At 33.8% G+C, this 288,358-nt stretch overlaps 15 protein-coding genes across 20 annotated transcripts; 7 read left to right on the top strand and 8 right to left on the bottom strand.

Moving 5' to 3' along the window:
* Positions 1-83,183: 83,183 nt before the first annotated feature.
* On the bottom strand, positions 83,184-83,933 carry LOC130625249 (uncharacterized). The gene has a single exon (XM_057440303.1). The coding sequence runs from the start codon at positions 83,931-83,933 to the stop codon at positions 83,184-83,186; it is 750 nt and encodes a 249-aa protein (XP_057296286.1).
* Positions 83,934-107,936: 24,003 nt separating this feature from the next.
* Positions 107,937-116,159, top strand: LOC130625247 (NADH-ubiquinone oxidoreductase chain 5-like). Its single transcript, XM_057440302.1, has 3 exons — positions 107,937-108,118; positions 108,232-108,284; positions 115,201-116,159. Exons 1-3 carry the CDS (start codon positions 107,937-107,939, stop codon positions 116,157-116,159), a joined length of 1,194 nt encoding a protein of 397 aa, XP_057296285.1.
* A 244-nt stretch (positions 116,160-116,403) lies between these two features.
* On the bottom strand, positions 116,404-123,525 carry LOC130625864 (lysosomal membrane ascorbate-dependent ferrireductase CYB561A3-like). Its single transcript, XM_057440977.1, has 5 exons — positions 123,443-123,525; positions 122,118-122,509; positions 119,566-119,765; positions 118,513-118,667; positions 116,404-116,760 (listed from the first exon to the last, which is right to left on the bottom strand). Exons 2-5 carry the CDS (start codon positions 122,506-122,508, stop codon positions 116,640-116,642), a joined length of 867 nt encoding a protein of 288 aa, XP_057296960.1. The 5' UTR covers position 122,509; positions 123,443-123,525; the 3' UTR covers positions 116,404-116,639.
* A 3,320-nt stretch (positions 123,526-126,845) lies between these two features.
* LOC130626207 (uncharacterized) lies at positions 126,846-135,676 on the bottom strand. Its single transcript, XM_057441315.1, has 3 exons — positions 135,096-135,676; positions 129,384-129,573; positions 126,846-128,230 (listed from the first exon to the last, which is right to left on the bottom strand). Exons 1-3 carry the CDS (start codon positions 135,272-135,274, stop codon positions 128,120-128,122), a joined length of 480 nt encoding a protein of 159 aa, XP_057297298.1. The 5' UTR covers positions 135,275-135,676; the 3' UTR covers positions 126,846-128,119.
* A 134-nt stretch (positions 135,677-135,810) lies between these two features.
* Positions 135,811-137,349, top strand: LOC130625246 (uncharacterized). Its single transcript, XM_057440301.1, has 4 exons — positions 135,811-135,858; positions 136,194-136,199; positions 137,002-137,133; positions 137,188-137,349. The coding sequence occupies exons 1-4, from the start codon at positions 135,811-135,813 to the stop codon at positions 137,347-137,349; spliced, it is 348 nt and encodes a 115-aa protein (XP_057296284.1).
* Positions 137,350-141,326: 3,977 nt separating this feature from the next.
* On the top strand, positions 141,327-174,361 carry LOC130626206 (protein polybromo-1-like). 2 transcript variants are annotated; one of them, XM_057441313.1, is made up of 40 exons: positions 141,327-141,544; positions 141,716-141,749; positions 142,489-142,601; positions 143,016-143,084; positions 146,212-146,310; positions 147,482-147,570; positions 147,746-148,078; positions 149,685-149,754; positions 151,771-151,869; positions 152,408-152,497; positions 157,588-157,608; positions 158,152-158,313; positions 158,853-159,135; positions 159,573-159,612; positions 160,353-160,440; positions 160,802-160,855; positions 160,955-161,026; positions 161,240-161,467; positions 162,068-162,150; positions 162,265-162,307; positions 163,063-163,149; positions 163,271-163,513; positions 164,023-164,181; positions 164,468-164,641; positions 164,804-164,878; positions 165,211-165,387; positions 165,896-165,980; positions 166,572-166,647; positions 167,630-167,802; positions 167,963-168,060; positions 168,613-168,633; positions 168,817-168,888; positions 168,974-169,039; positions 170,200-170,491; positions 170,886-170,946; positions 171,288-171,380; positions 171,941-172,224; positions 172,551-172,688; positions 172,877-173,081; positions 173,538-174,361. In XM_057441313.1, exons 1-40 carry the CDS (start codon positions 141,467-141,469, stop codon positions 173,737-173,739), a joined length of 4,929 nt encoding a protein of 1,642 aa, XP_057297296.1. In that variant the 5' UTR covers positions 141,327-141,466; the 3' UTR covers positions 173,740-174,361. The 2 variants fall into 2 exon arrangements, with proteins under 2 accessions (XP_057297296.1, XP_057297297.1); XM_057441314.1 differs by lacking the exon at positions 157,588-157,608.
* A 1,069-nt stretch (positions 174,362-175,430) lies between these two features.
* Positions 175,431-181,858, bottom strand: LOC130625857 (uncharacterized). The gene is made up of 5 exons (XM_057440971.1): positions 181,255-181,858; positions 177,537-177,581; positions 177,269-177,370; positions 176,696-176,803; positions 175,431-176,161 (listed from the first exon to the last, which is right to left on the bottom strand). Exons 1-5 carry the CDS (start codon positions 181,295-181,297, stop codon positions 176,070-176,072), a joined length of 390 nt encoding a protein of 129 aa, XP_057296954.1. The 5' UTR covers positions 181,298-181,858; the 3' UTR covers positions 175,431-176,069.
* Positions 181,859-187,414: 5,556 nt separating this feature from the next.
* On the bottom strand, positions 187,415-198,639 carry LOC130626087 (uncharacterized). Its single transcript, XM_057441193.1, has 5 exons — positions 198,186-198,639; positions 195,987-196,286; positions 192,315-192,599; positions 191,930-191,971; positions 187,415-190,722 (listed from the first exon to the last, which is right to left on the bottom strand). Exons 1-5 carry the CDS (start codon positions 198,271-198,273, stop codon positions 188,831-188,833), a joined length of 2,607 nt encoding a protein of 868 aa, XP_057297176.1. The 5' UTR covers positions 198,274-198,639; the 3' UTR covers positions 187,415-188,830.
* Positions 198,640-199,032: 393 nt separating this feature from the next.
* LOC130626086 (lysine-specific demethylase 5A-like) lies at positions 199,033-220,991 on the top strand. Its single transcript, XM_057441192.1, has 27 exons — positions 199,033-199,278; positions 199,363-199,440; positions 200,240-200,299; positions 201,853-201,915; positions 208,175-208,351; positions 209,795-209,968; positions 210,193-210,268; positions 210,439-210,590; positions 210,697-210,855; positions 212,239-212,358; positions 212,433-212,585; positions 212,695-212,787; positions 213,108-213,196; positions 213,426-213,708; positions 214,078-214,272; positions 214,734-214,848; positions 215,224-215,290; positions 215,439-215,563; positions 215,821-215,971; positions 216,154-216,418; positions 216,496-216,616; positions 216,748-216,835; positions 217,041-217,179; positions 217,286-217,465; positions 217,646-219,061; positions 219,424-219,709; positions 219,833-220,991. The coding sequence occupies exons 1-27, from the start codon at positions 199,123-199,125 to the stop codon at positions 220,411-220,413; spliced, it is 5,562 nt and encodes a 1,853-aa protein (XP_057297175.1). The 5' UTR covers positions 199,033-199,122; the 3' UTR covers positions 220,414-220,991.
* A 2,635-nt stretch (positions 220,992-223,626) lies between these two features.
* Positions 223,627-240,273, bottom strand: LOC130625402 (cyclin-dependent kinase 17-like). 3 transcript variants are annotated; one of them, XM_057440492.1, is made up of 16 exons: positions 239,751-240,273; positions 232,755-232,882; positions 232,360-232,494; positions 230,351-230,407; positions 230,011-230,125; positions 229,349-229,443; positions 229,131-229,193; positions 228,406-228,467; positions 226,956-227,138; positions 226,724-226,814; positions 226,428-226,491; positions 226,149-226,197; positions 225,973-226,015; positions 225,528-225,618; positions 225,125-225,205; positions 223,627-225,019 (listed from the first exon to the last, which is right to left on the bottom strand). In XM_057440492.1, exons 1-16 carry the CDS (start codon positions 239,911-239,913, stop codon positions 224,988-224,990), a joined length of 1,452 nt encoding a protein of 483 aa, XP_057296475.1. In that variant the 5' UTR covers positions 239,914-240,273; the 3' UTR covers positions 223,627-224,987. The 3 variants fall into 3 exon arrangements, with proteins under 3 accessions (XP_057296475.1, XP_057296476.1, XP_057296477.1); XM_057440493.1 differs by lacking the exon at positions 239,751-240,273 and adding an exon at positions 236,728-236,779; XM_057440494.1 differs by lacking the exon at positions 239,751-240,273 and adding an exon at positions 234,534-234,576.
* Positions 240,274-242,683: 2,410 nt separating this feature from the next.
* LOC130625497 (LIM and SH3 domain protein 1-like) lies at positions 242,684-250,031 on the bottom strand. 2 transcript variants are annotated; one of them, XM_057440603.1, is made up of 4 exons: positions 249,395-250,031; positions 245,230-245,256; positions 244,280-244,500; positions 242,684-243,440 (listed from the first exon to the last, which is right to left on the bottom strand). In XM_057440603.1, the coding sequence occupies exons 1-4, from the start codon at positions 249,765-249,767 to the stop codon at positions 243,315-243,317; spliced, it is 747 nt and encodes a 248-aa protein (XP_057296586.1). In that variant the 5' UTR covers positions 249,768-250,031; the 3' UTR covers positions 242,684-243,314. The 2 variants fall into 2 exon arrangements, with proteins under 2 accessions (XP_057296586.1, XP_057296587.1); XM_057440604.1 differs by lacking the exon at positions 245,230-245,256 and having other exon boundaries at positions 249,395-250,021.
* A 1,992-nt stretch (positions 250,032-252,023) lies between these two features.
* LOC130625358 (uncharacterized) lies at positions 252,024-262,324 on the bottom strand. The gene is made up of 5 exons (XM_057440439.1): positions 262,000-262,324; positions 255,046-255,511; positions 254,386-254,701; positions 253,186-253,430; positions 252,024-253,010 (listed from the first exon to the last, which is right to left on the bottom strand). Exons 1-5 carry the CDS (start codon positions 262,128-262,130, stop codon positions 252,696-252,698), a joined length of 1,473 nt encoding a protein of 490 aa, XP_057296422.1. The 5' UTR covers positions 262,131-262,324; the 3' UTR covers positions 252,024-252,695.
* A 1,729-nt stretch (positions 262,325-264,053) lies between these two features.
* LOC130625357 (G2 and S phase-expressed protein 1-like) lies at positions 264,054-274,977 on the top strand. 2 transcript variants are annotated; one of them, XM_057440438.1, is made up of 9 exons: positions 264,054-264,137; positions 266,919-266,982; positions 267,806-268,328; positions 268,962-269,069; positions 270,441-270,624; positions 271,011-271,040; positions 272,089-272,307; positions 273,185-273,487; positions 274,171-274,977. In XM_057440438.1, exons 1-9 carry the CDS (start codon positions 264,131-264,133, stop codon positions 274,338-274,340), a joined length of 1,608 nt encoding a protein of 535 aa, XP_057296421.1. In that variant the 5' UTR covers positions 264,054-264,130; the 3' UTR covers positions 274,341-274,977. The 2 variants fall into 2 exon arrangements, with proteins under 2 accessions (XP_057296421.1, XP_057296420.1); XM_057440437.1 differs by having other exon boundaries at positions 264,055-264,137; positions 274,165-274,977.
* Positions 274,978-277,616: 2,639 nt separating this feature from the next.
* LOC130625245 (adenosine receptor A3-like) lies at positions 277,617-279,922 on the top strand. The gene is made up of 4 exons (XM_057440300.1): positions 277,617-277,715; positions 278,265-278,675; positions 278,727-278,770; positions 279,211-279,922. Exons 1-4 carry the CDS (start codon positions 277,617-277,619, stop codon positions 279,920-279,922), a joined length of 1,266 nt encoding a protein of 421 aa, XP_057296283.1.
* Positions 279,923-286,103: 6,181 nt separating this feature from the next.
* Positions 286,104-286,871, top strand: LOC130625244 (melanocyte-stimulating hormone receptor-like). Its single transcript, XM_057440299.1, has one exon. It carries the CDS (start codon positions 286,104-286,106, stop codon positions 286,869-286,871), a length of 768 nt encoding a protein of 255 aa, XP_057296282.1.
* Positions 286,872-288,358: the final 1,487 nt, after the last annotated feature.

Genomic DNA, 288,358 nt, shown 5'->3' with positions numbered 1-288,358 from the left:
ATAGAAAGTAAAATAAAATTAGAAAGAAAATGAATTACATTTAACACACTCTCACAAGGTTTACATCGCTCTCATAGTTGTACTAAATTATATTGTCTTTGGCCAGTATAACTCGTTATGTTTTACTTTAATGTGCAAAGATTAATATCTATTATCTATATGTCAATTTGTTATTACTACAGGTAGGTGTTTTGTCGACGTTGCGTCTGATAACGCTTCAACTTTAGATTCCTTCTCGCTATCATTAAATACTTATAATCACTAGATAACTGTTTCTAACTGTACTAAATGTTTACGCCAAAGAATGCATGCATCACCGCCATTTTACGTTACTTTCGACTACTAAAGAAAAATGATGTATCTGGTTTTAGGAAAACTACTTTCTGTATTGCTCGTGTTTACAAGTAGTAGGATAATGTTTAGTCATTTTTTAAGATAACTTATTGTCTTTATTCCAGCATTGGTTTTCTAAATTCACATACCGGACTCTATGGAAGCATGCCAATTATAGCAACTGCTTATAACTTTGCAGTGTTCTTTTATCATTGCAATAAATTTCGACACAAATATGTATCTCGTATTTTAAAAACCAAAAACTTAAAGACAGAATTCTTTCGTCCACAACATGTGATCAAAGTAATTATTTTTTTTAACGACAAAGCAAAAATAAAGAAAAGTACCTATGGAGTAAAAAGTATGAATAGTTAATTTAAAAAATTAGCTCTAAACCTAAGTTCCTTAAAAACAGCATATAGTAACCATATTGTCAGTGTTTTTATAGTTAATTCATGTTTTCAAGTAAATACGTTTCACAACTCTTGGGGCCCACCTAAAATTTGTCAAAATGATTGCAGTAGCCGAGAACAAATTGCATGTAACGGTAAAGGACAGGAATTTTATTTTCTGTTATTTAATATGTTATTGGTTTGGATAGATTCCAAAATTAGAAAAAACAATGTAGTGCCTCCTCAGGTCGATTAGGACTTAACTAACATGCACAAGAAAAAACCAAATTGTCGACGTTGTTGTTATTTCTTCTTTACTCTTAAAAGCCAACTTTTGCTTAAAAAATACAAATTACTGAATTCAATATATTTTGTCTTAACTTCCGTTGCATTTAATAACTTTGACAGTTAATAAATGCACCCGTTCGTTACAAAAGTCAAAATATTTGTCTTGCAAATTAAAACATTCTTATTATACCAATAAACTATAATGTCTTTGGCCATTTACTATCACTCCTTATTTTTTTACTACAAAGATTAGTATCTATTAGATATATGTAAATTTATTATTATTCTAGGTAGGCGTATTGTCTATGCTGCGTCTGTTGACGTTTTGTTTACGAATTCATTCTCGCTATCATTATATACATATTATTATTATAGTATTGTTTCTAACCGTACTAAATGTTACGCCAAAAATGCATGCATCCCGTCATGTTTTGTTACTTTCGACCGCAAAAGGAAATGGCGTATCAGGTCTGAGGAAAATTCTTTCTTTTTTAATTTCTTCTAAATGGGAAAAGTATGAAAAGAGACAACTTTCTAACAACTTTTTTGTAAAACTAGCTTGAAAACAAACGTCCTAATAATTTTGAACAGCAAATAATGTAGACAATATTATCACTTGTTTTTAGTTTAAAGCATGTTCTTAGTTAAATATTTTTCACCGATCCTGTGTTGGGTTTAGTGGAAAATTAGAAAAATCAATGGAGGTCAAATAGAATTCATCTTGCATGCACAAGAATAAAACAAAAAATTTCAAAAGCTGTAGGATATTACTGAATAAGCGATTTCATTTTTATCAGTTCTCCATTCATTTGTTATCTTAGACGAAATTGCACGTAGACAGAAGGGAATTTTTTGTTGGTAATTTTGAAAAAGCAAGTGAGTACACGTATTTGTCATTTAGGATTGGTAAACTTTTTTAACAAATTCCTTTATTCCGCATTGTTTAGTTTCCCGTTTGTGTTTCTAACTGATTAAACTGGAGGAAATGTTCTACGCAAAAAGGAAAAATGCATTCTTTGTTTTCCATATAAATACGAAGAGACCAAAGTAATTTATCAGTATCGAGTTGAAATTGTATCAAGAGTTCTAAAACATGATTCGTTTAAACATTTTTCTTCTTATTTTGGCATGCTGGTTGTTGGTGCAGGTATATGTTCATCCTTATTAGAAAACACACATAATAATAAACAAGTAAAGTAAAATAAGAAAAATGAAAGAAATATACCCTAATATATTGTGCTGATTTGTTATAGAGTAGTTTAAGTTATTTTCACCTTACATAGAATATTACTTTGTCATTATAGGAATCTGATCAAACAAAAATGTGTCAGGCAAGCAACAAATTTACTAAATACATTGTAGATATTTGCAGAACAATTGACGAAATCGATGTCTCATTGAACTTGCAGCAGAAAAATGTCAATTTTAAAATAGTGGAAATTTTAGACATAAAAGTTAAAGTATCAAACAGAAGTTCAACAAACGCTTCTTCCTTCGTATTTCCACTTGGTTTCGCTAAATATGGCATAAAAACGATTACGATTGAGTTACACAAATATGTTACGTGTTTAAAAGATAAATCAGACGACGCATGTGGCCGATCAATTCTCAAAAACATTGTAGTAAATCACAAAAGAGGAAAAGTGTCGATCACTTTACAAGATGATAAATCAAAGTTTGGTTTTGTCATTACTTTCATGGCGAGGTTTAAATACATCAAAAGAAAAAGATTGATTAAACGTAGCCTCTTGGGAAGATGTAAAAATGACACAGTAACCTGTTTTACATTCGCAAGGAGGTATCAACGCATGGTACTGAGAAAGAAGTAACAACAGCGCATTTGAGAGGCAGGCCTTTCAACATATAAATATTCAAATTCAATATGGTAAATTTAACTTATTATATGAAATAAAAAATATGCAATAAATAATGTTTGTTATTAAGTTCACATTTTCATTTGCCAGTTTTTCCAAGATATCTTCTGACCCATTATTAGAGCTCCCGCCACCATGATCTCTAGTAAGATAACTAAGATTGCTTTTTTATCAAAAACAAAATTTAAATTAAAGTCTTTTTATTTTATGGTCTCACGGACCTGATTTAGAGATGGCACTTCATCTATCATGTGTGTTTCTATTAAAAAGATGTTCTAATTAACTAATATCTTCTGAAATGGTCTCACTAGGTCAATTCCATCAGTTACAAGAAAAATAGAGCGAACAAAACAAAGAGAGACTAGAATTATGGTCTAAATATATTGAAACAAGACGGCTAGTATTGAACTTCCTTGCTTTTCAATGTTCACTTCTCGATGATCACGACAAAACATATTTAATAAATCCACACTCTTGAAATATGGTAAACAAGGTCGCTTTTCCAGAATATGGGGATTTCGTGGGCAACAAAGTGGATTATTTGATTGTAATTACTTCAGGATTTTAGTTTAATCCAGTTAACAGTTCGCTAAAACCACTTTTTGTCACTCTGGGTATTTTATACCACCTAGTAGTCAAAGATTTATTCGGCAATCATATTTACTACCATAGTTACATCCGCACTGTGATCACTCCTTGTTGTTTTTGGTCTTAAGTCTTTAAACTGGTGTGGTACTTAGGTATTTTGTAACTTTTCCATTCAGCAAATTAAACGTCATTATATATAAATATTTTTTCTCTCGCAAAATATATGACTTACTTAAGCCTTTGTTCCGCATATGATAGCAGGTGTGTTTTAAATTATGATCTCAAACGATCTCGAATAACCACATCTTGTATGACAGTTCAGTTGCCAAATATTTTTCACATATAAAACCCCTAGAAACTATGAGCGGAATAAATAAGCATATGGCTTTGGCTTACCTGAATCAATCATTAACCCTCCTACGTAATTTTAACGCACGGTTCTAGTTATCGCTGTCAAATGTTAAAAAAACTATGTTAATTTCCTGCAACTGCACCTAGCCCATAAGGCAATTTTCGTTCCGATAAACTATTGGAATGTCTCAATGCAATTTGATACGTTTAGTCAATAGAACTATATACGTGTTGGAGATGTAACGAGAGAAGTAAAGAAGTAAAATTACAAAAGGCAAGCACAATGATAAACTTGAGCAGTTAAATCTTAGATTTAAAGTCTAAAGGTTTTGTTGCTGCAAAGAATGTGCTCACAAAAGGATACAATTCTTCATTTTTCTAAAATAGTTAATTGTCACATACGAACAAAACTTTGTCAAACAAACAAAGAGCAGGACAGGACTTCGGTAAAAGGTACAAGGGTTTCGTCCAATATTTCTGAACCAAAAATGTCTAGCTGGCTCACCTCACAATATGTCTGCGAACAGTCTTCCGCAAAAACTAGACATTTCTTTCATTCGTAAAACTCTTCATCTGTCCTGGAATCTTGTATGACTGGGGTAAATGTGGAGGCGATATTCTCCATAGATAACATAGCATAATTTTTATCTTTGACTTTGGTTTTATTTTGACCAAGGTAGTAAGTGAAGTAACTGCATCGGAATGCTGATAGAACTAGTCTTTTAAAATGGAATGTTTATTGAAAAAATTGAGGTTTCTCTCCAAAGAATAGGACCCGTTATAAAACTTCTATATCCCCCTTTCACAGGAATGATCGGAAAGCTAATGGATTTGAGCTGTAGCTACTATAATAAACACATGTGAATGTGGAAACATGAAAATTGGTGAATTTTTTTCCTTCCCTTTGTTTTATTTCCTCCTCGAATTGTTTATGCCATTAAATATGAAATAAACTAAAAGGAAAATAAAAATGTAGTTTAGATTTGATATATATATATATATTAGTATCATAGTATCATATTCATATCATCATGGTTTGTTAGTATGATTAAGGCAATAAAAGAAAACTGATTACAAATAAAACGCCTGCCAGAGTAACAAGAATGTCAATGACGTCAAAAGGTTTATTTTTGATAATTAATTAATCACTTTTTAATTTTTATGACATTCCTTATATCACCACGCCATAGAGTCATCGTAAAAACAATACTCAAAATATACTTTTGCAAATTAAGTTTCATTTCCTGATCAAAGGAATCCATGGTTACGAAATGAAAGTAAAGCTATTCTTGTATAGTTCTTCGACAAAGTAAGTTTTCTAGTAGCAAGTAAAGTAGTTGATAATCAAAATAAAGTTATAGACAAGCTTAGTATCCCTCTGGCTAAAGTTTATCTGAAAATAATATCTTCGGCCCAATATTATAAATAACAGTTTGCCTCACAAAATGCCGTGTCAACAAAAAACAAATATGTTGTCTTTACACAGAATTTCACACCCAATGCCAAAAAATCAATTTGAATATAGAAAAATCAGTCATTTGATTCGCATATCAATCCCTCCCATACGCGTTTGCACAAAATGTAAAAAACTGTTAGTGGAGTGTAAAATATAATTATACAAAAAATAGTTTTTTTGTTAATATTGCATATTTTTCTTCTCAAAAGTTGATTATAAAATGTAAAATACAAAACACATAAACTTTACGTCAAATAAAACCAGTTCTTTTTATCTATTGCATGTCGTCTGCTTCCACGATGTCAGTGACGTTAACATTTTTGTTTAATGTTTGTGACGCTGTTTAATTTCATTGTGTTCAGCTTGCAGCTTGAATTTGAAACAGAAAAAGAATGGAACCACGCGTGCCTTTCACGAAGTGTCAAAGAAATGTTATGATTAAAAGAATGTTTGAATGATGTCACCAGAACTTTCATGTAACATTTTTTTTCAGAATCTTATTACTCTTCTGTGTATAGCTAGAAGAATCATTCTGCGAGAATCTTGCAAAATGTAGTGGGTAAACGCACACTATAATGTAAAAAACATGTTTGACAACGTTGCAATGATTTTTTACGAGCGTGCAGTACATCTTTCGAACATTTTTTAACGAAACAAAAAAAAGATTAGCAATTTAAATGAATTGGACAAAGTTTCGAACGTAACAAAAGAAATTGATTTAAATTTGTTTACATTTTTTGTGTTAGTGATAACGACAGCAATACCGAATCATCCCAACCAAAAATTCCGGTTTACAATTTATACAAATTCTTTTGTAGGAGATACACGCCGATATATATAAGAATATTGTTTTTATGTTTCAGCCTCAATATTCTTAACCTTTTCACAAGTATTATTCTCATTATTTTTAATATATTCTTAGGATGACTATGGTCTGAAAAATATAATGCTTTAAGAAAATAAGGATTGCGATAATTTTCTATAGCTAATGGCAAATTCTGCTACATGCAACGGTTCCATTGTGGCTTTAGACTGATAAAGAAGTAAAATGTCCTTTATATCCAATAAGAAAGTAAACTTCCAATCAAATTTTCATTTTTAGAACAAACAATCGAGCTTTAACAAATTCTTGGGATATTCATTTTTTAAAGTAGCTATATTTTTATAAAACGTGCGCAAATAAAAGATGTTCAGGCTGAAGACTCAACTTAATATTTAGGAGAAAACTGAGCCATAAAAAATCGTAACACACATAAATTCATCTCTATACCAGACATTCTGAACAACAGTGGAGCATATTTTTTATGTTACACTCGTTTTTCTTTGGCTTTCTAAGTAGCTAGTTAGCGTTCTATGGGTTTTTACTTTTTTTACTAAACTTCGCTTCGTCCCAAAGAGCACGCGTTAGAAATGTATACAATTGTCTTTATAAAGCAATATTTCTAATTAACAACACTAGATTTTTATACTTGACGTCAACATGGTTTTTTTACATTTTATACTTGAATTATATTTAGATGCGAACATAAGATTTTTTATTAAAGTAGGTACATTGGTTCTAGAGCACAAAAATGGAAGATAAAGAAGAACATGCAAACTTTAAACTAGCATCGTGATGAGTAACCAACGGCTTGCTTTGTTTAAAATAACTTTTTCAGGATTCATTTAGAGGAAATGAGTACCAAAATATATAGAAAAGAGACAGCCTTCATTACTTTGGTTTTCCCTTTTTAGTTGATAAATAACTTGTTTTCGTGAGATACGACCCGGGTAAAAACTATTATTAATATTATTATTATAAATTCTTTAAAACACTACGGCAGCGTACGGCGCTATAGCATTAATAAGAAATGGAATTCCTTTTTTCTTTTTTGCCAACTTAATTCTTTTTCGTTAAATTTTAGCGTAACGCCACGCTTTGGGAGCAATGCGCAAGTCCTAAGGAAGTGACTTGTGATTTTGTGCCATGGACAACCATAGATATAGCACTAGTTGATAATGTGCGTTGAAAAATCTACTTAGGAAATTACAAGATATAGGATTTTTTAAAAATTTGGTGACGTCCGCAAAGTCTCAACAATGTAAAAAATATTCTTTTTCAGAAGTTTGCTTACCCATATGTAGATTTTAAAATGGTGATTAGGAATATGTATAGGATCTGTTTTTGAGAAATAGTTTAGGAGTTTTCAAGGAGATTTTTTGATGACATCATTAACCCATCTCCTTTGAAAGGGGTGCATTGACTTACTTATTGGTCTTAATGTGGTCCCATGTAGTTCCTAGTTACCCAGCCTCTAGATGACGTTAATTATTTCGACCCGTTTTCTAGATACTTAGACAATAAACTTTAAAATGCCATGGCATTACTGATATATTTTTTCATCAATTTGGAAAATATAAAAAAGTTTAATTAGATCAATATTGCTATCACAATTGAGAGAAAGATTTAATAAAAATGAAAAGCGAACTGGGTACCATGAGAAGCGCTTTATCTTGGCATATAACCCTGAAATCAGAGAAAATACCTCTAAACAAATATAGTTTTTTTGACGCAATTAATCTCAGTACAGATAGCCTCTTAAATAAATACCTTTAATTTATCCCTGTAGTAAATTATACAGTGTAGATCATGCAATGTCTTGCCCAAATGGTGGATTTCATACATGAGATATGATGAAATAAAAGATATGATCGCCAATCTGTCCCAGGAAACATGAAAAGACCTTAAGATAGAGCCGCCACTGATCCCCTTGACTAAAGAAGCACTTCGACCTAATGCCATTGAAGGGCATGAAACTAGACTAGATATTGCAGCTAGCAGTTTCTTAAAATGTGGTGAAAGGACATTCTTTGATGTCAGGGTTTTCAACCCGGTCGCTTTAAGCCATGTTAATCAGAATCTTCAGAAGGTACTTTGCAGTAACGAAAAAGAGAAGAAGCGAAAATACAACCAACTATTATTGAATTAGAACACGGATCATGTACGCCTTTGGTGTTTTCTTGCGATGGTGGTTGTATTCGTAAGACAGAACGATTCGTTAACGACTCGTTAAAGTTAGCACGTAAACAACAAACAAAAGAAAGGTCTTGTGATGAGTTGGCTACGAACACAGATATCATTCACGCTACTGAATTCAGCAATCTTGTGTATAATAGGATCAAGAACTTTGAAAGAAATAACACACAACAGACCCATCAAACATCGCAATATCCCAGTTAGTTGGTACCATTGATGTTTGAATCGAATATAATAATACGAGACGCAACGCACCGGTGAATAGTTTTTTTTCGCATATGTTCGGTAAAAGCATAATTTGTATATTATGAATGTTTTAGAGATACAGAAATGTTCCTTCTGGCACAGTCGACGTCGACCAAAGGGAAATTCCCTAAGTCATCTGTTAGTAACCAACACAAAATAATATGAATATGCCAATAACCAACACATAATAATATATACAAGAAATACATGACGTCTTCTGCAAATCACCAACACATAATAATGTTAATACAAATAATAACATATAATAATAATAAATGTAAGATATGTGACATCATATGACGCATGCGCAAAGGCATATATACTATATATGCTGACATCAACAAAATTAGAATTAAGTAATGGGAAATTCCCTATAATGCCAATAACTAACACAAAATAATATATACATGCCAATAACTAACATATAATAATATTAAATCATATATAATAGTATATACTCATATTATACAGAATATGAGTAAAGGGAAATTCCCTAATTGCCAGTTACCAGAGTTCTATCAAATAAATATGAAAGAGGAATGTAGTGAATGTAGGAGTTTTCTAGTAGCAAGTAAAGTGGTTGATAGTCAAGATAAAGTTATTGACAAGCTAAGTTTAAATCTGGCTAAAGTTTATCTGAAAATAATATCTTCGGCTCAATATTATAAAAAACAGTTTGCCTCACAAAATGCCGTGTCAACAAAAAACAAATATGTTGTCTTTACACAGAATTTCACACCCAATGCTAAAAAATCAATTTGAATATAGAAAAATCAGTCATTTGATTCGCATACCAATCCCTCCCATACGCGTTTGCACAAAATGTAAAAAACTGTTAGTGGAGTGTAAAATATAATTATACAAAAAATAGTTTTTTTGTTAATATTGCATATTTTTCTTCTTAAAAGTTGATTATAAAATGTAAATTACAAAACACATAAGTTTTACGTCAAATAAAACCAGTTCTTTTTATCTATTGCATGCCGTCTGCTTCCACGATGTCAGTGACGTTAACATTGTTGTTTAAAGTTTGTGACGCTGTTTAATTTCATTGTGTTTAGCTTAAAGCTTGAATTTGAATCAGAAAACAAATGGAATCACGTGTTTTTCACGAAGTGTTGAAAAAATGTTATGATTAAAACAATGGATGTCACCAGAACTTTGCTTTACGATTCTTTTTCAGAATTGTATTACTCTTCTGTGTAAAGCTAGAAGAATCATTCTGCGACACTCTTGCAAAATGTAGTGGGTAAACGCACACTATAATGTAAAAAACATGTTTGAAAACGTTGCAATGACTTTTCACGATCGTGCAGTACATCTTTCGAGCATTTTTATACGAAACAAAAAAAGATTAGCAATTTAAATGAATTGGACAAAGTTTCAAACGATAGTAACGTAACAGAAGACATTGATTTAAATTTGTTTACATTTTTTATGTTTGCAATGACAACAGCAACACTGAATCATCCCACCCAAAATTCCGGTTTACAATTTATACAAATTCTTCTGTAGGAGACGTCGTTATATATAAGACTATTGTTTTTATGTTTCAGCCTCAATATTCTTAACCTTTTCACAAGTATTATCCTCATTATTTTTAATATATTCTTAGGATGAATTGCAATAATTTTCTATAGCTAATGGCAAATTCTGCTACATGTGCACTTGTAAGTAAACTTCCAATCGAATCTTCATATTTAGAACAAACAATCGAGCTTTAAGAAATTCTTGAGATATTCATTTTTTAAAGTATATTCATATAAAACGTGCGTATAAAAAAAATGTTCAGGCTCAAGATCCAACTTAATATTTAAGAGAAAGTTGAGCCATAAAAAATCGTCACACATATAAATTCATACCAGACATTCTGAACAACAGTAGAGCATATTCTTAATGTTACACCTGATTTTTTTTGCCTCTTTAAGTAGCTAGTTAGCGTTCCTTGGGTAAAAGTCCAACCAAACCAAAAGTCCAAACTAAACTTCGCTTCATCCAAAAGATACCGGGTTAGAAATGTATACAATCGTCTGATAAATTGTAAAACATTTTCTAATGTCTATACATTTCGTATATTTTCCATCTACCAAACACTAGCTTTTTATAATCGACGTCAACATTGTTTTTTTACATTCTATATCTCTATAACTAGAAATTAAAAAAAGGTTGCGAAGCATTACGCAAGTTGCAAGCAAAACTGAAACTAGCCAATAGTTGTCCCTAATGCTTTTGTTTCTCTTTGATATAATACGGCGAGGTGCTAACCTCTTACTGCAGCTGATATCTGGGAAATACACTAAAACTGAATATCATAGACGTAGAAAAACCTGGGGACAAGGTTGTAAAATAAACTCACCGCGGAACAACAACAACTCGTTGTGCAAAAGTAGTGATTTTTTGGCAAATATACAATATATGTATGCGGAATATTTCTTTTAAGAAGGTACGAGAAATTTAGATCGCGCGAAACTAAACATAAACGATAACTAAGAAACTTTGTAAAACCTCTTTTTCACAGAATTATAATAATCACAATATTGTCAGTGGTGGCCAACGTAAATCCAACATTGATGAAGCTTTTAGTGCCAAAAATGAAATGCAAAGATATACTTTTATAAAGTTAAAACCCTTATTTTGAAAGAAATGCAATACATCGAGTTGTACAATCCGTAGTGTGCGAAAATGTCACAAATTAAGGGGATGCGCGCCGCAAGGTACACTCTTTCAACTGGAAAATAATACTCGGAACGCAGATAATAATAAAGACTTTCGGAGATAAGAAGGCGAACGAAGCAGCTTGTGAGGTTTTTTTCACGTAAACATAACGGCACTAGATTTCTTGAAGTCAATGAATCTGCTGCAATGAATTTCGTAAACTCACGGGAAACAATAAACAAAAGCAAACAATCTACAGAAACGAAAGCAATTTATTAACTTTATCAAGATTTATAAAACAGCTTCAAATTTTTGACAGAAAAACAATGACAACGCGGGATGAGGTTTCGCTTTCTTCTTTTTATCTCACGTATTGAAAGATCTCGCTCTCATTGTACGCAATCTAAAAAGAAACAGAAAATATTTTTATATAGTATGTTATATTGTATATATAGTAAAGTCCCTAAATACATTAAAATCCAGTGCCTTTGAGGTACGATATTTAGAGCTAAATTTCTAAAATGCAAATATATATCATTCTTTGGGACAGAGTTCTCAAAAAGTGTTTACTAAATACAATATGCTTGATATATGCTTGATATAATTAATAAAGTCATGCAACTCTGTTTACTTTGAGGGTTGTCTTCTTTTGGGGATTGGTAGTTCGGTCGGTAGAGCGTTCACTTCATATTCATATGGGTTCAATCCCACATAACAGCTGTTCCTTATTGAACAGAAATTTAAAGGGCTTTGTAGCTCAAATGGAAGCCTTTTAGCACTCTAGAACCGTCATGTTGTCCCCCTTGGAACAAATTGACAGGGTAAATTTATTGAAATTAATGAGCCTAACCATATTAAAATATAGATTACTACTTTTAGTGGCCAAGACAACAGAATTGAAGGCACTGTTTTCCGTTTGGAAAGTACAAATTGTATTTAACAATTTGCGCAAGGTTGCCTCATATCTATGGCTTTTTTGGCCAGTTGACACGCAAACTAGTCTACCATACTGAACACAAAAATTACGAAAAACACCAAATTTGATTAAGGTGTATTATGTGGTTTCACATTCCTAAAGGGTCATTCAAGAGTAGTTTTTACTTATCATAACTTAGCTATGCCACATTATTGTAAGCTGATGAAACACAATGCCTAAACATAGGGTCGTAAGGAAAATGATGAAGCCCTAAATTTTTTTTATCTTTTTTAAATATATATTTTATACTAGTTGCTAGCCCGTGGAATAATCCACGGGTTCGCCTGTCCATTTTATACCGCACTGTGTGCGTCTCGCTACTTGTGCAGCTAAGCTACCATTTTGCGTGACAGACGAACAGACGTATACGGGTCTTATAATATAGATATGTTCAAACTTAATCTCCTAAAAACAATAATTACATTAATGGTTACCACCATTTGTGACTTCACACGTCGTACATAAGCTCTCTTCTTGAAAAATTTCTTACTGGTTTTCGAGTGTTGAAGAATTTAACAAACTGCGAAAGTAGGTAAACAAAGAAGAATTTCCAGATAAAAGCACCATTTGATAAAATAGTTCAGATTTAGAACATATATCAGTAAAAAGACCCTAGTAGCAACAGTACAAATGAGCAAATACCTTAAAGAATAAAGAGGTATCTTCCCCTTTTAGTTTTGGGATGGTGACTTAAATTTATTTCCACTATGCAACAAAAAAGAAGCAACTTGAGTTTTAGTAGATATTTAAAAATTGTATAACTTAATTTATTTATAATTAATTTATAATTTTAAAAAGAAAGAGTTTTGTTAATCATTATGAATTGAATTTTCTTATTCTGACTGTAGTTAGAGGTATCTATCTAGCTAGCTAGCTAGCTAGCTAATGATTCGATTAAAGGATGACAGCAAAAATAATTTTCCATGATGGCCACAGTCACCAAAAAGTAACTTAGTTAGCTAGCTACATCAAACCAAGGAAAAAACGTAAATAAAACTTTCAAATCATCCATACCTTCGCAACTCACTTTTCTTCTGCTGTATGAAAAGGATACCACAAACATGCCAATTCAAGCTGATAATTTGGTACTTTAAAATCTTCTTTTTAATGAAGCCATAAATTAAACACGATTTTGCGCATTTGGTATACTTCGCGTAGCAAACGTGCTGCGCAATTTCGCTTCGCTCGCGAAGTTCAATTGCTTCGCAATAATACGCCGGTTTCGTGTGTCTGTAAGAGGCAAAGTGGATATGTTCATTTTCCTTTTATGTTACCGAAATTATCCTTGAAGTAACCGAAAAATGCATGTCTAATATGTCAAATTTTCGGACGTTACGGCGCGACGTCAATAACACTACTTTAACGTCAACATCCTATATTAAATTAATGAAGCCTTTACAGTGCACTTAAAACTTTGAGGCCAAATAACTTGGAAACGAATACGTTTCCAAAACATTTTTGGAACTTTTGGTAGGGACTTTGCTGACGTCAGCAAAATTTTTAAACCCTTATATCTCCTTAGGCGTTTGTCAAAAACACACGATATATACGATAACCCTCACCGAAACCTGGCTAAAAGACAACCCTTTTCTACTCGAGTACGTAAAGATCGAAGGTTACAAAATGTACTACCATAATCGAGATAACAAGCGTGGTAGTGGTGTAGGTGTTTATATCAAGGACAATATAAAGCATAAATTGCTGGGAAAAACAAACACTCGAAGCTACTCCTTTGTGTGGACTACCAGCCGAATTTCACACACCAAGAAAAAGCAGAATGGCTCGACAACTTCGACCGCATCATTGGAAACGCTACTCTCGACAGGTCAGGAAATGTGGTGATAACAGGTGACTTCAGTATTAGCTTTTGCAGAAGTCTCAAATTAAAGGCTCTTACCTTGAAACCCTTCGATCGTTCGACCTCACTCAGCATGTCAACTCTCTATCACGAAAAGGATTATCCCTAATCGATCACATCTCGACCAACTCCTCTTGCAAAGTAAAATTCTGTGAAGTCCTTTCAACACCAGAAATCTGCAACCACGATGCTGTATTCGCTTGCATCAATACTCGTGTAGCCAGATTTGAACCACGGTACAAGATCATTCGTGACATGAGAAATTTTGACCTGTCGGCGTATGTTACTGACACCGCAACCATCCCTTTCAATGTCTTTATGCAACTGATTGTACCGATGACAGCCTAAGCACACTCAACCATCTGCTCTTTGAGTGCATCGAACGTTACGCACCGTTGAAGAGAATCAATGTCAACCGTCCTCCGGCATCCTGGATGAAAGACTTAAAAATCACCAACCTACAACAAACTTGTCACGAAAAGCGTACTTTAGCCCACCAGACTCAGTTAAATGCCAACTGGAATGAATTTCGAACCCTCCGAACTAAACGCACACTACATATCTACGGCAACCAGAATCCGACATCAAAGAAGAAATTCAACTCCTTTTGCAAGACCTCGTTACTGAAGCTGACCAAGAATTCCAATTTCGTCCTGTCACATACGATAAGTGCTCAGAGAAATTAAAAATCTTCGAAGCGACTGTTCCGCTGGCAATGACAACCTCCCTGTAGCACTCATCAAACCCATTGCTGACCACATCGCATCTCCACTTACTTACATCATCAACACAGGGATAGCCGAAAACACCTTTCATCAACTGTGGAAAATCGGCAAAGTAACACTAATTCCAAAAACAGAACAGTCCATTACTCCATACCAATTTAGACCTGTCACCGTTTTACCGATCTTAATAAATCTTTTCGAACGTTTAATGGCAAGACATATCGTTGATAATATTGAACAGAACCATATATACTACCAGACGATGTTCGGTTTCCGCAAGCGTCACTCGACTGAAACACTCTTAATGAAGATTCGAGGCGACATCGTTGGCGCGATGAACAAAGGCGAGGTCACGCTAGCAGCATTGCTGGACTATTCAAAAGCCTTTAACACTGTCGATTACAAAACCCTGTTGATTAAATTACGAAGGATAGGCTTTTCCAACAATGCTGCTATGCTGATGTTATCGTACCTCAGTGACCACCGCCAATTCGTTGAGATAGACGACAAACAATCTGACTACGGAACAGTGTAATTGGGGTACCTCAAGTTTCATTTCTTGGTCCTGTACTATTTAACCTTTATACGTTCGACCTACAAGACAATGTCAAGGGTGGGACCACAAACCAATATGCAGACTATACAAGTATCTATGAACATTGTAAGACTATAAACATACAACCTACAATCAACAACTTGACTCAACGATTAGACCAGCTGAAGCAATGGTCGACCGCAAATAATCTTGCGTTCAATAACAGAAAAACGAAAATCATGCTTTTGTCAACCCCGAAAATGGCAAAACTTAACGACCTCATGAACCCCAACCATTCAACATTCCATGTCCACCACTCGGACCAACTGATCGAACGCGTTACCATTTACAGACTTCTTGGCATCCAGTTCGATCAAAATATAACCTGGGAAACTCATATCAATAAACTCTCTTAGTCAGTTTATGCGAAACTATACGTTCTTCGCTATCTTCGTGGCATAGCAACATTTCGTTTGCGGAAGCAACTGGCAGAAGCCCTTTTAAGTTCGAAATTCGCTATTGCTGTTCATTGTTTTAGAACCTGCCACTATTCCAACTGAAAAAACTTGATAAACTGTTATGCAAAATTGCGTCTTTTGTAACGCTGAGATATTCCACGCTCGATGATGTAATACAACTTGGTTGGCTACCGATCCAGCAACAAATACACTTTAAATTTTTAAAACTTGCCCACAAATCGATTCAGCAGGATAAGTTTCCATCGTATTTGAAAGGTTTCAAGTTGAGAATTGCTGGACGTGGAACTCGTAATGTTGACGAAGTTAGTATGAAATCAATGTGTCGGAGAAATTGTTTCTTGGCAAGGCAAGTCGCCTTCTAAATGATCTTCCTAAAGCTATCAGGGAAGAAATTGATTACAAAAAATTTTGTACTTCTTTGAAAAAATATTTATTAGACCATAGTCTTGCGATTTTTATTATGCAACATACCTAGTTTTTTTTTTTTTTTTTTAATCGACAATTTCTCAATATAACTTAACATCTATTGACTAACTTAAGATCTATTGACCGATTGATAACCAATCCATTACATCCAATACTTTATGCTTTGATTGATTCCTTCTGCTCTACTTAGTCTCAATTTTTGTTCATTTGCTCGATTGTTTTTGTTATTTCTTAAGCCCGTCGATTAATAAATATATTTAATGTATGTATATTTTTATATTATATATTTTAGTGCATTATTTTCATTTTCATATGTTCTGGTCTTAATTCTCCGTCAGAATCTATTATATCGATGTCTTTCAATCCTTTACCACCTTGACCCCTGCTAATCTTGTCTACAGTTTACAGTGTCTTTTTTTTATAGAATAACTTATTTCTTTATTTAATTATTATTATTATTTTAATAGGACGAATAGCCATTGTAAAATATGGAAGTGCCTGAAAGACAGTTAATAAATAAAAAAATAAAATAAAAAATTATACATTATTTTGATCAGCGTTTCAACCTCTACACATTACAGGCAACAAATGACTAAATTTCATCAATTTCCTTTCTGTATATGCACTCCTGACGTCAGCAAAAAATCTAAAGCAACCTATTTTTTCATTGTTCTTCTGCCTTAGTGGATCTTTCCACGGGATTTATCGACTAGTCTTATATATTAATTCCGTTGCGTGAGTAAAACTGTGAGTCCACGACATAGAAATCAAGGGTCACGTTCTTGTCACGTGGCTGTACGCTAAAATTTAACTAAAAAAATTAGGGATGTACTTCACAGAAACCGCACATAAGGTGTAAATATATAACCCGCTGCTAATTACGATATAAATATATATACCCTTGTGCCAAAAAATCTAAATGAGCATATATATATAGGTATCGTTACATATGAAACGGTATTAGATATTCACAAAGCATACGGACTGTTAAATGAAGTTCCTAGCATAAAACGGAAATTGTGTTTACGAAAAAGATGGCTGTTCTTTTTTAGTATTCTCTACTCTTTCATTCAAAATAAATCTTTAAAAAAACATTTGAAGAAGAGCATGGTTTTATAAATTAATCATAGCAAGGTTCTGTAAGGTTTTGTATGTTTTATTTTCAGTTTTGATAATATTATTGATGCCAGACATGTTCTACAGCTAGCATCATAAAAAGCCAACCATCACCAAAATTAGATTATATTTAAGTTACTAGCTATTAGCTGCTGTAACTAGTTAATGTTAAACTAAAGATTCCCAGTATACCTATCTAACCTGTGAATTTTATGTTGCTTTTACATGTTGCTAAGTACTTTAGTTTATCTTAGTGGTCTTTCCTAGGAATGAATTGACCTTTTATGCAATATGACAAAAAGATTTTTATTTTACATGTAGTATTTCTGATGTTCTAGATGTTCTTACTCAAATGTTTTTGTTTATGACATTTCGTGTTATTTAGGAAAACTTTAAACCTTTTCGAGAGAGTTACGACATGCCAACACCGAAAAAACCTGTGTTTTTTCGGTGGTAACCTTGAAAATTTTAAACATTTTCCTGGTTCTTTTTTTGGTTTGCATAGTTCTTTTCCTGCAAATATTCTGAAAAAAAGTTCAGAAATTACTTATTTTTAAAATGTAAATTTAATTTGTTTCAAATCGAGGCTATGACAAGACATAAATCAGCATGCTAAAAGAACTGACTTTTCTTAATTTAGAATTACTAAACACAACTATTTTTTTACATTTAGTGTAAAATTTTGTGCGTATGGTTTTCTATTTAATACACTGAAAGAGCTACTTTGTTGATTTCAATTTTATACTCTTTTTAAGCTACTTTTTTCTTCTTTTTGACATTTTGAATTAATTTATTGTTGTAGAAGGCATATAATATACAGGCATATAAAAAAATGGAATTTTGCAAATTTCTGTTTTACCACTCAATTTTTACATTTTATAAAGTATTTGGGACAGAATGGTATGAAATAGACCAAAATACCTGATCTTAGTTGTTTTTAATTGACAGGCATGACATATACTGATAGCACTGATTTTTGTTGTGTTAATAGATGTTAATCTGAACCTTTTTGACATTTTATGTTAATTTTGCGAGGAAAGATCATATATACACGGAAGAAGTATTCGATTTTACACCTTGCAAGCTGTGTTTTTCTATATTTTGTATAAATTCTTACCGGGGAGGACCCTGTGCAATATACAGAAATGACTGATTCTTCTCGATTTAAATTTGATGTATTTTGAATCGTATAAAATTTTTGAAATTTTGTGTAATAATTTAAGGGGTAAGGACTAGATGCAATATATATGTCAAAAAAACTTTGATTTTGTCTTTACCTCTCATTTTTCACATTTTGATTAAACTTTTGTGGGAGACCGTCGGTATGCGAAGGACCAAAATAAGAGATTTTTGTATTATTTAGAATTTGTATTTCGTGTTGCAAAATTGGTGCAAAAATTGACATAAAATAAATTTATAGATTGATTGCTGTTGTTTAACATTAGGACTTTTATACATATTTTATGAAAATATTTGTGACAAAATACTATGTCAGATTTGAAATTTAGTTCACTTTATTGATGGTAAAACACCGTGCAAGTTGCTAAAAGGACGTTATTAATTTTAGGTTAAAACACCGCATTTTTATTGGCATTTTAGTGAGGAAGAACCGTATGCAATATATCAAACGTTTTGTTGCATTATAATTTATCCTTGCAATCCCTTTTTCACACTTTAGATACAAATTTCTACTACAGGCAGAATTTATTGTTTATTTTTCACATTTTGTGTCAACCTTTGGCATGGTTTGCAATAAACTGATTTTAACATATACAATGAGAGAGATTTGTGTTTGACATTGTTCAGCTTTTTTTTCTATATATGTGACGTTTTGAGTGATTTAAATTTTATGGGTGAGATATATGTTGAAATGCTTTTGAAAACTTCTTTCCGAATAATTTTCGCATTTTCAGATGGTCAGAGCAGTAATTTTAGTAGATTAAGATTTTAAATGTCACATATATACTGTAGTTGTGGGACACCATCAATTTTTTTTGATCATTTATATAATAATGCAGATATAAGATGCGCACTGTATTGTTTGTTTTTTGATGGACATATATCTGTTACATAAATTAAATGAGAATACAGTGGATTATTCCACGGGAAACAGCTAGTTTGAATTATAATCGGATGCGAATATAAGATTTTTTATTAAAATAGGAACCTCGGTCTCAGAGCACAAAAATGGAAGATAAAGAAGAACAAGCAAACATTATACTAGAATCGTGATGAGTAAACAACGACGTGCTTTGTTTTCAGGATTAATTTAGAGGAAATGAGTACTAAAAGACACAAAAAGAGACATCTTACTTTGGTTTTCGCTTTTTAGTTGATAAATAACTTGTTTGACGCCTACAAAGTCCCAACATTGTACCAAAAATTCTTTTTTCAGAAGTTTGTTTACCCATTGCCTCTATGTGTTATTCTTGAAATGGTGATTAGCAATATGTATAGGATGTGTTTTTAAGAAATAGTTGAGATTTCGAGGATACTTTAAGTTTTTTTGATGAAGTCTTTAACCAATCTCCTTTGAAACTGGAGGATTGAATTAGCTGTTCCACATTTGTGCTAATGTGGTACCAGGTCGTTCCTAGTTACCCAGCCACGAGATGACGTCAATTATTTCCCCCCGTTTCCTAGATATTTAACCTTAAAACTTTAAAATGCAATGGCTTTACTGATATATTTTTCATCAATTTGGAAAAAGTAAAAAAGTTGAATTAGATCAATATTGCTATCACAATTGAGAGAAAGATTGAATTAAAAGGACAAGCGATCTGGCTACCATGAGAGGTGCTTGGCATACAACCCTGAAATCAGAGAAAATTCTTCTAAACAAAGATTTTTGACGCAATTAATCACAGTACAGATAGTCCCTTAAATATCTACCTTCAATTCGTCCCTGTAGTAAAGTATATAGTGTAGACCATGCAATGTGTTGCCCAAATGGTGGATTTTATACATGAGATATGATGAGATAAAAGATATGATCGCCAATCTGTTGCAGGAAACATGCAAAGACGATAAGATAGAGCCGCCACTGATCCCCTCAAGCACCTCAAGGTAATGCCATTTAAGGGCATGAAGCTAGACCAGATATTGCAGCTAGCAGCTTCTTGAAATGTGGTCAAAGAACATTCTTTGATGTCAGGGTTTTCAACGCGGTCACTTCAAGCCATGTTAATCAGATTCTTCAGGAGGTACTTTGCAGCAACGAAAAAGAGAACAAGCGAAAATACAATCAACTATTAATGAATTAGAACACGGATCATTTATTCCTTTGGTGTTTTCTATTCATGGTGGTTGTAGTCGTAAGACAGAACGATTCGGTAAAAAAAACTTTCCCTAAAGATAGCACGTAAACAACAAAGGAAAGGTGTTGTGATGAGTTGGTTACGAACATAGATATCATTCACGCTACTGAATACTGAATTCAGCAATCTTGTGTGTAATAGGATCAAGAACTTTGAAAGAATTAACACACAACTGACCCATCAAACATCAAAATATCCCAGTCAGTTGGTAGCATTGATGTTTGAATCAAATATATTAATACGAGACGCAACGCACCGTTGAAAATTTTTTTTTGCATATGATTGGTTATGAATGTTTTCGTAGCCCCTTTAATAAAGTATTTTAACACGCGAAAAAAAGGCATTACGTTTTGAGGTCAGTCACAGTGCATTAAAGTCGTGCTCTAATGCTAGAAACTAAAAAAACACATACTTTGTTTTCGCAATTTCAAAGGTAAAGCACATCCCTGTTATAGACGATCAATACGAAAAATTAATTAGAGAATTCTTATAGATATCTTTATTATTTGATGAATTTTGTTTGGTGAAAATCAAGAATTGGACATATTAGAACTAAAACAAATTTCAGTATGTGTTAAAAGTCTTTATTACGAAGCAGTAAAGAAGTATAAAATGATAATCAGGTGACAAAGGAGCAAGTTGTACTAAGAAAGCTTGTCTTAAAACGGGTTGTTATGGCTATGTTAGTGATTGACCCTCTAAAAACTGTGGTTTGATACATATTCTTTTTTGTTACCAGGAATCAACGAGAAACACAATGACCTTTTAGACTAACATAAGTTACAGAAGAACAGTGGGAAAAACAAAAAACATCGAAAGGGCGATAAACAAGAGTTGCATTGTGCAGTGTGAAATTGTTGTAATGGTAGCTACAAGTTCAAAATAATATAAAGGAAAGTTTTTTTGATTGGCATTAAAAAACGTTGTTCGTGTGAGTTATATTCATTGATACTGCTTCTAACTATCAAGACAGATCCAGCTCCAAGATAGATCTGGATCAACCTTGTAAATCGTTAAAGCCAGGATTAAAACTAAGTTATCTGAACATGGAAAAGATTGCAAAATATGTTCAGCACATGTTAAAGACTTGAATCAACCAAAGCCAACCTTTATTCTACTTAATATCTTGGTTATTATACTAACCCAGCAACTGGTTACTGTGAGAAAGAACTTTTGCAATTGAGGTGTGGTATCTGTTGTATTAGATCATACGTATTTTCCACAATCATAACCTTGCTATGACCATGCTAGCGTTTTTTGTAGTTGGTACAAGGTGATCACAGGGAGCATATTGAGCAGGTATATAATAATCGATTACCATTAGTACACAATCATTCATCATATTAAGCCCTGCATAATGTAATATCTTTATGTAACGACGCATTTTGTAAGCCTTACCTTGGTAATACAATTTTTTAGATTACTTTTTAGATCACGCGAAGAAAAAAAGTGAAAAAAGTACACCAGAAAAAAAAATTACACCAAACCCAGCAGACATTGCATTTTTTCCAACAAAATGAAACACAGAGGAAAATTAACACGGCACATTTGTAATTGCCACAAAATGGAGCCAGAAGTAAACGCAGCATTAGAACTTAGAAAGAAAAACATTTGTAAAACGTTCAACGAGTTTCTTAGACGAGGGATATACAAATATAATTAAGGACAGGCTCGTCTTGCAGAACCTGTTTATCAAAAAGAGAAAGTTGCTAAGATAATAAAAAAATATTTGTTGTGGGCATTGCAACTCGTTTGTTGGTACTCGGGGTTTTAATCGGCATCAAAAGAACTGTACAGTTACAGCTGTAAGAACTCTTTTCCCCTTCCCAACATCTTTAATGAAAATACCTGAGGCTAAGAGCTTTGATGATGGATTTAAGAAGCGTATCTTAGCCAAGTTTCAGGATAATGCAGTGGGAAAGCCTTGTGGGTCAGATCTTATGATCAGGAAGATAGGGTCAATATTCTATGGGCGTGTTTGTTGTAAAGCTGACAAAGCTGTTCAAGTGAGGCAAATTTTATGTTCTGTGTTTACTACTGTGGTTGGTGAGTGTGTGTTTTATACTGCGTGTGACGTGTTTGTATATAAACCTGCATTTTTGTATCTAGAGTTAGTTTATGATGAGCATATAGTACGAAAGACGTTACTTGTATTCTCTGTGTGAGGCCCCATAATAAGTGGCGACGAGGATTGGCGACGAAGGACAAAAATATGGCAAAAGCTCTTAGCAATATTCCTTGTGTGGAACCCTTTATAATTGAAGAAACTTCAGTGAACTTGGATAAGAAATGGATTATATGGAAGGATGATCTGGAATTATTTTTAACTGCCAGTGGTATTACTCAAGAAGCACAGAAAAAAGCTTTAATTTTACACTGCGGTGGTCGAGATTTACGAGAGGTTTATCGCACGTTAAAAGCAGATACGGACACATATGCAGACGTCGTTCAGAAACTCGACACATATTTTAAACCAAAAAAGAACATCACATATGAACGTTATTTATTCAAACAAAAAAAAACCAAAGGATGGCGAAAGTTCAGTTAATTATGTTACAAGATTGAAACGATTAGGTGAGCCATGTGAATATGCTGATTTAAATACAGAAATCAAGGACCATTTCATACATACTTGTACATCGAGCTCGCTAGAAAAGAAACTTTTACGTGAAGATACATTAATCCTGGAGATTTTATTAAAAATAGCCAGAAATGAGGAAATTTCGTTATCCCAAGCAAACGAAATAAAAAACCCCAATGATGAGTCGATCGAAGAATTAAATCGTGTACGAGGTAAATTTAATAATCGTCACAAAACTGCAGAACAATTGTCGAAACTGTGGAGAAAACCTCTTTCCTGGACACTTAAAAAGTTGCAAAGCAATCGGTAAAATATGTTACGAATGTGGAAAGAAAAATCATTTATCGGCAGTTTGTTTATCATCGAAACATGTCGAAAATTATCATCGACCGTAGAGATTTTAATCGCAATCGTGACCGAACGAGAAAAACGTGCTAACCGAGTACAAGAAAATGCGAGTGTCAGTTCTATATCTGGGGAAGAGAGTGAGAAGGAACATTCTTTATTCTTTGTCGAGAACAACAAAGTTTTAAATTCTGTTACTAATTACGCCAAGATTTTAGTTGAAAATGTACCAATTAAATTAATGATAGACTGGGTGTATGTACTGGGTGTACGACAAATGTCACAGGTCGAGAAACATTTAGCAAACTAAAAACTAAAAATTTAAACATTGTTTTGAAAAATTCAAAAACAAAACTTTATCCTTATGCTTCACAGCCTGTGAAAGTTGTTGGTAAATTCAACGGCATTTGTGAAACAAAGAAACAAATGTGCTCAAGTGTGATTTACGTAATTGACAAACAAAGAGCTGGAAATCAATTGGGTATCGACACCGCAAAACAATTGAAACTAGTAACAATCGGTAATGAAATTTCAACCAATGAGAAAATTCGGAATCATCATACCAAAAGTCAAAACGTTGTACAGAATATTATGAAGAGCAATTCGTGCTAAAATTATTTTCCGTTTTATTTTTGTTTTTCGTTTCATGCAAATATTTTTGGCAGGATTCATTTTTTTAGAATATTATATTAAATTTAAATTCGAGTTTAGATTTAGTTTTTTGGAAGCAACTACTTTTTTGTCGTTTTCTTATTATTTTCTTTGGCATTTATTTATTTTTTAAGTGTACGAAACCATTTTTTGCACACGTTGTTATGTTTTTATTTTCGACAGCATGTTTTTATTTTTGACAGCCTTCTTTCCCAGTCTCTTTTATTCTGCCAAGACCCGTTCAACTGCCCCGCAATTCTGGTAAAAAAATATGGCGGACGAAAATAATAACTTCCGAGAGGCTTTAACAAGATGTGCACAATCTTTGTTGAGTATGGTTGACAATTTACAGCAACCACCGAATACTGGCCAAACTACAAGAAACACAACATCTAACGACAACGCTGGTGCAGAGTTTTCGCGATTATTTCGTAGTAGAATGTTAAATAACCCTTCAGCTTCTTCCACCGACAGGTTTCAGGTTTGTGAGCACCACCAACATCATCACAATGGCACCAGCATCGATGTCAGTCACTGCTTCCACTTCAACCCTTCCCTTCAGCGTTTCACCTGGACTTTCAATAACTCCAAGACGGTTTAACCATGTCAGCAACTGCAGGAGAGACACACCTGCCAATAGGTACAACTCACCAAGAACAAGAAATGGTGTTTTGACATTTGTTTGCTTTTCGAATAAAACAGATGCAAGTTCCCGAGACGCAGAAACAAATGTTAATCTGTTACTAGCTGGTTTGGGTGAGAAACGAATAACATTTCCCCTTACTGAATCTTTAGGACAATTTTCTAAAATATTGTACCAGAAATTTGAAAAACTTAGAATTGGTGGTGGGTTTGAGTTGCTAAGAAATGAAAGGAATTGTAGAGAATTAATTTCAATCCCTGTCCCAGCTGGAAGATATAATGGACAGTTCGCAAAGACAATTTTTGGTCAAGCAAAATCTTTTGTGCGACCAATTCTACAAAATCTCCTGGATGATGAGAATAGCAGTGTTGTTACAAATAATGGAAATGACGAAATTAATAAAATGGTATATAAGCATTGCTTGTTAATAATGTTATAAATTTCTTATGGATCCTTTTTTATGGATGAGTTCTAATCTAAGATCTGTAGATTTTCCTCATAATGCGAATGTATTTCTGCTCTTTAGGATTTATATGAGACCTGTTTCAATTGCTCTGCAAAGGTTTTCATAAAGGCTATGAATTAACATGCTAATTTTTGTAATGGAAGTTGCAGTGGTATACAAAGAACTATACCAGAGGTGTTGATGCAACCGAAGAAAGAAAGAAAGGTTGAAGTAAAGAATCACTTAATAGAAATGTTTCCAGATTACTCTCTCAGTCGATTAGAGGCTGTAGCTGCAATGTCTAGTTGTTTGGATGAAGCTGTAGAAATGATTATTAAAGGAAAAGAAACCACCCTAATTGATATTATACCAGAAACGCATCCAAATAGAGGAAAACTATTATCTGAAAATTGAAAGAGATAATATTTACAGGGAAAGTCTTACGTTTTATAAATGTGCCCTTGCCAGAAAGGTTTTACTAACTGACAGTTTTTTTTGTTGAATTTGAAAATGAAGATGGCATAGATGCAGGTGCAATTAAAATACAATTTTTTGTGAAATTTTTCGAAAGTGTCGTTAAAGAGTTATTTGAGCAAATTTGTGTGTATTCGATACCAAAGAGATCTGCTGTAACCTTGTTTTGTTTAAAATAGTTGGTGTTGCCATTGCACATAGTATTTTAGGAGGAGGATCATCACTTTCTGCTTGCACCCATATTGTTATGCTGTAATGTGTGGAAAAAGTGAAGAAGATGTCCGCACCTTCCTCACTGCTGATATAATTCCCCTTAGTGCTGCAACAGGGAATTTGTTGCAATTTATAAATAAAATTAAAGAATGCACAAGTGACCTAGAAATCAATGATGTGTTTCTTATGGAAGAAGGTCCTGCATTTGAACAATTAGTTAACAGTTCACAATGGGATGCTAGCTTACTAGTCACTATGCATAATAGGGAAATCTCTATCTAACCATTATCTATGTTAATTTTTGAGGAGTTAGTCTTAAAGCGTGAGAGGCAACTTAAAGTCATACATGAAGGCTTAAAATACCTGAACTTAATGGACACAGTTGAAAGAAACTTAACATATTAAAATCATCATTTGTTTCTGAACATAAACCACTCACATTTAATGATTTAGACTTTGAATATTCCGAATCACCAAATGAGAGAGAACAAAATACATTATCATGGTTTAAATTTATGGGGCTATTACAGGGAGGGATTACAATTATTGGGACAATGCAGACCAACCGAGCAGGCATACCGGCAAAAATAAAAGATTTGTGTCAAAGAGAGCCTTTGAGTAGCGAAATTCATTGAGAAGAAAACGGAGACTTAAACATTTTCAGTTACGCCCTTGCAACTTCAAAACGGAAAAAACGTTTTAATTTTGTCCACAATGAACCCAATTCTCAGAGTTATAAAGGATGATGAGAAAAAAAAGGCAGCAATTTATAAGTTATATGACTTCACAAAAGGTGGAACTGATATTGTGGATCAAAAAGTTGGTACACACACAGTGAAACGGAAATCAAGAAGATGGAGGATATCGGTCATATCTTATATCCTTGACACAATTAGAGTGAATGCCACAACCATCATGGCTCTAAATCACAACAAAGATCCAAAAAGTTTTTATCTCGTTCGATTTCGGAATGGAATTAGCTGAAGCACTGGTCAAACGTCAAATCGAAAGAAGAGTCAAAACGGGATTCCAGGTTGGCAGTCTAAGAAAATTGGGTTGGTAGCCGGTAAAAGCGAAGCCAGTCCAAGACGATAACTAAATATCATGCTTCCTTCATGATCAGACACTCCACGAAGATTTCCGTTATACATAAACGATTCGCATGGAAAAGAACAGAAGGCGGCCAAAGACAAATTAAAAAAGTGAAATCAACATGCCAAAATTGCGGAGAAAATGCCTGCCGTGCACATTTGATGCAATTATGTCAAGGCCGCATTAGTTCCATATAAAAAAATAGCGGGAACATTTTATGTATATTTTTTTGTATTATGTATATATTCTTATATATTATGTATATATTCTTATATATTATGTATATATTCTTATATATTATGTATATATTTTTATATATAATGTAGATATTTTTCCAGTTGTAAGAGGCATAGTTTTTAAAAAAGTTCTTAATACATCTCTTTTCAAATGATATAATTCCTAAACAAATGTTGAAATTAACATTATTGCGCATTTGAGAGAACTAAAATCAGCACTATTGGATCATCTTGAACATAATAAAGTAATAATAAAATTTTGACAACTATATAATTCATAAATATACTCTAACAACGCCGAGTAACATTTTGCTCATTCCTCCACTTTAAAAATATAAGAAATTGATGATGAAGAGACAAAACAGCTGGCTGCTGTGATATAGCTTCTCTAATGACGGCTGGTTAGATATTATAGAGGTTGTAACTCTCCGAAAATTCTGCATAATAGCAAATCCCTCCCTTTTAACAAGGATTCTCTCAGAAAAAATACATTGACCATTAAACAGGACGCGTAAAACAGTGGTAAAGCACAAAACATAAAAAAACATAAAAAGACAACAAACAAAACAATTAGGCAATTCAAACTGAATTAATAGCCACACGTAAAATAAATAAAACTTATTATGACGGAACTATCCTTAAACGGATAAATCTTAAGGGAACAAATGTAAACTAAAGCAGACAACGATCTGTGCGCTAAGACGTGTGAACTTGGCTGTAGCTTTACACGTGTTAAGGGCGCCCATCACTCAGCCTTACACAGATCATTGCTGCGGTGGGTCAACCTAATGACATTGCCAGCCTGTCATGCCTGGGGTGATGTGCGTGGGCGTAAAACCACGAAGACAAGATAACAATATCAAACCCCCTTGTACATATAAGAATTTCATCATCTTCAGTATACTAATTATTATCCTACCAGCAAAAATACTTGAGTGTGATACAGGTTTATCGTTCTGCGTTAGAAAACAATTGTAATTCACTTAAATAGGATGTTTTCAAGAAATATTTTAACAAAGAAAGGATACAAAAAATAAGGGGTGCCTACAAACTGACAATCTGATGACGTTATTCCACCTGCTTAAAATTTATAAATTCAATTCCTACATGTGTATTAAAGTTTGAATTTCCTACATACCAAGTTTTATGATAACGGCACTCTTACTTCAAAAGTTATAGAGGGCGGGGGCGGAATCCCCCGGTTATTTAAGTTAACATCTGGTCTCTGGTCTGGTCCAGATTTATATCAGTCCGATGAAATATGTGTAAAATCACATTGTTGGTTTAGTTCACTTCACTTTAATAGATGGTTTTCTAATATGCAATCGTTTATAAGTGTAAATTAATAAAATCTACAATGAGCTAAAGGACTTAGTTGAGTTGTTAAATCAGACAAACAGAGAATGCATTACAAAGATGCATTACATGTGCATTTCAGGATATATTAAAACACTACCACGGTTGATCAGGTAATTCTTTATAAATTATGCATGGCAAAAAATGACGAGTCCTTTAATTTGTTCTGAACACTTTATTTTATGTTAATAACACTTCACATCCCTGCATCGGTAAAAGGTAGGTGCGTAAAATTTTACTTGCGCAAGTGTCATGCTACCAATGAGCTTTAAATTGTTTGTACGGAAATGCAGCACGTATTAAACTACTATCGAGAAATGGAATTGTCATTGGCTAATGTTATTATAACAACGATTCTCCAAATTATCTTCGTTATAGAAAAACTAAGTAATGTGCGAAATACAGCAGAAAATATGCAGAAACTATTATTTATGGAGGTCGCAAGCAACACTTCTAAGTAATCACGTCATTTAAGATATAATATAAATTTTGCTGTACCTGGATTTCTGATCAATCTGGTAATATAAGAAAACTCAATTTTCAAAAAAGAAAATTGCGATTCGCGGTTCAATGAATTTTCGCGAAATTATATTTCACAGTTCCTCATTTTCTGAAAATAAGGTTTTCTCTCTGGATTTATGCAATTATGTAAACTTGTGCGAACAAAATGTCGCAGGCTGAGGATTTTGTCGATGGAAAAGCAAAAATAAAATTTCTGGAAAGACACTTATTTGTCAAATCCGCTAACAAAATATTTTTTCCTAGTTAGGGTAACAATACCGTAACGAAATCAAATACACGCAATTTTGTATGGGTGAGTTAACTGACTGCTATATGTCAAAACTGATTTTGTTCCGATTCATCCAAACTGATCTAATATTTTTTGGAAATAGCCAACTGTGTATGTTTGATAAATATCATTTCGTAGTTCAAAAAACAGTAGAACATGGCTGAAAATAAGAGAAAGCAAGTCCTCGAAGAACTTTATGAAGCTGGAATGAAGAGCTATAAAAGGGACAATACGTTGGCGTGGTCTTTGTTGGAGCAACCGGTAAACGGGAAAAAAAGTTACTGTATACGTGAGTTAAAAAGGAATTGATTGGAAGTTCGCTAGTCGGATAGTGAGGAAGCACAGCCTTCTGTTTAGAATTTGCCAGTGTGATTTTTTAAATGCACTACAATCCCTTTTTCGATTAGCTTCATTATTTCACTTTTTAAATTTATTATATTAAGTACACCAATTGAAGCGACCATAGAAACAACATCTTTAAAAAAAGATGTAACCTTGGAACTAAATCAAAAAATATGTTAGCCGCTTTGCTTTAATTACAATTACATTAGTTTTCTCTTGCGGGAAGCGCACAACAGTTTTTTACAAACAAGTAGAAAATGGTCACGTAACAGTAAATGGATTACCGGGCGGTTTTATGTCTAAAAAGCCTAACAAGGTACCTTACTGAACTGGGGTAAAAAGTGGGGTCGTTACACCCCAAAGACAAGCTAAAAGCAAACCCCCTTGCTAAGCTTCTTATAAGTTACCAGACAAGAGTGAGCTGAACTCTTTACCCTCTGGGTATTAACGGTAAACTGGCCTGTATGAACCACCTGGGGTAATACAAAACCGCTCGGATTTACATTTTCCTCCCCCATGACCCTGGTAGTACAGGTTTAAAGCAACGAAGGTATTTTATAAAGAGGAAAAAAAACCGCTGGAAGACGGTGACAGTGTTAGGATGTCTTGATTTTCAACAGTAACTGAAGAACGGAGACAGGTGTTACAGCTAACTGACACCGAGACTTCTGTCGAGATGTTCTGAGACGCAATTACCGAGAACCCTTTCAATTCATCAAAGACAAGAAGTAACATCTCTGCCACATCTTGCTGAAAATTGTATTGGAGAGTTGTAGTTCCAGAAGAGTATATCTTACGTTCTAGTGCCTTGAGAAAGTTTGAAGGATCAACGGGGGTCAAAGAACGGTTTAACATGGTCAGCCTTTTCAGACACGCCGTGACTAACATGGATATGATAAATTAGAAATTTAAAAAACTGTATAGTTCAAATGACGATCTAGCATAAGATAGATAACCATTTCGAAGAATGTGATAAAAATGAGCAACTTATTCGCCAAGATTTGAAAAAGCTTCAGGGTTTTTTAAAAATTCAATCTGAAGATATGTGTTCAGAAGTACATTCTGACGTTGAGGTATCTTCATTAAAATTTGGTTCTCGGGAAAACACTGTGAAACTTCCTAAAATTGAGATAAAAAATTCCATGGAGATCCTCTTGAATGGAAAACTTTTTATGATTCTTTTAAATCCGCAGTGGATGGGAACATTCATTTATCGAATGTTGAAAAGATGAATTATTTAGTAGATTTGTTGAAGGGGAAGGCTGAAGCTGCTATCAAAGGAATACCATTTTCCAACGATAATTATATTGTCTGCTTGAAAATACTGGAAGAAAGATATGGCGATCTACAAGTTTTACTATCGGCTCACATGAACAAGTTTCTGATTCTGGATGCAGTTTTCAACATCAACGCTTTAAAAGGATTGAGGAAACTTTGCGACCAAGTCGAAAGTCAGGTTAAATGTTTCAATGCTTTGGGACATGACACAAAAAGTTACGGGTTGATGTTAATTCCAATTTTTATAAGCAAAATACCGGAAGATTTAAAGATTCTTGTAAGCCGTGTAATTGGCAAAGAAGTCTGGGACATTTAAAAATTTTTAGAAACCTTTTAACATGAACTTAAAGCAAAACGTCACTGAGAGAGATTGCCTTCAAAAACTATAAAAATTTGCTCACAAAAATTCAGAGAAATAGTAAAAATAACTGTTACTCTGAATATTTCACTGCTCATAAAAGAGATCTCACACTAGTTTGGAAGGGAATCAGAGAAGTTATTGGTGGCAAAACGAAATGCAATGATTCTCCAAGTATTTTCAAAGATGAAAACAAAAATACAACTCCAATTATGAAATTACTAACAAATTCAACGATTTTTTTGGTTCAATTGCTGAAAAAACAAAAGCAAAAATTGTTCCCTCAAATCATATGTACGATAAATTTTTAGCTAGACAAATTGAAAAGTCAATATTTTTATAGCCGAGAAATACAGATGAGGCTCTAAAAATAACAATGAGCCTCGAGGAAAACAAAGCATCTGGCCCTTTTTCAGTATACCTCTAAGAACTTTGAAAATAATACAGTTAACCTTTTGTGATATCCTCTCAGGTATATCATGTATTTTTCCATCATGCTTAAAAAAAGCATCAAATGTAAAGTTGTTACATAAAAAATTGCTCAACTTTCTAGAAGCAAATGATTCTCTCTTTGAAAAACAGTTTGGTTTCAGCAAGGGACACAGTACTAAAAATGCAGTAATTGCTCTAACTGGAATTATTAGAAACTCACTAGACAAAAAATGAATTTGTTGCAGGAGTATTTGTAGAGCTCCAGAAACGCAGTTGAACATTCAATACTACTAAAAAGCTAAATCATTATGTCATTCAAGGTATTGCTAACGATCTATTCAAATCATACCTTGTTGGAAATCTCACTGTGTAAAAATGAACAACTATTTTTCATCTTATATTAAAATCAAATATGGGGTACCGAGGGTTCAGTGCTGGGTCCACTACTGTTTATTATTTACATCAACAATCAACAAACATTCTAGTGCATTTCATTTTGCGGATGACACTGGCATGCTTTGTTGTGGCAAATCTTTGGAAACTCTTAATAAACAAGTTAAGGACTTGAAACTGCTACTAGATTGGCTATGAGTCAACAAAATATCTTTGAATGTGGCCAAAACAGAACTTGTTCTTTTCAGAAACAAAAATAAAACTGTAAATAAACATTTAAATTTCAGGCTTAGTGGCCAACGCTTACATCTTTTAGGAAAAGTAGTCTATCTTGGTATAATTCTCGACGAACAACTAAGTTGGAATGGTCTTATAACTTTATTGATCCAGAAGCTTGCACGACCAACTGGAATCCTAGCGAAATTAAAACATCTTATAAACTACGAAAGACTTCTCTCAGTTTACTACGCTCTATTTGATTCTCATATCGGATATAGTTTTCGATCCTGGGTTCATTTAAAAAATAAGTTCCCAGACAAACTTCAAAATAAGACAATTAGAATTATTCATCGCAAGGGAAACCGCGAGTCTGTCCAGCCACTTTATATAAGAGCAAGAATATTGCCAATTAAAAGAGGACTGAAAATCAAAAAACTGCTGTCGACTTGCGTTTGATCAACAAAAAGGTACCAGACCATCTTATTTTAAGGACTTTTTTGAAACCGATGGGAAATAATCATGACCACTTCAAAAAATCTACAAAAATTAAATTACAGATAGCAAGAACAAAAACTGTAACTTATGGAAGTTACAGTATTAAAAACCTTGTAGCTTCACACTGGCACGAGGCTCTAAAAAATTTAAAAATTGATAAAAGAAAATAATTTACAAAGAGGTGGCAAGCCACCGCAATGATGAACTCAACCTGTTAGGTCTTTGGAAACAAGCTAGAGGTTGTACTGCTCTAGAGAATATGCCTCTAAAAGCACAATTCTCCCTTTTTACAAGGAATTAAAAATATATATAAAAATAAAAAAAATAAAAAGGACACAACACATTTAAAAAGATGAACAGAACTTTAACCAAGGGCAGGTAGGTTTCGACCCATATTTCTGAACCTAAGTGCCCTGGATGTCTAGCTGGGTCACCTCGAAGAGGTCCGTGGACGGTCATCAGCAGAAACTAGACATCCCTATCTTCCTAAAATTAACTTTGACCACTTTCTGTTCAACTGTGCTATTCTTTGTTTTTAACTCAGGTAATAAGTGGAGTCGTTACTCTCCAAAGACAAGATCATGTGTGATCAAACCCCCCTGCTAATATTTTTATTTATTTTTTATTTATTTATTTATTTATTTTTTTAACTGGGGTAATAAGTGGAGTCGTCACTCTCCAAAGACAAGACCTAGTATGATCAAACCTCCTTGCTACTTAATTTTTATTTGATTTTGTTTTATTTTTGACTGGGGTAATAAGTGGAGTCGTCACTCTCCAAAGACAAGACTGAGTGTAGTCAAGCCCCCTTCCTGACTTATTCCGGTTAAAATATTCTATCTCAGCTCTTCTAAAAAGAAAACATATGACTCGTGACTGTTAATAAGGCGGTCATCACAGAAAATTACTGCTCTATCGTTGCAATGTATCCACCTGTGTACCATTTGGTCGAAGGCTATGGTTGTGTAGTGACCATTATTTAAGTTGCCGCAATGGTTAATAATAGTCCTTAATTGAAAATTTTTACGAAATTTCACTTCTCCATCTACGGTTAAAGGTATGGAAAGGGTACTATCTCTATAATAATAGCCGTCGTCTGTCTGTCTCTGCATGGACCCCCGCTCAGTTAGAAAATGATGTTACGGAAACACGAATATCAGATGTGATATACTTTTATCCACTTTGTTGCGACAGGTGAATATAAAGGACAGGCGAACCCATGGATTTTTCTACAGTCAACAACTAGTACTTTTATATTTATCCTATTATAACTAATATATATAGGAAAACAAAGACTGTATTGTAGTCTTTTTTTAATGTAATTGTTATAGATCACACTATTGTGAGGTTGGGTCTACAATTGTAATCTCATGACGATTGATAACGTGGCAAATTTCGAAGCATAAAAGTTGACTGGGTGGTGAAGTGAATTACTTGTTTAAGTTCAAGAATTATGCAATGGTTTTCTGGGTTGCCGGCGCTGGGTTCCAAGTCTACCTTTCTAAGGGACGCTTTCTTGGTCAGCCTAAGCATTACGATACAATTTCTCAAGTGTTCATGTCTAAGGTCAGAAAGCGTTTTTGTTTCCAGGATTGCTGCTTTTCATTCCTTGTCACAACCTTTCTAAGGGCAGGGTTCCAAGTCTACCTTCCTTAGCCCGATCTGTGTCAGTAGGTAAAAGCAACAACAATACGAATTGTAGTTGTTGACTCTTCTTTTTCCAACATTTAACAAAAGTTTTTGGTTTTGGCGGATGGTGTCAATGAATGTGGCTTGTGTCTTGCAGGAGGCAGGGTATACTTACTCAAGGGCCCGCACCAGATCCCAAGCATTGCTTTTTTCATGATGGCGGCCGAGTTGCGTGGTCATGCCCCCGAGATGTGCAACACGATGCCAGTTTTATTTTTATAACTTATATTGATATAATTGCCTTAATATCAGAAGTAATGGAAGAACTTAGAGCTGATATAGCCATTTTACTTGAGAGAACGAAAAACTTCACTGAGCTTTCTTCCGATGTGAAAAACATTGCAACGAAACTGGAAAAACTAGAATCAACTTTCCAGCAAGATATTTTAAAGTTGTAATCAGATGTTACTGAGATTGAAAAAAGCCAGACCTATTTATCGAATGAGTATGAAGAGCAAAAAAGTTACAAACAACATAGTAACCATAAATACAAGAATGGAAAAGGAGAATAACATTCTGAAAAATCAACTGAAAGCACTGCAACATGAAATGGAACAGGAGAAAGCCACGAGGAATGAAGAAATGCAATATCACAGAACGAGTCTTAACGTGAAAATAGTTGGAGTTCCTTTCCAAATTGGGGAGGAAGATCAATCTGAATCAACGAACTCTGCTACACTAAAAGTGATATCTAAAATTGCTGATACTGCAGGAATTGATCAATTTCATCCTGATCAAGTAGATGTATGTCATCGAACCAGCTTATCAAAATTCAGTCCGATAATCATTAAATTCAAGCACAAGGCTAACCGTATGGCTTTTTTTCAACAGAAACGAAAAATGAAAGAAGTAAAAGATATGATCACCTATGGTTTTTATGGTGAAAATGAATATGTTGAAGATGAAGAAAAAAAGTTTGAAGGCAAAAAGCCTTTTATCCACTTCCAAGAATCCTTGACCAAGTATAATGCTGACTTATTAAAGCTGACGAGAGAGAAGACAGAAGGACTTGAGTTTGAGTTTCCTGCTTACATATACAATGGTCAAGTTCGAGCAAAAAAGGCCAAAAATGGTAAATATATTGTCATAAGGTGTAAAAGTGATGTAGATAAACTCGTCTGATAATGGCTGATAAAAACAAATGTCCAAAATGTAGGAAAAAGGTAGGTGAAAATCAAAATTCTGTATGTTGCGACAGCTGCGATTTTTGGTTTCACCTTCGCTGTAGCGGTGTCTCTCTGAAGGAATTCAAAAAATTAAGTAGCGATCAATCTCTTGTAACTTTTGTGCAAATAGCAAGTGTGGTAAGTGCTCTCAACCAGTATTTAATCATCATAATGCGCTGCGCTGTGATGGTCTGGGGTGTAACACTTGGTATCATCTTAAATGTTTTAAAGTCTCTTTACATTCTTACAATATTCTCAAAACAAAAATGGGTAGTGATCCTTGGCACTGCTTCAAATGCTATGTTTTCCCATTCTCTCACTTATCACAAGATTTATTCACAGACAACCAACAACCACTGACTGAGAAATATAGTGATACTTGTACCATGTGTCGGAAAAAGGTTAAAAGTAACAATGTTAGTAACTCTCCAGCATGTAGTATTTGTAAATGTTTTATTCATAGAAAATGCTCAGGAATACCTATCGCTGAGATAAATAGTCTTCCAAAAAACTACTTTAAAGATTGGAGATGCTTGTGTTGTAGTGAAAACATATTTCCATTTGTAAATGAATCTTCTGAAAATCTTCTAAAAATGAGTTTTAACTCAATGTATAATTGCCCATGCCAACAAAGAGATATTGAGGTTGTGGACAGAAGGTACCTTTTTGAATTTGATATAAATCAAAATAAGTATGGTCCAGATCCAGATAATCTAATCAACAAAACTTTCACTCCTAATGTACACTCTAAATATTATGATACTCATGAATTTCATAAGCTGAAAACTGAAACACACAAAAATAAGTGTTTCTCTGCAATACATACAAACATAGAGTCTCTCATGCACAATTTTGATTCTTTACATAGCCTTTTAAGTGACCTTGATCATAATTTTGATGTGATAGCAGTTTCAGAAACTTGGAACTCTAAAGCTAGAAAATCCACTTTCAGACCAGGTATTCTTGATGGATATCATGAATATGTTGGACAAGTAGGAAATTCATTGAAAGGAGGGTGTGGAATGTACATAAAAGAAAATATTAAGTTTAAGGAGCGTAATGATTTAAGTGTTTCTTTTATTGATGAAAATAATGAGTACCAATCAAAATGGATTGAAATTATTAATAATAAAAGTGCAAATATTTTAACTGCTGTTTTTTATAGGCACCCTAAAAAGTCATCAGACGTAAGCTTTACTAACCATATTGAAAACACCTTACAAAAATTAAAAAAAGAACATAAAAACATAATCTTGCTTGGGGATTTCAATTACTGTCTTTTAAATTATGAAACAAATAAGGAAATAAGGAGATTTGTGGAGTGTTTATATGATCATTTTTTGCAACCATGTATAGCACAACCAACTCGTACTATTTTAGGTGCCAAACCCAGCTTGATTGACAATATCTTCACTAATATAGTAGATAAGGATATATCCAGTGGAAATCTCATTAGTAAAATCACTGACCACATGCTTAACTTTATTTTTGTACAAAACCTTGTCAATATGACTCAAAATGATAAAATTACAAAAAGAGACTTCTCCAAATTCAATGAGGCAAGTTATCTAGAAGAGATTCAAACTATTACAGTAGAACATGTCATCCACCTGGATGACATAGACACGATATATAAAGATTTTCAGGAAAAACTAGTCTCAGTCATCAACAAACATGCACCTCTGAAGACATATTCTAAAAGGGAAAGTAAGTGGATGAGAAAGCCTTGGCTCACAAAGGGGATACAAAGGTCACTTAGGACTAAAAATGTATTGTATAAAAAATACTTGAAAGATAAAAGTCAAATTTATTTCTTAAGGTATAAATATTATTGTAAACATCTAAAACAACTGATCAAAACTTCAAAAGCAAAGTACTATAAAGAATATTTCTCTGTGCATTTAAACAACTCTAAAAAAGTTTGGAAGGGAGTCAATGAAATCATTAACAAAAGGAAAAAAATAGGAGTGGGTAACATATTCCTCAGTGAAAATGATTCTATTGTTACTGATCAGAAAAAAGTTTCCAATATGTTTAATGAATTTTATGGAAGTGTCGCCAAAAAACTTGTTGAAAAACTTCCTAAACCAAACACACAATTTCAAGACTATCTAAAAAATACTAACAAACACAGTATTTTTTTGACAAAAGTAGATCCAGGTGAAGTTTATTTACTACTCTGCAAGTTAGACTCCAAAAGGGCAGCTGATATTTATGGTATCTCACCAAAATTTTTAAAAATCGCAGCGCCTGCAATCAGCAGTCCTATTGCTCAAATTATAAATAAGTCTTTTGAGCTGGGGAAATATCCATCGTTATTGAAAACAGCAAAAGTAATCCCCGTACACAAAGGAGATTCAAAACTGGATGTCTCTAATTATAGGCCAGTCTCCTTACTCCCTGTAGTAAGTAAGATCTTTGAAAAGGTTATGTTTGATCGTCTATACAACTTTGTAACCAAAATGAATCTTTTACACAGTAAGCAATATGGATTCCAAAAAAATAAGTCAACAGAGCAAGCCATTTTAGATCTTCAGGCAAATATTGTGAAAAGACTGGAAAAGGGAGAGATACCATGTGCTATCTTTTTAGACTTTGCTAAAGCTTTCGATACTGTTAACCATCGTGTACTTATTCAAAAACTAAATTTTTATGGTGTTAGAGGCCTAGATTGGTTTTCCTCATACCTTACAAATCGCACTCAATGTGTATCAGTGAAAAACAGCAATTCACACTTCATAAATATAGAGAATGGAGTCCCTCAAGGCAGTGTACTAGGTCCACTTCTTTTCTTACTCTACATAAATGACATTGTCACAGCTTCTCCAGTTCTTCAATTTTATTTATTTGCAGATGACACCAGTATATTCTTCTCGCATAAAAACAGACAAACACTTGAAAAAGTCTTAACCCTTGAACTGTCTAAATTATCTGATTGGCTGACTGCAAACAAACTAAGTCTCAATGTTAAGAAGTCAAGTGTACTCATTTTCCGTCCTAAAAATGCCAATACACTTCTTGATTCTAAAATCTATATTAATGGTCTACAAATTGAGGAGAAGGAACACAGTAAATATCTTGGCATAATTATTGATAATAAGTTAACTTTTTCCCAACAAATTGCTAACATCAAACTAAAACTAATGAAAGGTAATTGTTTACTTGCAAAGTTGAGACACTTTGTCCCTGAAGGTCTACTGAGAAATCTATACAATGCGCAAATTCAACCTTTCATTGATTATGGTTCTCTAATTTGGAGCACAGCGTCACAAGGTTATCTGAATGATCTATCAAAATCTATCAATAAAAGCGTTCGGATCATTAATTTCTGTAAACAAGACGAACCGGTAAGTCCTTTATTTGTAAAAACCAAAATACTTCCCCTTGATCTCAACATTGAAATGGCCGTAGGTAAATTCTTTTGGAAACTGAAAAATGAACAATTACCAAAAACTATGGAAGACATATTTAAAAATCACAATGTATTGCCTAGCCCCTATCACCCGACACGTTTGATTCCTCCACTCAAGAGAACTGAAGTAGGACAAAAATTCATAACGTATAGTGGAGTGAGAGTGTGGAATAAAATTCCTGAAAATATAATTAAGTCATCCTCCCTTAATATTTTTAAAAAATCTTACAGAAATCATCTTATTTCGACACTGCAATAAGTGGAACTATTTTCTGTCAAGTAAACACTATATCAACCTCCAATAATGTTCTTTATATCTCCTTTTCTTTTAAATTATATTGAAACGACAATGCATATGTGTATTAACGTAGTGATTGGTTGACTGCACATAGACTTGTCAACTGCACATAGACTTGGTACAATTCTCTTTGAGTTTCTTGGGAGGTCTGTGTGCAGTTAACCAATTGCTACTTTCCTTTTAAATTCCATTACACATAATTATTAAAAATCATTCTATTTCTATTTCATCATAGCTTTCTTTTTGTTATATCCATATTTGAGATTGTTGTCATTGTTGCACTCCTCGGGACATTACGCGCGCGGCTCATCATGAAAGAGAAAAAAAAAAAAAAAAAAACACGCACACGAAGGGGTACTGAGCTCGGTTGATCCTCTGTGATTATTCTCAGTATCCTCCGTCTACATCAAATTTATAAAAAATAATAATTGTTGTCATTCAGCCATTATCAGATGTTTTTTTTTTAACTTTGTAAATATTGCAACAAACGATGTATATAGTTAGACTGGAAGATAATCTTGATGATGAGGTGACAAAACAGCTAGCTGTAATGATATTTCTTGTCTAATGACAGCTGGTTCTACTATAGTTAGAGGTTGCAACCCTCTAGAGATTTTTCAAAAAAGCAAAATCCCCCTTTTTGCAAGGATTTCCTAAAAACATTGACCGTAAAAGGCAGAAAAATACAACAGCGACAGAACACAACACTAAAAAATAAATATTAAAGCAATTCAAAATGAATTGAATAGGTACAAATGAGATAAATAAAACTTATCATAACGTGAATATCCTTAAACGGATAAATTTAAAATTATTCTTTAGAGAATGTGTTTAAGAAGCAAACAACTATCTGCGCGCCAAGACTTGTGACCCTGGCTGTAGCTTTCCACATGTGTTATGGAGCTCCAACACTCAGCCTTACACAGATAATTGTTGCTGTGGACCTGCCTAATGACAGTACCAGCCTGTCATAACTGGGGTAATATGCGTGGGCGTAACACCACGAAGACCGGATAAGAAAATGTAACCCCCTTGCAAAGCTTCTTCTAAAATGACTAAGGGCAGCAGGATTATCAATCCTGAAAGCAAAGTGAGCAAACTCTGCCTCCCTACTGGACTGGGGTAATAAGTGGGATCGTTAAACCCAAAGACAAGATATGATATCAAGCCCCCTTGCTGTGCTTCTTACATTGTCTCTATACAAAGAGAGGAGTGAGCAAACTCCGGTTTCACGGTGCACTGACCAACATAAATCAGCTGGGGTAAATAAAACCGCTATGGTCATGGATTCCCTCCCCCATTTGTTGTGTGACATACAAATAAGCTAACTTCTGGAAAAGAAAAGTATGTATGACGAAGAATTATTCAAGTTGAATGTGTCTACTTGAGAAATACAGCGATCGTTGCATTTGAACCAGGTGTTTTGTTGGTCCTTAATGAAGGCCCAGTAATGACCTGCTTTTAATGATACTTGTTGTTGAAAGACACATCGTCAGTTGGGTGAGATGCTACCTTTAAGACATGATTATTTTTAGGCAAGCAATTGACTAACTTGTTGACTTTAAAAGAAGACCCATTTACTGATGTGTATCTTAACAATTGTACAACAAGGAAGTCGCCGCAATTAGAAATCTGAGTTTCAATTGTGGCCTCTTGATGCGATGAACACTGGGGGCAGAACCACTTGTTGTCACCTAGAAGTTCTTGAGGTTGTAAAAATTTGTTAAAAGAGTCTGCTATTGACTTACACGTTGGTAAAATTAAAATTGAATCATTTTGCTCCCTGGAAGTGGAGAAACAACAGGAGTTGCATGACGTTGTTGTGGTCACAGTTACAGACAGTAGATTGTCAACCAAAGGGGAAGATCCAATAATTTCGTCAAAAACAACTTGAAGGATCTCGGGCACATCTTGTTGGTGATTGTGATAAAACGCGTTATTGTTAAGAGCATGCATTCTGTTTTGCAGTGCTCGTAAGAAATTGGAAGGATCAATTGGTGAACAAGAACGATTCAGTAGTGACATATTTAGGACTATAGACTTTACTAGAGGAGATGACAAAGAGGACTCTGATGGTAATTGAGACCAAAGTCTTGGAAGAACCGTTAATGCTTGCAAAATGGAGTTTGCGTAGCATGTGTTCCCCTTGTTTATCAAACCAGCGTAAACGATGCTCACCTTTTGTTTAAGTTCCTGGCTAAGGTTATGGTGTTCCGTGGGTTTTGGCATGTCAGAGATGGCTGAAGATGGACTTTTAATGGATTTGGTAACAGACGAGGATTTTTCATGAGGTATACTATCCTTTGGTCGTGGCAATGTTGGCGGACTGCAGTGCGTAAGATCTTGTGACCAATGTGGTGAGTCTCGTGCAATCCAAATGCAAAAGGATGCTTTCATGCTTATATCGCCAAGCTTGCGGGCGGTTAAAAACGCAGATTTGCTAGCGAAACCGAGGCTTTTTAGACAGCAAGTGAGAGACCTTGAAGAGTAGCCCCTAGCACCCACTTCTACTGCAAAAAGATGCGGAAACCACCCGTTGCTACGTATTACCTCGACCAAAGAGAAGTATTTGGAAAGCTTGGTGGAATGCCAGGATCCCATGTTTTCCTCACAAGGACAAGTAAGTTTAATAATGATGATGCGCTTAGAACAATTTGAGTATATTACAATGTCTGGCCTGAGGGATGTGATCGCAATATGGCCAGGAAACACAAATCCTTCATTCAGATCTGCTAACATCACCCAGTCACTAGCATGGTGGAATAGACCAGTTGGTTTTGATCTTTTAGCGGAGGAATAGCTACCTGCTTTTACAAATGACACTTTAAGGTGCTTTTTCGTTTCCGGGACAACTTCAGATGAAAAACGCTGTAGACTTAACAGGAGCCCGCGAAGCACAGCATCGTGTCGGAAAGTGAACCTTCCTTGTGATAGAGCAACCTTGCAAGCGCCTAAAACATGCGCTGTTGTACATACTTGTTTGGAACATAAGGCACAAGCAGATTCAGTACAAACGTTCCAGCGCTTTAAATTGCTAGGTGAGGGAAGAACATCGTAAGTAGAAGCAAGACAGAAGGAAAGCAAGTGTGGGGACATGGCAAAAATGGACTTCCAAGATAGATCGTTTTTTGTGTAATTTTCCCATCTCGTCCACTGACCCTGCACTTGCAACTGCAATGCTCTACCCATGTTGCCTTCCTTATCGATATCTTTAGCTGTGTTCGATATTAATTTACGATACGCATAGCACTGTTTTGAAATCGGAATTTTGAAAGATTTGTTGATCCCTAGGCCTGCTTTTCCATACTGGGGAGTTCCCACGACTGACTTTATTTTCACCTCTGCCTCTGCTGTTCTTACTGCGTTGTCCACTTTCCACATGCCAACTTTCAAAGTAGGTGCACTGTTAGACACAAGAGGATCTTTGGAGTCGCGTAAAAGTAAATGACCACTTAATTTAGAGCATGTAAGCAATGACGTCAAGCTCTTAATTGGCATTGGACAAGGCGAGCAGGAGCTATATAGGCAAATATTTGACGTGGAATTGTGCAGAGATAGCCATTTTCTAATGAAAGTTGATATCTTCTGCTCCAGCCTTGTAACCCGAGATATTGGAACTTCATAAATAAGAATTGGCCATTGGATTCGAGGAATTAGAAGGTTTTGCAAAATCCATAGTTTTTGGGTCCCTTTGAAACACGAACCGTTTATGATTGTAAGACCGGTTATTAGCTTATTATCTAGCTCGTCGATTGCTTTAGCATCTAAAATCGTACCATCAATAATGCGACCGAGAAAACGAACTGGCGATGAATGGATTGACGGGATGAATGAAGAGAAGTCGGTTTGTGACGAGATGTGAGACACAGCAAAAGGTGTGGAGTTTACAGATCTACCTTTTATAAGGATTATGCTCCTTGACTTACGAGGGCAAAAACTCTACCAGCCCATTTTAAAGCAGTGACGCACATGGAAAGGAGGCTTTGAGCTCCACAGACAGAGGATGACATTAGGTTGATATCATCCATAAAAGCTCTGACTAAAGGAAGGGGCACGTTTTTAGAAGTAATATAATTTGGGGCCGGTGCCGCAATAGTGTATTCAAGAATAATGTTTATACCAGCAAGAAACAAAATGATGGAAAGAGTGCAACCTGCAAAAATACCTCGCATATGCTTGTGCCAGTTGCTTGGTGCAGACAAAGAAAACGATTTGCTATATAAACCAACGTAGTATGACTTAATGAATGATATCCAACTCTGAGGGACTCCATACCTTTCCAGTGCAAAAAATAAAGCTTGTGTGGAATTGAAGGATATGCATTTGCAATATCCAGCCATATATTTGCAAGGTGTGATTTGTTGGCCCGGGCCTCTTTAAGTGCAGACCAAACCATTGACATGTGTTCCCAGCATCCTGGGACTTTCTCCATACAACCCTTCTGAACCGACGTGTTAATGAATTTGTTATTATGTATAATGTGAGCTTCTAATCGCCTTGATACAAGGCTAAATAAAAGCTTGCCTTCGACATTTAATAATGCGATAGGTCGAAAGTCTTTAATGTTAGACTCCATAGGAGTTTTTGATTTGGGAATATAAACTTCACGAGCACAACGCCATTGAATAGGGACAACACAATTTTTGAAACAAGACTTAAAAACATTAAACAAAACAGTATTTACTTTATTACATTTTTTATAAACTTTATAAGGTATCCCATTGATACCTGGGGAAGAGCCATTTCGCCGAGTGCCAAGAACTTTCATAAAATCTTCATATTTAAAGAGAGAAACTGGAAACGATTTCAAAAGAGGTGGAGTGGATGATAACCCATCTAGATTACCTAAAGGTACATCATACAATTTGTCTTTAACTGATTCAAGTTTAAAGTTATCCAGCGTTTCTTGTTCGACCCTTAAAACTGATTTGCACTTCGGGTCAAGAAGGTCTTTTCCTGCCTTGTATGGATTGTTCTTAAAGGCGGTCTGGGCTTTTTTGAATTGGTGGCATTTTTTTCTAGACCTTTCAGTTCGGCGCAATAAAGTTATTCGACCTTTTACATCCGTAAGAAGTTGGTGTAATTCCTTCCTTTGACTTAGGTAGCAGGATGACTGTATTTGACTAGTTAGGGAATTTTTCTCTTTAATTAGATTGATGGATTGAATAGTTCTTCGGCTTTTTCCTGACAGCTTTCTGCCACCCTTATGAACTGAGTGACCAAAGATTTGTGCTGCCTCATTATAAATGGTGTCTTCAAGCAGTTCTACTTTTTCGGACAAGGAATTACACAAATGAAGCTTATTAGAAAGAATATTTGAAGCAGCATTATCCAAATTGGACCAGCGGTCGTCAATCATTTCCCCCCAAGATATTGGTGTTTTAATCTGCAAGTTATTAAGATACTTCTCCTCAGTGTGATGGGAATGTCTCGTGTGGGGTTTATCCGGAGAATCATTCACCTTCTTAAGCTTTTCAGCACCACATTTAGGGAAGATATCCTGAAGAACAACTTTGCATTTGGTAATAGGAGGATGTTTTATTGGACTATTTGGAAATGCTGAATTTGTGATCTCAAAATGAATTTCAGATTCACCGCAGCGATTGTTAGAGTTTGTTAAGGATTTATCTATAGCTACAGTGAGTAAAATGCACAGGGCAAAAGACCACCCTGAGTTGCCTGGCACACAGGGCTAAGCTATAATTTTCACAGTGTCGCTACTACTGCGAGGATTCGCTAGGGACTAATTAACCTATTAGCCATTCATCTATTGGCGCGTACCGTAGATTGAGGTCCGAGTAAAAGAATTTTTAAAATCAAATCCGAAAGAATAGTCCATTAACGGTCAAGGTATTTAAGGAGCGCATCTGGTCTTTCCCAGCGTCACTAGTCTTTCCCAGGGTCAGCTAGTCTTTCCTAGCAGCCATGAAACCGTTACGGTGAACAGCAATTGATGATGAGGTGACAAAACAGCTAGCTGTAATGATATTTCTTGTCTAATGACAGCTGGTTCTACTATAGTTAGAGGTTGCAACCCTCTAGAGATTTTTCAAAAAAGCAAAATCCCCCTTTTTGCAAGGATTTCCTAAAAACATTGACCGTAAAAGGCAGAAAAATACAACAGCGACAGAACACAACACTAAAAAATAAATATTAAAGCAATTCAAAATGAATTGAATAGGTACAAATGAGATAAATAAAACTTATCATAACGTGAATATCCTTAAACGGATAAATTTAAAATTATTCTTTAGAGAATGTGTTTAAGAAGCAAACAACTATCTGCGCGCCAGGACTTGTGACCCTGGCTGTAGCTTTCCACATGTGTTATGGAGCTCCAACACTCAGCCTTACACAGATAATTGTTGCTGTGGACCTGCCTAATGACAGTACCAGCCTGTCATAACTGGGGTAATATGCGTGGGCGTAACACCACGAAGACCGGATAAGAAAATGTAACCCCCTTGCAAAGCTTCTTCTAAAATGACTAAGGGCAGCAGGATTGTCAATCCTGAAAGCAAAGTGAGCAAACTCTGCCTCCCTACTGGACTGGGGTAATAAGTGGGATCGTTAAACCCAAAGACAAGATATGATATCAAGCCCCCTTGCTGTGCTTCTTACATTGTCTCTATACAAAGAGAGGAGTGAGCAAACTCCGGTTTCACGGTGCACTGACCAACATAAATCAGCTGGGGTAAATAAAACCGCTAGGGTCATGGATTCCCTCCCCCATTTGTTGTGTGACATACAAATAAGCTAACTTCTGGAAAAGAAAAGTATGTATGACGAAGAATTATTCAAGTTGAATGTGTCTACTTGAGAAATACAGCGATCGTTGCATTTGAACCAGGTGTTTTGTTGGTCCTTAATGAAGGCCCAGTAATGACCTGCTTTTAATGTACCTGAGTGGTTAATGGTAGCAACCAAGTTATACTTGTTGTTGAAAGACACATCGTCAGTTGGGTGAGATGCTACCTTTAAGACATGATTATTTTTAGGCAAGCAATTGACTAACTTGTTGTCTTTAAAAGAAGACCCATTTACTGATGTGTATCTTAACAATTGTACAACAAGGAAGTCGCCGCAATTAGAAATCTGAGTTTCAATTGTGGCCTCTTGATGCGATGAACACTGGGGGCAGAACCACTTGTTGTCACCTAGAAGTTCTTGAGGTTGTAAAAATTTGTTAAAAGAGTCTGCTATTGACTTACACGCTGGTAAAATTAAAATTGAATCCTTTTGCTCCCTGGAAGTGGAGATCTTATCTTATCTTATCTGAATTTCACCAATCCTCATGCTTTCACATTTATAGGTGTTTGTTTCAGTACAGCCGAAATCCATTAGCTTTTCGATCATCCCTGTAAAGGGGAGAATACAGAAGTTCTACAGCGGCTTCTTATTCTTTTAAAGAGTAGTTATAGTAAAAAGTCCTATTCTTTATACTCAAGTTGATTTTCATGTGAAGATATATTTACTTGCTTATTTACCGCCTGTCCTGGAGTTTCAAGAAAAATACTGAAATAGATACATTCGTGTAGCAAAACGCAGTTTATGCATATGGCGCACAACTAGTATGATGAAAAAGGTGAATACACTTTCTTGCTTATTAAAAGCATGAGTACTGTCCAATTAGGACCTATAAATTTTCTCTGAGTAAATCTTAAAGAGAAAAAACAATCATTCATTCACAAACAATACAACATAAGACAGAGCTAATAACATGAACGGACTGGTTACCGAACAAACACAAATAGAAATATATCTCAAGAATGTATAATATAAAAAAGAATTAAATAAAAACCCTCCTGTGCACTCGTAGCTTTCCACATGTGTTACAGGGCCCCAACACTCAGCCTTACAAAAAAGGTTGTCATGAGAGGACCAGCCTCTACATATTTTCACTAAGGACAGCAGGGTTGTCCATTGTCTAGCCTGAACACCAAGTTGGTAAACTTGGGCACCTTACTGAACTGGGGTAATAAGTGGGGTCGTTCCACCCAAAGACAAGCTGAAAGCAAACCCCCTTGCTAGGCTTCTTTTAAGTTACCGGAGAAGAGTGAGCTGAACTCTTTACCCTCTGGGTATTGACGGTAAACTGGTTTGACTGAACTAGCTTGGGTAATACGAAACTGCTCGGATTTATCTTTTCCTCTCCCATGATCCTGGAAGTACAGGTTTCATAAACACAATGATAAATGAAAAAGAAAGAAAGAAAAAGCGGATCAACAGCGAACGTAACAAGAATATAACATGAATTGTTGTTGAGAATGGGTGGAGAGCATTTGCAAACCGCTCTATCGTTGCAATGGTACCAACAAGTTTTGGCAGGATCCATAACATAAGCCCAATAATGACCTGCAGTCAATGTACCAGAATATTTTAACCAGTCAGCAAGGGGGCTTGACTACACTCAGTATTGTCTTTGGAGAGTGACGACTCCACTTATTACCCAAGTCAAAAATAAAAATAAAAACAAAATTAAATAAAAATTAAGTTAGCAAGGCGGTTTGATCATATTAGGTCTTGTCATTGAAGAGTGACGACTCCACTTCTTACCCTAGTTAAAATAAAAAAATATTAGCAGGGGGGTTTGATCACACATGATCTTGTCTTTGGAAAGTAACGACTCCACTTATTACCTGAGTTAAAAACAAAGAATAGCACAGTTGAACAGAAAGTGGTCAAAGTTCATTTTAGGAAGATGGGATGTCTAGTTTCTGCTGATGACCGTCCGCGGACCTATTCGAGGTGACCCAGCTAGACATTGTGGCGCCGTAGATTAGTGGTTATATCTTTCGTACTCTGTGCGGGAGACCGGGGTTCGATTCCTCTTGACGGCGATTCAACATGGGCGAGTGAATGTTACCATAGCCCCGGGTTAACCCAAGCCATGTGAGGGAAATTGGGAAGATGGCACACTGTGGGCCGTTGGATGTTGCCGGGAGTTGTGTAGTAGAGCGCGGGCTCTAATTGGGTCTGCGTAGCTCAAAATGAGCATTAAATACTCTAGGACTCTCCATCTACGCCATGGCCCCTCCTGGAAATAATAGACAGTGTATATCCCTCGATATTTGTGAGGCTAGCCATGTAAAATATGCACATCTATCCAGGGTACTTAGGTTCAGAAATATGGGTCGAAACCTACCTGCCCTTGGTTAAAGTTCTGTTCATCTTTTCAAATGTGTTGTGTCCTTTTTATTTTTTTTATATTTTTTTAATTAATTCCTTGTAAAAAGGGAGAATTGTGCTTTTAGAGGCATGTTCTCTAGAGGAGTACAACCTGTAGGTTTTTTCCAAAGACCTAACAGGTTGAGTTCATCATTGCCGTGGCTTGCCACCTCCGTGTAAATGATTTTCTTAGATTACGTAGTTCTCCCATCTTGTCCATTCGCCCTCCACCTGAAGCTGCAGTGCCTGAGATAGATAGCTTTCCTCGTCAATTTCAGCTGATGTTTTTGCGATTAACTTTCTGTTCATGTGAGTGGTTTTTGGCGGTAATACTTCCACTTTACAATTGCCAAGAACGGTTCGTCCAAATGTCAACTGCATCGCTCACCTTCCAAGAACCTGTCTTTAAAGATGAATTGAGTGTTGACAAAATTGGATCGTCGCAAAAGTAGGTGACCACTAATCTTTGCGGATTTTAAAATAAAAGAGAGGCTCTTAATGGGCAGAGGACAAGTAGAGGAGTCAGCATATAGGGAGATGTTTGTGGTGGAACGGTGGAAGTTCAGCCATTTTCGTATGAACACTGAAAACTTTTGCTCTAGTCGCCCAGCAACAGACATCGAAGCCTCGTGTATTAACAATGGCCAACGAATTCGCGGGATCAAAAGATGTTGTGAGATCCAAAGTTTTTGAGCTCCAGTGTATAAGGACTTATTAAAGTCCTTCTATCAGCTTTTCCTCCAATTCGTTGATGGACTTCCTGTCTGAGATAGAATAATCAATAATCCCGCCTAAAAATCGCACTGGCGTGGCATGAATAGATGGGATATACTGTGAGAAATCAATGTCGTTTTTAGGGCTACTTACACTAAAAGGGGTGCTATTGATAGATCTTCCCTTGATGATCACAAAACTACAGGATTTTTCAGCGTGAAATGTCATATTGGCCCAACTTAGAGCTGTGGTGCACCTTTTAAGGAGTACTTGTGTTCCAGCAACACACGAAGACATGATGTTTATGTCGTCTATAAAAGCCCTTAGTAAAGGTAAGGATACTCTGTTAGAGGTGATGTAGTATGACACAGATGTTGCCAGCGTATACTCCAAAATAACATTTATGCCTGTTAAAAACAAAACAATAGACAGGGTGAAGCCAGCGAAGATGCCCCTGAAGTCCTGGGGCCAATTGCTAGGAGCAGATTTGGAGTATGATTTGCTGTACAGCCCAGAATAGTAATTCTTTGCAATGGCAATCCAACTAGGAGATACACCATACCTATCCAAAGCAAAAAAGATTACTCTGTGCGGTATTGAGGGTTACGCACTTGCGATATCCAACCAAATGGTGGCAAGATCAGTTTTTGCAAAGCGTGCATCTTTTAAACCTGTCCAGGTTGACGACATGTGTTCCCAACAGCCGGGGACATTCGCCATGCACCCCTTTTGAACGGACGTGTTAATAAACTTATTGTTATGGATGACATGTGTTTCTAGTTGCCTTGAAAAAATATTAAAAAATAATTTTCCTTCGACATTTAGGAGGGGCTATAGGTCAAAAAACTTGTAGGTTAGATGGTACAGGAGTTTTGGATTTGGGAATATAGATTTCTTTGGCATGACGTCATTGAAGAGGCACAACACAATTTTTTAAACAACACTTAAATACATTAAACAAGAAAGATGAAATTTTTATACATTTTTTGTACACTGTAAGATATGCCATTTAGCCCAGGAGATAGGAAGGATTGCCAAGCGAGGGATTAACCTTCTTTTGTGCTGAACTAAAACACTTCAGTGTAATATAGCATTTTTATATTCGTCTCCTCATTTTAAACATCAATACAATCTTTACAATGTCGTTTGGATGCACAAACTCACGTTGCTATAGTAAATCCTCATATTTCCGCATTCATAGGTCTTTGTTTCAGTACAACCAAATTCTTTTAGCTTTCTGATCATCCCTGTAAAGGGGAGAAGATAGAAGCTCCCTTTAGTCTGTTTTTTGTTCTTTTGAGAGAACCTCCCTTGTAGTCATTAAACTTCTGTCTAGTTCATAGTCATTGCAATGTAGCTTGAGGAGCAAAACCTCTAGACTTAAATCTAAGGCTTATCTGGTTAAGTTTATCATTGCTTGTGCGTGCTCTCTGTAATTTTCCTTCTTCCTGTTTTTGTCCACAAATTCAGTTGACTGCTGTAGAGTTTGTTTATAACGAATATCTAATGGAACAACAACACTCTTCTTCAGAATACAAGTAGGTCTCTCTCTCGATCATAAGGGTTCTAGTACAAATCGTAAACGTTAAATCATATACCGTACAACTGCCAAAAATAAGACTGGTTGACACTAAGACTACTGACTGGAAAAAACCAGTGACAGATAGTAAAGGCTTTTTGTTTCTGGTGACTGAAAAGTGTGTGTTCTTCGTTGTTTTTTCTCTTTAAGACTTTCTCAAGAATAATTATAAGTTCAAGTTGGACAGTACTCATGTTTGTAAGAAGCACGAAAGCTTATTACTTTTATTGAAAAAAAAATTAGGAAGGGACGACGTGTATATGTATCCCGATAGTTAACCCGTTTTGTATTTTATCTTAGTATGTTAAGTCACAGAATAACAGTTAGTTGTCAACAAATATACAAGAAACATATACAAGAAACACACACACAGAGTGACCACTCCACTTATTACCCCAGTCCAAACAAAAGCAAAAACAAAATTAAAACTATGTCAGCAAGGGGTTTTGACTGCACTGGTCTTATCTTCGAAGAATGACGAGTGCACTTCATACCCCAGTCACACAAGATTGTACAGAGTAGGATAGATAAAAAGTTATGGATGAAAGAAAGGTCTAGTTTCTGCTGAAGACTGTTCGCAGACCTCTTTTGAGGTGACTCAGCTAGACATTTTGGGTACCTTGCAGGAATATAAGTCGAAACCCTTGTACCCTTTACAGAAGCCCTGTCCTACTCTCTTTGTTTGATTGTTCAATTTTTGTACCAATTATCTACTCGGAAAAAGAAAGAATTGTGTTCTTTTAAAAGAGCATATTTAAGCAAAACCTCTCGACTTTAAATTTTAAGACTTATAAAAAAACCGTTTTTGTGTCTCTTATGTCTAGTATAAAAAATAAAACAAAAAGTCGACAATAAAAAAGTATCAAGTGATGAAAAAAATAAATTTATATTTCAACATTTTTCACTCTGTAGAAACCTAATGTACGACAGATAACGTGTCTGTTATGAAATATGGATCAGTCTTTACACAATGTAACAAACTATCATGTAACAAAAGTTATTTCTATTGTCTATTTCAGATAACTCAGAAAATTGAGCAGGAATGCAGATTTGCAACATTAGCATATTACTTTCTTCTTGTACAATATTTTATTTATAAAGTCTAGTTTCCACAACTCTACGTTTTCTGTCCGGGTTAGATGTTCCAATATGACTGGTGTGTAAATATGAATTTATACACAAACTGTTTTCAAGTAATCTGTGAAAATTACTTTATTTAACCACAACAACAAAAAATGACGGGTAACAAAAGAAAAATTAAAAAGGACTTTTTTTTATGTATTGTATTTAATTTTTATGTATTGTATTTACTTACTCTCATCTTGCAATTCTTTCTCTTTTTTATCATCTTTTTTATTAGTTTCACCATTTTCTGTTTTATTGTTTCCGTTATTTTCATCATTTTTCATTTATTTTATGTTTCCAGCCACCTCATCTTTCTTAAACTTGACACACAAAGACTTGTCTGCACAAAAACAGTTATTAAATCCATATGTTTTAAACCTAGATTTCCTTACTAAGTACGTTTAAATTTTAGTTAAGTATTATTCTTATTTTTTCATACTTTTTCAACGTCGAATGTTCTTATTTGCATATATTATTATGACATGTTTAAAATATATGTATTTATTAAATTTAAAAACGAAACTTTTCATAATTATACTTACATCAGGTATGATGCTTAAAACGCTTAAAACGTGTGTTTATATATACAAAAGTTACATAATTAAAACATCGTCTAGGGGAATTCGTTAATACTAAAATCTATTTCTCATAATATCATACTTTTTTAAGTTATGCCATTATTAAAAAGTATTAATATGTAGAGTCTAATTGTTCATTTAAAGTTGGGTTCTGTATCCGTATAAAATTTGCTTCAAGAATTTTTCTTTTAAGAAAACCTTGAGGCGCTCTTGAAGTTATTTTCCCCCTAAACGAGTGACCACTATATGCAACAACATGCATGGTTGGCTCTGACTTTTCTTTCATCGATTCATGCTCTTTACAGCGGATTTCTGCATCATAGATTTTTTCGCCAATGTAATTCTCGCTGTCCAGCACACTCCTTCGTATAAAAGCAGGATGGATATTTGTTTCTGTCTTTTAAAGGAAACAAAAATTTATTTGTTGACCATAATACAATAAAACGGTTATCAGTAAGCTCCTTAAGTTTGTTAATAAATTTCTTAACATCTTTTTCATTTTGCTCACAAAATGGTAATGTGAAAAACATTTTTTTCTTTTCTTCAAATAACCAATCAGAAATAATATCCACCTCCTTTTCGTAATTTTCGGAATTATCACTGACACTTGAAATAAACCTGTAAGGGAAATTTGCTTTCTTATATTTCTCTTGTATGTACTTTACTTCCTCTTCTGCTTGAGAGTTTCTAGAGATTCTTTGTGCTCTATGAAGGTCTCCATTTACAACATTTCTTTTATATCTTATCAGGGCTGCTGACTTCCTATGGGTAGCTAATTTATTTTCATTCCGATATACCATTGGATCAAATGTATTACCTTTTCTAATAATGTGTGTATCAAAAAATTTCGTTGGGTTCTTCTCAACGGTCAATTTCATATTTGGGTGATTACTATTACGTGCTTCATATAATGAATCATGTTCATTTCTGTTCCTTTTAATACATATGTTATAGACAAACCGTTTGTAAAAATTTGGTTAGGGTAACACTACGTTGCATTCCATTTTATTCATGTATATTCCCGAGAATTTTACAGAAATGGGTCCTCTTTTTGGGTAATCATCTATTTGTCTAATCAGGTGACCATTTACAGTGAATATGCAATCAGATGACAATCGGATAAGTCATTTTTTAAATATATTTTCCTTACAAATTGGTTAGTTAGAAAAACGTTAGAAAAACAAAATCTCTTTAAAAATACCTAAATGTACTTAAAAAAATGAAATTTTAGCTCTTCTCCTTAAATTTCTCATTTTTTATGATCGTAATTTTTGTGGAAATATGTTTATGGTTTGTTCATCACCAGTAAAATAAGACATTTCTCTGTTACCTGAAATCCTATATTTTCTATCTTTCAAGGCATAATTTATATGTATATTTGTGTAATATGTACAATTTTTTTATTCTCTTTCGCAGTAAAATATCTGTAAAAAAATGTCAATTTGTCTCCTTAATTCTCCTTAGTATCCTTACTTTTGTTCTCATTTTAATAGTGGTCACCCTGATTACAGGTATACTGGTAAAGACTGCTTCTACATCGTAAGGTACTAATTCTTCGTCGTCTTCAAGTTTAACATTTCTTAATGTATCTGAAAATAATAAACAATCATCAATAAAATACTCAGTTTTTGATAGAGGTTGTAGATGTTTTGAAATAACTTTAGGGGTCTGGTAGATAGCTGTACTAGTTTGTCTATTATTAGTCGTAGTTTTAGTTTTGATTCCTCAAGATTAAACTTATTTCTATTGTAAAATTTGTGTGTCTTTTCAGTGGCAAAGAATCTAGCGGGTTGACTTGATGATGGTATCGTGACCTTATAATTAGGATGATTCTTAAAGTGCCTGTAAAAAAACTTTAAAAACTTACGACATCTTTATGAATGGTGTCTTGGGCGGGAACATATACTTTTTCTCTATTCCTTCGGTTATCATGTGATCTATCTTGTTAATATAGTCTAACTTTTTCATAACAACGGCACACGATTCTTTGTCTGCGTTAATTACAGCTATATTACTGTTACTCCTTAATTCTTTAAGACTTTTATAAGTATGTAACTGTCAGTAGGTGTTTGTGATGTAATGTTTATAAAGGGTCTTTAGTTTAATTACCTTGATTCTGCAGACCACTCTTGTAAAAGGATAGATATTCCACTAAATATAGATCTCTAGAGGGTGTAACCTCTAAAGTTAAAAATCCAAAAAGTCAGTAGTCTAGTTCTATCATTTGCTTGCTGTTTTGTTATCTCACAATCAGTTGTCTTTGTGTTGTTTACATTTCAAGAGAAACGCAATGACCAGCAGCGTAGGTATTCATGGACGATCTCTTCGTTCTTGTTTGTGTTTTTTCGAAAAAAAGTGGAACATATGGTTACATTTTCACAATTGTAAGAAATAGAGGATGTTTGTTTTTTGCAAAAAGGGAGAATTGTGCTTTTAGAGGCATTTTCTCTAGAGAAGTACAACCTCTAGCTTATTTCCAAAGACCTAGCAGGTTGAGTTCATCATTGCGGTAGCTTGGCACCTCTTTGTAAATTATTTTCTTCTTACGTTATTGTGTTCTTATAATCAATGAGGAAAGTCAGGCTGAGCACGTTTTTTACATGTTCTTTACATGTTCTTAATTATTGAAAAAATCTTAACCTCAACGTTCTTATCAATAAAAAGAGACAACTTGTGCTATCACTAAAAATTTTGTAATTCCATGTGTTCAGTTACTCTGCCCTTCTGACTTGCCTAAACTTCTTTTATCTTTACCTAATTGCATACCTAAAAACATATTGTATACTGCTGTACCAATCTTTAATTTTATTAACACAATTCTTCGACAAAGCGGTTACGCATATATGTATACAGTTAACCATGTCACCAATCAACATTTTTTTCCAACGCAACCAATCTTCCACCTTTTCACAATTCTCATTACCTTACCAGGTACACATTTAGCATGCAAATTTGACAGCAGATTATTAAGGCTTTTGTTCATAACATTTCCATACTCGCAACCACGAGCTTTTCCCATACAGACAAACTTCATGGACTAAAAAACACAAAACTTCTTAAATCTTTGAAGCAGTCAGAAAAGGCGCATATAACATTATAAATTGCGAAATGAATGTGATTACCAACCTCTTTGTTTTCAGCGGCTTTCAATAACAGGTTGTTGAGAGTATTAGCGTCTATGTTAGCATCATTTTGATGCAGCATATGTAGATATGGCTCTTAAGAATTTGTTTCAAATAACTGTAATATGTTTACAATCTTCTTTTCAGTAGACAGCCATGCTAAGAACCTAAAATTACACCAGTCAATGAACAACTCTCTCATATGAAATTCTAGTCAAGGTGTTTCAATTTTGAAACATACTTTACTTGTGGCAAACATTAATTAGCCGTAATTAAAAAGCGCTTGTCCAAATTCCCTATTCCCTCAACAATCTTGTCACATCGTCTCAACCACGGATCTTGTGCCATATGGGTAGAATTTTCAAATTCGGTTTTCAATGATAGCATAAAACTATCTTAGTTTCCAGTATCTCATTTTGAAATTGGAAAGATGCTTCAAACGATTTTTTTTAGCATTTCATTAAAAGGAATGAAACATCTCTGCCCGGTCATTCTAGATTTATATAAATGAAATTTTGTAAATCCTTTGTGTTATGGAATTAACATGCTGGTAAGATCAGAAAAACATCAATACAATGCGCTAACCTTAGCAATCTCTCCCCAATAATTAATTTTTAAAACAGGCCATTGGAAGTTGATATTGGAAACGTTAGCGGCAAACCTTCATTTGCATTATATGTGGATCCCAGACTATAAATTATAATAAAAATAAAATAAGTATTTGTCAGTCAGTAATACATTTTTAGTGTTCAAAATTAACTTCAGTATAAAATATGCAAATCTTTTTATATTGATGTAGTCCCAATGTTTTACTGACAAGATTTATGAATTAACTAAAGAGGTTAGATTTAAAAGGTAAAATATTTCTTATTATAATGACTGTGCAAAAGAAGAGTAAAGGGACTACATGTATCTAATATTGTTATTTCTCTGAAAAAACGTATCTCGAATATTTTTAGTTTGGTGTAATAGTAAATCCACTAATTAACGATAGCTTTAAAAATAAATAAGAAACAGGACGGAAATTTCTCTGGCTGCTGTAACCGTTAAAAATTTAAAAATACGATAGCTGTCGACTTTTCTTTTTCCAAAGTTTAACAAAAGTTATTGGTTTTGGCGGACGGTGTCAATGAATGTGGCTGGTGTCTTGCAGGAGGCAGGGGATGCTTACTCAAGGGCCCGCACCAGATCCCAAGCATGAGTGAATTTCACCAATCCTCGTGTTTCCACATTCATAGGTGTTTGTTTCAGTACAGTCGAAATCTATTAACTTTCCGATTATCCCTGTAAAGGGGAGAATGCAGAAGTTCTCCAGCAGCTTCTTATTCTTTGGAGAGAAGCCTCCTTTTTTTAATTAAACTTTCCGTCTTAAAAGACTAGTTTTATCTGCATTGCGATGTAGTTACTCCTATTCTCTAATTAAAAAGTTACTTACTCTATTGTACACCAAAAACACTATTTTTTCAAAATCTTTTCCGTTTTCGACACCTTTCCACCACAATGGAACTGGTAAGTTTCTTATCTCTCGTAACACTCCTTTATAGGTTGGATCTAGTAAAATTTAAGAGCTGTGTAAAGCAGCTTTTATCGCCCTTTTCCATACAACCTCCACACACATGTACAAACCTGCTTTTTATAAAAATATGCTCCATAAGAATATTGTGACTGACAAATACGTCAAAAGTTAAGAATATCCTAAGATTATACCCAGGCTCGACTTTTAAATCTAGATATGAAAATTTGTATGATGCATAATTTTGATTAGAAATATAATCTCTTATTTTGACATGCTACAGGATTAGTCCAATGACAGTATGTACTAAGGATGAGTGGCTCTGAGTCGCTAAAGTGTTTCATGAGCAGTGGCACTTTTCTCACTGTTTAGGGGCCATAGATGGGAAACGACATTGTTCAAGAGTGAGATCGAAGCGTATACGTTTTTTTTAATCACAAAAGAACTTTTAGCATAATTTTGTTAGAAATATGCAATACAACCTGTTTTAATTTTATTGGTTTTGGTGGATTGTATCAATGAATGTGCCTGGTGTCTTGCAGGAGGCAGGGGATGCTTACTCAAGGGGCCGCACCAGAACCCAAGCATAAGTGAATTTCACCAATCCTCATTTTTTTACATTCATAGGTGTTTGTTTCAGTACAACCGAAATCCATTAGCTGTCTGATCACCCCTGTAAAGGGGAGAATACAGAAGTTCTTCAGTGGCTTCTTATTCTCTGGAGAGAAACCTCCTTTTTCATTAAAATATCTGTCTTAAAAGGCTAGTTATATCTGCATTGCGATGTAATTACACCTATTCTCTTTACTGTCATAGTTGAATAGGACAAGCAATCGATAACAACAAATAAGCTTTTCCAAATCCCTTGTGTTCACAAGACTGTGATTTAATTAAAATATTTTCCTATACCTTTGTTTCAGACAAGGCATTTGCAATGAAACGATATATGTTGTGCCCTTATCCTAAAAGTAACGAACTTTGTATACCGGAGACTGTATTTATATATCATCTATCTCGAGCTAGAAGGCTAATTAAAAACTCTTTTGAAATTTTGCCAAGCCGTTTCAGGATATATAGAAAACCAATCATAGCTAAAGTGGAAAATGTGATTTCAATAATAAAAAGTCATAACAGCACTGCACAATTTTTTGATAAAAACATAATCTCAGCGAGATAATTTTTTTTATTATTGTCGACCAAGAAAGCGCACAGGGCAGAGTACCTAGTCAGTGGCCACATCATATTGGAGAATTACAGAGAATTATCCTTATTACACGTCAAGAATTAAACAATTTTACAAGAGGAGCAAAATATGTAAGAGACCATTTTAAACAATATTAATTTTTTTACTAGTGGTTTTTGGAGAGTGGCGAAGATGGCGGGAGAGTAGTAAGTGCATGGCCACAACATTTATACGTTCATATTTGCAGTCTTCAGATTTTTATTATATAATGTAATTTTTTAATCCTTAATCATCAAAACTTTACTTACAACGAGATATTGGCTGTCTTGTTTGGGAAACATCAAATTAAAATAAGGTATCCTTAATTCTGGAAAACTGTTGATTAGGTTATACAAATATATCGCTAAGGTAAAGTATTTTTTTATATTTAGCCTGAGACAGTTAAAAAGAATTCTGGCATCGCTTGGTTTATTTACGGCGAAAGTCTCACGTATCTTTCAGTCAACTTTGTAGCGCAGTACAGGTACGTCAACATTTTCTGAAGAGACAAAGTTTGCATGAAGGTAAATAACTTCTTTTTCATTTAGACTGAAATTCATGGTAGCGAAAGTTTACTGGGATATAGAATGATGTCACCAGAAACTGTTTGTTGTTCACCATATTCAAACTAGTCAGTAAGTTGAAGTTCTTTGGACTCGTGAGATTTGAATTTCTAAATTATAAATCTGTATGTTGTTCAATTCAGTTAACCAAATGCAAAAGCTGATAGACCCAGAAGGAGTGGAGGCGCGAAAGCGCAAGACACTGGAAAGACGAAAATACATTTCAAAGGTTCTTTTTCAATTTTATTTTACCAAAAAAAAGTTAATTTAAATGACAAAATATTACCAAACTCCATATAAGTTATATATTGGAAACACTTAGGGGCCAAATTATACATCTGGCATTTGGACGGATATGATAAGCTCAAACCTTATGGATTTTGCATTCACCGTTGCATAGATGGGTTAGAAAATATTGTCAATGCTATTCTCATTTAATCTTGTTGCAAAGATTTAAAAAAAAAAAAAAACGCAAACGAAGGTGATTTCGAATACATTTAGGTATTCACGGAAGTGGCTGTGGCTAGAATGTGCATCAACAAATAATTGTCTTAAAGTCGTAGCTAATTATTTCATAGAATGCGTCGAGAAAAACGAAGGTATTGTTTTAGTTATTTTGTTGGCGTGAGAATCTTATGCTTGTTCCTCAAATATCGTATTTCCATATCGTAGGTACTGCGACAATCGTACGTGCAGACATTGGTACTCAAAATTCTAACATAGTAGCCATGCAACGACTTTTTAGAAGAGAGGAAACAGATTCCATGGCAGGACAAAAAAGTTTCTTGTTTGGAAAATCGACTTCAAATCAGGTTAATTTAATTTTTAAAGAAAATTTACAAGCGTATTTCTATTTCTTTTCTAAGAGTGCAAATCCTTTAATATAGCGTATTAAGGCCTACTGGTCACAGCTGCGGAAATCATGCAGTCAATGGTGGAAGAACTACTTTAAGGTAGTGACTGAGCTGTTTAAAATCTTAAATACTAAAACATATGTGGATGCTAATGCCGTGTTTTAACATTTTAAGGATATGCGTGATGAAGGTTCTTGGGATGATTCTGATCCTGGTCAACGATAATTATAAATGTCCTAATTCTATTTTAAAACGTACCTAATCTGTTTCACATTTCAGAACCATAGGGAATGTTTAAAGTTTTGCTCCTCCTTTTTATTCAAAAAGAATTAAAGCAAACAAAACTGATTTACAACACTCATAGAACTCAAAAATATCACAACCAGGAATGCCCGAATGTTAGAGAGCAGAGTGTTATGGTAAGTAAAGAAATTTACTGCTATTTTTTCGTAACACGCAAAAAATAAAAAAAAGTAAAAAAATCGTATAAAAATTTCCAGTTCATAAATCGTATATTATGTTTTAGGAACGATCGATTACAAAGTTTTTGTGGACAGTACTGATTTGAAGTTATCCGAACCATATACTCGAGCAAAACTTATATTTAATTGCAGCGAAGAATTCGAAAGTGTGGCACTCCGTTTCATGGTACAAACAATCTATGCTTCCCTAAAACGATGGAAGAGGCGAGAGACTTGTATGATGAACTGGTCGATTTTATAGATAATTTTTAACTTTTGAAGGTATAGTAAATATAAATACAACATAAAGGTTCGTTTGCATAAGTAAAAATACGGGAGTGTTTAAACATCGTCGAAACAACCTCTGCTCATACCAATTGAATCGGATAGGACAGCAAGCATTTTTGCTTTGGTATTATAATGAACGGCGAAGTTGATACAGAGGTCACACGTTGAAACATACGGCTTGCAGTGACAATCTGCAGGGCATGTATGAACGAATAATACTCGTATAATTCGAGACAAACCAAGAGGAGGCACGGATGGAGATCCCTTCATGAACTTCATTAGCCTCTTGAACAACTTTGGGTCTCCTAAAGTAGCGAAATAATATGCAGAAAAAGCCAAGAGCTTTACAACATCGCTCTTTAATCTGCAACAAAATACCACAGTTCCAACAAACTCAGGAACATTTACACACAAACAATAAGAAGCGAGGATAAAACGGTCATAGATACAAAAATGTATACACAATTTAAAAATAACTCACCGTGATACATATCTTCCATGGCGTCCATAAGAGATTTAAACGTATTTACTTCTCCACCCTTGAATGTTGTGGCATCATTGCTATACACGGCTTCCGCATATCGTTTTCTAGAGTTTTGAAAACCCATTCTAAATCCAACGAAGGTGTAGATGCATATCGAAAAAAGTCTGGTTTTGATCGAATCATTTCTAAGAGTCCATACAGTTTAAGGCCTTCTATGAGATGCTGAAGAGAAGGCATTGCACTCTGAAGTTTTGACTTCATAAATATGGATCTGTAAATAGAGAAACACATTTAGTGTGAGTAACACCAGTACGCTCCAATAAAGAATAAAATGAAACTCATGTTTACCTCATAATGGATGATTTGCTATCGAATTTAATTTTGCCAACAACACCTTTAGAGCCAATCTCTGATAATATGTCCAGTCCATCATCACTGAGACAAAAAGTGTCGAATTCTTCACGAGACTGTATGGCAGACAACTAGGAACAAGAAAATAGAAATATTTAATTAGTATTAAGTGAATGTAGCTGCTTACTATTTCACGACCGTAGTGGGAGAATTGTGCTTTTAGAGGCATTTTCTCTATAGGGTAACCTCTAGCTTATTTCCAAAGACCTAACAGGTTGAATCCATCATTGTGGTGGCTAGCCATCTCTTTGTAAATGATTTTCAATATTGCTACTTTCTTCTATATCAAGCCAGAAAAAAACCTTGTTATATGCTTTCGATAAATGATCGGTGTTGATTAGTCTCTCAGGAATTTCAGTAAGACAATATGCCATGCCACCAACAATATACTTATAAACCCAATGTGCTAAAATGTTTGGAGCTGGTCCAGATAAGCACAGTGAGGATGCCATGAGTTGACCTGCAAACTTGAATATCCCATCAGCTATATCCACGTAGTGTGCAGTTGGAGGCCTTTCCTCCAATACAGACTGAAAATAGCTGTGTGCTCATGTCTTCCAGAGATTCCGCATAAAAGATAACAAAATTCAGTTTTAAGTCTTCAACAACATAACATTAACAGACAAAAACAAAAAAAGTATACAACATTAACACAAAGTGAAATCATGTTATAAAATTTGTAGGTAATACCTGAGAGAAAATCATGTGACAAGCCACCTTGATCAATGCCACACTTACCGTAAATATATTGGCAATGAACAACCAAGTTTTGATCTTAACCATGGTTTTGAAACCTTTTCACAATAATCATCGAAACAGTGATTTCTCCTTATTTCAATCTTAGTTACAGTTCCCTGATTAACTGCACCTATTAAGATGCTTCAAGTATTTCACAAGGTTGCAACGTCACATTGTTTTCCTTATTACAATGGGTTTTATCCAGTTCTATGAGATCTAAAGCTTGGTTCCCACTATGGTTTAACTTGGGTTTAAATAGAAAACCTAAAAGGTTTTAAATGTGTTTTATTAAAATAAAACCCGCGCATTCCCACTGTGTTTTAAAAGCAAAAGCATGTGGCGTTTCTCTCTTGGTAGCCTTTGTGTGATTTATCAAAAATCACTGGATATTGGCAATAAAGTACGCTAAGATTCTCTTCCTGTACCAAACTTTTTTTTCTGCTATTTTTTATTCCCTTTTCTGTCCTAACGTGAAAATGCGCAAAATGTGCCCTAAAATCGTTGAAGAGTCCTTCGGCATTTGTCGGCACCTTTGCACATTAAACCACAATATCAAAATTTTTCGATCTAAGGTTTTTTTATCTGTGGTTTAAACAGGTTTTATGCCGAAAATTTTAAAACACGAACACGTTCACATTATGGTAAACTTTAAAATCTTATTTGAAACATTTAAAACACACTTAAACCACAGTGGGAACCGAGCTTAAATCATCATCACTAGAATCACTTTCTATTACATCTGCAAACTTTCGTGATTCATATTCATCTGCATGATGTGCTATTATGTCCGTAGATTGTCTCTCGCCACACACAGGACATTGCATCGTCAACTTCCTTTTTGCTAATTCCGGGGATATCATAACATCTGATGCAATTGACATACTGCTTCCGCTAACTATATCCATAGTTAAATTAGAATTGGATGTTGCCCTCATCATTAAAATTTGCTGCTCGCCTTTCCTCACTTTGTCATTTGGGTTGAGGACACAAATGCCTTGACCTGGCGCACTGATGCAGAGCTGAAATAACTCTGGCTCTGGTGCTAGACTTCCAATCCAATTGTATACATCTATGTACGAATCACCCTAAAATAGTCGTTTTTATCTGCCCAGTGTAACATGATTTACCGCAATAACAGCATATTCCTCTGTCAAACATGGTTCTGAAGGGACTAAAAGCTTTCGTGCATTTTGCCGACTAATCGAATGCTCCTTCTTTTCCAGATTGATCACCGTCTTATTATTCTCCATCTCTTCTCTTTTTCTTTTAACTGATCTCCTTCATACTCTTCGTTTTGTCTTTTAATGAGTTGATCTCTTAATTCAAAAGAAGATGTAAGGTTTAAACTTTTGGTTGTGATTGATGAACTGGATGAATTTCAAGAGTCCGAAGAAATGTAGCTATCATTGGAAAATGAAAAAGGTTTTGATGCTAGAATAAACTTAGCCTTACTCAATGCCTTAAATTCAATGTACTCTCCAACACAAACAGTGTAATCCTTTATATCAATCACATCTCCACCCATCATTTTAGTAACCATTAAACTTAAATGACGAACTTTGTTTCTCTTTTGAGGAAAATATAGAGACTTCATATCTTCGAAAATTTCTTTTTTCCAAATCGTTACTTTTCAACCAGTAAACGTGCATCACAAGTGCTATATCCATTGTTTTAAAATCTTCAGTTCGTAACAAATGAATTGATTCGTCAGATACCTGTTTCAAGAATAAAAAATACATAGCTAGCTAGCTAGCTAAAGTCCAGTTTTGAATAAGAACCATCACATAAACAAAACATGCATTAGGTAGCTATGAAATATAGATCTGAACATGAATCAAACTTTATGCTTGGTCAGTTTTAATTTGTAAGGTAGATGATAAAGCTAACATTAGTTAATGTAATAGGTAGGATCAGCTAGGCAAGTTTGGAACTGATGATGTGCTGTTGTGTAGCTAGCTAGCTAGCTAAAAAGCAGAACAAAAAGTTTATGGTATTTACCCTTCACTCCTTCACCTTTTCCAAAATTTCCTTGCCATAATTCTTTTTTCTCACAAAATCCACAAACTAGAAACAATAATGAAATATCCTTTTTTTATTCTCCAAACTTCAAAACAGCTTTTAAACAACGTAAGATGTTTTACCTCAGAGTTAGAACCACATGATAATGCATCCGCCATATTTTCGTTTCGTTTATTTACAAAACGCTTTAACGCAGAGGTTGAATATCGCAGCTCTTTCAATTTAATTTAAATAATCAGATGGATGGAGTGTGCCCTTAAAAAAAACTACTCAAAATATATTAAGTGGTCGAAAAAATATTTTTTAATAAAAAACCAATTAAAGAAATATTAAGTGGTTGAAAAAATATTTTTTAATAAAAAGCTAGGTGGTCGAGAAATTTTTTTTTTCGAAAATCACTTATAAAATATTTAGTGGTCGACAAAATGTTAAAAATAACCCCATGTAAAAAAATATAAAGGAGGAAAGGTTAAACACACGTGTAAAACCATGCAAAGCAAAGGTGGCACTAATACGCTTACGTATAGCATCGATTTCCTGGATCTTCCAGAGTAATATTATAAATAAGCACATATTTTTCTTGAAAGATATCGAAACCAGTAAGTCGTTCAACCCACCGAGTACGACAAAACATCCTCTAATTTAGTTTTTTTTTTAGAACTGGGACAATATTTATTTATGTTAATCATAAGGGACTGCTGTCTTCTTGGAGAATAGTTGAAGAAATAAGAAATGTGTTTTATTTTGACCATCGCCTGGGCCACTGAGCTGATTCTGCAAGATTTTCAAACTGCTGAATTTAAACGGTGACTGTTGCAATGAACATATATATTATTTATTTTTATTTAAATTAAGAATATGGGCAAAATGTGAATTCTTATAACCAGAAACAGCACCTGCATTGTCATATGCTCCCCCCCCCCCCCCCCCCCCCCCCTAATATTTAAAGTCCGGTTATCTAGTGACTATAAGAAAACATCCTTTAAGTCTTTACGTGTAAGCCCCTTGAATGTATGGCACAAACTGTTCATGTATATTCAAATTACTCTAAACAAAACTAAGGACATTTGCTCTTTCTTTGATAAATCAGCAGCTTCATCCTTCTTGAATTACTTCATCCAAAATTACAGATCCACAGCAGTTGATCAATTCATTTTGGGTAGTTTAGAAATGTATGTAGCATTTTTAGGACCAGTTTTAAGATGTACAGCAAGAGCTGTATCTCCACCTTGTAACCTAAAATTTAAAAGCTCAACAAAATTCCCTACCCGAAAACCAGAAAATTCACCATGATATTGTGAGTCACCACGGTGACCTCTTAACGCATGCCCATGTCTACCAAGGTAAATAATGGCCTGAACAATTTATGTCATTTTCTTTTCATTCTCCGTTATTTTCTTTTGACGGTTAGTATCAACAAGTACATCAATCAGCTGAGAATTACCAAAAATGTAAATACTTGAAATTTTTAACAAAAAAATTCATTCAAGAACAGATATCGTTAACTACATTATTACACATTTTTGTGTCCATCTGGCTAGGACTGCAATAGTATATATGCTAAGTTATTTCACCATACCGGTAGAACAACAAGCATTTTCCACACCTACATACCACAGCATGACAACTTCTTCGGTGAAAATGTGACTTACCAATTAAAACCATGGCTTTTTCTTATTTGAATTGTATGTAATTAGCACCATTTCCAGGATTTTTTTTATATGACGCTAGAAAACATTAAGTCTTGTCAAAGCCTTCCTCATAAAACTAGTGTTCTCTTCATAGGCCTCATGGCATGCTGAAATATTATTTGGAAAGGGTCTGTTGCCAGAAGCCTTGTATCTACAAAAGTAAACGTAAAAAGTTGTGACGAACGTCAACAAACTGGTATACATTACACCTTTACCAGCTACAAAAAGTAACCATCTGGCTAGCTATTCTATTTATTGTGTTGTTATAAAATGTCTTGTTACTTAAATAAAACAAACACCCAAGACAACACAAAGCTCTGCCGAATTTGTTGAAATTGAACTTTAAACAGTTTTGTGTTTACACTTGCTAAGCCAGCAATACAAAGCAATTTTTTTATCCTACTCTAAGATAGAATTAACTACCCTAACAATAGAATTAACACTAAACAGATGTACCTGAAAGCGTAGTCATTGAATTCTTGACTTTTGTCCATGCAAAGCCTGCTTTTCTGCCCAACTGCTTTTCTTCTGTCATCATAGTCGACACAAAAAATAAATGTTTTCCAGTAAGTCTTTAAATTTTGCTAAATTCTCCCTTAAAGTTTCCTTTTCCACGAATATCCACAGTTTTCTGTATTTCTTCTTTGGTCGCTCTGCAATATAAACATGGGTGTCTCCCTGGATATTTTGAATAAAAAATAAAAAACATTTTATATTTTGTACTTTTTTTATATGTTGTACTATTTTTACATACCTTTAGCTGCGGTTATGCCATATGCACTGCTTAAAAATTCGTAATCACCGGAAAGAAATACTCGTACTCTCTGGTCACTAATTGTAGAATATAGGTATAAATTTTAAATATAAAAGCGCTAACTCTTACAAAAATGTGATAAATGCCAACCCAAATTTACTGGACTGTAGTCTATCAATTTGCTCTGTAAATCGACTTGTCCCAATTTTCAAATTTGATCTTTTATCCTTGGCCTCAAAGAACTGAAGGCCAAGTATTTGATTATAAAAAATCATAGGAAAATAATAGTTTTTTCCTAAAAGGTAGTAAAAATTATATATGACTTTCTTTTATCTTGCTATTTGGATTCTTTGTTTTACAAATTTGAAATGAAAGTTTGAACGAACCACCACCATGATCTCCTCCTATTTTTACATGTATTTCATTATTCATGAAGGGGTAATGAGTTATTAGTGCATTCCTAAATAGAAGTAGAATTGCATCTGTCTTAAGGTTTAATTTCTGTTTTCTTTTAAAGTTTTTTGAACTATAGGTATTTTTCTCCTAGTTAGTAAACACAAAAACCTAATGTCTTAGACAGTGGAACATTGTTTTGACTTGTGATTCCAGGCTTTCAACATAAACCAATGCTGCACTTCTTATTTCAAATTTGCCTTTAGGTCCTCTAACTTCCAATGAGAATGGAGCTAGTTCTGAGCGCAATTGATCACTAGTCCATTCCGTAGCCACTTTTCTTTATTTTGTCTGTGATGGTATGGGTATGTTGAAGGTTGATAACCATCTATATGCAAAATATTATTTTTTTATCTTCTTGGGGTATTTTATATCTTGTATCGAACACAAGAACACAGCGAAAGGCTATGACCGCAAGGCGTAAAAAAGGCTTGGTAAGGAGGTACAAGACCTCATCTCTTTAATCTCCAGAAAATACAACCGAATTGGTATTTGATAGGTGAATTAATAAGAAACTAGCTATTTTAGCAAAATTACAGATTATCTAACTCTAAAAAAGAAGTAACACAAAAAGAAGTTAATCTTTATTTTTCCGCATGTGATAACATGACGGTATACAAATGCTTGGCCGAGTGGAAGTTCTCAGGTTGCGACATTCCCAGAAAATCAATCAAGTAGTTGAAGTATTCGTAGTAATTATTCTCGTCCTCATCATCCATTTCATCCAAATCATCACTATCACATAATTTCAGACGACTCTCCCCTTCAATTGTTTCTGGGAAATGGAACAATTCATCAGGAATACCAGAAACCGTGTCATACCTGGACTTCCGAATGAGGTGAGAATTCCAATGTTCTGTTACCTCGTCAAGATCATTCTGTAACACGGAGGCAAAACAGTACTGGAAGCAATAAAACTCTAGCTCATTAGCAGGATTATATAATCCATCATTAACCATTTCTTTAAGAAAATCTATCATAAAAGAGCTTCTATTTCGGCGAAGAAATGACCACCATCCCTCAATCCGTTGATTACTGTGTGAAGGACCGTACATATGTGACTTTGTACCTGCGTTCTCATCACCGTGATTACGCCGCAAATAACATTGAATAAGAGCTAGAGTTACATTTTCAGTACCACAATCACTCCTCACTTTCTCTGGACATCCACCTATTTCTCGGACGGCATTTAAAAATAACCGTGCAATGACTTCTGGATTGTTATTCGAATGTACTGCTCTGAGCCATATAATTTTTCGGCTATATCCGTCAATGCAACCATGAATTGGTAATCCATACGGCTTTAACTTATCGTAACCATATCGTTCGGTCCTCGTACATTATAACGCCTTCTCACTAATCTACGTTTCCCACGTTCTATGCAACCTTGGGGGTCAAGTTGTTTCAGTTTAATCATTACAGCATCTCTTGGGACGAAAACGCCATGAAAAAGTCTTAGCCTGCTCCACATAGTCCTGTAACCGCTTGTCCTAGTGGGGCCCTTGAGTTCATTTCGCATAGCGTTTTCCATTCTAGACAACGACTTATGAGTCAAGCAATTTCGGCGTTTTAAACCCAGAGCTTTCAATCGTGATTTCAATGTTCGCAATGACATTTTAAATCCATGATGACAGTGCAAATATTTAAGTAATGTTCGATATTGGTATCCTTTTCGAAAATATTCTGAAATAATCAAATCATGTTCATTGGTTGAGACTTTTGCTCCACAGTTTATGCAATATTTATCAGATATAGTACATGATCAAAAGACACATTTATCCATAGTTTTCTTCTAAAAAAACAAATAAAAATATCAATTAATTACAGACCAAAGTTAAAAACCAATATAAAATCTCTATAAATGAACACTTGAAAATATAATATAACGTAATATAATGTAATATAAATGTAACGTAAAAATAGAAAACTTTGACGGCCTTGTCACTTTCCTACAAGGACACCTTTTTGGCCTGAACCTTACCACAGAGAAAGGTATCTAAAGAATAATATGGATGAACAAAATTTTTTTACAAAGAATAACGAAGTTATCGTCCACGATAAAATGTGAAATAGCACAGCTTTTATTGACTTAAAGAAATTTTAGCTGCATATATACATTTTCTATATAAAAGAAAAACGAAAGCTGTTAACATCATTAAGTATATTTGCAAACTCTTCTGCAAGATCATTGTAGCATGAATAAGTTTGTGCCAGTTCCAATTGAGAAATACAAACATGTGCTCTTGGGGCTCTTATATCTTGATCTGCAAATGTTAAAACAATATTATCACACAAGTTATCGCTTCCAGTAACATAGCGAAGAAACTTTGATAATTCTTTGCCAGTCAAAGATTTTATGAATTGTGTCAGATATGAAGCAATTGAATGTTGCTGTTCACTCATATCCCTTGGAAGTTCTAAGTTCTTGATAACTTTTCTGGCTGAAGGTGTTCTTGCTTTATGAATGTTTTTCAGTCACTGTAATGACAGTATCTCTTTTTTGGATGATTTTAGAACTTCAGCAAAACAACCTGCTACATATTTAGGTTTTTGTATAAGTTCTTGATGAGCTAATTCAAGAATAACAGGTTTAAAATTTTCTTTTTTCACAATTTTGTGGCATTTATATGCACACAACATATCCATTAGGGCATCATTGTTCTCCTCAAATGTTTCCATCATCTCAGTGATAGTGTCTTTTTCCTCTACTGATACATATTGTTTAAACGAGAATATCAACTCATCTTGTGTCAACACTGCTTCACCGTAGAGGCATGCAATGATGAATACTGGTGAGATATACAATGGAAAGTATCCAATATCCAAGGCATAAAGAAGTATTCGACCAACTGCTTGCCAATGCTCAGCCGACATGTCATGTCTTATGGTTGGTACTTTCTCACAACACCCAATCATGTGAGAGGTACTAAGCTCTGAGAAAAATGAGCAAATCAAATCTTTGTTGATACCTTCACCCACTCCTGTTTCTTCCTGTCCGCTAAAAAGAACACAACAAATCAATTTTCCAGATATATGTGACCAACGCAAACAAAACCACATGAAGTTGTTTTTTCCAAACTAATGATAACTTCATGTGCTTTACTCATTGTGATTTTCTATTTTGTGTGACCAACCTGACTACATCTCCACATTTAGGGCACAACAGAATTGTAAAATAATGAAAAAACAACTCACTTGATAAAGCAGCAATTCTTCGAGAACGCATTTCATCCAATGGTATGGGAGACGTAGCTGGCATCACAGAAATGTCACCTTTTTTCTGATCTTCTGTTAGACTTTCATTGTAAGCTGCTTTTTGCGAACATATCAAACACTCATTTCCAATAAGTATTGTGCAATTGCAAACAGCGCATATCTGTCTCTTTGAATAGCTATAAGAGAACAACAAAATCCATATCATATATATTGGCACAATGATGTAATGTGAAGGATGCCCGTTAGGACGGCTATGTGTGGAAACTAGCTGGCATGTTAAGGTCATGCCTCTCAAAATTAACTGTCACTAGCTTGATTTATTAGTTCACACTGCCTATGATCATTAACCATTGGACTCGACGTGCTCTTATTTACGACAGAGGTTGACAGTTTTTTATTTACAGAAGCAGTTGTGGTGGTTGTTGTTGTAGGCAGAGGTTTTAATCTTGGAAGTTTTAATCTTGGAAGTTTTGATACAACTGGAGAAACAGCATGTGATGTTGAGCTGAAAACCAAAATTGAAAATCGATATAAACTTATAAACATCAACATATACAACAATATATAACATCGTCTGAATAACAAAGTGGGAATCTTGTACATTCTAGAACAACATGGACACTTACTTCAGTGTTATTGGAAGATCATCATCACTAGAGTCTTCAAAGTCGTCATATAATTAAAGGTATAGCAAAACAGCAGAATAGGCAACACCGAGATCGTTTTTATATTCTTTCACGGTAAATGAGATATTTGTGCCTGGCACAAAACGAACTGTCTCACCCGACTTGTAAACGAGCTTGAAATGATTTAATTCCATGTCTTTAAATGATGGATTGTATCTTTTAAATTTTTCGAATATAGCTTTTTTTAATTGGAAACTATCCCAATTGACATCAACTTTGACTGGTAGTCTGGATCCTCTGTCCTGTTTTAAATACCCATTCACATTCTGTACTATTGAGGCTATATGGTTGCTTCTGTTATTTCTCTCTTGTTATATTTACCTTTCTTCTTCAATGAGGTGAAATTACTAGCTCTGTCATCTTTTTTACGCTTGAAAAAATCACTGAATGACATTGGTTTGTCGTCATTGACAGGCTGATCAGCTTTAGAAGGAGCTGCGTTACCACAATGACCACAAAATTTTCCAGTCAACTGCAATCCACACTCAGAGCAAAACATGATGAATATATAATAAAGCTAAAGGACAATGTTCATGGAATACTGCCAATTAACCTGCATTGCGTAATTGGAATAGCTAGCTGAACTAGGAGAAAGAGTATTATATAGTTTATTTTTAGCAGTATTCCCTGGACTGTCCATTTCATTCTCTTTACTTTACTTTTCCCGCTAAAAAAGGGAACTTGAGGGTACCGCCATTATACTCGGCACCAGACCTCAACTCGTCCCAGTTCTATTTAGAGAAACATTTTCACCATCTCGGGAAACATTTTTACTATTTCTCGGCAAACATTTTCACCATTTCATATAATATTTTTACTATTTTGAATAACATTTTTACTATTTCGGCAAACATTTCCACCATTTCGAATAACATTTTCACTATTTCGAATAACATTTTTACTATTTTGAAAAACATTTTCACACAATTTCGAAAAAGATTTTTTGCACCCATCGGCTTCCGTACTAATTCACTAACACTGCTGACACACTTTCTTTCCTAAAGGTATTAATTTTCCATAAATGCTTATTATGATAAAAATATAAACAGTGTCTTTATACTCCTTACTTTTCAGTTTTTACAGTGAACCCACTTTCATTTCCACCGGAAGAAAAAAGGAATTGGTTCTTTAAAGCTTGTTTCTTTTTTCTATGGTCCGTTTGCAGACTTCGTTGCTATTTTTAACCGGTTTCGGTGTTCAGGTAAACATGCAGGGCTAAAGTAAATTTGTTTTGAAATCGTGAGTTTAATTTTATTTAATTTTTAAAATATCAAGGATATATGTGAATGTGAAATAATAGATAAGTAAATCAGTCATTTTTGCAAATATATGCATTTTATTTTAACTGAGATTTTAAGATACATACCCTAGGTCCCCTACCTCTAAATTCTATGCTGTTATTTATATTAGTTGATCGTTTCATTTTATGTTTTAGAACATGTAAAGTGGCATCCTCTATTTCTCTTGAAACAGGAAATGACTCTTCCAATAATAAAAATACATCTCTTATTAAATAATTTTCCCTTGTATTTGAACTTGTGGATGTGTTGTACGATATATTGTGTAATTTGGGGTCACGTAATTTATCCAAATTAAATTTTTCTCCGCATTTATAATCACAGTCAACTTGTTAACTGTTTACTATCCGGTTTATTTTTTAGACAAGGAGCGTAAAAATTATATTGAAATAAATCAGCTCACTGTTGTAACTTTATATGCACATGGAACAACACCAATTTCCACGAGGTTTATTCTCCAATATTGGGCATCTAAAATAGTGCCAGATTAAACATATCGCCGATCATCCCGCTTCCGTTGTTTATGGTGTTCCTGCAAGCACCACATTGCCATTGTGGATATTTCTTCTCTTTTTTTATGAGCTGACTCGATTTGTCAACAAATTTCTGTCCAACATACGGTTTTAAGATGTCTAAGTTCATTCATGTCTAAGGTCAGAAAGCTTTTCTGTTTCCAGGTTTGTTGCTTTTTATTCTTTGTCACAACCTCTCTTAGGGCTGGGTACCAAGTCTACCTCTTTTAGTCCTGGGCTCTGTGTCAGTAGGTAAAAGCAACAACGATACGATTTGCAGCTGTCGACTTTTCTTTTTCCAAAGTTTAACAAAAGTTATTGGTTTTGGCGGACGGTGTCAATGAATGTGGCTGGTGTCTTGCAGGAGGCAGGGGATGCTTACTCAAGGGCCCGCACCAGATCCCAAGCATGAGTGAATTTCACCAATCCTCGTGTTTCCACATTCATAGGTGTTTGTTTCAGTACAGTCGAAATCCATTAACTTTCCGATTATCCCTGTAAAGGGGAGAATGCAGAAGTTCTCCAGCAGCTTCTTATTCTTTGGAGAGAAACCCCCTTTTTTTAATTAAACTTTCCGTCTTAAAAGGCTAGTTTTATCTGCATTGCGATGTAGTTACTCCTATTCTCTAACCCGTCGCAAACTGAGTGTGGTATTTTTGTGTTGGGAGTAACTTGATATCTCTTTCCATATTTCCGCTAATAATTCATAGGCCTTGCGCCTATGAAAAAGCCCCGGTGCTGTTTGCGTTAAGTTTCCCTGTGAATACCGAATGATAATTGGTTGAGACCTTCAGGTATTATTGTGATTATTCACACAGAGCAATTTTACCATTAGCTGAGAACCCTTTGTCCTGAAGCATTTCACGAAAGCAGGCATTGAACAAGTTAAACATCTTTGAAAAAATACCATTAATGTTTACCAATATACCATGAAAGCTGCTTTTCGTGTTGATAATATGTTCATGATCACTGCTATATTCACTTTCATTTAAATACTCACAATCAGTTTCAGTGTAACTGCTTTCTAAGTCACTGCTACAAGTGATTTCACCAAGGTCATTATTAGCTGGGTCTTTTCCAAAAAATTAGCCAAAATTTTTCAAAAAAAAGAAAAAAAAAAGATTTTTTTAATCATCATTTCTATGGTAAAACCTTCTACAGATATACAGTTTTCAATATTTAAATGACTTCCACTTTGATCTATTCCAGAATCAATATATTGTTACTCTAGTCCTGCAAAGTAGTAATATTTTGTCTCATACATAACAGCTCTTACTTTGGAAGCTTATCACTCTAAACAAATGTTTTCATTCCAAAACTTAATTGAAAACACTTTCAGGAACCCTAGGGCACATTTTATATAATAAATTTTGTTTACAAGAAAACCCAAGAGGAAGAACAACACAGTTTTGTGTTACGTATGGGACAATGTTTACCACAAGGTGCTCCTGCCGATGTACTTAAAAACCAAAACAGTGGGCCTACAGAAAATATAAAGTTTCTAACTAAATATCACACATTTGAGATACTTTATGACTGAAAGACTTATATATTTGTTAAATCAAGGTTTTGTTATCTCGGTTAATAATAACTTAATTTATTGAACCAAAATTGCCCCATACGTAACATTTTTAATTTATTTTGCTTTCAAGTCTTTTTCTCAAAGTTATAATGAAAGAAAATCTAACTGGTCATGATAAAAAGTAAATGGCTTAGAAAACTGCTGAACAAAGTACTGTATGTTGAAGGCTAAATCAAATTAGTTTGATCTTTAAAAAAGTAGAATAATTGATAAGGTTCGAAACTAAATAGCCTTTTTTATTAGTTTAGATATAAGCAATTATAAGTCAGATTGTGACTGTAAATCAGTGTCAAAAAGAGCTCACTTTTTGCCTTTTTTTAACAAAAGCATTACATATGGGACATTTTGTTACGTATGGAACATCAGTCTTTAGGGAAGGGTGACAAAGTACAGGCAAAATAACACATGCAATTTTACTCTTTCTGGCTTTGAAAAAATAATACAAATATAGGTCTTACGTATAGGACATTTATGGTGGTTAAAATCCAATTCCATAGCTTATTACTATTTCTTACAAAGTGTAAGTACAAGAAAAATCTTGATATTGTCAAATTAGCAGAGATGCAGAGGAGACTTAAATGGCTAATTTAATTTAAAATTCATCTTGTGAAAATTTTTATGGGCATTTTTGGAAAAATGTTACGTATGGGACACAAAAGTCTGACCACCCAGTCTAGAAGCTATTATAGCTGACTAGTTAAAAAAAATGTTCTTAAAAAACTAAGAAATCTTTCTTAACAACTAATACAACTAGAAACACTGACTTTTCATTTATTCACAACACCTGAACAGTAAAAATAAGAAATGTTTGAATGTGATTTGCAATGGGACACGTTTACGTATGGGACATTTTGGGGTATTTAGCTATAACTATTTCCACCAATAATTGTTGTTGTTGTTTTTTTGTCAAAATTGTGATTGACTCAATAGAACAGACTAGTATCTCAACAAAAATCCAAATTTAATGAGAATTTAAGCTGCTTGCTAAAATATATACTATTTCTTGCAGCTATAAACGTTATTATTGAATATGTGTTTGTTACGCCCAGCCTTATTGATACTGAAGATAATAAAAACAAAATCCCTGACCAACCCCCAATAAAAGCTTTTATGGATGATATATTCTTAATGTCCACGTGAATTCCAAGTACTCAAAATTTATTAAACAGGTGTACAACAGCTCTTGATTGGGTAGGCATGTCTTTTAGGCTTTCTAAATCACGCAGCATTGTTATTGATAAGGGAAAAGTCGTCCAAAGTTCACCGTTTACAGTTGGCAGAGAAAAAATTCCATCCATTTATTCTAATCCAATTAGGTTTTTAGGCAGAACAATAAACTCATCCTTGTCTGATTCTGCTGCAATACAAGAATTTCTAAATGATGCCGAAGACAAATTTATAGCTATAGACAGGTCCTTTCATAAAGGGGTCCATAAGGTTTGGTTTTTACACCATCTGTTAATTCCCAGAATCCGCTGGCCATTATTAATTTATGAAGTTTCTCCATTTACTATCACAAAACTAGAGCAAAGATTTTCTGAATTCTTTATAGGTTTGCCTTTTCATAGTTAATTAGCAAATATTTCTTGGGTTTAAGGCAATAAATAACAAAACAGGGAAAACAATTTTATTAAAAGAAAATTTAAAGAGGCATTAGCGATTAAACAACATAAATCGGATTTATTGAACAAAAAAGATGAAATAAGACGATTATCTGAAATTTGGGAAAACATACTATAATTTTTAACGACTTTTATTGTTAATAAACGATTTTTATACATTTTATTTTTGTCAAGAGAATTTTTAACATTTTGTACATGCATGTTGAAAGACGTTTTTACTTGTGATCTGAAGATGCTCTGACAAAGATCAGGGAGAAAATTTATCAAAATTTAATTTGTTATTTATTGCCTTAAACCCAAGAAATATTTGCTAATTAAAGATTTTCTGTTTTCATTAGGAAATGGTTAAAACTGCATCATTCAATTTCCAACATTTCCTTATATTGCTCGACATCGCCTTGTCCTCTTCCCCTGAAAAGTCTTGCATCTGTTCTCAAATCTGCCAAAATCAGTGGACATTTGTTACTAAGAGATTCTGTCGACCCTTGTGTGTCTAAGTGCGTACCAGATTTAAAAGCTGGAAATTGGAAAGTTAGTGAGGCAGTTCTTTCGGCGGATAGTCAGCTCAATTTTAAAAGGATTTTAGGTTTGCATCAGACTGGTCGAGCTGGCTTAGGGCTCTTAGACCACAAAAATATACCACCAAAAGGCACTTATACTTACCGAAAGCTTGTTTCCAATATCATTGAAGAATATGAAGAAGACATTTACCATGCCAGAGCTGTACAGTTGCATTTGCAAGGCAATTGGACAAAATGGTGCTCTTATGTGAAAAATGATTTATCTTGGAGAACAATTCTTCACTGCCACAATGTCTAACTTCCTTTTGTATAGGGGCAACCTACGACACCCTTCCCTCTCCAACCAATCTTGTGAGATGGGGAATTGAGAAAGACAAAAGTTGCATTCTGTGCAAGAAACCATCCTCAAATGTCTCTCACATATTGGGTGCCTGTAGGACCTCCCTTACGCAGGGTAGATACACATACCGTCATGACTCGGTTTTAATAGTTTTGGTTAAGGCATTAAAAGAGTCTTTGGTATCATATGAACCTCTTAAGGTTTCCAAGTGCAACAAAATTAATTTCATTCCGGTCGGTCAATCACCATCTAATAAGGGGCATACAAAGTGTCCAGGCCTTTTTCACCTTGCTTCCGATTGGAAAGTACTGTCAGATTTAGATTCCGTTTTAGTTGTTCCACCATACATTGCAATAACACAACTACGCCCAGACGTGTTATTAATATCCAGTTCTTCCAAATCTGTAATTATGGTAGAACTGACTTGTCCATGTGAAGAGAATACGGAATATTGGCACAAACGAAAGCTTAACAAATATTCTTCACTTTGTTATGCTGAGAAGAACAATGGATTGATCGTGCATTTCTTTGCCATTGAGGTGGGTGCAAGGGGTTTCTGTTCAGAATCAGTAAGGACCTGTTTTCGTCGCCTTGGTTTCCCTAACAAGTCTTTACGTTCCCTATTAAAATCCCTAACTTTTACCTTCATGAGTGCTTCTTTTTACATTTGGATGTCTCGAAATTCTACCACTTGGATTGAGCCTGAAAAGGCCCCAATCATTCCTGAAGTTTCTTCTGTTACAAATATGGAATGTAAGAAATCAAAAACCCCTGAGAAATCTTCCGCAAGTCACACAAAATCTTGTAAAATCAAAAAACCCAAAAAACTTGCTACAAGGTCTTCCAAAACAACAGTTGCATTGCCATCTAACCCTGATTTTAGGAATAGCGGTCTAAAAAACTTGGGAAACACATGTTATGCAAACTCAATCTTAAAATGTTTTTATAACCTTCCAAAAGTTAAAGAAGCCATTTCTGTCAGCAAAACAACCTCAAAGTTAGGCGAAGCATTTGTAGGTGTTCTTCAAAGTTTGGCTGTTTCTAGAAGTCCAGTTGATCCCTCCCATTTTTTGCGTGCTATGAAACATCATATCTCAGCTGCGAAGGGAAGTGCATTTAATATCTTTGCTTAGCACGACGTCCCCGAGGTTCTTGAATATCTCCTACTTGGTCTGTCATTAGACTTTCCATTTCTTGGAAGTCTTATAGTATTGGCATCAAGACATCAACCACTTGCAATTCATGTCATATTACCAGCTCCTCAGAAGTTATAGCACCATGCATCCAACTTTCTCTGCACCCTACGTTACAATCTTCCTTAGATAATTTCTTTGGAACGAGGAGTTGTCAGACACCAATGCCTACTTCTGGCATGTTTGCAACGCTCATCAAACTGCTCTGGTTGAAAAAGAGGTAGTGTCGTGCGGTTCCCATCTCATTTTACAGCTAAAACGTTTTGGCAGTGCCAACGGCCTAGTGTCAAAAATTGCCTCCCGTATTACTGCTTACCCAGGTACCCTTTCCATACCTTTTACCGTAGATGGAGAAGTGAAATTTTGTAAAAATTTTCAATTAAGGGCTATTATCAACCATTGCGGCAACTTAAATAATGGTCACTACACAACCGTAGCCTTCGACCAAATGGTTTACAGGTGGATACATTGCAAAAATAGAGCATTAATTTTCTGTCATGACCGCCTTATTAACAGTCACGAGTCATATGTTTTCTTTTTAGATGAGCTGAGATAAAAATATTTTAACCAGAATGAGTTAGCAAGGGGGCTTGACTACATTCAGTCTTGATTTCGAGAGTGACGACTCCACTTATTACCCCAGTCAAAAATAAAACAAAATCACATAAAAATTAAGTTAGCAAGGGGGTTTGATCACACATGATCTTGTCTTTGGAGAGTAACGACTCCACTTATTACCCCAGTTTAAAACAAAGAATAGCACAGTTGAACAGAAAGTAGTCAAAGTTTACTTTAGGAAGATAGGGATGTGTAGTTTCTGCTGACCGTCCGCGGACCTCTTCGAGGTGACCCAGCTAGACATCCAGGGTACTTAGGTTCAGAAATATGGGTCGAAACCTACCTGCCCTTAGTTAAAGTTCTGTTCATCTTTTCAAATGTGTGTCTTTTTATTTTTTTTGTATATTTTTTAATTAATTCCTTGTAAAAAGGGAGAATTGTGTTTTTAGAGGCATTTTCTCTAGAGGTGTACAACCTCTAGCTTATTTCCAAAGACCTAACAGGTTCAGTTCATCATTGCGGTGGCTTGCCACCTCTTTGTAAATTATTTTCTCTTAATTAGTTTAAAACCACTGTAAAAATACTTATGCTTATTAGGCCTTAATTGCACAAAATTTCGTTAAAAAGAAAAAGAAATATACTTTTATAAATATATTAAGCATTCAAAACAAATTTTAAAGAAGAAAAATTTAATGAATTAAATGAACCACTCCTTTAGGTAGGAAAAAATCAACTAATAAAAATTTACTTCATCCATGCGTTCCCTATCTTTCCATGTCAATCCTTCTGTCAAATTGTGTAACCTGAAGGTTAACAGAAACAATTAAAGGTGTTTGGTTAAACTTCTTCTATCCATGCGTTCTGTTCTGTTCTGTTACCATTGCAATATTTCTTTTAGCGACACACAGTCAATAAATAATTTTTATCACCTTTGCATATGTTTTTAGAATCTCTGATTGAATGAGTTCCTGAGAATGCACACGTTCAATAATTTTATAGAGTTCATCCCTGGTAGCTACTCTTCTGAATCTTCCTAATGCAGAATCATCATCTGTAACATTCTCAACGACAGACACACGATTTACAGTCACGTAAAAAAAATTCTCATGTAAATTTCCAGAGATGGCTTAATTCTTATACCAGGCATTTTGTTGTAAACTAAGTTTATAAGAAACACATATATAAGAAACTGCGTACAGCTCTAAAATTTTAGGAAACTTTTGCTAAGTGCTTATTTTGGTTATTCCCCCCTCTCCCCCCCCCCCCCCCCCCAAAAAAAAAAAAAAAAAAAGATTAATTAAACTCAGAAACCTTGATAATAATAATAACAAATAATACTATAAAAAACTACTATAGACTACTACGCGTTTTGCCTGCTTTCACAAAAAATTATCTGTTGTGCAAAAATTAACTGAAAACAAAGAGGATCACTAATTTTATATGTTAAATATAATGGTACCTTTTTCAAGGGTACACAAAGAATGTTAGTCAAACCAAGAGAAGGATAGTTTAGCAATTGATATTTGTTTTTGGCGACCCTTCGTGAAATCGCTCTATCCAGATCTACTTTGTTGATGACTTTCGCGGCAATTAGATACGAAACAATGTTATCTTACGTAACTTTGTCCGAAATGTCATTGTTTATTTTAACATTGCTTTTCACCTAGCCTTCAAAAGCAATATTTTGCTGATTTTTAGTTTCCATTCCTAAAATTTCACAATTTTTCAACATAAAAATCCTACGATATACTTAGCTAGTCATCAGTACAAAAAGACAAAAAGAAATTCAGAATTACCTTCTGATTTTTGTTAACTGTACAACAACAGAATTCCACATATTGACAAACTTTGAACGCTTTGCAACGCATGCTTTGATGTACAATTCGTAAAGTCTCCCCATTTTTCCAAATCTATCTTTTTTGCTTCAGACAGGAAATTTGTCTGGTGCTCAACGTGTTCATTCATTGGGCCAAAAACTCGCGTGAACAACGACCCTGCCACATAAAAAACACCAATTTTTGAGACTCGGTTTGTAATGTTGAAGAGGTTAATAAATTAGGTTCGTTGTATTACCAGCTAAAGACTAAGCTTGGTGGCAGTTTTATTAATAATAATTGGTACTCTGCATGTTTGTCTCATATTTTAGACTTTTTTTCTTCTTAGGCAGGCACGATTTTGTAACTTGGAATAGCCCGGAGTAAATTTTTGATAAGGATGCTTAGTTTAAACTTCGACGCTCATGCTGCATTTGCCAATGTCTAGCCAAACCAGTGTCGGCATTATACTCTTAAATCAATCAATCAATCAACCAATCTATTCATTTATTTATAGTCAATAATGTACAATAGTAAAACATTTTGTAATTTAGATATAAATAAAAATAAAATAAAATACATAATAGCTTACTAAGACTAATTTAAATCGACTTTAATATTGTATATATTAAAATAAAATAAATAATAATCTTAAAATTTAAATATAGGAGCCCAAAGACGACAAGAGCAACTTACAGATGGTAACTTCTCCATCCCTAAAGAAAACTTCTGAAGTGTTTCGGCAAGCTTTATTGGTGTGGGCAGTTTATCCCACAACTGAGCCGCAATGTAAGGTACAGTTTGTAAACCGTGCTTCGTTGCAACAATCCTATTACGTTGTATAATACTAGCAGATCTAAAGTTGTATATAATGTTTTTAAGGCGGAAAACACTTTTCATGTATCTAGGAGATAAACCATTGATGGAATTGTAAACAACCTCCTTTAACAATAACTTGCAGCAGTAAACATGAAAAGTGTTTTCCTGATCTGTGTAGGTGCTTGGAAATTAAAGACACGATTCCAACGGAGTAGTTAACAATCTTACTCGTAGAAATATATTGGCGTAAGTCAAGCCAACTACAAGTGAGAGAAAACAACTGAAAATAATGCTCAGATGCAGAACAACTCCTGTGATGTACGAAAGACTAATTTTACTCAACAGCGAATTTATTACTATAATGTATGTTCGACCCTGTTGCTACATGTTGAAGACTGCTAGCACAGAAAAAGGATGTGCAAGATGTGCAAAACAAAACGGACTCAAGGGGAAAATTTAACTAAAAATAGTACCAAAATTACAATTATTCTTTTTACATAATTAACACGGGACATCACAACACAAAACTAACGAATATAATGCATCTCGTACTCCACCGCAGAGCGAACTATACAGCAGAGCACAAACGGGACAACACAAGGACAACACAAATTACATAACAAATATAAATTTTAATACGGCAGGAACACATGGCTCCTCTCATGTTCGTGCATACAACATGACCTAATGGCTCCTCGTCGGGAATCCGACTATTCGTTTTCCAAAAGCAAAACTACTTTTGATATCGGCCGTTGCATTTTGACTCGAGATCCGCTCATTCGAATGTTCACAATTCTCACTATTCCATGCTTATCTGACACGACGCTCACAATTCTTGCTAACGGCCATCGATTTCGAACAGTAAACATGGTTGAGTCTTTAAATATGACGATGTCTCCAACCTCAAAATTACGTTTAATCGTGTTCCAACGTCGACGTTCCTGAAGGGTTGAAAGAAATTCCTTTCTCCATCTAATCCAGAATTCATTTGCTATGTGTTGAACTTTTTTCCTCGAATAAACATCAGGTTTCGGAAACTCTCCCGGTGGTGGCAACACGACATCTGACTTCATTGTCAAGATATTTGATGGAGATATTGGTATGAAGCTATTCGCGTCACTGAGGGTATCGACTGTTAGGGGTCTTGAGTTTAATATGGCTTCCGTTTCAATGAGGAGGGTGTTTAATGATTCATCATCTAAACTTGAATCGTGGGTCTTTAGCAATGATGTTAGAATTTGTCTGGCTGATCTTATCTGCCTCTCCCAAACTCCTCCCATGTGACTGGCTGCTGGTGGATTGAAGTTCCATATCCAATCAGCGTTTAACTCGTTTAGAAAAAACTAGATTTTTTCATGATCCTTTTCTAAAAAAGCTCGTTTTAATTCATTATCACTTCCAACGAAGTTACTCCCATTATCAGATCTTAGATACCTTACGTTTTCTCTTCTGCCGACAAAGCGACGAAGGGCCAAAATAAACGTATCAGTTTCTAAACTGCTTGCGATTTCAATGTGTACAGCTCTGCTAGACAAACATGTAAACAATACACCATACCTTTTCATCTCGCTTCTCCTTACCTTGATCAAGAACGGACCAAAACAATCTAATCCGCAATAACTGAATGGTGATGCTTCGTTGAACCTTTCTTTTGGCAAATCGGCCATCTTTTGCTCTCCAGCACGTCCTCTTAAACTCCTATATATGGTCACTTATGAATAACCTTTCGTGTTAAAGCATTTATATTCACGATCCAAATCCCATAACTATGCGTTCTTCAAGCGTGCTCATCGGATCATTTGTGACTAGGCAAGCGTTTACTTTCACTCTCTTAACCTCCGGGTCGTTTTCGTCTACTTCTGCGGCGTGTTTGGATAGTTTCCAACTAGACTGATCATTCCACAAGAACTCTGGTCCTCTAAACCACATTTTAACTTGTTTGTCTTTGGAAGCATCTGATCCTCTTGACGCTATGTCGGCCGGATTTTCGTTCGACGGTACATAATTCCAGTCGTCGATTTTGCTGTTGCTTCTGATAATCTCGATCCTATTAGCCACAAAAACTTTGAATCTTTTCGTTTGATTCTTTAGATATCCTAAGACGACTTGACTATCAGTCCAAAAATATTCATTAATATATAGTAGTCGCAATTCTTGTCTCAACAAAGAAGCTATCTTAACAGACAAAGTAGCTGCTGTTAATTCTAATCGAGGCATAGATACGAATTTCAAAGGAGCGACTCTTGCCTTACCCATAACCAAGCAAACATGTACTCTGCCACTTTCATTTACTATTCTTAGGTACGTAGCTTGGCCATATGCAAACTCTGATGCATCAGAAAAGTAGTGGATCGAGGAATGAACAATCTTACCAAATTTTTTGGGCTTGAAGCATCGCGGTATTCTAAATCCTTCAAGAGGCTGGATACAGTCTTTCCATATGTTCCAGTCATTACAATTGTCTTCAGGAACTGGGTCATCACAATTTAGGCTCATGCTGCACAGTTATTGAAGGATTATTTTTCCTCTGACTAGAAATGGAGCTAAAAATCCCAAAGGATCGTACAACGTGCTCAACATAGAAAGCATACCTCTTCTGCTGTAGGGCGTCTTTTTTAGGTCGATCTTAAATTTGAAGCAATCCATTTCGATATCCCATGTGATACCTAACGTACTATCGGACGGCAGATCCGTATCTCCAGACAATAATTCACAATCAGTAAACCCCGTTTTCCGATCATCTTCAGGTATAGACAATAACTCTTCTTTATTATTACTGACAAATTTTGTTAACCTAAAACCTCCCGCCTTACACATAGAAGTGACGTTTTTCATTAACGAAATGGTCTCACCAAGATTATCTTTTGACTTCAGCATGTCATCGACATAAAAATTCTTCAATAACGTTTCCGCTGCATCAGTTCCAAATTTGCCTTGATTATCTAAGGCAGTTTTCTTCAAGGCATAATTGCTACAACTCGCAGACGAAGTCGCTTCAAAGATGTGGACATTCATTTCGTATTCGACCGGTTTGGTCATTTTTTTATCGCTTTTGTCCCACCAAAGAATTCTCTGAAACGATCTTTGGTGTTCCGTTACAAACACCTGGAGGTACATAGATTCGATGTCAGCCATGACTGCTATGGTTCCTTCTCTAAATCTGTTAAGCACACCTATAAGATGGTTGGTAAAGTCTGGTCCAGGGATCAATTCCTTGTTTAATGATCTACCATGGTATTCTGCTCCACAATCGAAGACTACTCTGATCTTATTCTTCTTTTCATTATAAACTGCATGATTGGGGATATACCAAGACTTCCCAGGAGATGCAGGTAGCACGGCTTTTCTTGCATAGCCTTTATCCATAATGTTCTTCATGAACCTCTGGTATTCAGCTAGGATTTCGGATTTCGTATAATTCTTTCCTTTAAATGCATCAGTCTTCTCAGCACAACGTTTCTGTTGTCAGGCATCAAACAAGTCTTCGTTTCGGAATGGCAAAGGCAGTTCATAATGACTTCCAACCTTGCCTGCTTTTGACTCCATTATGAAATAGAAATGTTTTATCTTCTATTGACATTTCTTCTAGATTAAATTCTATGTTGCTGCGAGGCGACAATCTTGCCTCCGTAAAATCTGAAAGGTACAACTTTTCAAGCATGTTACTAATATGAGTTTCTTTCACACTATTTTTTGATTCAAAATGATGCTTAGCAATTCCGTTGTTTCCTATGTCGTTCACAGCAATTTTATGACAAGATTTAATAGAATAATTATTTTTACCTTCTGACTTGATTGGTCCTACAATGCACCATCCAAGTATGGTTCGGTATGCATATGGGCCACCATCTTGACTGGGCAGCACATCCACTGGTTCAAGTGCCTTTGCACAATTTGCGCCAATCAACAAGTCAACATCAAACTTCTGGATTCTAAAGTGTGGATAAACCGGTTCCAACTATTTCCATTGAGATAACTTATCGGTAGTTGCTATATCATCTTTATCTACGGGCAGTTCTCTTCTTGTGTATTCCTTGGGTAACATGACCGGGATATTTTCAAATTGTGTGCTAATGCCTTCAATTATCAAATCTTCTATTGCCTCAGATTTAACAGTCTCTGTTCCGTTAATTGTTTTAATGGCTAATGATGTTTCAGCACCACTAACGTCCAATCTCTTGACTAGATCTGTCGTTACAAACGAAGCTTGGCTGCAATTATCCAGCATGGCTAAGGTAGTCACACTCTTACCAGTAGATTTATGTGATACCTTTACTGGCACTATGCAAAGACTGATAACCTCTTAACAGATTCCTTCTCTTCGGTGCTTTCTTTGTTTTCTTCCTTATCCTTGGAGTCACTTCTTTTCCTAAATCTAAAGCCATGCAAGCCAGTAGGATGGTTTCCTTTACAAATGGTACATTTACGTCGATGTGGACAGGATTTTGCGTTGTGTTCGTCGGTTATAGCATAATCTTTTTCGTCCAAGAAATTTGCTTCTGTCCTCTATGGTATAACTCAGAAACAATTTACAGTCATCTAAATCATGCTTAGCAGAACAAGCAGGGCACAGCTTTTTAATGTCATTTGACGATCTATAGTTGGTATTCATAGCAAAGCTTTTGTAAGATTTCCTCTTATCAGGTAACTTTTCCTTTGTGTTAGTAAACTGCTTAAGTGCGTTCCTTGAAAATAGCGGATCATTTATCAAGGTAGACTCCTGCTCAATAAAGTCAATGAAATCCTCTAAACTAGGTTCTGAAAGGTGCTTATGACGTTTTATCATAACCTTGCGGTTCCAACGATCCGTCAAAGAACCTGGCAACTTGGAAACGAAAGCACATATGGTATCAGGGGTATCCAACACATTCCAGTCCCTCCCAATTACAATGCTCTGGCACTTTATTAAGAAACTGAAAAAATCTCTGAACCCTTTTGCGTCGTTGAACTTTAACTGAGGCCAATCTCTTATTTCCTTTCTGTAATTAGCTAAAATAATATGGGGATTCCCATACTTTTTTGTCAGAAGTTCAATAGCGTTTTCATAACCAACCTCAGGAGGGTGCTGTATGCAATGTCGAATAAGTTCTCTAGGTTCACCTATTGTAAACTTTATAAGTCTGGTTAACCTGCCTCTGGGATCATCTACCTTTGATTCTACAACCTCCTTAAACATAGCCATAAAATAATAAAAAAAATTTAGTGGGTCTCCATTGAATGGCTCAATGACAACTTCTGGTGCAGATTGTAGTTTTAACAACTTAAACAAGATACTACTTTCATCATCAACTCTCGAATTCATACCTTCATCTATCCTGCGTTGATACCGCCCTACATCTGGTTGGCTGCGTTGACATCTTTGCACGCGCTTCAGATTTCGGTCCAGGACACCCAAACGTGCTTTGAGTTGAGACACCTCCTCTAAGTTTTTTAACTCTTCCGATTCCAGAGCAAATCTTTGTCTTTCATTTCTGAAATCTCCTTCACTCATACGTTCAGTTTTCTCCACTTTCTTATTAAATCGTTCTTGAAACGATTCGGATGACGCCTTTGTGTGGGACTTGCTAGACGCTCTATCCTTCCGGCTATCGTGCGATTTCAGACTTTCACATTCTTGCTTTTCTTTCAACTCTCTAATTTGGTTGATGGCACGATGTTTGAAATCAAATATTTTTTCGTCTTTGTCGTCGTACCAATTTTGATCATCGCGCCTCTCTTCATCAGTAAAGAGTGGGACTCATTGTTCGTGAACATCTTCAAACCTTTTTACCAAGTCGTTGAATCTTAATAACGTTTCTTCTATCGTCGTTATGCTCCCGAAGCCCACTAAGTTGTCTATTTCGGACGACCTTCTCATCAATCGCCTGAATATTCTTTCTCGTATTTCTAACAGACACTGAAGTTTAAAGGATCTTCCCTTTTCTGTTAGTTTGACGACTCTTCTTTCTTCGTCATCATTAACGGGAGATGCTTCAATCTCTGGTCGGGTCTCTTTCGTTACTGACATCCTTTTGAATAGCGATTCCAACGAATCCAGTTTTACATATATTTCTACTTTTGTAGGTGCTTGGAAATTGAGGATTACGTAAGGGCGCGTAGCCCCCGCAAGGTAATCCCGATTTCACATAGCCTCGACCACCTCTCTTCAAAGCCCACCAGAGAGCAGTGCTTTCTGAAACGTAAGACTCGGGTCCTCTACCTGCTTATGATAGAACCTTTGGAATGTGGATTCGCAAGACCAATGTGCCTGCTTGAGAATATCGGATAGAGAGATGCCGATTGCTTTTGCTTTTGAAGTCGCTGCAGATCTTGTGGAATGAGCCTTAAATTTGTCCACATCAATGTTCCCGAGCTGAAGCATTTGTCTTAGCCATCCCGAGACTGTTGAAGTGGAGACCCGTTTATGTGGCCTTATATAGCTTACAAGAAGTTGAGAATCGGTGACTTTCCACTTTTCTCTTCTACTTAAGTAGTCCTCCAGGGTGACACATACACACAGTTTTTCATCGTTCCTAAACCTGTAGAATTTCAGTGGCGGCCTTTTCTTCCCTGGGCGGCAAACCTTAGTTAGTTGCTTGAATTGGAACATATAAAAGTCTTCATGTTTTATGAGAGTATCAGTGTTCAAAAAAGTTATTTCAGAAACCCTACTAGCAGCTGTTAAAGACAGTAGCATTGCCACTTTTAAACTTAACTGCTTGTCTGATAAACAGACGTTGTCTGGCATATTCCTTAAATATTTAAGAATCTGTTCAATATCCCAAATGAAAACAGATTTTGGTTGCGGAGGTCTTTTATTAAAGACACCTGCCATGAGAGATGACACTCTAGGGTGTTCGCCGATGGGTTTCCCATCAATAGGTTCATGAAAGGCTGATATTGCAGACCTATGTGACCCTATGGTGCTATACTGTAACCCTTCCTCAAAAAGATGTGCCAAAAAATCCAATATATATTCTATAGGACATCTAGTGGGACAAACTTGTTTTTCACCACACCAGCTATGCCATTTTCGCCAAGACGAGTTGTAATGACTGACAGTTCCTGGCCTTCTGGCAGCCGTGATAAGAGTGGCAGCCCTTCCTGATATTTTTTCTGCCTCCAAACTTTTCCTGAAATGTTCCATGCCAGTAATTTGAGGTTGTTGTTTACTAATAGTGGATGGCACTCTCCCCTCGGGTTCTTTAACAGATCTATTCTCCCTGGAAGGATCAGAGGGTGCCTTACTGACATTTCTAGGACTGTTGGAAACCATGCTTGTGTTTGCCAAGCTGGAGTTATTAGGATCATGTCTACCTGTTCTACTTGAACTTTTTTGAGAACCCTGCCTATCAGAGCAAAAGGGGGGAAAGCGTATGCGTAATGGTGTTTCCACTTGATCTGAAAAGCATCCCTCCCCTTGCTGAATGGGTCTAGTTTCCAGGACATGTAGCTCTGAAGTTGATGCGACACCCTTGTAATTGTACTGATAAATTCCCCCGGTACATGAGTTGCCCTTTTGATGGCACCTTTTCTCAGCATACTTTGGACCTCCTTGTCCACAAGGGATTTCTCTTCGTGACTGATATGAATAGGGGGTGGAACAATTCTCTGTTTTGGAAAGAAAGGGTATCTCGTATCCCTGTACGATCTTTAACATTGTCTGATCGTTTGTCAGCTTTTTCCAATTCTCCACAAAGTATTGAGTCCTTCCTGCAGGAGGCAGGTGGGGAATAGGTATTGGAAATAACCTTTTTATCAAAGGATGTACATTTGGGAAGTCCCTTATGTCCAAAATCTCTGATAAGCTGAGAAAAGGCACCTCTAATATTGAATTGAAACATACCTCTTCTTCCTCTGTTGCTTCCCCGGTTAGATCCACGGTTGTTGTAGTTTTTACCAGCTGCGGTGAAGAAACCTCGCCCCCTACCTCTGGTCTGAAATAGAGGGCCTCTTAAAAAGGGTCGGCTGGCAGAATGTGATCCTCTGCTACTATTCTTTTTGAATGAAGTAAATAGTTCTTTCGATTTGTTCTTTGACGAAAGAAATTTTGACACCATGTCTTCATATTTAGGACCAAACAAAGCTGGTTCAGTTTTCTCAGAGGGCACAAAACTTGATGACATTTCCTTTAACATACTCTCTACTTTCTTTTTATCTGGTATGAAAGACATCAGCACATTGAACCTTCTCAAATAGGAGCAAGAATTGTATGCCTGTCCTAGAAGTAGGATAGTTTGATCAAATAATTGAGACATCATGTTAATACTTTCAAGTTGATTTTGGTCGACGTCTGGCGAGTTTGATAAGGAAGTCTTCTCTCCCTCCATAAGTGACCAAAGGCGACACAGTGGCCCCATAGTAAAGCTTATTCGCTGTTGAATGTTTGTAACCATGCGGTCTTGATTAAGCGTTATCTTCTTATCTTGCTCGAGAAGAAGTTTTTTTAAGTGCACATCAAGCAACTTTTCGTTCTGAACATTTCCCGGTACTGGGTTGTCAAATAAAATCCCTTCCTCGAGGGCTACATTTGGTTGAAAAATATCCATGTATTTATTTGCATAGTCAGCTAAGTCTTGCTGAATTTGCCAACTATTTTGTGGCACAACATCTAACTCAAATCTTGTCTTTTTGGAGGGTGGCTCACAGTTCTCCTCTGTGTCTGTTGACAGTTCGTTTACTGTCTCCTCTTGTGGGAGCTCGTTTGTAGGCACACTCTGTTGGGTGGCTTGTGTATTGACCGTATCGACTTGTGCATGCGATTCGGTCTCCGCCATTCTACGAGAAAGACGAGAAAACATGGCTTATTTAGTGTCTCCTCTTGTGGGAGCTCGTTCGATACACACTGTTTAGTGGTTTGTTTGTCTTGGTAGTATCACCAACTTTAGAAAGAAATTCATAAACACGAAAATAAACTCTTATCAAAACACTATCACATTGAAGGAGAAACACTTATTAACATTGTTTGTACTATTGTTTTAATAAATCGTTGGGTGATAGACCCAGATTCTTATTTTAAAAATACTCATTTGTTTGTTTGCACATCTTGACTTTTTTAGCGAGATCGGAATAAGAGGTGGTTGAGGCTATGACCTCTAGATTTATTGCGAGATGGGGGATAATCCAGTATTAGCTCGGCGGAGATTTCATGAAATGAAATTAAAGACACGATTCCAACGGAGTAGTTAACAATCTTACTCGTAGAAATATAGTGGCGTAAGCCAAGCCAACTACAAGTGAGAGAAAACAACTGAAAATAATGCTCAGATGCAGAACAACTCCTGTGATGTACGATAGACTAATTTCACTCAACAGCGAATTTATTACTATAATGTATGTTCGACCCTGTCGCTACATGTTGAAGACTGCTAGCACAGAAAAAGGATGTGCAAGATGTGCAAAACAAAACGGACTCAAGGGGAAAATTTAACTAAAAATAGTACCAAAATTCAATTATTCTCTTTACATAATTAACACGGGACATCACAACACAAAACTAACGAATATAATGCATCTCGTACTCCACCGCAGAGCGAACTCTACAGCAGAGCACAAACGGGACAACACAAGGACAACACAAATTACATAACAAATATAAATTTTAATACGGCAGGAACAATCTGCATTTCTAGAACAGCATCGAGTCCTGGTGAAAACAATGTTGATTTTGAAGAGAGAAGATCTACTTGAAAAACCCCAAATGAGAGGACAATAGTTAAAATTGCTATCAATAAAAACATTTTTAGAAGTTCTACTTTAAAAGTCGACATAAAATGTGTCATTCGTGATAAAGCATTAATTTTGACATTATCTCTCTTACAGAGTTTATTAACATGATTGATGTAAGTGGCATACTTTTTTATTGTATTGGTTCCTCTTTTTAGTCTCAACATAATTTCTTTACAAATTTGTTTTGTTATAAATGGTGAGTGGTTATTTCGCAATATCTTCTTCTTTATTGGAGCATGTTGATTTATAAGCTGCTTTAGTCCTTCATCGAATGATGCATATGGCAGTATATCGTTATTTTGTATAAACTTCTGAAGACTATTTCTGAAAAGATTCTCATCAAAATTTTTATATCTACGATATGTAATAGTCCTCGGATCCTTTTTTGGTATTTTAGTATTTAAAAATGATATTGTCATTTTGTGAAAATCGGATAATCCACTTTCCACAGTGCATGAATCTTGAAAACTACGTTTATTGGACACCCATATGTGATCAACACAAGATGGGTTTGTGATCGATTTATAGGCATGTATGATCTTTTATAATATTCGATAAATTTAATTCGGTGTTACAACGTTTCATAAATTCGTCCGTTCCCAGTGCATTGAAATCTCCAAGAAGAATTACGCTATCATATCTCAACTGTTTTAAAGCTGCACAAATAATGTCTGTGAAATAATCCAAGCTTTGAGAAGGAAGTCGATAGATACCACAGATCAGCCATTTCTGTTTTCTAAGGTTGATTTCCACAAACATTCCTTCGATATCAGTAGGTAGAGAAACAGCATGGTGCTTTACAAATTGTTGAATCGTTAATGTATAAAATCAAACCACCACCATGTTTATTTCGATCCTGTCTGAAAGGTGTATGAAATCCATCAAGACTCAACATAGCGTTAGAAGAAGATATGTCAAGTTTCGTTTCAGACACCAATAAAATATCAATATACTTTTTGACAATACTTTCCAATTGCATAAATTTATTACCCTATGAGTTTATATTTAGGTGGGCTCATCATAACTTTGTTTGGATATTTAAATTTGAGTCGTTTTATTGGGTTTATTTCTGATAGAGTAATGCTAGTATCAAGCTCATTTAGGTCGTCATTGTGCAAACGATATCAATACTTGTTGAGGTATTTGCAGAACGTTATACTCAATATCTTTGTGTCCGACTTATTTAGATGCAATTTACTTCTATTTATATGTTTAATCTCATCAATGTTGTCATGAAACATATATTTCGTTCAGCACAAAGTTTTTGGAGATGGTCATTCACAACTTTAACTTGGTAGTTTAATTGTTCGGCTTTTGGCGTTATTGCAGAAATAGAAACTTTGATGTCATTTACTGCTAATGTGTTAGCGATATTTTTATTGTTTACATTCGTTTTCAAATTGTTATCTTAAGGAAACAAATTTTGGCGGAAAGAAATTTAGGCGGATCGAGCGAAAATCCGCCAAAATTAATTCCCGCCAAAATTCTTTTTTGTAAGCATCTGCCGAAATAAATTTCCGCCTAAATTCTTTCTTTTAAGGATCCGCCAAAATTAATTCCCGCCAAATTTAATATTTTTTCATTCGCCAAAATTGATTTCCGCCTAAATAAACTGCAGCTAAATTTATCTCGCTATTTTTTGTTTTTAAATAGTATTTTCAATCACCAAAATCATCTATTTGTGATCACAGTGACAAAATCACTCCTTCTAAGCTAGAAAAGAACAAAACACAGAAAAATCACAACTTTTCAAACTTTGAAACTTTGATGTCATTTGCTGCTAATGTGTTAGCGATATTTTCATTATTTACATTCGTTTTCAAATTGTTACCTTAAGGAAACAAATTTTGGCGGAAAGAAATTTTGGCGGATCGAGCGAAAATCCGCCAAAATTAATTCCCGCCAAAATTCTTTTTTGTAAGCATCTGCCGAAATAAATTTCCGCCTAAATTCTTTCTTTTAAGGAACCGCCAAAATTAATTCCCGCCAAATTTAATATTTTTTCATTCGCCAAAATTGATTTCCGCCTAAATAAACTGCAGCTAAATTTATCTCGCTATTTTTTGTTTTTAAATAGTATTTTCAATCACCAAAATCTTCTATTTGTGATCACAGTGACAAAATCACTCCTTCTAAGCTAGAAAAGAACAAAACACAGAAAAATCACAACTTTTCAATTTTTTTCTTTCTTTGCGTTAATTAATTTGTTCAGCATTGTCTTTTCTTTCACATCGTTTTTTATATATCGTTCATTCCAGTTTCTTTCTTTCTTTGACGAACTGGGGTTTGTTTGGCGGTACTTTTCTCTTCCAATTCCAATTGATGCTCTGGATCGCATTCTAGAAATGAACCTAACACTATTTCTTCCTATGGTTCTATGTACATCTCTGCTACGAGCTGTTTATATCTCTCCATTACTAAGAGATTGTTTATAGTCACCGGGATTTGAGCTTTTATTTTGCAAGGTATTTCCACGCCACCTTGAACTAACGAAGACTTCCTGTAATTAGTTGCTGTGAGCTGAGCAGAAACAGTTGCTCCTCGGTCGATGAAAAATTTGGTAACTCTCGATATTTCCTTAGGTAAATGACCTACCGCTACCGCTATCTTTCCCAACTTCACTTTACCTTTTTTCAAAATGGCACTGTAAAACTTGTTCAGGTTCAGGTGCCCAATATTTTCTGTAGTGATGGAAGCCACGAACAGCAGCAGAAAATTCAAAAACACTACTGTATGCCATATCTCCATGTTGATTGGAAATATTAATGCAGCGTGTACATTTTTGGATATAAGAAATAACACTAATGGAGTTCCAGAAAACTCTTTTTATTGGTTTTATTGGTTTCTATTTACTGCACCCCTTAGCTTTTAATTTCAAATGAGAAATTAACGAAAGAAAGTGTAAAAACTCTTAAAGGGTACTTTTTTAAAAACTTAACTATAGGCCCTTTTAAATCAAAAAATTATTGGCGGTTACGTCACATTTCTAAAAGATCTTACTGTAATCGAGGGTTGATGAATAAAAAAACGTTGCGTCAAAAAAAATTTTGTTATCACGAACTTTTTGCTCGATACCTTGAAAGTTTGGGATAAAGAAGCTCTACTGTATTTAAAAAACCCATCTAAAAATAATCTTCTTTGATGTGTTTTAAATATCATTGTTTATTTAGAATAAGAAATATAAATTAACATATTATACGTCTTAATTGAAGTCGGGTCATTTAAATTTGATGCGCACAAGAATTGTCAGATTAAAGAATGTGTCCCAAAAACGATAAAAACACGTTATTAAGCTCCGAAATAAAATTTTCTTTGTTAAAGTCCCCCCTAACATGACCCAGGTTTTTCAACCTCTTGACCTGACCGTTAATGGGCATTGCAAGTCATTTTTGAGAAAAACGTTTGCAGAATGGCTATCTAGGCAATTTATCAATCAATTGTCTCTCGGGAAGAAGGTGGAATAAATCGAGATGAAGTTTCCTCTAACAACTATAAAACCAATTCATGCCTCCTGGATTATGGATTTCTACAATCATATGTCCACTGATTAAGGTATCAAAGTCATTCGAAATGGCTGGAAAGCTTCAGGAATAATAGGAGCTGTCCAACGTGGTTCGGTTGAATTAGCTCCGATCGATCCCTTCCAAGATTTATCTTCATTACCTCCAACCCCAACAGAAGAGATGAGCGAATTAATCTGAAGTATTCGAAGATTTTGTTAATGGGCAATTAGATTACGACGAAGATAATGAGTCTAAGTGGGAGGATGGTAGCGACGATGAAAACTTCAACCGAAACGCATTTGACTTTATAATTGATGACCAACATAATTTGTAAAACAAATTTGGATTACGTTTAGAAAAGATACGTCAATGGAATAGTTTGCATTCCCATTTTTTAACAAACTCCATCGTATGACAAAAAATTAGTCACTTAGGCCACCGCAAAAATTAATTCCCGCCAAATTTTATTTTCTTCTGCATCCGCCAAAATTAATTCCGCCAAATTACGCTAAAATTGACGGTTTGGGTCGTCCGCCAAAATTTCTTTCTGCCAAAATTTGTTCCCTTAAGGTAGTGCCAATATGAAGAATGATGTGATCTGTCTTCCGTTTTAATGATAGTTTAATGTACTCTGACATGCATTCGATTTTTGCACCAGAAAAAGATTTTTTATCCCCTATCAGTTCATTTCTTTCATTTTCCAAATCCGATATTCGTTGATTGAAATTTAGGTTAGCTATTATCGAAAATTTCATTCACACTACTCCAACCATCATAAAAACAATTATAACATTTGGCTTGTTTATATAGCGAAAGGCCGCCGCTTCACAAGATTGTACATTCCTAATTACTGACAATAACAATATTTTATAGAGAACTGATTTAATAAATTTAGATATTGTCAGAATCGATGTTACATTCTGATACAATACTCTGGAGGTCAACGTCACTCATTATCACATTTGTTGCTGTTCTTGTGCCTCTAAGACATAGTAGGCGGCTCCTCAACAAAGCAAAATTTAATCTCGTTCTAATCCATAAGCTGGACATGCTTTTGGTAACCTTTCTTTTTGCAGCTAGATGTTCGGCCGCTTGAGAATAGAAACGACTACATTCCCGACTCATTCCACCAAAACACGTAAAAACAAGAGGGGTGAAAAACCCGTTTTCAACCTGCAGTATACGTTGGTTATACTGTCTTTTCTTTTCATTTTCGTTCTTCTTGTGTGCAGCTGGAAGACTCTGATTCAAATTACATTTGGCAATTGGGTTGAAAACACTGACATCGCAAAAAGCCGTTTGTCCTCTGATCCAGAATCCTCTTGCTGACACATCAGCTCTTGCTTCATTTAATGTGTTTGCTGATACGTGTACAAGTTCTTCACCTGTCAATTGAGTGAGCGTTGGTTCAATAACAACATGTGCACATATCTCCCCAAGTATCTCGGCAGTCATATTTCTTAGCTCCCACTACAAGAATTTCTGGTCTCATCTGAAAATCATGCCAATGATAGTTTAGAGGGGAAATAGAGGGGGAAATGATCCCCTCTAAACTATCATTGGCAGGACTTTTCAAAATCTCTCTTCCAACCACTTCTAAGTTAATATTATCCAACAAAATCATTTCTTACTCTAATGTTCCATATTTTCGTTTCTTCATCATTCTGATATTTGGCAAATCTATACAACTTTTCTTTATGTTACCGCTCATGTTGGACGGACGATCAATTTAGCAATTTTAGAAGCTGTCTGCGCCGCTCGCAGCTTTTTGTACTAAATATTTCTGTCTACCGTAAAACCTCCAATTTAGTGCGCCCTCTAATTAGTGCGGATGTCCTTTTTTTCCGAAAATTGAACAATATTTTCCCCTCTATTTATTAATGCGGATGAGTTTTAAGGAATTTTCGATTCTCACTTATACTTTTACTTTGAAGTAGATTTTGTATGATCTTCACGCATCCAATTCGGCAAGTCCAATGCTCATCATGTTAATAATGCTGTTCGTGTTAACCTTTCGAAACTGAACATAATTTGGTATCAGTGGCTCATCAGGAACAGTAGCAAGAAAGCAATCCAACTTCAACTTGAAACAGTCTATGCTGCAATCAGATAGGTTGCGTATTGCTTTTGGTAGACCATTAAACAATCGTACTCCTTGGACAGCCAAGCTAGCACAACGAATCTTATAAAATGTCCCTTTCATCACTACAGGAACAACACATTTTCGACCCAAACGATCATTCGTGTACCATGTGATGCCTCCCTTCCCAGTTTCCTGACCAAAGTTTGGTACTATTTTTTCAATCACTTTCCAGATGTAAATTATGGCATACCGTTCTCTTCTTCTCTTCAGAGAATACAGTTTCAATCTTTTTAGTACGTCCCAGTACGAAATACCTTGAGTTCCAAGGATTTTTCTAGTAAAGTTTCTTTGCACCATTTTTATGTCTTGTATTTGTCCTTTCATTAGTGGAGACCATAACTGGGAACAATAGTCAAGGTGGGGAATAACTAATGATTTCCAAAGAGTCAACATCACGTTTTTTTCTCTGCTCTTGAATGTTCGTAATATTCATCCAGTTATCCTGTTTGCCTTTGATATAAGGTTTGAGATATGCTTATTAAATTTGCAATCATACGACATTATAACTCCCAAGTCCTTCACAGTGATTTTTTTGTTAATCTTTTCTGACGTGTTACTTAGATATACACAGAGTGGTTTCAAAGACTCAATCTTTCCATAACTTAGGTGCTCGAACTTTCACCCATTGAGTTTCATATTATTTTCAGTTGTCCACTTATAAATTATATTTAGATCACTTGGGAGTTTAAAGGTGTCCATGAGGCCATTAATCTCTTTCAGAATTCGTGTGTCGTCTGCAAAGCTGGTTGCTAAAGAATATTTTAAGTTCTGATTGACATCATCAACCATGATTAGAAAAAGCAGTGGGCCAAGAACAGACCCCTGTGGAACCCCTGATCCAACGTTAGCGGGTATAGATTTTACACCATTGACATAAACATGTTGTATTCTGTCTTTAAGGAATGATTTAATCCATTTTATCAGTTTGTCATTTATACCAAGTTGCTTCAGTTTAGCAACTAAGACTTCTCTTCTAATTTAGTACAATAATGGTCAAAATTCCCTCTAATTATAGTGCGGATTAAAAAATGAATTTAACAAATTTTCGTCTTTAGCAGTTCTTTATCATACTAACATAATTACATAATAAAGCAACAAATTAAAAGGATCGTCCTTGTTATAATCGCCTTCTAAATGTTTTTTGGCATCTTCCATACAACTTTCGCAAAATCTACCGTTGCAGGCATTTGATGTGTCGCTGGTTGTGATGCCACAGATAAGAAAGGACTGCTTTACCATATTCACGCCGGATGAAATGGCGTTTTAAGCTTTCTTAACCCAATCCACTATGTCTTGGCGATTGGGTGGAGGAATCGTACCGTCGTCTTCATCGATCATCTTCGAAACATAGTGGACCCAACATTTTCTTAGAATAGCTTTAAAGGACTTTTTAATGCAAACATCCATCGGCTGGCATTTAAAAGTACAACCAAGGGCCGTACCTGACAAAACAATAGTGAAATGTTTCTTTTCGAAGCCCGAGGTTCGAATAATACATTCTTTAGAGCCAGTTTTACAAATGTTTTTGGCGGAACCATGTCAAAATAACCAGGTGTTTTATCCATATTACCTGTTAGTGAACGTGGATACTTTCCTATACGCATGTAGTGACGAGCATTCTGATAGAATTTAGTTAAAATAACTTTAAGTTGGTGAGGTAACTTTTGACTGACTGAAGTACGACTAGGGATAATCAGTGCCTCTTGCAGAATTTTTCCACCCATTCTTTACTCGTGCTAAATATGGGGTTGTGAGGTTGAATTACTTTGTTGGCCTTCTCTTTCAGCATTAACGAAGACAAGGGAGCATGTAGGTCCAACATCTGAAATATCCAAGCAACTCTGGACATCTTTTGATAAGTAAGCAGTCTACCAGCTCCATGATGATTTCCCTTATCGGATAGCTTTACGTCGCGTATAGTGGCCTCAACAATGTTCTCACAGTATCCTCGTTCAAAGGAAAATGCCTTAGCTGTTGCAGCGTAGGTTTCATTTATTAAGTAATGCTCTCGAACTTCTTGTTTTCTTTGCGCAGTCAATCTTTCTTTAATATTGCCATCAAAAGCCACTTTATTGTTATTGAGATAAAGGTTTGCAACAATCGTACTTTTCATACTCTCTTAGCCAAACGTTGTAATCATGATTCATTTCCAAAATGAATGCAAGTTCTTCGCTGAACAAAGTTTTCTGATATTTTCCAATGAGTCTTTTGGCAGGTCGCGACGAGGTGCCTAAAAATAGTAATTAGGTTGTTCAACAGGCCGTTTAGAGGCGAGGATTTAAAGAATTGACTCTGTCTTCTGAAATTTAAATTTATTTGTATATCTATATATTACTTTTATACAGAAGTTCATATACCTTATTTAGCTTCGACGTAAATCACATCATTATCTTTGACATCCACACCAGCCTTCTTATTAAAGAAAAAAGTAATATCTGATTGAAGTTTCTTTTTTTTACTAATAGTTTCACCAAAGTAACCAAGTAAATTTGTCTGGGTTTTCATTTCTAACAGCAAGGATTTCCAAATGTACTTGACATAGAAAAGGATAGTGTGTGTGAGCTTATGTAATATAAACATTGGGACGTCCGAATGTTTCCTTTTTTGAGCAAATTGCATTGAAATTTGCTCGAGCTCAACAAGAAATTGTTACCCCAGAGAACATTGCATTGCTAGAAAAATGAACGATCGAGATTGAGAACCAGTTTACACTTTAGAATTCTACCAGGATGGTTGATTCACTTTTTAACTATGCATTGTTGAATTGTTGAACACACTTCTCGTCAAAGATTTACAAATTTCTGTATTAGTCGACAGAGATTTGCAATCGTTTATAGTCCCATGCTGTGTCAAATACAATATTTATCAAACTAATTAAAAGGCTCAAATTGGAGAACATTTTATCATTGTCCCTGATGACACTTGTTGAAGACAAATACGCCATTGCTATAAGAAAAGATGGAAATAACAAAAACGTGAATTTTTACTAAATTACAGACCCGGCTGACTAAAGTTTAATGTAAACAAAGAAAGCATTCACCTTTCGGCGGCTTGGTCTGGGACTTACAGGTATCTGCGGATTTTCGGTTTCCGGTGATTAAACCGCTTTTGCCTAATCATGAAAACTGATACTATTTGTAAAAAACTACAAGCTCTTTATTGGTGAAAGCCGCATGTCGAAATATGCACGTAAATTGAGTTTAATCAGCAGGTACTTTCTTTGTTAAAATTAAATTTTAGGCGAACTGTTCCAGGATTTATGGGAATCACCGCATTTCCGGTTTTTGTTGGTTAAACTGCTTTTTTCTCTGCGTCTAATCAAAAACGATACTGTTTTTGAAAACTGCAAGTTTGAAAAATGCACGGAAATTGAGTTTAATCGGCGGGTACTTTCTTTGTTTTCATTCTACTTTAATCGACTGGTTCTTTTATTTAGCGTCTTATGAACGTGTTGTGTTTAGTTAAATGTCCTCTTAAATTTCATTTGTAGTCATTATGGCAATGTAACTAGGTAAGTAGCCTTGTGGTTATGAAGTTCGCTTTGTATTTACAAGTTCCGTGATTCGGTCCACAAAGCGGGCAAGTTGGGTGAACAATGCCGGTGTAAACATACAGTATGCATTCAGAACATAGGACTCACATTGGTAACAGTGTTGCCAACACTAAAGTCAGATAAATAATAATAACAATAATAATAACAATAAAAATAATAATAATAATAATAATAAAAATAAAAATAATAATAACCATGGGAGATTATTTTTGTTCCGCTGCAGCATTCGTTTGTATTACTTAGCAGAACATGGCTAACAGGCAACTGCGAAGTGAAGTTTTGAAACGCGCCCTGAAAGCATGCATCGTCCAACCGTTAATAAGAAAATATCAGTTAGTAGCCGTCCGTGCGATATGGGGAAGTGATGTTGATGCCCGCGAGGTCATTTGGGGCAAGAGAATGCAGATGGAGAACATATTGCTTAGCAACGAACAAGTATCCTGTTTTTTTTCTTGTATTACCTATATGGCCAGACCTCGTAAGAGAAAGTCGATGAGGAATGAGAGGGGGGGGGGGAAGAAGAAGGAGCCGACTCTAGCAGTGATGGTGCCGACTCTAGCAGTGATGAAACATTTCCTGGCATTTCTTTCTTGATCGCGTGCGACTTGCCAAACTGTACCTTAAGTCAATTTGAAACAAATTTGTCGAAGTCCTTTATGCAAGCCGGATTGAATTTAACAACGTGCAATGCTATACAGACAAGAGGTAAATACTTGAACCTTTCAGTACTTGAAATACTGTCAATGTTCTTCGAATCTCTTACGCCATATTTGATATTTGTAGGCAAAACCAGTGCATTGCAAGCGTTCTCAGGATCGTTATACTAAGTCTTGAAAGACCACAATAGGGAAGAAGCAAAACAGATAGTTGAGATATCCCATCGCACAATGATTAGGAGTGCAGCTAGAGATGAAGGTGTTCAACTTGACCACGTTGCTGTTATGAAAAGCGAGCAGTACTCGATGAAACCCTGTCAGCTAATTCTAACAAACATTGTCAATCCGTGGATATAGTTTGAAGGATGATGGAGAGGAATAGCTTTGGACTCTGCAATGGAGGTGTATATAAAAAAATAGGAGAAAGCAGATACACATACGTTTACTTTTTTTCGGTGAAAAGCTATCTCTATCGCTCGTTGAAAAACAAAGCAATCGCCAACGAAATTACGCCAAATTTACGAGAGTTGGTATTTTTGCTGTCAGACGGCGAGTGTCAAATAATTGATCAAATAACTCTGGATTACAATTACATTGAATGCTTGCCAAATGGAGTTTGTTATAACATCACCAAAAATGTTTCGAAGTCAAGCCAAATTTAAAGGGATCTCCCCGAGCATTCGTACTGTAATTCATCGTGAAGGAAAAAATCCCAAACCAAAGCCATTTATAGAAGGTATTTTTTTTTACTTTTCTTTTAACGCGTTGTAGCATATCAAGGTGGCAGTTGTAACGTGTTGTAACGTATTGTAACTTGTTGTAACGCATTTTCAGTGAAAAAAAAATGTTGGCTCTTTTTCTTTTAACGCGTTGTAACATATCAAGGTGGTAGTTGTAACGTGTTGTAACGTATTGTAACTTGTTGTAACGTATTGTCAGTGAAGAAAATGTTGACTCTTTTTCTTTTAACGCGTTGTAACATATCAAGGTGGTTGTTGGAACGTGTTTTAACGTATTGTAACTTGTTGTAACGTAGTTCTAAAAAAAGTGCACTGAACTCCATTTGTAGGTGTTGAAAATAGCTTCCCAGATAGAAATGTGCGGTTGCGCTTCTATCAAAAATGGTACCAAATTTTGCTCGTCAGTCAGTATCCCATGAAGGAAAAGAAATTGTTGCTGGTAGGTCCTCCCGATAGTGGAAAGACTAGTTGGTTTGCTCCATTTCAAGGTAATTAAATAAAGTTCGTGAAAACTTCTTTTTAGACGGCACTTACTGACATACATTTGTCCTTTTAGGCATTATTCCCGAAATGTACATTGCTGGCGTGGTTCGGGATGGTCGATTCTCAGGCCACCTGATAAATAAAAATACACAAGTCGTATTTATGGATGAATGGACTAGCGACAGTCTATGTTGTGAAGATGCAGAAAGAATATTGCAAGGTAAGTCGATGTCGATGCAGTACATGAACATTTACTTTGAATAAAATGTGGCAATTTGCAGATGGGATACCACTTTCTCTTATAGGCGGCTTGGTTCTGATCCCGCAAAAACACAAAGAACCGGCCCGTTTCCAATACAATTCGGGTTTTTTTATAACAACTAACATAACGGCGGACTTCGGAAATGGTGTAGATGGTGAGGCTATCCTGCGTCGTCTTGAAGTTTTCGAAACTAAGACACTTCGAGTGAAGGACAATAGCATAACAAGTAAGTACCTCATGAGAATAAATGATAACAATGGTGTAAATCAATATGCATAAAAATTAGTAGTGACGATGAGAATGCACTGCATGGAAATATTTGTGTACGTTGCCAACCAGTTGAAAGACATCTCGCTTTTCACCAGCGAAAACAATGTTGCCAAGAAAAATCAAGTAGGCGCTGTGTACAACGACGTTGATTGCAATCCGTCGGTCTTCTTGGACGAAGAGCAAACATTGGAAGCATCTAGCAGTGGTCTAAGCACACGAGTTCAGATTGAGAATGCAGTTCCGCAAGAGGCTATCGACTATGCCATTATTGCGGCCGACGATAGGGATGGCATTTTGTACCATGCGCTTACCTTTGATCATGAACTGTTTGACATAGAAAACAAGCTAGACAGTGCTGAATATATGCGCAAAATGTACAAAATAGCCGCTGGGGCATGGGAGGAAATCTGCCCATTAATTAATAACGATGAGACCTTGGTAGCATTCAAACGCCGGAAAAGGATCAACTGGCAGGGTAGTGACACGTTCTACGACACGTGGTTGCTTGCTACAGACTCCTGCCGCAATTGCTTCCCGACGAAAGAAATGAAGGAGCTCTACCCTGATTGAGCACAACTAATTGAGCAAGACAAGGACGAAGGAGAAGGTAGTAGCTACGACCGCAAAGAGGACGAGGAAGAAGAAGAGGAAACAAACGAAGAGGAGGAAGGTTATAGGGAAGAAGAAGAAACAGAAGAACATGAAATCAATGCCCAGGTGACAATTTTTGTTTTCACTGTTAAGCAGGAATATATGATGTTTTGTCCAGCAAATAACAGTACTGCTTTTATCGACCTCGTGTCAGATGATGAATGTGTTCCTGAAATTTCTTCAGTAAAATTAGAGCTATTTTTCGCAGATAATTCAACGACTTCGCTCGATTGTGATGTTATCTGCATTAGTTCGGACGAAGAAGACATTCAAAAATAAACATTTTTGCCTTTTCCTTCCCTCATATCCCACCACATACTCCTTTTCTAAAGTGACATGCGAAAAGCGGTTTTCTCTACAGAAATAGGTTACAAAGCGTTACAACGTGTTACAAGGTGTTACAATCAGCATGTCCATGCGTTACAAGGCGTTACAAGAATCACTCTAGCCATTTCCAAAAATTTCAAAGTCATTTCTTTATGGAAATAGGTTACAAAGCGTTACAGCGTGTTACAAGGCGTTACAATTAGCATGTCCATGCGTTACAAGGCGTCACAAGAATCACTCTAGCCATTTTAAATAGGAATGGGGACGAGTGTGCGTTTAATGAATGTCACATTTGCGCCATTATTAGCATACTTAAAGGCTTACAGCGTGTAGGTTTCACCTAAATTGTGTGGACGCTTATGTGTACGTTAAAATGGTGAATGAAGAGGCAATTGTGGTAAACGTTTCGGATAACGAATGCTCAGAATCTAAGGAGGTTTTACCGTTGTCACATTCCTGTTCAACGCTGGCAATTTCCGTGGAAAAGAATTGTTTGCCTATCAGATGATGAAGTTTTCCTAACTATACCGATAGCGGCTTTGAAGGGAGAACTAAGTTTTCGCGAACCGCCTTTACACACGAGGGTACTTAATACACCAGATTATTGGCCAAATCGTAAGAGGAAAAAAAGCCTTTATGTGTACGCCGGTTTTGACTGTAACAAAGTTAAAAGACTATTTGAATATTCTGGTTTTCAAAAATCTTTGTAAATTTACAAAGTTACTTTTATTATTATAAATTTTATTTATTATAAATACAAATATTTTTTTGTCTTCGCTCTAACCGCCAATGTACTAGCTTTACGGCTACAATGAAAGGAGTAGTTAGGATCTGCGAGAATGGAAGCCCATTTTGCATTGCCATATTTTTGTAGCCCAGCTTGTATAAACTTGTCCTCCATGGCACTAAAACTAACTTTTTTTCTGTCTCGTTTGAACAGGTGTCTCGTGTTCCAAAGTACTTCCAGACGTTTTCACTTTTGTGGTGTTACTATTGATTTCGCTTACAGTTAGAGTACACGTTGTTTGATCTCGTAATTTATCCATACATAACCTGGATTTTGCAGCTATATTGCGCGATTCAGTCTTCTGGTAATGAACTTTAGCTACCTGCGACGTGTGTTTTTGATCTTGAGAAAGAATTGCTTGTTCTTTTGTTTCTAAGTGTGCAACACTTTCGGTTTCGATGATTTGCCTATATCGTGTAGGATTTATATACTTACCAATTGCTTGATAAACAATTCTACCGAATACGTCCGAAATACGCGTCAACTGCTTACCATTTCGACACACTAGTAGATAATCGTTGGTGGGGTTCAATCTTCGTCGTAAAGATATTTTAAAAACATTCTGATCTATAAAACCATCCTCTTTCACGCCTTTAATCATTGTTACTGTAAGAGTTTGATACGTCATGGGTCTTAAAGCCACCATTAAAAATAATACAGCTACTATGAAGGAAGTATATGATAAGTCGTGTGCTGCGACACATGCACTTGCGTTTTTAGCATTTAACACAATTTGTTTATATTTGTCAGTATGGTATGGTATCACCTTTTGTAAATCATATAGTGTCGCCCAATAGTCTATACTGTTTAGATATTAAACACTTAAGATACACTTCCATTCAGCTTTCATTTTACGAATGAGGAATTTCTTAACACGGTGCAAATAAATCTCTGCAGCAACAAATACCGACAAATTTTTTTCAGTCGTACATGTGCTCCGTCTGTAATCAAGCATGTGCCCAAGAGCTTTCATGTAGCCAATTATTTCTAAGAATCCAACCTTCCATTGGTCTCTCAAAATTCTACGAAATCAGAAAGCATATTAATAGAGCCAACGCAGTAGTCGATAACAGGGAATGGTACTTCCCATACCGAAGAAGAATCCTCGCAGCACCCAGAGCGCGTCACTAAATTACGACACCTTGCTGATAAATATAACTGGAACGGGTTAGAATTCCCACTCGTCGTCAAAAAATAATAAAATTCGAAAATAACAACCACAATCTTGCGGTCAACGTTTTTTATCTATCGGGGACAAGCAAAATCAATATTTTGCGTAGGTCTGACTACAACGCATTACATGAAAATCAAATAAATTTACTAATGATTACAGATAAAGAAAAGACGCACTAAAACACCTACATCAAAAGTCTCTCAAGGCTGTTGAGTAGCTAGAATTCTATGGATCACTCTAAGGAAAATTGTTTGCAGGGCTTTAATTATGTAGAATCCAGTGAAAAGCACTATAGCTATTGCATAGATCATGAGGCGGTTAAAAATACGATGCCAAAGGAAAGTGAAAAATGGTTGAAATATCAGGTTGGTCAACAGCAATTCAAGGTCCCGTTTGCGATATAATGCCTATTTTGAAAGTTTACTTGTCCCGGTAGAAAATCGTAGGGAAAGTAAACCCTAAAATTGAACAAACATATACCGTCAGGCTGTTAGGGTTTCCGCCCAAACACCCAAAACCAGATGAGGGCACAAAATACGGCAAACTAAATACAATGAAACTAAATTTAAATAATTGATAGGAAAAACGGCAAGCCTGTTGAAAATGAGAAAACAAAGCCACATGAATAAAACTCACCAGCTTGCCAGAATAATTGTGCTGGATGCCCTAATAAAATTTGTTTGTTAAGACTAACTTGAATCGAGAATTTTAAACATTTGAATTTGAATTTGAAAATAAGTAAAAGATGCTTGATGTTGATGCAACTCTCACTACACCTCTAAGTTTGAGAGGAAGACTTTTTTACATGTTGAACTAAAAATATATATACAACAAACTTCGTTAGAGTTTCGATAAGTTACGTTGACTTTTCGTATCCTTCCGCCCTTATTTTTCATTACTGATTTTATCATTCCATATTGATATTTTGATGCGACATATGTATCTTGTTTCAAAAATAAAACAACATCTCCTTTTTGTAAATCGTAATTAGTTTTAAACCATTTGGGTTGGTACAACAACTTTAGTGCATAAACTAACAACCAATTTTCAAACCATCTGTTGAAAATGTTCTCGTTTAACTTCTTAAGATTATGTGAAATTGTTAAGACTCCATCCGGATTTCTTTCGTTATTTCTACCAAGTCGTCAACGGTTGGGCGTAAAAAGATCCATGGACTCAAAATCTGAAATAATATTGCCTAAAGCTAATGGAATATTATTAATACAGTTCGCAATTTATGCTACTGCAGTTTCCCATTGAATGATGGATAATCGCTCATTTCCGTATTTTTTCTCCGCAGATGACTTTATTTTGCGGATTTTCCTCTCCACTGTTCCATACATATTATGTCCTCTCACTGGACATACTTCAAACTCTACCTGTGATGCAACAAATAACTTGTTTTTTATTTTTGAAATTAAATTTCATGGTTGAATAACTTTTGACTAGTTGGCTGCCTTCATCCGGGAGCAATTTCTTTGGATACCCGACCTAACACGATAAACGAATGAAGGCTTGAACAAATGCATCTGAACTGTAATCCTCCATCATTTTTATCCTCGTCATTGATGTTACGGTGCATCAAAAACACTTTGATTGTCGTTCTTTTGTGATGTTGCGAAAAGGCAGAAAATGGACCAGCTAAATCAACTTGCGTGATATAGAAGGGTGGTGCAATGGTGCTGTTGGATTTTAAAATGAGTCCCATCGTTACCTCTATCGACTTTTTATTTAAATATCCACATCTTTGACAAGATTTCCTAATTCTTTTTACAATTTCTCTTCCGTCAATGATGAACGGAAATTGCAACAGCTCACGCAACACAGTTTCAACACCCGAATGCTTAACTTTGCTATGCCAGTGAACTTCATTTATGATACTGTAAGCTACCGGAGAATGCTTATCTACCACTGGGATGCAAAATGTCGTGGTTAAAAGATCTAACATCGCATCCGTAAATTTGCCAATTACTGTGATTTCATCAGAAGGGTAATATTCGACCGGTATAAAATATGATACCTTTTTTATAGGTAAATTTGTCGTAGAAGCTCTTTTTGTTGAATTCTGCAACTTCCAACGTTGATTTTTTGTAGAAATAAAAACATTCGTAGTCTGGTCCGGCAATAGTTGTCAAAATAATAGAGTGGGTATGTTTGTAATTATAGTAGCAGGAAACATGTCTATCTTCAATAATCGGTTTCTGAATAATATTTGTAAAATATCACCAACTCATTTAAAACGATGACAGCTGCAAGATCATCCATTATGAATTGTGGAATGAATGAACACACTAGGTTGAATAAAAATCAACTCAAATGCAAAATTCGATTTTACCCAACATTAAAATTTTTATCTAATATTTATCCAACATTCGAATCAAAATGTTGGATAAGATGTTGGATACATTTTGCTCAGGCCCTAGCGTATGTTATCTGCTTTTTTTTTACGAATTTGTTTTTCCCACTTTCAATCTTGACTTTATGACTAGTATTTAGTTTAGTTCACGATAATACTGGAGTGGAGGCTGTTTTTGTAGGGATGCACGCTTGCAAATAATAAAACTGCATTTTAAAGTTTATCATCCCACAAGTATAAATTTAAAATAAACTAGCAAACAAAAACGACCATTTAAATTTTTTTTTCGACATGCGGTTTTCATCGCTGGAAAGCAGGAAACTTGTAGTTTCCGAAACTGTTATCATTTTTTACTAGCCGCTGAGTAAAAGCACCTTGATTAACGAAAACCAGAGATGCACTTATTCCTGTAAATCCCACACACGGCCTTCAACGTCAACAAACAAAATTACCCACGGGTTAAACTCACTTCTCGTTCGTTTTATGACATGTGGTTTTTATCGCTGGAAGGTGTAAACCTTGTCGCAAATTAAATCAACGCAAACCGAAAATACGCGCATTTTCATAAGTTCTGGACCCGGCCGTCTCAAATGCAATGTAAACAAAGAAAGTACCCGCAAATTACCTCCCTTTCTTTGCGTTTTTCGGCATGTGGTTTCCTCCGCTGAAAAACATGAAACTTGTAGTTTTCACAAAAAGTATCATTTTCGATTAGATGCTGAATAAAAGCAGTTTCTTCAACTGAATTTAAAAGCGTGAATTTCCAGTAAATTACGAACCCGGCTGACTAAAGTTCAATGTAAACAAAGAAAGCATTCACCTTTCGGCGGCTTGGTCTGGGACTTACGGGCATCTGCGGATTTTCGGTTTCCGGTGATTAAACCGCTTTTGCCTAATCATAAAAACTGATGCTATTTGTAAAAAAAACTAAAAGCCCTTTATTGGTGAAAACCGCATGTCGAAATATGCACGTAAAGTGAGTTTAATCAGCGGGTAATTTCTTTGTTAAAATTAAACTTTAGGCGAACTGTTCCAGGATTTATGGGAATCAGCACATTTCCGGTTTTTGTTGGTTAAACTGCTTTTTTCTCTGCGTCTGATCAAAAATGATACTATTTTTGAAAACTGCAAGTTTGAAAATTGCACGGAAATTGAGTTTAATCGGCGGGTTCCTTTGTTTGTTTTCATTCTAATTTAGTCGACTGGTTCTTTTATTCAGCGTCTTATCAACGTGTTGTTTTTTTTCAGTTAGACCTCCTCTTAAGTTTCATTTGTAGTCATTTTGGCATTGTAACCAGGTGAGTAACCTTGTAGTTATGAAGTTCGCTTTGTATTCACAAGTTCCGTAATTCGGTCCACAAAGCGGGCAGGTTTAACAAGTCTCCTTACCGCGGTTGCATTTCAACCCATGCCATGTGAGGCAAATTGGATGAGCAATGCCGGTGTGAACATACTGTATGCATTCAGAACATAGGACTCACATTGGTAACAGTGTTGTCAACAGTAAAGTAGCTATCCTGTATAAATATTCAGATAAATAATAATAATAACAATAACAATAATAATAATGTGAGCAGCCATTGGTGTTTTATTTTACTTTACTCAGGCAGGATAAAACTTTTGATGACATCAGCAAACAATCCACTAAAATAAATTAAAGCGCTGATCAAGAAAATGTATATGATCATGTGCTTTTGATGAGCGGTTAATGAGATATAAGGGTTTAAAGACTTTGCTGACGTCAGCCATGACCCTGTCCAAACCGAATTTTTTTTAGAAATTTGTATACCTGTTGCCTCATCGTATAGATCTTGAAACGCTGATCAAGAAAATGTATAGGATCGCGTAATTTTGACAAACGGTTGCAGAGATATTAGGGTTTGAAGGTTTTTTGATGACGTCATCAACTCGTCTATTCCGAAACGGATTTGGTGACTCAGGTTTGGGAAACATACCCAAATTTATCCTAGGTGGTCCCTAGTTACCCACGCGGTGAAAAATCATTAAAGTCACCACCTCGTTTCCAAGTTATTTGGCCTCAAAGTTTTAGGTGTACTGTAATGGCTTCATTAAATTATAATATAGGATATTGACCTTAAAGTAGTGTTATTGACGTCGCCCCGTAACGTCATAAAATTTAACATTTGAGACATGCTTTTTTCGGCGATTTCAAAGAAAAATAAGCATATCAACTTTGCCTGTTACAGACACGGAACTGGCGTATTATTATATAGACTAGTCGATAAAGCCCGTGGAAAAATCCACTAAGGCAGGATAAATATAAAAGAGAAGCGTCATTCGAATTTTGATGAAGTCAGCAACCCATTCACAAAAAAAATAATTAGAACCTTGTTTTCACGTCGCCTCTATTGCGTAGAGCCTAATCTGCTGATCAATAAAATGTTTATGATCATGTGCTTTTGATGAGCGGTTAATGAGATATAAGGGTTTCAAAATTTTGCTGACATCAGCAATGGCCAGTCAAACCCCACAAAATAACGTCAGAAAATTTAGCATATTAGACATGCATTTTGGGTTACTCCAAAGAAAATTTCGAAAAGATCAAAGGAAAATAAGCACATTCACTTTGCCTGTCACAGAGACACGGAACTGGCGTATTATTATAGAGACTAGTCGATAAGGCCCGTGGAAAAATCCACTTAGGCAGAAGAATAATATAAAAAAAAGGTTGTTTTAGGTTTTTTGCTGACATCAGCCAGTGCATGAACCAAAACAAATTCGCGAAATTTGTATATCCGTTTCCTGTAACTTGCAGAGCTTGAAACGCTGATGAGAAACAGTATAATGTCATGTGCTATTGACCACCGGTTAAGAAGATATAAAGGTTTAAAAATTATGCTGACGTCAGCAATGGTTCGTAAAAACCTAAAATATTTTTTTATAAATTTATATACCTGTTGCCTTCATCGTATAGATCTTGAAACGCTGATTAAGAAAATGTATAGGATCATGTACTTTTGACAAACGGTTGCAGAGATACTAGGCTATGAAGGTTTTTACATGACGTCATAATCAACCCGGTAATTCCGAAACGGATTAGGAGACCCAAGTCTGGGAAACTTACCCAAATTGGTGCCATGTGGTCCCTAGTTACCCACGCGGTAAAAAATCATTGACGTCACCACCTCGTTTCCAAGTTATTTGCCCTCAAAGTTTTAGGTGCACTGTAATGGCTTCATTAATTATATAAAAGATGTTGACGTTAAAGTAGTGATATTGACGTCGCGCCGTAATGTCAGAAAATTTAACATATTAGACATCGCATTTTAGGCTACATCAAAGGAAAATGGCGATATCCACTTTGCCTGTCACAGAGACACGGAACTGGCGTATTATTATATAGATAAGGCCCGTAGAAAAATACACTTAGGCAGGATAACAGAGAAAAACAACCGTCATTTAAATTTTGATAACGTCGGCAGAGACATGTCAGAACACTTTTTTTTTAGAAATGTGTATGCCTGTTGCCTTCATCGTATTGATCTTGAAACGCTGATCAAGAAAATGTATAGGATCGCGTAATTTTGACAAACGGTTGCAGAGATATTAGGGTTTGAAGGTTTTTTGATGACGTCATCAACCCATTCCGAAACGGATTCGGGGACTCAGGTTTAGGAAACTTACCCAAATTGGTCCCAGGTGGTCCCTAGTTACCTACGCAGGAGATGACGTGAGTTATTTCCACCCGTTTCCAGGTTGTTAAGCCTTAATTTTAAAAGTGCAATGCATTGGCTTCACTAATCTTAATATACTTTCCTTTGAAGTCAATATTGCTTTACCGTCAAAGTTTGCTAATTTACAGAACAAATTTATAGGCGATGTTTTATAGACTTTATCAAAGAAATTTTATCCACTTCGCAAAAGTCACAGACAGAAGCTCCGTATTATTATATAGACTAGTCGATTATGCCCGTGGAAAAATCCACTTAGGCAGAAAAACAATTGAAAAGTTCTGTCATTTGAATTTTGATGACATCAGCAAATATTTCAGTATATTGAATATGCCTTTTACTAAAAAAAATAATCTGAAAATGCATAAAAAGAAAGTATATAAGTCATAATTTAACAAAAAAGTTCTTAAAATCTAACACAAAATATCAAATGTCAAATTGCATGAAATCCTCCCAACAAAACTTCAGACAAAATATGAAAAACAATGGCATGCAAGGTGTAAAATCTAGTTAGTAGAAAGTTACAACATTGACAGTCACAACCCAGACAGTTACGACAACAATAATAATAATGTCAGAAATAACACATATCTCTAATATGTATACATCTTATTATGTGATTATGTTGAAAACCTTCAATATTTTAATCTGAAGTGTCGAAAAGAAAGGCTTGCAACAGTAAGCACAGATCTATGAAATAAGTTCTTTACGCATTTTAAACATTGTCTTTTCCCTAAATGCTTATACAACAATACAACCTGAACAATATCAAAAAGCCAAACTTAAACAAACACAAAACACCTAAAAACAAAAAGTTAAACTTTGAAAAATCATTTATTCGGTTGCATACTATCCTCTCCCGCAAAAATATGCACAAAATGTAAAAATTAACCGGTTAACAAAACAATTTTTTGTCTAATGATCCGTACTGACTTTACCAAACATTTTAACCTGAAATGTCGAAAAAGCAATGAGCAAGGAGTAAATTTCAAATCAACAAAAATCATTATTTTGAAAACATTGTATATATATATGGTCCTTCCTCACAAAAGTTTACAATAAATGTAGAACACAAAGGTTTATGAGGAGCAAATCAAAATATGAACAAAAATCAGTTCAATTGGCATGTTCTATATTGTCTTCAGCCATAAAATCTTCCACAAAATTGATATGAAACCCATCAAATTCAACTCAGAAAAAGCAGTCATTTAAGTGCATACAAAAATACAACTTGTAAAATATCAAATTATTATTTTTAGTATATATAATTGCATATGGTCCTCCCTCACAACAGTTAAATTTTTGCACTAAATTTGCAACACAAAATACAAATTCTAAATAATTCCTATGGTTTTCCTCAAAAGTTTAATCAAAATATAAAAGATGAGAGGTGAACGACAAAATCAAAGTTTGCAGAATTTAATTATTTTGGTATATATATATATATGTCTATTGATATATGCCCTTTATAACAATATTTCAATCCAAAATGTGAAAAAGAAAAACAGTTTGCAACAAAATCAGTTATTCTGATGATATTGCATACACTTTTTCTCCACAAAAGTGTAAAAAAAGAATGGTTGTAGGAAATACTTCTGATTCAACAAAAATCAGTATTTGCATCTTGTACTCATTATATAAATATTACCCAAAATTTCAAAAAACTGTGATTTGGAACGCATCAAATTTATAAATAGAGAGGGATCAGTCATTGTTGTACAGAGTCCTGCCCGGTAAGAATTTATACAAAATATAAAAAAAAACAAGTTTTTTCGGTGTTGTACTCCCTCAAAAAAGTTGAAACTTTTCTTAATTGAGACAAAATGCCATAAACAAAAACATTTTAGTCAGAACATCTAGAACAACAAAAATCACTACACTTAAGGTACCAGAATTACTACATGTTAAATAAAAATTGTTTCGTCTTATTGCATGTAACCGATGTATATAAGTTTAGTTACACAAATTGTGAAAAATACATTATTTGCTTAAAAACAGTCCTTAAACTCTTCTTAAATATTATGTAATACTTTTTTAAAAGTTATTGTGGCTTGTTAATTTAAGCTTAAAATGTCAATTAAAATTCTTGACGGCGATTCAACATGGGCGAGTGAATGTTACCATAGCCCCGGGTTAACTCAAGCCATGTGAGGGAAATTGGGAAGATGGCACACTGTGTGGGCCGTTGGATGTTGCTGGGAGTTGTCTAGTAGAGTGCGGGCTCTAATTGGGTCTGCGTAGCTCAAAATGAGCATTAAATACTCTAGGACTCTCCATCTACGCCATGGCCCCTCCTGGAAATAATAGACAGGGTATATCCCTCGATATTTGTGAGGCTAGCCATGTAAAATATGCACATCTATCTATCTATCTATAAGTTACAGTCACATTCTTAGCAAAGACAACTAAGATTAGCTTACATGTAAAAAGCAACATAAAACTGAAGCTGCCTGGTTAATATATCAAATAAGCTCATCATATTTACCTACTTATATACATGAGTTCCAATGTTTACATTTTTTAAAGATTCTGGTGCATGGCCAAAAAAAATCAGAAAATCGGCAGGCAAAAAAATGCAGACTTTAAGTGAAAAAAGTCAAATTATGGTTAAAAATTTTTGTACTTTTTGTGTTCTAAATCTAAATTATATGCAAGTTATATATATATTTTAATTTTATTCTCAAAATATGTCTCTACCTGAAAACAAAAGTTTGGAATAGACTGGCACACGGCTTACCGTCTGCATTTTCTGCCTGCCGATTTGCGATTAAAGTCAGCTGTAAAATTTTCAGCCAACAAAATGATTTTTAGAAATGTGACAGATAATTTAGCTAATTTGCCCACATAAGATTTAAGGAGAACACAGCCAGCTTGTCAACAAAATATTTATAAAAAAAACCTCAAACATTGACTAACAACATTGAGTTTTGTACCTAAGTAGGGTAATGACTTTAACAACATCGATATATGTGGCCACTAGCTATTAGTTAAATGTTCACGTAATTGTGACGGTATACGCTCTAGCTAGCTAGTAACTACAAGTAGTTCTGCAAGAAAAGACAAAGATCGCATATATATATCAATTTAATTATCGAGAAAAATTTGCTTTACATCATGTTAAACTAAAAATAGTATCTTTTTTTTAATATACTTCTCAAAAAGTCGATGCTAAACCTTAGCTAGTATTTTTATCCACTCCACAAAATAAATAGACCGCCATGTTATGTTTGTTTTACTCTTATTTGCATTAAAACCCCGGGTAGGGCAGAAATAAATCTTTGAAGGGCAAGAACTGTTCATAAATTTTTTATTGTGATCATGTGACCAGCCTGTTCCAGGCCCTTTTCGCCGCTATCAACTTATCAACAAGGCAAAATACCCTGGCAACGAGGTTGGTTTTATCGTTATTATCGTTACTTTCTGCTTTATCGCTATTATCGTTATTTTTTGTTTTCTAGCTATTATCGTTACGTCTTGTTTTTATCGCTATTATCATTACTTCTTGTTCTATCGCTATTATCGTTACTTCTTGTTTTTATCGCTATTATTGTTACTTTTTGTTTTTATCGCTATTATCGTTACTTCTTGTTTTATCGCTATTATCGTTACTTCTCGTTTTTATCGCTATTATCGTTACGTCTTGTTTTTATCGCTATTATCGTTACGTCTTGTTTTATCGCTATTATCGTTACGTTTTGTTTTTATCGCTATTATCGTTACGTCTTGTTTTTATCGCTATTATCCTTACGTTTTGTTTTTATCGCTACTATCGTTACTTCTTGTTTTTATCGCTACTATCGTTACTTCTTGTTTTATCGCTATTATTGTTACTTTTTGTTTTTATCCCTATTATCGTTACGTCTTGTTTTTATCGCTACTATCGTTACTTCTTGTTTTTATCGCTACTATTGTTATGTTTTGTTTTTATCGCTATTATCGTTACTTCTTGTTTTTATCACTATTATCGTTACTTCTTGTTTTTATCACTATCATCGTTACTTCTTGTTTTTATCGCTACTATCGTTACTTCTTGTTTTTATCGCTACTATCGTTACTTCTTGTTTTTTATCGCTACTATCGTTACTTCTTGTTTTTATCGCTACTATCGTTACTTCTTGTTTTATCGCTATTATCGTTACGTTTTGTTTTTATCGCTACTATCGTTACTTCTTGTTTTTATCGCTATTATCGTTACTTCTTGTTTTTATCGCTATTATCGTTACGTTTTGTTTTTATCGCCATTATCGTTACTTCTTGTTTTTATCGCTACTATCGTTACTTCTTGTTTTTATCGCTACTATCGTTACTTCTTGTTTTATCGCTATTATCATCACTTTTTGTTTTATTTTTTTACGTGACGATAACACCAGGTATTTTGGCGTTATTTACTATATTTATGAAAATAAGGAAACCCTAATTTGCAAACGAATATAACATTTACAATCAACCACATATTGAAATCAGTTAGACACTTCCTGAATTTCATGTTTTTTTAAAAGCTTTTAGATTGTAATATTTTCTCACCTTTGAGTTTAGCATAGATAAATGCATTGTAAATTTTAACTTATATCAGATGTAGAAAGTCGTATTGCTTGAGATATTATTTCCACGACCAAATGCTTCTTAGTTTTTCATTTCTTTTATGAGGTCTGGTTACAAACAAAAATGAAATACAACAATATTTAATATAGCATTTTTACAAGTCATTTATTTGTGTTATGATTTTAAAAATTTACACATTTTTAACTTTCGATGAGGATTTTAATTTATCTGTTTTCATCTTTAAAGAAATAGCTGCAGTATAGGAAGAAAAGAAATTCCGGAAGTGTCTGTTTCCTTACTCCTATTTACACGATACACTTCGTTAACCTCATCGACAAAATTCTCGCGTCCAAATTTATGTTGATCGATATATTGGATGCAACAATACTGTGGATACCATACAGCCAAACGCGAGGAGAAACAAACTGAGCATGTTTGTGAGCAAACCTTCGTAACTGAATGACGTCAGTGATAACCTGAAGAAACATAAACATAAAATTTCAACGTGACGTGTAAAAATAGAGTGTTTTGCAGGTTATATACAAAACATCAAACATAAAAGATACATTCAACCAATTGCTTCAAGTATTTTTCTTTGGTAATAACATACCGTGGCTGATTTGATCGTTAAAATACATTTTTTAATAAAACGCGGCTGCTAATTATAAAACGGGGCCACTCTTTACAAAATGCAGCCGCATTTTTATCATGTTCCTTGCTGCTTTTCGTTATATTATGCGGCTGCGTTTTATAAAGTTATCTGGTCCTTTATTTTGCTTACAGGACACATATTAGACGTTGATCACATAATATTCCTTCAATGGTGTTTAGAGTATAAACCTCTAAACCGATGATTTAGAGGACCTTGTAGTTTATTATTATAAGTTTCGTCCAAAAATTAAATACAAAGAGATCTGTTCAATAGTATCCTCGCACCACACGGGAGAAATATAACAGTATCCTTAAAAAAGTCAATTTTGAGGAATAAAGGATGTCGAAAAAAAATGTAGCAGAAAACGATTCAAAAGACATGATTGATATAGAGCTTAACACAACATCATTATCTAGTATTGGGTGAGCCATCATTTATTTATCGTGGCAGTAAAAGATTAATTTGCAGAACAGAACTACACAAAACGCTGCAAAAAAAATCAGCTGTGTTTTGTAAAGCACGGTCATGTTTTTACTGTGTTTTATTGTAAAGTATAACTACACGGACAAATCAACCACGGTTATTACTAATGGCTTATTAACCGTTTAGCCGGTCTATACGGGAAAATATAGACCGAGGTCATGACGTCATGGACCGAACGCAGTGAGGTCCATGCGAGTGACAGAGGTCTATATTTTCCCGTATAGACAGGCTAATAAGGTTAATAAGTCATTTATTACCCCACTGATTATTTCATAACCATTAATGAAAAAAAGGTTTTAGAGTCCAGGGGTCTTTAACAAAAACAAGGCTTAGGTGGAAACCATGTAACTTTCTTTATATTTCGAACGTACACAGACATTCGATCCACAACTCGTTCAAAAATAAACAATACAATACAACTTTTAAAAATAGAATATTTTCAAAACAGTTTTAAAATTCAATTCTTTGTCGTTTCGCTGGTGGAGTGTTCGTATTAAAATTAAATGTACAATTGTTAAAATTTCCTCCGGAAAAAAATGAAGAGAGGGTTGAAGACTGCGTGGAACTGGAAGTATTAAGAGCTGTCGATTGGTTATGTACGTCAAGTTGGTTATTATTTGAGCTCAAGATGTTTGACATTTAAAATTAACTTTCTTGTTTTGTTTTTGTTTTGTTTTGATGTCGGTTAATACGGCGTCATATAGACTGGTCACGTGAAAAAAAAAACCAATCAAATTTTCCGAGAACGTTCGAATAAACGTAAACATTCGAAAATACTCAACAGTGGGGTTAATAAATCTAAAATATGCTTTTTGCTTTTTAACATTTTTGCTAAAAAATATTGCTGGACCTATTTTTTAGTATTTTTTGTCACCTGCAATTTTATTTTATTTTTACCTCTAAACGTTGTAGTCATTTTTGTCAAATTTTAACACATGCCATAACATCGTAGACTTGATGACGTCATATAGCTGTGAATGACGTCATATAGTTTTGGATGTCATATAACTTATTCTAACTGTATCACAATAAAGTACAATTTATCACCACTTTTTAAGATTAAAAAGGGGCGGATATATTAAGTAAGTCTTACGCAAAATTTTTAGTTAACTTCTCTGCATTTCCAAGAAGACTGGTACCAATACCGATAGACAATACCAAGACACATATCCAAATTTGAAATTTAAGATATTTCTTCCGCGTCGTATTTTCACAATTCGGAAACAAACCAATAAACCCAACGGCGATCTAAAAATGAAATTCTGCAGATTTTAGGACTTAAAATGTAATTTTTTATTGTGCCTAGGTCTTTGTTTCAATAACGATGAATTTCATACAGTCAACAGCTTTAGCTCGCATTTCCTCTACGTATAATTATTATAAGCATTTGTCCCTATCAGTGCTTATTATTTGGAATGTTTCTTCTATCGCCATCAAAAATTTCATAGACATACTACGAATTTAATGGACACAAGTGGCTGGTTTTGCCACTTTTTTCTTCGAAGGATAGTGTCACTTATAAATCTCTGACAATCTATGAGAGAACCTGTTCTCGTGTTACATGGGCTAAACATGACAAACTTCAAGGAAAATCTGAGCCAGCGAAGCACATTTTGCTTGTAGCTGGACATGTTTTTCTTGGGGGGTGTTTAGGTTAGCTGCATCTGATAATAGGAAACGCAAAATATTAGAGACATTTTTTATTAGATAGTTCACACCTTTATTCGATGAATTAGATATTATTATTATTGCACATTCAGAAATCGTGTAACATGAGGTCCCTTGAGCTTTTCTCAAAACCTTTTTATCTGTATATATGTAAATTTGGTTTTTTGTTTGTAGTCTGATGATGTACTTAGTGTGCGAAGAGCTTTCCTGATAAATAATAGTAATTTTTATTTTCCGTAATTAATACCATGGCTGTTATTTTTAACAATGGTTATTTTAAATTTGACAAACGCATAGACATCTCTAATTGACAAATAAATTTGCAATACAACAAGACTTTTCTATAATAATTAGTCGGTGACCCGAATTAATCCACGGGTTCACCCGTCCTTTATTTATCGCATTTTGTGTGTCTCGCTACTACAGTACCATTTTGCATTGAAACAGGCAGACGAAGACTATCACTATAGAAACATACCTGTATTACGAACAAGACTAGCATTGCCACTCCCATCCAACTATGGAAGCTGTAAAACTTTGCTGTCAGTCGTGTATGTGTAGTAAGCGAGCTCACCATACCAAATACGACAAAAATGAATGTCATCATTAAAACGAGAAAATGTAAATAATGAACCATGCTTTCTGAATGTCCTCGAAGAACGTATGAAGTCAAAGCCGCTAAAAAAGTAAGAAAACAGATGAGACCTTTTAACTGTAACCGTAACTTCAACTTTGTCCTTGAATCTAAGGGTAGGTATAATTAAAAAATTGCGAAGCACGTCCAACTGATGTGGGTTTCTCACGCTCACGAAAAGTGTTATCTTAATTGCAACCATTAAGCTAAAAGGATCGAGATTTTGAATTATTTTTAAGGGCGAGGTTTAACTTTCAAAATCAGGAAAGCAGAAGCTTTTTAAATGAAATTATATTTACATAAAATTTAGAAAACGAAACTGTCTTTTAAAATCGCATCTATTTCTTTGTCACTACAAAAGGAAACTGCATTTCAATTCAATATTTCAGTATTTCTTAGTCCTTTTTTTATGCTATTTTAATACAATGTTTACTGTATTAAAGACTATCCGTTAGCCTGTGGAAAATTCCTGCTGTACATAATTTTCTTGAATCGTTATTTTTGCATCCTAATTGAAATGTTCGAAATTTAATAGTGACACCAGACTGGGCGCCTGGTACAGGTAAACCGTGTCGCACACTGCATGTGAAGAGCTTGCATCTGTGTGCCCTAAGTTTAAACACAGAATACATCCTATTATTCTTCTGTATAAGTAAAACAATATGTCATTAATTTTTTTTGTAGAATAATTAAACGTATAATTTGGAAAATTCATTGTCAGTTTAAATGAAAACACATCCTTGACTTTGTCGTTGCAAAATATGGAGACTGTTGTCTCATCGACAAGGTGTAGCTAGCTACCTAACTGCATTTAGAATAAAAATTATTAAATAAAAATTTTGTTGTAGCCAAGCTGCTTTTGCTACTTTTACGTTTTAGCTCATTGAAAAAAAACGCAAAAAGTCCAAGCTTGTTGTGGTAGCTAATTACCAAATTTATAATTTTTTCAAAATTTTATTGATAAAAGAAAAACATTTTATTATCAAACCTAAATTTTGATGTTTTAGTCTATTTCATGGGTATAAAACTGTCCCCAAATAAAAAAATTAGCTAGCGCAAAATTCATTTCATTCTTAACGCATCTCGCCCCAGTCCTAATTCAGAAAAGAGTTTAGACATGCGCAGGCTGAGTTTCCACAACATTGCCTGCTGAAACATCCGCAATACACTGACCGAGGGTAATATTTCTAGGAAGTGATAGATGAAACAGTTTAAATTGTATTTATTAACTGATAGCCATTCTGTTTGGGTTTGTAAAAATCTAGGATTTATTTTTAAAGACTTACTTGTGGCAAGGTTTAAAAACCAGGTTTTGGTAAAACACGAAAACCTTCGATTTGAAATTTCTTTGCCTTAATTTATTAAAAACAAAACATTCGAATAAGTATGTATAAAAATTTTTCAAACATTTTTTCAACCAAAGTTTATTCTCCTTCAGAAGAAGAGTCTATCACAAAAATTCGACGTCGTTCTGCTTGTTACTCAATGCAGTGGATTTAAAATTATCAACATGCATTCATTTGTTCGTTTTTCTGGCAGACTGATTCTTAAATTTGTATATATGTTTTAGCGATTCTCCGGCATTTTTATTTATACCTACCATTATGGTTGCTATGAGTTAAAAGTTGTACCGTGCTGTAAAAAACCCGTCGGGAATCCCGCTTTTTCAAGGACTTCGCGGCAAGGCGAAAAGCTCGGTACTATGTTGCGCACAAACAGACAGAATACTACTATTATTTGAAAAACTAGTCGTCAACCCATGGATAAAATCACGGATGCGCCTGTCCTTTATATATCACATTTCGTGTTTCTATAAAACGATTGTCGGTGGCTCGGTAATAAATTACTTACTTACTTACTAATTTACCGCATTTTATCTCGCAACTCTCTGTAACATTTTGACGCACGACAGATAGACAACGGCTATTATTAAAGACTAGCCGTTAACCCGTGGAAAAAACCACGGGGTCGCACGTGCTTTGTATATCGCATTACGTGTTTCCGTAACAAAAACACAAGAAGACGAACAGACAGACGGGATACGGCTATTGTTAAAGAGACTTTGCTTATAAAAAAGTGTGCAAAGTTTATACTTGACAAATATTGCAAAGAAGGCTTTTTGAAGTTATACGTAAAAAAGATAAATTAGGATACTATGGGTGTGAAACAAATACATACGCAGATGTTTCGAACGTAGTGAACTTTCGTTACGTGTTATTTTCCTGTGATCAGTAACCCCCAAGTAAGAGTTAAGGGGAAGGGTTAAAGAATGCAGGAAAGTCTTACAAGGTAGCATCTTTGTTTGTCCGCAAAATAAAGTTTTCAGGGCTTCTGTTAGAAAGACCACGTACAATGGACGCCTTACCCTAACTTTTTTCAACAAATTTCATACTAACCGTTTGCATAGCAAAATAGTCCAGCGACCATGAATATGGGATGCCAGTTGAATTCCCTTTTGGTACCGTCCCATGCTAGACCGCCATGAAAATATACCATCCAACATGTTACCATGACAATACAACATATTCCAAATAATTCCAACACGAACATAGACACAATAAAAACACGATTAAATCTTTTCAGTGTTTCTTTCGATGAGGAAATCTCACTATAAACACTAACAGAATCCTCCGTGTCGGATGGTTCCGGGCTATAATATTCTTCCGTGTAACGTGAACCCGAATTTCCATCCGTAAGCATTGCTTGTTTTTCGTTTGTTTCCGTTTCAGGATTGTCGTAACACGGATTCATTTGATATTGAATATCGATGTAACTATTCGACGTCATGCTGAATAACAAACAGAATTTTTGTTAAGAACGTTTGCCTTCTTTAATAAGGCTGAATGTGCTTGAATTGTTCTAAGATATTTGTGTCTGTATAACCAACTTCAAGTTGACTTTTAAACTTGATTATATTGTAAGACACAAACAACATTTGTTTACAAAAACAATAATAAATACTATAATAAAATATAAGTAGGCGAGATTAAAAATGTTAAAAGTTTTTTGATTTTATTTCTTCGTTTCCCCTTCTTGTGTTTATTGAGAATTTATTGAGAATGCTCTGGCATTTTTACTTTTTGACGACTTTGTCTAAGGTGAGACTGTAATTGATAAAAAAAATAATGAAAAAAGACAAACTCTTTAGAGCAAAGATGAAAATTTTTACTTATAAAACACCAGATCATGTTTTCCCTTCTCATTCTTTGTAGTTATGACTGACAAATGATAAGATTGAAATCAAAGTACTGTAACTTAAGCATCGTTGTGTGTTTGGACATCAAGGCAGTTCAAGATACCTTCTTTTTTCCCAAAAAATCAAACGTATGGAATAACTTAACTCCAACAGATTAAACAGTCTTCCTTCTTAACATCTGAGTTAGATTTGACCTACTCTTTCCAAATTATAAGCAACGCCAAAGTTTAGTAATTATCAATACTATTTCCTTAAAATACAAATCTACTATGAACTATATTCAATTTTAAACGCCACCAGATTCGAAATCCTAGTCGATCGTAATCAAAATTATTTTTTGCTGACGTCAGCATGCTCTGTGTTCCTGATTTTTCGGACCTTAGCGTGGATTTTTTCATAAACGCAAATATTGCAGAACATGCTTGCTCATTTTGAGTAAAAGCTAAAAAAAATTTATTCGTTGTAACCAAAATTGTAGAAAATACATTTAAAAAAAGTTAGAAATACAGCAAAAAAACTCCTTACCTGAATTTTTGTCAACATTTGTGTATTGCAAATATAAGCAGGACGAAACGAAAACATACTTCTGTTTGTTTACAAATTTTTTGCAACCCCAGTTTGACGTCACAAAGCATTTCTGCGTGGTGGTTGTTTTTATTGTTCAAGTCGCGTCACAACATTGTATTAAGGTTTGTAAAAATCATCTGCGTAGAAGTGTGTTATTGTAAATCTCAAATAAGCCTGCGGCGAGCTGTTTATCGTACATGAGCCTGCAAATCGAAAACACTCAAAAGTTGACATGTTGTGTTTATGGTTGTTCGACATGCAATATAATAGTGATTCGAAATCCAGGGCAAATATCACATCATGCTCTTGCCAATCACAGGCCAGTGTTTCGGAAGATGCCGTTATAGCTTAAGGGGAAAACACGCCATTTACGCAGTCATCATAAATCATAAATCAGGGTTAAAATTTTAATAAATAATTGTTTTCTAACTTTTAACCTGGCGTATTGTAGTTTTAAGTCAGTTTTCGCCAACTTAGCTTTACTGTAATTCATATATTTGTACTTCTTGGTTAGTCAAAGTTTCTCCTGAAAGAATTTCACCGTGAAACATCCGTGTTTTCCCGTAATCAAACGTTGTCCACGTGACATTGGAGCCGGGAGAATTAGAGGTCAACGTGTTTTAACCCTCTCTGAAAAAACGGCTATATTCTAAATACTATAATAAATTGGCTTATGTCCGAAAAGGTGAGGGAAGAGGCGGTTAATAGAACACTCAAATGTGGGGTGAATATAAAAACAAATTTGCTAAGGTATAAAAACTGTATTTATTTTATATATACATTTATTAATTTTTTTATGCACGTAGTAAAGAAACATTTTTTAAATTATTCTTTAAACTTCAACTAAATTTATAAGCACCTGATTTTAATTGTTTCTCTTTATTATGGCTATGCGCTGACTTGAATCTAACGTAGATGCTTAGTTACATAACCTGCTTGTTTGTTTTTTGCCCCTTAGCTGTTAAATCATTAAAGAAATAATATGACCTGGGAACAACGTTGTTCTAAAGGTTTACCCTAAAAACCGTCCTTTTCTTCTTAAATTAGCAACCTTTTTAAGAAGTGAGATTATTTAGTTTGTTAGTCAAACGTTACTCTTTTGTTCCTCTTTGAATAATATAAATATTATCATGTCATGAATAAGCAAGCTTGTTCTAGCGTACCTTTCGACAGCTACAGCTGTCATCGACAGGCAATGACCGAAATCATCTTTGGCTATTTATTAATTACGGAGATAATTAGAGGATCGAAATTAACCAATCAGATCATAGCAATTAAAGTAATTTTCTTTTTTAACTTTTTATAGGCCTGGATGAAAACAACAGATTAATTTAAAATCTTTGCTTTTTCTAAAAGTCCGATTTCCGGTTCTTTTGCTTTAAATTAATTTTCGTTTTTTCTTAAATGTTCGCTTTCCGAGGGTAAGTTATCATATTTCACATTTTAATCATATTATAGCAAATTTGAGTTAATCTGCCTGTACTACGTATGGTTTTTTTTCAGCTTTCTTGCCGTCCAACCATACCTTTGGTATATGATCTTTCTATTGTTACTTTCTATAATATTCATTCTTCCATCTATTGTGGAAATCTCATTTTTGTCTGTATCAGCGTCGCGTACAATCCTTTTGTCTTGCTGTGCACGTTGTTTGAACATCTCTTTCGTTTTATCGACAGAAACAGCATTATATTTTTTACACGAGATTTCGTAGACAATATTACATTGACTCTCTAGACGTATTTTGATTTTTAAGTGCAAAAGTATACTACGTAGCGTGTTTTTAAAATGAAAGACTGGCTTTATTTTATTATCTTTTAATACCCGACGAAATATGTTACTTATCCCTGGTATATATGGCATACACACTGTAGCTATCGGTTCCTTCCCGTCGCCGTTCTTATTAGCTGGTTCTGAGCCATCCACAAAGAACGTCCGCACAATTTTGTGGCTTTTTTCCGTTATCTCTCCCCAAGTCCATACCTGTCCGCGTCTTTCTTAACATTCTTCTCCCCATTGTGATATTTTCTAGTATTAAAACTTCTCAGTAATAGCAGAAAAATTTATTAGACAAAAACAACTACTAAGAACTTCTTTCAAGGTTCCATATGTCTGCTACTGTCTCTTGCCAATGCGACGCCATCTTGAACTGGATGTTTTTAAAGAGTTTGGACATGAAAAATCATCAAAAAAACAAAAAATGCTGACCTTGCTAAAACAATATTAATTTGATTGACTCGTTGTTAAGTCGAACTTGCTTCAACCTTTTTCCGGGAACAAAAGCAACAAGAAACCTTTAACGTGGAGCAGAAAAAACATAGTGCGCATGCTCACGTGACCACTTCTTTGTTTCTGTTTCCGTGAAAAAATGACAAGTGAAACTTCACCTTAATGCTCTTTTCTCTCTTCAAAAAGACAACTAAAGCAACAAGAAATACAAAAACAATTCTCTGTAAAAGATGTCCACTTACGACAAAACACCCTTACTCCCTCTGCCTGCTTTTCTGCATAATAGTTAAAGAGGTAAATAGTAATATTTCTAAAAATTGTTTGTTACCTTTTTATTTTGCTTCTCTGTAAATTCTGATAAACGGTGCAGGCACTAAAACTAATCTAAACATCCATTTCTTGTTCAAAACTTCCAAAAAGTGATCGTCGAAATTGTCGCTAATCAATAGTTTCATATTTAAAAACATTTTCATTTGTTTTTCTCTGACGCTTAGGATGAACCTGTAGCTACAGTGTGCATGCTATATATACACAGTCATAAGAAATATTTTATGCCAATATCGATTTTATCGTTTGTACTGCGTATTAACTTGTTTATGTTTGTAGCATGTCTGATTTCTCATCTATTGATGATGGTTTTATACCGAAAATCTTTTGCTAAATATTTTTAAAATTGTTGTTGTCATTTCATTTTATTCAACATTTAGAAAATGCCAAATTAGTTTGAGTCAAAAAGTAAAAAAAAGCAAACTTTTAGAACATGGAAAATTTTAATTAACCTAGTTTTTCCATCCAGGTCCGTAAAAAGTTCAGGACTTTAATTGTTATAATCTGATTGGTTGATTTCGATCCTCTAATTATCTCCTCAACTTATATTTAGCCAAAAATGATTTCGATCATCGCCCGTCGATCAGAGGAGTAGCTTTCGAAACGTAGCCTATAATAAACTTGCTTGTTCATGACGAGAGATTATCTATATTATTCAATGTAGAAACATGTTCATTTGTTTTCCTCTGTTCTCAAACTGTCTTTTTCACTCGCCATAATCCAGGCGGTCTGTTTTATTTGGTAAATCCTCTTAAACATTCGAGATCTTAATATCAATTACGAGCGAACAAAAAGAAGACAAACGGTAGAACTGAATGACATTTTTCCACAGTTCATAAGCAATACTACACAAATATTACAAAATCCTGCAGTGTTACATACGTAATTGATGCCACCAATTGATTTGATAAAAATATTTACGATAATTCCCCACTTAATGTCATCAGTATAAACAATAACATTATAATATTGTTACAATATACTCCATAAACAAACTGTATAATGTATACTGCATACATTATATTTTTGCACTATAAAAACATTCTCCTTTGCTACAAATAGCTTTCACAATGCTAATCAATTTTTATAAACTTTTGGGTGGATCAGTACAGTTGAATTAACATTTTATTTGAAAGCTTTGATAAATCTACGCACTAGTAAATAATCATTATTCTGAGATTCGTGATCATTATTAAAGTTACCTCCTACGTTGATTTTATATAAAACAGCTTGAGCTAATTATGCAGAATTATGACATCATTGATTAGATACTCAGGATCATTGCTGGTATGAATGATAAGGATAACTAAGTAATAATATTCATGTCAATATGTTTAAAATATCAAATTGGATAGGTGAAAGCATACTTACATCACCACATACCGTGATAACCTCTTAAATAAACACATTGCAAATAGAAAATAAAAAAAGATTTATTAACAACTTTCCAAGCTGTTTAATATGAAGCCAACTTGCTTCTTCGCAGAAACTACTTAAGATTCAAGATAACTATTTCATGCAACATTATTGTCCTGGAAATGTTTCAAAAATAAAGGTTACCTTTCGTGAAAAAAAAACTTTTATGTAGAGCTTAAAAACACGCTAACAATCCTTTTTTATAAAAAAAATTCTTGGTTTCCTAGATATAGTTGAAATAATTATACATACGTCATTTTTTTAATGTTGATGTCGCCGCAGAAAAATTATGAACAGTAAAATCACACTACCATATCAGAGACAGACAGATGAAATTAAAAAAACAAATCGTATGCGAGATTGTCTAAAGTTTGCCCGTATTATTAAAATTATACATTATTTTTTCTCTTTCTACCCAGGTTTCTGAAAATTTTGCGCAGCCATTTTTTTCATGTAGAAAATAAAATATTATACCTGTTCCTTCTCTTAGCAAATCACGTTGGAGGTATTTTTCGTGTCAATGAAAAGTAAAATTACAGCCATAAATAATGTAAAACAAAAAAAATAACCAAATAAATAAATAAATATCTCAAAAAATAAATATCTCAAAAAATAAATATCTCAAAAAATAAGTTGTTGTTTGAATTTGTTTTTTTATCTAGTCATTCATACAAGCGTTTTGCTCCAATTGATTGGGTTGTATTTTAGAAGTTCTCTTTCTTTCCTGTTTTCTTCATTTTGCTTCTCTCGCAAATGAGCAGCTCTGCTTTCCATCAACTAAATGATAGACAAAAAATAATGTGAAAAAATGAAAATGTCACTTCTTTAAATTTTCACCCATAAAAGCAAATGTGACACCAGATATATTATTATGGAGTGAGTTTAGACATTTAATCCTTAGATTTCGAGTGACACATACCGGTGTTAAAATGGTAGTAATATAAACACTGTAAGCAATTGGCCATAATTCCTCAACTTTACTTTACCATATCAAAATCCATTCTCATATAAAACAGAATTAAATTGTCTTTTTAGGACTACTCAAGTGATTCAACGTTTAAGCAGTGATTGGCCAGAAGTTAGGTTCAGTAATGCAATACGGTTTAAACACCGATACTTAGAATTTTTTATGGAAAACTGTGCAGTATATGGAGTTAAAAATTAGGCGTGGCTTACAAATCGAGAAGAGTACGCTAAAAGTCAATCTGACGTTGGGGAAGGGGGTAAATCTTGTGATGTTTATATAATTTGCACCATTTTTTAATTTATTATTTTTCTCTTGACACGTGAGCAGCGATGTGGTGCTACAGGAGTATACATGTTAGTACTCGTGATTTCAAACATTGACAATAACAAAATAATACATCTTTTGACGCACACTAATGTTTATGAGAGTAGGCTGCAGATACAATTTTAATTTTCGCAAAAATTCATTTTCGTAAGTTGTCAATTTCGCGAAAATAAGTTTAGGCGAAAATAATTAAGAAACACGTTATTCGCAAAATTTGTGAAAATTAATTTCCGTGGAATTTTAATTTTTTTTCTGATTCACCGAGAACTACACATAATACATTGTGAATTTCAACTTCAGAAGTCTTTATTTTTATCTACTTCTTACATAAAGACCTTTAGAAAACGGTAATAAATAAGGACTTTACGTCTTAATTAGTTCTTGCGAAAATTAGTTCTTCCGAAAATAAAATTCTAATTTTAAAAAAAATAGATAAGTTCTATCGAAAATTATTTCACTTTAGGTAACAGAAATCACTCTAAATTACCATTTTATTTCAATCTCAAAAAATTCGTAAATATAGCGTTAGACGAGATTTCTAACTTACCATTTCATTTTGATCTGGAAAACTTCGAAAATAATAGTATTTTGATCTCGAAAAGTTCGTAAATATAGCGTTACGCGAAAACTCTAACTTACCATTTTATTTTGATCTCGAAAAGTTCGTAAATATAGCAGTCTTGCTTGTTGTTGCTTACTGTCCATTTCTTGGTAGGACAAATCATGCGCTACAGCATTTTGGCTTTCCTGCACTTTACTCTTAAATGCTTCTTTTCTCATCAATTCCTTCTGTTTTTGCTGACAAAGTAAAGCGTGGCGATGTTCACTTCTAAAAGAAAAAAAATTTTTTCAAGCCTAAAATAAAGTAAGCTGTGAAAGTAGAATCCTTATTAATAAAATCATACAGATGTGAAAATATTTCCATATATAGTGTTAGCGTTCGGGTGCACAATTCTCTGAGATACCTAAACTTGACTAAAGCCATTAGGTAAAGATTAAAGCTGTAACCTTCAAGATGCACCAAAGCATTCTACCCCTGCATCAATATAGAGCTTTTAATAGAAACTGCCAAATTCTACGTAGAGCAACCTGTAATTTTAGATAACATGTTTTACCCATTGGAGTTACATGAATAAAAGACTTTCAACCGATGGGGTATGGTCTGATTGGTGTAATTATTTGAATAGTTAAACATTGTAAAGGAAAGGGGTTTGTAGTAACTTAATTTTTTGCCAGACTTGTAAGTAATGGGTTCATGAGAAGCGCATTGGTGTTGGATGAAGGTTAAGAGCTTACATTCAGTTTGTACATAAGCGTTGCAAAGGTGAGATAGTAGGCAACAAGTTTTCTAGCGTTAATGATGTCCAACAGTGGCTCTTTTAGAAAAACTTCTGTTCACTTATCGGTTATATGCTGGGTAGCAAAGGAGTGTTGAAAGAAGTGTTACTAGCAGTTTAGAGAGGTATTTCTTTTTTTGACTAGCAATTGTCGAATAAGGTAAAAGACAGGTTGTATGAGGTGTTAAGTTGTACGGCAGTGAGACATAGCAGTGACGCTTAATTAATAAAAGAAAAATTATTTGCATTCTTTTTTTTTGAGGGGCGTCTGACCACACTTGAATAAGGCAATTTTTAGTTTAGTAGTTAAGGCCTAAATTGACACATTTTGCCACCTTGAATTTTAAAGATTCCCTTATAGCTTTTTTGAGATTCTTACCTAATAAGATGACTCTGGATGGTTTTTGACAACTAGGTACAATGTGATATTTCTCAGCCCAGGATATTTTATTTTAAACCCTTTTCCTCTTTTCCTCACTGAGTAACATTTTTAAATAACTATATACTGACACTGGACAGAAGAGGACGACAAATTTCCTTCTTGCATTGCAGAGTTTTTAACGCCAAAATCTCTCTCAATTTTAGTACATTTATATGTTGTTTCGATCATTTCTGTGACGGATATTATATGCAATCATTTGACAGAAGCCGTTTTAAAAAATGGATTTTCTATGTTACGATTTGCTGTTTGAGGGGAACAAAAAGATGAAAGCCTTGTAAAAAAGGGCCACTCATAAAGCGATTTTGGGATGGTAAACGACATGGTGGCGACCAACCCAGCAAATTGTCAAGCCTAAATTTTGATTTGACCTTTTTACACAAAATACCCAAAGGGGAGAAAAGTTGGTGCAAAATAAGATTGCAGAAATTAGATTTCAAATTCATGGTAAAAAAAATCGTACATTGCAGAACTAAAAATAGAATCTGATATCGTGTCAAGAAATTGTGAAAGTTAAAATTGTGAATTAAAGCAATGACTGATGAACTTTTCCACAAAATCGCTTAATAATTTCTTTTCATCTTGGTCATTAATAAGATTTGTTTCTTTATCAATCCTGTAAACCTTTATAATAGCAATACAACGACAGAAATAACAAAATTAGATTGCAATTTTTTTTTATTCTTTGGAATTAATACAATAATTTTTTTACTTACGGAGTTTACAACTGTTTCATGAGTTTATAATTGTTTCGGCAGTTTACAATTGTTTCAAGAGTTTACAATTGTTTCATGAGTTTATAATTGTTTCAGCAGTTTACAATTGTTTCATGAGTTTATAATTGTTTCATGAGTTTACATTTGTTTCAGGAGTTTACAATTGTTTCAGGAGTTTACAATTGTTTCATGAGTTTATAATTGTTTCAGCAGTTTACAATTGTTTCAGGAGTTTACAATTGTTTCAGGAGTTTATAATTGTTTCAGCAGTTTATAATTGTTTCAGGAGTTTACAATTGTTTCAGGAGTTTATAATTGTTTCATGAGTTTATAATTGTTTCAGCAGTTTACAATTGTTTCAGGAGTTTATAATTGTTTCATGAGTTTATAATTATTTCAGCAGTTTACAATTGTTTCAGGAGTTTATAATTGTTTCATGAGTTTAAAATTGTTTCAGGAGTTTACAATTGTTTCATGAGTTTATAATTGTTTCATAAGTTTATAATTGTTTCATGAGTTTACATTTGTTTCAGCAGTTTACAATTGTTTCAGGAGTTTACATTTGTTTACACACAATCAAACCATTATTTTCCTTAGTGTTTTACTTCAGGCTGGATTACAAAGCAAATGATGGCAGGATGTTAAACACAAAGTTATCATTCTTCAGCTTTACAGCCATGCAGTGATCTGAAATTTTGGACTCTTTCTTGATTCTCATAGGAAGACAAGACAAATTAAAATAAGCTTTGTTGTAAGTTAGGTAGAGTTCTTAATAAATACATACATAATATATAGAATAGCCCAAAATTCTGTATTTTTAAAGGTTGTCCTATTGGAGGCCACATCAACGAAAACCCTGTCTTGCATTTTAGAAACAATTTAGCAAGTTAATCAAGTTTGGGAAATATTGGGGGAAAAGCAAAGTTTTATTCAAAATTCGCCCAAGCTCGTCCTCATATATACAGGTTTTTTGGTGAGTCAGCGCCATCATTAGCATGAATTATACTAGTCAACTCGTTTATATTTACATTATGGTATCTTACATTTTTTTTAACTTTCTAAATTCCTAAAAACTGATTTAAAGGATATATGTCTCCCACCACTCTGTAAACATCACCATATCTCCACCTATAAATCGATTTGGAAGTAGCTGCTAAACAACTGCAGTTGAACTGCTAAAAAGTTAAAGTATCCCTCTAAAAGAGTCAAAAAATTCTTTAATTGCAAGTAAAAGGGTCAGTTGAAGAACTGAATATTTCTTGTCTTAAAAAAAACTTGAAAAACTTGGAATCAAAGGAAAATTATTTAACTTTGTTGAAGCTTTCCTGACAAACCGCACCCAATCAGTCATTGTCAATGGAATGGAATCACATCCTGTTGCTGTTATTTCAGGCGCGCCCCAAGGTAGTGTGCTTGGACCACTTATCTTCATCATCCTCCTTGGAGATATAGACTAAAATGTCAGTGACAGTATTGTACGGTCATTTGCTGACGATACAAGGTTACCACAAGCATCGACTCTCTCAGGAACATGGGCAAGTTGCAAAGTGATCTACAGAAAATTTATGAATGGGCAGAAGATGCAAACATGAAACTTAATGATCTAAAGTTTGAGGTCATGCGTTATGGCACAAACGACACCCTGAAAGATTGCACATCGTATCTTTCCCCCTCTCGATCCATCATGACAGAGCAAGAAGAACTGAAAGATCTTGGTGTCATATTATCCATCAACTGCTCCTTTCATTCCCACATATTGAAAGTAGTAAATGACAGTAAAGACATGATGTCTTGGATTTTATGAACTTTTTACACCAGACCAAAGGATCTCCTTATGACCACGTGGAAATTTCTTGTTCTTCCTCTATTAGTATATTGTTCCGTCCTATGGAGTCCACATGAAGTTGGAGAGATACAGATGATAGAGGCATTGCAATGGTCCTATATACGAAAAATCAGAAACTTGACCAATCGCAACTGTTGGAAATCATTGAAGGAACTGAAACTGTATTCATTGGAGCGTAGAAGGGAAAGGTATATATCAAATAATTTATATATGAAAAATCATGGAACAGTTGGTACCAAATGTCAATCTGAAAATCCTAAGCTATCTTCATCCTGGGCAGTTCAGTTTACCTATCCATGGAATAAAGCTCTTTAACATCCTCCCCAAACCCATCCGTAATATGTCTGGATGCACACTGGACCCTTTTAAAAACAGCCTTGATAAATATCTATTCCAGATACCAGATGAACCACAACTGGTAGGATACACCACGTTAAGACAGGCTGATTCAAACTCTATTATACATATGCACACATTGGTGTAATCCGGGTGTTCAATCCAATGGACTGGCACACAACTGCTAATCCTGAAGACTTTCTTAGAAAGCCTACAACAAGGTACAAGGTAGGTCAATCGTGGGCTAGTTAAAAAATATTTTAAGAACAGTTAAGTCATAAATACCACGTAACAAATTAGTATGAGTTATTTTTTTTCAAGTACATAAACTTTGGCGAATTAGGCTAAATTTCGCAAAACTTGCAAAAGATTCTGTTCGTGAAAGTTTTATTTTTCCCTAAAGTAAAATTTGTGCAATAAGTAGGAAAAATTAATTTTTGTCTGTCAGTTATCCAGTTAGCTTGCTAATCACACAACGTGTAATATAGAAGTTTTAGTAACTTCATGTGGCTAAGTACACAAATTAAAAAATACAATAAGTGCTAAACTTTGTCCACAGGATCTATGTTCATTAACCCATTTAAAATGCATTTTCCAAAGTCAGAATGGAGTTAAACACAGTTTAGCTCATGTTAATTGCAGTTCCAAAGACTTGATAGTTTCTTGGCAGATGCATCAATAGGATTGTCTTGCTTGTAAAATGCATCATACATGTGTCATACATTAGAGCAACTTTTTTCTTGTTGATAATTTTGGTATTAGACTACAGGTGTTGTTAGCCAAACAAAAACAGAAGGGGGATGCTCCTGGGGTGACTTTGACAGTCAGAGGTGGGGTACCAAGATGTTAACAAAATGTGTAAAATACAAATGAAGCTAGAGCTCATAAAAGGTAGGTTCTTGTAAGGTGTGGTAGAGGAAATGAAATCACATGAGAGGAGCTCCAGGTGTGATTATGAGAATTAGTTAAGATGGAGAACAATAAAGGTCCAGATGTAGTGGAGAAGAGTGAATTTATTGGGAACACACACACACACATAAGTTTAAGACATATTCTCTACAACCTAGTATCCTCCTCCAATTCCGCCAAAATATCCCCAGTTTATTTTTTACAAAAATCTAAATAAATTTTCTGCTCTATGTAAGTTTGTACTTTTATTAGAAGCAAAATCACTTAACCGCTCTAAACTATTTTGAATCACATCCTTCTTTGAACACTTTTTATAGTTTATCTTCTTGGCCTTAGTTACATTAAATTATTCTGCAAGATTCCAATATGGTGTATAGATGATTTCCGTTGCTTACATTTGCAGCAGTAAGCTATTTTGTCTCTGACATCTGTGTGGCAGAAAAAATGGGGGCGCTAGGTGAAGCAAAGTACTTATCAGTCCATTTCGTCAGACACATTCTTAGGACTTTAAATGAATTCAAATAAATCAGAAGGCATCAATCCACAGTTGATAATAGTTTAAAACCTCAAAGGATGTTTCTGTGAGAAGAGATCCACAGGAAAAGACCTTCCTTCACCAAAGCCTAGCATCTTTTTTCCTGTCAAACAAATGCCAGAGTCAGAGCTTACAGTTGAAAAGTAAACTAATAAAGCTGCACTGTAATTCATGTAAGTGATCAAACGATGCGTTGCACGCCAACTTAGTATTTTACAAAACTATCTACTCACTTTAGAAGTTCTTTTTCTTTAGGTGAACCATAATACATTTTGCAATAATTCTCATACTGAAATGTTCTGATTTCCCTTTTCTTTTTTAGCCTATGCATTTCTAATTTATGCTGAACATCGGCTGTTTCGCATGTAGAGTTTACTTTGATGCGGGCAGTTTTATTGTCAACACTTGCCATATTTTTTTAATTCTTGTTTAACCCTTTTTGTCAAAATGCAAGCCAAACGCCATCAAAGTTGGCTGGCTTCTGATGTTTACTACCTACCAACCATGCGTGTATCTGTAGTGCCATGATGGATAGAATGCCGTTGTCATTGGTAACAGGCAGAACACAATTGAGCAATTTGCACTGAACATTAAAAATAAGCATAGTAACTGTTTATCAAAATAACCTTTCGAACTTGCATTTAAAGAAAATATTTTTTCATTGACATAAATTTCCTTTAAACGTCCTTTCTTTTTAATATTCCTGACATCGATATCTCGTATGCTTGCATTTTTAAAAACAACCGAGAACAAAAAACAATAATGGTAAACCATGTGGCGGTGTATGTTGACGTGACTTGGCGCTGAAGATTCGCCGAAGTGCTTCTGTCGACTTTGTTTTTTTTATTTTATTTTATCAATTTAATATTACTAGTTTTATTCGTTCTTTCTTGACAAAGAAGTCTTTGCTTAATTGCGTTTGGCTCTCAGAATTAACAGCGGTTCAGTATGGGCAAAGTAATGCAGGTGGTTAGCTGTGAACCAGTGAAGAAGATAGTTAGATAGATGTGCATATTTTACATGGCTAGCCTCACAAATGTCGAGGGATATACCCTGTCTATTATTTCCAGGAGGGGCCATGGCTTAGATGGAGAGTCCTAGAGTATTTAATGTTCATTTTGAGCTACGCAGACCCAATTTAGGGCCCTCGCTCTGACAACTCCCAGCAACATCCAACGGCACACACAGTGTGCCATCTCTCCAATTTCCCTCACATGGCTTGGGTTAACCTGGGGCTATGGTAACATTCACTTGCCCATGTTGAGTACAAGAGATATAACCACTAATCTATGGCGCCGTGAACCAGTTTATTTTCAAACCTTTATTTTCAGATAGAGGTATATTTTGATCTTGAAATTAGAATATAGCTTGTATGATGGCGCCGTAGATTAGTGGTTATAGCTCTCGTACTCTGTGCGGGAGACCGGGGTTCGATTCCTCTTGACGGCGATTCAACATGGGCGAGTGAATGTTACCATAGCCCCGGGTTAACCCAAGCCATGTGAGGGAAATTGGGAAGATGGCACACTGTGTGGGCCGTTGGATGTTGCCGGGAGTTGTCTAGTAGAGCGCGGGCTCTAATTGGGTCTGCGTAGCTCAAAATGAGCATTAAATACTCTAGGACTCTCCATCTACGCCATGGCCCCTCCTGGAAATAATAGACAGGGTATATCCCTCGATATTTGTGAGGCTAGCCATGTAAAATATGCACATCTATCTATCTATCTATGTAGTTTAGACTTGAAACATAACTAACTACTAGTGTATACCGTCCTAATTACGTGATTATCTACACAAACAGCTCTAGCAGCGTAAATCTAGTAGATTATCATCCTATTTCCCTGATTATTTATATACATCTGAAGGGGGATTTTCAGGAAGCGAAGTCGATGCCGAATTCGCTTTTTAATTTTCACGACAAAATACATTAGGTGCCAAATTCAAAAGGGTGAATGTAAACAAACTTTTACTTGTCAAAAAGAAAATAATTATTTTAAAACCAAAACAATTAAAAAATAAAAGCAGTTGCAAAAGAAGTGATTTTGGATAACAAAGATTCATAATGAACGTTTGCAAAAAGGAGAATTTCATACATTAATGAGAGATTTAAAATTGCGCGATCATAAATTTTATTTTAAGCATTTCCGAATGTCGCCTTCAACTTTTGAAGAACTTTTGTCATTTGTTTCCCCCGCTATCATTAAGCAACACACTGCGATGCAAGACCCTGTTGGACCTAGCGAAAGATTATCAGTCACGTTGCGATACCTAGTAACTGGCGATGCTTAGTGCACAATAGCAGCAAGTTATCGACTCAGTCCATAGTTAGCAAAATTATTCCTGAACATGCAAATCTATTTGGGACTTGCTGATGGAAAAAAGTTTATTGAACCACTGTCAACAGAGCAAGAATGGATAACAATATCTAAGGAGTTTGAGCTTAAGTGGAATTTCCCTCATGCTTTAGGAGCGCTTGATGCACAATAGTGGATCAAAATATTTTAATTATAAAAAACTCATAGTATAGTGCTTTTAGCAGGTTCGAGTTTGTGATGGTAGATATTGGAGATTCTGGACGACAGAGTGATGGCAGTGTATATAACAACAGTCACCTTGGTCATGCGATTGAAACTAACACTATCAACATTCCTAAACCAGAAACTGTTGGTAAGGACCTTGATAATGTATTACCTTATGTATTGTTGTGGATGATGCGTTTGGTTTTAAAAAAACTCATGATGAAACCTTATCCGAATCAAAACATCCTTTTAGATCAAAGGATTTTTAACTATAGACTTTTAAGAGCAAGGAGAGTAATCGAAAACACTTTCGTCATTGCTACGACAAGATTTCGTGTATTTCAGAGACAAATAATTGCGAAAACAGAAAGCGTTATTCTGGTAGCAAAGGCTGTTGTTGGATTGCATAATTACCTGATGAAAGTATGTACAAACACGGATGAAAATAATTTTAATTACTGTCCCCCATCTCCTGACAAAGAAACCAGTTCTGGCTTAATACACAGTGATTGGAGGAAAGAAAACACGGGCAATACAAGTCTTCCTCAGATACCACAAATAGGATCAAATAATTATTCTCGTGAAGCAAATAAAGTACGTGATGATTCTAGAAGATATTTTGATTCACCAGAGGGGCTGTGTAATGACAACTGCAAAAAGTTCTAGAGTTTCATGAACCTTTTTTTGTGAACAACAGATTAAAAAATTATAAAAACTGTTTTTATAATTTTTTAATCTGTTTTATAATTTTTTAATCGTACTGAATATCAAACAGCAGTTGACTAATCTTAATTTTAGCCAATTTTTTTCTTATTTGGTAGTTCTCTCATGATTGGAATGAGGCTGCAACAATATAATCTGTCTTCGTCGTTCTCAAAAAGATTTTTCTTGATTAATTTAAACATTCAACTAAAGACTGTGTAAAGTCAGTATAGTCATGTCTTGTTTTCTTTTCTTACATGACTTCTTGGGTCTCTGAAAGTATTTACGCTGCTACAAGGGCTTGTGTTTTCTACAGCTGATGACTCCGAAGATGGCGACATCATATTGCTTTTACTAGGCTTATTAGCACTCTTTTCATTCAGGAAAGCCAACTGCTCAAAAAATTGGCATTTCGGAAGACTTTAGGCTTCTGCACCAGACCTTGATAAACACTTGCGTTTATCCAAACATTTTTTCAAAGCATCCTTTAAGTTTTTTAGCTGTTTTTGCAGAAACCCAACTAGAAAAAAATACAACTTAATTTGATTGTAAGGGAAAATTCACAGTTATGGCAAAATTCAGAGTTATTGTTAGTTTGAAAATCAATGAAATCGTCTTAAGACTGTTTCTTCTTTTATAGAGCAAAAATCATGAGGAAATAACTTATGGGAAGAATATTTATTTGGATAGACCAGACATCTTGTCTAGAAAATATGTTACCAAAAAAACCTCACCTTCCTCACCAAACATTACAGAAAGTTGCTTCCAAGCATTATTTTTTATGTTTCGATCTTTGTATTCTGGACAGTTTACATCCCACAAACAAGGTAGTTCTCTTACAGCTTTTATAAACGAATCCTTCTCAAATTGTTGACTTTCATGTTCCTGCAATTTTGAAATATATGTATGTGTCGGATAAAAAATAAAATACAAATTGAATACAGTACAGTCCAGATGTAAGCGTACGCAAACACTCAAATTTCACACCTTTTTCTCAGAGGCGGTATTTGTTTGTCTTTTGTTCTTATTAATTATCTTGCGAGTCTTGTAAGTCATTAACTTGCGCGTTATAAACAAAAAATTCTTGAAGAAAAAATAGCTTATTATAACTGCGCGTAACTATTGTTAAATAGTGTTAAAATAACTATTCCCAATAGCATTTGCAAATCTTATCAACTCTATCAATGTGACACGAAGGGCCATTGTTTAATAATTTTATTAAATAAAATTTTTGCGTGTAAACTAAATAAACTAGCGAGAAGGCATTGTTAGTTGCGCGGGTTAAATAAAGAAATTGTTATATTTTAACAAAGACTGAAACTTTAATTTTGATAGAAATCGCGTTTTAGAAGTTTAAGAACGAAAAATGGTGATAGAAATGTTTTTTTAGATCGCCTTTTAAAAATTTTAAAACGAAAAGCGGCGATAGAAATGTTTTTTTAGATCGCATTTTAAGAACGAAAAGCGCCGACAAAAAAAGCTTTGTTAGAGATCGCATTTTAAAAGTTTAAGAACGAAAAGCAGCAATAGAAAAAAAATATGTTAAAAAAGTAAGGTGCTAGAATTACTTTAATTAATACGAAAGTTAAAAATTTTCTTATAATATACACTTATTTAAAATAATAAAAAAGATGAGCAGAGATGTGTTTGAAATAAAAAAACTTTTTATTCTCATTAAAAGAACTTTATCTTTATTCTCATTATCACCTACCATCGTGATACATCAAGACGGATTTTGTCACGATACTAGATTCTTGATCGTGACAATTTGTTTTAATTCTTTCTTATTATTATAAACGCGGTACATCGCGTATCAAGGGAGTCCGCCCACATTACGCGCTCGATATGTTAAACAACCTTTTTCCAGTACTGTACATTCAGACTGTAGAAGGTACAGTACTGTACCTTCTATTGAGAATTTTCAAGTGAACTGTGGTGCCTCAGTAACATACTGACCTGTTTTGATAGTTTTCTACAGTGTCTTTACAGTACAGTACAAACTACAGTGCCTTTTAGTACTATACCGTCCTTTTTTAGTAGTTTTAAAACTAACTAGAGGATGACGTTTAGTGAAGAACAAGGTTTATTTCTAGCACGACAAAAAAGTTTGTATTGGAGCAATATGTATCTTATTCATAGAATTTCCCGTGTTAGTTTTTTCAAATTGAATTGGACTTTAAACTGCATCAAATATGACTTTGTTAATTTTGAAAAGGAGTGTTGAGCTTTTTTGTATAGATATAACCACTAATCTACGGCGCCGTGAACCAGTTTATTTTCAAACCTTTATTTTCAGATAGAGGTATATTTTGATCTTGAAATTAGAATATAGCTTGTATGTAGTTTAGACTTGAAACATAACTAACTACTAGTGTATACCTTCCTAATTACGTGATTATCTACACAAACTGCTCTAGCAGCGTAAATCTGGTAGATTATCATCCTATTTCCCTGATTATTTATATACATCTGAAGGGGGATTTTCAGGAAGCGAATTGGACAGCGAAGTCGATGGCGAATTCGCTTTTTAATTTTCATGACAAAATACATTAGGTGCCAAATTCAAAAGGGTGAATGTAAACAAACTTTTACTTGTCAAAAAGAAAATAATTATTTTAAAACCAAAACAATTAAAACATAAAAGCAGTTGCAACAGAAGTGATTTTGGATAACAAAGATTCATAATGAACGTTTGCAAAAAGGAGAATTTCATACATTAATGAGAGATTTAAAATTGCGCGATCATAAATTTTATTTTAAGCGTTTCCGAATGTCGCCTTCAACTTTCGAAGAACTTTTGTCATTTGTTTCCCCCGCTATCATTAAGCAACACACTGCGATGCAAGACCCTGTTGGACCTAGCGAAAGATTATCAGTCACATGCTAGGAGTGTTGAGTTTTTTTGTGCAATCTACACCAGCAAACTTTACACAAAGCTTGTTAATGATACTTTTGCAGTATATCTTTGGTTATGTTTTTTTTGTCAAGTTATGTGCATGACTTTTGGGTTAAGAAAGCTTGATATCCTGCCGTTAATAAACACAAATTAGCCAACACAAAAGGTTTTTGCATGCACAGTGAATTTTACTTCTAAACTGTGTGTTGGCAGTTCACTTCCATAAAGTCTGTTTGTATCAAAGTGCATTTTACCTCTAATTTAATTTTACCTCAAATTTAATTCTCAAATCACATCAACATAAACATCTAAGACGCAGAATTAGGACATGTGATTCACCACACACTTGCCTAATATCTTACTAGATGGCCTGCAAACATGGTTTGCTGTTGCAACACAGGAAACAGCATCCGTGTAAAGATTGTTTTTGGAGAGTTTCTTTATTTTTATAAGTTGTATTCTTATCTTATAATGTGGAGATAAAAATATGCCACCTAAACGAAAACTTCGCCGTGATGATAGTGAATCCTCTGAAGACCAGAACTCTTCTAAGAAAGTGAAACAGGTAAATAATATCTTATTGATTTTATAGTTAAAGCATGATTAAAGGGAACAAACGACGGACTCTGAGAAATAGTGAATATTTGAGCAAGCATAGTACTGGAATGCCTATTACTATAGATTTAAAACTTTCTTTTTGTTGTTGCTGTTGATAGGTATAATTTGTTGTGTTTAGGTAGAGAAATTAATCGAAGATGATGAAGGACAAGGTTTACTTTTAATTTTATTTTTTTCTGTCTACTTTTATACCTTTGTTTGCTTGAGATTGTCTATGTCATCATTTCCAAAATAATTATTTGAATTTATATGAATTATTTTTGAACAATCTTTATGAATTTATGACTCTAAAATAAACATTTTCTTGCTGGCATCAGCATATTGTCAGAAATCAGGGAATTAACATAACCTATCTAAATCATGTTTGAGAACTGGGGACTACTTTGGCATCTTGGTTTGTTCTTTGGTAGTGATTTAGATATTTTATAACATCTTTAAAATAATCATAAGGAAATATATATATGCAAAATCAACTTATTTTAAGAAAAATCTCTTTATTTACAACTTATTTTAAACCAGAAAAGTATTAACTTTTTACACAAAGTGGTTAGTGGCTTTTTACACAAGGTGGTTAACCTTTCTATCGAAATTTGGATATGTTAAGTATTAGATTAGCTAGTACATATTTTTAAGTAGTTTTAGGGAAATAAAAAACATTGCATGTTATACAAACAATCAGCCAACCTTGAACGTAATGAGTTCAGATTTTTCGCAAGATTAAGCCTTTACAGTCCTTCATGCACAAATGACTCTAAACGCATTTCTTAGAATTATCATAATCCTTTTTTTAGTTCAGTTAGATGTGCCAGGTTTCTACCAAAGGTTTTTTTAATTTTGGGGGTTTTAGTTTTGTTGAATTTTCTATTGATATTTTTGTAAATAAAATTTTAGATTTGAATACACAAGCAGTTTACAAAGAAGTACTTGATCATATATACAAACAAAGAGATCATGACGAAAACCGTCCTTTGTGGAAAATGTTTGATGTGTTGCCATCAAAAGAGGTATGCAAAATGAATTTTTTTTTTTTAAACTCACTTAATATGAAGACGGCTACCAACTTAAAAACTCTTGTATGTAATGAGAAATAAAAAATTAACAATGGCATTTAGTCCAAAAAATGTGATTGTCCATATAGATTGGGACAAAACGAATCTCTTTTTTCTTATTGGGCTATATATATCTTTATTAAAGTTATGTGCTTAGGAAACCTCAAGCTAATACAGTTTAAATTTTTTTGGGCATCTTAAATCCTTTACATGAAGATTTCCATCTTATAATTATGTCGTGATTATCTAAACAATTTAATCAATTATCCTTGACTACCTAAACAAATTTAAGGATGGTCTCAAAAGTTGTTGAGGAGTTGAATTTTTTATGACTAAGTGTAATGTAATCTTTTTTGCATCTATTTTTAGGAATTTCCAGTGTACTATGATTATATTGAGAATCCAATAGATTTAAAAACAATCAAAAAACGAATACAGGTAATTTTTAGGAAGATGTTTAGTTTTTGATATGTTATTAAACCTAAGGTAGTCTTTCTACAGAAATTGCTGTTTTGCAAGCGGTTTTGTGTTTCTTAGTTGAGCATTTCATGTAGGCTAATGTTCTGTCTTAAAATGTGTGTAGTTTTTTATTTTCGTGTCATTATACAAACACTACAAAATAAGTATGGCTTAATATAGCTTTGCATGGCTTTCATTTAATGAAGCACATTAAATGAAGCCATACAAAGTGCTTCAATTTCAATAAAAGTTTTAAACAAAGTTTATACAAACTTTTTAAAAATGATCATGTTTATAAATAAGAGACACTTTTTTAAGAAAAACTAAGAACCTCTGTTGATCTTTTAGCATTTTTGTCTTTGTCTGTAACAGATTACTCCATTAAATGACGGAATGATCATGAATTTTTTTACTTCTAGAAAGATTAAGGGAAATTTTATGGTAAAGAATTTACAGAGTGAAAATGTTAAAAGTGTGTCTAGTGTCCCCAGTTCCGATAATAAAAGTCTCATATTCACATACCGTATTTTCCGGTATATACCTTGCGGGTTATAAGTTGATTTTTACGACTTCCACTGTTGGTGCGGGTTATATAGTGGTACGGGTTATATGTTAAGTTTTGTAATTTTTTGTCATTTATTTTTAACATAAACACAACACATTGTTTTTCATTAATTTTCTAGTTAACAAGATGTGGGTAAGTAAAATTTTATGGGAGTTATAGGAAGGTGAGAGCTATCCAATGGTCTAGGGTTTGTAGTTCCCTTAAAAAGCTTGTTTGCGGGTTATATAATATGCATATTATATATTGGAAAATACGGTATATGATTTCTATGATCCAAAGTACTTAGCTGGTCAAATTCACTGAAGTGACATAATTGCTAAAAATATAACACTATAAAGTTCCGTTTATGTTTTAAAATATTAAGCCAATAAGCTGTGATCATAAAACAATTTTAACTGTAACAATAAATCATATCTTGGTCAGAGTTGTGCTAACAAGTTAACAACAACAAAATGTGTTAGTAACTAGACAGAATTCTAAGAAAAATACTACTACTTTTAAACGGACTGACAGCAAATGCTAAAGTTTGAACAAATTTGTAAACTTTTATTACTTTTTTTGCTGCTTTTAATATTTTATTATATGATATATATTATAAGGTACTATTTATAAACTTAATAATTACTAGAATTACTATCAAGAAATCAAATATAACATGCTAAAATTTTACCAAATTAAACTAAATGTCCAAATGAAAATATGTATTGACAACAGTACTAATCTTGCTGAATAGGCACTACAACTACAACAGCTATTTAGAACTATCTGGTTAGAAAATAACGACAGCTTTAATAGCTTAAGGTTACAGGATAGAAATCTGTATATTAATGGACAAAAAATGCTAAATTATAAACATATGTACCGTTCGGTTTGTTTGTTACAAATTTCCCTTTTTTTTTATTTCAGCTTCAAATTTATCTGAAACGTACTATAATAATCTTTATGTCATACATATAGTTCTAAAATGTAATGTTCTATTTCTAAAATAGATTATATTCTATGCTAAAATATATTTTTTTGTTCTACTTTGGAAATAGGCATTTTGTTTTAAGGATAGGCTGTTTCTAAAAATAAAAATTCTAGTTTAAGAATATATACCGTTCTATTCTAAGAATAAATAATTCTAAAAAAAAAAAAAATTAAATATTTTTAAACAAGTATTTTTACCACACAAAGTGAAATCTGTATCATGAACAGTGGTTACGATCTACATGAAATTGACATTAGACAAAATATTTGTGATGTAACACTATCTAATATTCAAAACACCATTTATGTCGAAATCATGCAGCAATATACATACATTTTTCTCAGCAAAGTCCTATTGTTTAAGCCTTTCTAATTTAAATATTTATTATACTGTTTTGCTTCTGTATTTTACCGATTTCACGTTGGCAAAAATATCTCGACGTGAATTTTCATTTTTATGATTCGCCTCAACAATCCACAATTTCACGTCGGCACAAACGGGGACATTTTATTTTCAGTGTCTTAAGCAAGCTTGTTCACATTTAAACTACTTTAATTCTATTTAGGATGAATAAGAAAAATGCTCAGCAAATACTTTTTTAATTCTTGCATGTAAGGAATTCTTTCTATTCCTTTCTATCTATCCCTTCTATATATATAATATATATATATATATACGATAGACCCAAGGCAATTGAAGAATTCTGTAAATTGCGAATATCAAATTCGCCTTCCCAAAAATTTTGCCAACGTAAAATTGTTTGTTTTTTTTCAAATTATTTTGGCATTTGCCGTGTGCTGAAGTGATTTAGAAAGGCTGTTGTTTGGTACCTGCTAAGTTTTAACCTTAACTTGCGAAAATGCCATGTTAATTAATGACCTGTAGATAAATTTTTATTAAATGGACATTGACATCATGTTAAAAGCAGAACATTTTTTTAAAATAGGCAAATCTCTTCCCTGAATTTAAATTCCGAGAATAACCAAAACTAGTGTGAACATACTAACTCTAGTTCCTACTCTGTCCTACTTCAAATTTTCGTATTCAAACGTTGAATCTACAAGCATCACTGCTTCCAATTCTGTTCTTAATCTTCATACAAAATAACACCATATTTTGATTTAAAATGATAAAAATATTGTTGTTCCTAAACACCATGAAATGATTGTATGGAGCTAAAATAATGCCATATTTCCTTTTTAAAGCATCAAATGTGGTTGTATGAAGATGCCTGTCTTTTAATGTAGCGAAACAAACTCTGTTATTATTTTGAACAAAAATAGCGCAATTAAAATAAACAAACTTTAAGTACAAAACTGACTTTGTTGATCCTATACAAATAACATACCAACTTTATTTTAAATTATACATACTTTATACAAATTTATAATTTTGATGACATGAAGAAGATATTATTAGAAATAGTATAAAGATTTAATAAATTGATATAAATTCCAAAACAAATATTTTGGTACAGCCCTTAAATAAAATTAATTTTTTTGGAATCTATTTTGTTTTGTTTTTTTGTTTGCACCTAAAATTAAGTTAATATCTTTTATCAATTTACATAGACGCAGCATTATTCTTCAATCGACGAGCTGGAGAGTGATATCCTTCTTTTAATTAGCAATGCTCATGCTTTTAATGAACCAAGATCTCAGATATCAAAGGTAAGATTTTTGTATTAAGTAAAACAAAAAAACAGGATGTTAATAATAACATAAAACACCTATGTAAAATATTTTATTCTTCACAAATCTTTTTGTTACATTAGTAACATCTTGAGGTATATACAAAAATTAAAATTATCCACCTTAAATATATCATAAAAGTACCATAATTATCGACATAAAAACACATGCAAGATTAAAACCTATATCTATCTTTTGTTCGTTAAGGGATGATTTAGATAACACAATAAAAAAGGCTTCTAAAACGTTATGTAACGAAAAGCTCTGTAAAGAATAACTATGAAGAAATTTAAGTTCTGTATGGACTTTATTTTTGTTATGTTAGAACAAAATACAGCAAGTTTTCCAAGTTTTAAAGAGACCTTTTTCTCGTTGTGTAAGGATAAAATATAGCGATTTTTAAGCTTTGCGGGGCCATCTTGTTATTTTAGAAAGAAATACAACTATTTGTATGCCAAAATATGGAGATGTACAAAACCATATATAAAAGAAAATGTTTTGTGAATTTAAACCTGTTGCCTCTATTGTGTCGTAATTCAGACTCTGGTCATATTGCTTCTATGCCCTCAACAGGCATTCGCTTAAAGTTTTCTTTTTATCCATTATTAATACTTTGTTACAAATAGAAAATTTTGCAAGGCACTGAAGATAAAATTTCAAAATTATATTGTTATCAAAACATGAATCACAAAAAATTGAGCATGGGAAAAATAGGAAATACGAATTTCGTATTTTGTAAAAATAAGCGTATATATACTTGTTATTTTAAAAAAACAATATATGAATTTTGTATTTTTTAAAATGTTTGTATTTGGAAAAATACGAAATCCTTATTTCTTATTTTTTGAACTACATAATAACGAAGGGGCTGGTTTTCCTAGAGAGCTTCACACTTATTATGTGGTGCAAAAATATTTACTATTTGTTTCAAGCATTTCTAATTAATTTCAAATTATATTTTACCCTTTTCAAATTAAATAACATTTTTAACATCCTGTATAAATCATCCTCATGTAGCCTACCCTGTAGACCATTTCTCTGTGTTCTCCTGACATTCTACATGTGGGCTACTACTTCTAGGACTTCACATTACAACGGTTGCTTTTTTAATACTAGTCCTTTGGATGTTAAGGGTTGATTTTGTTTTCAGGATGCCACTTGCCTTAAAAGAGCATATTATGCAAAACGAAGTGAACTCAACAGAACTGCCAGTGGGTTGAAAATTAACAGGCGAGGAAAGTAAGATTTTTAATCTTGTGTTTTGATTTGGTTAAATACCAAGTGAATTATTTCTTTTTGACTAGCGTAAAGTCAAGCATGAGGGAAGATAAAACAGTACTACTGTATACGAACAGTACTACTGTATACAAAATACAACGAAAGTTTGTAAACCTAATCATTTGTTTTTATGTAGATCTAGAAAAGCATCTCGGACTACATCTGTAGATTCTGAAATATCTGAAGTATCAGAATTTACTGAAGATGATAAAGAAGAAAGTGAAGACACGACTCCTGCACCAGTGAAAACAAAACGGCGTCATCAGATTGCAGCTTGTGATTTGTCAAGTTTTGCAGCGACATCTCCTTCTCAAGCTGTATCTCCATCAGAATCTAAAGATGATGGTCTTATTGGACAAAGTATTGAATCAAATCCGTTTGCATTATTGTATGATATGCTAGCTGCTTTTGTGGATCCTGCAACTGGTCGGAAACTGTCTACGTCTTTTTTAAGATTGCCTTTGAGAAAGTAAGATTATCAGTTATCTCTTACAATGTCAGACTGCAACAACTTAGAAAAATTGATTTTTAATGTGGCTTTTTTGTCAGCAACTTGAGAATGTAAAAACTTCTAGTATAATGGCATTCTTGTTAGCACAGACAAACAACTCAATCATATTGCTTATTTTTTTCTTTTCTTAAGATATATAATCCTTGATAATAGTATTATGTAGTATAACTGGTCAATAAGCCCGTGAGAAAATCCAGTTAGACAGAAGAAAAGTAGAAAAATAGTGTTAATTTAATTTTGGTGATGTCAGCAATAAGACATCGCCGTTTTCAATGAAATTTTTTTATGAATTTCTTAAGGGATCATCTCCAAGATTGTTTCAAAAAAATTGTTGCGTTTTTTACCGATTTTAGAACAACATTTTCTTGTTGTTTCTATTACGAATTATGGCAATATTTATCTTTGCAGGGATATTTTTTGTCATTTAAGGACGAAAAACAGCAATATTTAATCTTAGTAGGAATGTTTTCTTGTAATTTTAGAGTTTCATAGCGTTGTGTTCTCGACATTATAGAACAAAATACGGAAATATTTAGCTTCAAAGAGATATATTCTTTTTAATTTAAAAGGAAATATTGAGACATTGGTTTGACAATGTTTCAACATTTCCTTTCATGATGCGTTATTAAGACCTTTACAAAGTATCACACATGATAATTTAACGATTTGGAACTTTTTTTAAATTGTTTTCAAATACTTTTACAACTGTTTCATTTGTCGTAGTCTTTCATTTTGTAAAAAAATATGAAACATTTAATTCGTTTCATGATATGATTATGAAATGATGTAAAAAAAAAATAAAAAAAAAATTTCCATACAATGAAAATCGTTTCAATTTTGTATCAAAAATTAATCTTGAAGACGATCTCTAACCATTTCCAACCTGTTTCCTCTGTTGTGTAGAACTTCAGACTTTGGTCAAAATAATGTAAGGATCGTGCACTTTTACCAAACAGTTGGAAGTTTTAGAATTTAAAAATTTTGCTGTCATTGGCAAAGACAACAATGAGCAAAAAAGAGTTGTAGAAATTTGTTTAGTTTAGGAATTATGTCCATTGAATAGATCTGATCTAGAAAATGTATAGGACCATGTGCTTTAGACAAATGTTTACTAAGATATTGTGGTTTAAATGTTTTTTGATGACGTTATTGACCTAACGATTCCAAAACAAGTAAATTATCCCAGCTCTAGGAAATTAGTCCCATTTTTGTCCCTGGTGGTACTTAGGTACCCATGCAGGAAATGAACTTGTTATTTCCACCTGCTTTCAAGTTGTTTGGCCTTAAACTTATAAAGTGCAATGCCATGACGTCACCAATTTAATTAAAAACATTCACATCAATCTGTTTTATCCATGTTGTGGCATACCGTCAAAATAAGTGTTTTGTCGGTTAGCAAATTTGGATATAGATATAGTTTCTCACTTATTGTTCAAAAGGAAAAAGTAAATGTCAACATTGCCAGCCAGAGACAGAAACAGACAGACTCAGCGTATCACTATGATAGTTTTATCACAGTTATGTGTTTTGTTTATTTATTTATTTTTATATACTTTATTTTCAGATCATATCCAGACTATTATGAAGTAATAAAAAGGCCATTATCTTTGGGAAAAATCAAAACAAAAATTAAGGTGAGCTGTGGATAAACGTTTTACGAAGTTTATACTCAATCTGTTTTGATTTTAGATTAGATAAAGTATCTGAAACTTGAATACAGGGTTGAGTATACTTATTAAACCTGCTCTTTTGCAAATGCTTGTTATTCAAGAAGTCAATAGACCTATTTCCATATCCATTTTTCTTCGGCGAAATATACATACCAAAATACCGAATAACATAAAATTAAGATTAGTTATGAGCAAATTTTAGTTTGCAGCGAAGTAGTGCAGATATGGTTTGTTTACTTGCAATATTTGCAAAATTTATTTGTAATACAGATTGTTATTAAGTTCTGGTGATACGGGATAATAGCATGTATTATTGGGCTATTATAATGCTTTTGTTTATTATTCTTGGTGTTAAATGAGCTAGGTGTTGCCTAGCTTTCAATATGATGATATAAGTAGCCAGTCAGACTTGTTCCAAACAAACGTGAAATTTCAAGCTGTTTACCAAAATTGGTGATGTTGCTGGTATATATCCTGTCTCCAGTTATTTAGTGTACCTTATTTTTTAAACAACATCTGTGAAAATAACATTAGCCAGGCTTATGACAGTGGTTTTAAAATAATGGTTGACCTTTGAGTGCCTTCCCTGATTTATTTTTTTCCAAGTGAGGTTAGTTTTGGAAGTATTTATAACTCACATTTTACACATTAGTGATTTCAGAATTAGAATACTAATTAGACTTGATGGGGAAAGATAAACTTTGAACTTTCCTTGGAATGTTCTTGCTTATTTGTGTCACATTTTACGCCTCCATCTGAGATTGTATTTAGTGAAAAAATTATTTATAAAATTCAAAAATATAAGGTTGACAAAGGGGATGATATCCTAATTGTGAAATTTTGAATTCATCTTGGTATTTTTTTAGGCTAATGAAATTGTCGCTCGGTTAAAAAAAAATTCCTTGAAAAGATCACTTCACAAAACAATTTAAAAATTGTGGCTTGAAAAAAATACAAAATGGTTACTGACGTACTGCTTAGAAAAAACGAAATCTCTGTAAAATTTTGTCCACAAAATGCTTGTCATGTTAAACTTTAGTTTAATCAGTGAAAACTGTGGATTTTTTTGTGGGGTCAAAAGCAAAACTATGGAAGAATACCATGAAGATTATTTTATGTGAATATTTATTTATTTATTTATTTTAAATATCATTTTACACAACCAATTTTGAAAAATGCTTTGTTGATTTCTTATGCAGCTAAGCTATAGCTATATAATTGTTCAGGGTTGTAGCTTTAGCTGGCTACTTTGGCTGGCTACCAGCAAGCTAATTATATTTTTTTAAACTGATCAGAGTAATGTGAAGTGCCACTGAGCGTTAGTAAACTGTATGTTGAGTTTTATTTGTAAATTTACTTGGAAACAGTAAAATGAAAATGTATTTACATCATTCTAGTGGCTAGGTTTCAGGGGTAGCTAGCTAACATATACCAAAATATACACCCTTAAAATCCGCAACAGTTGAACATTTTTGTCACACTACCACTACCAACACCCTCTTTATAACTGTGTTAACGACGAATATGTAAAACTGCCAGTTAAAAGCTGTAAAAGTTAACATTTTGTTGATACATTCTTCAAACTTGCATGCAAACAACCAGCATCCCGAAATTTGCTCATAACTAATCTTGTTTTCATGTTGTTCTGCATTTTTGCATGCATATTTTGCTGAACCAAATGGATATGGAAATAGGTCTTTTGCATTGAAAGATTTTTTGATAGATTTTTTATAGCCTTTATTTTTTTAAAGTCTAAATTTAAAATTTTAAAATTTTTGAAACCTACATACGTTTTTTCTAAAAACCATTCTCAGGTATTAGTTCTGTCGGTTTGTGATGTATCAATTAAGTAAAACAGGTTAATATATTTTCTAGAACAGAAAAATTTATGATTATTGAACTAATTTCTATTATTTGTTTGTTTGTTTTTTTGTTTGAGATTGTTAGTTTTTGTGTTTACTGGTCTTCTTTTATTTTCAGGCTTCATACTACTCTGATTTAAACATCTTAGAAAAAGATTTAAATTGTGTTTTTGACAATGCTCAACAATATAATCAGCCAGGAAGTTCACTTCATTCAGTAAGTATATACCACTACAATCGTGGACATGTGAGGCAAATCAAAAATAAAATTTAAATTTGTCACTCTACCACCCCAAATCAATGTTGTGAAGTCAACACATCCACCAAGTGCAAGTCTAGCCTATCCACAATGCAAAAGAGTTTTTTTTTTTGTCAAGAAATTTTCATGCAAAAATGCCTCCTAAGACTACGATTGTAGTAAGTCCCAATTGTCTCTGCCAATGTTTACAAACTAAATCAAAAAACACTATTATTTAGCGTTTTTTGTTTGATTCCAGCAATGTGTGATTGATCAGCACTAAGCAAATTCACCCCTTTTATTAATTGAACGAAATTAAGATCCTATGAATTAAGTCAAATAAGATATTTTTTCATTCCAATGACATTGTTTTTTTGTTCACAGTGAGTCTATCTTGGTCTACACTTTCAAATCTTGTGTTCTGTACATAAAACGCTATTCTTTGTGAAGATGTTTACGTTGATGACAGTTTTAGTTTGATTATTGTTGTTATTATTTCACTTATTTTTTCTTCCAGGATGCAGTACAGCTACAAAATTTCATGCGTGAAAAGAAGCATGAGATAGAGATTACACAGGAGTATATTGACATGAGAGAACTTTTGCCTGTAAGTCATATGCATTCTTTGACTTCACGTTGGCATTCGCATGCATAACTGACATAGTAAAGTTAATTCTGTTTTTAGTTTAAAAATGATTTTGAAAAAAGGTGTAGTAAAAAAGAAGTGTTGGTAGTGTGAAAGAAAGTGTATCGAATAAAAACTTAGCATGCTATAAACCTGTATGATTTACAGCATGCTTTTTTTTCATAATTTTTCAAATGTCAAGTTTAATCTTTCTTTTGTTTTTATTTATTTTTTGTACATACCATCTTGTTAAGACAGTGGCAGAAAAGCTCTTAAAGTTGCTTAATTTCAAGGATAAGGAAAATATGTTAAATTCCTTGGATAGTGTTCAGTTTTGGAAAGTGTAGATCCTACTAAATGTAAAAATTCACAAGTCCACCTGTCTGACTAATCATTGACCAGACAAGAGGGTCTTGTTATTCTGTGACATATTTAACATGCTAATGGATTGTTTTGAAATTTAATGTAGCTGTCAAGGCTGTCACTACAATTCAATGTAAAAAATACATTCAAAATATGTGACTGTCCAAAGGAATTAGATAACAAACAAATTAGCGTTAAATCTTAACGTTATATCACCACGAAGAACAAAAGAAATAACGCTAATTAATGCTAGAAAAAGCCCACTTTAACGTTGTAATGTTAACATGAGATAACACTATAGCCTTAAATATCATTGCAAGATAGCTAATTTAATGTTAAAAGCATTAATATTATTTAACATGTTAATGGCTCATCCTACGGCACGAAATAATCATTCTCCATTTGCGCCTAACAGCATTAATCATAAAATGGGACGGGAACACTAGAAACCCAGTTGTTCAATTTTATTCGGTGCAATTTTTTTTGTAAAATACTATTACAAGAACGTGTTATAAGTGCCATGCTCGAGTTATTTTTTAATTATTTAACCAACATGAATTATTCGCCATTCCCCCATTGTAGTATCAAAAAATCAGACATAACAACATTGGAACTAAGTTGCTCAAAGTTTTCTGAATATTTTGTTAAACTCTGTTCTGCAAAATAGCTTAACAAGACGATGCAACGCTACGTTATGCAACCAAGCAAAAAAGTTCATAGTAAGTAAATTTCACTATCAATAATGTTAATATTAGTAACTAAAACTTTAAATTTAATATTTATATACAATAAAATGTTTGCAACACTTAAATCTACTGTTTTTTAAATAAAAACATAAGCTAGCTGTTCCATGTCTCTTCAGTTGCATTAAATTGTGTTAATATGTAATTTTTTATCCACTGTATTTTGATAGGATCTGGTGCAATCTTTCTTTCCTGTCAAGTTTGATTAACAACCTCATATGGAAATGCTGTTAGAATCGGATGCACAATATTGGTTGACTGTGCATTAACCATTGTTGAAGAAAACATGTCTGTTCTGTATCCATCTTCAGAAAGGTAATTGTTTCAGCTGTTAAAAGTAGGAAAAGAACCTGGTAAGGTTGGCCGTATTTCTGCAATATCGGGTGCGACGGTTGGAGAAGTGAAGGTTAGTGGAGGAGATACATCAAGTAGAGGAGATACATCAAGTGGGGGAGATACATCAAGTGGAGGAGATACATCAAGTAGAGGAGATACATCAAGTAGAGGAGATACATCAGGTGGACGAGATACTTTTTCAGGTGGACGAGACACATCAGACAATTTTTATTTTTAATATTCGCGCCAGTTTAAATTCTATCGCTCTGGCCGCTAGCAAACAGAATTTTATTGTTGCCGGTACTCCAAATTGGCTTTGATCACATCCTGACATGACATATTAAATTAATTGTCCAATTAAATTCCATGTTACTCAAAATCATGTGACCACCGTGTCTGCGATGTTGGAAATGGCTACAATAATAACAAATAGAAAATTGGACCAATTAAAATTGCAAGAGGGACTAACCACGTGGCTAAGTTCAGCTTTTTTAAGGAGCTAGCCAAAAATATTAGTGTAAAGATGGAATCTACGTGCTATTTACCACTTGACACAGAGACTGTTACCATACAGGAATTTATAAACAATGGTTGTGGCTGAAATTAGGTCTGGAAAGTAGCGTCTGTTTTTCAATTTACTGAGAGTGAGGTCACAGAATGTCGTAATTCAATGCAAGAACACAATAGCAAGAAAGCAGTAGCGACGAATGAGATTTCTTTTCCCTATGGACATGTCCATTCATAAATATACATATTTGTAAGGACATTATAATACACATGGCCTACAGCCAAGACAACACGGCAATGAAAGGAGACTTCCTTCAAATAGTCACACTAAATAAAAAAAAAAATTAAATTTGCTAAAGAAAATGCTGTTCCCGTTCCCGGTCGAATTCCTAGATATCATGATGAAAATGTCTCTTTGATACCATCATCGGAAACAAAATATGGAATTTATTCGTCCTAAATCCCCCTTTGTTTGTTACAGTCTGTTTTGTGAGCTTTGGAACCAGTTGATACCTTGGGTGGTTGTGGTGAAACCAATGACGGATCTGTGCTGGAATTGTCAACAAAACAACCGCATAAATAAAACAGAAAATGAAAAGTTAACAGTTGGAACACTTAAAAAAAGCCAAAGCTGACCTCTGTTTTTATAAGCTTTAATGTGAGCAATCTTAAGAGCAAATAAAATAAATAATACTTACAACGTCTTTGAAAGTTACTTACCTTGCTCATTTTCTGGAACTCTGCATTACAGCTGAAATTATGCCCAACAATTGCATCATCCACAAGATCCCCTACAACCTGGCTCAATTTTTTTTTAAACTGCTCGCAAATGTGGAATTTTTGGTGTTTGCAACAATTATACCAACACTCAGTACAACTATCTCATCAATAAGATAGTACAGGCAAGGGTGCCAATTCTACAATATTGTACGTTCGTCGCTTCTTTTCCTCTAACAAAATTGGAGATACTATTGCAAACATTCATGCTGATAACTGTGTTGGTAAGTAATTCTGTTACAAAAATACCTATAATAAATTAAGTGAAAACGAAAAAAAAGCAATAACTAAAAAGCAAAAAAACAGCAACAAAATAACACAATACCCATTTAGAATTGCACAGATTTAAATTTGGCAGTTAATACAGTAATTTCTTTAAATAGAACACTTGTCTTAAAGGCCTTTTTACACTTTTCTTAATTTTTCTCTTATTTTTTGTCCTATATAAGACTCCAATGGTTTAAGCAGCTTCAGAAATTTAAAAACCTGTCTACACATAGTATACTTGCATTTTAGGTATAACTATGTCTTGCGGTATTTGCTTTGGCACACAATGGTTGGCCTACATCACAAAATTACCTACTCATACGAAATTCAGCTGTGACAGGTGCTTTGGAGTTTTTAAGAAAAAACAAAAACAACACCTTTGTGGACATTGTACGACATTGCAAACACTTGTATCGAGTCAGGGGCATGCAATGTTGCTGATCTGGTAGGGACACATGATGATAAAATTCTTGTGGCGACATACAACTGGTCAAAAACGTTTTCTGCACTTTTTAGGAAGATTGCGAACATGACAGATTACCAGTATTTTATCATGGACAGAGAGGAACCTGGAGTGTACGCATGTAAAATAACTCTCAACTCACCACCATCCAAATTTGACCTCCCAAAAACAAATGACCTGCCACCAGAAACTATTCCACCTAGAAACCTGACAGTTTTGTGCAGAGGATACGGAAGACACTGTGGCCCAAGTCCCTTCTAAAACGTTTTTTTTTTATAATAGCCATTTTGTAAGAACAACGAGGCTAGGACTGGCAGAAGATTTCTACATAAAAAGTTGACCACTTTCAATGCAATGTTTTGGTTTTGCTTTGAGAACAATTACATTGAGTCTGCACTTTTGTAAGTTAAAAAGCAGGACCCAAGGAAAACCTGTAGTTAAGTGTTATTATTAATCTATATGCAGTCTTTGACATGCTTTTAGTTTGTAAAATATATTATTACCCATTAATTACACGTTTTACTTGACTATTAAAGCAACATAACTGTGGAAATTCTCGAAAAGAAACTTTATTATATACCTTACAAAGTTGTTAATATTCTAAGATTATTAAACTGTACTCTTGACAATCTACATGTACAAAATACAGCAGTTAACTAGCCAATTTACATTGACACAATTAGTTTAGTCAGAAAAGTCAAAAAATAGGATTTTTAAGGACTTCAAAGGAACAGAATCTTTTACAGGGGGCATGTTTTATTTGTAGTCAGCCCTTGGGATTCTCAGAGAGCTAAGAAGTATATAACAACTTGAAAATTTTGTAGCTATTCAATAGTTTTTTTTGATGTGTTGTGTATTTATTATTTTTTTGATCAGATTTTAAACAATATATAGCAGACTATCTTTTGTTCTGTCATTTGCTTTATTTGCTAACAGCAAATACACAGTTTTTTTATAAGAAACCTAAGCATATTGCATACTGGAGTTTCTCAAAATTTAGATAAATTGACCTTTGTTTTTTAAATTTTCCTAATTTGACATTGAAAAATATTTCGGAGAACTAGCAAAACTAGAAAATTATGTTTGGCTATGTTGTGATGTAGCTAAAAATTTTGAAAAATCATTGTAAAACTAAATTTATGATTCCCTTTGTGTGTATTGTGTTTTGTCTACATATTTTCAAGCTTCAAAAATTTTTAAAAAAAATTGAATAAGACTACGTTGCGACTAAGTATAAAGGTTACAAAAATAAATATTACCATTTCCATTTCATAGATTAAAATAGGTGATCTGTAAGTAAGCCTGGAATTAAAAGCCTACCATGCTTTCTAGTCAGTCATGCAGAAAAGGTCTCAGCTCTGTTCGCATTATTAGACATGAGCTGAGAAACGAATTTAATGTAAAGTCAAAATGGAATAACCACGCTTTTAACGTTAATGGCACTATTTTAATACTAATTATTATTGTCGTTATTATTACAAAAAAAAATTATATTAGCGTTATTAACATTATAGCGTTAAATTTTAGCGCTAATTAACGCAAGTGTTTGTTATCAAATTCCCCTGGACAGTCACATTGTTTGACAATTTCTTAACATTTTTTTTTTTCAATTTTAGAAAAAGTCAAAGAGAGTTTTGGTAGGATATGCAGTAATTTTATAGATTTGTTTAATAGTCAGGAAGTTGTTAGATGAATGTAGTTTTACTTCTAAAGGTGCTATTGTATCTATATCGTGTGTAGTGTATACAACAACTATTAGAGCGATTTTGAAAATATAAGTAAAAACTTTGTATTAATTTTTTTCTTTTTTGTCAAAATATTTTATTTATTTCTACAGTGCATTTATCTTTGCAGAGAAATTTGATTTTAGTCTAGATCAGATTGTAGGAAGTCATTAATGTACACGGTTTAACTCACGTTTGAGTAGTAAGATCTGCAGTTGCATAGGAAAAAAGAATTTGTTTCAAAACATTTTACAGAAAAAAACTGGCTGGCATAAAAAAATCTGTTGATTTGATTTGCTTACAGCTTACTTGAGCATGGCTTTGTGTGGAGCTGTATTAGTATTCTGGGAAGCTTTAAATATGAAAGTTGTTAACTGACCTAAACTATCTTCTCGTTTTAATTACATTAACATGTTTTTAATTCGCTTTATACTTTTGTGTTTTTAATAATTTTAGAAACGTGGTCGTCCCCGGCTTGTTAAAACAGAAAGTGGAGAAGAATTACAAAGTCCTGTTGCGGTTAAAAAGCGTTCTCAGCAATCTACACCGGATAACAATGATCCAAAGTCCCTCTCCAAACGATTGTTGTTGATGTATAACTGCATATTGGATTATAAGGTATAATTAAAGGCTTCTAATTTCATGGTTTTCAAAAAAATAGCCATATTTTGTCTGTTTAAAGTGGTTGCACTTAATCTTTATCCCTGATTTCCCACAGAGTTATGTATTACTTTATGCTAACAGGTGAATGAAATACTGGCATAAAAACAACAGCTCTGACCAGAGCTAAAATTACATCAGTTTATTTACAAACAAATCTTTCCATAAATACTCTCTGCAATTCTGAAGAGAATGGTTAAGTTTAACTATAAAAAGCTGTCTTTAATCTCCAAGATATAATCATAAACAGTTTAGTAAGTAATACAAAATGGTCCTGCAGTGGGAGCAAGCTCAGGCAAACAATCCCCAGCTGCACTTTCATGACAAGTATTAACTCTCTTGTGATCATGGCTCTGGTCACAGTCGAAAGCTCATTTAAAAAATATATTTGTACTGATTTTTTTATGTATGACATGTATTCCCATACCCCATTTCAATTTCAAAAAAAAATTGGAAAATTGTCAAACATACTTTTATTGTTCCAATATTTTGTACAGGATTCTGAAGGAAGAATGCTTTCTGAAATGTTTCTTGAGTTGCCTGATAAGAAAGAGTACCCAGACTATTACAAAGTGATTCTGAATCCAATTGATATGGAAATGATTCGTGAGAGAATCGAAAGAAACCACTACATGACTGAAATGGATTTTATCCATGATTTTGAAATTTTATTTCAAAACGCACGACATTTTAATGAAGAAGACTCAGAAGTGTATGAGGATTCGATTATCTTAGAGAAAGCATTGAAAAAGAAAAGACGTTGGTTGAGTCATGTTACAGGTTTGTTTTATCTCTTCCTTTTTTTTGTGTGTGTGTGTTTAGCATATAGGCTGCCCATCATAAATAAAAATTTAGGGCAAAATGTTTGTAATTGATTAATGTAATATGACAAAAAGTTTTCAAATTAAAAAAGTTAGCATAAATTTCCTAAAATGTTTAAAATTTTAACTGTCGACACATAGAAAGTTATGACAAAAATTTAAACATGATATAATGTGAGGAAGCTTATGTTATGTTATGTGTTTATCAATCACTTTGTGTTTTTTTTTAATATTTTTATTTTATTTTAAATTTTATTGCTGTGTTGTCCTAGAGTGTATATCTTAGTTTTCTGTTTGATTTATAGATTCAGTGTCATACCCAATACTTAGTTAAAACTGTTACATGCAATCACAGTTTGAATATTATGTACAGATATGACGTGTTCTTTCTTATAGATGGAAAAAATGCTAGTCCAATGAAACCACCAAGGTCAAGGTAGGTAAAGTTTTCTTTTAGTTGCCTGCCAAAAAAGGTTTTGGAATAAACATATGAGTTTTAAGCTTGCAAAGAGATTTTATTAAATGTGAAAAGGTTGATTCAATTTCCTTATAATATACACTTGAGTACTAACATCTAATTAAATTACAAAAAGTTTGTGCAGCATTAGGATACACTATGCAAACTTAATAAAGTTTAACGCTAGCCACAAAACAAAACAAAGTTGCTGCAATGCTTTCCAGCTGTAACATATTGTGTTGAATGTCAAGAAGGCAGTTTATTTCCATGTGATACAGGACTTAAGGATTGACATATCTGTGTATGTATACATATACTGAGTGTTCTTCCTTTTTCATTACGTATGTGCACAAATAGGTACATAGAAAAAAGAAGTTTAAAGTAGCAAAATAAATCAAGAGTAGAATATACAAAGTCTAATGATTTGAGTATAATCTCATAAGCAAATCAAAATATTCTGTTTGTTAAACTCAAGTAAACTTCACATTTGTGTTCTCGTATTTTTGAGTCATGGACCAAACCTCTCCATCCTCAAGAATGCAGTTTAATCGAACAAATTCACATATTAAAATCTCAACTAAAAACTTTGCGTGCTTAATTAATGTTATTACAGTCTTGTGTCATTTAATTTCTGCAATATCAACAATTCGCTGTTGAACTGTTCGCTAGCGCCATGTTTGTTGTCATTAGTGATGTCTTAGTTTGTTTCTCATTTATAGCAACTCTCCTGCATTGTTAAAAAAGTTGCAAAGTGGACACTGTTTAAATATAAATCAGGAGCTACTACAGTACATCAGAAACTATGTGGTAAGGATTGATGTTATTTTTTTATGCTGACTAGACAGTTTATAGAAAAGATCTATCTTCATGCTTTAAAAATGAGAAAATTCAAATGTATTTGAAATTGAAGACAGCTGTTACAATGGTGTGACAGTAAATTGTAATAGCAAAAGTAATGATCAACCATGCATACATTTTTCAAACAACGAAACGGTCCAAATGTTTTTTAAAGTGAAGGTGCCAATGCTTGGATGAGATAACAGTTCTTTTGTAGCTATGCATAAAAAGATTGTCTTTTCTCAAGTACACTTTGAAAAATAACAGAGTAACATGTTTTATGTTTTATCAAGCTATTCATTTAACTTAATTAATCCTAAATTAATTTTAGGATGATACAGGAAGGTGCTTGGCATCAATATTTGAAAGACTTCCTACCCGATCGGTAAGTGTTTAGTGAACTTTTGTGCAGTTGCTGTAAAAAGTTTATGCCAGTTTCTTGATGAATATATGATACATAATACAAAATCATTTTTATGTTTAGGAATACCCAGATTACTATCAGTTAATAAAACGACCTATTGATCTGGTTTACATTTCATCTCGTGTCAACAAGGTATAGTTGTTTTGCAGAGTATCAATTTTATTTTTATAAAAGTAGTTATGAATTAATTGGCTCGAAATTCTAATGAATTCAGTGAATAGATGAAGAATCTAAAGCTTTTATTTGAAAACTTGTCATTTATAGTCTTAATTTTTGTAGAATTATATAATATTTAATTGTCAAGCCATTTTCTTTTTATTTTAAATTTTGTATATTTTTTTGTAGTATGCTAGTTTGGATGACCTGGAACAAGACCTCCTTTTGTTGTTCGACAATGCATGTCATTTTAACGAGCCTGATTCTCAAATTTATAAAGACGCACTGACACTCCTCCGTGCCATGATTGCAAAGAAAGCAGAGTTGCAACCAGATATGGAAAGTCACATGCCAGATGTTCAAGTCTTAGTGAAAAACTTATTGCACAGATTATACACAAATGTCATGAACCACACTGTTAGTTGAAATTAGTTTCTTATTGCTGCTTTTTAAAAATCATGTTCAAAGCAGTCAGATTTTTAACATGATTTATCCACAACTAATTCTTTGCTTTTTTAAGTACTGTATTTTCACCAACAAACAGCTCTTTCTAATAAACACCCCCTCGAAAAGTAAAAATATTTTTAAATGCCCCTTATATACTACCCCCCCCCCCCCCTTTTTTCCTCTCCCTAGTGTGATGAAAGGGGGGGGGGGCATTTATTAGAAAGCCCCTTCATGTCAACTGATTCGGACGTTGAAGATGCTAATATTAAAGAGACTTTATTAACTTTGATGATAAAAAAGATGACGTAAATTTTAAGGAGGTATAAAAAATATCTCACATACCAGATAAATATTTTTTGTAAATAAACGCCGTTCTCTAATATACGCACTCTAAAAATCTTACAAATTTTTATAAACATCCATGGCATTAATTGGAGAAAATATAGTGACTTAAAACAAAAATTGTAGCCAACTTATATATATGCTATAATTTCTAGATCCTTAAGGGTTTTGTTATTTGCTCAAATTTTATGAACACACCAGTACTCCATATAAACATTTGATTTTTAGGATGAAGAAGGCAGGAACTACAGTGACTCACTTTTAGAATTAATGTATCAGCCAGATGAAATCTCTGATGAAGCAAAAAAGAGGTAACATTACTACCAGTCACTTGCTTGTTATAAGTCTGTATCGTCTCTGAAACTTTCTATTCAAATGCCATTCTTTGTTTTTTACTGTTACTGACTTGGTTAAATCTGTTTCAGGAAAGCCATATCTTTACCTATTATTGGTCAGCTGTTAAAATTGGTATGTGTTTTATTCTTCAGTTGATGTTAAGTGTACTCGCATGTACTCAAACTTATCATTTCAATATATAGATATCACTAAGACTACCTTTTGATAATTGTAGGGTGTGCTTAATATACAATTTATTTACTGTGCAGTATTTGTTTACCAAAATTTACTTAATCAGAAGTTTTTAGTATCATAAAAACTTCCTTATAGCAGACATCCTTCAGAGCAGAGACCTCCTACAATGGATACTTTTTCCAAAAATTAAATGATGATCAAGCTTTTATATCAAAACTTCTATGTACCAGGCAGTCTATAGCAGACCCTTCTCTAAAGTGGACGTCATTTTAGGGTCCCAATTTGAATTACCCTTGCTTGTGTTTTATTGAAGACAACATGTTACAAGATTTAAACGTTTGTTTGTGCTTATACAAGGTAAAGTCTTGAACGAGTCTGTCTTTGGTTTTTTAAATCCAAGATATCTTATTTATAATATTGTTTCTAGCCTTTTTTTCCAAAATCAGCCTGTTTACACATTTTAAAGTCAACTTTACTATACCCTAAAATTCTGAGCTGGTTCACAATCTGTACTAAGCCAATTTGAGAAGAACATCTACATAGCAGACATCTTCTATTGCAGACACTTATTTGATATCCAACTGGTGGCTGCTATATAAGGAGGTTTTAATGGAAGCGAAGTCCTGAACCAAGCATTCTTTCAAGAAGACAAACGCCCATAGATTATATGTACTTTTATAATTTAAATTTAGGGATTTTATAAAAGACTGGATCAACTGCAGGAAGACATATTCTCAATATTGAAGAAGGCAAGGGAAGATGGCAGAACTGATTCAGAGGTAAGAGAAGAGATATTTGACGTTTCTCTTCTTTGTTTAGCATTTCTGCCATTATTAAAATTTTGTGAAACCAACCAAAATGTTTTATCTAACCATGTTTTTTTTTGTTCTCTAATGTTAGATGTATGAGGATGCATGCGAATTACAAGCCTATTTCACACTTGAACGCGACCGACTCACCAAAGATGGCTTACGGTTGATGTCACCAGCCTTAAATTTCACAGTAAAGAACATTCAGCATGAAATTGATGATGAGAGGAAAGAAAAGTTGCGAAGCGAAAGCAAAGTGGAGGATAATGACGAAGACGATGATGACAGAAGAAGAAGTAAATTGCTTTCCCGCAGTATTATGACCGTTGAAGTGGTAAGTAAATATTAAAAGTAACAGAGATAGCTTAGTGTAGTACATTCAACTAGCATTCATAAGGTTTCAGGTGTAAGTCTCCACCTAGCACATTTTAAATGTAGTGTTGTCAGCCCATTTGTATCCACCTAATGACTGTGAACCGGATTGCGTGGCAAGCAAGAAAGTTAAAGCAATGATTTAATTTTCTGTGGCAGTAGTGTCACATGGATATAGTTGAAAGCCAACCATTTGGATATAATCCCTGAGAGAGTTTAACGCCTGGTTACGTACTAACGAAACTACGTGCTAAGAAACAAAGTTTGTGTTACGAAGATTGACTTTTCAGCCTTTATACTGAACCATAAACGCAGGGTGTGTAGGTTCTCATTACTTGAAACAGTGAAACTTAACGGAAATAGAGCAGATATGTCTTAGACATGTGATACATTGTTGCTAAAATGGAGAATCTGTGTCAAAGAAATTGAATCGTTTATCTTGTTTCATTTTGCACATTGTTATCTCTACAGCAACCTGATGAAGATGGTTTGTCATATTTACAGTCACTGTGCGTGGAAGGTGTAACCTATCGCATTGGTGATTTTGTTTATGTCAAACCCGAGGAACTAAACAGGCCACCACATATTGTATCCATTGAGAAAATTTGGGCGCAAAAGAATGGCGCACATGTACGTATGGTTGTTTTTTCTCTTGTTTTGAGTACTTTTACACTTTACTTATAAAACCTTTTTTCTCAGAGCTCAGCATAGCAATTCATGGATTGCAACTTAAACATTGGCCCATATTTTTGTGTCATCTGGAAAACTGAATTTATGGAATTTTTTTGTTTATATCAAATTAAAATGTCCTTTTATTGTACCACTGCCTGATGTGTACTTTTAAACATTTTTCTTCCCTTGAAGTAGTTAGTTTAGTATGTTGTTGTGTTTGTATAAAATACTTTATTGTTGTTAGGGTATATATGGCTGTTGGTACTTTCGACCAGAGGCCACATTCCATTTGGCTTCGCGTAAATTTATGGAGAAGGAAGTGTTTCGTAGTCAGCATTATAGTTACATTCTCTTCAGCGGTGTGATTAGCCGATGTTATGTTATGAATGTAAAAGAGTATGCAAAGATGAAACCTCAGGTATTGAAGTTTTGAGATGTGCTATTTTTATTCCCTTCTGATTCTTAATATTTGATAGTTCAAAAGTTAAATGGTATGTAAATAGTGTGTATTATTTATCTATTAGAATATTGTTCGTTTGTTTGTTTGTTTGTTTGTTTTTAACTTGATTTTCTTTTCTAGGGTTTCGTAGAAGATGATATCTATGTTTGTGAATCACGATATAATGGGAAAACCAAACTGTTCAAGAAATTCAAGGTGAGTGTCATTCCAACCTGTAAATATGCTTTTGTTGTGTTGTGTGTCTTGATACCTAGAAATACCTAAAAAACTTGAATACACATCGTTTAAGTAAACAATAATCTACATTAAAGCATGTTAAACAAGATTAAATAGACAAAAGAAGTTCGGAGTTTATGTTGGTCCTTTTTTGCAATTTGCATTTCTTGCTTAGCAAGCACTAATATTTGTAGGTTACACACCAATCACAGTTGACTGTACTTTTCATGAATGGTAGATTCAGGAAGATAAAAAATGGCTAATTAAAATTGCTCGGCATGTTTTGATTTAACTTCATTTGACTAACTTAGACTTCACAAGCTACACCAAGTCATATTGTTCTTGAAAATCGAAGCAAGCCTTTAGAAATCAAACGTGTTTCTTCCATCTTTCTTGGAAATGTTGACAAAAAAAGAGAAGGAGAAGGCATGGAGAAAGAACAAATTGTTCTCACATCAACAGAAGGTTATGAATTACCGTTGGAGAAGGTAAGAATGTGTCTATCAATTATAGTTATGACGGAAAATGTTAAATTTAATAAATTCAATTAAATAATATCATTGACACTTGGTGTGTAGGTACACATTGAGTTCATTTCCTCATCACATACTTAGCTTACTTTTGCAGTCCTGACATTTGTCAACAATGTTCTCACGAGGAAAGATTTTTGTTCTTTTGTCATTCTTTGTTACAAGTGATGCAAAATAAAATCAATTTAATTATGTATTTGTTTATTGTTAAAAACATGTGTATGTAACGAAAGAAACGTTTGTCTAAGATGTTGTCACCACAGGAACAAATCTAATGCATTGTGTTTTTATACAACCAATCAGAAGCTTTTATTTAATGCGATAAGATCACGAGTTGTATAGATGTGTGGTGGCACTATCCACTTTTGTAATTTTTTTAAGATTCAGTGCAGTCTCATCTCATAGTTAGTTAGTTGCAAAGATAATTTCTCATGATTACTATTATAATGGCAAGATTTCCTTTTAGCATTTGGAAACCGAAGTTTCAAACTCTGAAGAAGGATTCGTGTACTTTGAAAAATATGTAACAAACAATGGTGATGTGAAGATAGGTATGTATGTTTGTCACGACAAGAATTTTATTATTGTTTTTAACAATCGAAATTCTGATGATTTGACTGTCATTGAATTGATGTGTGTTTATATTTTCCTAAAAGTTATTTTGGAGGCATTACTGTTGCATTCAAAAGTTTCCTAATTTTTAACTTATACCATTAAGCTTTGTGTATTTTTGTTTATTACTGTAATTTATGCACAACACCTAAACATGCTTTTACTGTGGTTGTGTGTTTTGAAAGCGACAGCTAGAACAGCGACAGCTAGAAAAAATGCTCTGGACAAAATGCAAATTTAGTCTCGTAGATTAGAGGTGTACGCCCTTACACTACGCCCTAAGAAAAAGCCAATAGTACAAAATTAAAAAAATATATATTGTAGCAGATTTTGTTTTTTTTCGTTGTGTGAATCGGAAAATCTTTTCTTTATAAAAAAATTTGTTAAGAAATATAATACTTCAAAAGAACTTATTTCAGAAATGGTGTATTATCATTCATCAACACCAAGGCCAGCTGAATTTCATATGAACAAGTTTTGCTTTTTTGTCTCTACTGATTGGTTTAATATGAGTTTTGTTTTAATTCCAGGTGATGGTGTTTATATCAAATCTGACGAAGGCTATCTTCTGATGATCAAGGTGGATCGAATTTTGAAAAACGCGAGGTAGATAGGTGTTTTGTTAATTTGTTGTTGTTGTTGTTGTTTATTGGTTGTTGTTTTTGTGTTTTGTTTTTTGTTGTTGTTGTTTATTTGTTTTTGTTTTTGTTGTTGTTTATTTTGTTTTTGTTTTTTGTTGTGTTTTTTTTCTTTTAAAGACATATGACAGCTTTGATTTTAAAGTAGTCATTTAAATCAGTTATCTGACAACAAACTGCTTTTAAATTTATTTTAAATGCAAGTCTGCTTAAGTGCTACTGCATTTACATTGTAACCACAAATTCTAAAAGGGTAAAAAGACGGCTTTACTGATCGCAGACTCATTTTTCTTTTCAATTTATTTAAAGTCGATTATTCACATATTTACAATAGTTTCCAAAAAAAAAGTAATTAAGAAAACTAATCTAAATCGACTCACTTGCATGACAGACTCGCTTCCATGACAGAGTAGCAAGTTAACACAATGCTATACGTATCTCTATAAAGAATAATGAACTTTCCAGAGGAGAGAAAAAGCTAGTATTTAAAAATTGAACCTTTAGACTTCAGTAAATTTCAGTAGATATTGCTCATAGTAGATTTGAAATTTGTTGGGAATAGAATATTGATTTCTTGAATAACCAGTATCCCAAACCGAACTCTTTGACCCCATTACTGTTCACCTAAAAGAAACAACGTTTTTTTATTTCAAAGTCTCCTCATGTTTTTGATTTTCTTGACAATTGATATACAAAGACTTTCTGGTGGCAAAAGAGAATTAAATTAGTCAATGACCATTCACACTATCAAGGTACTGTCCCATGTTGTAAGTTAAAACATCGATTTATTATGCACCGACGTGTTTGAAAATAAGTGAATCTGGTTGCTTAAATGCTTCGAGATGCTTTTTTATACCATGAATGTTGTTTTGCGTAATTAGTCTTTTTAAGGCAAAATCTACATCACATGTAGTAATCCATGATATAACTGATGTTGTGTTTGTTGTTAGTGGCACTGTGTATGTGCAAGGGAATCTTTATGTGACACCAGAAGACACCAAACATTATCCCACGCAATTTTTTTATAAACAAGAATGCTTTGAAAGTAACGTGGAAGAAGTTTGTTCAATGTCGAATGTGGTTGGTAAATGTGCCATCTTAAATTTGAGAGATTATCAATACAGTAAGTAAATGGGCATGATGTAACGTGTAAATGATATTTGTTCGTACTTTTCGTAATTAGGGCCAGAGAAGCTGTGAATTGAACTGATCGAATGTTAACATGGTACACTTTTTTGTATATAATCATTTATATCTACGAATTTAATATGTGTTTTTTTAAGGTCGACCTACAGAAATTTTGGAGAAAGATATATATTTATGTAGTGCCCATTATAATGAAGATGAATTAAAATTCAGAAGGAATGTTAAAGGTTTTAAGGTGAGAAATTATTTCATCCTGCATTGTCCTGTTTCATGGCTAATTTTAGAGTATGATCTGTGTTGTTGTGTCAGCCTCGTTTGCAAATAGAGGTTGTACATTATCAATTAACTAGTGGCTGTTTAAGTTTTTTTTTACTTAAAAAAAACAAAAATTTTTACACGTGAAGGAGGTCGACTGTTTTGAAGCCTATTGAAAAAAAAAAGAAAGATTGACCAGTATCCAAACAAATGGAGTTAACGTCTTGTAGTGGTTTGCATCATAATTTTTTAAACAAAATTAAAAGTTGTAATGACACTCGACCTAATTTGATTTTCTATTGAAAAGACAGAATAGTGTTTGACTGACTCATTGACTGATTTAATTCTCTTTTACCACCAGAAAATACTTTGTTTATCAATTGTCAAGAAAACCAAAAAAATGAGGAGACTTTAAAATATAGAAAACATTGTTTAACAAATGTGACGTAAAATAAACCATAAAATTTAATATAACTTAAGGCAGAAGTGATGAGACAAGTTGATGTAGTCACTCCATTTTGTTGTTTTTTAGAAATTCTACAGAAAGAGTCTGGTATGAAAGTTGTTTGTGCTACAATAGTTGTTTTACAGAGAGTTTGATGAGTTATAAAACCGAGAAAGTTTTCTATCATCAGTTCTGAAGATTATTCGTAGTAAAAAAATGATTGTCGCATTTCTGAACATCATCGTAATTTTTTGTTCCGCTTTATTTTTGGAATCTTTTCTTTCCTTTTAGCGACAAACTCTCCCCTCGCACATCCGAGATGATGAATACTGGTATTTTGATCAGCCAGTAAACCCGAAACGGGTGAGTTAATGATCTATCTTGCGTTCTGTAATGATAAGATCATTGCATTGAAATATCACTGTTATCTCTCCTTTGTTTACCTTAGCGACCGTCGTTATGGCTAACCTCTGGACCTGAACAAAAGGAAAGTGATACGTCCATCCAAAAAGAGGTACGTCTGGTTTTGCTTTGATTTATATATTTATTGCTGATAAAATATGTGTTTGAAGTTATGGAAGTTAATTCATTGTGTGCGCTTATCCCCATCACTCATATAATTACTCGATACTTCTAATCGCAAAAACTTGCCAAATCAACCTCTTTATGTGGCATGTGGCGTTGTGGTTATGGAGTTCGCTTGGTAATCACGAGGTCCGTGGTTCGTTTCACAGCGTGGGCATGTTTAGCAAGTGTCTTCATCACAGCTACGGGTCAACCCATGCCATGTGAGGGAGATTGGGTAGGCAATGCCGGTGTATACCTAATGTATATATTCAAAACACAGGGCCTACGTTGATAATAGTGTTTCCAACACTGAAGTGGTTATATCCTGTATAAATATTCGGAATAATAATAATAATCGACTTACAGAACCCAAAATATATATCTATATTATAATACCCGTATACGTCTGTCTATCTGTCTGTCTGTCTGTCTGTCTGTCTGTTTGTCTGTCTGTCACGCAAAATGGTAGCTTAGCTGCGCAATAGCGAGAAGCACGCAATGCGGTATAAAAAGGACGGGCGAACCCGTGGATTTTCCACGGGCTAACAACTAGTAATACCCGTATACGTCTGTCTGTCTGTCTGTCTGTCTGTCACGCAAAATGATAGCTTAGCTGCGCAATAGCGAGAAGCACGCAATGCGGTATAAAAAGGACGGACGAACCCGTGGATTTTCCACGGGCTAACGATTAGTAATACCCGTATACGTCTGTCTGTCTGTCTGTCACGCAAAATGATAGCTTAGCTGCGCAATAGCGAGAAGCACGCAATGCGGTATAAAAAGGACGGACGAACCCGTGGATTTTCCACGGGCTAACGACTAGTAATACCCGTATACGTCTGTCTGTCTGTCTGTCACGCAAAATGATAGCTTAGCTGCGCAATAGCGAGAAGCACGCAATGCGGTATAAAAAGGACGGACGAACCCGTGGATTTTCCACGGGCTAACGACTAGTCATATATAATATATATAAAAATCATAGTAATAGCAAACAGTAGCTGATTACAACTAGCATAAAATAATAATGTTAACAGATGTCGTTAGACTTTAAAATCAATTTTTGTTTGTAAAGATATCCTTATTTTTTCTTTTCATATATCTAACTAGCCTGAAGTCAGCGAGGATGTTGGCTATGCTCTCATGAAGAAGGAATACGCAGCGCAGTTAATGAAGGAAAGTCCAGAACTTTCTGTGGATGAAATACAATCTAAAACCAACGAAAGGTGGGAAGGTTTGACTATTGATGAAAAGGAAGTCTACAAAAGCAGAGCAAAAGCGCAGGGCTTGGTAGAGTCTTTGTATGTGTTCGAATGTCAGTGGTCACACTGTGAATATCAATTTGAAGATATGCAGGATCTTATAATACACGTAATAGAAGGACCACACATATTTAAGTCAGGTATGTTGCTAAAGGGCGGTTTCTATTAACATAAAAAGTCTTGCCACTGTTACAACTTTATGGAAGCACGTGTTGTACATACAACAAAGCGACGCATAAGATGTTTCGCAACAAGTGTTGCACGAAAATAACTAACTATAATGGAAACCCACCTTTAGTTGTTTTATCTCTGGCCGGTGCATTTGGTTGGCAATATAAAATCCTACTGCACTGTTCCCTTCAAATGACCCACAATGACAAGTAATGCTACGTGTTGTTCTGGCAATTGAACCTTTGAGCTATTTTCTCTGTATTTTCTCTGCAAGTTAAATCATTAGCAAAGTTACTACAACTGTACAAGCTACTTTCTCCATCTTCACATGCTTTTCCACCAGTTCTTATTTTCTATTTGTAGCGTCTACTGGTATGTATAAATGTGAATGGAGAAGTTGTGACAGAAAGAAGCATGAAAAGCAGTAAGTGTGACATAAGCTTAGTATAAACCGCAATAAGTAAAAAGAGAGCCTGATCGAGTAGTTATCGTGTTTACTTCATAATCACGAGATCTGTGATTCAGTCCACAGTGCGAGCATGTTTAGAAACTGCCTTAACCTTAGCTATGGGTCAACCCATGCCATGTGAAACAAAAAGGGTAGGTCGATTGGATGTCGATTTATACCTAATGTATACATTCACGATGCAGAAGCCACGTTGAAAACAGTGTTCCATACACTGAAGTGTCTATGCTTTATAACATTTGCAAATAATAAACTCAATTATATCCTTTCCCTTACTTTTCATGTATTTTCTTCTTCAGACCGTTTGGTAATCATTCGAGGTTAGTGCGTCACATCAGAGAGATTCACTTCAAATGTAAACAAACAAAGATTTCAACAAGTGAGAAGAGCAAGTAAGTGAAATGTTGTTTAGCAAATATCAGAAGCCTATTCTTCTTTGTGTAAGAATTTAAAAATGAAAAAACAACACCACGTCTGCAAGGTTTATAGTTACCTTTATGCGTGTTCTTTTATTCACACGTGTCCATCAAGCTGAAAAAAGAAACCAAAATAAATAAGCTAAATAAATATACAAAAAACGTTTTTTAGGGTATACCCTATCACTTAAAATTATCGTTTTTTAAATACGTAGGCGAGTTCTTTTTCCTGTCCTCTAATTCACGAAGTCCTGCCTTCTTTACTAAATGTAAAGCAGTTGTGTTGAGCCTGCATTATCTAAGCATTTTTGAACAACTCTTTTTAAACTGAATTGCCCTACTCTAGCTCCTTCCGGTTCTTTTGTTGGTTTTATTTTCTTGATGTATTTTCAAATTTAAGTTTATCATTTTTTTATGGATACATGCGAATCTTTTTTTTTTTTTTTTTGCCAATTTGATTTTAAGTTCAGTTTTTTAGTTTTTGTTTACATGTCTTAATAACAGCATCGTGACGTTTTTATATTTTTTTTACTTAGGTTTTATTTTCCACGACATCAATCATGCGATGACGGTTTTAAAAATGGTAGTGAAGGCTCAGAACGGCCATCATCAAGAGCCTCCTCCACTGTGTCATCCCTCTCTCCTTCCAATCCTATGAAAAACCAACAACATCAAGCAATGCTTCAGCAAAAAGCCATCGGCATGTTTCAGAATACACCTACGTTGGCTGCACCGAACATTCCGAATGGTGGACCAATGCAAATACATGCTGGGATGTTTCCACCGTTTCGCATGAACGGGCAGCAACTCCCTCAGCACGGTTGGTACTGGCAAATAATTCTTTTGATTTCTTCATGTTAAAAAGCCGAAATTAAATTATTATTATTTATATTTTATAAAAAATAATAATTTAAAATTCTGCTGGATATAAGTAATACAACACTGCTGTGACGTCACTGTTCAACATTAAATTTGTGGAATATCAGCAAATTTATGTCGAGCATTTTTATATTTTAAATGGTCAATCAGAACTATATAATTTCCTAAGAAATTGAAAGACAGATCTGTTCTGTCAAAGATTTTTTCTGTATCACTTGTTTTTTATTCATACCATATAGAGGAGTTTTTCTTCTGTTTTCTCATCAGTAGTGCAGCAGCAAATGTACCAACAACAGCTGATGCTACAAGCTAGAGGTCAAATGCTGGCTGCTTCTTCACCTGTACGTACACCTGGTATGACTCCACCCATCCAACAGCCACCTCAACCACCTGTACCTCAACCAGGTAGGTAGAAACAGGCTTATATAGAGTAACTACACCTCCTGTAATCTAAATTTTAAACGTAAATATTAATACCAAAGTAGTTAATTTTTATTGTTACGTACAGAATATATATGTTAGGAAGACTTTTCGCGTTTTCTAAAATTTGAACTAAAAGTCTCATATAACGTGTAACATTCTTCTTTGTGTAGGAACGCCACAAAGTTTGTCGGTGGAACAACAACAAATGTTGCTGACGCAAGTGCAACGTCAGCAACAACAAATCCAGTCTCTACAACAGCAAGTTCAACAACTTGTTCAGCAACAACAAGAGAAGCCACAAGAAGAGGAGGAACCTGTGTTTGTTGCACCGCCGCCCACTACGATGAAACTTCGTCATTCTGAAGCCTATCTCAGGTAGGAGCACTGATAAGGATTTCTTTAGTATAGCGGAAGACCGATAAAAATTTGGATTGTTTACTTCAACCTTCCAAACTTTTTATTGCCTTAGAATGCTGGGGTTAACACGCACCCTTTCTTGCGACTTTGAATCCTTTTCGTGCTAGATATAGCCAATTTTATTAAAATGCAATCTCGAATAAATTCTATTTTTAATGTTTTGTACTGACGAAAGTGATGTGGGGTATTTGGTGAGTGACGGAATATTTGACGCGGGTGACGGAATATTAGGCATCAACGGAGCATTTAACGAGTGACGGATTAATAAACGAATTTTAAAATTATGACATTTAGCCTTTTCTTGATTTAAACACTAAGAATTAAGCTGTACTTCATGTTTATGTTTAAGTTTTGTTTGTTTGTTTGTTTGTTTGTTTGTTATTTTTCGTCAAACTTATTATATTTTTCAATCAGGTACATTGAAGGTCTACGAGATAATAAAACAGCTTTAAGTCATTGGAGTGAACAGTCTTCGACACCGCACCCGAAACCAAACAACCCCTTACCAACGCACTGGTTGAACAAAGACCACGGTTACGATTCCGCTGTAGATGCGTTGTGGGCGTTACGAGATCACATGTTACGAGATGCGGTAACCTTATCGAAATATGTGTGAATATGTCGTTACCTTGTCGAAACGGGTATGAAGCGACACTCTTAATTTATTTGTTTGTGTTACGAACGTTTTTTTAGTTTTATTTTGTAAAATTTAATCTGAAGTCATTTTCGCGCGCTTTGGATGGTGTGAAAGATGTAGCTTTTGACTCGCTTTTAAAGGAAGTTTATTTTTTGTTTTCACTGTCTCAATTGAACAATCCGGAATTATAAGTTGAAATACGAGCTCTGTTTCAATAAAGGTATCTCTTTAATCTCTTTAATAATAGCCGTATTTTGTCTGTGTGTCCGCTTTATCTATATTATAACACCCTTTACGTCTGTCTGTCATGCCAAATGGTAATCGCAGTAGTGAGGCACACGAAATACGGTAAATAAAGGCCGAACCCGTGGATTTATTAACGAGACAGCAACTCAGTTTTCGGAAATTCTTATTTGCCAGTTAGCATAACCCTAACCAGACATCTTTAGAGTCAAAAATTGTTTGGTGACTTTGTTTGGTATCCTCTTCTTAACAACATAACGTGTAATTACTTAGTTAATCGTAGGGTTTATTTATTATATATCATTCATTGTTTATTTAGAAAAGATTTTATGCTTGAAAGAAAAAGATGTAAATTACACTCAGTTTAGTCCTTAGTCGTTTACCCCGTTCCCGTCGAATCGTGTCAAAGTTCAGTTGGCACTGATAAAAGCAGATCCAAAATCTACCCTATCCGGCCGCAACCGCTGCCGCGTTTTTTAACAACCCCTTTTTACAACGCTGCATGGTTATAATATTTATTGGCTTTTAATATTTATCTTCATGTTAAATTTTGGACTATTACTCGACACTTACCCTAATAATCTTTATGAAGTCCTTATAGTCGGGAAAATATAGAATTTAAACTTACAACACAACTTTATTTCAAGGGAGAATCGCTCAATTTTAGACACGTGAATAATCCGATTTCCCGATTGTTTTCGGATTTTTGGGCATGTTTTTATATGCGAATTATGTAAAAACTTGGAAATATGTTAAACACTATCTTTTTGGTTGTCAGATACAGCGGACACAAACCAGCTCGATTTGTAGACAGATTTGTAGATTTTTAAGCACGCGACCAGTACCTAAGCTAGTGTTTTGGAATAATGCCGGCTATAAGGTGTATATTCGGCTCCGATAAATATAAGAGAAATTGTAGCTATCGTAAAATCTAATATAGTTCTTTTCCCAGTATTAATTTTTGTGATACTCATAATATTTTTGACGCTGGTTGCATATATGGCTGCATATATGGCTGCATAACTGGGAAAGATTCTATGCAGTGTTTCACTAATTCCTTTACCAGATTTCTCAATTTATCAATTTTTTTTAATAAAAATTCTGTCTTTCTCTTTTACTTGATACACATAATCTTAAACTCGTTTATATTTTGAAGGCTGCTCATTTTTGCTGTGTAAGTAATGAAGTAACTTTATGCTCAAATTATGGATCTATATCATAATGCCCGTATACGTCTGTCTGTCTGTCTGTCACGGAAAATGGTAGCTTAGCTGCGACGGGCGAACCCGTGGATTTTCCACGGGCTAACGACTAGTTAGTAAATTTATAAATCATTAATTTACTGGTTCAGATTTTTGTTTGAAATTAGGTAAGACGAAATCAGCGTTTCATTCTACGGCTTTGGAAAGAGAAATTGATAAATACGGTTATATTTTACATCAAGTTTTTATTATCGTATATAAAACTAAAATATATAATAAGTAATTGAGAAGTATAAATGTGGTCCACAAATCTTGTTCGTATGGTAACGCAACGAAGACACCCTTATAATTAAATTTTTCTTCAATAACTTTATAAAAGCACCATGGAGCTTTGTGACGCAGGCTGACTCATTATTTATACATATCGACGTCGACAATAACGATGACGACGATTACCACGGCGACGGCTACGGAGACGATGGCAACGACGATAACGATGATGGCCACGACGACGATTGTAGCGACGACGATAATGACAACGACAATGACAGCAACATCACGACGACGACGATGGCAGCGACGACGACGACGGGGAAAAATTATAAACTATTATTTTAGTCAGCTTGACATTATAACGCTCACTTATGAATTTCAAAAGCACACGCCTTCGAAATTTCATATCGGCTTTAGAAGACATATACAGGATCGAATAACTGCGGTGGTAGTCGATTGGGATTGGGCAAATTTAAAGGTCTTGTCTTGAAAAAAAAATAACAATAATCCATTATCCTACTAAATTAAATTTTCTTAAAAAAATCAAACTAAAAAAATATCAAATTGTAAAATAAGAGTGTCGACATGCGATCAACCATTGTTGCATTGAACTAATGCAGCATTTGGTGTTCCCATCCTCATCATAAATTTGTCACATCGCGGACTACAGCAATAACTTCCTCCTGAAAAATAATATAAACATTATTTTTTTATAATGAAACGATGTACTTTGCATGTATCTGTAAACAGGAAAATGGTCCCCAATTATTTCTATGCTAAAAAATAAACAATTTAAAGTTTTATCAATTTTTGCGAATCTCAACATGCAAAGGATATCTGATGATGGTTGAAATGATAAAGATATAATTCGATGGCATATATTACTGGCATATATAGAGAACTTCTAAAATTTACAAGATAGAAAAAGCAGGTCCACGTAGGGTAAAATGCCCATTAATAGGACGTATACCTTTTCTTAAAACCCAAGATTCAAAAGGCACTAAAATTAAACCCTTCTTTCTATTTTCAGAAGGAAGATTCTTTTCTGAACGATTTCTAATTACAGTGGTCTACGAGAAAGCGGACATGAACATGCTGTTCTCAACACAGAATCAAAACATTGCAGTGAAATGTAATCACTTTTGAGTTTCTTTAGAACTTTTACATTTGTTATTAACATTAATAGTAATTTTTTAATCCATTTTGCTCATACTTACTTTTGTGAAACATTTCTTTTTTTATATAATCTTCAAGTTCATCGACTAGATCTCTTTTTTCTGGAAATAACTCCCTTTCCAAATAACTGCTGACTAAATGAGCGATATCTAAACATGGAAAACAGAAAATAATTTTTTTTTAAATTTCTCCATTTGCTTGCCATAGTTAGATTGTATGCATCGTTACGTTGTGTCTTTTAATATAGTTGTTAACCAGAGTTTTGAGATCAAGACATTTATATGACAAATTCTTATCGAAAGTCTTTAAAATTTGTTTAAGCAAAACAACATATATTTATTAATGTCACGTTGAGGAGTTGTACCCTTGGATAAAATTCAATTCAATTTGAAATACTTTAATTAAAGAGACGGCGTTGGTCACTTGAAAAAAATTTGTTGTTTACTCTTGTTTGTTGTTGTTTTCATTTTGATTGCCTGGTTGGTTTTTCTCTGGTTTTTCTCTGGTTTTTCCCTGGTTTTTCTGTGGTTTTTCTGTGGTTTTTCTGTGGTTTTCCTCTGGTTCTTCGTTGTGAGTGTTCTGAGAGAAAGAGTTTATGTACAAAATTTTCTCACCTCTTTTTGATTTCAACAAACATGATGACGCTAGAGAGTTTATACCAAGACTATGTAACATTCTTTTTGATGCAGATAATTCGCAGAATGTTTTTTTCTCCACTAAAAAATTAAGTAATAATTAAAATGCAATCAAAGTCCCATTCTGCTCAAATCCTGAACTACAAACACGTATGCATCTAATTTATGCGAATGACCCGTGAATGAATGAATGAATGAATGAATGAAATAATAAAAAGGTAAAGAAATAACAGAATGTTAGACCTACCATTATTATTTGAAAGCTTTACTGCTTCGATCACTATTAGACCCACTAAAAACAAAATACAAGAAAATCAGAGGTACAAAAGGATTTAGGTTACGCAAGAGTTTGACTTCCCCTTCACAGATTTCGCTTGCTTGCTAAAACGGAGGATTTCTGTGGCAAATAACTATTGGTGAGCTGGTCTAACTTGTATTGTCAAAATTTAAAGGTGGAAATACGTGTAGCGGAATCATTTTAATACGTCAGCAGTATTTGAATTTGTTTTGAATTTATCTTTGCAAATATATGCTGAAATAACGGAAATAAAACATATTGCGCATGCGTATAATAGAACATGAGATACCGTATGCTCCCCAATAAAGACCCGAGCTTATTTAAACGCTAACTTCTTATAAACGCCTTCTCTAAAAGTAAAAAAATGATATAAACGCCCCCTCTAAAAGTAAAAATATGATATAAACGCCCTCTTTTTCAAACCTCCCTAGTGTGATAAAAGAGGACTTTGTTAGAAATCTCCTTTAAGCCAACTGATTCGGACGTTGACGATGCCATATTGAAGAGAATTTAATTGACTTTGATGAAGAAGAAGTTGACTTTTGTAAATAAGCGCCCTTGCTTATTAACGCCCTTCTCTAATATACGCTCCCCTAAAGGCTTATGCTTATTCTAATAATTAACTGGGTTTCGCGTTATCGATTTTTAAAATTAGAAAAGTGTCATTTTCGAAAAAAATATTGATTTTACCAATTACATGTTTAATTTCGCACAAACAAGAAAGAGTAATCTATAATGAAAAAAAATAAGATATAATGAATACACTTTTCTTTATTGGGTGTTATTAGCACTTGTTATTTAAATTTATAATTTTATGAATTTATGTTTTCGTGAATTTATATTAGATATAAAAATATAATTTTTCGAGGTCATAAAACAGACGAGATTTTCTTTTTAAAAGTCCTGTAAAAATATCATTCTTTTGCACAAAAACATTTAGTCATTCTTTGCGGACAAAATGTCACCAACATAAACACATTGTGCCAACTAACGTTTGTAATAATTCATAAAAAATAATTTGTTTTTTTAAAGCATATTGAAATAAAAATGGATAATTAACAATTTCAATTATAAATATAAACTTGAACGGTTTATTTTGATGCAGTGTTTAAGACAAAAATCAGCGAAAAAACTTAACTAGGGTGCAATGAGTAAAGAAAATGTTGAATACAGGTCACCGTGCCAAAGTTGGTCACTTTTTGACGCCTTTTTTATTGTCGACATTTTTTACCGACTTGTTTTGCCGATAAGGACAAGGATGCGAACGAAAGAGATGCGTTACGTTTCAAAGTTGTTTTTACAAAATTACAACTCTTTTTTTCTATAATTAACTGATTTTGAGATAATAGGTGCTTTCAACTGAGAAAATTGAAAAAGTAGATTGATAGATCTGTGGGGATCTTGCTAAAAAATTTTAAGGGTATTAAAACTGGGCTCTAACCCCATATATCTTTCATACACGGACAAAAGGGATGGAATGGTCACTACTCTGCAGCCGGGAAGCTGTTATGTTGCGCACACGTGGTTCGGATAGAGAGCGTGTGAAATTCGCCAGTTGTTTTCGACAAAAGTCGCCAAATCCCTTCAATATTAGCCGTATTTTCTCTGTGTTTCCGCGAAATCCACGTCCCGTAACGGAAACACGAAATTTTTAAAATGCGCACCAATACCAAATGCGGTATATTTTTGTCCACTTTGTTGCAACAGGTTAATTTAAATGACATTTTTCCACGGACTAACGACTAGTCTCTTTTATAATACCCTATCTGTCTGTCACGCAAAATGGTAACCGCAGTAGCAAGATACACGAAATGCGGTAAATGAAGGACAGGTAAACCCGTGGATTTATCCAACGGGCCACCGACTAGTTCAGGAATAATGGTCGTGGTTAGGTCAACAACATTACCACAAAAACAAAAATTAGAGTGTAGAGATCAAGTCATAAGCCCGTACTGTGAACAGTGAGTAATGAATGTTGATAAGCTCAAAAGACGCGATTCTAATATAGAAACAACCACCGTGATCACTTGTGGCGGCGAAATTCAAAATTTAACCGTCTTGTTTCATTGTATTCTGTGAATAATTGTTGTTTGACTCCAGGAAGTATATTTCTTTTAAAAAAACGTATTTTTATATACATTTGATGATTCTAGATTCAAAAGAAAAATGTATTTACATTATAAAATATAGTCGGGGAGAAAGTGAGTCATTTGTTAATTAATTAATTTGTTTATTGATTTTCCTTAGAGAATTTCTGCGCACGAAAAATTATAGAAATAGAAAAAAAACTGTAAAATAAGAAATAAATGACCCATGTATATAATTAGTAATAGAAACACAGTCTATAACAGACGGCTGGAAAATCTTTCTAAATTCTATTTCCTCTGTTTTATTTATGTGAAATTGGGAGTTTTCGTTTTTTATTCCCACTTTCGGTGTTTTTCTTTCTTTCTTCATGATTTATTAATTTATTTTGAATACAACTTTTCGCCTTTTTCTTCTTATCCATGAAGGCGAGTAACGCACATGGCGCCCCACTTAAAAGCGTAAAATAAATATTGACATGGCGTCTCATAGCTGCAAGAGATCTTTCTTATTACCGCCGAAAAGTCTTGTTTTTTGTTTGGAAAAGTGAGACTAATCAGAAACAAGTGGTTAAATCCACGGGTTCTTCTGTCTTTTACTTACCGTATTTCGTGTGTCTCGCTACCATAGTACCATTTTGCGCAGAGACAGACAAAATAAAGTCGTTATTATTTAGACTAGTCGTTAGCCCATGGAAAAATCCACGGGTTCGCCCGTCCTTTAAATTTACCCGTGGCAACAAAGTAGATAAAAATATATCGCATTTGATATTCGTGTTTCCGTAGCACGGTTTACTTACTCAGTGGGGGTCCGCGCAGGGACAGACAAAATACGGCTATTATTATAGAGACTAGTTAGTCTCCCGCGAATAAACCCACGGGTTCACTCGTCCTTCATATACCGCATTTCGTGTATACGTAGCTTGACATTTCTCTTGCGGACAGACAGACAGAATACGGCTATTATTATTCGAAATCTTTCCATTTTCTTTCACAGGTTTTCTTTGCTCCAGCTGATGTTTTACACAGGGACAAAGTAATCTGAGAAGAGAATTCATTGCAGGATTCCTTGAGTATTTTTTTGAAGCTTTTAACCCTGATTGCGCATTACTTAAATAAGTTTGCAAAACATCCTTCACAGATCAAGTTTTCTTTTGTATTTTTTCAGTGTTCTAATGTGTATGTTACGTTGACCAAAAAAATTTCCCCTCAAAATAATAAAAGGGTGTTTTCCTTATAAAATGTCGACATTTCGACATTTATTTTATCATTTACTCTTTCACTTAAATCATTCCGATAACTCTAAAAACTAACTGAAACTTTTAACATTTTTAAATGATTTTTACGATCTTTTGAACATTTCCGTAATACTTATAGAAATTACTTGTCAGATACGTGGTGTATTCTGCTCATAGTTAAGAGATCCAAAGGTTGCCATGTTCGAATAAATTCAGTTTGTAAACACTCGAATGCCGCTTTCCTTGCAGTATGGAATTTCCGAGAATATTTTAAACGGCACGCAGATATTATAAACTTCATTTGGCACACAGGACATATCCATATTTTTATCAAATATAACTTACCTAGTAGAATCCATAAAGTGTGAAGAAAACTTTTGTGAACCATCACTTTCCCTTGGCTGTTTCTCCTGATAATCGATTCCTTGCCAATGTAGGATGAACTCCACAATATCACTAAACTTTTATCTTAGTGTTGAATATTCCGTTTTATATTCTCCGCTAATCAATCTTTTAAACTTATCCTTTAGAGTTCGGAAAGTGAATATTTTTTCTTCTTTTTTTTAAGACTTTAACGTTTTTATTTATTAATTTTTAGAAATTCCTTCTCTGAAGTGATCGAATCAATAAAATGCAATTTTTGTGTTTATATATTTTATATATTTTATATATATATGTGTGTATATTTGTTATTAGCTTCTTATATTTGCGTTTTGAAAAGTTTCGTATTGTTTAAAAAGATCCTTCCGTCGACTTTGTTTTTTGTAGAGAGTTCTGTGCTTTATCCAAACTTCCTGAAAAAGTTTTTAAGGGTGGTTATATTTTATTCATGTCTTTTTCCTCACATTTTTCATTTTTTTATTACTCATTTTTTCTTCTTTTTATTGTAAACTCTGGCGAGTAAACTATAATGATGTATGTATTAAAAAAAATACTTGGTCAGATTAAACCAGTAAAATTCATTAAATTCATAATAAAAGATTAACGCGCAAAATGTTAATTTCAAATGGTTCTTCACCGTAGATTGTTTTTTGAATTTAGTATAAATTAGAGACCTGTTTCCCTAACAACATGATAATGGACATCAACAATTGGATAAAAAATTGTCTCGTTTATTAAATTTCTTTCTCCTACGGGATTTCATTAAACGATTTTTTTTACCTAGAGTCGTACTTAGCGTTTTAGATAAATAATATTACAGGTGTGATCGTGGATAAGTGTAACAAACTCCTTTTTCAGAAGAATTTTTTCTACTCGTTTAGCCACATGTTTTATCTTGCACCTTAACACCTTTATAACCACAGGGTAACTTACGACAATAGAGAAGGGTAGACTGAACGTCAATCAAAGGTTAAGGAGTGTATACGTTAAATCCTTTGATGTTTAAATATTTCATTATTTTTCAATAGAAGGCGTTAACAGATCTCTTCTCTACACGCTTAACAGGCTGTAAATGTCTAGATGATTGTGAATTTATGGATGATATTTAAAAATTAAGGGCGGGGGGAATGTGAACTTCAAATTGATGTCTACACTTTTTTAATTTGTCAGTTATCCCATAAAATATTTAAAACAATATAATTATAGTCCCTTTGAATAAAATTTAGTTACTTTGTGCCAACTAATTTTTTTTTCCATCGTCCACAAACATTTGTTGTTGTTGATGTTGTTGTTGTTGTTGTTGTTGTTGTGTTAAAAAATAAACAAATGTTGACAACAATGTTAAATTAGTAAAAATAGTTTTTCATGTCATTCAAATAAACAATCTCCCGTGTATACAACTGTTTAATTTTCCGAAGATAATAAGCGTCCTTTTCATAATACTGGCTTTTCCATTTTGACGATAAAATCATAGAAGACCAGGATGTGGTAAAAAAAATTTTTAATAGCTTCGTATAAGCGACATCGTATTGAAATATATATTCTTGTTATTTTAAAAAAAGAAATATAAAACTTTACTCAACATTTTAAATTATTTTATATTATTTTTTTTCTATATTTTGAATCGTTGTTGGAATGCGTTCCGTACGTCTGTCTATCTGTTTGTTATTCAAAATGGTAGCTTCAAGTAGCGACGGGTGAATTTCCGTGGATTTCATTCGCTAAAGACAAATACTGTTTCAAGTGTTGAAAAAGACAAAAATCCTTTCTTTATTATAAAAGTGGTGAAAAGTACAGGTTTTACTTTTTTAGACAACGTTAGTGTGGCCATTTCTGTTTTTGAACCCTTTTGTCGACTTACTACGGTCTACAGGGAAAGAATATTAACAACTGTCCTGTTACATTTGTTGAACGACGACAGAGTTGACAATAAAATGTAAAGTGACCTAACAACAGGAATTGACACAAAATGTACGGCAAATAAAAACAAGGAACTTAACACATTAGCTATAACATAAGTGTCGCAAGGATACAAACAAAGAATTGATAACAAAAATATTGGTTGAGTATTGCATTTAATGGTTTATATATATCTATATGTATTTTCATACACACTAACCTCTTTGCATCAATATCGGCCTCACACCTAACCGAAATAAACAAGAGACATTAGGGCTAATATTAGAACATTACGTAATCCTAATCTCTTGTTTCATTTCGAGCGTGGAGGTCGTCGCATATTCATTTGCACATATGAGGATGTTACATTGTTAAAAAAAAAATTGGAGGCAAACAAAAAAATTTCCAATTGCTTGTTTCAAAACCCCCCTTCCGCCACCTTACCACATCAAATGATAGTTATTGTCGACTTTCAATACCTTTAAATAATGATTTGTGACCATTTTATCCTCAACCAACTTCGCTATTCCCTCAGAAAAATAACCGCTTGTTACTTTCAATGCTCCAACTGCTTTTTCTGTGATTCCCTACATCTTTCAGAAGTGATTTTTTCAGTTTATTTTGCGTAGCAAAAAGAACTTTGTCAAAACATCTTTAAACCAACGTACACTTTTCATTACGCTATAAAAACGTTAAATGTTAAAAATGATTTAACGTGGGCGCCAGTTAATTAACTTAAATAGATAAGTAACGGATTGGTTGGATTAGAAAAATTTTAAAAAATAAATCTTCTTCTTTTCTGTTTGAAATGAAAGAAATACTTAAATGTAATTTTTTTTTTGGATTCTGCAATGTTTACAGCCATCCAAGATCTTTATCAAAGAGAAAGTTTGGGACAATGTTGTATTAGAAACTGAGGCGAGGCCTTAGCGTAATGGTATCATGAGAACTTTAAACAAATGTATATGAATGAAGAACTAACCATTACACTCACTTACTGTTTCTCCAGTGACATTTTTGGGAGAAGTAATTCGCTGGAGAATTTCTCTCTGTAGTTAACTCTAGCATCATTTGGCTACCTAAAATGTGATACATTAATAAAAATGTAAACAAAGAAATCATTCTATAGGAATGTTTAGAAAAATACCTGTTATCTGAGGCATGTGCGAAAGAGAACGGCAAAAACTTATATTTTTCTGCATTTTGAAGTAATATTAATTTTTACACTAGCTAAGTACTTTTACTCAGACATAATTTGGTGCAGATATTGAAATTGGCCAAAAAATTACATTTTGTTTTCAAGATTGTTGGATTAGACGTTTTACTGTGATTCAAATAAAAGATACAAATTAGACTTATTTTTAAATCTTAATAAGATGAAAAATATTCACATTAATTATTTTAAGCTTACAGATATACACTGGTCTCGGCAAAATCAATAATATTGTTAAATATATATTCTCATTTTTTATTAGAAAATTCTAATTCTGAGCATCCTCGCCAGTTCTCTTAGATACTTGTAAAATAAAATACAATGTGTGTTTTGGATGTTTATAAATTCCTGGGCTCAAAATTCATTAAGGCGCATTTGTGGTAACTTTAAGTAGTTTTCAATATAAGCAACCCTGTGGTCAGAAAGAGGTTAGGTTGCAAATAGTGGATGGTTTTGTGGTACTCGAGTTGCGTGTTTAGCAACTAACAACATGTTACACGGCATCGTGAATCATGTCTTGACTCTTTAGATCGCTTTTGTCAGTAGTGAACTCAAAACACGCCCAAAACCGAAGCATAGTATAGTACTAACGCCCCTAAGGGAAGTTTCATAAGTGAGAGAAAAATGTTTGGGGTATAGATATTAAACCTAAAGTAACCTAAGCAAGTTAATTAAATTAGAAACACAAAGGATGCTAAGAGACATCTTAGTGCGGCCATTGGTATAGAGGAATATCGCGATGAGTATATAGCTGAAAAAGTTCACTTATGCATGGAATGAGAATTAAAAGTTCACTTATGCATGCATCGGAATTAGAAATATATAAAATGAAAGAGCACAAGCTGGACCTCTGGTTTAGCTGTATTTCAGTTATCATTGGTAACGTATGCATTAGCGACATAGAAAGGAAGATTTTTATATCACCACCAAACCTTGGAGTATGGAGATTCCCAAACTGGTAGAAGAATGTGATACAGAATATCACAGAATGTGATACTTAACAACTAACTGAAAGTATAATACGACAGACTATACACAAAATATCCAAAATCAGGTAAGATCGTTGAAAAAAGATGGAAGAAAAGAAATACTGGAGAAAATAATGAATGAAATGACAGTACCAAAGTTACGACAATAGGATCTGATTCGTGAAATGGGTGTATCAATTTGGCTTACCCTTTAAATCACAGATATATTCGGATACTCGAATATACTTGCGAATGCGGAACAGCCTTCTTTTACGAGCAAAACGCTGGTAGTTTGGGTGGATGTATAACTCCAACCAACTTTTTCTAGCAATGGAACGTTTTGGTTAATGTAAAAGCAGATGTATGTGCAAGTAATACTTAAATGAGAGAAAACATAACAAACGAATTATTCAGGTTGGGTATGAAACTTTCACACCATTGGTTATGTTTTTTCGGGAGAGATGAACCAACACTATAATAAAGCACGGAAGGGTACCAGTCTAGTGTAGCGATGAACCGAGAGTGTAATGTCGTACCCAGAGCTACTTTCTCGCTATCTGATATGCATTTCGTGCTAAATAAATAAAGAAGTTAGGATTGTTTGAAATGAAAATTATGCGTTTTGTTATGCTACATGGATCCAACGTAAAGTTTTTATTCTGGCTAAATAAGATCTGTGTGTATTTGACTGCTTTATAGTAGATACATCTAATGCTCTTTCTCTTGGGAGAAGTCTACATACAGTTGATATTTGGTCGAGAGGTCTAATAATATTCCATTGGCGAAAAAAAGTAAGAAAAAAAGTTAATTAAACATTCCCTCTTTTGAACACTCCCTATAAATTATTTTTTATAAACGACCCGAGCGTTAATTTAAAGCACGGTATAAAAGTTAAACTCTACAAAGAAATATTAGAAAACATTAGACCTCGATTGTATGTAGACTTCTTCCGCAAGAGAAATTTTTTCACAACTCTACGGTTGTAAAGTTGGTCGAGTTAAACATCCGACCAAACTTTCTTCGAACCTTTAAAACATAAGAGAACATAGTGCCTAGAAAAGGCTGTTTCCGCATTAGCAAAACGCTCTTCCTCTTGGGAGAGAAATGTACATACGATTGAGGTTTTGTCGAGAGGTTTAATTTTTTGACTTATCAATATTTTCTAATATATCGGCAGGCTACCGGGATAGAAACAGGCTTTTTGTAGAGTTTATCTTCTATGCCGTGCCTAAAAATTAAAACCCGGGTCGTTTATAAAAAAATTAATTTAAAGGGAGTGTTCAAAAGAGGAAACATTTAATTAACTTTTTTTTACATTTTCTCGCTAATGGAATACAACTTGTTTACATATTATTCCATTTTAAATTTTATATGGTTTCTTAAACATCCTTACAAGGTAAAATTCAACAATTATATTGTTTTGAATAAACGCCCTTTGAACTTGGTCTACCAAAAGGGGCGTTATATCCATGAGTGTCTAACAGAAGATTTCTTCATTTCTTAGCGCCGTCTCGGGTATCAGAAAAGTAATTTCGAGCAATTGTGCCATATTTTCGTTTTATCTTTCTGCGGTTGTTGCTTGTTTTCTAACTCCGTTCCCAGGGCATTTTGTATTGCGTAAACACGGCTCAGTGGTCAAAGACCCGGGGGACGATGATGTTAGTTTGCTCATCTCAGGCCAGATTAAACTGTTGTCATGACTTGAAGTTACCACACAGTCCTTAAACTTTAACCACTTTCTTCAAATAACAAACTTTTCTTACTTTGTCATGAGAAGCGTTTAATTATTTGTACCGTGTGTAACTGAGGAATTAAGTACCAACTCGCGCGGAAATTTCCAGCACAAAATTTTTGCTCCAGAAAATAAGTACCAGTATGTGCGTAAAATTTTTTATTTGTTTAAACCTTGAGTGCACCAATTAATGTTTCAGCAGCTCTGCGCAAACGATGGATACTGGCGAAGTTTTAAAATATTAACAGAGCGTATTTAAAATTACTTTGTGTGACATTTGTGTGGCATGCTCAGAGGATGACAAAGAAGAAGATACTTTAAAAGGCGTAATATCTATTTTATCCAGAAAGAAGATAACAAAGATTTATGTTTCTTTGTTTACAGACAAAAAAATGCGTTTATACCTTATTCGTACTAATTTTCACACAAAAAATTTTACGCGCACTCTTTGTGCTAAATTTCGCGAAGTAACGTAGTTTAAAATGATAAGAAGGTTAAAGAAAAGAAATCAATGCTTGTACAATTTAAGTAATTAAAATCAACATGACATTGATTAATTCTATTTATAGATGTGCTATATTATGACTTGTTCGATAAGTGACGTTCGATACTAGGTATATAAAAATTAATATTGCGCAAATGTATAATATAAATATATATTTCAAATGTATTTGATTTATGAACGTTATGATGCAATATGCTTTGGAAAAAGTCAAATGTATATGGACTAAGTTCTGCCTAAAATTAAAAAAGTGTAAGTTTTTGTTACGAAATAAGAACTAAATTAATGCACAGGTAAACACTTTCAATAAAATGCAACATATTCGCATTACCATTGTATTAAAAATGTTTTACTACGGTATAGTTTAGTAAATCTTTTTCAACAATATTGCTTACCATTAAAATAAATTTTACCTAGTAGAAACAATAGCTAACTAGTTGTAAACCCGTGATAAATTCATCAAAATCAATAAATATAAGCCGTATTTGCTATTTCAGCAAATATTATTAATAAGATTCGCTTATACTTGATTGTTTTGACAACTTCTGATTTTTATGCTCAAGATGTCGACAAAACGTGTCCAATTTTATACCTAATTTGCTGAGAATTTAGAGAATTCCATGACATTTTAAGTCTTTCTGACTTTGGTGCAAAAAATAATTATCTTTCCAATTTTTTGCACTTTCTATACGAACTCAGTTAAAACAATTATGACTACTGTATTTTTAGAAAAATCAAAGATTGGCTAAAATTTCTATCAAATTCTCTCTACAATATGATCTCTAAAATTATTTCCAAAATCCAAAACGTATTCATAGTATTAACAACAAATGAATAAGTAAAAATATTTAAATTTAAAAAAGCAAATTTAAAAAACTTTTTGTGATGTCAGCATAATGGCTTTTATTTGTACTCCTTTACATTTGTGAAATACAGGATGAAATCACTTTAAGCACGTTGTTGTAAAGTTGAATATAGATCCCATTAGCTAAAAAGCGAGTGAAGAGGCATTTCTAAAAAACAAATGTATTTTTTTAGCAAAGCACCGCAGATTAGTGACATCCTAACATGCTAAGTTTTAAGTATATTTTGGAAGGAATATTAAGCAATTGAATTTAAAGTCAGGTTAAAAAAGATAAATAAAATGTAGTATAAAAATACCTTATACCACTTTTGTTTCGGCTAAACCTAATATTAAATCCAAATTTAAAAAATCTAAAATTGGATTAAATATTAATGAAATATACATATAAAATCTCTCTCCAAAACAGTAACACAGAACTAACATCAAACACAGAACCAACATCAAACAAATAAATTTTACAGACATAGTATGCCAGTTTTTTTTTGCCACATCCACCATCAATTCTACTGAGTGCTTTTCCAACACTTTCTATAATTCTTCTTTCATTTCTTTTTGACAACTTTGACAACAAGTCACATTTCCACTTTTTATAACTGTTTAAAAATTGGTTTTTCTGGCATTCGTCAGCACTTAATAATAGGTCAAAGATCGTTCTCAAATGGTGAAGCCAATTTGAACAAAAGTTAGTGTCACAATCTACAATTGGACTCTGTAGAATAGCTTTACCTAATAATTCCAGCAATTTTGACATTATTTCTCCCGATTTGTTCTGCATTTTTTGACGTACAACGTGCTGTAAAAGTTTATGCAAACAAATAGTCTTTCTACCCATACCATCCTCTTTAACTTTAACCAAGGAATATTGTTCCAGAATATCGAGGGCACTTCTAAGATCTGGTGGACCGTAGCAAAAACTGAAAAGACCTATATCGATATCCTCACCACTCATATAGGCCATAAAACTAAACAGGTCAATTGCTGATTGGTCTCCTGATTGTTGCAACTTAAGAAGGGCCATACTCCAGGTAGTGGCAACAGTGTGTTGATAAAAATCGTCATCATGTTTTCTTTCCAGTAATTTGTGTTTGTATTTTTTGAAAAGCTTTATATATGATGATATGGTAATTCTTTCTTTTTTAATGTAAGCGATAGCTTGTTGCAAAGCAAGTGGAAAATTGTCCAACTCCTTACAAAGATCTTCTAAAGATTTCACATTATTGGTACCAAAAACCTGCTCCTTTAAATTCTGCTTTAGAAGTAATTTGCTCATTGCAGGAGTGAAACTTTCAAGGGGTTGTGTAATGAATCTGTCTCCCCATTGAGATTGCTGAGTTGTTACAACTACAGACGCTAGATGCGTTGACGGCAGCAAAGCTTGAAGCTTCTCATAGGAATCATTGAAGTTATCAAACACAACCAAAAATTTCTTACCAATTTTTTCAAAGAATGTAAAAATTGCAGTGGCTAATAAGTTATGTGTTTCATTCACAGCATTAAAGTTCGTTTTTATTTTCATATGTTCAGCATGTTTATGAAGTGAGAACAGTAATTCTGCATCATTTTCAGCATTTAGCCACAAAATGTTATTATCAAAGTAGATTTTAAAGTTTTGACCAAAACATCTTAAAAATTCTGATTTTCCTATACCTCCTAAACCCGACACAACGACCGGTAACTTACATTGCGACTTGAGGTTCTGATACAACTTTTGTAATTCGAATTCACGTTTCACGTGGGAAGTCAGTGGGGCTTTTAAGTTGCACGTTACACCTTCCTCACAACATTTATTCTGAGCTTCTTCTTTTTCTACAGAAAAACTCTTTATAACATGTCGAGATTTTTGTATATTGAAAATTTTAGCAATATCCTCTTCACAGCCTTCTTTCTTAACAAAATGGAAAAGTTTTTCAGATGTCCTTTCTAAAAACATCTGATCGCCGAAAGGCATGTGGGCTAATTTATTTCGAGTTGATGTGATAAATTTGTTTACCTCTTCACCTTTTAATTTCAGCAAAATATTAATTAACGTTAAGTCATAATCCTGTGGATTACTTTGAGCAAGTTTTGGAAATAAAATTTTCCAAAAATCTTTTCCCAATACTCCTTTGTGTTTTAGCATAATCAATTTTGATTTTGACTGTTCTAGCATGACATGAAAATGTTCATTAGTACAATCGTACGACCGAAGCAATCTTCTTCTCTCAATATCGACAGCAACCAATAACATGTCCAAAACATGTCCAATTGACAACGCTGAAAACATAACAAAAATCATTATACACCTGAAATAAAATTTTCTACTTTGGAGGTACACACTAAAGTTTTTTTCCTTTTTTCCCACAAGAATAGTTCAGAAAGTGAGTTGTTGCAGTTATCACTATTTGAGCTGGTGGAAATAAACAAAAAAGCAAATCTAACTTCCCAGGTTTATCTTAGACTTTAAGTTATATTTTCACTTAAAACGATTTTTGTTTTTGTTTTAATCACTTTTAGAATAATACTAAGCAGATATTGCAGGACCATTGGTTGCGCTCCATGGAATATCGAGATTTATCCACTCAAGGTGAGCAATATTCCACGATCCAATTTGACAAACCGGCATGCAATATATGCTTTATTATATACCTAACATCTTTTTTTGAGTTTTCTCAATTCACAGCTTATTAATATCACATTCATCAACAGACTCAAATTTTGCCATCGTATATCAGCACAGCAGTGACCTGACAGCACAGCAGAATTTTTTTTGATCTGTAATTTTTTTTCGTTCGTTTTTTTAACGAACGTAAACAAATAATTCGATTTAATTCGAACGTTATACGGAAGTCATTGGTGCATTGCAAATTGAAAATAGCAAAACAAGCGTGGAATATCGCGTCAGTTATTGCTTGGTTGTACGGAACAATTAAATTTATTGTGTATAAAAAAGAGTTGACAGGTATATATTAAAGCAAATTATCAAATGACTAAAATAACAAACAATGCTGACATTCAGTGTTTTCGACTGCTTCTAATTTTTGTCAATTTAAAATTTATTAATGCCAAATTTATAGAAGACATTATTGACGTGTTTTACGTATGTGGTCAAGAATTCTCAAAAAGGATTTTTCTATGTTTGACAAAAAAACAAAATTCGATAAAATTTACCACTTTATTCCTTACAAACTTTTTTAATCGATTTAATTATGTTTTTAGCCTTAGGTCTAGACATGAAATGTTTAAAGTTCTTAAGTTAGTTATCAACATTTTACCAGTTTCATTTTATTTTGTAGAAATTTTAGCTTTGACTTGCCATTCCTTGGTGCTTTACACATCCATAAATTTGCCACTTATTGAACAGTAGCGTTGCCTTGCAAGTAGAATGATTATTGAGAACCAATGAAGATGGTAAATAAATCGTTAATAGTTAATAAGAACAATACAAAATAAATTAAACAAAATTAAACTAATTAAAACTTACATGCTGGTCTTTCTTCATTACGAATCTCCTCTCTTTTCACACCTTTGCAAAAAGCCTTATTTTAGCATGTAAATAATATCATCAACAATTAATGGGAAGAATTACCCTAGTAGATGAATCATATTTAAGGTCAATATGTCAACCAAGACAATTTTCCATTTCCAAAAAATGTTTTAAGTATTTGAGCGAATATACTTTTTGAATGCCCCCCTTAAGCTTGGTTTTCATTAAAATAGGTAATAGCTGTGCAGCTTGTTGCACAGAGAAGAATGTTTAAAATTGAAGAATGAAACAATATCAAAATTGAAGAAAACTAAAAAGTTTGAGGGGACTTTTTAACTTAGGAGAATTGAAAAGTTTGAAAAGACAAAAACAACAGACACACCTTCAACTTGATCAATCAAATTGTTCAATCCAAGAAAGGTCAAAATTGACTTTAAATGTTGCCATGTTCGCAAATTGTTTGACGTAGTAACCTCCCATTCTTCCAAAACAGACATTGAAAACTTCGTGCTGTTATTATGACAGTCTTGTTCTATTCTTTTCACAGCATTATAAGGGATAAGAAAGTGTGCCATATAACGTTGCTTGCTAGTCTCCTTAGATAACTTTTGATAAATCTCTCGACGATTTTTTTCCTCAAAAGCTATGGTTTCTGTATTGGTCTGGCCTAAAAATTAAAGGTAAGATTAGGATTAGTAGAACAAAGCAAAAAGGTCAGCTTCGTTCAATTTCATTCAACAAAGCATTATAAGTTCTGAGCAGTTGTTTAAAAACTTAAAATGTACTTGCTAATACAGGACTGGGACCCCCCAGGGCAAAAACACAGATTTTATTAATGATTTTATGCCAATTTACACCCTATTTTTATGCTATTTTCTAATTTCATGCTATTTTTTATGAAAATTTAGCTAATTTTATGCCAATGCCTAAATTTGATAACTGTATGGTTCAATGGTCCTTACTAATTTCTCACAGATTTGACGAATCTCCTACAAAAACTGGATAACCGTTGGAAAACTTGGTAAACACATAAAAAGTGCTTTGAATTTGCTTTGACAGTCTATACTGTTACCACCAAGGTTCTTTCCTAAACAATGGGTTAAATCAATCAAGTCTAAGGGTTTGCCTCTAAAATTTGTTTCTGGTTTTTATCAACTATCTGCGTACCTTGTAACGTTTTTGCCTTCGTTACTAAATTTTCCTGGCTTAGGAATAAACTGCTTCGACTAAGTCTTAAATTGCCATCTTCGGAACTAGTTGTAAATATCCTCCGGTTGATAAGATCTTTTTTTGACCCAGATGCATGACAGTTTGCATGTGATTTTACTTGAGATAACTGTTGTTAATTTTGAATGCTTTAACACAAATTTTACAAGAAGCTAAAAATTTATCAATTGTAACCAAACTGAGACAAGAATAACTTTTTCCCAACTCTGGTCGGTGTTTAATCAATCACTATTGTAATTACTAACCTTAAAAAAAGTTGTTCTACTCTCTTCTCAACTTAAACAATTGCTACACAAAACTCTGGGAAATGTCATAAGAATAATAAATGCTGAGTAAAGAGCAAACAAAATTAAAAACAACTGCATAAACAAAATTTTGGAGAACACGTACAAAAATTATGATTTTTTATGCCAACAAATCAATTTTATGCTAATTTTATGATTTTTGAGAAAAAATTGTTTACGTTTTTTTATGATTTTATGCCAGCTGGGACCTTGCTGATATAGCCAATTTAGTGCAGGTTTTTAAATGGTTATTGCTATCTTAAGGCCCTTTTTGCATTCAACCTTTTCTTCAACCTTTTCTTGAAATCTTTTATTATCATTGAAATTGTTGCAGAGAAATTTCACAGAATAGGAATAAGCCTTATGGTTCACAAACATAAAGAAAACAATTGTGTCAAAGGTTATTGTTCTAAACAGACATATAGACATGCTTACCTTCCTTATCTACATGTTCTCCAATATTTTGCCACATAGTAGTGCAAGTAGCATTTTACAACAAGTCAGAATTTCAATTAAAGGTGGTAAAAGTTGTATTTTTTATTATACACAACAAATTTGTCCCGCATTTATCAGTGTTTTTATGCTTTTTTAAAGACCTACTAAATTTTATTTGATGAAAACCCAATTTCGATGCTTTGAAATAATGGTGCTTCTTTTACATTCCTGCCTCTCTATTAACCCATCTTTACTTGTAATGTTGAAACTGTAATCCTGCAGCGTGAATAATGAAGTAATACGGTATATTATCATATGATTATTTTACAAGACATCGAGTTACAATATTATTACACAGTATACTTTAAAGAAACATATACATGGTTGGTCAGCATATATATTTTTATGATAATATTTCGACCCAAGCGACCCCATTCCGCCAAGGGTGTATGGTACAATAAAGGCTCACAAGACAGAAAAGAACTACCCAATGAGAGTTGTAGTATCAACGATCGATACGCCAAGCTATAGGACGTCAGAACATCTTGTCAAGATCATAAAACCAACTCTGAATAAAAACAAAACAAGGTTGAAGAATTCGAGAACGTTTGTCGAAACTTCGAAAGAATGGACGATCAGACCAGACGAAGTACAAGTTTCGTATGACGTTTTAAATGTTTATCCATCAGTACCGGTGAAATAGAAATTCTAGCTGCTGATGAGGAAATACGTATGAGAACGAAATTGACTCTGGAAGATATACGTTTGCTAATTGAATTATGACTGTCTAATTGTTACTTTATATGGGAAGATAAAATCTACCTTCTTCAAAACTCGAGTCCAATTGGCCTAGCTCTTATGGTTTTTGTTACAGAGGCGTTTCTTAAATATCACGAAAGAAATGCAATTAGTGTTGCCCTCCAACGTAATCCACCTGTTGCACCGAAATCGTTTAAAAGATATGTTGACGACAGCCATGCCAGGTTTGAAAATCTTGAAGAAGCCAAATCATTTCAAAACACTTTGAACGAACAAAATTACAACACAAAATACACAATGGAAATTCAAGACCTGACAAAATCACTACAATTCTTAGACCTAAACATTCAAAATTGTGATGGATGCTACAAATTCAAAATCCACAGAAAAAACGCTATTACCACAGGTGAAACTGCACTTTGGGCACAACCCTAAAATCTTGAAAGGTATCTTTATAGGTTTTCTTAACAGAGCCTATACCATCTGCAAAGGACAACATCTGGAAGAGGAAATTCAATTTCTAATTAAGTGTTTTACGGAAAATGGATATAATGAAGTAGAACTAACAAAAATTTCTTATCGACAAAAACGAAACGAAAAGCAAGACAACAGAGACGGACAGCAGCAACAAGATTTAAGGATAGTATCATTGCCCTGGGTACCAGGATTGAGTCCAAAATTACGTAAGTCATTTCGCAAAGCTGGCTACAAACTGTCTTTAAAAGCTCTGCTAATGTTCAGACAATATTGACATCGAAAAACAAAGGGCAACTACCACTACTAAGTCAATCCGGCGTATACATTATCCCATGCAAATGCGGCAAAAAATATGTCGGGGAGACGAAGTTTATAATCGCTACCTGCTTCAAACAACACAAAGACACCATCATTAAAAAAAGTGGAGCGCATTGGAAGTTTCATTTCACTCTAGTTCTTGTAATGTTGGTTATGATTGGGACACTGCGAAAATGCTAAAACAAGAATTTAATAAATTTGATTGTGAGGTACGCGAAGCATTGAAAATACAGTTCCAGGACACATCACCGTGTAGTGAACATGGTCTTACTCTGGACAATGGTCAGTATGTGACGACAAAATTCTGGAAGCCAATGTTCGCGTACCTTAAATGGAAGTCGTTGCAGTGACGTCGATTTGATGTCAATATAATGACAACCGTTAAAAATTTTTGTATAGTCTGATGAAGACCTCCAATACGGAGGTCGAAATATTACCATAAGAAAATATATGCTGAACGACCATGTATATGTGTCTTTAAAGTATTAACATACGTTCACATGCATATGTCATTTAAAGAGTTAATCACATAGTATATTAAATTATAAACGTACCTGGTAGTGTTTGAAAAGGATTTTTACGAAATTCGTCACGCCTTATTTCATAATTTCTTCCACATTTTCGAAAAGCAATGTTAACATCCCTTATATTCTGATCAATACTACCAGGACAAGTTACAAATATCCACTCACAAACACAATCTAATACAGGGTAATCATATTTCTTGGCATTTCCAAACATACGTTGAACTGTGGCTGTGGAATTCATAGACAACAGGTGTAAGCAAAATGTCTTTCCATCCTCATGGCAACCAGCAAAATATTCAGAAATTTTGTAGGCTAGCATTAATTTTTCTAAAATAGAAAAAGTTGTTTTAGGATTACCTTGAGGGAAAAAAATTGTTTGAATAGGACCTGTGGGTTTGTGCAAATTGTGAATGTGCACATTTTAGTAAAATTCGGAAATTAAAGTTTGCAGAACAGTAACTTAAAAGAGGAATATTTTAAATTCAAAATAAAAGGTTCAAACGTCTGTCCTTGTTTAAAATATGCAGAATTTAAGTTTGCAACATTAATTTCGCAATATATCCTTTCACATTCATTTCTTCCCTAAACTAGGCTTAAAACTGTAATTTTAAGGATACGGTAGATCACTAGAGTACATTTTTACAGATATTAAAACTTCTATGGTTAGTTTCCTGCAAGTTTTAGAAAAGAAAAGTCATAAAAATAAAAATGGGTTTCGACTCATTAACTAGGTTAAAATTTCAATGCCACAACTTCGCACAGTAATTAAGCCGTTTTTTCTTTAAAAAGGAAATTTGGTTCATACACTGAATTTTGAGGGTTCGCCTGTCCTTTTTATACCGTACTGCGTGCGTCTCGCCACCTGCGCAGCTAGGCTACCATTTTGCGTGACAGACTGACGGACGGACAGACGTATACAGGTATTTTAATATAGATTATAGAGTTATCAATGAATGATTCATCAGAAATGCTAAAGTCAACGATTTAAATAGATTTTAGAAAAGAAACAATATCTGGAGCCGGATAAGATCAACAAAACGAGGCATTTTTAAACAAAATTGATGAAAATTTTTTCTTACCAATGTTTTATAATGTATGAATTATTATCAATGAATTATTATCAATGTTTTATAATGTGTGAAATTTTTAAAAAAAGTAGAATGTAAAGGAGATAATTTGAATAGACTGAACACTTGTCATATGGGTTGTATCCTTTAGTTTTGTTCAAAATTTTTGTCTTGTAAAAATCAATTCTCCCAAATTTTACTTTGCTTTACTTTATTACTTACTTAATTTTACTTAAATTTACTTAATTTCAAAATTGCAACTAACCTTTCTCATTTTTAATCTCCATTGACATTATGAAAGAACAAATTACTATATACCAAATATTGCAAATCATTCTACTAGTAAAAGTTGAACGCCGGTTAAATCAATTCTATTTACAAATTTGATTATTGATTACATGTCCTTAATGCAATGAAAAAAATCGAATACACAAGTCGGGCTACTAAGACTAGTCCTTTTTTATTTCAGGGTCATTTTCAATAACTCATAATATAAAGATTGTGGCAGAATTTATTGGCCACCATATTATTATATGAATAGAAAAACACAAAATTCACCTTTTGTGAAAACTTTTGATGAAGTCATAATAGGCTTTACCCGCAGTTTTTTTTAAGCGCTTTTCAGCACTATTAAAGGGTTTTTAATTTTGCAGGAAGTAGCATAAAAGCAAGTCTTGGCATGAAGTGTCTTTCAAATACTCTGTATCAAATTAAAATATTCACCTCCTAGAATGCGCATTTTCAACATTTTGGCGATTTATATAAACTTACGACAGGGTTATCCTGTAAATAGACCACGTAAGACGTGCTTTTAGACCCTTTGTCGCTAAAATTGTACTTGTTCAGTGACGGGAAACCGCTTGAAAAAAAGTGTGGGAAAAGCGCGTTTTTGGCATATGATATCATCAAAATTTCTCGGAAAAATTGAATTCTGCATTTTACTATTCATATAATGGTATGGTGGCTAATAAATTATGCCAGGTTCTTTATAAATTGTGATATTGAAAATGACCCTCAAATATACAAGGACTGGCCTTAAGTAGCCCGAGACTCTAACACACTGCAATATGGAGGCAGTATAGCATATAAATCTTTCAATTTATATACAAAAACGTTTTAGGTAATTAAATTAGTTTTCATCTATAAAGTAGACACATACCATTGTGAGACATTTCGTTGTGAGACACATTCTGATACTGCTGTTGTTCTGCTGTTATATGCTGTTGCGGCAGTCCATACCTTATCATTTTTCAGTTATATACTCCTCATTCTCCTAACAGAATTAAAAGTAATTCAGTCACCCATAGAGTTGCTGTACAGACAACTATACCATACCATTTTCAAAACAACTTTAATCTTCTTTCAATAATTTGCAATTACCCTTTTCTAAAAGTTCAACACTTGGAAAATTAAAAAAAAAAATCACTTTCGATTTCATTCTCTAAACCCTTTAACTAGCTAGCTAGGTAACCCATTAATCACAATTCTCTGAATATAATTTGCTCCAAAAATTTGATAAAGAAGATTTAAAATATTATTTGACAAAAAGTCAAAAGTTTTGTCACAACAAGCAAGTATAGCAGTCCCAGTTACTTTACTTCTTGGTTCTGTAGTCAGAAGAGTTTTTTCGTCAGTGCAATTTTTCGTTCCTGCGGAAAATATATTTAATGGACCAGTGAAATAAATATTCTAGGACCCTAAAACCCTTTTTAAAATAATTATTAATTTATAAATACTTGCTTCAGGTATTTATATTTGCTAATTTTTTTAAAAAAGTTATCATTTTATTATCTTTTGCTTTATTTTAAAGTTTTTGTTCCTATAACTTTAGTCTGGAGATCAGTGCAAACTTAATTTAAAGTGACATTGCATGGTTTGTTTGATTACAAAAACTTAACAGGGCGACAAATTAAAGTAATGTTTCGTACGGCCGTCCATGGGCTTTATTTATGTATTTTTTAGGCCAATAGAAACGAACTGTATTGTACCACGTGATGGTATAAGTACGATCAGCTGGTTCGCTGTTTCGAAGTAGAAGAATGGCGTGCAGTAAATAAATGGGCATGAAATTGTTTTTATCATTTCTGTGGTAAAAAATGTTTCCGTCAGGGGATGAATTTGAATTTGTACCACCACCAGAGGCACCAGTTTTTGAACCGGATGAGGAAGAATGGAAAGATCCACTTTCATTTATAGCTAAAATTTACCCATATGCAGTTAAAGTTGGAATATGTAAAATTAGACCTCCACCGGTTAGGTTTTTTCCGTTACAATTAAGAAAAAATGATCTTGATGAAAATCATTTACTGCGTACTAACTCTTTTTGCTTATTTTAGGACTGGCAACCACCATTCTCAGTTGATGTGGAAAAGTTTCGATTTACACCAAGAATCCAAAAATTAAACGAACTTGAGGTCAGGAACGTTCTGTTCGCGCAACGTCAGACTTTACTTCATCAAAGCAAATTTCTGTGACTTTAGAATGAAAAAAAAAACATAAAACGTTAATTTAATCATTATTTAATTTTTCTAAACACTAAAAAGTCTGCTGAATTAGTTTTTACTATTTTAAACATCAAAATTCAAAATTGTGATGTTGGGTTGGATTTTTTACTTAAAATTGCATTGTGGGTAGAAAACAACTTATACATACTGAAAGTTTTTTACTCGAAAATAAGCCTAACTGTTTTAATTAAAAAATTAAAGTCAAAGCAACCTTACATTTTAACTGAAAAACAGTTTTTGTTAATTTTTTTATTCCTTTTATAAAAAAAATGTGGTTCGGGTGTTGTTGTGGTACAAATATGTACTGCCTTGAACTGAGTTTTTAAAATTGCTTTGATATGAAAAGAGCCCATAAACCTTTTTTGATGTTAGATTCTTCGCACAAGCCCTAACAACTGTTTGGCAGGAGAAAACATGCAGGAACAAGCTGGCTGAAACACGTTATTTTCAGCCAATCTCTTCTCTTGGAAAAATGTTACGGTTTTAAGTTATTAGCATAGATGGATACCTTATGATTCATATGCATGTATAAAAAAATGTCCTTTTTAAGACCTGATACCTTTTTGCAATGAAATAGACTGAAAATGACCTCACTTTTTCCTGTCACGCAATGGTCGAGGCTAAAAAGGGCTTGATTCCATAAAGATCTATATATATATATATAGATTTATTCTGTGTAATTTAACTGTTTATTTAAATATGTACATAGGCAAAGACGAGAGTAAAGTTAAACTTTATTGATGCCATTGCAAAGTTCTGGGAATTACAGGTATGTGTCACAATTTCAAAATTTAATTTGATGACCAGCGTGATACCACTTTAATGCAAGTAAACATGTGTCCAACCATAAATTTGTGTTGTCTGAGTGGCGATTCGAACTGGGTGCTTATTGAGAACATCTTTAGGTGTTTTTTCAACATGTTCTAATTATAATACCATTCCACTGGCATCAGGAAGTATATCATCTGTCATGAGAATGTATCAGGACTTTACACAGCTCTAACATCAGAAAAAAACTATACTAATATATGTTAATAAAAGAGAGAAAAAATATCAATATTTTCATTTTAGGGAGACTCTTGCTACTGAAAAATATATTTTACGTATAAAAATTTTCTTTCCTATTTGTTTTAAATATATATAGACCTTAAGATATTTCATCTGCCCAAATAATGTTTAAAATGTTGAAAGGTTATGCAAAGTTTTTTTGTTTATTCCTATTTTTCTAACAATAGGCATTTTTTTTGAAAGATTCTTCGGTAGCATCCTCTGCTGAATCCAACCCTGTTAAAGAAAGATTTCTAGAATAAAAGTATTTCTGCACACCTTTTTGTAGCTGAAAGTTTTTTTAAAAAAAATGAAAATGCTATCAAAATTTTGAGTTTGCACAGTGATTGTCATAAATTTCTATGTTGTTACTAACTTTTTCTTTAATAATTACATAATATTTTCAGTATAATTTGCAAGTGCCTAGCATTAAAGCTATATTCAGCAGAAGTAATTATTATTAGTAACTATTTGAGTTTAAAGAGAAATTGCTGAAATTGAATATTTTTGGTGAAAGATAATAGTATATACCTATGAAATTGAGAATGTTATAACCAAACAATATTCATATATAGTCTGAAATTTACCTTTAATAATTATATATGCCACCTTACCATGCATTGTTTACAAATTACGCTAACTAGTTCAAATAAACACTATACATCAATTTCATACATTAATATACATTTTAGTTATTTCATCTAAAATGAAAAAAGGGTACTTAGCAGTTGTAAAATCCTACCGCTTAGCCCTCTTGTATAACTAGCACACAGCCATAATGTAATGACATGCCCTCAAAATTGGATTAACTCCAAATTAAAAAAGCATTTCAATATGGTGGAGGAAAAGTGACCGAAATAGAAAAAAACACTATATATAGGCTAAATTTCTGGATACTTAATACACATTTGCGAAACGAATACTTTTTTGTTCAATAATATGTTGATTTTTTTAAGATTAACTGTGAAAGTGGGAGTTAAGTTTAAAAAATACTTAATTAAAAGATAAATGCTGCAAAACATCTGATGTTTGGGGTTCACTGATTAATTAGTCCCTTGTCTTTGTCATGACAAAGTTTTTACTGTTTCAAGAATAAATACAAATTTACCATGTCATGGCTATGTGGTTTATTCTCAACGATTTGTCACACTAGATTGATTTTCTAACTTCAATGTCTGATAAAAGGGCACATTGTAAGGGCAGATTGTAGCTGTGGAGTTACGAATTAGGATAATTACATTTTCATCTAAAGTGATAATCATTTTTTTTTATTAGGGATCAGTTGTCAAGCTGCCAAATGTGGAGAAGAAACCGCTTGATTTGCATGCTTTACACAAGGTAAAACTCTAATTTATAGATAACATAATTTCTAAATAAACAATGTTTCGATGTTTTGTGTCTGTGTATGCTTTCTTAAACCATTCAAATAAGAAGGCTTTCTTGACAAAAATGACTCCATGATGAAAGATGCTCTAAAAATATGTTGAAAGCTGAAATCCCATTGATCATCATTAAGTTGAAAAGTATTTCGCTACCTTAGTTCTAAAGGGGCCTAAGTCCAGGTCCTCCCCAATTCTAAATGGGCCTAAGTCCAGGTCCCCAACAATTCTAAAGGGGCCTAAGTCCATTTTTATGAAAATTAAGAATTTTGATTTTTCTGAATCTCTGGATCACTGGCTTTCTTTTGATGTGTCTGAAGTATGGGTTTTGAGGTTAGAAAGTCTTGAAAATTGATCACAAACCTTTGATAAATAACATATTTAATTTTAAAAAGGCCTAAGTCCATTAAGGTTTTAGTGCATATGGGCCTAAGTCCATCTGGATGAAATGTTTCAGTTTTAAAAAGGCCTAAGTCCATGGGAAAGGGCCTAAGTCCATATTAAATTCAATTTAAATAAAAAAAGGACCTAAGTCCATTTAGAACAGCCCAGCATTATGGTTGGTTGTAAGTAGATGAAAAAATTTAATATAGTGTATTAATGATTTAATGGTGGTAAAAAAGAAAAGCAACAAAACCTGCATAGTGTGTTTTCAAATGTGGTTATTAGAAGAAGAATATTTTGGTTTGTATTAGAACTTTTTGGTTACTTTATTCAAATGGGTGCATCTTTATTCCTTTCTAAATATTTCAATTACAGTAGCTGGGGATAAATAAATAAAGACTCCAGAATAAAAGCTCAGAAGACATAACATTACATTGCAAGACAGACCCAGGATTATAAGTTTGTTCTAAGCTGGTGAATTGATGGTGAATGATTCTGTCTGTCCAAAAAAAACTTAAAAAAAACGCTAGAGGGCTTAAAAATGATTGCATTTGGCTAAAACTGGTAAAACTTGAGTGAATATGTGGGGGAACTTTTTTTTTTGCCTCTGTAGTTTTTTTCTTTAAAAGTTTTTTTAGTTTCGTAAGCAAGCCAGTGTGGTTAGCATGTTAGACAATATATTGTTTTAGTTAGTAGAAAAGTAAAAATGGGCACCAGAAGTTGGTATTCTGAAGTAAAGTATAAAGTTGGAGAAAAGTGTCATGTTAGGGCTGGCTATTTTGACAAGAGTGGAGCAGCTGATAAATATAGTGGCTTTTTTGTTCACAAAGAAGAGTCACTTCTTGAGGGGAGAATCCTCTCTGTCCACAAAAAGTCAGTTAGAGTGAAATTCCTAATTGATGAATCAGTATCAACCATTAAGTTTGAACACATTCTGGCAATAACAGATCAAAATCGACATCTAGTTCATTGGGGTAAGTCACAATAATATTCTATTATGTGTATAATAGTGACCAAAGGAATCAACAAAATTAATTTCTACGAAAAAGGTAATGTTTTCATAGTAATTGTCGGGAGGAATATATTATTTGAAGCTATTTTATTTTCCTTTAAAACCAAAGTGAAGATCACAATGCTGTCAGTCTGAAAGGTTGGTAATTTAGTTTTAAATTCATGCAAAAAGAAGATTACATTCTGGACCTTTATAAATAATATTGAACCTCTTTGATTAAACCTAAACATTTAAATTGGACAACATAATCCCTATTTTAACTTAACCTCCTACACTGGTTTGTATTGATTAGATCTTAGAGGAGGGGGCTTTCTATGTTGGAATTATAGTATGCAAAAAATCTTGATTTTCAGATGCTGACGATTCACCAGTTTTTAATGACGTGTTTCTAGGTAATATCACTTCAAACTCCTCATTGGTAAATCAAGGTAAGTTCGTAGAAAATTCTAGACTTTTGGCAAAGACATTTATAATGCTTGTCAGAAGTTTAGAACTGAATGTAGCAAACTATTCATTTTGATGGTATTTGCACACACCCATAAGAAAAAGAAAAAGAAATGAGGAAGACTGGGAGAAAAACAGGAAAAAGCAGAAGAGAAACTTTGGCCAATCTTACAGTCCATACAAATCCTATATGAATGGGAAATCAAATACACAAACACGGTCAATTGGTGAGCCCTGTCATAACTGTAGGCTGAATTGTAGTAACAAAATATCAGTGGATCAGAGGGAAAACTTCTTTCGTTCCTATTGGAATCTGGGTAACCTTGATAAACAGAGGCAATTTCTTTTGAATTCCATTATTATTGAGGCTCCATCTCGACACAGACCAAGGAAAGAAGTAGGTGAAAATAGAAGCAATTCCATAAAGTACTTTTTAGACGTGCAACAAGTATGTCAGCCAATGTTTTTGTCAACATTTGGTGTATCTCGCAAAACCATACGTACTGCTATTTTTTTAAAAAAAAGATGGTAATCTTGTCTCAGAAGACAGAGGAGGAAAAGGACAATCTCGTGTGAAATATAATGAAGATTCCCTTGATGCAGTAAAACGACACATCATGAAATTTCCAGTTATGGAAAGCCACTTCTGTAGGGAAGGAACAAAAAGGCAGTATCTCGCCAGCAACCTAAACATATCTAAAATGTACCAGCTTTTCAAGCTAGAAAACTCTACTAGCAAAGTGGAAGAACATTATTATCGTAAGATTTTCAACGAAAATTTTAATCTAGGGTTCCATCAACCCAAGAAGGATCAATGCAGTGTTTGTGTGGAATATCGAAATGCTGTTGATAAGACCTTATTGCAAGAGAAGTATGATATCCACCTGAAAAATAAAAACGAGGCTAGGCAATTTAAAAACAATATCAAAGAAGAAGCCTCTAAGGATAAAAGTATATACGTAGCTGCGTTCGATCTTCAAAAGGTATTGCAGGTGCCATTTGGTGAGCATTCCGATTTTTTTTATAAACGTAAACTTTCCGTTTATAACCTAACCGTTACAAACTTGGTGACACAAAAAACCTTTTGTTTTGTGTGGAACCAGAACATTGCAAAGCGTGGCTCCAATGAAATTTCAAGTTGCCTGAAATTGTTTATTGAAGAATTACAAGACACTGTAAAAACACTCTATCTTTTTGCTGACAATTGCGCAGGCCAAAATAAAAACCGTTTTATAGTTCAAATGCTATCCATCTTAGCAAACGAAAAGGGTATTGTCATCAACCTTGTGTACTTAGAGAAAGGCCACACACAAAATGTTAATGATACGGTCCATTCCGTTATTGAGCGTGCAAAGAAAGGAGTTAACATCCATCACCCTACACAATGGATCACGCTGATTGAGAAAGCTGCAAGGAAAAATCCATATAAAGTAATTTCAATGGATTCAAACAACTTCTACAACTTCAAAAGCACTATATTCCATTAGTTAGCAATTAATTTCACTTAGGCTACTATTAATAATTTTAACATATTTTTTTTGCATTCCTTATTTTTAAAACAATTTTTATTTTCATGATCTGTTTATTCTTTATATTTTCTGTTTTGCTCAAGTCACTTTTTATTATTCAGTTTTGTCAATAGTTCTAAAGTATTTCAGTAGTTTGATTTATTCTTTTTGTTAAGTTTAGACTAAATCAACTGACCATATTGAGCACTGTTAGCTGATTCTGAATACACACATATTTTACAACATAGAAACAATTATTTATCAAAATAGTTTTTAAGGGGTCTTTACCATTTACAATAATCAGCTCTCCTTTTGGGCTGCACCTTCTGATTTCAATTTTCTATTTCTGATGATTTTTTTTAATACTCACAACGTAGAGTCTACTACTGTGAAGTAAATATTTTTAAATTTTAACTTTACAGAAAAGTTTAGCTACTCATAACTCAAGACTTGCAGAGATTGCTCTAAAAGTATCTTATCAGTAGATTCAATAATTTATTTTCATTTAGTTTTTTTCAATTTTGGTTTACATTACATTACAATATTGCCTCAAGTTGCCTCAGAGTAGCCTCTAGGCTGCAGTAACTTGCATTGCCTAGCTAAATGTCAATACGATCTAGTCTCAAAAACACTGGTGACACTAGTTACATATCACTCACTGTCAAGGCTATGTTATAAAACTCTAAGCATGCCTGATTAAGTGACTAATGACATAAAGGCACATAACAACTAATTTATTAAAGTTCTATTATATATTTCTTCAACACTGTTCCAGTCTTGTTGATAGCTGATATTGTTCTTGTTGATTAATATTTACTAGTCTAATAATTCCTGTATAATAAATATTAATAGTAAAATTCAAGGAATATTTAAAATATTTAGCTCATACTTCAAATAAAATGTACTTCTACCAGCACTTTTATCAGTCTATTCAGTTACTCTATTCTAGTTCTCTTCAGGGCTTTAGGAAAAGCATGGAGTTAGGCCTTTTTTATGTTTAATACCTTTCAACCTTTTTTCTACTCAGAATGTGTTTGGACTGCTTTTAGAAATGTTTCGGACTTAGGCCTTTTCACAAAATTGAATTTTGAAGGTATGGACTTAGGCCCCTTTAGTGAAAACATTCATTATGGTGCTAAGTCCTTATAATTTAAAATTAGTAAGCATTAAAGAGGCCTAAGTCCTTTTTGTTGTTTTCACTTGGTGGCACATGATTTATTTGCTTTGCCAATAACAGCTTTTGATCCAAGAAACAAAATCATAATCATGGCTTTCAGAAAAGTTTTACTTCCATACCTAAATATTAAAAATGACTTCAGAATCAAGTAAAAAATTAAATCGCAGTTTTCTCAAAATTAAGAAAATGGACTTAGGCCCCTTTAGAATTAAGGCTCTCAGGACTTAGGCCCTTTTAGAATTAAGGCACTTAGGACTTGGGCCCCTTTAGAACTAAGGTAGCGATTTAGTTTTGTAACATTATTATCATAAATAGTCCTAATTAAATATTCTGAAAGTAGAACTAAGTATCTTGTTAGTTTTGTGGCCAATGAAAAGCAAAAATAGGAAAAACTTTTGTCTAAATCTGTTTTTGTCCAGGTTCAGTTTCCTTTTTTTCTCTTTGAAATTTCTGTTTTTGCCAAAGCAGATTACTCCTTGAAAAGGGTCAGAAAACTACTGTAAAAGTCCTGTAAATTAAATGATCACCCTGTACCAAAGTGCTAATATTCTATGGTTCAAACTATAAAACTAAAAACCAAAAACAAATTTATTTTGTTCTTTTTTATGTATCTTCTACTTTTGGCCCTACCTGGAACAGGCGAGGTCCTATAAAATGTCCTGTGTCCATCTAACCATTACCAGCTTTTCTCAGATTTGGATTTTTTTCTGTTATTTTGTTGCACAAAGAACAATATACCCTTGAATGCGACAACGTCAATTTTTTTAGAAAAAATTGCAGAACTATGCACAAAATGAGTCAAAACAGTCTAGAAATAAAGTTTTTACTCAAAAATGACAGATGAGTCAAAAAATATGGATTTTCTAACCTTCTAACCTTTTTCTAACCTAAGGATTGGATTTTTAGTTTTTTTTCTAATGTTTTAAATCTAGGTAGGTCCATTAAAGTTTTGCTTGATTTATTTTTTATTTTGTCAAATTTACATATTTTTTTTCAAAACATCTTATTCTGAAACTGTGATTCATGAAAACTCGCTGTAAAAACAATAGTCCTTTTTTAAATAACTTAATAGGTCAAAACCGGCTGGTAAAAATGTGTCAGTTTTTAAAAACATATTCCTTTTTATCATGGCTCATCCATCAGGTTTAAACCTTAAGTCTAGACTGATCGTGTACTCCAGCCTATAGTTTTTTACAAAAAAGTAAAAAAAATGATGAAGTCAAAATCCATGTTGTTTCTTCAGTTGGTTTTTTAAACTTTAAACCTTTTAGAGTTTTTACGTCATAAAACTCCTTAGATTTCTTTTTAAATCCTCCCCTCCTCTTAATAATGCTCTTTACAATATTGAAAAATTCATGTAATTTTTAAAAAATTGTCACTTGCATAGTATTTTCCTTTTCATCTGGAATATTTCATGCCTTCTTTGTTGCTTTTACCTTGATATTTTATATACCCATAAAATACAAGTAATATCTTATATCTTAATATCTAGAATATATAAAAAAATCTAATTTTCTTTATTTTTGGCATTAAAATCTATTGCTGTGTGATTCTATTCAATTTTTCCATTCAATTTGTCACCTGTCTACTGTGAGGTCAAGCTGTCCTTTTCTTTACTTGAGAGTAGATCTATTGTACGTTTCCTGCTAAAATATGCTCGTTAATGCATTCTTTAAAATCATTTTTTTGTAAGATTGTTCAAGCTGAAGGTGGATATGAAGATGTTACACGCTTACGGAGGTGGAGTCGTATTGCATTACTAATGGGCTATAACAATGCACCAGCCAGTGCTGTTTTAAGGAGGCATTATGAAAAGATACTTTATCCCTATGATGTTTTCATGTCAGGAGCAATGACTGGCGACAGTGAGGTTAGTCTTCTCTTGTGCTTCTTGATATTTTTTTAAGTATGTGGGATAAATAGCTATGTTCTGGTAAAGAACGTAAAGTTAAAGCATTTGCGGTAATAAAAAAAACTCTCCGCACTTTTTTACTATATTATATTTAAAAGGTTATGCATCAAATCCATCAAGAACTTCAATAAGAAAGATTTTGAGATAAATTTTTATATATGTTAAACCCTAATGGAAATAAATATTTCTAGTTACCATTCCCACAAGATATCTGACAATTTGCCGACATGAATAGAGAATTTTTGTTAACGTGTTGGCATTCATCTTTGGACATGTTCAAAAATATGAGGCATTTTTTTGGCCAATTGTGAACATTTAGGGTGTATGTTACATGATTATCATTTTAATTATCTTAGTCAATATTGTAACAATTTGGTCATGTCAAGAACATTAAACTGTAACAATTAGAAATTCTCGTGAAAGTTAGGCAATCTGTCAAAGAGAAATTAAGTGAAACATAAAAAACAAAGAAATGATAACAAAGTAACAATACCTATTTACAAAATTTCACCTTATTTTGTTACATAAGTATCATTTTATGATAAAAAGATGTTTTTCCTGATTTTAGCAATGTTCACATTGCTGCCTCATATTTTTAAACATGTCCCTTTCTGATGGCAATTAGGAAGGCTAAGTCTGTTAATGCAATTGCCCCATATATATTCATAATTGCTGTCCCTAATTTAAAAAAATATTTGTTACTACAGTACCGCTTAAATGTAACTTTACATGTACGCGATAGTTATCAACTTCACATGAGCTTTCAGTAGCCTTAGAACTTAGAACTTTCCTTGTTATTGTTATTGTTAACCTATTGTTAAATACATGAGCTATTTTTGCATGTTGAAAACAATAGAGTTCATGTCTTGTTTCATGAAATTTAATTAGCTCATGTGAACTGCGTGTGTCCCATTGTTGTATTTAATTGCTATAATTGTGAAGAGATCAATGAAAGAAAAATTTAACCAAGATTTAAGTGTCTATTGTTTTTACTCACGTACGTTTAAAAACGAAAAATGGCAATAGAAAAGCTTTGTTAGATCGCATTTTAAAAGTTTAAGAATGAAAAACGGCGATAGAACAGATTTCTTAGATCGCATTTTAAAAGTTTAAGAACAAAAAGCGGCGATGGTGCTTTTAACGTGTTATTTTCGTTCATTTTTCTAAAATAATATATTTCAATGACCTTCGATCTTCGATCTTTTGAACAATAATATGCATGTTACATGTGACAAGTTCGTGTGTAAACAAAAGATATGTGAAGGTTCTTTATGTAGACATGAGATCGTTACATGAGGTCGTAAAACTCACGTACATGTAAAGTTACATTTAAGCGGTACTGTTTATGAGATTGCAAAATCTTCCTTTCACGCATAATAAATTTATATGATACATGCATAGGCAAGTGCTGGTGTGATAAAACAAGAAATTGTTGAACCAAAATTAGATGTACGTGAAATAGATGAAGACAATGATGGAGAGGAAGATATGGAAGATATGGAGTACAAGCCTCCCTCTGGTGGAAATTACGGTACTCGTAGATCAAAATACAAAACTGATAATGCTGACTCAGAGGTAAAAACAATGTAATATCAGAAGGTTGTGTTTTGGAATGTCTTTTTTAAATTTTGATCAGATATTTCTTTATAAAACAATACTGATTAACATTCTCTAGAAGGTTACAGAACTACAGAACTTATACTTACGCAAGATTTATTGGACCACATGGGTCAATGTAAATAACTTTTTGCATGCACTTGGTATCAGTTTTTGTTAGAACTGTATATTATATTTTGTAGATTGATTACAATAAGAATCCTGAATTACGTAAACTGCAATTTTTGGCACCAGGCCCAAAGATATCTGGAAAAACTGGTAAGATTTCGTTATATATTGTGGTATTCTATTTTCCGCTATCTACAATGATGAAATCAGTTACATCATGTGTATATCACTTATATCATGTGTATATAACATTTTGACAAATTTTAGAAGCTTAAAAAGAAGTCCTAGTGGTTCATTTGTTTTTTTTTATTTGAATTTAGGACGTGTGAAAAAACAGAGTGGGAAATACAATAAGGATGATTACATATCATTACCATCTGACACCATCAATATCCAGGGCCTTACACGACGTAAAGCAGCTCAAGTTAAAAAGACAAAAGAATCCAACATATTTGATGTTGTTGCTTCTTTTGTAAGTAGCACTTAAAAAATTTAAATCTTTGAGGCAGCACAAACATATCATTTTCTTTAAGATCAGCTTAGGACTTGTTATCTAAACATATTTGGTTCATCTTTAGGTGGATGACTATAGATGTAATATATGTGACAACGGTGATGACGAGCATTCTATGCTTTTGTGTGATTCTTGCGACTCATCGTACCATACATTTTGTTTAATTCCTCCTTTAACTGCAATACCTCCTGGTGATTGGAGATGTCCCAAATGTCTGGCCAAGGCAAGTACATAAAAAGTCTTCTTATACCAAAATTATTCCAAAAAATGTTGCGTATACCGTCCTGATTATCTAAACAAACCGCTCTAGCAACAATCCGCTCTGTTTACCACATAACTTCATAGTTAGGCTATAAGCCATCCCTTAAAACATCTTTGCAAAATGTTTGTGAACGAGGCTTGGGTTTCCCCAGGGCCAATCAAAAAAGGAATCAGCTGAAACGAACTAGTTCCGTGATTTATGTCTTAATTCTGTGATGTGTTATTTCCAATGTTAGATCTATTGGAATTATTTCTAAAGCCTATTTTATGATTAAAATGGGTGCAATACTTGGCAACTTGTCTCAGATGTAGCTAGTGACTGCTTCAAACATCGCCATATATCTTTTTCTGTTGCTTAAAAAACAGATGCGACATTAGGAGAACTTGGTGAAATGAATTAAAAAAAGGATCTGTGGGGGCCAGCACGCGTTGCTATGAATTTTTTTTCTTAAAAATGTTTTCCTACCTGTCTAGTTTTATAATAATGTAAGTTTGTTTGGTATTTAATAAATGATTACAAAGATAACAATGGATTAAAATGTCTTTTCCCCATCGTGCAAAGTTTTTCTTATCTGTGAGCTACCCCAGCGATGTTTAGGCTATCTGTTCAGTAAAGTGGACAAATTTCAGTACTAATGATATTAGTGATATGGTAAATCCTCGACACAGTCTTAGGATATCATGTCATAACCATCCAGTGTTGCCAGTGAAAAGAGAAAGTTACAAGACAAGTGAAATCACATTATGAAAATGTTCACATAATACGGACAGTATGCTAGATATTTTTGAATGCTTTTGTGGGTGCAATGGATACTTCTGTTTATCTATAGGTGACTTTCACAAGTGGATTATTTCACAATTTTCTTTAACAAAGTCTATAAAACATTAGCTATAAAATTGTTCTGTAATTCACAAACCTTTGTCATCATTAACAGTTTGACGTCAACTCAATCTTAGTTAGTGAAGCCATTGCATTGCACCTTTAAGTTTGGGGTCAAATAACTCTAAAACAAGTGGAAGTAACTTATAGCCTTTTTTTGTGTTGGTAAGTAGGGATTGGAATCAATGGATTCATAGCGTCATCCAGAAACTTTTAAACCCTGATGTGTAATTAACCATTTATCTAAAGTACACAACAATATACATTATTTTAATCAGTGTTTCAAAATCTACATATTGATGCAAAGTTAGACCAAAATGGTACATAGATGGACGATTAATGACGTCACCACTAAAATGTGTAAATCAATTATCCTAAACATTTTATGGCTGCCTAAGTGGATTTCTCCATGGGAAGTAGTTTTTTTGTGTGATCATTTTATTATCATCTTCATTTGCATCTTAGGAATGCAAGAAGCCAACAGAAGCTTTTGGCTTTGAACAAGCCAAAAAACGATATTCATTGCAAGAATTTGGACACATGGCAGATAAATTTAAGGAAGAATATTTTTCAATGCCTACTCACGTAAGTTTTGTAACTCATTTTGCAGACAGTGTAATAGGTTTTGGTTTAATTTAATTTATATGTGATTATAATAGGAGGTGCCATTGGATGTTGTTGAAAAGGAGTTTTGGCGTCTTGTGTCATCACTGGAAGATGATGTTTTTGTTGAATATGGAGCTGACCTGCATTCAGCGGATCATGGTTCAGGGTTTCCAATGCGTGAAAATACAGATGACCCTGATGATGAGGTAAGTTATGGTGTGGTTTTTGTTTTGTTTTTAAACTTACAATTTTTGAAATCTCTTTTACATTCTTACTTGCTTTTATGTAATGTTGGTTGTAATTGACATCTTATAGGAGTACATTCGTTCACCATGGAACCTGAATAATTTACCTAATAATGATAAATCAGTTCTAAAATACATCACACAGAATATCTCGGGAATGAAGGTTTGTTTTCTGTTTTTTGCCTTTACCTCTGGGTGGCGCTTCTAAAGTAACTGTCAGTCCTGTTAGTTTATCATGTGTGGGATCGCATCTGCGCCTCTGAAACAGAATTGACCATGCTGTTTTCAGACCTTAATCACAGGCACAAAAACCAATATATATGTTTAAGCAAAAAATTCATTAAAACTCACATGCCTGGACATCAGAGAAAATAATTTTAGCATGATTTGTCTTAATGAGACTGTAATGTGTAGACCATGATCTATGTATGCTGATCATATATGTTTTCATTAAAAGCCTGTCTTGTTATTAAATTGTTTTAGGTTCCATGGGTGTACATTGGGATGTGTTTCTCTAGCTTTTGCTGGCATACAGAAGATCATTGGAGTTATTCAATTAATTACATGCATTGGTTAGTTTTTAATTTAGTTTGTAAGGCATTATACAAAGGTGTTCTCTCTGGTGCTCACTTAAACTTGCTTACTTTTACCTCTCTCTATGGTTGAAAGAGACTTATAGTGCCCAATTTCACCTTTTTCTTTATGTCAAACAAAAACGCAAACTTTCTCACATAGTCACAAGAAAAAACTGAATGGCAAATATTTGTCCAGTTTATGATAAATCTGAAATTATTTCGTTAGGGGTGAACCAAAGACTTGGTATGGAGTTCCACAAAGTGAAGCAGAAAAGTTGGAAGAATGTGTTAAGAACATAGCACCAGAGTTATTTGAAAAGCATCCTGATCTTTTCCACCATCTGGTAACTACATGCTCCCCTACGACGCTTATGAACTATGGCGTCCCTGTTGTGAGAACAAACCAATGCGCTGGAGAGTTTGTTGTGACATTTCCTAGAGCATATCATGCTGGATTTAACCAAGGTTACAATTGTGCAGAAGCAGTGAACTTTTGTCCTGCAGATTGGGTACATTTAATTATTTAATGTTTAAAACTGAAACTGGAAACTAGTGTTCCTGTATGTGTAGTGAAAAATGTCAACTGTCTTATAAGTAATGGAAAACAACCATTGGATAAACATATTTTAGCATTTCATGTGTATATCAATTTTTCCAATGACATGTCAGGAACATATAATGTTCATCCTTTAATTTGCCTTTTCTTGTTTTCTTATTTAACCTTCTCGTCTAAAATTATGTATCAGTGTATTTTTCTACGTACGTGTTTTACATACGTGTTTTGTGAGACACCTGTAACAACCAGTTACTCAGCCCCTAAAAAATGTTTTTATGTTGTATAATAAATTTCTTGTGTCAACATGATGCTTTCTGTATAGTTGCCAACTGGACAGAAGTGTGTTGATCATTATGCTAACCTGAAAAGATCGCTTGTATTCTCACACCAAGAACTTGTATGCAAAATGACGGCTGCCCCAGACACACTTGATTTGGATCTAGCGAAAAAACTTTACGAGAACATGAAAGTGTTGGTAGATCAAGAAGTTTCAACACGACGGGCTCTGCACGAAAAGGTCAGTTTAGGAATGCTAACATTGTTTTAAAATATATTAACATATTTTCACTTACATTTTGTTCACACTAATGGATTTTTAGCTGACCAAGGAGTTGCCAGTGCTAAGGATCATTCTTCCTTCTTTTTTTAAGGATTACCTGTCTTTTTAAAAACGTGCTAAGAACTGTTAGTGTATTTAAATTTATTAACTCGCTGGAGCGAACAATAATATTTTTTGCATGACAAGTGTTTAAAAGTTTACACACCAAATGACTGGGGCTGTGTTAAGCCAAAAAAACCGATTGGTGTGAACCAACCCTTAGGAACAAGTTTATTTGCATTTGAAAACTGCTAACCAATGACACCCAGCTTGAACAAAGTGTTGTAAAGTGTTGATTTCCATCACTACTGTGATCACCATTGTTTTACTGTTAATATAAATATAATATATATATATAATATAAATATAAAATATTTTAGGGTATAAAAGACCGTCAAAGAGAAGCATTTGAACTAATACCTGACGATGCTCGTCAATGTTATTTCTGCAAAACTACAATGTTTTTTTCGGCTGTTGTTTGCTCCTGTAACAAAAGTAAGTATTGTTTTATCAAAATGTAAATCTTACTGCGTAATCTTTTACTTTAAATTGGCATTTAGTAGTTGCCGACGTTTAAGCCAAAATTCTTAATTCCTCCTCACCATAATTTTTTCTGGAAATATTTTTGTTGTAAATAAAACTTAATTAAGTAGGAGTTTGGAATCACAAAACAAGAAAATATATTAACAACATAGGTTTGCAGAGAAGATGCAAGCAAGTAATATTTCATGTCGGCAATTGTCTGCCTATGTGAGTTAAATTGAATAAGTACTGCAAAACCCAACTCTTGTGCCCCTATACCCTTATACCAATTCTATGTTGAACTTCTGAAGCCTCATTCGTTGTTGTATATATTTCTTTATTTTATAGATCAAATGTGCTGTCTGAAGCATTATGATGAACTATGTGTGTGCCAAAACTTTAAGAAATATATCAGGTATTACAAATACTCCTTGCATCAGGAAATTCCTATTATCTAAATTATTTTTTAAATTTTGTCATTCCAGGTAGAATCAAAATCACATTTAAGAGAAAAAGCCAGTGTTTACCTTGATATATTACCTTAAAAGTCTCATTTTTTTTAGATACCGTTACACACTTGAAGAGCTACCTCAAATGCTTGAAAATTTAAAAAAACGAGCAGATTCTTTTGATAACTGGGAAAAGAAAGTCGAAGAGGCATTTTCGTGTTCCCCAGATGCAAGATTGGGTAAATGCATACCAAAACATGTTTACCATTTTATATTGCACTATTAATGAAAGTAGATTTTGTCAAATAAGTATTTCTTCATCATTATTTTATGGTAGTTCAGCTAAATAACAGCTTTCAAAGAGTGTGCTATATAGTATACATATAGCAATTCTCCTTTTAGCCTTGTTCTTGTGAATAACCAACCAACGTGTAAATAATCATCAACATAACTAATTACGTTGTGATTTATAATTACGAGTTACTGGTCTCTTTAGAATTGATCGATTTCAAAGAATTAATCACAGAAGCAGAAGAAAGTCAGTTTCCTGATTGTGAGTTGCTTGATCAACTTCGGTCTTGTGTCGGTGAAGCTGAGCAGTGCGTGCAAGTAGCTAGTCAGCTACTCGCGAAGAAACACAAGACAAGGTATTTTATGTTTAGTTGTTGTGATGTAATTATACCGCAACAATCATTATTTTCAATGGAGTATTATATATTTTTTAAGAAATTATTTCGTCCTAGTCTTCTGTTCGTCAGGTTTTTAAAATTTGCTCGAATTAAGTTTTTGTCGTTTTTGTTTGTTTTTTTTAAAAATTTCTCGTATTTAGAAAAACTAGTACGTCTACAACCTCCACAGCTCCGAAACTGTCTTTGGACGAGTTAAAAGAATTTGCCAGCCAAGTTCAGAACCTTCCATGTGTTATAAAAGAAGCACGAGCAGTCGACAGTCTTATGGCGCAAGTGGAAAGCTTTCGCTTCGATGCCAAGATACTGTTAAATTCGAATGAGTACAACGAGAAAAAAGTTAGCGAGTTGCTTGAACACACTGAAACGATGGATGTTGATTTACCAGAAATTAACGACTTACAACTGGTGAGTTGGCTTTAAAGCATTTCCCGCTGGATCGTTTCGTACTATGAGTTTTATTTGATTCGCTTTTTTTATTACAGGACTTAAAAGCTGCTAAATGGCTAAAAAGGATTGAGGAAATTCTGAATCAAGATGAACCGATATCTCTTGACATTATTCGAAGTTGTGTAGATCAAGGGATTGGGCTGAGGAAGAAACAAGGTTTGTTTTGTCTGTCTGTCTGTCTGTCTGTCTGTCTGTCTGTCTGTCTGTCTGTCTGTCTGTCTGTGTTTTTGTTTTGTTTTGTTTCTTCTAATAAATTATTCGTTTATTTTAATTTTTTCTCTCCTCAGCGTCAGAGAAGCCACTGTCCAGATTAAAGGAACTTCTTTACGCCGCAGATCGATGGGAAGAGAAAGCAAAACTATGCTTACAAGCTAAGTATGGGTTTATTTTTTCACAACTTTTAGGCTCTTCTTCACCTGTTACAGACTCTTCTTCACAGGTGTTACCATCACTAAGAGTAAAGTTACATCTGTTGCAAACTCTTCTTCACAGGTGCTAGTTAGTTGGCACGACATCGAGATTTAGATAATGTACTTCTTTCTATGCAAAAATTTTAACTTTTCTTTCTTTTTATTTTAAGACCAAGACACATGATAGGTACGTTGGAAGTGATTGTACAAGAAGCTTCAAAGGTAAAGATCGTGCTTCCCAATGTTACTGCTTTGAGCGAAGCTTTAAAGAAAGCAAAAGAATGGTCGATAAAAGTTGATAAAATACAAGTAAGTATTGTAAAAAAAAAAGAGAAAAATGTGAGTTTTGTACGTGGAAAAAGATGTTTACTTAGGAAATTCGTTTCTTATCCATCACGCGTTTAATGTACTTTAGAATGATGACTATTATCCGTATTACGACATCCTGGAAGCTCTAGTTATCAAAGGTCGCCCTATACCCGTGCGACTTGAACAGCTACCCCAAATGGAATCACAGGTTGCAGCAGCTCGTGCGTGGAAGGATCGTACTGGCAGAACGTTTGTCAAGAAGGGTTCGAATAAACAGCTAATTGAGGTATGTGTTTCTGGTGTACATTCGTGTATCCTGTGATTTCTTCGGCGATGAGCGTTTTTATTCGTTGTTGAAGAAGTCCAGAACTGATAGGACAATATGTGCTCGTGGAATGGGCTTGGTTAGCTGCGCTTATTTGACTCTACTGTTAGTCTTATATTGTTTTGTTTTTTGTTTTATTAGATTTTGCGTCCTCGAAAAGACATTGGAAAGTTCGATCGCAAATGTAAGAAAAAGAAAGTGGTCGATAAGAAAGATGGTGTTGTTGAAAAAGAGAAAGTGGTGACGGAAAAACAAGATGTGAAGTCGAAAAACAAAAAAGACAAAAAAATCAAAGATCGTACCAATAAGGAAAATAAAGAAACGAAAGACAACATTCTCGAAGTCGAACAAAAACCATCAGAAACGACGGACTCTATCAAGCCTATCGGACTTCCTGTGGATGCAATCAATGTTCAAGACTATATTGCCCCCAATCCAGTAACTGTGGCTGAAGGTTTGAAAAAAGACGAAGAATTCGAACTGCAGTCCATGCGAGATTTGCGTAGTAAAAACACGGAGAAAATCCTGGCCGAAAATATTGAAGGACCTTATTGCTTATGTCGAAAACCGATCGACGGGTTTATGATTCGTTGTAATCTCTGTTACGAGTGGTATCACAGCTCATGCATTGTCGTTCCGAAAACTATTCATGGAAAACCGATCGGGAAAGGGTGTTCGGCCTGGGCTGCCGCACGTGAAGTACGTTATCTGTGCACGCTATGTTGCCGTTCAAGACGACCAAGACTCGATACTATTCTTTCTCTGTTAATGTCATTGCAGAAGTTACCAGTACGTGTACCTGAAGGAGAAGCCTTACAATTTTTGACGGAGCGTTCGATGAACTGGCAGGATCGTGCGAAGCAGGCGTTATCACATTCGGAGATTCAGCGAATACTAACGGATGTGAAAGCCGATTTGGATAGAGTGACAAGTGAAAAACAGACTCCAGGTACGACAATTACACAAACAGCTTTAATACAGAAGTTACTCGACGTGCGAAAAGCAGAGAAGCAGAGTAGTCTTGAGCAAGATATTAAAGAGGAACTTAAATCAGAAGATATCTTACCCACGGTTGTGGAGTCGATGAAAATGGAAATAGACGATGTGAAATGTAAAGGTACCGCTAAAAGTGAAGCCAATAAAAGCGATGCCGTTAAAAATGATAACGCTAAAAATGATAGCACGTTGAAGAAAAGCAAGGATGTCGATGCAGACTTGGAATGTACAGAAAAAATGGGAGGAAGTCCTGTTGCTGTAAAAGAAGCTATTTCAATAGAGGAAGAGGTGGCTGTCAACCCGCAAATTGTTCATTTACAGAGCGCAAGCTCATCAAGAGCTCAAAGTCCTATAGACGTGTGCACTCCGATGGAGAGTTTAAAACCAACCAAAGAACAAGACTCAAAAACGATGGAGCCTTTACCTGACGCGTTGCTCGACCAGTTAGAAATGCTGATGTTCGAGGGCGATATACTAGAAGTTGGGTTGGATGAGGTTTTGCAGATTTGGGCCATTTTACAAATACAAAGACCTTTTCTAAAAGAGGGTTGTATGATCATGGTGAGTTGTAAAAATCTCTTGATGTGTCTTGTTGCACGCGTGAACGAACTTTTTCATTGTTCTCAGCTGAAATGATTTAATGTTGCTTTTGACTGGGTTCAGACAGTTTGGGAAAATCTGGAAAACCTTATTTTAAATGTTGATAGGGAAAATCAGAGAAACTGACAATAGAAAAGTTGTTTTACGTTTGCTTCGTGTGTCTGTTATGTTTTGCTCTATTTTTTTCGTTGCAATGCGTACTTTGTTGTCTGTGATCACGTGTGGGCGAAGAAAATTAGTAAATACTTTTTGATGCAGAAGCTTTGGAAGTTCCTCCCTGAGCAACGTTTTGCATTCATGATATTACATTTTTTTATTTGTAGAATGCTGAGTACCGTCGAAAAATAATCAAGGATCGAAAGAGACAAAAGAAACGAAAGCACGAAGAAATATCGAAGCCGACATCCTTGCCGACGTCGGCCGTCAAACCAGCATCTGCATCTCCTGCAATTTTGAATATTTTAAAAGAAAAACAACTGTCTAAGAAACTAAAAGAAGAATCCACGACAATCGTGAAAAAAGAAAATACGTCGGCGACGCCTGTGATTGTCGACGATGACGATGTAGATGAAGATGACTGCTCGGCTCGGCCTTGTCATAAGCCGCTAGGTAATGGAAATTTGTTTACATCGCAGTCTTCGTTTGTTATAGTTACTATAGTGCTTGCACGGTTATGTAGAACGGATATGCGTGATATTGTGAGACAGTTAATTCATTCAATTTCTTTTCCAGGTGAAGAGGTGGAATGGGTACAATGCGACACTTGCGAAAATTGGTATCACGTGGTATGCGTGGGAATTAGCGCGCAAGAAGCCAGTTGCGCAGACGAATACGTTTGTCCGTATTGTAAACCGAAAAATAATATTAAAGAAGAACCCACAGATGTTATAGATGTATGTACTAAAAGCGAATCCGATATTCCGAACAATATAAAAATGGATTCTCCGAGTATACCGAATTTGGATGTCATAGCAGAGGTTGCACATCAACTAATCACAGATGCGGAGAGCAACAAAATTGAACTTGATCAAAAAGAAGTGTGTGCTCAAAGTACTCGGCATTTAGACTTGGACAGCTTGATATGTTTAGCTGACGTAAGCCAAAAAATGGATGTTGCTTCGGTGCCGACGAATACTTCTAATTCTGGAAAAGAAACAAACATTAAAACTGCTGATAATACAGAACAAACTGCTGATGTCAGCATGGAGGTAGAACCTATAAATACTACCAATGCAAACAGCTTAATTTCTGAAAGTGGGTTAGAGACTGGTAAAAAATTTGTACCAGCACTATCAAACACAGTAAGTTCGTGATGATAGATTCAAAGATATGTGTGTGTACATTTTGTAATATATAAATTTTCAGACAAGACAAAACATAATAGCGGTACTCAGCCTTGTACAAAGCAATTTTTTTTAGTTCGTTTCTTGGTTACACGATGCAATGTAACGTTCTACTGTGATTCTCAATTTTTGTGTTTTTATTTGGTCTGTGCAGTTTCGTTTTTATATTTTTCATGCAGAGGTATATGTTATGAAATGTTTATTTATTGTCTATATGAAATTGAAATGTGTTTATACGTCTAATCGTTGCTGTACCTTTACACTGAGTTTTTGCGTCATTTGAGTTTTCTGCGCTTAATTAGATTTCCAATTTTTTTTAAAATACAACTGCGTTTTTAAAGTCTATATCATGAAGTCAAAAATGCCATTTCTGCTTTTACAGTGAGAAATTAAAAATATTGTCTTGTTGCGCTAATATTCACTTAGACCTCTAGGAGGTGACTTGATATTTTTTTGTATGTTTTATCAAAACACCCTCGTGTTAAGAACATCATGTAAAATTTTACGTAAAAGAACATTAACCCGACTTTATCGGGATGAAATTGTTAGTGGCTATTTTTTGTATGTTTTGCCGGTAACCGACCATGTGGTTTAGTTTAACTTTTCCGAACTTCCTTAAAGTTCATTTAGTCTGATTGCTTCTATCGCTTGGAGACGTGCAGTCAATCAACTTCGATCAACTTTGTTACCAATGCTTTTGTCTCCTTTAACTGCCGCATTCTCTTCTCATGTCGCTTTCAAAAGAAAAATAAACTGGGAACGAAATTGATACGCCACCACACCCGTCCATTTGTGGCACCAGTCGGACAATTTGGTTCTCACCTGGCAATAAAGACCACTAACGAACGATATCTCGTGTTTTTTTCGTAAGTGAGAATCAGTTTCAACGCTTCTTGGTGCTCATTGTCGCTCGTTAGTGCCGTTTTTCGAGCACTAAGGCTTAGTGCTGTTATCAAAATTTTTTGATAACAGCACTAAGATTCTAGTGCTCATTGTTTTCTTCTGAGATCAAAGGTGCCGACATTCGTGCAGAAATATTTTGTACAGAACATGTTTTCCAAATGACAATAGAGTACGTTTCATGCTCAAAATATTAGGTATTTTTCTCTTTAGTGGGAATCACTTTAAAACAGGCGCTCATTTTCCAGTGCTCTTTATTGCCAATTGCTATCTCTCTTTAGTGCTCTTTAGAGCCAGGTGAGAACGAAGCTTTACAAGTTCCAAATTTTTACAACTTCGTGATTTTTTACCAGTTTCTGTTCTTGAATGAACTTTGGATTAACTAAGTTGAAAAGCTGTGCGAAATTGTTTTGTTCATTTTCCAAACCATAGGTTTTTATATTTTAATAGATTCTTGGGTACTATCCTCTGATGCATAACACGATGTTGAAACCGCACACCGTATCATAGCTGCATGATTTTCAAAATATGTCTAAAAAATTTAAGAAAAATAGAAAATTCTGTCGAAAGTTAAGTTCGCGCAGTGCAGTACTGTAAAGGGGGATTTTCACGAAGCGAATTGAGCGGCGAATTGTATCTGAGCATGCGCAGTTCGATGCAAAATCAAAACAAACAAAACTGCGCATGCTCAGATACAATTCGCTTCGTGAAAATCCCCCTTAAGGATCGGTCATAAAAATTTATGTTATGCGCCATCTTTGTTAGCTATTAGCGTTTTTCTTTAATAATTACGTCATTTCTTTCTGCATAATTTTACAAGCGGGTAGCACTTGGAACTATAAAGAGGAACTGTTTATTTTAGTGAAAGTTAATAACTCCTTGTATTTAATTATGTGAATTGTTTTTTGAATTTTAAATTTTTTAAATAGGTTACTACCACCTAAGCCTTGTTCTAAAATTCTAAAATTCAAAATGATTTACACGCGGCTTTTTTAAACTACCCAACTAAAAATAGTAGTTAAAAAACATAATAATAATAAAAAAAATAATGCAACTGGGGGAGGGGAACTTCGTAAGCCAGGGTTACAAATTGTAGCCAATTTTAAAAACGACTGTCATTCTAAAAGTAGGGGTTCGTAGGGGTGTTTTGAAGAACAGAACAACAAAAATTCACTTTATTTACACTACGTGTGGTACGAAATAGAGCTTTAATAAAGATAAAAATAACACTTTTTAATTTACAAGAACATGAGCCTCAGATTTTGCCAAAAAATGAGAACAGCTTGAGACCCAAATTAATGGTTTTAAGAACAGCTCAGGTATTGATTTTCTGATGAAAAAAAAAACCAACTCAAGATCTGCAATTCTCTTTCAAGCTATCGCTATTTTATATCGACTGTTTCTTTTCTATTGAAACTACTAAATAGTATTCATGAAAAGTTAGAAAGCTCGACAAAAGCCCGCCGTTGAGAAGTTAATAGTCCTGGGGACGAGGTTAATGTGCATCTCAAAGTTATTTGTAGAAATACAGCCCACAATGTGGCGGAAAAGTTGACTTAAAGTTGACACACACTGATATCACCTTTTCATATTATCATAAAAAATAATACTGTTTGAAAGAGAACAAGAAGCAAATTTTAAAAAATAGAAAAAACAATATGGTTTTGTATCTTACGATTTGTCGCTGAGACGTTTGCGTGTTGAAATATGGGCTTGTTAGATTTTAAAATGTGCTGATTCAGCCAAATTTTAGCTTTTTGCTATTTTTTAGCAGAGGATATCACCTTAGGTATTTAGTCAGTTCATCTTGTTTGAAGCCAAATTATCTTGTTTGTACGTCACCACACGGAGGATTTGCCCTGCACTTTAAATTTGTATGACAGCTGTAAAAGTTGAAAACTTATTTTGATTGGTTGATGTTGTATACATTGTTTTGTATTGTTTTTATTATTAATGTGATTGGCTAGCTCTTCTTCTGTATTGTTATGTAAATTTGTTCGTGTTTTTTTGAAGAAGAAGCCAGTTGGCAGTTTTGAACAAACGAAGTGTGTCCGTTTTCTCCGAGTCCTTTTATAAATTTTATATTACAATTTCCGGATTGTAAAACAGCTATGTTTCGATAACTGAATAAAATGTCTAACTTACGCAAGTTAACATTTACAAAGTAAACAAAGGCTGCTATCTTCACAACCTCGTCCCCAGGGCATCTTGAATCTTTCCATGTATATTTTAAAGTTCTTTTATAACGACGTTTAGTTGGGTTGGACATGGAAGAAGAACATATTGTTAGATGGTGTATATAATTTAGTAAAAATCAAAATACAAATTACAACAAATAAAAAAAGTGATATTTACAAAAGAAAATCGAGAGAGAGAGCAATTTAATTAGAGCTAAAACGTGGAAAGAAAATTGTTTGAAATTTTAAAAGTACTCCGATCTAAGTCCAATTTAAAGTTGTTATGGCCTAAAGCCCAATTTAACTTCAAAAAAATTTTCGTTTACCGTCATTTAAAAATCTGTGTCTTTCTCCAGCTCAACTCGACTGTTGTATCTTATCTGAACGAAATTGCTATTAGGGATAAGATAATCAATTTTTTGTTTAGATCAGCAAATTTTCAACCACTAGAAACTAGATGGTGGAACGAGTGAACGTTTCTGTCGGATTGAAAAAATTTGAATGGATATTACAGTGCAAACAATATTACAACTAAAACTTGGCGAAAGAAATGCGTATATACTCGAGAATATACAAAATATTTAAAAAAGCTACGGAGAGCCACAGAAACACTCCATCATTGATTTAAAAATTGAAAATATTTTAATGTAAGCCAGTAACTTAACAGAAGGAGGTATTTTGAGGCTTATTGAAACAAAGGATTCATTGAACCAGCTTACGGTACGAACTAGCTCAACGAAATATACTGCATCCTAAGAACAAAACATTCTGCTACACACCTCGTGTAAACGGTGCCTTATCATGGGTACCGACACACTAAGAGTATTTAACCATATTAAAATGACAACTATTTCACCTGTATTCATAAAAAAAATAAAAATTTAGAAGTGCTTGTAAAACACTGGGCTTCAGAAAGAAGCAAAAGAGACTAGGCACTAAGTGCGTAATAAATTTCATTGGTTGAAATTAATTCTTCATTAATCCGCTGTCACGGAGTAATGTACACCAGTGACGTCATTTTTACTGATAGCCAATTCATAGGTCAACGTAAGGCCTGCCGCACCAAAAACATTGTGAATGGTCATAATTTTTGAATGAAAATCTGCGTTGAAATGATTACGCATAGCCCATATACCGAATCCCACGTGACTTCTTGATCATCGTTCGAGCTTTCTTCACCCAAACATGGTCATACGCGAAATTTTGTCGAAGTTCACTAAATCGCAAACGGAACGGTTGCATGTCTTCTATGAACAAGCTATCGAGTAAAATACGACAGAGGCCATCGAGTAAAATACGAGATTTTAATCTCGCGGTATAAAAACTACACACGTTCCACAACCACAAGTAAAAAACTATATCGAGACATTTTTATCAGCAGAGAGGACATCAGATCATGTGCGTTGACTATCCACTGGATGTCAACAGCTGTGCGATATATTACGGAGTATTTTACAAGTTACTGTGTTAGAACAACACACTCAGTCGTCGTGAAGGTCCTAGAAGGAAAACACGCAATCGTCAACTAAATGTAACAACCAAACGCAGTATGCAATTACTTATGTTAGTTTTTTCAGTTTGAATGACAACACTGTGTTACTTACCCGATTTTCCTGGCCGTGCAGCGGACCTGTATCCAGGATCTTTTGTTAAACGCATTTGTGTAGCGATAAAAATAGAATCGGCTAGAGCGAAAAAAAAATTATTAATAAATCGCGCTTGTCAAGATAAACAAGCATGTTATAATATCTTGTCTCGATAAACAAGCATGTTGAAATATCAAAAATACACATTGTTTAAATTACGGTGTTCTTCTTAAACCACAGAGAGCAAGTCTGCAATTTTAGCAAGAAAACAAAGTCGATGCGAGAAAAACAGAAAACTCTACAATTCCCTTCTATTCCTAGAACATATTACACATAGACACTTTCTTTTCTAAGAGGCGGCCTCAACATGTTATACGAAACGACAAAAAAAACATCAAAACAAAAACATGGTCATACTTACTATCATTTAACTTAAAGACATCAGGTCCTAGCGAATTAAAATATGCATGTTTCATTGCTTCAGACGCTCGAACACGCTTCGTTGGAACATACTATGGCGAAAAAATAATAAGTAAAAACAAAACGCAAACAAAAAAAGTTTTATTGATAAAAGCTCTCGTAAACGCCTTATTTCTTTGAGCCGGGCTAAAAAGGTTTCCATCATGCCAGGTTCAGTTCGGCTTAGTATACTATTTTATAACGGTCAAGAAAAACCGGACTAAATTGAGCCCTATCACAATATTCTAGATGATGGTTTTTTTTTTTTTTTGCTAAATAAGCATTTTTAAACAGTCAATCAAAGGAGTGGGGAAGACTGGTTCGTCACGGCTGGATATTGTTTATCATGGGTTTTATAAGCTCTTCCGGGTCGAACGTAAGAAGTGTTATATAATGGTCTTACTTACATCGATAAAACGCCGCAACAATTCTAAACCCTCTAACTCGATCCTACAAAAACAATCATATATTATATTTCTTAAAAATTAATAATTTGTTAATGCAAACAACTTTCAGCTGTGTAAAGTGAAAATAAACAGATTTTAACTACGTGCAGGTACAATGAAGAACGCAGTTACATTACCTTGGAACATGATTATGCAACTTTTCCTGCCTGTAATTAGGATAATTTCCTAAAACATAATAATTAAATAATCACTACAAATGCTCAACAATGGTTGTTCCTCTGTCATCTCCGTCGTAGTGTACTTGACCGTTATAACATTTCCATCATGTTTGGAATAAACAAGGCAACAATTTTTATGCTTCGCCCAACCTGTTTACAAGTTTTACAGCAGAGATTGACATCGCTACCTTAACATCAAGCGAATCAGTGTAAAGAAATGTTTCTACCACATTGTACCTGCTATAAATTCTTGGTTGCGACTAATCCCTGGCCACACGCGCTCGTTCGGTGTTCCTAACATCTAAAAAAGAAAGAAAATTTTCCTGCTCCAAACTCTAAATCAGTAACACCCTTTAAAATCGTAATGTCTGCCTCTCAAAACTTCGATAAACCAAATTCGCGTTGTTATAAACTCGATAAAGCAATTTCGTGTTGTTGTAAACTCGATAAACCGAATTCGCGTTGTTATAAACTCGATAAACCAGCGCTCATGGTTAGTATGCATAAAATTCGTGATTAAACTTTACACTTACTTTAAATATAAGAGTTAATTCGTTTTCTGCTGTGGAGCCAGGAAACATAGGTCTACCGGACACCATTTCGAAAAAAATACATCCAACGCCCCTGCATAAAAATAAAACACTGTTCTATACAGAAATATCTAGAGTCTGGGTCAGTACTAAAGTACTGGTACACATTGCACACTAAAGGAACTAGAGGGATAGGTTAAAAATATGCTTTCACACACATAAAACATGAACGCACCACATATCTATAGAAGCATTGTATTCTGTCGATCCTAACAATACATCAGGCGGACGATACCACAATGTAACGACTTCGTTCGAATACGTCTTCGTGGGAACAGATTTTGCGCGCGCTAACCCGAAGTCCGCAAGTTTCAATTCGCCTTTTTCGTTTATAAGCAAATTCTGTGGCTTTAAATCCCTACGAAAAAAACAACAACAAAATAAACAAATTAATGCAAAACAAAACTTTGCATGCAAAAAAAAACTGGATTCAAAACCATGTGTAGATTGTTCTCTTATTGGCAAACGCCCCCACTTGTTGGCGTTGCAAAAATACGGGGCGTGAAATACGGATATTTTATACCCCCAATTTCAACAGCCTATTTGACCGAGCGCAACATTCGTTTGGCATGTAATGGAGTGCCAAAATCATAAAAATTTTCCAGAACTTTCAAGAGGGCTTGTGATAAAAAAAATAGGAAAATTTTATACTTTGCGGGGTGTATTGCATATTTCTTGGACGGGGGTAATTTTTTGTAAATTTTTGTAAAGTACTAACATGCATGTAAGAGTGTTGTATAGATTATGAATTTATTTATTACATGTATGTTTGTTGCCAGGTAGTGTTTGTTACCAGGCGTTGCTAAGGAGTGGGATAAAATAAATACCAGATTTAAAAGAAATATCAATTTAGCGAAATGACGTCGTTATATTGTTTACCTAGAACATGCCATATTTATTAACACGAACATCAATTTTTTTGTCATACAAATATGATCATAATGACATCATTAAAATTATTTTTTTATATGAAATCAATTATTTCTATCCAGTGAATATACATCCACGAAGAATAGCCGTATGTTTTGGCTACATGGAAAACAATTAAATATCACATTTGTATTATTTCATAGGCAATTTAATTTTCTTTTATATTCAATAAATATTTTTTTAAGAACATTTGAGAAATAATGAATTTACTGAATATGTGTCTGAATCTTTACAGTATCCTTAAAATTTTCTTATTTACCTAGAATATGTTTTCATTAGGACTTTCTAAAAACAAGTTTTATCACCTAGACATTAGTAGTTCCGGATTATATCTCGCAGGTGCTTTATGTCCCGCAGGAACTTTATGCGCCCCCTTCCCTCAAAAAAGCCCTGCGTTGATAAAGAGGGATTTGGAATAACAAGTATCAAGAACAAAAAATCAAATTTGTTTATATTTTTTTCGAGGACGTACAATCCAGGCGAAAAGAAAACTTACGCTAAATAGAAGCACAGATTTGCATGCATATGAACGTGAATTCACATTTCCAGATAGCCGTATTTTGTCTGTCTGTCCGCAAGACAAGTGTCGTGAAACGGACACATCAAATAAAGTGTAATTTAAAGACGGACAACCCCGTGGATTTTTCCACGCGTAACGACTAGTCTAAAAAATATTTTTCTTTAACGCTTCCCACCTGTGCAGAATTTTTCTTTTATGGCAATATTCCAATCCGCGTAACAGTTGAAACAAGAAAATCTAAAAAGAAGAAACAAGTTAACATTTCATAAAATAATAAAGGGTGGTGTCGGCTGATAGATGTTGAATGTACAATGCTGACAGACAAAATTTGATATGTATGCGTCACAAAGAAGCAATTTAGTCCTGATCAACATGACGCTTTGATCTAGCAAACGTTAACAGTAAAGTTTCTAAGCAGTTGATCAGTAATCAAAAAATTACCGACATAACCCGACAGTTAATAGTTTCGCATCGGAAATCCAAACTTTTTCCGTCAACGAAATTAAATGGTGTTTTGTTGTTTCTGTTGTTTTATACCTATTCCCTGTTAATAACTTTTTATATTACACACTTATATGTAACAACGTGTGTTCACGCTACGATGGGGAGGACTTTTTTGACCCAGCTTGACAACCAAATTTAACGATTTTTCAACCCATCTGTGTCCTTTCTATGCCATGTTAGGATGACATAGCATGTACGTGGCATGTATGAAAGCGGTCAAAATAAAGCTATCACTGTTTTGTTGCAAAAGCGAAATGTATTGGTACGTCGTAAGAAAAATGTTTAGCAATGTTAGGCTGCACGTCGATTTTTCTTTAACCGTGAAAAACTGCTGCAAATGACTGCTGCAAATCTCAAAAATAAATAAATAAACAAAATGGAGAAATTAATTTTTACCTTGACGTTACTTAAGCTGATAATCCCTCCACATTCGTCCATATATGATTTCAAATCCTTTTCCTGAAACGAAATCAAACAGAATTCGAGTTAGTATGATGCACCCAACTGTAACCAATCAGATTCAGGAAAGATTTTCTACTAACCAATGAGACACAAGAGTTATTCTCTATTAACCAATGAGAATCACAACTGCTATTTATTTTGAATGTACTCACCACATATTCGAAAACTAACGTTAGTGATTTCGGTGTATGGATTATATCATGTAACGTCACTATATTTGCATGTTTTAAATCTTTCAAGAGCGATACTAAACGAGACACAAAAGCGAGACATAAAAATAAACCAGCTTAAGATAAAGGTTAAGCAATGCCTAGACCGGCATGCCTCTTTTTTTCCAAACATTACGGTTAAAAGCCTTGGTTAATCAGAACTGGAAGCCTTTTTCAAGGAAACACTGGCACAACTCTTACCCCTAAAGCCAGCTCTAAAGTCAAGAAGAATATCTTGAAAAAGCACTGTAGTTTTTAATGCATGTGAAAAGAACAACATCATCAGTTATATCTTTAATATCAAAAAATTGTTGATGCAAAATTGTTGAACAACTTAGAAGACCTCTTCGCATTCCCTCAAAATACAGTGAGAAGATGGCAGGTGTTGAAGTATGAAGTTGAATTATGATTATTTAGGATACTTCGATTTACGCAATTTTAATTTAATGTTTAAAGCAGACTCAGGACTTAAAATATTATTTATTTTGTTAGATCCAAAAATCTTAAAATGTACCAATTATTGCTGACGTCAATATGGTCATTTTCCCCAAATTTTCTTAAGAAAAAATCGATTTAAACACACAGAAAAAAGTAAACACACATACCTTCTCTTATAGCTGTACATGGTGCGCCCTCTTCGTGTTCTAAACGAATTTCTTTTAAAGCTACAACTGTGTCTGTCAAACGACTTTTTCCACGAAAAACGGTAGCATAGGTTCCCTGAAACAAACAAAGGTTTGTGTTACTTTAATAATTAATGAGAAAAATAACCTAATCTAAAATATGTGTTATGTGTTAGCTGGAGACATAAGTTTTGAAACACTGAGGCCTTGTCTCGTTTAGTATTAAATGCTTCTCTCTTGTACCTTTTCGGTACTTGTTCAAACTCACTAAAGCTAAGGCTCAGATGGTTATAAAAACTGTTAAAAAATGTAAGTTACGTACCTCTCCAAGTTTATCAAGTTTGGTGTATGAACTCATCTTTCCATAACCAAGTTCGGACTAAAAAAACATACCATGAATAAAACTAATGAATAAATAAAAACAAACAAACTGAATACATACACAGTTGCAATGCCGCAATAATTGGAAGGCTGTTTCAAAAATTCAAAATTTTTCCAATGAATAAAAAAATGTCATGATAGATCAAAATTACTTGAAATATTTATAACTAGTCGTTGCCCATGGAAAAATCCATGGGTTCGCCCCATCATTTTTAACTTAGCGGTGGGAGCGCACAGAGACAGACAGACGAGAACTATTATTATAGAGATTGAAAATTAAAATGATTCGGAATAGGCTAGTGTCGAATCTGAAGGTTGGACGTCAAACCCTCCTTTATCACTGCAATGCCATATACATAAACACGGTGTACATGTTATACACAGAACACATGCAATATCATCTGGGCAAGAATGGTGTTGCATTCTAAAGGCTATACATCAAAACCTTCCTCATAATGTTGGTGTCGCATCTGAAAGTCACTAAGCCACTAAGCCATAAAGACTTACACAAGACACTGGTCTTCTTTTCATTCTATTTCGATGTGCCATGTTTTGTATTTGAACATTGCTGAGAGCCGTTTGAGAATGAGATATTTGAAAGGGATAGTCATTCTGTTGTATAGTCTGTACTTCTGCTAGTCTGTTATATTTGACTAAATCCTTTTGAATTTTAGGAACTGAAACTTTATCCTGGTCCCCAGGACGAAATTTTTCCCTTTTATTTTCAAGTTTGCAAGCACGATTGTTGCCATGGAAACTCTCTTGATCAATTGTATTTGAAATTTCAATTTCAGAATGGTTAACATTTAAAATTCGCAGAAAATGTGGCAAATCCCTCTTCCTGCTGTCGTGTTTCTTCTTTGGGTTAAAAATTCTAGCAGGGAAACTAAACCTCATCTTGGCTTCATATACCATTAACATGAAAGCATAACACAATCATATTGTTGCAACACTGTCAAATTGAAAGCCTTGGAAACATCACAGAAATAGTTTGGAGCCATCCAAGCACATAAAAAAGCAACCTTGCACTTCTATTATGTTAAAATTCAAACAACCCCAAAGAGAACAAAAAGGCCAGCAAGATATGCCTACAATAATATTTACATCTTAACAAAAACAAATTTTGACTGTAAAAGGAAAACAGCATTACTTAAAGTACATTAATAAATCAGTTTTTAGCTGTTTGCATAAATCTGAAAGTAAATGTTTCCGTAAACAACAACAACAACAAAAACTGATTTCTTAACGACCAAAAGCATGTTTTTTAATACGTTCTTGCGATTCGCATATGTAATATATACGAGCAAAAATATAAGTAATTGGTAGTTCTCTACATACACAAAAGACTAAACAGGTGCATTTTGTCAATATGTACAGTACAGAAAGTGAGTGTGTGGTGGAAGACAAAATTGTAAACAACAAAACTTTAATTGACACATTCTATTATTTAAAAAAAGAAAAAAAAATTCCTGAGATGCATAATCACTGTTTTTTTTTTTGAAAAATAAAATATTTTGATTAGGAAGAAGCAGGTGTCCCATTCAAATGCTATACATCAAATATTCTTTGGTGCTATGTAATATTATGCATTTTACTCTATTGATCCAACGTCACTAAATCTCACACTCTTCCTTAAGCCTTTACTTTGGGTTGTTACTGGAAAGAAACAACATTTTATAAACTTGCATAATACCCATCATTGCATTCGGTGATACAAAAACAACACATCCTATCAAATTTAACCAACAATAAGTAGGCCTTACTATTTTTAAAATTCCAACACATAGAGTTTCTATAAACTTTTTAGGTTCCAAAATGTTTTGATAAAAACTATTAAGGCTAGTTTCATATTTGTTACCACAATATTTGTTTTCTGTAGGATATACTAAGTATGTTTTATCAAATTAGCAGGAGAACTGAGGACTCCTCATAAAATTATGCTTAACCTACCAAAGAAACACGCCTTTCTTTTCTTGACATGCCACCACCCCATGGAGAAGTAGGGACAAACCCTTGTTGTCGTTCGAGCATTTCAGGCAGTAGATTTAAATTTGCAGGCAAGGACATCCGTTTCTGTCGTGTTTCCTAAAGGATGATCAAACAAAAAACATTAAAACTCTGCAGTAGTAATTTAACATGAACTTGGATTGGAATATAAAAAAAATCTAAGCAATTCCAACTTTTACTATTCAAACTGAATCATTGCCATTTCTGAGAAATCCTAATTCAAAAAATCTGTAACAAAGATCTTGAATAATACTTAGAAGTCTCAAAATGGAAGACTGCACTTAAATAAGCAATGCTTACAAATGTACCAAAACTTGTAAATAAAGAGCAAAAAATACCAAAGATTGTCTATTCATCCTTCGTAGTTTTACTGGTGACATTCTACTGTTTCCATTTTCAAGTTCATTTCCCGAACCATGTCCAGAGTCGGTTGAGGCAACACTTTTCGTGCGAGCAGCCAAAAAGTCTAAAAAAAGGAAAATCATTTGTTAACATTATCGGAATTTTTACCTCCTTATATTTAGTAAAATTCTTGTAAGCAATTAGAAAAACATTTTTATAGAATAAAGTAACAATCTAATAACGTTGTTTACACCGAAGTGTATGATAAAGCGGGCTGAAACTGCGGAAAGCTAAGCAACAGAGATTATTAAACCCGGATAATCTAACAAACAACTAGCAAAACAACTTACAATAACATGTGTTGAATTGAAATCTTACAAAAGCTGTTTGTGAAAAGTAACAAATCAATATGTAAAAAAAAAAAAATAATTTGCCACATAATTTTTAAAACTGATAAATTTCTGCAAATAAATGCACTTTTTTTTCGTGTATAAACACAAAAAAAGCCTATCATTAAAAATGTGGAGATTTGATTTTTTTTCTTTATCTCATATTTTTTCATTTTATTGTGTTTTATTGAATACTTGGTCAACATTGTAAAACAGAAATAATACCTAATAAACAAACAAACAAAATAAAAGGCGTTAATTCAACAATACACACAACAATACAATGTGAAATTCTGGTGTTCTGGTGATAGCTGTGAATAATTTAATATAGCAGTCACCATTTTGAAGAAAGAAAGGAAGGCTTTTTGTTTTCTAAATTTTTTTTATTTTTTTTTTATGTTTTTGCATGTTAAAATGAATATATTGACACAGTGTCACAATCTACCTATCGATTGTTTCTAGGAGGGACCACAAAGCTAGTCCTATAATGTTTAAAGCTCATGGAACTTTTTACACCTTTGTATTTGTTTAATTGAGCTAAGCATTTTCTAATTGTAATCTATTATAGTGATATTGTGATAAAATTAACTTTAAAATGGATATGTGAACACCTGAAGTGCCATCGAAAAATATGTGTGTTTTTATCATACATTATGTTTATTTAGGAAACCATGAATTTTTTTTTTGGTACAAAAATCATGAAATAATTAGAAAACCTAGACTACTAGGCCCATTACTTTTTTAGCATTTGACTTTCCATAATTTAATTTTATGAATTTTTTGAGTTTTCAAATAACACGTGCTCTTTCCTCCAGACACATGCAAATTGATTAAGGCGTGCTTTTAACAGCACATCCAAAATACTGATTTATAAGGCCTTACCAACATAGCACACATGTTCAATACTTGACTTGCTTTCTTATGTGCTAAAACAATGTACAATGACGATCCTGTAATTTATATCAAAATATTTATTTCAGTTATGTACAATGTTGGCTTGCTGGCGTAGTGTACATGTTTCCTATTTCAAAACAAAATAGCGAAAACAGCGATTTATTTTGGCCTGTTGCTAAATATAGAACAAATTACAATTGCATTGCATTTAATTTTATTTCCAGTTTCTGCATAAAAATGCACACCACAAACAAAATCAGGCAGGTTTCTGCAATTTTTAAATTTTATCTGAGGATGGATTTTTTATACATAAAATCAATGAATAAAAATAAATAATTAAGACTTATTTTTGCACTGTGCATTCCATGTATGGATATTTTACAATACCATAACTATAAATTGTGGTTATATGTTCGAGAAAGTCACTATGGACTGTCCAATCACTTTGTGACATGCTTATAAAATTTGTATGACCTGTTGAACCTACCATACCGTAACAACTTTTTCTACGATTTAACATCATGCACCAAACACTGTAGCTTTTAGTCTTTGACTTATTTCACAATAAAAAATGTGAACAAAAAATCGAAAAACTTATTTACTTAAGAAGAAAGATGCCTCTTTCAATGAAAATCAAGTACAAATGTACAGAAATAGATGTGAAACAAATTACAAACCATGAATAATTTACATTCATTGCATAATTTATTTCACTATTATCAATAAACATTTTTATTTCACAAATTCTGTTTATGTATTATTTATTCTGTAACTATATACTGTGTTAATATCAATCTGATGACATTAATATGTTACATAGAACTAATACTAAACAGATAAAAATAAACCCTGTTCGTGGAAAATCTTTTTTAATGAAGAATACTAATTCAATCGAGTGTTTGGTTCATAAGTAAACTTTGTGACTCGTTTCCATTTAGAAAGTTGTTCCAAATATTCAGATCAAAAAGTTGGGCAATCTTACGTCTTAGCCATAAAAAAGAATATTACTAAAAACTTCACTCTGACAGAAAATTAAAATTTCAGAAAACGCACTCACACATTAAATCTGACTTTGTTTGTAGCCAAGTAGAAAAAATTTAGTTTAAAGCCACATTTTTTAATTAAAAAAAATGTGGCTTTCCTACTCATTTTGAATTTAAGCAGAATGGGGATGAAATACATAATCATATCAAATAACAATAGTAACAGATTATATAAAATTAAAAATTTATAGATATTTAAAGTTTTCCATTTTTGTCTTAAATGTGTTCAAGAACTTTGGGAAATCAAAAAAAAATGACAAAATATAGTACGTACATTTTAAACTAATCTTGTTTACTCATGAAGTATAAAATTGTGCTCAGTTGTTGCAAAAATAAAACAACAATATTTTTTATTTATATAACAGTATTCAAAACCTTTGCGAAGTTCTAAGTGAAATATATTATCATCTTTATCTAACAACAAGAATAAACAAGCACCCGAAATAAATTGAGATAAGATTCTTTATTAAACTTAGAGGTATGCAAATAAAACAACATACGAAAAGCACTAAACAACAGTATTCATTCCAAAGCTTCAATGTCAAATCATTAAAAAAGTAAATGATTCATGCAGTTAACAAATCTCATAAAAGCTCCAGAGATTTATTGGAAATGATGTTGTAGAAATCACTAACAACTTAATTTTTAGTTTTGTCTGATAAAATTAATAGGTATGTCACAGAAACATCAGAGATTTAAACTGATAGAATGAAAATACTCGCTAAAGTTTGTCAGGAATTTAGTTTAAGGCAACACAGGATATATAACTAAAATGATTTATTTTTTACTTAAACCCTTATTGGACTTGCTCTTTTCTAGGTCTATATAGAAACAAAATTGTAAGCTTAAACATTGCTATAATTATTTTGAAGACCAAATTTTTATTACATGACAGTAATCTATGCACCCATTTTCCCCAAATCACAGACAATTTTAGTGTTAGATCAAGCCAAAACTCAACCCCTGAATTTAACTTGCATTCAACATATATATAAGCTTGTATAAAATAAACTGTGAAAAATACCGTAGAAATAGTAAAGCTGTTTTGAAAATACAGGCTCTTTAGTTATAAAGCACAGTTAACTAAGCTTCTTAGCTATATTACAAATATTGCAAATATATACACATGAAATAATGTTCAGCCAGCTTCATGAAACAGTATCTTGATGTAAAGTAACATCAAAATACATTATATATAGCTCCCGTTCTAGTTTTTTTTATTTGGTAAAAGTAGTATGCAGGGTAAAATGATTGTTAATAAAAATCAAAATTGGGACATCAGTACGACATGTTTTTTTTAATCAATTTTTCCTTTTGATTTGATAATGAGGGTACAATCCAATCCGTGCTAACATTTCATTAAACGGAGATAGCATAAAAAACAACAACTTAGAATTGTCATTTATATACCTTCCTATAGAGTGTGCTTAAGTATGTGTAATAATCCTTAGAATGTATTTTTTAAACAAAATCTTTAATGAAGGAATTATGAGAATGCTAACTGGCTCATTGTTGATTTTAATCCTAGATGTAATAGCAACATGACCAATGTTTACTTGAGATTAAAAGTTGAATGTTAAAAACACACATACAAGGTGCTTATGTAGAAACTACAAATTTGATAAAATAAAACAAAACTGGACCTTTTTTTGCATGGATGTTTATAATTAAAATCCCCATGAAAACAAAAAATATTTTTTCCAAAAAACAACTAAAGTTTACAATTTTGATGAAACGAGATGTATATCCACATGTGATGTAGACTCCCCATTGGTTCACTTAACAACGACAGCAAAGCACAACACTTCATAAATAAATGAAAACAACTCTTCAAAAGAAGCCTTAATTTACATCATTATAACAATATTTTTTCGGGACATCACATGTTAGGTCAAAAACTGGAAACATGTATAAAGTAATTGTGATTTGTTGTACGACACAACAAATCACAATTACTTTATAGCCAAAAAACATGTTTTATATTAAGCCAAGAAAAATATTTATTTTAAAGAAAATGTAAACTCAAGACAGTATATATAATATCCATTTTACATTATTAAAAAAAAAAGAAAAAAACCCGAGTAAAAATATATAAATGTACAAAACAAGAAGATCAATTTACTTAGCTGGCCTCTGATTTCGGTTGGGCTTTCTTCAACTGATATTAGCTAGCTTTTCCCGGAGGGAGATTTGTAATCTTTATTGTTTAATGTTTTTAACAAAAAATAAACATTTCAGACAATATTTACTCTATAAAAACCACTTTTAGGGTGTGTAAGGTTTTAAAACTTATAAACCAAAAACTCATCATTTAACATTTACAAAATTGGCTGTCAGCTTGTTAGAAATATCTAGAAGACTTGATTTTTAATTTCTGGTTAAAAATTGAGTTATGGAGAAATTCAATATGAACAACGCAATTATTACTATTAACATTATTATTATTATTATTATTATTATTATTGTTGTTGTTGTTGTTGTTGTTATTGATTATTTAAATATTAAAATATAAATCGAAATCTTTTTGACTGTTTATGTTGACTCACAGTGAGAATTATGTTTATATTCATCCACAGTGGTAATAATCTACTTATATTACCACAATAAAATTTTTTAATTTTCTGGGTCAGCTGCTAATTCATATCAGTGTCACACCAAGAGATCTAATTTTAAAAACAATTATGTAACAACTTTTGGGAATTTATTTACTATTCTCTTGTTTACTGCTTCCCACTGTTCTTTATTAAATAATGCAATTCCCATGGTAACCTTAACACAGGAAGGTGTCACTTCCAATCAACTAATCAATAAATTATAAATAAATGTGAACAAAAATAAGGAAGCCTGTGAACATCAGTATACAGCATATGGGTTTACATAATTGTTATTCCCAACCCATTTAATTCAAACTATATAGGTGATTAGTCTGCTTTACTTTGTTCTATTACACACATGTACAAGTTTATACTTTGAAAATATTCACAGCTTATTTATTAAAAGAAAACAAAAATCACAAAACTCTTCAAATTAAAAAAAGCTAAAAATCTATTACATGCATTTCTACAATGACTATTTTAATTTCTAAGAAACTTCCACAAAGATTAATAAAAATAACATTTTGCAAGTATTGGCTTAATTAAAAAACATTTTTCTAAACTCAACTATCGTAATAAGTGCATTTGAATTAGCAGAGCTTTTTCCTTTATCATATTAAATTGCAGTAATAACTGGTCTATCGACGAATGCTCTCTTGTATCTCTAGGTGAAAAGAAGAGGTTAGTGTACTGGCATGGACAATCTCAACACCCTAAAATTTTCAATCTGCGTTAAGACATTGCCTTTCTTTAAATTTTATTATTTTTATTATTTCTTTTATTTTATTCACACTTATTACTTTCAATCTAAAACTGCTCGTGAATAAAAACCATCAATTTTTCCAACAAAGCATCTTTTTCATGCTATCACTCAAAAGAGTTAAAATCTCGTCAGAAAGTATTAAAATAGAAAGAGAAAATATTACAATCAAGATCTTCATTTTTGTTACACATGCTTTTATAAATTCTATGTAGAAAGTCTAGTACTAAGAATAATAATTCTTAATAAAGAACAAAATGTGGTTTATCACAAATTACATGTATACTAGTCTTCGTCCAGTAAGAAGTAGTATAGTAGCTAAAAGTGATTCAAATTTAAGGGTAAACAATAAGTTTCATCATGCTTCAAAGTTTTAGCACCTTGACAAAAACATAGTGAATTTGTTTTGAGGAGGGAAAGTTGAATGTTTTAATACAATATTTTAATTCAAATTTGATTATCTTTGTTTGAAATACTTAATTGAACAAAGATCTCCCTAGAGTCCTAGTATAATATTTTAAGATAGGAGCAATACTTGTCCCATAATGTGCAGCATTAAACACCAATATTTAATGATAACTTGTGAACCTTTCTTACAGCTTTGTAAACTATATCTCTCTTGGCACTCATGGTCAGAATTTTAAAGGTGATCAGGGTAATAATGGTGGATAAAAGCTGTGGGGAGACAATGACCATATAATACTTTGTTGCTCTAGTTTTTCTGACTTTCCATATATCTCAAAATATGCAATCTAAAAATAGGTTCGTTCAGTTGACTCTAACGCCAAATATTTGTGATGTCTGCACAATAGAATCCCAAATGACAAAAATTGCTATCTCTTGTAACTTTCATCATTATGCTTTCGTTTCTGCTGCGATGTATAACATAATTGTCAAATACTAGTTTTCAATGCCATCATGTAGCTAGCTAATGACTGAATACTTTCTTTGAATTTTAGAGTTTTTTATTTCCTGACCAACTGACCTTTTACTAGTGCTGAAATGATTCTTATACCAGATATTTGTGATGTCCACAAAACATTCACCATACATGTTTTAGAGGACATCTGGCTTTGTTTGCTATTGCAATAACATCTCTAGCTAGTAGCTATTCTCGTGCCAATGATAGCATCACATCTGGGGAAAACAATACACTCACCTGAATTTATTATATGACTTGCAAAGAATAATGCTTTAGATAAATTTGACCACAGTGTTTGTTTGCCCCCAAACATGCAATAATCCTATTTGTTAAAAAAAACCTCTAGCCACATGACTTTTTTTCCAGAAGAATAAAAGTTAAATATCCTACCTTTTTTACTATTATTATTTCCATTATATGTGGACTCTATTTCACCATTTTCAAGATGAGGTTCTAAAGAAGTGTCTCTTAAATATTCATCTATCTCTGATATACTCTCTTCTATCCTTGGTGCAGACTTTGTTAACGACAAAGCTCTTTTTAAACGTTTCATGCTAGTTTTATAAATGTAAATTAAAGTTTTTTGTTTAAACCTATCTGATTACTGTTACAACATATGGTATATTTTTCTTTAAGTCTTATTTTGGGCTTTCATATCTCATCACCAATTTTGATTTGATCTGATAAAAATTCTCTTTTTCTTTGTTCTCCAAGGTTATCATAAAACAGACTTATTTTTTTCGTATTCTTCACAATGTTACGCAATATATGCCTTATCATAAATTTTGTAAAGTAATAAGCTACAAAGGAAACTAATATAGCTAGAATATATAAAATCTATGTTTTTATCTTCGTATGTTTTTTTTCTCACCCGGTATCCTCCATCTTGATTTAAAAGTATTCTATTTCAGTTCCAACTCTCCACCATTTCGGAAATTTTACTGAGTCGGAAACAATAAAACTCTCCCCCCTAGATACTACATAAGAATAAAGTTTGCGAATTTTTGCGGAAAAAGGGAAAGTTGAGATATTCAGTTTCTTCCAATTTTAGCTAAACTTAAATAAACAATGATTAAAACATTAAGTCTCTTTAGTGTGTATCAGCAGAAAAAAACAGGTATACTGAAGCCACTGAGAGTAACACAAGGTCCCTCTTTTGGGGGCAAATCCTTTTCTTTTGTAAAGTTGATTTTGATTTTTACGTTTAAGATTTTTTACAGTCAAATAGTTCTAATTGTTTTGTCCCTGTGACATAGCAAACATTTCAAAGTTTGTGTCTAGAAAAGGGGACATCATCGGGACATCAAACCTAAGGGGACATCATTGTTCCCTTGGTTTATTAGTTTTGCAGGCGTATTTTTTGTTAGGAAGTGAGTTTAGCTTTGTAAAGTAAAACAATGCCGTATAAAAACAAAAGCTTGAAATTAATAAGGGATGGTCATATTTTTGCTGGATACTCCCGAAATTCTAGGACGCTGTATTTTCGTTTTCGATTGTCAAAATAAGTAAATAACCATTTTAAAAAACTGACAAAAGTACTTTTAATTTGAAAAATAGGAAGGAAACTATAGAATTGTACATGAATCACGCGCGATTTGATATGCTTTCCGTAGAACCTTAACTTTGGCATAACATTTTTGAACTTCGTCTTTTCGGTTCAGACACTAGTTAATAACCCGGAAACCTGGAAAACCTACAGGTTCTCCCGCGCTTTATATTCCGGTCATTAATTTTCACATGTTACACAGAAACCAAGGCATCACTATTTCGTGCGACTCCGCTACCATTTTGAATATGTTGTTATTATTGTAAAGAAACATTGCTTAACAAGAAACATTAAGAATTGGAAGAATGTTAACAAGATACATTCTCGTTCCCAGAGCTCTTTGACATAAACCTAGTCGATTCTCGTAGTTTACTTGTCACTGTCACTTAATTGTGTCTCTTCGGAACAAATGCTGTATCGAATTTCTTTTGTTTTTAAAACAAAAGACGTGTTATCATACTTCCATTCTTTTCAATTAAGCGCTAAGTTTGACTTGCTGGACATTTGACCAAATAAGCATTCACTTAAAACGTTTCATAATCAAGCGCCCAGACCGCATCGCCAGGCGCTTATTTAGTCACTGGGCGTTTTTTGCGCCTTTTTACAATTATAACCTGCCTAGCATTAGAAGCACATATGTAGTACGATTGTTCGCGTACTAGTGGTTTTAGTGAACAGAGTCATTCAAAATAACCATAATAAATTACTCTACTGAGGGTCTAAAGTAATGTTGCGCGCAGTAATTATGAACACGTTATTATCTCGAGGAAAAATCCATAGAAACTTGCCCGACATTTTTCTTTTTATGGTGCCTAACCTGAAAGCATACAGGTGTTATCGCCATCTTTAAGTATTACAAAACTGGCACGCTATCCAGCCATACGTCTTCTTCCAATATTTCGTGTAGATTTTTAAGAAGATCTTTATGAGTGAGATTTAACATATATTTCTAAAAAGACGTTTAAACGGATCATTCCGGTACATTTACAAGAGGTAATGATATTTGTGACATTTCGATCTTACATTTTTGTACCTTTATGAACAAAGCAACCTTTTCCCAGTACTTCTTAGGTTCCGTCTCAATACCAAAAACCTTTTTTTTTTGCATTGAGAACGTTTACGTATGGGAAAATATAGCGCCTAAAAAACCTTGCTTGGTTTTAGCACGCACCCTGTGCATTTTGTTTTCTATATATTTCTTGCGAAACCTTAACCCTTTCCCCACGTTTCTTTTACGCCTATGATATTCTGAAAAAACCTAATTTTATAATATCCACCCCCGTTATTGCACCTTTCTGCTTTTTCCAGGTTATGCACAAATACGAGAAATTGCTCTGGGTACAAGGTTGTTAAATATACACTGCGTCTTGTCCTCAGCTTCTAAACGCAAATTATTGTTGTATTTAGAAGCAGTAAAAACACGTGCGAACGCTACTCTATATATTTTCAACTGAACTTAATGTCTCGATAACCTCATACACAACAATTATCTCGAGGCTAAGGTTTTCAACAATTGAATCAGAACTGGTTCTTCTCTTTTTCTACCACGTAAATTATCTTGCGATTTACTTTTTCAACTAATGAAACAGAATTGGTTCTTTCTGTCTTTTTCTTCCACGCAAATTATCTTGCGATTTACTTTTTCAACTAACGAAACAGAAATGGTTCTCTCTGTCTTTTTCTTCCACATTACCTCTTTTTCTGAAAGCGGAAAATGCATACGAAGATGTGGCCATTGGAAACCGGGGCGTAAAAAAAAAAGAAAAATTCTTAACAATAGAATATAAGAATTAATTTTTTGTCTACCCAATAATAAAAAGAACAAAAACCGTGAAAAAATTACATGGAGTTAAACAACAGTGTTATAAACCCAGGTTCTGAACTTTATGTATTTTATGATTGGGAACTAAGTGTGAGCAAAAAAATCAACAAATAAAGTACGTGGATATAAATTAGGTCACAAAAGCTCATTGGTCAAGTGCAAGTTTGTTTTGAAATGCGATTGGTCGGTGGGTTTTGATCTGAAAATTTATTGGTCAGATCTCGAGACAATTCGTTCGAAAGTGCGATGAAAATAAACAGCACACACAACACTGAATTCGTTAAAAAACATTTCGTTTTACAAATTTCAATACAGAGAAAGATTAACGAGCCAAGTAGAAATAGCACAGTCGGAGATGGTCAGGAAATTTTTTAAAACTGAACGAAACGAATCAACAACGAACCATCACAAAACAGACAACAGACACAAATTAAATTCCGTTTTTTACAAGATATATGATACAAAAATTTACTAAATATGACTTCCCGTTTTTTTTATTTCTTCCATACTTTATGATGCACATCTACAGTTGTTTTGGAAAGGATAACTTTTTACTGCAAAAAAATAAAAAATAAGTCCATAGCGATTATTGGGGATCGACATAATTTGACGGCAACATTCCAGTTTCACCAGTTCGCTCAACAGTTCCTGTCATCCATCCGTCATCAATCGCTTCGCCGTTTATAATAACGTCGTTTTCGTTGAACGATACCTGAATTGAAAGACAATAAAGAATAAAGTTCCTTTAACTTTTGTTGTGATAACAAAAACACGCAACAACTTCAATTAACATGCAAAATAAATAAATCAGTTCTGCAGAGACGAAATGTTTTCAACCCTAACTTAACCCTATTATGGTCGAGCCTTTTTAAAGACTTAAATTCACAGGGAAGGGGACATAAATACCGTCGGGAGTGCTATGGAAGTGAAATACTACACAGGGGTGGACCCTATATAACAACGGAAGTGCTATGGACATGAAATACTACACAGGTGTGGAGCCTATATACCGTCGGGAGTGCAATGGACATGAAATACTACACAGGGGTGGAGCCTATATACCGTCGGAAGTGCTATGGACACAGAATGATACATGCACAAGTTCTTTATAAAATTTGTTAGAAAAGAAGGCTTTTTTTTTAAATCTCAACACTTACACAATTCAAAAGTTAGATTTTGAAAATTGGATAAGGTTCCGCAAGGTTTAGCGCATTTACCTAAACAAAAATGCCAACGTCCCCTGACCAAATTGCGTGTTGAAAATGATATCATTTTTCTCCCGAACCTTGTTAAACTTGAGTTGATGACTCACAATATAAAAACAAAACTTCCCTTCTTTATCATCAGAATAAATAACCTAATGGCAAACTCTTTGCTTTTCTGTAGCATTGCAGTAAAAATCCATCCGTAACATCTCTGGCCACGCAATGAAAACGCAAAAAGATCCCTGGCATTCCTTTAAATTTGTCAAGGTTGACTTCCCACACGCCATAAATCCTGACCCCCTGGCACGAATCAATCTTTGACATTGTAATATCACAAACATGTTACCTCATCGTCATCCGCAGCAGTGTAATCATACAACGCTACAAAGCGACCACCACCACCACCACCACCACCACTTGGAGTAGGAACGTCTGGTTGAGGTTCGGGCTCGTAAGTTTGTGCAGGTGGCGGGGGATCGTAGCTTTGTGCAGGTGGTGGAGGTTGGTAGCTTTGCGCTGGTGGGCTTCTTGGAGCATCATATCGTGTAGCAGGAGCATCTCCAGCAACTATAACAAACAATAACACAATACGAATAATAAATAATAATAATAAACTTATTCGTTCTACAAAAACATATAGGGTGTAAGAATGCACTAAAAAAAATATTAAAAATAGCAAACAAACGCATAATGAAAAGAAATAGTGTGGTGACAAAAGAAATGTATTTATCGCGCAACCAACACGCTAGCCAACGCAGATTGTTAAAATATTTCGATTAAACGCCAGGAACCCTGCTTTAACTTAGTAATAAAACCCACCCTCTACATACGTTCTCGCCATAAATTAGATGATTTTTGGAGGGTACGAATTTCCCCTATCAATTTAAAGAAGTTAAAATTTCAGGTTTAATAGAGGATTATACGAAACGGAAGCAGCTTTGTTCAAAGCACCACAGTAAAAGGATTTATCAAAAAATTTGGACATTTGTTGGTGACGAGTTTTTAATACTACTATCAGCTAACGTGACTAAAACCCTAAAATTTTATCGAACTTTAATCTTAATTTGAAGTGATTCACTACTTAAAGATTGCAAAAAATTAGTAACCGCCCAACGCCCCTCTGTCAAATTCGAAGCATTACAATGTCATTACACTACATAAATTCTATGCAAAAACACATAACCAGCAAATTAACGAGGACCAAGATAAAGAAGTGAGAAGGAGTGTACAGAAGTAAAATAGATCTCCCACTTTGAGTTCTATTACATATTAGGTAAGAGTTAGGTTAAAACATACACTGAGGTGGTGCAGCAGAGCTCGAATCTAAATACAGAAGAAGGATAGCATGTACACCACAGAACATATAAAATCGTCCATAGTTAAATTAAATATCAGTCTTTTTATCGTCAACAGATTTTATATGGTTACTAGAAACTTACACTAGATACTAGGCGAATGTTACTTTAAATAGAACAAACTTCATATCTTACAATTTACAGTTCCTTGGTGACATGCATGAAAAAACACACAAATAGCAAGTAACTTATGCAGAAACTGTTAATATAAGACATTTCCCACAAATTCACTTAATCAGTGTGGTTTTACAAAAAAAATCCTGGACATTAAAACTGTCTGTACAATATGTGATTCTCGAAAAATTGGCATTTGAAACCTTTGAAAAATTGTTAATATTGACTAGTACTTATAGTTGAAAATGCAATGACAATAAAAAACAAGAATACGTAAGAAAATAGCTAATATCCACTAGAAGACAACCAATGTATATAATAATATACTTTAAATATTCTTTACTTTTACAACGTCTGCAACGGAAATGTTTAATAATCATTTTGGATTATTTGAATTACACCAAATTTTACAAATTAAATTGATGCCTGATGCCTACGCATTTTAATTTCTTAAAACATTGGAAAATAAGCCATTGGAAGGAGTCCCCTAGTTTAGCTTAAACCTAGATTATATGGACAATTTCTGGATTTTTATGTTTAATATTTTGCAGTTCCATACTATAATGCAAATTTCTCTAATTACCAAAATATCTTACGATTTGGCTATACAAATAAAATTAAACGAAGACCAGAAAAGGTGATTTCAAAATGATATATTTTTCAGATTTCAAGAATTTCCCTAGCCCAATTAGGCTAATTTAGGCCATGGATTTTTCTCCAAATATGATAAAGATCCTAAGTGACTTTAGGAAGTTCTAGCAGAAAAACAGTCATTGTCATTTGCTACTGGCAAAGGTTTGACCAAATGCAAGGTTGCTGGTTAGAAATAACAATTTTTAATGGCTGTATACACACGCTTAGAAATCAGTTTCCTAAAGCAATCTTGCAATCATTTTTTAAAAGTTCTCCAAAACTGGTTTTCTCATGTGCAGTTACATTATTTTTATATGAAAAAAGTTCATGAATGATCCCGTGTCCCATAAAGAACTTTCCTGTATCTTTGTATACACAGAAGAGCAATGTAATAAAGAGTTTGCAATTCGTGGTTTACTAACTGTTTTTTTGAAATCAAATTATTAACCTATCATCAATAGAAATCGGGAACATATTTATTTGATATTTCCTACTGAGATTAAAAATTTATTTTTTAAACAAAATATAGCTACATTTTAACTCTTTCTGCGTGTTTTAGAATGAATACAGCGATTATTAAGCAGGTTGTGAATTAGAAATATAAAGTCTGTTAGCACAAATTTTTTGATTGTAGAGAAAAAATCTGCTTGCAGGTATGATCTTAGACCAATGTGGGCCATTTATCCCCTTTCAATGGTTATTTTGTTGCCGGAACTATCATAGAAATAGGTGACATACAAAAAATTGATAAAAAATGGGATTTACACTTTTAAAATTCTCCTCATAGAATAACTTGCAAGACAGCATTTCGAGCTAAAATTTATTAAATGTAATATATAGATGTCATGTAAAATATAGCATATACAACATTTACGCTTAAAAAAGTAATCCGTGTGTCGAACAGGTAAAAACATATTTTCTTGCATTCATCCCCTTAAGCTAGAATTTAATAACAACAATTGCTTATGTGAAGTTTTTATGAGATAATTTAAGTTTATGTACAAGACATTACCTTTATTGTTTTTGATATCACATTTTTATGTAAAGTTACATTCAAGTGGCACTGTAGTTTTTGTAGACTCAAGGAATTTGTAGTTTACTGTTGTATGCTTTGCAACCTTCTGTTTGGAGAACTCTGTCCCCCTTGCATAAAGTCCGCTGTGGCACAATTTCGAAAAAGCTCTTTTTCATGGTGTGCGTTACGATGTGATAATTATAGCCACCTCTGTCAAAATGATAGAAACTACCGTATTTTCTGGTATATAACCGCGGGTTATAGGTTGACTTTTATGACTTCCACTGTTGGTGCGGGTTATAATGTGGTGCGGGTTATAATGTGGTGCGGGTTATAATGTGGTGCGGGTTATGTGATAAGTTTTATATCATTTATTGTGAAATTTAAAGTTTATATATCTATTAATGCAAGCAAGACAAGGTTTCCATTTTTTAACAATCTTTTGTGCGTTGTTTTTCATTTATTTGCAGTACTAACAACCTTACGCAGAATGAAAAAAAAGCGGACACTGCATCAAGAAAGTGGAATACACAAAGGAATAATATACTACATGCGCGATCCTATACGTAGTAACCTTACTTCACCTACGTGATTTAATTGTTTTCACACAGTGTAAATTGCTTTATATTTATATTGCTCTCTAAAAAAAAAATTCTGGGGATCATAATTTCCTTTGTGTTGAATGGAATTCTAATCTATTTATATCTTTGCAATCACATTGAGCACATTGAAATGATTTGTATCTGGTAATAGAGCAGTATTGCAGGTATCATTTTTAGGTGTTATTGACATGTATAGATAGATAGATGTTCATATTTTACATGGCTAGCCTCACAAATATCGAGGGATATACCCTGTCTATTATTTCCAGGAGGGGCCATGGCGTAGATGGAGAGTCCTAGAGTATTTAATGCTCATTTTGAGCTATGCAGACCCAATTAGAGCCCGCGCTCTACTAGACAACTCCCGGCAACATCCAACGGCCAACACAGTGTGCCATCTTCCCAATTTCCCTTACATGGCTTGGGTTAACCCAGGGCTATGGTAACATTCACTCGCCCATGTTGAATCGCCGTCAAGAGGAATCGAACCCTGGTCTCCCGCACAGAGTACGAGAGCTATAACCACTAATCTACGGCGCCATTATTGTTTATTATTATTTCGACAATCGAAGACAAGGAAGTTAAAACTTGGAGTCGCTAGTTCAGACAGTTAGTTCTCATGTTTGGGGTTTACGAGTTTAAATGACCCCAACTTGTCTCCAGCATGAAATAAAAAAATGACACAGCAGTAAAAACAAACGAAAAAAGGAACCACAAAATATGCTGAATTTTTTTCTTAACACGATGCGGGTTATACAAGGGCGTGGGTAAGTAAAACTCATTGATTGAAATTTTAAGAGGATTATACGAAGATGCAGGCTATCTGATAGCATTTGATTTGTAACTCCCTAAAAAAGTGGGAGCTGCGGGTTATACGATGTGCGGGTTATATACCGGAAAATATGGTAGGCTCACAGTCCTAGGAGTAATATCTACAAAGTATGTGCAACAGGAGCATAAGGTTGCAATTGCCTAGTATTTGATAAGGAAAGAGTTAAAACACAGAAATACTGGTGAGGTGTGTGTGTCAAACATAAAGGAACAGTATATATAAAACAATTATCAGATTTAGATTAACATGCTTAAAATGTTTTGATTATTAAAAAAATGACTAAAATATTTGAATTCAAAATTATCAAAATCAAAAGTATCAAAATTTATGGAAACATGCAAATTTACAAGTTTATAGACTAAGTACAGTGCCTTTAAGATGCCATATATTTGATGTTTTACGAAGAAATGACTACACAAATCAAACGTAATAAAAATTTTCACTGTGCAGTTGAACATTACGGGCAAACTGCAGGATAATACACATTTATGATAATTCAAGGAAACTAACACTCGATTGAGGTAAATATCACACTTCTATAAGGAGAAAACACTATCTTTTGTCATAATTTTTTTAAATTGCCATGTTTTGTTTTTAAAGAAAAGTACACTTAAGTTGTATCTTATTATTATTAACGTTTCTTGAAAATTTAAAAGACATTGATACGAAAGAAGTTGAAGAACTGTAAAAAACACGCTTTCGTCTCTAACAAACTCCTATAAAACATGTTTTTTACCTCCTTTCTTCCGATATTGTAAAACGATGGAGAGCCGTAGGAATGCATGTACAATTGAATTATCATAAAGGTGTATTAGCTAATAAAAATAGCCTGATTTCCCTGGCTGCCCTTGCCTCTGAACTTTGTTGCAGCATTTGCATCAATTATATATTTAAATAACAATAAAACTACCTTTCTGTTGATATCTAACGTCACTAGCTTGTACTTGTGATTTCTTGACACGCAACGTTTCTGGATCATCTGCTACTGCTGTGAATTTGCCTCTTTCTTGTTCAAAATCTTTATGATAAACAACGTTACTTTGGTTTGTCGTATTCTTTTTAAGCCTTAAATTTTCTGGAGTATCAGCAACGGCTGTAAATTTAGTTGTTGGGTAATGTGTATTGCAGTAAGGCAGCTTGTTATAACCCTTGTATGTTTTCATACTTAGGGTCATATGGCAGGTTTCGCAGTTGAAGCATCCCTTGTGCCATGTTTTATCTAAGCAACTTAACTTTTCGACAGGGTAGACTGTCTTATTACATCTGTGACATTTAGCATTCATCCTGGCAACTCTTTTGATAACTTCAGTTTGCGCTTGCTGTATTCGGCCACCTCCCAGGCTAAACGTTCGAAGTCTCGCTGATCAAGTGGGAGTTTCATTAGTTTCCATTCCTCTACCTCATGCCCCGTACAAAAGCCAACGTTGTTCGCACAGCTTTAAATACAAATTTTAACTTTCCCAGACTTTTTATTCAACTAAGATTACTTCATATACATTATTTTGTAATTTTCTGTATTCTTAAATAAAATATAGCAGAAGACTAGTGTGCTTCATAAAACTAACCATACACAATAAGTGACGACACTTGTACCGAGTAGTCAAGCATTCCGTTAACGGTGAAGTCAACCGACGACGACTACAAATCGTCACCGTATGATTTGTCGACTTCTTGAAAATAAAACAAAAGAACTTTTAACTCGCACGGGGGGTTAAACACATTTTTGTAATATCTTTATTGTTGTCAAGTGCAAGACACGGAAACAATTTTTTCAAAATTGAATTCGGAAATTTACCTACTTAAAAGGGCAGCACTCTTCTAAGCATCTAAGCACATTGTGTAATAAAGTTAAAAATTTATTTTATGAACACAGAAAAAATTTGAATCCAAATTTTTTGAGTGATAATCAATTGTACTAAAAAAGTTCTGTCGGGATTTTATGTCAAGAAAAAAAAGTGGTTTCTGTCAATTCTCAAGTTTTGTTATCTTTCAATCCGTGTATATCTAAATGCCATAAATGGAGATCCGCTCATTCCTTTGTTTACATTTTTTTAAACCTTATAAGGAGAAGCATGATTATGGCAGTTATTTGGGAAAGATAAGATCGTATTTAATGACAAAAAAAAACAAAGAAGTAACAGTTTATTCATGATGATTGGTAATTCGCGGAATTTTTTAAGTTCCACATTACTTTTAATGAAGGATACGCCTAGATCTTTTGATTTGTTTTTTGTTCTTTTTTTCTAAATTAATATTGACCTTTTTTACTCTTCTTCTTTTTCATCTTCTCTTTCTTCTTCTTCCTTCTTCATTATCATCATTATATTTTTCTTTCTTTGCTGTCTTCTTTGCCGCTTTCAATCTTTCCAATCCGTGCATATCTTGTTTATTAATGTTGTTCCAAGTGCCTTTTTCCTTTTTGATTCAATCCTTAGGTTCATTCTCGTCCTCAGAGTCTTTAAGATTAAAACCTTCAGGTTTATCTCAAGGAGCTTTGTGGCTGAGAATGCTAAGGTTTTTTTATGCAACAACAAAGGCCCAAAAAATTCTTTGGGACGAGATTTTCTTTTTCTGTCAATATTGGTCAACTAGAGGCCCTTAATAGTGGCGCATGTCATCGTCATGGCAACAAAAAAGTCGTATACTTTGATTTCGTATATGAAGTCTTAGTGCGCATGCTCAGATCATTTCCACGATGCTTCGTGGAGAAATAGGACTTGCCTTTCAACATAATAAAAACAAAACTAAGAAATTCCACGATAGTTCAAGCCGAACAGTTTCCTTCCATCGTGACATGATGAAACAAAAACCGGAAGTAGCTCGTTTTATTGATTCACAGTTTTTGACAAAGTTTTCTATCATGTCATTCCGTCATCCACGTGACAAAATGACATTATAAAAACAAAAAGGAATTACTTAACATAAATCCCGTCGAGTGTATTTTAGATGTCCAAATAAAAATAACAAGAAACGCTCCCAGTAAAACCTGAGTTAATTTGGTATTTTATTATGGTGACGATCATGGGCAAAAATTTGAATTGACTCTGGTTTGTATTGAAATTGAACTTAAACCTAAACTTAAAGTCTTCCAATCCACAATTCCAAAGAGGTTCTATTTCGCTTTTTGTACGTGATGGCGCGTATTTGTGTTAGATTGGGGGAGGGGGCAGGAGGGAAGAACTGCCTAACTTTGAGCGTCTATGACTCTTAAAAAATTTCCCTTTTAAAGGTTTCACTTGACAAATTTTTCCCATTAACCTTACAACCTAATTATCTTTCAGCTCGACGCTGTTTCACGTTATAGACAGACGGATATTCTGTTCACTGTGTAAACGCAGTTTTTTTATTAAGGCGGTTTCTACCGCAGATCTCTGTTTTAGAAGTTTGGAACAATTCACTTTCGAACGTTTACAAACAGAAATCTCTTTCAACCAATAAAATTCCAGAAAACACTACTATCTTTAGTCTATTAAATCTCGGGCGCTGACTTCCAAACAACAGACTAGCTTTTATTGTAAGCGAACCTAAAGCTAAAAAACTTCTGGCAACTTCATTTATTAAATGAAAAATTGAAAAAAAATTTACAATCTAGTTATCATACTGTTTTCATTTTTTTAATCACAGGATAAAAACAAAAGAAACAACGTCAATATCTAACAACGTTAAAAAAAATGATCGCTCGTATTATAGGCCAGTACTTATTTTATTTGGATGACTAACCTTAGTGGTTTTAAGGCTGTGTGAACAGGGCCAAAACTGTAGTTGAAAAGAAAACTAAAAGTAAAGTACAATGATGATACGAAAATGTTACGAATAAACGTGACTTGAAGCTTAAAATTTCATGCGATTCTCATATGTCGTTTTAATAAATTATAACATGAAGTTTCATAACGAATAATATGTGTTGACAGTTTTCCTTTAATTACAGAATTTCGACCCGCAATAGAATTTATGGTACTAAAAAAACAAACAAAAATCAAATTACGACATCGAGAAATTCATGTGTATCCAGATGTTTTAAATAAATAAAACACACGAGCAAAATCGCCTGAAAAAAATACTTATTTTTTAACTATTTCTAGCTTCATCATAGGTTAGCCAACAATTTCCTCTTTTAATCCTCGCAAATCTTACTTTGCAGAACAAGAAATGATATTCTACAGAACAACCGCGCGCATTCAATTTATTGTAGTCTACTTGTCATTCTATTGTTACTCCTGTACTTGTTCTTCTTCTTCGTCTTCCTTCTCATAATAAGTCCTCTGCAAATAAACAGCTTTGTTTCGAATCTCCTCATTTTCGTTATACTCTAAAGCCTCTAAGTAGGAGGGTCCATTACACTGCAAAAACAAAGGAACAGCATTTGGATTGGACAGTGTGATTTCGAAAAACTGTAAAGCTAAGCACTTCATCTCATTGTCGGGAATTTTTAAAAAGTCTATCAGATTCTCAAAGATTGTCCGCTCGATTACAGCTCCTGCTAGATCGTCGTCGCGATACGCGATATGACACATACAAATCGCCGCCTATAACGCAAAAAGACAAGATTGGTTAGAACACACAATACATAACAAAAACTAAAAGCTATAGTAGTTTTCTACCCATCTTGCCCGTCATCGATGACGACAACAACTGCAACGGCAAAGAACAATGACATTAATAGCAACGACAACGACAACAACAACAACAACAACGACAAACCTCTTTTTTAATCTCATACGCTGACACGAGATGTCTGGACACATTTGGCAGGGCCAATTGCAGTTCTTCCACGTGCTTCTTCTCCAGCTTGCACGAGAAAATATTCGACAAAACCCACAACGACTCTTTGATTAAATGCCGCTTGTTGGAAACTAAGAACGTGTTGAGGGTTGGAAGCAACATGCCATTCTCGTAAGGTAATATGATATCAATTAGAATGTTTGGATCCAAACCGATTAGATTACCTAAAAACAATGCAATCACAATCAGTTATGATCTTCAGCGGTGAAGTGGAAAAAAAAAGAATTAGTGAGCTTTTTAAGATGTCATTAGAAGTTTTTAGGAGAATTTCAATTAGTAAAAAATATCACTTGGAATTACAAGAATCAGGAATGTCATTTAAAGTAATTTAAAGTAGACAACAAACTAAATTTTCATATTAGCTGATGCAAAACATGAATATTTTTGACTTCCACAAAAGAAAATCCATTACAAAAATCGAGTTTGCCAAATGGATGTTCTTGAAGCATTTAGGAGATTTTTAAGAGCTTTTAAAAAAAATCAGAAAATTTAAGGATTTTGTAAGATTTTGTTTTTAGATTTGAAGGAGGCGTTGGAATCCTGAAAAAGGTAACTTTTTTATTTTTGGAAAAATTTGGCTGCATCTTGTTTGGTTCGCTAGGCCAATTTTTGTCCAAATCATTTCCAATTTAAAAAATCAATGTTGTTATTGACGCCGTACAAATTTTCAATAAGCAACACTATTCTTCTGTTGAAGTTTTTTCATCCCTGTTTTTCATCCCTGTCTAACTGGAGTATTGTTGGGACTATTATCTGAAAGTTTTACTATTAAAGAAGAAGATAGACATTAGATAGACAGGCACGATGTACCATCAAACTACTGAGGTAAATCAATCGAGGCCTAAATAATTTTTTTTTAGATAAGATTCAATTTCTAGAACATAATTTTCGACAGCAAAACATATTTTTTCCACGTTTTTCTTAAGATTGTTGACAACCTTTTCAAAATTCAAAATTTCTAAAACACTAATTTTCCCTATGGCTTTCAAACTTATTGCTGAAAGAATTTATTAACTCAATTAAAACAGCTGAAATTCAAGTTTAAATAGTTTTAAATCACAAACAATCTGTTTAGACGAGATAAACATGATATCAAAATAAAACTAAAACGTTACATACCAAGACACCTCAACAGTGGTGTAACAGCGAACAGATATTCTTGTTGGTGAGGTCGAACCTTACACAACCAGTGCACAACATGGCGCAAGATCCCTGTCTTTACAATCACTTTACAGAAAGAATCTTCGGCCGACATATAACTCAACAGCCATGCCAACTCACATATAATATTGAGATCTGTATTTTCATCAGAAATTTTTTTCTGCACTGTATCTAATAAATCCGAATTTAGAAGATCGGTTTCTATGATGGGCAAACTTTTAGCCATGTTGCACAACGCGAATAAAGATGATTGTATCACTCCATCAGTGTCACTCTGAACAAAGAAACAAAAAAAATACTTTCCTAACGTTTCTATTTTTTCAAAAAAAAAATACTTTCTCAACGTTTTTACTTTGTAAACAGCCTCAATCTGTTCATTCAGAACTGGTTTCAAAGATCTAGTATGAAATGCTTCAAGTATCTTTAGCTTAAAGTAATTAATAGGAGCGTTAGTTAACACTTTCCAAATGAAGGTGTGTTCATCCTTAATTGTGATGTGCCGAGGATTTACATTTGCATTTCGTATTATCTCACTGATGTAATTTGCACCGTATAAGCAGGTGCCTTCGTAAATCACACAATTTGTTTAGAAAATATCACGTCACAGAGAACATTTACCTTAACCAATGATATCAATGGTGATATCACCCCTTGTGCTTTCAACACCTTCCTTATTTCCTCACCATCTGCCGCCATATTTCCTAACGCCCATCCGCTCTGATCTTGCAACAACACACTACCACTTTGTAAATAGGTGACCAAGTAAGGTGCAGTTGCTTTTACTATCATTGGCATATGCTCATGATCATTCGCTGACATGTTTGTGACACACCAAGCAGCTTCAAGTTGTAAGGTCGAGTCAGGGCCAGTCAGGTAGCCGACAAGACTATATAATGAATTATCTACACTCAGAAAGGCATCAACAAAGTCCTTCGTATATGAAAATGCATTTCGTAGATATTTTAGTTGATCTTCAGTGTTACTAGATTTCTTCTGAATACTCTTTGATATACTTTTAACCATCTCGACGGTGTACTCTCGCTTTTCTGTTGAGTCAGTTGCATCTTTTTTCTCATTACGAAACCTATTTGTACAAAATTAAATTCTTCATTCAATATATGATTTTTTAGTGAGATAAAGTAGCCAGTAAGTGATTATATTTTTTGCATAATTAAGAACAGTTTTACTATTAGTTATCAGTATTAAGTATGCACAATGGAACTTAGGTTTCTCTAACAATTTAGTAATTGAATCTCTAGTAATTATACCTGGACGTTTTCAGCCAATATAACCCTGGGAGGGGCGAGAGAGGGGCGAGAGAGGGGCGTGGCTGGTGGCACATATGTCATGATCCACTCATACTTAGGTGATGACACTTTACCAAACTGTAAAACATCTTATAACAAACTTATTCCAGGTAAAAAAATAATTTGATGACATTACTAAGCTGAGATGAGCTGCTGAGAAACTGCCAAATTTGGTCTTTTAATGGATAAGTTTCTCAATTATTATATTGTCAGAAGCAATGTGGAATGATTACATAAATATAAACCATTTCTTAAGAAGTATGATGATTTGTATGATAAAACGTTTTTGTGGCTCGAGGAAGTTTTTTTCGAGTGAGTCATTTGTATTTGCTGTAGAATGACAAGAAACAAGCTGAGGCCCTCTGTTAAATGACTAAAGCTTAGTAACATATCATTGTTTCTTCTCGTACATCCACTAAATTAAAGTTTATTTTTTTTACCCATGATAAATCTTAAACATTTGCCGAGCATTACGTAAAGATTTCTCATAAAGCTCATGTTAACTTAACAACTACTCATAAATCTTCACTACCGCAATGGAGCTCTAGAGTTGGGGCTTTTCAGTACTCAAAATTTTTATAAAAAAACTGGAGAAACTCGTGTACTGTAATGTTAAGATTTTTATAAAAGATCCAGGTTTAAATTTCTTGCAGGAGTGTACCATAAAAACTAATGATTAAGCAGTGGTAATGTTTTTTTTTAACTGTGTGTCTATAAAAATAGTCACTTTTATTGTCGTGTGTATACTCAATGACCAAGGTCTTAACTGCTAATGGCATTTTTTATCTCAGTATGTAATGATTTCTTCCAGAATACTTTGTTGCTAGCTTTGTAGGACTCTTTAAGTTTTTGTGAATGACGACCAAATCCAAATTTTTATATGCACTCTGCTAGACAACTACCTGCAACATTCATCGGCCCACACAGCGTTCATGTCCACCAATTTCCCTCACAACCCTGGGCTATGGTCGCATTCACTTGCCTATATTAAATTGCCAACAATGGAAAATCAAACCGTGGTCTTCTGCACAAAGTGTTAGAGTAAGCCACAGCAGCACTATCCATGAATAATAAAAGTTTCCTAATGTGTTTCTAAATTTGTCTACCTTAAGAAACTGTGATGTAATTTCTCTTAGCCCTGATAGACCACTTTCTGAGTGACGTAGTTGTGTTGATTTCATTTTGGGAACAATGGGCATGCACACACTTTTGTGTAGGTAAAAAAGCAGGACTCACAAGTGGAAATCTGCTGTTAATAAAGACTAAAGATTTTTTAGGTAGCGTAAGATCCAAGAGAAACTGAAATTAAATTTTAACTAATGTTCTTTTAATTTTTCTTAAAAAATTTCACTACTTAAGCATATATTTTTTTTGGATGGATTTCTTTGTTTATATTTTCTACCTACGGATGTGCAAAAAAACTAAAAACTTTTTACCTTTTGTAAACATTGGCAAGTTATCTATAAGTCACACAATTCTGCAATACTTTAACAGTTTGAAATAAGGTTCAGATATGACAACAGTGTTCATGTTGAGAATCAGTTTCCGTATTTGGAAGCCTGATATTTTTATTAGTATACGCATGTATAATAAAATGTAGGTATGGAAAAACGACATTATTTATTTTTTTATTTGGTCAACCCAACGTAGCCATATAACCTTTTTGCATAGACACAACTATTATAGGTAGGGGATACAGGCTTTTCAGGAATATTTAAGTAGGTGTGTGATGATTCGCACATGTAAATCAAGTAACGCGTGCACTGTAAAACGCATGTGCAAAGGATGTTACGTGTGCGATAAGTGCTCCAAGGTTAATCTTTGTTGCGCATTAATTTTGCGGTAGAAAGGTGGGGGACGTTTCAAATCCTTAATAAAAATTATAACGCAGATGGGTTTCGTTTTTAAATTGTTTGAATAACACTTGTGGCATAAAGAAAAAAATCCATTAAATTCGGACCTGCTATGGTTTCAAATTGTTTTGTCAAATGAAGAAATTATCTACAATTAAATCCATGATAAAATGTCTGTTCTGCCTGTAGGTACAGTTTTGCGAACTTGCTTCATCCGTGCTCTGTTGGCGTTCACCTCTGCATTAGTTAAGAACCACATGGCAGGATTTCTTGTGTAAGACCTGGTTACCAACGACGAAGGGGCAAGGCAAAAGAGATTTATGCCTATGTAGTTCTTTTAACTAAGCCAGGAGTCGGTGAATTAGCTAGGATGGTCAGGTTGGCTATGAATAAGTTTGCTCGTGGATTAAAAGGACCAGAACTATTCAATAATTCTCAGATCTAAAAGTGTCTGACCATGATGGAAATCTATCTGACGTTTTGTCAGACTGGAAATGTGGCGGATATTTTGTTTGATGAGTCTCCAAAAATTATTTCGAGGGCTGCCATCGCACGCTACAAAACGGATTTTATAGGTTGATTTTGAAAACTTGATATTTATTTTTCAGGTGTGCAATTATTCACACGCCTGAAACGATTAAGGCGTGTGCCAAGGCAATCGCACATCTCTCCTGAAAAAGACTGGGGATAATTATAGAATTAAGTGTCGTAACAATAAAACTCATCTTTCCAATTGTTACAACAACAAAGCTAAACAAAATACAAAAGTTCACTTAAAAGGATAAAACACACTAGATAAATAAATATGAGAACAAAAAATAAGTACAAGAAAGAAACATAAGTTAAATGACATACAAATATAAAAAAAAACTTACTATATCGAAGAAGAACTACGTGCATATGTTAGCGATGAACTCAGATAGTTTATCAGGATGGTGTGTGTATATAGATGAAGTGTAGTAGGTTCGTAGTGTAGTGGGTTCGTCCGCGGCTCCCAGTTCTGGGGACCGCGGATCGAATCCTGCTCATTGCCAGGCAGTATGTTAATGATGAACAAAGTAGTTCGTCTTCAATATGACTTACACGCATTATACTCGCCCGTCATGATCAGAGGTCTAATCGGGGTGAAACATTCTCTGTTGAGAATGAAATACTGATGATATATATTCACCTATGTAAAACTTACTAGTTTGCTAAACACATATTGCTACAAGTAACTCACATGCACACACAGTGCAACAACTAAACAACTATACACACCTTAAAAAAACATATAAAACAGAAGACCCAGACCCTAATGGACAATTAAACAAACAACTATAAAGTAACACAATAGAACAATACACTGTGACATCACTACATAGAAACTAATGCCCACATGGACACTCAAGGGACACACTTGTACTAACACAATTAACAACATAAAAATAGACTATAAAAGGGTACATACACACAAACATATATAACAAATAAATAAATAAATAAACTTGCATGGAGACAGTAGCATTTACGACTGAGAAGGAATTGTATATTCACTTAAGAAAGTACACCAACGGGAAGGTAGGTCAATGGGCTTTGTACTTCATCAGGAAGGTAAAAGACTAAGGGGTTAATCCAAGAAATTACTTTGGGCATTGGTAATCCCTTAAATTCTCTTTCAACCTTTTCAAGAAACAAGAAACTCAATTTGTTTGCATCAAACAGCAATTAAAACCGGTTCGCAAGGAATCGCATATATTTTTTACTGTGCCAAAAATTCGATTTGCCCGGCCATTTTGGATCTCAGACAGTCAGTATGACCGGCAGTGGGAAAATATTTGTTTTAAGCACTGTATGAATGGTTACTTAATTTGGATTGCCAGCATAACTTGCACTATTATTGTTTGTGCTTGGTTGTTTGGACACTGAGCCAGATACAGCTAGACATTCATTGTCTCACCTCATTGTCTATCAACTTACAGACCACACTGAAAAATTTACATAAGGCGGCTCCAATTTAATTAGTTGTTCCACGGGCGAAGTCGATAGTAGCTTATGGTCGGTCGGTCAGCAAAATAAAAATAATTTTATCGAGAATGTATGGTCGGAACAACAAAAATAATAATAAAAATAACAACGGAGGAGGGTGTCACAACAACCGTTTTTATTATGTATTATCGCATAACGTATACAATTTATATTTTTTAGCTGCGAAGAAAAAATAATAATAATTTGTCTCACTAAAAAATATGTAACTAGTTCTGGGGAAAAGATAAAAATACTTGCATGCTCAAAAACTTGTTTTTAAAAGTTATGCAGCAAGAATTTTTCTTGTGTTGCTCTGAAAATTATACAGCAAGAATTATTCTTCTGCTGTTTTGAAAGTTGTACATTGTACAACAATACAAGTATATTCATACCTGCTATAAAAACAATACAAGTATGAATATACTTGTATTGTTTTTATAGCAGGTTATACTTATACTGTTTTAAAACTTATACAGCAAGTTATTTTTCTCCTACTTAAAATAATAAAACAAACAACTTTATGTTCTTTTAATGTTTTTTGCGCAGTTTTATCGGAAAATCTAAATTTAAGTGCACATTCTTTTTCGGGCTATGGTTGTTTAGTTGAGAATATTTAAGTCTTTCGCAGCAGTAAAATTATTTTTTTTAAAATTCATAACAGAGGAGGGTGTTACGACAAGTGTATTCTATCTTGTTTTAATTGTTTTTCCAAAATGGTATCGACTGTATTACAGTTTAGCTAGTGTAATTTTAAACATGTATATTAATCATGACGAAGGAGGGTGTTACAACAATAATCTGTCCTGTTTTTCGCTTGTATTATAACTATTTTAAAGTAGCTAATTTTTGTTACAAATCACATAAAAATTTAAAAACTTCTGTTTAACCACGTAACTATTTTTGTGATTACAAAATTAGTGCATTGCGCATATTAGTTTTATCGCAACAAATTATCATGAACAAAGAATCAACTTCCAGTGGCCTTAACAACAGTCCCAGGTAAAGTAACATTATTGATTCAACCAACAAAAAATAACATCATTGATTATTTTCTATGCTCAATATATTTTCATGAGATGGGATGAGAATTTATTTTTTTTCCTTTTTATTTTTTTAAAACTGTTTTGCTTGATATTATTTTTTGTTTCCGTGAAAATTAGGGTTGGTTGGGCCTGTAGAACAACTAATTAAATTGGACTTGCCTGATCAGATTTTGTTCTATTTTTGACAGATCCATTATAAATTTCAAATTATAATTCTTGTTTTTCAATGGGGAGTATGCTCATTTTCTTTAAAACTTCAAAACATGTGAAAAGAAGGTATAGGACACAGATTACTTATAGCCTTATCTACAACCTTATTTATAGTGTAGTAAAGCAAGCCAGGGCTGCAGTACCTTGAAAGTAGGCTATTGCAGGAGCTCAAGGCAGAATTATTTAATCAGGTAATCAAACAATCAGGGAAATCCTCTTAATTAAGCTGTACAGCTTAATTTAGATGTCAGCTTAATTAGGATGTATGATACAGTTTAATTAGGCGTTTTACAGCTTAGTTAAGATGTACAAAATTTTGATCGTCTAAAACACACATTTAACTGAGTTTTAGCATCTATCTAACTGAATAAATCCAATATTTACATGCATATAAACATCTCCAATACATTAGTTTTTTTCGTAGCACCCCGGAGATCTGTTAAATTTGAAGTTTTAAAAATATCCGCTTAATTAGGATGTATCACCTGACGTGACATCCTAACTAGGATGCAGTACAGCTAAATAGACTATTGCTAACAATGAACCATTGTTCATAGTTCATATCTTTTGAACCCGGGATGCTGGAAATATCGTTCTTCTTTTATAATATAGTGGTCAAACTGACGATGAAGGTGATTAGCGGTGATTCTGCTAAAATTTACATTTTTCGAGAAATCGGGAAAAAACTTTTTCTACCTCCTAATTTAGATGTATGTCACCTAATTAAGTTGTATGATACAGCTTATTTAGGAGATCTCCAAATTAAGCTATACAGCTTAATTAAGAGGATTTTTTTGCCCTGATTATTATGTTTTGGTGTCAGGCTGTGATTGGCATTTTTTCGAAATTTTGTGAATGAAACATTGACGGATTATTGTTACGGAATGATGGATTTCATGCTTATGGATTCACCCTTATATATGCGGGCGTTTGCAGCTTATCAACACCCTCTTCGTGTCGCAGACATGATGAAATTGTATCCCTCTCTACTACACGCTAAGCAAATACACCCTTGTGCCCCCCTCCTGGAAACAATAGTTAGGCTCTATTTTTTAAAATTAGTTAAAATTACGACATAGCAAATTATCAATCACCACAAAATAGTGAATTGTAATAGCTACCTTATTTATAATGTTAAAACAAAAAACAAACCTTTTTGTTGACACAGTTTTTTCTCTTTTCTCACGACGGATGTCGGAAAATAAGGACCTTGACTTTGAGCGTATAGAAAGTGGGGAACATTCAACCTGCTTGTATAGGAATTTTCTGTTTTCTTCAGTCATATTACAAAAATATCTTTGATTTAGTTAAAAAAAAAAAAGGAAAGTTTGCCCGTCTTCGTTTCGTTTCTGCTGCACCGCACGTTAGTTGGAGTGTACTTTATGACTTTCTGTTGTTTACGTTGTGTCAGTTAGCAGAGTGGACATTTCTCTATATTTTCGTAGCGGACCAATGGAATTGTGTAATTTGAAGTCCGACAGAATGGCGGCCAGATTTTGAACCTATTTTAACACGAAGTAAAGCCAAATAACGCTGGCTTAGTTTTTTGCAAATCTCTTTATTATGATGTTTATAATTAGATTTTTTGATTTTATTTTTATGAGAGACCAGCGCCAGGTAGAAATAAAGTTGCGATTTATTTTCTTGACTCAAATTACAGTAAAATTAAGTTTCTGTATATATAATAGCTAGCTAGCTACTTTTATTCTAAAACAAAATAAACAAAAATGTAGCTATATGTTATGTCTACAAAAAGCTAGTGATACATTTATCTAATAGGTGAGTTTCAGCGTGACATTATTTGTTTACATTTTAGTCGTAAGCTCTTTAGCTCTGGCGTTTGTGTTACAGCTCATTTTGAGCTACACAGACCCAATTAGGGCCAGCACTCTGCTAGACAACTCCTGGCAACATCCAACGGCCCACACAGTGTGCCATCTCCCAAATTTCCCTCACATGGCTTGGGTTAACCCGGGGCTATGGTAACATTCACTCGCCCATGTTGAATTCCAGACAAGAGGGAATCCAACCCCGGTCTCCCGCACAGAGTACGGAGAGCTATAACCACTAATCTACAGCGCTACCTAATCTACGGCGCCACATCTTTTCGCTTTCTACGATCCTGTTCTCATGGTTTTTAAACGATCTACGCCGATGCAACGAAACGCAAAACAACAAAAATTAATAAAAGTTGGGATTCACGAAAATGGCAAATTACTTTATTTGTTTCAATCTTCGTCAAGTAAGTTTAATTTGATCGACCAAACAAGTGTTCGAAACTACTATTTTCAGCTGCATTCACAAAAATCGAGGCACGTGAGTACCGAAACAGTGTTCAAATTAAAATTTAAAAAACAGGTAGCAATGCGCAAGTTACAAACCTATTATAAAAAGTTTTTATATGATCAATTTGATTTTACATTCTTCGCACAAACATGATTTTACATTAAAAAAACATTGTATTCATTTTTAAATATATATAAATCTTTTAATAGCTTTCGTGATCGTTAACACTTTTAAACAATAGCATGCATGTTACATGTAAGAACAAAAAAATCATCAAATCTTATTTTTATGACTCGCGCATGATGATAACAATAGAAAGCAATTAAGTTCATGTATAAACAAAAGTTACGTGAAGGTTCTTTATGTAGACATGAAATTGTTACACGACGTCGTTAAACTTGCGTACATGTAAAGTTACATTTAACCGGTACTGTACATCACTGAAGAAAAATGTGCACTGCCTTATCTATTTTGGGATGGGGGACGTTCGCACAGCAAGCTCCATGAGTAGTGAACCCCAGCCACTATCAATGAGAAGTAATCATCGTCAAACCTTAACAAGTTACCCAGGGTAATGGCAGCCCAATTTTTGTTGGCTTTATTAATACCATTAAATTTTGATTATAAAATTATTACAAAATGAATAAATAAAAGAAATTACAACCATTCCAGCCCTCTTTTTTGGGGACCAGTCAGACAAAGTTTGGTTTGGCATGTCCGTAGCTCATTTTTATTTTTCGTCAGACAAAAAGTCCAATAAATTTTCTTTTTAGTCAAACACTTCCATTTTTTTACATGACAAAATTATCACATGCACCTTTCTCTGGGAGATTACGTCTTGTTAATAAAAAAACTATGTGAATGGATTTTTTGATATTTTACACTATGTGTTATACGTGTTGTGATATTATAACCTATAACTTTGAATTCTGCTTATATTAGTGGTAACTAAGAAAAGAAATATAATAATTGTTGGTCATTCTGTTTCAAAAAGATAATGTCCAGTAAGTATTACTTTTTACTTAACCTTACTTGAATGATTTAGAGCAGTCATGGTCATATGAATTTTAGCAGCCGGGTGATACTTCACTCGCCCTGATTGCCGTAGTTGCATCGGCAAAAACGGTCAGCGTTATTATGAAGAAGGTAAGGTATAGAGAACATTAAAGTCAGCCCCTTTCCTTCATGCTGACACTCTTATGCTCGGTTGGTGAATTACACTGAGACTCGAACGAAAGACGGAACCATTTGGAACCATGCCACAAGTCAGTACGACCTTCATCGTCACAGAGAATACTGCGAGAAGAGTGCGCACCCATGCAAGTTAAATATAACCAGAACATGGGAGAGGTTAGGTGTCCTGTACTTTCAGGCCTTGCCATGAGCAAATAACCTCCCGAGCAATTAATTGCTCGTGTCAGAGTGTTCACGCGAGCAATTTTGCTTGCCATATTTTTCGCTAAAAAATCTTTACATTTAGTCTCTCAGGGCATCTTTTTCAGGAGAGGCGTGCACCTTGGCACACACCTAAATCGTTTCAGGCGTGTGATTAAAATGCCTGCCACATTTCCAGTTTGGTCAGACATGTCCGTGGCTCGTTTAGAACTTTCGTCGGTTAAAACGTCTGATAGATTTCCGTCTTGGTCGGACACTTTTAGATCTCAGAATTATTGAATAGTCCTGGTCCTTGAAATCCACAAGCAAGCCTATTCATAGACAACCTGACCATCCTAGCTAATTCACTGACTCCTGACTTAGTTAAAAAACTACGTAGACATAAATCTCTTTTGCCTGGCCCCTTCGTCGTTGGTAACCAGGTCTTACACAAGAAATCCAGCCATGCGGTTCTTAACTAATGTGGAGGTGAACGCCGACGGAGCACGGATGATGTCTGCAAAACTGCACTTACAGGCGGAACAGACAATTTATCATGGATTTAATTGTAGATAATTTCTTCATTTGACGAAACAATTGGAAACCATAGCAGGTCTAAATTTAATGGATTATTTTCTTTATGCTGCAACTGTTATTCAAACAATTTTAAAAACGAAACCCACGTGCGGTATAATTTTTTTTCTGTATAAATTTTAAATACCTGACGTGTACCTGAACTTTCCGAATTTGGAAGTTTTATTTAAACCATGCAGATAAAGATTTTTTTTAATTTGAAAAGAAGCATATTTTTTTCTATTAGCTGAAAAATAAACAATAAATTTATGAAAACGACAGTATAGTCATGCGTACTATTTCGGACATGTGGAAAAGGAAGTTAAGATTGAGAGAGTCGCTATACCAGTATACGCTCGATCATCGTGTTTGGGGTTCACGATTTAAAACGTCCCCCGCTTTTCTACTGCAAAATGAATGCGCAACAAAGATTAACCTTAATGTCCGTATCGCACGTATTTTACAAAATGGCGAATGAACTTTTGCACAATGGGTGGAAAATAATCACACCAAATATCTTTTCAGTTTCAGGTTGAGTGTTCGTGCAGGAATTCACTTAAAAGACCAATCAATTCTTGAGAAAAACGTTTACACTTATCTCAAAATGTTAATATTTAAGAGAGCAATAGAATGCTTGGGTAACGAGCATTTACGCGAGCACTACGCAGGCTGGCAAGTCCTGACCTTAATACAGCTTTCGAACGAATGTTCTCCTGATGTAATACCAAAGAAAAAACATGTTTAATAAAGTTTAAAAAATCTTTTTAAAAGGAAAAAGATAAATCAATTATGTTTAGAAGTTCTGTCTCCCATACGACACAGCAGGCAATAAGTCAGCCCTGCCCTCGGTTTTGTGTGTTCTGCGAAGACTCTAACAATTGAGTCTCCTGTACAGTTTTGCTTCATGTTAAACTGTGTCAGTGACAAGCATTTTCGAACCATGCCTCCAGCGAATTCTGTGATATACAACCTAATGATACCCTAACGTAATGAATTCATCTCGAAACATAACACACATGTTTTTCTTTCAAATTCCAAACTTTAAGTCATTTTTTTCTTTGATTATTAGTATAGTAAATAATTACTTTATCCAAAAGACATTTCAGGTGCGCATTATTGAAGTGACAAAAGTGTTTTTGGTGTGTGATGGAAGACGATGCTTCATTGCTGCAGGAGCGTGCGGAGGTGCGGGGGCGCGATCGCGCACCTCAAAAGACAAGGACTGTAGAGTGCAGTAGACTTTGTCATCAGCACTTGTGTCATATTGCTTGTGTAAGTAGGGTCAAGGTAACCCAGCAATTTCTTAAGGATGACCCAATCAATCGAAGTTGTAAGACTGGTCACCTATTTTAATGAGACTAATAATTTCATGTAGACACTTTTGAAAAAAAACTGCGCTTGCAAGCATTTTGTGTGTTTACGCATATGATGTCAGTATATTTCCTAACCGACCCTAATACTCACAGAATTATTTAGATGTGCTATTGAACTATGTAACTGAACCAATGAAGTGCTTCACTCTTTAGTGTCTGAATCTCTCATCTCGTTCAAACTAACAGCCAAAGCAAAAAATGTTAGTTGTTTAAGTGCAATCTAATTTAAGTTTCCCAATTTTGCTGATGGTCAACAATAAAACAGCCATTTCTAAAAACAGTATTTTGTAATTTCACCGTTTTGGCCTTTTCTGCTTACTTAATTGTGTAACAATAATTTTAAAATAACACAAGTCTTGGAAAAATAAAACCAAATTTCACAATTAGGAGTGGTGAGTTATGTAGGCTAATTTTTATTTATTCTTTTTTACATCTATATTAAATTTTAAATTCTTGTCTTTATAGCGGCTGAGGATTGGCTGTCTGATGAAAAATTTGATTTCAACGTCAGTGCATCTCCAGCAGCAGAGTAAGTACTCAACAAGAGAATAAGTTTTTGTGAAAATTTGATTTCAACATTAGTGCATCTCCAGCAGCAGAGTAAGTACTCAAAAAGGAAATAAGTTTTTGCAAAAAAATTTATTTCGACGCCAGTGCATCTCCAGCAGCAGCAGAGTAAGTACTTGGCAAGGGGAATAAGTTTGCGGAAATAAATTTTAAAACAGATTTTGCAATTTTTTTTCACTTTTACAAAAATTAGATTTTGTTAAAAAAATTATATAGTATATAATTTGGTATTCGCGAACTTCATAAAAATTATTTCTTCGCAAAATTTGGATTTTTTCTTTTTTAAAAAAAAACATTTTACAGTATTTTTTTCTTGCATTTATATACATATAAGTAATAGATAATATTAACCTCAACAGTCTTTTTTTAAAAAATTTTAAACTTTAATATCAACAGTCTTTATTTTATGTTTCTTACATAAAAGCCCTTGCAACATGGTATAAATTGAGAGAGAAAAAATTATTCACTTCTTTTTTGTTTAATTCCTAAAAAAATTATTTTGCACATACTTTTGCTGTGTAAATAAATGTAAATAGTTCTAGCTAAGAATCTTTAGTTTCATTTTGACTAGTAATTCATCTTCTTGTCTTCATTCAATCACTGGCATACAGTACACGTTTGTTTATTCTCATTAAAATATTCTTTTGCAGCTTACTTTTGACTTTCATTACTTCACTATTTCTCTAATTTTAATGTTAGTAGCTGTAAAGAATATACTTCCACATGGAAATTTAACTAGAGCTATGTGACATGCACATAACTTGAAGATTTTTTGTTTCTTTCAGAGACGCATGTCTTGTTGTTGATACTGATGATAATGAGGATGATGATGAAGAAGTGTTTTTTGGTCCTCAAAGCTTCGCAGAGAAATGTGTTGCAACCGTGGTAAAAGAAAAAGAAGAACTAGTTATAGAAGATCTCAACCCTGAGCAACAAGCATTGCTTCTTCGTGAGTCAGCCTTATTAAGTTTAATGATTAAGCATGGAACACCAAATAGCACACGTGCAAGCCCTATTGCTGTTGTGCATCCAATGAAACGTGGAGGTGAGAAAGAACCATCCTCTGGTATAGTTGGAAAAAATTTAAGTTCAACGGAAAATATGGCAGAGAAAGAAAATATTCACGAGAAAAATAGCAAAGCAGTGAACAAAAATGTAACACTTGCTGAAACTTCAGCCAAACTAAAGTCGTCAAAAATATTGCAGCCTCGGTTTTCAATGAAAAACAGAACCTCCTCCCAGCCTCTGTCTGCTACCAAGTTACCTGTGTTTAAATCACGAGGGAAAATCCAATCAGAAAATTCTGAGGTATAGTATGCCTTTTTCATAAAATTTGTTTAAATGTGTTTGCTACTTTACTTAAAGAATCCTTTTTGCCAGTCCTTAAAATTGGGATAAATTTTGGAAGATTGATAATTCAAGTTTTACTAGATAAACTGCGTTTTGAAATTAAAGATGTTGATGATCTGTGGTTTTAATCACAAGACTAAAATTTAGCTTTTTACAAGGAGACGTTTCCTATGTGAAGGAATATGAAAAAAATGCAAAGTTTAAACAAAAATAACCAAAAGTTAGAGAAATTGCTTGTGGAAGTTTAACCAAGTAATGTATACTTAATGTCCTGCGGCTCTGTGTTCTTCTAAGAAAGAAATTTTGGTGGTTTTGACAAAAATCCACCAAATTTCTACTCCCTTCATCAATTTTGAAGATTCTGATATATATAGTACTTTTAAGGAATATAGGATCCTTTCCACCTGGTTGATTGTGTAAAAAAGTAATGCACAAAAAATCAAATTTATGTTTTTGTTTCAAAACAAGATTTCGTCATCCAGCATTTAAATGCCAGCCCATAAGGTAACTCTACAATGTCTGTTGTTATCATAATATATATTCACCAGACGCTTAAACATTAATAAAAACGCATCTCGTTTTACTATGTAGCCACTGGTTGATCAAGTTAGTCTTTATGGTCTATCAAAAGAGGTTGTTAAGAAAGAAACTGGAAATAGTAAAGCTGTCAGAAGAAGATCAGGATTACCTGTGAAACAGGTATTCAGTATTTGTCATTTGTGGATGTGTTGTGTTGTGTTTTTTTGTCTTTTTCTTAAATATATTCAAATTAGGTATTATTTTGGTGCTATGAACGACATTCTGTCAATTTAGCCATATTTATTGAGACACCAATTAGACAAAATTACAAATTATTAATATGTCTTTTTAATTTGTTCTGATAAAAAGATACTAATGTTTTAGATCAGAATAAATAAATAATACAAGAAAAAACAAAAACTCCTAGGGAATGAATGGGCGTTAACTACACAAAAGTATCATAGCACAAGGGTGTAAATGGAAGTTTGTAGCACAGGCCGTAGAGTCTTTTTCACAACGTACGAAACTCAAATAAAAAACTTTAGGGAAGAAAATTTGGATAACCAGATAGGGATTATGAAATTGGACGTGGCACTTGCATATTCTTAATTCTAGAGCGAAAAAAGTCAGCTAGAAAAGTTTTATAGTTAACCGTTCTAATGTTAATTGAGAAAGAAAGTAGACATTTAGACCAATATTGATAAATTTTGCAAATATCGCCAAGAATGCATGCCACATGATCGATCTTGAAAAATGCATATGTAAATGTGTTCAAAACATAAACTAAATGTCTTATAATAATATGCGCGAATCTCAAATGTCATCGTAGAACAAAAAATCCCTCTTTATTAATTTCCATGGTAACCTGCGTAATTATCAAACTCTAGCAACCGATCGAGATTTCTCAAAAAATAAAATATCCTTTAACAACTATCCTATACAACAACTATGCTATACCAATAATTTTTTAGAGGAACCTTTGTCCTTTAAATCAAATCAAAATTACTAGTGAGAACATAAAAGTGGGTTTCTAAAAATAAATATTTCTGTCTAAAAATTGTGGGCGTAACGGAATTACTTTGTTTTAATATTATAATAAAAACGCAAGAACGTAATGTGGGAACATAAATTCAGTATTTAACCCCATATCCTCGTAGGAGTAGATTATTATGTTCTCAGTATCCGTATGCTGATGGTAATTTTTTTTATCCACAACAATGCTTAATTTTAATACACACCTCCCATCCTTAAATTATATGTTCACTTTTTTATATTTTACCTTATTGTCAGAAATGTTCGCGGTAAGAAAATTTCCCGATTTAAAAAAACCGCAAAAATTTTGTATTTTTAGCGGACTTGGTTTTTGATAGACTTCGCAGGATTTTATTTTCGCGAATGATCGAAATTTGCGGAAAAAAACCTTAAAGTTTTGTGATATTTAATTTCGCGAATTTTCGAAGAAAGCGCGGAAATATTTGAGACGTATTTTTCAACACTTGTTCTAACACTGTCAAGAAATAATTTTCCAAATTTCTGCATTTTGATATGTAGAGTAATGACACATCAGAACAAAAATCAAAATCAGCTGCTATGCCGTTTCTACTGCCGTCTGCGATTCCACCAAGTCGTGTTAAAGCCAATTCATCGTCAAATGTGGAATCTAAATTAAAGCCGGTAAAAGTATCATCTCTTTCTCAACTAAGACCACCAAGGAAAAACACTCAACCGTTGCAAGGTGATGATAACTGATAATTTTTATGTGCGTGGTGTGTGTGGTATTTTAATAAATGGAAATACAACACATGATAAAATCAAAAGGGCCTAAAAACAAAACATTCTCGTTTTCTTGTGTTTATGTTGTTGTTGTTGTTGTTTTCATGCTGTTGCTGTTGTTGTTGTTGTTGTTGTTTTCATGTTGCTGTTGTTGTTGTTGTTTTCATATTGTCGTTGTTGTTGTTGTTGTTTTAATTTTTTGTTTTGTTTTTCAACTGCTTGCACACATTATGACTGAGGTTGCGATTGTGAACTGGTGAAGAATTGAAGCTTTATCCTATTTAATCGTACTTTTCCATAGCTAGATATACCTATCTACTTTGCTGTTTATTTTTGTTCACGTTGTAGGAACACCAATAAAGACATCGAAAGCAAGAGGTATATTTCTCGCTGTATCACTGTTCAAGGAAAGGTTTATTTTTTTCATCATATAGTATTTTGTTTAAAAAAAGTGAGGTCGGTTTCCGTTTGTGCTGAGGTCGGTTTTCATAAAAATTGATGAACACTTTTGTGTAACAGCCACTGTTTCAAATCTTTTGGAAAAACATTTACACCAATGCCACACAAGAAATGTTGCACAACAAATGTTGCCAAGATTTTTCTGGTGGATTATAATTGAAATGAAACTTAACCTTCATAGGCACCAAAAGTTATTTCATAGAATAGCTTATAGTTCTTTCATTTTACTTATAATCTGACGTAATAAAATATCGATGACGTTTTTATTTTTCTGCTGACATCATCAATTTTAACGCTGGGGGGTCAAAAATTAAACTATTTTCTGTTGATTAATCAGTTGATTTCTTTAATTATATTAATTAACGAATTTTTTTTTTGAGCATAATGAATATTTGTAATGCCTAAGTGATTTTAATCCAACATATACATTTGATGAAAATTGAAAATTAATAAATGATTTTATCCTACTACAAGAATTTAATCCTAGGATCAAAAATTTATCCTACTTAAAAAATTATTTTCCGTAAAATGCTTTCGTATTAAATTTTAGGAAAAATGAGAAAAATTCAAATCATTTAGAGTTAACTTAATCAAAAGTCACAGCAAAACACTGGCAGTTGGGGCAAAATATTCTCCTCCCCCTAGGATGAATAGGGTTAAGAATCATGTTCTTTATTTTTTAATTAACTCTCTGTTGAAAAAGTATACTTTAAGTTAATTCAGCGCAATCTACTTTTCGCGTAATCCACTTTTCGCATAATCCACTTTTCGCGTAATCCACTTTTCGCGCGACTAATTGTTCGCGCAACAGGTTTGCGTCTAAACTAGATATAAGCAAACGTTTTATGAAGTAAAGGAACTGATATTTTTAAAAATACGGAATTATATTCCAGTGAGATGTTTGTATCAATATACAGTTGAACTTAACGTCAGTTAGTTTCATTTCACTGAAATTTTTTGTTGTTAGACACGCCTGCTGGAAAAGCAGTTAACATTTCGTCAACAAAACGCCAGATTGACTCTAAAAAGTTTTCCACTCCTTCAACTCAAAACGTATCCAGCAGCATAAAGAAAACAGAAGGTTCAAAGAAAGTCAGTAGTAACGCAAGCCTAGTCACGCCTGTACAACGAACACCATCATCTAGAAAGTCGATTACTGGAAGACAAATTTTACCCAAAGCACAAGGTAAAGTGATTAGTTGTTATTATTATTTACCCAGGATAGCCTCTTCAGTTCCAATCGATACTGCTATCAACGAGGGTCCTGCGAATAGGGTCCTAGCATATTTAAAGCTCCCATTTAACCTACGAAAGTCGTGCAAGCACAACAATCGCTCAACTAGACAACCAACCAAGATATCAATCCTATTTGCATGCTGAGCGCTAAGCAAAAAGAATAGATTCACACTTTTATAGTCTCTGGCATGACTCGGCCGGGGTTTGAACCCAAGACTTCCCGCACTGGAAGCGAACACTCTACCATAAGGCTATCAATCGGTAAATTTAGGGATGGTTTTTCCTTTATCATAAGGTGTTCTAATAAACACCCTTTTGATGAAAATTTTCTCAAATAAATATGGTTATTGGAATGATTTCTTGATTATAAGAAGTATGGATTATAGGGACTTTAAACGGTTACCTTGCGAAATATTGAGAAAAGGTGAAATGCGTAAATTTATAGAAAAAAGCCTTTCACGGGTATATAAACCATAGTTCAGGTTGCTGGTCCTAAAAGTACCATTCTTATAAACGTGTACATCGAAATAGTTTGAAATGGTTAAAAGGTTTGCCACAATATCTATTTTTAATAATCGTTATCTGTTTGTCGAAACCGGTGGTGTTGTAATCAACAACGCCATTATAATTGCATCTATAATCGTAGTAACAAACCCCGTCTAAGCGAATTTCATTTCTTCAAGTTAACAGTCGGGCATAAATGCACGAAATAGAGATGCGAGGAATATGTATGAAGGGTGTTGTGTCGTGGAATATTTCACAGACTAATGACTAATATAAAATAAGCATAATTTCAAGCTGGATAAAATAAAGAATTTTGTTGTTAGGAACCTGCGAACCTGCAACCTCGGTGTTGGTCGAAGATACCACATTCAACAAGACTCAAGCATCCTCTGAGACGAACATCACGAGCTCGACCCAGTCTCTTCCATCTCACAGTAGCATAATTGATCGCTACAAGAAACTTTGCGAGTCAAAAAACGTTGCACAAAGCTCTTCTGATGCCACCAATCCTGCTCAAAAGTTAGACGATGTGCTACCTAATTCGAAAGCTGCTACTGGTGTGACTAAAGAAAATGCTGATAGACTCAGCGAGGGAGAACACTGTCAACAATCACCCAAGAAAGAAGGCAATACTCTCTTTTTTACTTTTTACTTTTCAATATTTTCCACATCATATCTTTTTTTACAAAGAAAATACTTTAAAGGGAAAAACCCAGAAGATAGTTCTGCCAGTCTGAAAAATCGAACATTCAATAAAAATTTGTCAAATGTTTTTTTGCGAGCATTAACTTTGCGATTATTACCTGTTCGATGTGGTCTAGAGCGAAAATGCTAGTGATGGTAAATACCACGTGATTTTTGTCGATTCAAGAACTTAATAAGTCACCGCCTCTAAGCCGATGACATCTTTACGTCCGTTTTTAGTGTTTTTTTTCGTCCAAAAATAACGTATTCTTCACAGAAAGTTAAATGTTACTTGTTTTACAACTTTGTTATGTTTCACCCTTTCACCCGCCCTTGTATACAGAGAATAAATAAAAGGTGTTTAATGTTTTGAAAATATCCGTTTCATATATCGGAATAAATATTTTGGGAAATCGGATTATTCAGGTGGCGATATTTTGTCGAAATATTTTACTTCTCAACTTTAACAACTTGACAAGTTTTATTTTAAAAGGGTTACTGTGACAGTTTTTGATAAGTAATCGGAGAAAACGGATTATTCGGGTGGCAGTACTTTGTGTTATCCCTTTCTAACATAAGGTTGTCTCCGCGAAGAAAGTTTTATTTTTTATGGATTTAGAAACAGCTCTGGTGTTGCTACTGAACGAAAGTCCATTGTTACATCTCTCACCTGTCAAAAGCAAGGAAAATTCACTGGATCCATTTGAAACTGGACATACCCCGCCACCACTGATCGATATTGGTGACGTCTTACAACCAGAACGAACGAAAGAAACAAATTTGATCGAATTTTAAATCAACAATAACAAATAAGTAAATAAATAAATATTTAGCGCAGCAGATGTAACTCCTTGATGGAAAAATTGTCGTTATAATGGATGCGTGATGCTGACACTAACAATAAAATATTTGTTGGTAGAAAAAAATTATTTTACTCTGTTCAACAATTTGTATATATGTGATTTTTTTATTACAGGGTGGATTGCCACTGCATTGTGGTTGGGGAGAGGGAAGGGGTCCAGGGAATTTAGTTTGTTTCGGTAAACGTTAAATATATAATGTTTTAGCTACTAACAGCGTTTGGGGTGCACTTGACAAAGAAATCTTTTCGTGTCTGAACGCCGTGCTACTTTTGTTTTATTATTTTACCAGATGGAAACGACAAAAATTTGTTGTACTTGAATCTTAAAACTATGATACTATAAAAAAATATTAGTTTTTGAATGACACATTTTGTTCATTTTTATACTAGTGTAAGCGCTAGGACAATAGGCGTGTCTGTTTTTCAACGAAGATCAGTCTGTATTTTGTGTTTCAAAGAAATCCTTTAACACATTTGCTTGTTGTGTGACGCTAACGATAAAATAAGTTTCAAAGATGTCTGAAAATTAATATCTGTGAAGTTTTAGTTTTTTTTTTTTTTAGCAATTTACTCATACACCCAGGCAAATAATTCTAGATAAAAAAACTTGCATTTCTTTCCCTGGGACTAGAAACACTCGTCCCACTTCAGGCACAGTACTAAATAAAGCCATTTAATTAAGACAATAGATTTTAAAGGCAAATAACTTTTATAGAGAGGAACTGTTAGGAAAAGATACGGCAAAGTAATGACTATCGCATCTCCATCGGATTAAACAAACCATGCAAAAGAAGTTCTCCAGTACCAAGCTTTTGATTTGAGCATTTTATTTCAGAATTTGGTGAGGAGGAAAGAAATTTGACTGAATTTTTTAATTTTGCGGTTCAAAAATGCGATTTACACGTAGCTCTTGCAATCTGAGGCCTAACAACAAAAAAAGTGTGGCTTTTCAAAAAAAAGTGTAGTCTGGCAATCAGGCAAAATACAAGACCATCAAAAGTACTGACATTGTGGAACCTACTTTAACTTTTTTTGTCAGCAGTGAACTCAACTCTTGAGCACAATATAAAGGCTAGATTCCATTAAGATAAAACATTTTAAGCAAATATTGTATAACAGTCGCCATTACAAACAATACTTTTCATGTTAATAGAAAACGACCTTAACGCTGCTTAAACGCTGCACTTTGAATAGTGTAACTAGGGCTTAAAGAAAATTGAAATATTTTTTCTACTTCCAGCACTGTACTCTGATTCTTTAAATATTTAAAAGACTTACAAGTTACAGTTACTTTATTTCGTGTGACAAAATTTAAAAAGCTTTAACTGATAACTAATTGATTATCATATATATTCAGTTGAATAAATAAAATTACCTATTGAAAAAATTCTCAATAATGAATAAGTCAGAAACATTGTGGTTCCATGTAATATTGCAATCAAAATGACCAACAATGATTATATTTATTAAACAATATATTTCGGAAATTTATTCCATCTTCAGGTCTAAAATATAAAAAACATATTCAGTAAAAACTGTTAAAAACATTAAAATAATAAAGTTTTTTTATCATACGTATCATACATAGCATCATACACTGTACACAAATCAGAAAAAAGCTGATGGTAATTAAATCGTAATTACCCACGTCATATTCAAAATTTAATCACCAGCGGCCTGAATCTATATTCATCCTTTGTATTCAAAGATGGTTTCAATTGATTGATGAAAAGAGCCTCTAAAGTCATTAAATGATACGTTGATTTTGAGTTTGAGCACAAGATCGTTACGTCATCAATCGACAATTCACGTTCGCATTCTTTCCAATGATCCGCAACCGGGCCATTACGTCGATTTTCTTTGAAACGACATATCAAATGACGGCTTGTTTGACCGACATAGCAAGACGAACATCTTGGACATGAAAATTTATATACTACGCCACTTTTCAAAGATATTTCGACTGTTGGCTTTAGTGATGGTAGACAGCTTTTCAGTTTATTCAGCGTGAATATAATTCTGCACGGAGCTTTGATGTTGTTAAGCGTTCGTTTAAAATTATCCGAAACTTTACCACGATACTGAATAAATAACAATTTTTCTTCTGTTTCCTCTTCTTCTTTTTCTTTTTCTTTTCCGTCCTGATCAGTTTGTGGAATCGGCTTTTCAATGATTTTTCTCAATGTGTCTGAAATAATGGGGTCGTAGAATTCAGCGGGATATTGGTTGTTATCTAGAATTCCTTTAGCCTTTTTCAGACTTTCATGAAATGTTTCCCAACTGCTACAAGCTCTATAGACTCTATGTACAAGTCCAGACACAACCGATCTCTTGTATTGTTTTGGTGCAAGGGCGTGGAAATTTAGTGTTAAACTAGTGTCAGTTGGTTTTGTATACCACTTTGAGACAAGGTTTCCGTGTGTTCTTTTTATAGACATGTCTAGAAATGCAATTTCTCCATTGTTTTCACGCTCGATAGTAAACTTTAGTGATTGGTGAATATTATTAATCTCATTCAACTTTTATATTCTGGAAAATACGAAAAACCTCCAGTAGATCGAGAAACTTTTCATAAATTAACCTTACTATGTAGTAGCAAGGTAGTTATGTCGACTCATGATGGATATTACCAAAAAGTCGATGGATTGGCAATGGGGAGCCCACCAGCTCCAATGCTTGCTAATGGTTGGCTCAGTAAATTTGACGATATTATCAAGGGAGATGCACATTTATTCGCGAGATATATGGACGATATTATCAGAAATATCAACAAATATAAGATCCAGGAAAAGTTGAATGAGATTAATAATATTCACCCATCACTAAAGTTTACTATCGAGCGTGAAAACAATGGGGAAATTGCATTTCTAGACATGTCTATAAAAAGAACACACGGAAACCGTGTCTCAAAGTGGTATACAAAACCAACTGACACTAGTTTAACACTAAATTTCCACGCCCTTGCACCAAAACAATACAAGAGATCGGTTGTGTCTGGACTTGTACATAGAGTCTATAGAGCTTGTAGCAGTTGGGAAACATTTCATGAAAGTCTGAAAAAGGCTAAAGGAATTCTAGATAACAACCAATATCCCGCTGAATTCTACGACCCCATTATTTCAGACACATTGAGAAATCTCATTCAACTTTTCCTGGATCTTATATTTGTTGATATTTCTGATAATATCGTCCATATATCTCGCGAATAAATGTGCATCTCCCTTGATAATATCGTCAAATTTACTGAGCCAACCATTAGCAAGCATTGGAGCTGGTGGGCTCCCCATTGCCAATCCATCGACTTGTTGGTAATATCCATCATGAGTCGACATAACTACATTGCTACTACATAGTAAGGTTAATTTATGAAAAGTTTCTCGATCTACTGGAGGTTTTTCGTATTTTCCAGAATATAAAAGTTGAATGAGATTAATAATATTCACCAATCACTAAAGTTTACTATCGAGCGTGAAAACAATGGAGAAATTGCATTTCTAGACATGTCTATAAAAAGAACACACGGAAACCTTGTCTCAAAGTGGTATACAAAACCAACTGACACTAGTTTAACACTAAATTTCCACGCCCTTGCACCAAAACAATACAAGAGATCGGTTGTGTCTGGACTTGTACATAGAGTCTATAGAGCTTGTAGCAGTTGGGAAACATTTCATGAAAGTCTGAAAAAGGCTAAAGGAATTCTAGATAACAACCAATATCCCGCTGAATTCTACGACCCCATTATTTCAGACACATTGAGAAAAATCATTGAAAAGCCGATTCCACAAACTGATCAGGACGGAAAAGAAAAAGAAAAAGAAGAAGAGGAAACAGAAGAAAAATTGTTATTTATTCAGTATCGTGGTAAAGTTTCGGATAATTTTAAACGAACGCTTAACAACATCAAAGCTCCGTGCAGAATTATATTCACGCTGAATAAACTGAAAAGCTGTCTACCATCACTAAAGCCAACAGTCGAAAAATCTTTGAAAAGTGGCGTAGTATATAAATTTTCATGTCCAAGATGTTCGTCTTGCTATGTCGGTCAAACAAGCCGTCATTTGATATGTCGTTTCAAAGATCATCGACGTAATGGCCCGGTTGCGGATCATTGGAAAGAATGCGAACGTGAATTGTCGATTGATGACGTAACGATCTTGTGCTCAAACTCAAAATCAACGTATCATTTAATGACTTTAGAGGCTCTTTTCATCAATCAATTGAAACCATCTTTGAATACAAAGGATGAATATAGATTCAGGCCGCTGGTGATTAAATTTTAATTATGACGTGGGTAATTACGATTTAATTACCATCAGCTTTTTTCTGATTTGTGTACAGTGTATGATGCTATGTATGATATGTATGATAAAAAAACTTTATTATTTTAATGTTTTTAACAGTTTTCACTGAATATGTTTTATATATTTTAGACCTGAAGATGGAATAAATTTCCAAAATATATTGTTTAATAAATATAATCATTGTTGGTCATTTTGATTGCAATGAAAAAATTCTGTTTCATTTTACCAACAGTAACTGTGAACAAACCAAATTGAACATCACAACAAAATAACTTGTTCCCAACCTGCGTTTACATTGCTTGATCAGAATGTTCAGCATAATCGTCCTTTCTCTGGCTTTGTTGGCGTTATGTGTGCATATTTTAGCTATATTTTGTTTGTGCAAAAATAAAAAACAAAATAAAAACCAGAAAGTATTATTGTTAAACTTAAGTTTGGTAGAAATGGAACTCGCGTTGCATATCTCTTCTGTATACATTACCTTTTTGTTACCACATAGCTTACTTCGCAAATATATTGAAGATATCATTTGGATTTCGAGTTACCTGTATGTACAAGCATCAACTTTGCTGTTTCTGGCTATGTGTATAATTACAGTAGATCGATTCCTGTGCATATATTTACATTTAAAGTATAATTATATTGTTACAAAAACTCGATTGGTGAAAGTTACAGTTGCAACTTGGATTGTGAGTGCTCTTCCAGGAGTACCTATACTTGTGTCTGGCAACATTTTCCCTTCAGCATATTCATTAATCTTTGCAATTCTAAATGGTATCTATGTTTTGATTACCATAACAATTTATGCAGCAATTGGTTGCTATTTTAGAAGAAGAAGAAGGAGTGAGTTTCGAGGAAATAGAAGAATAAAAACTTCATTTGCAACTTCGAAACAATTTATCGTACCACTGCTAATAGTTTTTACGTTCATAGTTTTTGCTGCTTTACCTAAAGTTATCATAACATGGCTGCCGTTTACAACCAATCTGGAGATAATGGTAATATTTGTGCATTTATTACTAATTTGTGGTATTATTATTGATCCTTTGATTTATGTTTTTCTTAACAGACAGCTTAGAAATATAGCACTACATCATATCTGCTGTGAGCAATGTTTTTTAACGAAGTTAAATGAACCGGTCGTGTTACAAAACATCAGTGCTCATCACCATTCTATGCAAAGTAATGTGCGAACGATATGCAAATTTTAAGACCAATATGTACAATGTTCTTCTCTTACAAGATCAACATTATTTGAAGTTAATTAACGTGCACACAGTTCAAATTATGATTTGTGCAATCGAGGTTAATGGAAGCAGTATTGTGCTATTTGTATTTTTAGTATAAGTTCGTATGTGTTTAAAGGAGGACTGCACGGTTGAAGGAGATTTAGTTATATCTAAAAGGTTAGAAGTGTTTCTACCCTCCTAGATGTAATGCATAGTTATGCAAAAAAAACAAAATTTGTTCAAAAGAGAAATAACAAAACTTATTTAAATACGCTTTTTCGAGATTCTCCTACAATGTACAAGACCAGTTTGGAGACAACTCTGCCCAGAGCAGGCGCTGGATTAAATTCTAAAACGTCAAAAATTTTACGAGCACATGAATGAGGTAGGGAGTCAACAATTTTAAATGCAATGTCTTTTTTATCAATTATCATAAAATACTCAAAGAAACTTGTAAAGAAGAAAACATTTCTGTTTATAATACAGTTTTAGAAAAATTTTGTATTGGTTATATTTATAATTATTTATTACATGTAAGTTGGTTACCCGAGTGTTGCTAAGGAGATGTATGGGTACTAGGGATAACACACAGACCAGATCTGAACGAAATACTGACGCAACGGAAAAATGACATTTTTAATCCCAATGATGTCATTATAACTTTTCCTCACTTCCATTAATCTAAGTGTAATGACAAGAGCATGAATATTTAGGGAAACGGAATTGTTTTATCTTCTTTGTTAAAATAAGAAACTAAATATTTCATCTATTTTTCGGGCGATTTTTTAAAATCGGGATGTTTTATAAAAAAACGGTGCGTCCATCGTTTTTATTTTATTCTTTCGTCCTCTATATCCCACATGAGTTCTTGTTAAAAATAACTTACTGACACAAAGTTCTCACAAAATTGAAAATTATTAAAAACAGTTTTAATAAAATAACCTGTTCTTGCAGCGCTCGTTAGCTATTTATACGCACGCATCAACACCCGCGACCTTCCCTTCAGACATGTTAAACATAGGTGTAAGTGCCAGCCAGGTTCAGCAAGGATGGTAATAATGCGATACTATATTCTTTTATTATTATTATTATTCCGAATATTTATACAGGATAACTTCAGTGTTGGTAACACTGTTATCCAGGTGGGTCCTACGTTCTGAATGTATACATTAAGTATACACCGGCAATGCCTACCCTATTTCCATCACATGGCATACGTTGACCCTTAGCTGTGTTAAAGACACTTGCTAAACATACTCGCGCTGTGGACCGAACCACGGATCATGTGATAATGAAGCAAACGTCATAGCCATAAGGCCACGCGCCATTACTGCTACTATGCGTAGATTTTTAATTCCACAGCAACTCAGTTCTAGGCTATGATATGCAATTGCCGTATATCGCAGACGTTAAAAAACCTGAAGATGAAGTTCTCTAGTAAAGGAGTTTTTGCAATCACCTTGGTTTTGCCTGCTTAAAAAAATATTTCACGGATGCCACACAAAGATAGCGTCAGTTTTCTTCATACTATTGCAAAAAACTGACGCATATCGCGCCTTTACTATTCGTGTCAACGAAAATGTATTTCGGCGGTACGGTTGCGACGTGACACAAACATACGAAGCGAATTAAAAGCATGGTGAATCCAATCTTGCTACAGGATTTATTGGACGAAATGAATCTCGAGATGAAACAAATAACTTTCACAAACTTAAAACGTCCAAGACCATGCTTAGATAGACTTCAGCCTAAAAGACATCTCTGGAAACCACTAATTTCTACCTGTTTTTTAAATTCAGCGAAAAACCACATGTCGCAACAAAGGGGATAAACATATATCGCATTTGCTATTTCATGTATCAAAATACAAATAAACTCTACTAAATATTTCCAAGTAAGTTTTTTTTAAATATCTTAAACTTGATTAAACAACAAAATTACCACATAGCTATCAAATCTGTTAACTTTAAATAGCCCTTGTTGAACGTGACGCCATTGTTAAAGCCTACGCGCTTTCTTGTTTATATATCGGCCATTTCGCCCTCATGCTTTCTCTTCGTTTTTATATTTTAAAGATGGCTTCTAAAAATTTAAATTTAAATTGACTTATTCTTTATTTATCTTTTAATATCCAAACAATATACAGTCCTAATCTCACAGCCCTAAGTGCGTACACAAAGCATCTTATTGGTAATAACGTTTGACAACGTGAAGAAAATAACTGGGAACCCGAGGTGTTAATTACTTTCTAAGTCAACGAAAATAAAAAACGGATTATCGATAAAACAATATGACAATAAACAATTAGTCTCCTGCATTGAGTGGGTAGTTCCCACAATAACATTGTTCTCACGTAACTAAAAAATGTCGAATTTTTAAAATGTACAAGCGTTCAACCTCGTCCCAGGGCTTTTTAGGTATTTTCATTGGAACAGAACCTGAACCTTTTCAGATTCTGTCTTCATATTTAAAAGATATTAATAGCAGGACAATGGTTTTTTGGAGCTCTTGTTGTGTACAATTGTAACTTTCACAATCACTACTGTATCAAGGGGAATTGCTGGGCAAAAATTTGACATTTTACTAACCCACTTTGGTTTATAAATAATTATTTTTGTAAAATTAGTTTAACTTGCGTTCTAGTCAGTTCAGTGTGCCGTAATCAAATTGTATCGTCTGATTTGCATTTTTTTATAAATGTTTTCTCCAAGGTTGGTTCCCTAACTTTCTAGAATCGTTTTTATAGGCTTGCTTTCCATTTAATATTTCTTGCATTTGTAAACCAAAAGCTTAATACGCAAAAACGTTTTCAAGGATATTATATATATTAGAATTACAATGAAATATTTTAAGATTCCATTTTACAATTCTTGATAAGAAGCCTGAATTGCTCCAAAAATTAAGCATTATCAAAAGCATAACTTTGGGAAGCTGGTGATAAACAAGAACACGGTGACTTAAAAATGTTTTATATATAAGAAATGCGAAGATATTAAAGGGTTAGTACGAAATAATAGTTTCATTCAAATATCTAATGTACCATGAAATTTAATTGTTATTTCTAACTTTTTAATCCGTTTCGATTCTACTTCTTTCGTTCGATGACAACTGTTTATCAAGACCATGTAATTTAAGTATCTTCTGATATCAAAAATGTAAACAAAGGGCCTACTTTGTTTTGCAGAATTTCACTTGAACTCAAACAGGTAGACAAAAAATAGGATCACAAATTTTGTCAATTTCCCCCAATTGGTGTAGATTGCATTGCTATTTTGTTTATCCATAAAACATGGAAGAAAACTTATATTAGATAAAGAATGATGTAAGACTAGTTTTTAAGTAAGTTGATAAATATAAACATAAATAAATAAATATACGACGTAAAAATTGTAAACAAAGGTAAGAGAGCACTTGACATAACCCTTACGAATACAACAATAATAGCGTTGTGAAAAAATGCTACAAAGCAAGATGTTTTTTTAGTTGTTCCAATACTGTTACGAAAAGTTGGTTTTCTATAAAAAGAAAAACGAATCTGTTTTGCTGGTGGCTGGCATGAAGTTGCTGTTTCTGTCTTGTTGTTTCTCCTTTGCGTTAGGTATTCTAATTGGTATTATGATGCGCATAAAACTTGTTTGTGTTTTGAACACAAGAAATATATGTTTCTCTCTTGTTTCACTTCCTGTTTATTCATTTTGTCTTCTACGAAGGCTTGTTAAGTTTTTAACATTCATAACACCATCGTGTTAATGTCCTTGAAAGTTTTTGATTAAATGCCCAATTCTTTTTTAGAAGGTTTATTTCCTATAGTAAATTTTCATTATTCCTGAATTTGTTAAAAACAAAATCGAGTTGGAATTAATGGAATTAATGGAATTAATAAAAAGGGTGTACTAGATAGCATGAAGTGCAACTCCCCATTATCGAGATTTTATTATATAAAACTTAATAAAACCACATATAACATTGAAGCAGACGAGTTAAAGATAAGTTTTGTTTAAAACAATTTTTTTATACGGCGGTGAATGATGATAGGCGTGCCTGTTTCTCAACGAAGATCAGTCTGTATTTTGTGTTTCAAAGAAATTCTTTAACACATTTGCTTGTTGTGTGACGCTGACGATAAAATAAGTTTCAAAGATGTCTGAAAATTATTATCTGTGTTAATATTAAGTGTTAATATTATCTAAAAAAATTGTTTTAAACAAAACTTATCTTTAACTCGTCTGCTTCAATGTTATATGTGGTTTTATTAAGTTTTATATAATAAAATCTCGATAATGGGGAGTTGCACTTCATTTATTAAGTTTTAGTTTTTTTTTAGAAATTTATTCATACACCCAGGCAAATAATTCTAGATAAAACAACTTGCATTTCTTTCCCTGGGACTAGAAACACTCGTCCCACTTCAGGCACAGTACTAAATAAAGCCATTTAATTAAGACAATAGATTTTAAAGGCAAATAACTTTTATAGAGAGGAACTGTTAGGAAAAGATACGGCAAAGTAATGACTATCGCATCTCCATCGGATTAAACAAACCATGCAAAAGAAGTTCTCCAGTACCAAGCTTTTGATTTGAGCATTTTATTTCAGAATTTGGTGAGGAGGAAAGAAATTTGACTGAATTTTTTAATTTTGCGGTTCAAAAATGCGATTTACACGTAGCTCTTGCAATCTGAGGCCTAACTACAAAAAAAGTGTGGCTTTTCAAAAAAAAGTGTAGTCTGGCAATCAGGAAAATACAAGACCATCAAAAGTACTGGCATTGTGGAACCTACTTTAACTTTTTTTGTCAGCAGTGAACTCAACTCTTGAGCACAATATAAAGGCTAGATTCCATTAAGATAAAACATTTTAAGCAAATATTGTATAACAGTCGCCATTACAAACAATACTTTTCATGTTAATAGAAAACGACCTTAACGCTGCTTAAACGCTGCACTTTGAATAGTGTAACTAGGGCTTAAAGAAAATTGAAATATTTTTTCCACTTCCAGCACTGTACTCTGATTCTTTAAATATTTAAAAGACTTACAAGTTACAGTTACTTTATTTCGTGTGACAAAATTTAAAAAGCTTTAACCTTGGAGGAAAGAATACGGAAGGAGAAACAACTTCATTTCTGTGTGCTTTAAATGTATTGAATTTTCTATTGTTTTTAATTTCAAAAGAATAAGTGCGTGAGGTGCTCGACCGAGTCTTTTTCGCAAAAAAAAATCAAATTCCATATTCTCCTTTAATAGGGGCTAACTTTTTTCTATTAAAATCTGACTGTAACACGCTGCAGGCACGTGATATTTGTATGGAAAGTGTGCCTAATATAAGTCGGTAAACATTGCTGTTAAAAACTTCAACAATACGTTTGGAAATAAGCGTTTAACCATGATATAAACCTATTTTTGCAGGCTTGAGTATACCACTTTGATCATGAAAAACAATATAGATAGATATGCGCCGGACGAGTGCCGACAAAATGTGTGCTGGAATAATGTTTATTCTAACTAAAGAAATAACTTCTTGTAACTGAACGTCGTTTTAAAACGAGATATAAACTTTTTCTTTTTGTTTACAAAAGTGTCGAGCACGTGCTTCTTCGCTAATTATGTTAACATAAGAACAAAAGAAATTTTACCAATTTCAATGTGGCTTCTTGTTTTGGTATTATCATCAAATTCATCATCAAATTATCTAATTGTTTTTATAACCAATCATAGTTGCAAATTGTTATTCACGAATAATTTAGTCACACAACCGCCAAAATTTCAAATTAAGTTTCTATACAGACACCTGCTAGAACCTCACGCAGTGTTTTAATAGAATTAAAAGAGTTGTTTCTCCTTCCGTATTCTTTCCTCCAAGCTTTAACTGATAACTAATTGATGATCATATATATTCAGTTGAATAAATAAAATTACCTATTAAAAAAGTTCTGTTTCATTTTACCAACAGTAACTGTGAACAAACCAAATTGAACATCACAACCAAATAACTTGTTCCAAACCTGCGTTTACATTGCTTGATCAGAATGTTCAGCATAATAGTCCTTTCTCTGGCTTTGTTGGCGTTATGTGTGCATATTTTAGCTATATTTTGTTTGTGCAAAAATAAAAAACAAAATAAAAACCAGAAAGTATTATTGTTAAACTTAAGTTTGGTAGAAATGGAACTCGCGTTGCATATCTCTTCTGTATACATTACCTTTTTGTTACCACATAGCTTACTTCGCAAATATATTGAAGATATCATTTGGATTTCGAGTTACCTGTATGTACAAGCATCAACTTTGCTGTTTCTGGCTATGTGTTTAATTACAGTAGATCGATTCCTGTGCATATATTTACATTTAAAGTATAATTATATTGTTACAAAAACTCGATTGGTGAAAATTACAGTTGCAACTTGGATTGTGAGTGCTCTTCCAGGAGTACCTATACTTGTGTCTGGCAACATTTTCCCTTCAGCATATTCATTAATCTTTGCAATTCTAAATGGTATCTATGTTTTGATTACCATAACGATTTATGCAGCAATTGGTTGCTATTTTAGAAGAAGAAGAAGGAGTGAGTTTCGAGGAATTAGAAGAATAAAAACTTCATTTGCAACTTCGAAACAATTTATCGTACCACTGCTAATAGTTTTTACGTTCATAGTTTTTGCTGCTTTACCTAAAGTTATCATAATATGGCTGCCGTTTAAAACCAATCTGGAGATAATGGTAATATTTGTGCATTTATTACTAATTTGTGGTATTATTATTGATCCTTTGATTTATGTTTTTCTTAACAGACAGCTTAGAAATATAGCACTACATCATATCTGCTGTGAGCAATGTTTTTTAACGAAGTTAAATGAACCGGTCGTGTTACAAAACATCAGTGCTCATCACCATTCTATGCAAAGTACTGTGCGAACGATATGCAAATTTTAAGACCAATATGTAAAATGTTCTTCTCTTACAAGATCAAGATTGTTTGCAGCTAATTAACATGCACACAGTTCAAATTATTATTTGTGCAATCGAGGTTAATGGAAGCAGTATTGCGCTATTTGTATTTTCAGTATAAGTTCGTATGTGTTTAAAGGAGGACTGCACGGTTGAAGGAGATTTAGTTATATCCAAAAAGGTTAGAAGTGTTTCTACCCTCCTAGATGTAATGCGTAGTGATGCAAAAAAAACAAAATTTGTCCAAAAAAGAAATAACAAAACTTAAATACGCTTTTTCGTGATTCTCCTACAATGTACAAGACCAGCTTGGAGACAATTCTGCCCAGAGCAGGCGCTGCATTAAATTCTAAAACGTCAAAAATTTTACGAGCACATGAATGAGGTAGGGAGTCAACAATTTCAAATGCAATGTCTTTTTTATCAATTATCATAAAATACTCAAAGAAACTTGACATTTCTGTTTATAATACAATTTTAGAAAAAATTTGTATTGGTTATATTTATAATTATTTATTACATGTAAGTTGGTTACCCGAGTGTTGCTAAGGAGGTGTATGGGTACTAGGGATAACACACAGACCAGATCTGAGCGAAATACTGACGTAACGGAAAAATGACATTTTTTAATCCCAATGATGTCATTATAACTTTTCCTCACTTCCATTAATCTAAGTGTAATGACAAAAGCATGAATATTTCGGGAAACGGAATTGTTTTATCTTCTTTGTTAAAATAAGAAACTAATTATTTCATCTATTTTTCGGGCGATTTTTTAAAATCGGGATGTTTTATAAAAAAACGGTGCGTCCATCGTTTTTATTTTATTCTTTCGTCCTCTATATCCCACATGAGTTCTTGTTAAAAATAACTTACTGACACAAAGTTCTCACAAAATTGAAAATTATTAAAAACAGTTTTAATAAAATAACCTGTTCTTGCAGCGCTCGTTAGCTATTTATACGCACGCATCAACACCCGCGACCTTCCCTTCAGACATGTTAAACTTAGGTGTAAGTGCCAGCCAGGTTCAGCAAGGATGGTAATAATGCGATAGTATATTCTTTTATTATTATTATTCCGAATATTTATACAGGATAACTTCAGTGTTGGTAACACTGTTATCCAGGTGGGTCCTACGTTCTGAATGTATACATTAAGTATACACCGGCAATGCCTACCCTATTTCCATCACATGCCATACGTTGACCCTTAGCTGTGTTAAAGACACTTGCTAAACATACTCGCGCTGTGGACCGAACCACGGATCATGTGATAATGAAGCGAACGTCATAGCCATAAGGCCACGCGCCATTACTGCTACTATGCGTAGATTTTTAATTCCACAGCAACTCAGTTCTAGGCTATGATATGCAATTGCCGTATATCGCAGACGTTAAAAAACCTGAAGATGAAGTTCTCTAGTAAAGGAGTTTTTGCAATCGCCTTGGTTTTGCCTGCTTAAGAAAATA

The sequence above is a fragment of the Hydractinia symbiolongicarpus genome, chromosome 14 (assembly GCF_029227915.1).
Source record: "Hydractinia symbiolongicarpus strain clone_291-10 chromosome 14, HSymV2.1, whole genome shotgun sequence".
NCBI lineage: Eukaryota > Metazoa > Cnidaria > Hydrozoa > Anthoathecata > Hydractiniidae > Hydractinia > Hydractinia symbiolongicarpus.
This window is presented reverse-complemented; position numbering and strand designations above follow the sequence as displayed.

Coding starts and splice junctions, on each gene's coding strand:
- LOC130625249 (XM_057440303.1), bottom strand. CDS start 83,933: ATGAGCCTAAATTGTGATGACCCAGTTCCTGAAGACAATTGTAATGAC.
- LOC130625247 (XM_057440302.1), top strand. CDS start 107,937: ATGACAGCTGCAAGATCATCCATTATGAATTGTGGAATGAATGAACAC. Junction 108,119..108,231: donor CATTTTGCTCAGGCCCTAGC/GTATGTTATCTG, acceptor CTGTTTTTGTAG/GGATGCACGCTTGCAAATAA. Junction 108,285..115,200: donor TAAAGTTTATCATCCCACAA/GTATAAATTTAA, acceptor TTTGTTTTCTAG/CTATTATCGTTACGTCTTGT.
- LOC130625864 (XM_057440977.1), bottom strand. CDS start 122,508: ATGACGTCGAATAGTTACATCGATATTCAATATCAAATGAATCCGTGT. Junction 118,668..119,565: donor TAGTCTTGTTCGTAATACAG/GTATGTTTCTAT, acceptor TTTCATTTTTAG/ATCGCCGTTGGGTTTATTGG. Junction 116,761..118,512: donor AAGTTAACTAAAAATTTTGC/GTAAGACTTACT, acceptor ATGTTTCTTCAG/GTTATCACTGACGTCATTCA.
- LOC130626207 (XM_057441315.1), bottom strand. CDS start 135,274: ATGGCAAGTGTTGACAATAAAACTGCCCGCATCAAAGTAAACTCTACA. Junction 129,574..135,095: donor AAAGAAAAAGAACTTCTAAA/GTGAGTAGATAG, acceptor TTTTTCTTTTAG/AAGTGAACATCGCCACGCTT. Junction 128,231..129,383: donor TTCGAGATCAAAATAAAATG/GTAAGTTAGAGT, acceptor TCTATCATTTAG/TTGATGGAAAGCAGAGCTGC.
- LOC130625246 (XM_057440301.1), top strand. CDS start 135,811: ATGGGCAAAGTAATGCAGGTGGTTAGCTGTGAACCAGTGAAGAAGATA. Junction 137,134..137,187: donor CAGTCACGTTGCGATACCTA/GTAACTGGCGAT, acceptor CTCAGTCCATAG/TTAGCAAAATTATTCCTGAA.
- LOC130626206 (XM_057441313.1), top strand. CDS start 141,467: ATGCCACCTAAACGAAAACTTCGCCGTGATGATAGTGAATCCTCTGAA. Junction 149,755..151,770: donor AAATCAAAACAAAAATTAAG/GTGAGCTGTGGA, acceptor TTTTATTTTCAG/GCTTCATACTACTCTGATTT. Junction 164,879..165,210: donor AACTGTTCAAGAAATTCAAG/GTGAGTGTCATT, acceptor TGACTAACTTAG/ACTTCACAAGCTACACCAAG.
- LOC130625857 (XM_057440971.1), bottom strand. CDS start 181,297: ATGGTTCACAAAAGTTTTCTTCACACTTTATGGATTCTACTAG. Junction 177,582..181,254: donor CACTTTATGGATTCTACTAG/GTAAGTTATATT, acceptor TTTTGTTTTTAG/TGGGTCTAATAGTGATCGAA. Junction 176,804..177,268: donor TTTGTTGAAATCAAAAAGAG/GTGAGAAAATTT, acceptor TTCCATGTTTAG/ATATCGCTCATTTAGTCAGC.
- LOC130626087 (XM_057441193.1), bottom strand. CDS start 198,273: ATGATAAGGTATGGACTGCCGCAACAGCATATAACAGCAGAACAACAG. Junction 191,972..192,314: donor TTTGATTGATCAAGTTGAAG/GTGTGTCTGTTG, acceptor CTTTTTGCAAAG/GTGTGAAAAGAGAGGAGATT. Junction 190,723..191,929: donor TAATGAAGAAAGACCAGCAT/GTAAGTTTTAAT, acceptor TTATGTTTTCAG/CGTTGTCAATTGGACATGTT.
- LOC130626086 (XM_057441192.1), top strand. CDS start 199,123: ATGTTTCCGTCAGGGGATGAATTTGAATTTGTACCACCACCAGAGGCA. Junction 210,856..212,238: donor GTCCCAAATGTCTGGCCAAG/GCAAGTACATAA, acceptor TTTGCATCTTAG/GAATGCAAGAAGCCAACAGA. Junction 215,564..215,820: donor TTCCCCAGATGCAAGATTGG/GTAAATGCATAC, acceptor TGGTCTCTTTAG/AATTGATCGATTTCAAAGAA.
- LOC130625402 (XM_057440492.1), bottom strand. CDS start 239,913: ATGAAACGTTTAAAAAGAGCTTTGTCGTTAACAAAGTCTGCACCAAGG. Junction 226,492..226,723: donor AATTAACTCTTATATTTAAA/GTAAGTGTAAAG, acceptor TTTCTTTTTTAG/ATGTTAGGAACACCGAACGA. Junction 225,619..225,972: donor TGTTGCGGCGTTTTATCGAT/GTAAGTAAGACC, acceptor TTTTCGCCATAG/TATGTTCCAACGAAGCGTGT.
- LOC130625497 (XM_057440603.1), bottom strand. CDS start 249,767: ATGAATGCTAAATGTCACAGATGTAATAAGACAGTCTACCCTGTCGAA. Junction 245,257..249,394: donor CGTTAGATATCAACAGAAAG/GTAGTTTTATTG, acceptor TTCTGTATTTAG/ATTCGAGCTCTGCTGCACCA. Junction 243,441..244,279: donor CTGCTGCGGATGACGATGAG/GTAACATGTTTG, acceptor CTTTCAATTCAG/GTATCGTTCAACGAAAACGA.
- LOC130625358 (XM_057440439.1), bottom strand. CDS start 262,130: ATGACTGAAGAAAACAGAAAATTCCTATACAAGCAGGTTGAATGTTCC. Junction 255,512..261,999: donor AAAACTGTGTCAACAAAAAG/GTTTGTTTTTTG, acceptor TTGTACAAATAG/GTTTCGTAATGAGAAAAAAG. Junction 254,702..255,045: donor CATTGATATCATTGGTTAAG/GTAAATGTTCTC, acceptor TTCTTTGTTCAG/AGTGACACTGATGGAGTGAT.
- LOC130625357 (XM_057440437.1), top strand. Junction 272,308..273,184: donor AATTTTACCCAAAGCACAAG/GTAAAGTGATTA, acceptor TTTTGTTGTTAG/GAACCTGCGAACCTGCAACC. Junction 273,488..274,164: donor ACAATCACCCAAGAAAGAAG/GCAATACTCTCT, acceptor TTATGGATTTAG/AAACAGCTCTGGTGTTGCTA.
- LOC130625245 (XM_057440300.1), top strand. CDS start 277,617: ATGTGCATCTCCCTTGATAATATCGTCAAATTTACTGAGCCAACCATT. Junction 277,716..278,264: donor GCCAATCCATCGACTTGTTG/GTAATATCCATC, acceptor TTATTTATTCAG/TATCGTGGTAAAGTTTCGGA. Junction 278,771..279,210: donor TATGATGCTATGTATGATAT/GTATGATAAAAA, acceptor GTTACCACATAG/CTTACTTCGCAAATATATTG.
- LOC130625244 (XM_057440299.1), top strand. CDS start 286,104: ATGGAACTCGCGTTGCATATCTCTTCTGTATACATTACCTTTTTGTTA.